General features: G+C 47.5%; 1 protein-coding gene and 1 long non-coding RNA gene across 2 annotated transcripts; both read left to right on the forward strand.

Moving 5' to 3' along the window:
* The first annotated feature begins 92,990 nt into the window (after positions 1-92,990).
* Positions 92,991-241,026, forward strand: LOC141194414 (uncharacterized). Its single transcript, XM_073662328.1, has 5 exons — positions 92,991-93,012; positions 104,147-104,494; positions 228,036-228,115; positions 228,217-228,623; positions 241,023-241,026. Exons 1-5 carry the CDS (start codon positions 92,991-92,993, stop codon positions 241,024-241,026), a joined length of 861 nt encoding a protein of 286 aa, XP_073518429.1.
* A 27,775-nt stretch (positions 241,027-268,801) lies between these two features.
* On the forward strand, positions 268,802-269,368 carry LOC141194435 (uncharacterized). Its single transcript, XR_012267100.1, has 3 exons — positions 268,802-268,932; positions 269,091-269,216; positions 269,316-269,368. It is a non-coding gene; the product is annotated as an uncharacterized lncRNA (long non-coding RNA).
* The last annotated feature ends 18,990 nt before the right edge of the window (positions 269,369-288,358 follow it).

Consider the following 288,358-nt stretch of genomic DNA (forward strand, 5'->3'; position numbering starts at 1 on the left):
GCTATGGACTTTATTACTGACCTTCCCCCCCTCTGAGGGATTCACGGTCATCTGGGTGGTCATGGACCGTTTTAGCAAGATGTGTCACTTGGTTCCCTTCATCAAACTGCCCTGCGCTAAGACACTCGCTAAGGCCTTTGTCAAGGAGATTGTGAGACTCCATGGCCTTCCCACTGACATTGTTTCTGATAGGGGACCTCAGATCGTGGCTCGTTTTTGGCGTGCCTTTTGTGACAGGTTGGGAGTTCATTTGTCATCTTCATCTGGATATCATCCTGCGTCTAATGGCCAGACAGAAAGGAAGAACCAGGATGTTGAGCAGTTCTTGCATTGTTTTGTGGCAGACAATCAAGAGGGGTGGTCTGAGTTTCTGCCACTTGCTGAATTTGCTCTTCACAACCATACATCCTCTTCTGCTGGGTGTTCGCCTTTTTTTTGTTGTTCTAGGAGACATCCGTCTTTTGGGTCATTCTCCAAATTGGTATTGGCTGTGCCTGAGGAGGAGAGTTTTTCCGGTGATTTGGAAAGAGTTTGGACAGATGTGCGTGGTAATCTGCAGGAAGCTAACAAAAAATCTAAGAGGTACTTTGACAGGAAACGTCAAAAGGTTTTGTTTACGGCTGGTGACATGGTTTGGTTGTCCTCTAAGAATCTGCGGTTGAGGATTCCTTCTAAAAAATTGGGTCCCAAGTTTGTAGTGCCCTTTAAGGTGCTTCAGGTAGTTAACCAATCTGCTGTTAGGTTGGAGATTCCCACCTCCTGGAAGATTAATCCGGTGTTCCATGTTTCTCTATTGAAAAAAGCTGATGTATCTGATAGAGACGCCACTGCCACTGTTCCTCTGGTGGTGGAGGACGGGGAATATGAAATTTCCCGCATCCTTAATTCTAGACGGTATAGAGGGAGTTTGCAGTATCTCAACCCTTGGAAGGGTTTCGGTCCCGAGGATAACTCATGGGTGAGGGCGGATGATGTTTCTGCTTCCAGACTTGTCAGAGCATTTCACAGGAGGTTTCCTGATAAGCCTGGGCCTAGGGGATCCGGAGGATCCTCATAGAAGAGGGGGTACTGTTAGAACTCTCCTGTTGGGTTTTTTCTAGTTTGCTGGTCACATGACCTTTTTTGCCTATTTAAACCTGCTCTGCCCTTCTGGCCTTGCTGGACTTCATTGTAATTTCAACTCTTTATCTAGCCAGGTGCTTTGTTACCTTACTCCGTCAGTTTAGCTAGGTCTCTTGACCTCTATTTTCTATGTTGTTTTGTTTGTCCTTTTCTGCTACAATTTCTGTTAGGAGGTGTCCATCTTACTCCCAGTCCCTAGTTCTTGTAGGGATCCCTCCCTCACATCTATAGGTCTTCATACAGACTAGCTGAGGACTTTAGCAGGTCTGATCACAGGATCAGGTTCCCCGTTACATCGTAGGGATTAAGCTTAGTTCTATTGTAGGGACAGATCTCCTGTCTTTCCTTAGTGCTTGTAGCAGATCATAACAATAAACGCACTCAGCCATGTGAGGATTTTTTTTTTTTTCAGAACGAGTTGTAGTTTTGAATGATGCAATTAATTTTGCTATAAAACATACATTATAAAAGAGGCAGCCATACTTGCCAATACCTAGTCGCAATACTAATATACTACGGGATGTATCAGCCCTCAGGTGGAGACAGAGCTGGTGCAAAATACTAATGAAATAACCACTCTCACACCTACCATTTTTTTTTTGGACCATAAGACGCACCTAGGTTTTAGAGGAGAAAAAAAAAATTGAAGCAAAAAACGTGTTCATGATGCACTTTTAAGGGGGAGGAGGTCTTCTTCTGACACTGGTATAGGAGTAATGTCCCCCAATTCTGACAATATCCCCCATCCTGGTATGTATGCATGGCACCCCTAATCCCTATCCTGGTGTGCATGGCACCCCTAATCCCTTTCCTGGTGTGTATGGCACCCCTAATCCCTTTCCTGGTGTGCATGGCACCCCTAATCCCTGTCCTGGTATGCATGGCACCCCTCATTCCTGTCTTGGTATGCATGGCACCCCTCATCCCTGTCCTGGTATGCATGGCACCCATCATCCCTGTCCTGGTATGCATGGCACCCCTCATCCCTGTCCTGGTATGCATGGCACCCCTCATCCCTTTCCTGGTATGCATGGCAACCCTCATCCCTGTCCTGGTATGCATGGCACCCCTCATCCCTGTCCTGGTATGCATGGCACCCCTCATCCCTGTCCTGGTATGCATTGCACCCCTCATCCCTGTCCTGGTATGCATGGCACCCCTCATCCCTGTCCTGGTATGCATGGCACCCCTCATCCCTGTCCTGGTATGCATGGCACAACTCATCCCTGTCCTGGTATGCATGGCACCCCTCATCCCTGTCCTGGTATGCATGGCACAGCAATCCCCATCCTGGTATGCATGGCACAGCAGTCCCCATCCTGGTATGACCCCCTCATCTTTATCCTGTTACATATGCCCCCATCATCTTTATCCTGGTATGTATGGCCCGCTCATCTTTATTCTGGTTTGTATGGCCCCCTCATCTTTATCCTGGTTTGTATGGCCCCCTCATCCTTATCCTAGTATGCATGGTCCCTGTAATCCCCATCATGCTGCACATATAAAAAAATAAATATATAAACACTCCTACTCACCTTTCTTCTCTCCTCCAGCGCTGACGCCTGTCTGCCCGCACTGATCTCCCCATGTGAGCCGCGCATGGCGTCACTGCCATGCGCGGCTCACAAGGAGAGATCAGCTGTCGGAAGTCACTGCTCCCCGCGCCGGGACTGTGTGCGCGGGGATCAGTGACTTCATGCTCCTTCATAGCCGGCACACAGCTTAGCCGCGCTGCGGCTCCTGCTGCTGCCGGGTTATCTCGTGTGCCCGCTTATTAAAGGGAATGAATATTCACCCCCTCCCCACGCCCATGGGCATGGAGAGAGGTTAAATATTCATGCCCTTAACAGCGGGCACAGGCGATTCCGGCAGCAGCTGCGGCTACACTGTGTGCTGCTATTAAGGAGCATGAATATTCAGTGTTCCCCATGGGCGTGGGGAGCAGTGAATATTCATTTTCTTTAGCAGCGGGGACAGCGTAGGCTGCTGCCTCCTGTGCCCCGCTCCTCCACCGCTACAGCTCCCCACAGCACAGTATATATACTCACCCCTCCCCAACATTCGGACTATAAGATGCACCCCCCATTTTCCTCCAAAATTTTGGAGGAAAAAAATGCGTCTTATGTAGCACCCTGAGGATTCGGCTGCTACAGGAGTATTACACCTCAAGCCAGAGGTGTGGTATTCCACTCCCGGGTAAGGATGGAGTGTGGAACTGAGCTCAGTAGGCTGCATGCACTACATACATCCCATTTCCGGGGGACAGATCAATGGTACTCCCACTAGAGAAATGTGCAGGTACGACAGTGTCTGTCCCTGGCTGGAGTGGGAGGGGGGTGGAACATCCCAGTAGTGTAGGGGCAGATAGGGGGAGCAGTCTGGGTAATGCTAGGAGCTCATTGGGTGCTGGTCACCTGAGCTCACACATAGAGGGAGTATATAAGGTGGGAACCATCTTAGATCAGGGTCAGACAGGCAGACAGTTACCAGTCAGTCTTTGTAGAGAAAGAGAGCAGAGGAGAAGAGCAGCTCCAAGGCCAAGAGAGAGAGAGAGGAGAAAGAAGGACCCAGAGGGGGAGAAGAGGGAACCCCAAGAGCCCAAATACAACCAGAAGGGTGAAGGGTTGGCACAAGGGTACCGGATCCCAAGCTGGTGGAGGGCACTACTCCTCAGCCAGAGACCGGAGGTCGTGGGCAGGATCTGCCACGACCCCCCCACTAAATCCATCCGGAAGGCAAACCAAGCATAGGGTCAGGGAACCCAGAGACAAGGGTTTTACCAACAAGAGGCCCGAGGGAGCCAGACATAGGTGGATCCCTGGTGGGGAAGGCCAGAGAGAAGGAACGTCAGAAAGGGAGCTCAGGATCACGCTCCAGAATTACTTGGGGGTTGGCCGAGTCCAGGACCTGGTGGACGCAGCATGGCTCGGGCGGTCACTCAAGGCCGGAGTGACCAACACAAAAGCAGTAAGTAAAAACCCTGAACTGCACAGCCCGACTCTGAGTCTCATTACCATCCTCACTGCACCTCCACAACCACCATCCTCTGCAACTGACCCCCTGAGGCTATACCCCTCCCGTTGGGGGTTATACTACCAGAGCTGCACAAACACCACCAGCCTCAGCGGACCCTGCTGCAGCGGCGGCCGTATTGACCGCAAATCAACGGGTGGCGTAGTCGACACTAAAGAACATCCAGCAACATCTGTAGGACTGCCACACACTGAGCTTGACACCCTGGGCACGGACCGGGTCACCGCCACTCGGAGACTACAACCCCCATCTGATCCGGCTCCGGGTATCCCCCAAACAACACTGGCCCAGGGGGCGCGTCAACTTTGGCGTAGTCGGCAGGATAACGTGCCCGCAACAACCGGGTACTGCGTGCCTGAAGAAAAGTTCACCGTTACCTCAAAAAGAAGTCTCCCGCCGGTTCCGGAGGGTCCCCGCCAACGGACCCCATCACAGGTCGATTCCCGCCGGTTGTCCGCCATTTGCAGCTTTTTCCCGCCATCCATGGAGTTTCCCACCACGGGGAGACGATTCCCGCCATTTCCAAAGATTTCCCGCCTTGGAAGAGCGGACGCCATTATGGGCGTGCCAGAGGGTGGCAAAAGGCCACCTCCCATCGTGGGCCAGGTCGAAGAATGGCGCCAAAAGCGGAAACCGCGCCCACCAACAGAGACTGTGATGCTGGAAGTGTCCATCAGCGTGAGAGAACTGCCCCTGGAACTGAAGTTGCCCCGGAACCACCCTCAATGTGGGCGGAGACAGAACAAAAGAAAGAAGATGGGTGCAGCCTGGAGAAGTCTGGAGAGAGCGCACCCGGAGACAAGAAGTCTGGAGAGGAGTCCAGAGAGAACACACCCGGAGATGGAAGGAGAGACAGGCAGCACCGACCCAGTGGTCAGGAGCCTGCTGCAAGCAACAAGCCCACTAGGCTTAGTGGAGGTCCTGGCACAGCTCCCCCGAGACCGGGAGTGTGCACAGACCGCGCTGGAGGGCCTCGCACGGAGGATGGCCCGGGTGCAGCGGGAGACGTTGGCGGAGTGGAGCCGAGAGATGGCCCAGCAGACCGAAACCCGTCAGCGGAGCACGCCACCCGAGACGAGGAGACAGACCGCCTCTGAGGATGGTGCAGGAGGACTCAAGGCCGGAGACGGCGCCGAGAAGGGAGCTGAACGGACGGAGGCAGGTAAAGGGGACGTCTCTACCCCGAGCCGGGAAACCGCGTGCCTGCCCCAGCTCCCCGTCGCAGAGCCCGAAGTTCCCCCTGCCGTGCCCGACACTGCATCGTCACCGCCGCAGACTAGGCCTCAATCGGAAACCGCGGCCGCGACCCCTGTGACGTCACGCGCTTCGACCCTGAGCGCGGCAAAGCAGGAAATACCATCGGCCTGGTCGCAAGGCCTAGTACACCCGGGCGCCGCAATTCCAACAGCGCCCCCTACCTCCGCGGAGCCACCGGCCTGGTCGCAGGGCCGAGTAACCACGGGCGCCGCCGTTCTTACGGTGCCCTTTTCCTTTAGGGTGCCCCAAGCCTGGTCGCAAGGCCTGGTCAATCCGGGCGCCGCTACCACCACAGCGCCCATAACATCTAAAGTACCGCACCTGGGTGAAGACCTGTTCGCCCAGCATACGTGCCCGGATGGGCAGCCCTTCATATGGCCCCAGGAGTACTATGAATTGGAACTCCAAAGGGCGAGGCCCCTGTGTGAGCCCCTGATTCCGGCTCCGAAGCCCGCTAGGAGGACCCAGCCCCCGCTAGAGGAGGCACAGTTTGAGTGGGACCCCACCGGAGAAGACCTCATGGGGTTCACTCAGGAGACTCGGGCGGCCGCAGTGGAGCGTGCAGAGTGCTGCCGACAGCAGCTCGAGGTCTTCGAGAGGGAGCGGAGAGAGAGGCGGGTCCGGGAACAGCAAACGCAGATAAGGAGCGCGGAGCAGAAGAGCCGGACCAGGAGAGATCCCCGTGCAGCGCATGGTCCCCGTACCACCGGGACTGTGATAAAATTCAATATGCAGCACGGATGGGGCTTTATAAGAGACCACCACACCCCCGGCGACGTCTTTGTCACCCGCAGAGACGTAGAAAGCCATCTGCCGGAGGGACACAGAGGTCGTGACCTGTACGTAGGGGACGAGGTCACGTTCACCCGGCACAAGTGTGCCAAAGGACCCTACGCCCTCAATGTGCATCGCCTGACGGAGGAGGAGCTGCGGTGTGAGGAGGAGCAAGAGGACCCGGACGGGTCTGAAGAATCTAAAGAAGGAGCAGGAGGACGCCGTCGTTGAAGTACGGTAGAGAGAGACTGTAAATAGTTACCCGTCGGGGTACCAGAACTGTTGCTGAGTTACATATGTTCCCCGCTGGGACAAAGAGTGAACTTAAACCCGTGTGTCCCCTATCCCTTAACAGCCATCCCTTTTTCCCACTGGCCGAGGACTGAGAGCGGCCATATCCCCTTGTATATAGTTGCGCCTCCTAAGGCGCCCCCTACTGGTTTTATAGGAAACCGTGTTTCTAAAAGAGACTGTCGCACTTTACCCGGTCACAAGTTGCACCGTGGCCGGAGGAACAAGAATGTTTCTAATGAGAAGTTTTATATGAAAAGTTTTATGATATATATATATGATGTTTTATATGTTATGTTGTTATGAAAAAAAAAAAAAAATTGTATGTTTTGAAGTTTTATTCTCTTACAGCCCGAGGACGTGCTGTGATTTACCAGGGGGGAATGTAGCACCCTGAGGATTCGGCTGCTACAGGAGTATTACACCTCAAGCCAGAGGTGTGGTATTCCACTCCCGGGTAAGGATGGAGTGTGGAACTGAGCTCAGTAGGCTGCATGCACTACATACATCCCATTTCCGGGGGACAGATCAATGGTACTCCCACTAGAGAAATGTGCAGGTACGACAGTGTCTGTCCCTGGCTGGAGTGGGAGGGGGGTGGAACATCCCAGTAGTGTAGGGGCAGATAGGGGGAGCAGTCTGGGTAATGCTAGGAGCTCATTGGGTGCTGGTCACCTGAGCTCACACATAGAGGGAGTATATAAGGTGGGAACCATCTTAGATCAGGGTCAGACAGGCAGACAGTTACCAGTCAGTCTTTGTAGAGGAAGAGAGCAGAGGAGAAGAGCAGCTCCAAGGCCAAGAGAGAGAGAGAGGAGAAAGAAGGACCCAGAGGGGGAGAAGAGGGAACCCCAAGAGCCCAAATACAACCAGAAGGGTGAAGGGTTGGCACAAGGGTACCGGATCCCAAGCTGGTGGAGGGCACTAATCCTCAGCCAGAGACCGGAGGTCGTGGGCAGGATCTGCCACGACCCCCCCACTAAATCCACCCGGAAGGCAAACCAAGCATAGGGTCAGGGAACCCAGAGACAAGGGTTTTACCAACAAGAGGCCCGAGGGAGCCGGACATAGGTGGATCCCTGGTGGGGAAGGCCAGAGAGAAGGAACGTCAGAAAGGGAGCTCAGGATCACGCTCCAGAATTACTTGGGGGTTGGCCGAGTCCAGGACCTGGTGGACGCAGCACGGCTCGGGCGGTCACTCAAGGCCGGAGTGACCAACACAAAAGCAGTAAGTAAAAACCCTGAACTGCACAGCCCGACTCTGAGTCTCATTACCATCCTCACTGCACCTCCACAACCACCATCCTCTGCAACTGACCCCCTGAGGCTATACCCCTCCCGTTGGGGGTTATACTACCAGAGCTGCACAAACACCACCAGCCTCAGCGGACCCTGCTGCAGCGGCGGCCGTATTGACCGCAAATCAACGGGTGGCGTAGTCGACACTAAAGAACATCCAGCAACATCTGTAGGACTGCCACACACTGAGCTTGACACCCTGGGCACGGACCGGGTCACCGCCACTCGGAGACTACAACCCCCATCTGATCCGGCTCCGGGTATCCCCCAAACAACACTGGCCCAGGGGGCGCGTCAACTTTGGCGTAGTCGGCAGGATAACGTGCCCGCAACAACCGGGTACTGCGTGCCTGAAGAAAAGTTCACCGTTACCTCAAAAAGAAGTCTCCCGCCAGTTCCGGAGGGTCCCCGCCAACGGACCCCATCACAGGTCGATTCCCGCCGGTTGTCCGCCATTTGCAGCTTTTTCCCGCCATCCATGGAGTTTCCCGCCACGGGGAGACGATTCCCGCCATTTCCAAAGATTTCCCGCCTTGGAAGAGCGGACGCCATTATGGGCGTGCCAGAGGGTGGCAAAAGGCCACCTCCCATCGTGGGCCAGGTCGAAGAATGGCGCCAAAAGCGGAAACCGCGCCCACCAACAGAGACTGTGATGCTGGAAGTGTCCATCAGCGTGAGAGAACTGCCCCTGGAACTGAAGTTGCCCCGGAACCACCCTCAATGTGGGCGGAGACAGAACAAAAGAAAGAAGATGGGTGCAGCCTGGAGAAGTCTGGAGAGAGCGCACCCGGAGACAAGAAGTCTGGAGAGGAGTCCAGAGAGAACACACCCGGAGATGGAAGGAGAGACAGGCAGCACCGACCCAGTGGTCAGGAGCCTGCTGCAAGCAACAAGCCCACTAGGCTTAGTGGAGGTCCTGGCACAGCTCCCCCGAGACCGGGAGTGTGCACAGACCGCGCTGGAGGGCCTCGCACGGAGGATGGCCCGGGTGCAGCGGGAGACGTTGGCGGAGTGGAGCCGAGAGATGGCCCAGCAGACCGAAACCCGTCAGCGGAGCACGCCACCCAAGACGAGGAGACAGACCGCCTCTGAGGATGGTGCAGGAGGACTCAAGGCCGGAGACGGCGCCGAGAAGGGAGCTGAACGGACGGAGGCAGGTAAAGGGGACGTCTCTACCCCGAGCCGGGAAACCGCGTGCCTGCCCCAGCTCCCCGTCGCAGAGCCCGAAGTTCCCCCTGCCGTGCCCGACGCTGCATCGTCACCGCCGCAGACTAGGCCTCAATCGGAAACCGCGGCCGCGACCCCTGTGACGTCACGCGCTTCGACCCTGAGCGCGGCAAAGCAGGAAATACCATCGGCCTGGTCGCAAGGCCTAGTACACCCGGGCGCCGCAATTCCAACAGCGCCCCCTACCTCCGCGGAGCCACCGGCCTGGTCGCAGGGCCGAGTAACCACGGGCGCCGCCGTTCTTACGGTGCCCTTTTCCTTTAGGGTGCCCCAAGCCTGGTCGCAAGGCCTGGTCAATCCGGGCGCCGCTACCACCACAGCGCCCATAACATCTAAAGTACCGCACCTGGGTGAAGACCTGTTCGCCCAGCATACGTGCCCGGATGGGCAGCCCTTCATATGGCCCCAGGAGTACTATGAATTGGAACTCCAAAGGGCGAGGCCCCTGTGTGAGCCCCTGATTCCGGCTCCGAAGCCCGCTAGGAGGACCCAGCCCCCGCTAGAGGAGGCACAGTTTGAGTGGGACCCCACCGGAGAAGACCTCATGGGGTTCACTCAGGAGACTCGGGCGGCCGCAGCGGAGCGTGCAGAGTGCTGCCGGCAGCAGCTCGAGGTCTTCGAGAGGGAGCGGAGAGAGAGGCGGGTCCGGGAACAGCAAACGCAGATAAGGAGCGCGGAGCAGAAGAGCCGGACCAGGAGAGATCCCCGTGCAGCGCATGGTCCCCGTACCACCGGGACTGTGATAAAATTAAATATGCAGCACGGATGGGGCTTTATAAGAGACCACCACACCCCCGGCGACGTCTTTGTCACCCGCAGAGACGTAGAAAGCCATCTGCCGGAGGGACACAGAGGTCGTGACCTGTACGTAGGGGACGAGGTCACGTTCACCCGGCACAAGTGTGCCAAAGGACCCTACGCCCTCAATGTGCATCGCCTGACGGAGGAGGAGCTGCGGTGTGAGGAGGAGCAAGAGGACCCGGACGGGTCTGAAGAATCTAAAGAAGGAGCAGGAGGACGCCGTCGTTGAAGTACGGTAGAGAGAGACTGTAAATAGTTACCCGTCGGGGTACCAGAACTGTTGCTGAGTTACATACGTTCCCCGTTGGGACAAAGAGTGAACTTAAACCCGTGTGTCCCCTATCCCTTAACAGCCATCCCTTTTTCCCACTGGCCGAGGACTGAGAGCGGCCATATCCCCTTGTATATAGTTGCGCCTCCTAAGGCGCCCCCTACTGGTTTTATAGGAAACAGTGTTTCTAAAAGAGACTGTCGCACTTTACCCGGTCACAAGTTGCACCGTGGCCGGAGGAACAAGAATGTTTCTAATGAGAAGTTTTATATGAAAAGTTTTATGATATATATATATGATGTTTTATATGTTATGTTGTTATGAAAAAAAAAAAAAATTGTATGTTTTGAAGTTTTATTCTCTTACAGCCCGAGGACGTGCTGTGATTTACCAGGGGGGAATGTAGCACCCTGAGGATTCGGCTGCTACAGGAGTATTACACCTCAAGCCAGAGGTGTGGTATTCCACTCCCGGGTAAGGATGGAGTGTGGAACTGAGCTCAGTAGGCTGCATGCACTACATACATCCCATTTCCGGGGGACAGATCAATGGTACTCCCACTAGAGAAATGTGCAGGTACGACAGTGTCTGTCCCTGGCTGGAGTGGGAGGGGGGTGGAACATCCCAGTAGTGTAGGGGCAGATAGGGGGAGCAGTCTGGGTAATGCTAGGAGCTCATTGGGTGCTGGTCACCTGAGCTCACACATAGAGGGAGTATATAAGGTGGGAACCATCTTAGATCAGGGTCAGACAGGCAGACAGTTACCAGTCAGTCTTTGTAGAGGAAGAGAGCAGAGGAGAAGAGCAGCTCCAAGGCCAAGAGAGAGAGAGAGGAGAAAGAAGGACCCAGGGGGGGAGAAGAGGGAACCCCAAGAGCCCAAATACAACCAGAAGGGTGAAGGGTTGGCACAAGGGTACCGGATCCCAAGCTGGTGGAGGGCACTAATCCTCAGCCAAAGACCGGAGGTCATGGGCAGGATCTGCCACGACCCCCCCACTAAATCCACCCGGAAGGCAAACCAAGCATAGGGTCAGGGAACCCAGAGACAAGGGTTTTACCAACAAGAGGCCCGAGGGAGCCGGACATAGGTGGATCCCTGGTGGGGAAGGCCAGAGAGAAGGAACGTCAGAAAGGGAGCTCAGGATCACGCTCCAGAATTACTTGGGGGTTGGCCGAGTCCAGGACCTGGTGGACGCAGCACGGCTCGGGCGGTCACTCAAGGCCGGAGTGACCAACACAAAAGCAGTAAGTAAAAACCCTGAACTGCACAGCCCGACTCTGAGTCTCATTACCATCCTCACTGCACCTCCACAACCACCATCCTCTGCAACTGACCCCCTGAGGCTATACCCCTCCCGTTGGGGGTTATACTACCAGAGCTGCACAAACACCACCAGCCTCAGCGGACCCTGCTGCAGCGGCGGCCGTATTGACCGCAAATCAACGGGTGGCGTAGTCGACACTAAAGAACATCCAGCAACATCTGTAGGACTGCCACACACTGAGCTTGACACCCTGGGCACGGACCGGGTCACCGCCACTCGGAGACTACAACCCCCATCTGATCCGGCTCCGGGTAATCCCCAAACAACACTGGCCCAGGGGGCGCGTCATCTTATAGTCTGAAAAATATGGTACTATTCATGTAGGGGATTAGAAATGCACAGGATAAGGCTTGTATAGGGCGCCAGTCACACAGATACATGTAGTGCAACATGCCAACTTGCAGCCTATTAGTGATGCCAAAGCTATTACAGAATTTCCCCAAAAATGAGCCCTAGCATGATTTTACAGGATTTTTGGAGGATGCTTGACATATAGGCCCTACTCCAAAAATAAGCCTTAGTTAGTCAGGGCTGGCGTTAGGAGAGGGGAGCAACTGGGCAATTTATCAGGGCCCCTACTCTCTTTGGGGCTCTAAGCATTTCTATTCCAAGGCTGCTTAAGGACCTTTGGTGACATCATAGTCATGTGACCATAATGTCAGCAAAGGTTCTTGAACTGTGGGAGCCTAGAGTAACTGAAGAGTAGATAGACTGGTATGTAGGGGGGGAGACTGGACAATTTCTCTAGGTTCCCACTCTGAGGCCCTCAGCGTTTCTATTCCAAGGTTCAGACTACTTAAGGACCTTTGGAGAAATCACTGTCCTATGACCCTGATGTCACCAAAGGTCTTTTAACAGAGGAAGTCTAGAGGAGCTGAGACAGGCTGGTATGTATGTGCAGTGTGTGTGTCTGTGTATATTCTTGTGTATGTGCAATGTGTGTGATATGACATGATTATTATATATGGATAAATGAAGACATTCCCTGAAAATAAGCCCTAACCCATCTTTTTGAGCAAAAAATGATATAAGACCTTGTCTTATTTTCTGTAAAAGATGCTAGATCAGGCGGTCTGCCGAGCACTATATATGTGCACCCTACAAGAACAGACACATGGTTTCCACCAACACTACAAAAGCCTGGCTGCATCCTGCAAGGATGGAAAATTATGTAAGGTATTAGTTAATATTTTGACCAAAATATGTAAGCCTGCACCTACGTCAGGGGTCCTCATTGTCTTTCCAGCGAAAAGACAATATAACGTATTGGAAAACCAGATTTAACGCTGGCAGTAAAATGTTTTACCTCACAGAAAGAATAAGGCTGTGTGCCCACAATGTGTTTTTCAAGCATTTATGCTGCGGAATTTCCGCAGTATAAACGCTTCAAAAACGCTTGGTAATCCGCCCCCCATGGTCCCCAATGACAAGACGCACTTTCAATGCCCATGCTGCGGTTTTTTCCGCAGCGTTTATGCTGCGCTCAAAAATCTGCAGCATGTCCATTAATTTTGCGGAAGCGCGGCGTAATCGCCGCTATTGACTTGCATTGAGACGCATATAATCCGTGTCAGTACATTTGTACTCACGGATTATATGCGTTTCTATGTGCGGATGGTACCCAGGTCTGGAGTAGAGTAGACTCTCATCCAGACCTGGGTACCATAGAAACTGTAAAAAATAGAATTTAAAATAAAAAATAAAGTTTATACTCACCTTCCGATGTCTTCCCGGTGTTTTGTCTGCTACGTCCAGTGACTTGCAATGTTCGCGTGGTTGTGAAGGACCTGCCATGACGTCACTGAGTCATGTGACCCATCACATGGCTCAATGACGTCACCGCAGGTCCTTCACACCACCGCGAGCAGTGCAAGACACTGGACGGAGCAGACAAAACACCGGGAAGACATCGGAAGGAGAGTATAAACTTTATTTTTTTTTATTTTTCACCATTCTTATTCTCTTTTTTAACTAACTTGGTCACACTACTATAAATCCATGCCCGTTGCACCAAGGTGGACAAGTTGTCAAGCACTTTTCCAAGTGATGCTAAAATCGCTTGGAAAAGTACTTGATAACCCGCATGCAGAAATGCGCATGCAAAGATGCTTCACAAACGCTTCTACCTGGCGGGAAAAACGCATGTAAAATCCGCATGCGTTTTTCCTGCCAGGGAGAAGCGTAAAAAATATGCAGCATTTCTGCATCGTGGGCACATAGCCTCAGCCTCGATCCCATGCTGTCCTGTCTGTATACTTGCTTTTGCTTCATTCTCTGCCCAGGAGCTGTGGTTCCTGCACAGTCAGACAGCCATTACACAGTATACGATTATCTCCACACATTATATTTTTACACATCCAATTGTGGAACTTATTAATCCAATGTATGTTGATTAAAATGTACTTTAATATGACAACCCCTTTTGAACTTGGAGGGACCCTTTACTGCCGTGCAGCAATCATAAATGCCCAAAGGCAAAACCCTCTTGGGGAGGGGAGAATAAGTGAACATGTTTGTTGGTAATGCCTCAGTGTTGTTGGACACGTGCACTTATTGGCACTTGCAGTAATCGTTGTTTATGGCTACTTGTAGCATCTGCACAGTGGAAACCTACCTTACTTAAAGGGGTTGTCCGTACTTGGCCAGTGCCAGTCTCTTGAATGAAATTGGAAAACCCTATACTTACCTCCCACACCAGTGCCGTTCCAGCAGTGTTGGCGCCAGGTCTCTCGGTGCTCACGTGACAATATGAAATCTGCAGCCAATTGGGGGGTGTGATCGTCCACTCTGATGAAATAATAAAGGCAACAGCCGGCGACATAGTGTCATGTGAGTGCCAGGAGACCCGATGCCTAATATTGCTGAAAAGGCGCCAGTGCAGGAGGTGAGTATAAGCCTCTCTTATTTAACATGGAGAACTCAGGCATTTAGGATGGGGTTGTCCAAGTAGAACTCTTGTGTATATTATTTAGCCAAAATTAAAATGTACCAAATATCCACATGTGCAAATACCGTATATAAAGCCTTTTACTCCAAATTCCGTTATTTCTCCTCTGATCTCATCAGTGGCCGTTCATTCAAAGCCACAAATTGTTTATCTATCCTGATATCTTGTGGAACAGCCTGGCCTCACATGGGTTCTCCTCCCTCTTATCTCGGACCCTCAGTATTGACACCCTCACTTTTTTCATGCCCCTACATCTTTATATTTAATGCGGAAAGACTACCAGGAAATGTAGTTTCTGATCACTTGAGTCTTTTCTAATGTGATCGGTTTCATTATACCCTTATACCATCCACAGCAGTATACGAAAAGGAGTGTAGGTGTGAGTTGTGCAGAGGTAGTGGCTGCACCCAGGCACTGATGCGGAAATCCCAGCTCCCCTCTGCCCATTACCGTTCACCAGTTTTATATGTGATGCATGGTGACATTCAGCAGACAGATTCTAGGGCAAAATAACTACTAAATAATGTCATGTTATAATGACAGATCTGTCACAAGCAGTTTTTCAAGTTGCAGAGCAATAACCTGAATCTCCCCAGTTGTTCTTTCATAACCATATTCACCAGCATTCATAACCATAGTCACCAGCATTCATAACCATATTCACCAGCATTCATAACAATAGTCACCAGCATTCATAACCATAGTCACCAGCATTCATAACCATAGTAACCAGCATTCATAACCATATTCACCAGCATTCATAACAATAGTCACCAGCATTCATAACCATATTCACCAGCATTCATAACCATATTCACCAGCATTCATAACCATAGTCACCAGCATTCATAACCATAGTCACCAGCATTCATAACCATATTCACCAGCATTCATAACCATAGTCACCAGCATTGGCTGCAATTTCATGAAACCTCATTGTGCGCTAAGGGGATAATATATCATCTAGACATATTCAGAGATAAAGCTAAAATACAACACCAATAGCACAGTAATAATGGCGATCATTTATTGAAAGCAATGTAATATATAGAATTTTTTTATTTTTCCATGTATAATGTAGCCAGCAAGGGTGAGTCTATTTTAGCTTTTAATAATTATTTGCTAAAATAAAGTGGCTGACATTACAAATTATTGCCTAAATGGGCACAAAGCTGCCAGTCAGCGAGCAACACTGACCATAGCACTGGATAGGGGAAAGCTGAGGACCCCGTATAGCCAGGTTGACAATCGCACCAAGGACGGCTGTAGATGCCGCAGTTGTGTCCTGTAATTCATGCGTCACATCTCCCAACAAGGATTCCAGAGTTTGGATTTTATGACTTCACTTCTGAATCCACCTGGGGAACGTGGCACAGGGGCCTCATTGCTGCTTATGCTCCATCCCAGTTGGCACAGAGCAGACTGCCAGTGGTCACGTTGGCAGTGGAGCAGCAGCTTTCAGCCCTCTGTAAGTAGGTCAGATACATTGTGTGACTGCTTTGCCGCAGATCAGCACATATAGAGATGGAGGTAATAGGAAGATGTGGAAGAATGTTCTTCAGATTGGCAGGCCAGCCATGCTTGTTACTGATGACATGAAACATGATGATGTTGGCATTTTGAGTGCAGGTAGTAGGAGCTGATGGTACAGAAATAAATGAACTCCAGTAGATAGTCTTGCGTCAAGATACAGTAGGATTAGATAATATGACGGTATTATGCTGTTTCTCCGCTTAGTGGTAAGTTGTGCTCCATGCTGGACCCACAAACGGGAAACTCGTGAAAATCCTCTGTTCTCTAGCAGGAATTGTCTCGTTCACGCCATCACTGCGCGGTGCTGGGATCTGCTGTCTCATGGTGACATACGGGTTCCTTCCTATAATAACTGGAGATGGCGCTTTTCCTGTCCTTATGTCTTTCCAGTTTATATTTGAAAAGAAGGGGTGCGTTCTGATTTTTCCATTAACCCCTAGCCGGACATAATGGTCTTTGCAGAGTAGTTTGGACATAATGTCCATAGCATCGTGGTCAGTGAGGTTTTCATATGATGGTTCTTCGTACAAGACATTATTCACAATCTCTTCAGTGGTGTCTCCTGGAAATGGTGAGTCTTGGAAAATCATGTCGTACAATATGACTCCAAAGGCGAACCAGTCCACACCTTCATCATAAGCGTCTCCCATGATCATTTCTGGGGCGCCATACCCAGGTGTTCCACTGAAATCTCTGGCATTAAATCTCTTATCAAACTCGTATAGAGATAGTCCAAAATCAGTAATCTTTATGTGCCCGTCACCAGTCAGCAGGATGTTATCCGGTTTTAAGTCCCGGTGAATGATGTCATTGCTGTGCAGGAATTGTAGGCCACAAACGATTTCTGCTCCTATAAATGTTACAGGTTCCTTCAGGGGAATGGTACTATATATATAGTGAAGCAGATCCCCTCCACTGGCCAGCTCGGTGACAAAATACGCATGGTTTTCCGTATGAAACGCGGCATGGCAATGGGTTAGGAATCTGCTGTTGTGGCTAAGCTTCAGGACATGGTGTTCTACAAGGCATTCAGGGAAGGAGATTAGGCTTTCTTTCTTAATGATTTTAAGGGCCACACTTTCTTTCCTTATTTTATCAGTGGCCAGCATAACCTTCCCATAACTCCCTTGTCCAAGTATGCCATGGCAGATAAACTTATCCCTGGTGAGAGGGACAGTGGTCTTTATTTTTTTGCTACTGGGGCCACTACATTCACCTGAGATGTCATCTTGACTGGTGGCTGGATCTTCCTGATGTTTCCTTTTTCTCCCAGTTCTCTTCTCTTCTGCTGCACTTTCATTACCTTTCAGGTTAATGATCCTGGTTGGACCCAAAGTACTCAGTTTTTTTAGATTATCAGCTCGATTTGTGATGTATCCCACAAGCTTTTCACATCTGTTTTGTACAGTGTCTAGGAAGGAAATATTCTGGGTTCCCTCATTGACAGGTAATACCTGACCAACCTGCCCAGATTTCTTGGAATCCATCTTCCTTATCTTTGCTGGAGGTTCCTGGTTATTTCCAGTGTCTTCTCCATCTGGTGTTTCTTTCCTTTTTCTCTTTCTATTCCCTGTAAAGTCCATGTTGCATCAGGCAACAACAGGGCAATTATCCAAAAACGTATGTAAAATTATCAGGGAATGCAATCCACACGTATATTGTAGTCAAAGCCAACTACAACTAAAGCTCAATGGCTGCAGTCAGTTGTTTATGGAACTTTGTGGAATGTGATGTCACTGTGCCGGTGATGTCACACTCACTGTGATGTCAGCAGATGCATGCGAGTGTTCTATCTCTGCTGAACGTGAAAGTCTCAGAAGGGGCGGGGCTTAGTCACCATTGACTATAATGGAGTCTGTTGAGTGGGTAGTATTTAGTGACCTGAAGCTGGAAATCAGTGGGATAAATGACATCAGGATTCAGGAATAAGTTACAGTAGTTTTATATTTGTTTTAATTTATTTTATACAAAAAAAGAGCATGGACCGCACCTCCAAAAAAATCATACATTGATCTAATGCCTCTCAGCAAAAATATACATAACTGAACATGAGGTTCTTAGTTTAACATTCTGATCAGACTGTATGAAGCCCACTGCCACGTCACGGCAAACCTCGTAGTGGGTCCTAACATTTCCTGCCTAAAAGGAGCGGCGCCATGTGCCAACCACCGCTACAGTGAGAATGCACCAGCAGGGCGGGCGGCCTGGTGCCTCACAGCATCCATGCTTCAAGACCGAGTCCCCATGACTCCAGGCCGCGGCGCCCCACAAGCACAAAACCACAGCAACAATGGCTGACACACTGCACCAACACCACATGAAAGGAGCATTGTGACTCACCTTCCTCAAGCTCTCAAGTGAGAGCAAAATAGGCTAGACCCTCTTTGCAGACTCCTGCTAATTAAAATTGCCTGTGCCAAATGGGATGAGTGCTGGTCCAAGAAAGGGAAAAGAATAAGCTGGTTCATTGACGTGGCAGTGGGCTTCACACAGTCTGATCAGAATGTTAAGCTAAGAACCTCATGTTCAGTAATATGTAGTTTTGCTGAGAGGCATTAGATCAAATGTATGATTTTTGGAGGTGCGGTCCATGCTCTTTTTTTATTTTTTTTTATTTTATGTTACATTATTTTGTGTAGGGCTGTGATGATATACATTTTTCAGTTCTTTTGTGTCAAATTTAAAGGAAAATGTGTTAACCACTTCCTGACTGCCCACTGCACATAAACGTCCGCGCTTGCTGGGCTCTGTACATCGCCGATGTTTATCAACGGTCGGCGGTCTTTTAGCGCTCAGGGCCCCCAGGGTCCTGCACCCTGCGATTCCTGTGCAGAGCGATAGCTCTAACAGGTGACATCCTCGAGACCGGATTGGATCAGGTTCCAATAAAGTTAACCCTTTGCTATCTTCTACTACCCCTGGCAAAAATTATGGAATCACCGGGCTCGGAGTATGCTCATGCAGTTGTTTAATGTTGTTGAAAAAAAGCAGATCACAGACATGGCACTAAACTAAAGTCATTTCAAATGGCAACTTTAGGGCTTTAAGAAACACTAAAAGAAATCAAGATTAAAAATGTGGTACTCAGTAAGGGTAATTTTTTTCAGACCAAGCAGAGAGGAAAAAATTATGGAATCACTCAATTCTGAGGAAAAAATTATGGAATCACCCTGTAAATTTTAATTTACAAATCTAACACCTGCATCAAATTAGATCTGCTCGTTAGTCTGCATCTAAAAAGGAGTGATCACACCTTGAAAAGCTGTTGCACCAAGTGGACTGACATGAATCATGGCTCCAACACGAGAGATGTCAATTGAAACAAAGGAGATGATTATCATACTCTTAAAAGAAGGTAAGTCATCACGCAATGTTGCAAAATATGTTGGTTGTTCACATTCAGCTGTGTCTAAAATCTGGACCAAATACAAACATGGGAAGGTTGTTAAAGGCAAACATACTGGTAGACCAAGGAAGACATCAAAGCGTCAAGACCGGAAACTTAAAGCAATATGTCTCCAAAACAGGAAATGCACAACAAAACAAATGAGGAACGAATAGGAGGAAACTGGAGTCAATGTCTGTGACCGAACTGTAAGAAACCGCCTAAAGGAAATGAGATTTACATACAGAAAAGCTAAACATAAGCCATCATTAACACCTAAACAGAAAAAAACAAGGTTACAATGGGCTAAGGAAAAGCAATCGTGGACTGTGGATGACTGGATGAAAGTCATATTCAGTGATGAATCGCGAATCTGCATTGGGCAAGGTGATGATGCTGGAACTTTTGTTTGGTGCCGTTCTAATGAGATTTATAAAGATGACTGCATGAAGAGAACATACAAATTTTCACAGTCATTGATGATATGGGGCTGCATGTCAGGTAAAGGCACTGGGGAAATGGCTGTCATTACATCTTCAATAAATGCCCAAGTTTACATTGATATTTTGGACAGTTTTCTAATCCCATCAATTGAAAGGATGTTTGCGGATGATAACATCATTTTTCAAGATGATTATGCATCCTGCCATAGAGCAAAAACTGTGAAAACATTCCTTGAAAAGAAGACACATAAGGTCAATATCATGGCCTGCAAATAGTCCAGATCTCAATCCAATTGAAAATCTTTGGAAGTTGAAGAAAATGGTCCATGACAGGGCTCCAACCTGCAAAGCTGATCTGGCAACAGCAATCAGAGAAAGTTGGAGCCAGATTGATAAAGGGTACTGTTTGTCACTCATTAAGTCCATGCCTCAGAGACTGCTTTAAAGCCAGAGGTGGTGCAACAAAATACTAGTGATGTATTGGAGTGTTCTTTTGTATGTTTGTTTTTCATGATTCCATATTTTTTTGCTCAGAATTGAGTGATTCCATAATTTTTTCCCTCTGCTTGGTCTGAAAAAAATTACCCTGACTGAGTGCCACATTTTTTATCTTAATTTCTTTTAGTGTTTCTTAAAGCCCTGAAGTTGCCATTTGGAATGACTTTAGTTTTGTGCCATGTCTGTGATCTGATTTTTTTCAACAGCATTAAACAACTGAATGAACATCCTCAGAGCCCGGTGATTCCATAATTTTTGCCAGGGGTTATAGATGCTGTGATCCATAGCGATCACGGCACATAGAAGAGAGGGAGAGGCAGTTGTGCACTCACCTTTGACGGCCTCCGAGATAAGGTCTGACGTGGTCATGGCAGCCGGAGATCACATGATGACCTCCGAGGCTGCCAGGTACGGTGGCCTGTTAGGCTCAGCCATCAACGGAGTCTAACACGAGATCTACCAGTGTAAAACTGACATCCGGTCTCATGCAATGCAATACATGTGTATTGCATTGCATGAGACCTGTGATGATAAAAATATTCCCATAGAGGGACTAAGTGAGAAAGTTAAAAACAGAAAGTTTAAAAATTGGGTCACTTGAGGGGGATTCAGCTCTTCTAGTGCTTAAGGGCTCTGTATACGTAGTCCGCAAACTATTCTACAATAATTTGTTCTCCAAAAGCGAAATAGTGCTCCTTCCCTCCCGGGTGTCGCCGTGTGCCTAAGCAGTACTGTACAGCCACATATGGGATATTGCCACGTTCAGCAGAAATTGTGTGATACATTTCGGCACCATTTTTACCCATTGCCTTGTGTGAAAATGTAAAATCTGAGGCTAAAACTAATTTTTTTTGTGGTAAAAATAGAATTATTTTTTTCTTCGCTGCCCAATGGTATAAATTTCTGAGAGTCACATGTGGTGTCAGTTTGATCACTGCATCCGTAGAGGAATTCATTGAGAGGTGTAGTTTATAAAATGGGGTCACTTATGGGGGTTTCCTGCTGCTTTAGGACCTCAGTCTCTCCCAGTGGGTCATGGCACCTGCAAACCACAACAGTAAAATCTGCACTGTAATATGACAATTTTTCCCTTCTGAGCTTTGCACTGTGCCTGAAAAGTAGGCTTCCAGTATCCATTGTTTCAGATGCTGCACATCTCGTATCTTGATGGTCTGGTGTGGTATATGGGGTACAAAGATAGTGGGGCCATTCTTCATCAGTGGAAACCTCAATGCCACTGGATATCTGAAATTGCTACACGATGATGTGTTGCCCTCTTTATGCACTGAAGATGGCACGTTCCCTGAGTTTTTCCAACAAGATGGTGCACCACCACATTATGGGTGTCAGGTCCGAGCATTCCTACATGAACAGTTTCCTGGAAAGTGGATTGGTTGTTGTGGACCTGTTGAATGGCCACCAAGGTCTCCCGATCTGACCCCCTTAGACTTTTATCTTTGCGGTCATCTGAAGACAATTGTCTATGCTGTGAAGAAAGGAGATGTGCAGCATCTGAAACAACGAATACTGGAAGCCTGTGCTAGCATTTCTTCTGCAGTGTTGCTATCAGTGTGTCAAGAGTGGGAGAAGAGGGTTGCATTGACAATCCAACACAATGGGCAGCACTTTGAACACATTTGATAAGTGGTCATAAACTTGTAAAAAACTCATGAAAGAATAAAGTTACGTTAAAACCAAGCACATCATTGTTTTTCTTATGAAATTCTCAATAAGTTTGATGTGTCACATGACCCTCTACCCATTGAAAAAATTAAGTTGAATCCAAAATGGCCAACTTCAAAATGGCCGCCATGGTCACCACCCATCTGGAAAAGTTTTCCCCTTCCCTTATACTAATGTGCCACAAACAGGAAGTTGATATCACCAACCATTCCCATTTTATTTAGGTGTATCCATATAAATGGCCCACCCTGTAGTTTTAATCCTTCTAACTTCCTAACCAAAAAAAATTGTTTAAAAAATTGTGCAGATGTAAAAGAACTATTTTGTGTGACCTAACTCTCTGGTTTAAGGGCATAAAAATTAAAAGTTTAAAAATTGCAAAATTTTCCCAATTTTGCCAAATTTCTGATATTTTAAAAAATAATCTAGTTACCATATTTTTCGGACTATAAGATGCACCAGACCATGACCATAAGACACACCTGGGTTTTAGAGAAGGAAAATAGAAAAGAAAATTTAAGCAAAAAATGTGGTCATGATGCTCTGTTAAGGGGGATGGGGTCTGCCGCTCACACTGTTAAGGGGTAATGTCCCCCAATTCTGTACTAATATCCCCCATCCTAGTAAATATGCCCCTATCCTTCCTGTTATACATGGCCCTCATCCCCATCCTGGTATGCATGTCACCCCTCATCCCCATCCTGGTATGCATGGCACCCCTCATCCCCATCCCGGTATGCATGGCACCCCTCATCCCCATCCTGGTATGCATGGCACCCCTCATCCCCATCCCGGTATGCATGGCACCCCTCCATCCCGGTATGCATGGCACCCCTCCATCCCGGTTTGCATGGCACCCCTCCATCCCGGTTTGCATGGCACCCTTCATCCCCATCCTGGTATGCATGGCACCCCTCATCCCCATCCTGGTATGCATGGCACCCCTCATCCCCATCCTGGTATGCATGGCACCCCTCATCCCCATCCTGGTATGCATGGCACTCCTCATCCCCATCCTGGTATGCATGGCACCCCTCATCCCCATCACGGTATGCATGGCACCCCTCATCCCCATCCCGGTATGCATGGCACCGCTCCATCCCGGTTTGCATGGCACCCCTCCATCCCGGTTTGCATGGCACCCCTCATCCCCATCCTGGTATGCATGGCACCCCTCATCCCCATCCTGGTATGCATGGCACCCCTCATCCCCAATCCTGGCATGCATGGCACCCCTCATCCCCATCCTGGTATGCATGGCACCCCTCATCCCCATCCTGGTATGCATGGCACTCCTCATCCCCATCCTGGTATGCATGGCACCCCTCATCCCCATCCTGGTATGCATGGCACCCCTCATCCCCATCCCGGTATGCATGGCACCGCTCCATCCCGGTATGCATGGCACCTCTCCATCCCGGTATGCATGGCACCTCTCCACCCCAAAATTTTGGAGGAAAAAAGTTCGTCTTATAATCCGAAAAATACGGTATATCTAGAAAAAAAATTACTACTATCCTGACTACTATCATGAAGTACAATATGTCACAATAAAACAATCTCAGAACCACTGGGATATGTTGAAGCGTTTCAGAGTTATTACCTCAAAAAGTGACGCTGGTCAGAATTGAAAAAAATTGGCCTGATCACAAAGGCAAAAACTGGCTCTGGCGCGAAAGGGTTAAATCTATAAGTTTAAAAAATATCTATTTCTGCTATTTTTATTAAAAACACAAAATTCTACTGTGGAAGGGCTAAGAAAATGTACTTGTGAACAAATCTTTTGCAAATTACCCAGATATCAAGAGTTTCCAAAAGGTAATTCTGCCCAACTATGGTACATTGGGTAGTAAGAAAAGGGGAGTCAGTGTTTAGCAGGTCTATATTACAGCTCCACAGGGTTTATTACCCCTCTCCCAGGACCTTGTAAGGTGAGGCTCCATAGCTAAGCTACAGTATGGAGATTGATGACCGCATATCTGGGCAGATGAGTTCATTACAGCTTCACACAGATCTTTACCCGGCGTTTCTGTACCTCAACTTGGGTTAGATTAGTCATACTTAGTGGAGGATTAAGCTTGTCACTTCTCATTTCGCCTGTTAGTTCTATTTCCTTTGTGAAAGTTGTCGAAAAAAAATTATTTAATAGGTTAGCTTTATCCTCATCTTTCTCTATGATTTTGCCTTCATCACTTTTTATCGGTCCAATATTATCCGATTTAATCCTTTTACTATTTATATACGTAAAGAACAGTTTGGGATTTGATCTACTTTCCCTAGCAATACGTCTCTCTGTTTCCTCCTTCGCTATTTTTATTTGTTTTTTACAGGTTCTCGTTTTTTCCTTGTAACACATTAGTGCCTCCTTACTATTTTCCTGTTTTAATCTCTTGAATGCCTCTTTTTTGCTATTTAACGCCCCTTTTACGTTCTTGTTCAACCATATTGGTTTCCTCTTATTTCTGGCCCTTTTATTCCCATACGGTATATACCTCTCGCACTGAGTATTCAGAATTCTTTTGAAGGTTTCCCATTTACTATTCGTATTCCTTTGATTAAGAACTTTGTCCCAGTCAATAAGTTAAAGGTTTTCTATCAGCTGATCAAACTTCGCCCTCCTAAAGTTTAATGTTTTTGTTGTTCCCTTATTGATAACCCTACTGAAGGGCATTTTGAAATTGATAATATTATGATCGCTATTACCTAGGTGCCCCCCTATCTGTACCTCAGTTATTCTATCAGGCCTATTAGTCAATATTAAGTCCAACACGGCCTTCCCTCTCGTTGGTTCCTGCACTAGTTGGGAGAGATAATTATCCTTAATATTTGTCAAGAACCTTTTTCCTTTCTGAGATCTACAGGTTTCTGTTTCCCAGTCAATATCCGGGTAGTTGAAATCCCCCATTACAATCACTTCATTATGTTTTGCTACTTTGTCTATTTGTCCTAATAGCAGACTCTCATTCTCCTCTGTTATATTTGGTGGCTTATAGCAGACCCCCAATAATATTTTATTATTATTTTTTGCCCCCTCTATCTCTACCCACATGGACTCGACCCCCTCTTCTCCCTCTCCTATATCTTCCCTTATTCTGGGCTTTAGACATGACTTTACATATAAGCAGACTCCTCCGCCTTTCCCCTGTTTCCGGTCCCTTCTAAATAAACTATAATCCTAATAAATTTACCACCCAGTCGTAGCTATCATCTAGCCAAGTCTCTGTTATACCTACGATGTCATACCTCTCATCCGATATAAGCGCCCGCAGCTCATTCGCCTTATTGGTCAGGCTTCTTGCGTTGGTCAGCATGCAAGATAAAATTTTGGGGTTATTTAGCTTCCTATTCTTCTCTAGCGATCTAACTGTACTATCCTCACCCCCCTCTCCACCCTCATTATATTCACTTCTCCCCTTCCCCCTTGCTTGCCTCACATCCCACCTATTTCCTTGGTCCCCCCCCCCCGTCTCTAGTTTAAATACTCCTCCAACCTATTAGCCATCTTCTTCCCCAGCACCGCTGCACCCTCCCCATTGAGGTGCAGCCCGTCCCTACGGTAGAGCCTGTAGCCGACTGCGAAGTCAGCCCAGTTCTCCATGAACCCAAACCCTTCTGCCTTGCACCAACTCTTTAGCCACTTATTCACCTCCCTAACTTCCCGTTGGCGCTCCTGTGTGGCTCGCGGGATTGGTAGTATTTCTGAGAAAACTACTTTGGAGGTCCTTGCCCTAAGCTTCCTACCTAGGTCCCTGAAATCATTTTTAAGGACCCTCTATCTACCACTCACTTTGTCATTGGTGCCGATGTGGACCATGACCGCTGGGTCTTCGCCAGCCCCACCCAGTAACCTGTCAACCCGATCCGCGATGTGCCGGACTCGAGCGCCAGGGAGGCAGCACACCGTTCGGCGATCCCGGTCTTTGTGACAGATTGCCCTGTCTGTCCCCCTAATAATAGAATCACTCACTACCAGGACCTGTCTTGCCTGCCCTACACTTCCCCCCTCCCCCTCATTACTGGAGCATACACTCCCCCGGCGGTCAGAGGATCTGTCGTGCTCCAATAATGCCGGTTCTGAACCAGCCTTCCTATACTTCTTCCCTCTATCCCTCCTAACTGTTATCCAGCTCCCTGCCTGTTCAGCCTGCACTTCCCCTCTATGCTCCACCCCCAGTATTGACCCATTGAGTGTCTGCTCGGTGAGCAGCTAACTCCGTTCCATGTTGTCGATGCTCCTCAGTATCGCTATCTGAGCACTTAGATCCAGAATTTGGGCTTCCAAGTGCACAATATGCTCACATCTCTCGCAGCAGTATGGATCCTCGAGCGGTAGCTCACGGAATGCATACATTGCGCAAGATGTACACTGCACGGCTCCGGCCAAGATGGACGCCATTCTAAATATGGGGATACAGTCAGTATATATATACAAGTACAAAACACAATTATTTATATATAGGTCTATGGACGGGGATCAATTAGGGATGTGCAAGTGTATCAATTAGATATCGGCGGGGGATCAGTTAAGTATGGACGGGGGATCAATTAAGTATGGACCGGGGACTCAGCTGAGTAGGTCAGGTGGATTAATTAAGTATGGACGGTGTGTCAATTGACTATGGACTGGGGATCAATAAATATGGGCTGGGGAAATAATTAATTGTGGACTGGGGAATCAATCAATTAATTATGGACAGGGGGTTAATTAAATATGGATGGGGATAAGGCAAATAAATAGGGACTGGGGGATCAGTAAAAGTGGACAGGGGGAATCTATTAAATATGGACAAGGGGGATCAATTGATTATGGGCTGGGGGGGTCAATCAGTTAAATGTGGTCGGGGGATCAATTTAATATGGACGGGGGGGTCAATTTAAATGTTGTCAGGGGGATCAGTTAAATATGGACGGGGGGTTATCAGGGGATCAATTTAAATATGGACGGGGGGTGATCAATTAAATATGGTCTGGGGGATCACTAAAGATGGCCTGGGGAGTTGTATTAAATATGGATAGGGGGGAGATCGATCAAATATGGACAGGGGATTAATTTAAATAAGGCCGGGGGGGGGAGCACTTAAATAAAATACAATTACAATACAAATACAGTACAATACACGCTCGGGTTCAGTAGGGCCTCTTATCGCGGCCTCCTGCCCCTCACTCACCTCCTCTAGGGACGCTGCACGCTATCACAGCGCGCTCGCCCCTCCGGTCGCCTCTTACCGGTCCTCCTGGTCACCACCACCTGGCGCCCTCCGCCGGCCGGCGCTGCACGATATCACAGCGCTCTCTTGCGCTCGTTCCTCCGGTCGCCTCCTACCTACCGGTCCTCCCGGTCCACTTGGTCACCTCCGCCTGGCTCCCTCGCCAGAGGGCCGCGAGCCGAGTCGGACCACGCCGCACGCCGCTCACCACAGCCACACCACAGCCCACGTGTTCACACCCCGCGCGCGCTCTCACTTCCGGTCACCTCCACGGTAGCGTTTAGATTGACTGGCCGGGCAGATCTGGCATTCTGCAGACTGGAAAAGCTGGGGAACAACCATTATATAAAATATGAAAAAATAGGAAAATATTAGCAATGTTCTGTAATGGTTAATTTTTACATAACACTGGTTCAATTTACTTGATATTAACCCGTTCATGATCTTGTGATTTTCTATCTTTGCACTTTAGTTTTTTTTCTCCTCTTTTTTCCAGAGCCATAACTTTTATATTTTTTCAATATAACCAAGGGCTTGTTTTTTGCAGGACAAGTTGTACTTTTGAATGACACCATTTTTTTGAAGTGCTACTTTAGTGAAGTAAAAATAATAAATTTAGGATTTTTTATTTTCGTTATTTTTTTATAGACTTTACATTTATCATATTGCGGGCTACAATTAAGATAGAGATGGGAGAGGCAGCATTTTGTTCAGAATTGTACAGGCTTTAATTCGACATGTCTTAACCAAGTTTGTTATTTTGTTTTCGAGGAGTCAAATTCTAAATTTTGATGGGCGATTTCGGGAAAACTGTGTTTTGTAAAAAAAAAAATAAAAAAAATGCGTATGTGTTACTTGTGTTATTGGTTACATTCCTTCAGGGATTCAAGTTGGTATTTCTGTAGGATCATATTTTGTTGTGTGATTTTCTAAATACAGTCTCATCCTAGTCATAGGTTTAATGCTAAACTAAAAGAATCAATATTTTAACACCTTTTTAATATACAGTTATACATGTAACAACTTTTTTTTTATTATTACTTCACTAGACATTTCCTTTTTCCAGTTTAAAAAAAAAATGAAAAAAATACAGTAAAATCGTCCAGCGATAAAATAAAACATTATGAATTGGTCTGAACAATTAATAGTACGTCTTTACACTGATCTTTTCTCAATAATTTGTTCTCTCTTCTGGGTGAAATGTAATCTTGTCCACAATCTCTTACTAACAATGGCCGTTTCCTTTTGTGTCAGTATGTACGCCTGTTATGGGGTTTGGGTCCACTTGTGTTAATATCTGATTTTTGGTTACTTTCAAAATGTCTGCTTTCTTGGATACACAAAGGATGGTGATGGACCAGAAGGTGCAGAAAAATGGCTTTACTTCTTCATTGTCCTAGTGTTTGGAGAGTCCATTAGCCAGCAGCCACCAGTGCTGATCATACTCACAGGTCACATATCCAGTTATATCATCCATCGCCAATCTTGTGCCACCTTCAATCACTTCATGGACTTCACTGTCATTTCTGGATGAAAAAATCCTTGTTTATATTTTTGTTTCACTACATGGAATTAAAGTGTGGTATTGCTTAGTTCCTTTGATGGGTTCTGCTTTTTGTAACCAATGTTTTAACAAACTTTCCTCTTCTTCTTAGTCCTGGTTTGTACAGTACGTGAACTGGATGTTAGGAATATTTTTCTCACTCAGTTGGAAAAGTTGCATGGGTGTTAAAATTTGGTCTGAATGTGGTCTATGGAGGCTAGCTTGAGCTGCTAGACATTTCACCGTGCCTCCTAAACCATCACATACACCTTTTGCCAGGAGCTGAATGGCAAAAAAGTGCCATTCAGCTTTCACTCCAAAATGTTTCTTGTGATGGCATACAATTATAAGGTTTCTCCTATTTTTATACTGTGCAGAAGAGTCATCCGAGGAGTAGTAGACCTTGCTCAAACTTGTTAGGATGTCAGTTTTATCACTGAAATCAAATTTTTTTGGAACAAATGAACAGCTGTTGAATCATGAAGTAAGCACTCAGACATAAAATACATAAGTGTAGTTCTGATATCTGACTGTAAGCAGAGTCGGCTTATTAGTAATAAGTTATTACTATTCAGCTAAGCAGACAACAGACCGGATGCTGCACTTATCGCACAGGGCGCTGAGGGAGACATTGCACGGACCAGCCCCTGAAACCAGCATCACTGATGGGCGGCAAACAAAGCAGGGGAGAGTAGGGAAGTCCCAGTCCCCTCCTTTTCGATGATCTTCGTTTCAGTGTGGAAAGGGAAGTGACAGCAGTTTCCACATTTTTGGGTTCACTGTTAAGCCCACGGCTGTGTGCAAATCCACTACTGATTGTACCTGGGACAAGTTGGTATGCCACTTGGTACTAAAGGTAATATCCTCCAAATACACCGATACATACTTCTGATAAGGCTCTAACACTATGTCCATCAGCCTCTGGAACATGGCCGAGGCTGTATGTAACCCAAAAGGCAAGACGACCTAGTGATAGAGACCCTCCGGCGTTATGAAGGCTGACTCTGTCCGAGGCACCTGCCAGTAACCCGTGGTGAAGTACTGGGCCTGCCCCAGTCTCTCAATCAGCTCGTCCACCCAGGACATTGAATAAAGGTCAAATTTCAACACTTTATTACATTTTCAGAAGTCGTTACAAAATCATAACGATCCGTCCAGCTTCAGAACCAGTTACAATGGGGCTAGCCCGCTCCCTCCTGGACTCCTCGATAACTCCTAGCTGGAGCATTTGTTTTTCCTCAGCTGCGATGGCTTGTGTCTGGGCCTCTGTGACAATGTTATGTTGGATCACAGATGTTCGGCCAAGCAGTTCTGAAAATTACGACCGTATTCCGCAGCACCAATTTCTGAGTCTCCCGTCGCTTCTGTTTAGAGAGTGTGTCACTTATATTTACCTCTCCCCTGGCCATTGTCGGAGGGTCCCCAGACGATACGACCGGAGTCGCATCTGACGCGCCCCCTGGGCCAGTGTTGTTGGGGATACCCGGAGCCGGATCAGATGGGGGTTGTAGTCTCCGAGTGGCTGTGACCCGGTCCGTGCCCAGGGTGTCAAGCTCAGTGTGTGGCAGTCCTTATGATGTTACTAGATGTTCTTTTGTGTCGACTACGCCACCCGTTGATTTGCGGTCAATACGGCCGCCGCTACAGCAGGGTCCACTGAGGCTGATGATGTGAGTGCAGCTTAGGTAGTATAACCCCCAACGGGAGGGGTATAGCCTCAGGGGGTCAGCCGTGGAGGATGGTGGTTGTGAAGGTGCAGCAAGGAGACTCAGATGCATAAAATGCAGTTCCAGGGTTTTACTTACTGGTGTTGCTCGGGTCACTGTGTACAGCAGTGACCACCCAAGCCGTGCTGCGTCCACCAGGTCCTGGACTCGGTCAACTCCCAGGCAACTCCGGAGTGTGGTCCTGAGCTCCTTTCTGTCTCTCCCTTCTTCTGGCCGTTCCCACCAGGGATCCACCTAAGTCCGGCTCCCTCGGGCCTCTTGTTGGTAAACCCTTGTCTCTGGGTTCCCTGACCCTATTCCTGGTCTGCCTTCCGGGTGGATTTAGTGGGTGGTCGTGGGCAGATCCTGCCCACGACCTCCGGTTCCTGGCTAAGGTGTGCTGTAGCCTCTGCCAGCTTGGGATCCGGTACCCTGTTGCCGACCCTTCACCCTATTAGCTCTCTTATGGGCTCTTGGGGTCCCCTCTGCGCCTCTGGGTCTCTCTCTCTTCTCCTCTGCTCTGCTTCTCAGGTTACACTCTGACAGACTGACTGACTGACGTCTCACAGACTGACCCTGATCTAAGATGGTTCCCACCTTATATACTCCCTCTATGTGTGAGCTCAGGTGACCAGCACCCAATGAGCTCCTAACTTTACCCAGGCTGCTCCCCCTATCTGCCCCTACACTACTGGGATGTTCCACCCCCCTCCCACTCCAGCCAGGAACAGACACTGTCGTACCTGCACATTTCTCTAGTGGGAGTACCATCGGTCTGTTCCCCGGAAATGGGATGTGTGTAGTGCATGCAGCCTACTAGCTCAGTTCCACACTCCATCCTTACCCGGGAGTGGAATATCACACCTCTGGGTTGAGGTGCAATACCCCTGTAGCAGCCGAATCCTCAGGGTGCTACACATCCGTAATCATACATTCCCAGTCTTTCCTTGCTTATAGCAAATTTACGTGATATAGCTGTTTGGGTTTTCTCTTCCCAGGTTGATATACTGTCTAATTCATCTCCCCAATAGTGTTGAGCATTCCGATACTGAAATATCGGGTATCGGCCGATATTCACTGTATCGGAATTCCGATACTTAATTCCGATACTTTTATAATATCGAATACCGGAATCGGAAGTTCCCATAATGCCTGCGCTCTGCAGTGTCTCTGAAGGATGACAAGCTGGATGGCAGCGCTCAGCTGCGATCCAGCTTGTCATCAGAATGCCATCCCAGCGTGGGAGAATTCTCCTGATTGTTTAAAAGCCGGCGCGCGGTAAAAAGCCGCCGGCTTTTAAACAATCACGCAGCCCCATACTGCTTCCCCGCAGCCTCCCACCCCGATCCTCCGCTCCCCTCGCCACCTCCCATCCCGATCGTAAATTAGGACCGGGCGGGGAGCGCAGCACCAAGGAGCGAAGGACCCGGGCGGGGAAGCCGGCAGTGAAAAGACTTCACCGCCGGCTTTCCCGTTCTGTGCTGCGCTTTCCCGCCGGTTATTTCAAATGAACAGCTGAGGTATCAGGTGATGCCGATCAGCTGTTCATTTGAAGTAGCCGCGGTGCCCTCAGAGGGTTCATGTGAGTTCATGCTTGACTGCATGAACTCACATCAACTTTCCCACGGCCGCACAGGTCAGCCTCACCTCCCAGACCCGTCATGATTAGTGTGTGCGGGGTGTGTGTGTGTGTGCGGGGTGTGTGTGTGTGTGCGGGGTGTGTGTGTGTGCGGGGTGTGTGTGTGCGGGTGTGTGTGCGGGGTGTCTGTGCGTGCAGGCAGACATAGGCCGATGTGACACTACTACTCCCATCGGCCTATGTCTGTCCCCCGTCCACTCCTGCCAGCAGGATCAGCTCGATGGGAGCAGTAGTTCCCATCAGCCTGATCCTGCTATTTAAATTGCCCTACTGTGTCCCCAATAAATGTTAAATACATGTCATTGGTGGCCAGTGGTTACCTAAAAGAAATTAGTTCATACATTACCTGTCCCCGCCGATCGCCACCTAAAATAAAGTAAAAAATAAAAAACTACACCTATACTCACCAAGACACCTAATTCCCCGAAGCCATCGATCTCCTGTAATAAAATATAAAATAATAAACCACAACCTTATCCTTACCCCTCCGTAGCAGTCCACGAGTGTCCCACGAAGATCTCCAGTTCAGAGCAGCCACATAGAATGTGACCGCTCTGAACCGCTGCCGCCGCTAGAATGACGGGGCCGTAAGGGTTCACCGGAGTTCAGGCAGCGCTGCTCCGGTTAGCTCCTTTACGGCACTGCTGTATCGTGAGAAATTCCCACGGTACAGCACTGCCGTAAAGGAGGTCTCCGGAGCTGCGCTGCCTGAATGCACTCCGGTGACCTCAGTCAGTGGCTCCCGCTGCCGGGAGCGGACGTGTTCCCGGCAGCGTGAGCTTACAGCAGCCATGCACAGCTGTCACCATCTCCAGATGTGACAGCTGTGCATGGGAGATCAGCGCAGGAACGTGGACAGGTAACTATTTTTTTTTTAGTAAACTAAGAATTAAATAAAATGGTGTTTTATTTCAAATAAATTATTTTTTTCTGGGTGTAGTGTGTTTTTTCTTTTTAACACTTTGTAGGTTAGTAATGGGGGTGTCATATAGACGGCCATCATTACTAACCTGGGCTTCATGGCAGCTGGCGCTGACATGAACCCCACCACTATTACCCCCTGCCACCGCACCAGGGCAGCGTGGAAGAGCGAGGCTAAGTGCCAGAATTGGCGCATCCTATGGATGCGCCATTTCTGGGGCGGCTGACGGCTGGTGTTTCTAGCCTGGGAGGGGGCCAATATTCATGGCACCCTTCCTGAGCTATTAATATCAGCCCCCAGCTGTCTGCCTAGCCTTTGCTAGCTATTAAAATAGAGGGGACCCCACGTCATTTTTTTTTGGGGGGTCCCCCATTTTAATAGCTAGTAAAGGCTAGGTATTCAGCTGGGGGCTGATATTAGTAGCCTGGGAAGCTCCGTGGGTTTTACCCCCTTCCCAGGCTTCAAACATCTGCCCCAGCCGTCTGCTTAACCTCCGCTAGAGACTAAAATTATGGGGGATCCCACGCCATTTTTTTTTTAAATAAATCCTTTATTTTAACACTAAATGACATTTGAGGACTTAATAAAGATGCAGTCCCTAAATTATTATTTATTTTTTAATAAATTTTTCCCAAAACTTTTGACGTGGGCTTCGCCATATTTTTGTATGCCAGCCAGGTACAGCATCCAGCTTCTATGAACGCGCCATTTTCTGGGGCGGCCGCGGACTGCAATTTTCAGCGGGGGGGGGGAGGGCAAAAAGCTTGGGCCTCCCTGCGCTGCAGATTCCATCCCCCAGCTGCCTAGTTGTACCTGGCTGGACACAAAAATAGGGAGAAGCTCCACGTTTTTTTTTTTTTAATTATTTCATGAAATTCATGGAATAATTAAGAAAAAAAGGGCTTCCCTATATTGTTGTGTCCGGCTAGGTACAAATAGGCAGCTGGTGGTTGGGGGCAGCCCGTTCCTGCCTGCTGTACCTGGCTGGACACAAATATAGTGTGAAGCCCCACGTCAATTTTTTTTTAATTATTTCAGGAAATTCATGAAATAATTAAAAAAAAATTATGTGGGGCTTCGCCCTATAATTGTGTCCAGCCAGGTACAGCAGGCAGGAACGGGCTGCCCCCAACCACCAGCTGCCTATTTGTACCTAGCCGGACACAACAATATAGGGAAGCCCTTTTTTTCTTAATTATTCCATGAATTTCATGAAATAATTAAAAAAAAAAATGTGTGGCGCTTCGCCCTATTTTTGTGTCCAGCCAGGTACAACTAGGCAGCTGGGGGCTGGAATCTGCAGCGCAGGGAGACCCAAGCTTTCTGGGTCCCACCCGCTGCAAATTGCAGTCCGCAGCCGCCCCGGAAAATGGCGCGTTCATAGAAGCGCCATCTTCTGGCGCTGTACCCAACTCATCCAGGGCCCTGGTGCGGTGGCTCACTGGGTAATAAAGGGGTTAAGGCCAGCTTGGCATTATCAGCTGGCCCTAAGCCCGAAATTCATGGGGTCACGCCAATATTAGACATGACCGCCATGAATTTCTAGTAAAGTATTTAAAAAAAACACAAACACCCAGAAAAAAGTCCTTTAATTGAAATAAAGACACAATTCTTTATTGTTCTAAATTAAACCATACTTACCGCCACACCCATTCCAGCTGAAGCCAACGATCTCCTGCAATAAAAGTAAAATAATAAAGCAACCTCATCCTTACCTTTCCATGGTTCCCAGGACAGCTTCAGCTCTGCTACATCGAGATGACAGGCTGGACCGCAGCAGAACGCTGCCATCCAGCCTGTCATCCCGCGGACACTGAGAAGCGCAGGCATGCTTGCGCTCCTCAGTGTCTTTCTGTGACGTCATCCAGATGAGCCGAGGTCATGTCCAATGAACTCAGCTCACCTCATGCACGTCACTGACAGCGTGGGAAAATTCTCCTGCACTCAGCGCTTCAGCGTGAGAATTCTCCCACGCTGTCAGTGACGTGCATGAGGTGCGCCGAGTTCATGGGACATGACCTCACCTCATGCACGTCACTGACAGCGTGGGAAAATTCTCACGCTGAAGCGCTGAGTGCAGGAGAATTCTCCCACGCTGTCAGTGACGTACATGAGGTGAGCCGAGTTCATTGTCGGCTCATCTGGATGCCGTCACAGCCAGACACTGAGGAGTGGAAGTATGCCTGCGCTTCTCAGTGTCTGCGGGATGACAGGCTGGATGGCAGCGTTCTGCTGCGGTCCAGCCTGTCATCTCGATGTAGCAGAGCTGGAGCCGTCGTGGGAGCCATGGAAAGGTAAGGATGAGGTTGCTTTATTATTTTTCTTTTATTGCAGGAGATCGTTGGCTTCAGCTGGAATGGGCGTGATGGTAAGTATGGTTTAATTTAGAACAATAAAGAATTGTGTGTTTATTTCAATTAAAGGACTTTTTTCTGGGTGTTGTGTTTTTTTTAAATACTTTACTAGAAATTCATGGTGGTCATGTCTAATATTGGCGTGACCCCATGAATTTCGGGCTTAGGGCCAGCTGATAATGCCAAGCTGGCCTTAACCCCTTTATTACCCAGTGAGCCACCGCATCAGGGCCCTGGATGAGTTGGGTACAGCGCCAGAAGATGGCGCTTCTATGAACGCGCCATTTTCCGGGGCGGCTGCGGACTGCAATTTGCAGCGGGTGGGGCCCAGAAAGCTTGGGCCTCCCTGCGCTGCAGATTCCAGCCCCCAGCTGCCTAGTTGTACCTGGCTGGACACAAAAATAGGGCGAAGCTCCACGTTTTTTTTTTTTTAAATTCATGAAATTCATGGAATAATTCAGAAAAAAAGGGCTTCCCTATATTGTTGTGTCCGGCTAGGTACAAATAGGCTGCTGGTGGTTGGGGGCAGCCCGTTCCTGCCTGCTGTACCTGACTGGACACAAATATAGGGCGAAGCCCCACATCAATTTTTTTAAATTATTTCATGAATTTCCTGAAATGATTTAAAAAAAATTGACGTGGGGCTTCGCACTATATTTGTGTCCAGCCAGGTACAGCAGGCAGGAACGGGCTGCCCCCAACCACCAGCTGCCTATTTGTACCTGGTTGGACACAACAATATAGGGAAGCCCTTTTTTTCTTAATTATTTCATGAATTTCATGAAATAATTAAAAAAAAAAAATACGTGAAGCTTCTCCCTATTTTTGTGTCCAGCCAGGTACAACTAGGCAGCTGGGGGATGGAATCTGCAGCGCAGGGAGGCCCAAGCTTTCTGCCCCCCCCCCTCCCCCCGCTGAAAATTGCAGTGCGCAGCCACCCCGGAAAATGGCGCGTTCATAGAAGCTGGATGCTGTACCTGGCTGGCATACAAAAATATGGCGAAGCCCACGTCAAAAGTTTTGGGAAAAATTAATTAAAAAATAAATAATAATTTAGGGACTGCATCTTTATTAACTCCTCAAATGTCATTTAGTGTTAAAATAAAGGACTTATTTTAAAAAAAATTGACGTGGGGCTTCGCCCTATATTTGTGTCCAGCCAGGTACAGCAGGCAGGAACAGGCTGCCCCCAACCACCAGCTGCCTATTTGTACCTGGTTGGACACAACAATATAGGGAAGCCCTTTTTTAAAAAAATTATTTCATGAAATAATTAAAAAAAAATTGACGTGGGGCTTCGCACTATATTTGTGTCCAGCCAGGTACAGCAGGCAGGAATGGGCTGCCCCCAACCACCAGCTGCCTATTTGTACCTGGCCGGACACAACAATATAGGGAAGCCCTTTTTTAAAAAAATTATTTCATGAAATAATTAAAAAAAAATTGACGTGGGGCTTCGCACTATATTTGTGTCCAGCCAGGTACAGCAGGCAGGAATGGGCTGCCCCCAACCACCAGCTGCCTATTTGTACCTGGTTGGACACAACAATATAGGGAAGCCCTTTTTTTCTTAATTATTCCATGAATTTCATGAAATAATTAAAAAAAAAAATGCGTGGGGCTTCGCCCTATTTTTGTGCCCAGCCAGATACAACTAGGCAGCTGGGGGCTGGAATCCGCAGCGCAGGGAGACCCAAGCTTTCTGGGCCACCCCCGCTGCAAATTGCAGTCCGCAGCCGCCCCAGAAAATGGCGCGTTCATAGAAGCGCCATCTTCTGGCGCTGTACCCAACTCATCCAGGGCCCTGGTGCGGTGGCTCACTGGGTAATAAAGGGGTTAAGGCCAGCTTGGCATTATCAGCTGGCCCTAAGCCCAAAATTCATGGGGTCACGCCAATATTAGACATGACCACCATGAATTTCTAGTAAAGTATTTAAAAAAACACAAACACCCAGAATAAAGTCCTTTAATTGAAATAAACACACAATTCTTTATTGTTCTAAATTAAACCATACTTACCACCACGCCCATTCCAGCTGAAGCCAACGATCTCCTGCAATAAAAGTAAAATAATAAAGCAACCTCATCCTTACCTTTCCATGGTTCCCAGGACCGGTCCAGCTCTGCTACATCGAGATGACTGGCTGGACCGCAGCAGAACGCTGCCATCCATCCTGTCATCCCGCAGACACTGAGAAGCGCAGGCATACTTCCACTCCTCAGTGTCTGGCTGTGACGGCATCCAGATGAGCCGAGGTCATGTCCAATGAACTCCGCTCACTTCATGTACGTCACTGACAGCGTGGGAAAATTCTCCTGCACTCAGCACTTCAGCGTGAGAATTTTCCCACGCTGTCAGTGACGTGCATGAGGTGAGCTGAGTTCATTGGACATGACCTCACCTCATGTATGTCACTGACAGCGTGGGAGAATTCTCACGCTGAAGCGCTGAGTGCAGGAGAATTTTCCCACGCTGTCAGTGACGTGCATGAGGTGAGCTGAGTTCATTGGACATGAACTCGGCTCATCTGGATGACGTCACAGAGAGACACTGAGGAGCGCACGCATGCCTGCGCTTCTCAGTGTCTGCGGGATGACAGGCTGGATGGCAGCTTTCTGCTGCGGTCCAGCCTGTCATCTCGATGTAGCAGAGCTGGAGCTGTCCTGGGAACCATCGAAAGGTAAGGATGAGGTTGCTTTATTATTTTTCTTTTATTGCAGGAGATCGTTGGCTTCAGCTGGAATGGGCGTGATGGTAAGTATGGTTTAATTTAGAACAATAAAGAATTGTGTCTTTATTTCAATTAAAGGACTTTACTCTGGGTGTTTGTGTTTTCTTTTAACTTTGACTATGGGGTTAGTAATGGGGGTGTCTTATAGACGCCTCTCCATTACTAACCTGGGCTTGATGTCAGCTGGCATTATAAGCTGACATCAACCCCAACCCTATTACCCCCTGCCACCGCACCAGGGCAGCGTGGAAGAGCGAGGCTAAGTGCCAGAATTGGCGCATCCTATGGATGCGCCATTTCTGGGGCGGCTGACGGCTGGTGTTTCTAGCCTGGGAGGGGGCCAATATTCATGGCACCCTTCCTGGGCTATTAATATCAGCCCCCAGCTGTCTGCCTAGCCTGTGCTAGCTATTAAATTAGGGGGGACCCCACGTCATTTTTTTGGGGGGGTCCCCCATTTTAATAGCTAGTAAAGGCTAGGTATTCAGCTGGGGGCTGATATTAGTAGCCTGGGAAGCTCCGTGGGTATTACCCCCTTCCCAGGCTTCAAACATTTGCCCCAGCTGTCTGCTTAACCTCCGCTAGAGCCTAAAATTAAGGGGAACCCCACGCCAATTTTTTTTTAAATAAATCCTTTATTTTAACACTAAATGACAAGTACAGTAATCAACACTGTCACTGTACTTCATATATATGTGACTGACATGTTTCTATCTATCTAATCTATGTGTGATTCTCTATTCCTTCTATTCTAAATTGTCGGGTACAGATGCTGAATTGCCGGCCGGCTTTCTTAAAGAGACGGTGCATGAAAACACTATTATTTTTTTAAATAAATCCTTTACACTAAATGACAAGTTCTGTAAGCAACACTGTCACTGTACTTCTTATATATGTGACTGACATGTTTCTATCTATCTAATCTATGTGTGAAGCTCTATTCTGTCTGTTATAAATTGTCGGGTACAGATGCTGAATTGCCGGCCGGCTTTTTTAAAGAGACGGTGCACGAAAACACTAATATTTTTTTTAATAAATCCTTTACACTAAATGACAAGTACAGTAAGCAACACTGTCACTGTACTTCATATATATGTGACTGACATGTTTCTATCTATCTAATCTATGTGTGAAGCTCTATTCTTTCTGTTGTAAATTGTCGGGTACCGGTGAATGCCGCTGATGAATTGCCGGCTTTTCATGTCATTCTACATTATTCTTAGTTGTTTTACTTCATGTAGAATTAACCTACAAGGAAAGAAAGGGTTTATTTTCATTCCGATATTTGTGTCCCATTGACTTGCATTGGTTTCCGGTATCGGAATCGGCGATATCCGATACTTTTTGGGTATCGGCCCGATCCAATCCGATACGATATTTCCTGATATCGGAAGGTATCGCTCAACACTACTCCCCAACCTTTTCCCGGACTTCATATGGCCCTTGCCACTTGGCCATGAGCTTACTTTCTGCTGGGGGCACTAAGACTAATACCTGATCCCCTTGGACATTGACCATACCAGGGGTGCAACAAAGTGCCATTAGTTGCATAAGGATTAAAAGTGAATTTAGGCTGTGTACCCACGATGTGTTTTTCAAGCGTTTTTTCTGCGGAATTTTCCGCAGCGTAAACGCTTGGGAAACGCATGGTAAGCCTTCTGCCATGGTCCCCTATGCAATTCCGCACTTTCAATGCCCATGCTGCGGATTTTTCTGCAGCGTTTATGCTGCTCTCAAAAATCCGCAGCATGTCCATTAATTTTGCGGAAGCGCTGCGTTTTCGCCGCCATTGACTTGCATTAGAACGCGCCAATTCTGCAAGACTGCTTCTGTACATGCTTAATTGGCGCGTTGTAATGTCTGGATGGTACCCGAGTGTGGAGAAGAGAAGACTCTCATCCACACCCATGTACCATAGAAACTGTAAAAAAAAGAATAAAATAAAAAATAAAGATTATATTCACCTACCGACAGCCCCCGGTCTCCTTCCCTGTGCTTGCCAGCAGACTGAAGGACCTGCGCTGACGTCACAGTCATGTGACAGCAGGTCTTTCAGTGCAGTGTCCCGCGATCAGCTGGCAGCCAGGAAGGAGCGCAGCAACACACGCCGGGCCATCGGAAGGTAAGTATCAAGGTTTATTTTTTTATTTTTAACCACTCTAAAGGTCACACTATATAAATCCATGCTGTTTGCATGGATTTATATAGTGTGACCTAGTTGTCAAGCACTTTCCAAGTGATGCTAAAATCGCTTTGAAAGCGCTTGTCAATCCGCATGCGGAAACGCATGTGAATCCGCATGTATTACGCTGGAAAAACGCATGTACAATCCGCATGCGTTTTTTCTGCCAGGGAGATGCAGAAATGCTGCAGAAATTTTCTGCTTCATTTCTGCATTGTGGGCACATAGCCTTAATGTAAATGATTAAGTAGCTGAATTTCCATTTTGGGGTAACAAACTCCTTTTGAGAGATTCCTTGCAGTTACTTTGCATGTTGATTTACTTTGTAAGGACACAAGTGCACACATTTCAGATTTTGTCACCTTTTTTCTGTGCAGATTTGTCACAAAACCTAAAGGGTTTCCCGATGCCAGGAAAGTGACTGAGAATCCTGACGTCTCCTGCACATGTTACTTGTTTGTGACTTGCAGGTTTGGTGAAGATATAATTCTGCAGGATGTCAATTCTGTCAGCGTTTTTGCTGCAGATTTCACCCACACTGATGAGTGGGGAAAAATCTGCACCTATTTACAGCATTTTCCAGACAAGAGATGGAGAAACCAAAAGCTTAATGTGTGCACACAGCCTAATAGACGTCATTACTAGTGTTGAGCGAGCATGCTCGACACTGCTCGTTACTCGCCCGAGCATCTCACTACTCGGGATGTTCGGCGAGCACCGAGCATTTCCGGGTTACTCGGGCGGGAGCTCGGGTCTCCGCCCTGCATGTTTGGCGCTCTTTACAGAGCCAATGAACATGCAGGGATTGCCAGCCAGTCACTGTAATGCCGCAGCCATGCTGTTTGTGGGCATTACAGTGATTGGCTGGCCGCCCAGCGTCACCTCGAGTATTTAAAACCGGGCGCCGCCATCTTGGACTCAGTCGCCACAGTCTAGGGAAAGTGCTGCTGATTTAGGGAGAGATATATACTGCGAAATAGTTAGTGTAGGGTCTGTAAAAGCTGCCAGATCAAACAAATCGTCCTTCTCAGGACTAATATCCATCCCAGATATCAGGCAGGCAGGCTGTATAGGAAACGCAGTGGTTATACCAGCAAACGCTGCATTACAGTCCTGTGTGCTCCTGCTGCTCAAATTGCTAGACTTAGCTCCAGGTCTCGGGGGCCAGGAAAAATCCTTTTTTTTTTTTCATCTAAATCCTCTTTTTTTCTCCGCTAGAAGTGGTGGAAGAGGAGATCCCATGTAGCGATGCCCAAATATTTGAACAGCCACGGCCACAGGAAGGCGACGCTGGCGCAATTTGTCACAAGAGGTGGACGATGACGAGACACAATTGCCACGAAGTGAGGAGGAGGATCGTGGTGCGGAAGTGGAAGAGGAGGACGTGGTGGATGATCTAGTAACTGACCCAAGGTGGCAGGAGGACACGCAGAGCGAGGCTAGCAGCACACAGGGGGAGGGAGGCAGATCACCCCAACAGACAGGAAGAAGCAGTGTGGTGGCTGCACACAGAAGGCGGGCAACCGTTCCCCGTAACACCAACACGAGGGACGTTGCCAGTACAACCGGTAGGTCTTCCAGAGTCTGGAATTTTTTTAAAGACTCTGTTGATAACCCCAAAAAGGCCATTTGTACCACCTGCCATGCCAGTGCCAGCAGGGGTGACAAAAGTACCAGCCTGACCTCCACCAACATGATCAGGCACATGTCAGCAAAGCACCCGACTTTGTGGGGCGAACCCCAGGGTCCACGACCAGTGTCAGCGGGTGTCACCACTGCTTTTTCCGCCGTTGTGCGTGTAAGAGAACCCCCTGTTGTGCGTGCAAGGCAATCCCCTGTCCATACTGCATGCAAAGATTCCCCCTCCTCTCAGTCTTCACTTGTTATGGCAGTTTCTCAAGAAACAGCATCAACGTCCACGTCAGCGTTCAATTGTCCTTATCCCAGACCTTTGAACGAAAGAGCAAATTCGCAGCCAACGCCCCACAGGCCACAGTCCTAAATTCGCACATTTCACGACTGCTTGCGTTGGAAATGCTGCCTTTTAGGCTGGTGGAGACGGAATCCTTCCACAACCTTGTGGCGGTGGCCGTCCCTCGGTGCTCGGTCCCCAGCCGACACTATTTTGCTCGGTGTGCCATCCCCGCACTACACAAGCATGTGTCCCAAAACATCTGCCGTGCCCTCAACAACGCAATTACTGGGAGAGTCCACCTGACAACGGACACGTGGACAAGAGCTTGTGGCCAGGGACGGTACATCTCTCTGACGGCACACTGGGTAAACATAGTGGAAGCCGGGAACCAGTCGGACCTTGGGAGGGAACACATCCTCTCCACACCGAGGATTGCGTGCCCTATGTCAGTCAGAGTTGCCCCCACAGTGTACAGCTCCTGATGATCATCCTCCTCATGTTCACCCTCCATCTCAGATATCACCGCATCAGTTACAAGCTGGAAGCACTGCCGTACTGCCTCCGCCAAGCAGCAACAGACTGTGCTGAAACTCATAAACTTAGGTGATAAACCTCACAGTTGTGGACAGCTGTGAAAGAGCAGGCAGATCTGTGGCTGAGACCGCTGAACCTACATCCAGGCATGGTCGTGTGTGACAATGGCCGTAACCTGGTGGCGGCTCTGAGGCGAGATCACACACGTACCATGCCTGGGTCATGTGCTTAAGCTCATGGTTCAGCGGTTTCTTAAATCGTACCCCGAGTTGCCAGATCTGCTCGTCGAAGTACGCCGCCTGTCAGCTCATTTTCAGAAGTCGGCTACAGCTTCCGCCGCCCTTGCTGTGTTGCAACAGCGTTTGCAGCTTCCGTCACACCGACTTGTGTGTGATGTCCCTGACGCGCCCCTGGGCCTGAGTCGCGCAGCGTTGCGCACGCGGGAGCCTACCCGGAGCCGGATCTGATAGGGGTAGTAGTCTCGTGGCGGTGACCCGGTCCGTGCCCAGGGAGTCAGACTAAGTGGCGGTGTATTAGCAGTAGATGTAGGACGACTACGCCACCCGTTGAATGCAGCTATGGAGCTGCCGCTGCAGGGCAGACCGCTGAGGCCGGTGGAAGGATGGTGCAGCGTGGATGGTATAACCCCCAACGGGAGGGGTATGGCCTCAGGGCAGCCGACGTGGATGATGGGGGTAGCAGGAACCACTCAGAGACGATGCGGTGTAGTTCAGGGTCTTTACTGGTGACAAAGATAGACCCTCCCGGAGTACTGGCTAGCGGTCGGGGCCTGGTCAGTCCTTGAGCAGATGGGATCCCCCTTGGCCAGGTGGAGTTGTAGGCCTCCCCAACTAATTGTACTCTTCTGGCTACCTTGCTAGAGGCGGGTAAAGGTAGCCCACGTCCCTGAGTGTACCGTGTGGTGCTCACCCGTATGGCCGGTGACTCGGGGCCTTCTAGTGGCTTCCGCTCCACGACGGCGGTGCTGGTCCCACGCGTGTGACCGTGCCTTCGGGTTTCTTGGCCAGAGGACCTGAAATCCCCTGCCGGTCGGTTTCTGCTGCTGGGTCAGGGTTAGTCCCCACAGCCTCGGACTCCGGGTCCGGTGGTAACTCTTCAATCAGGGCAAGCTCTTCAGCTGCCAGCCCCTGATTCCTTTTAGCACGACTTCCTCAGAGCTCCTGATCTTTCTTTCCTATAGCTGCTTCTCCTCTTCTTTCTCTACTCTTCTCTTCTCTTCTCTCTAACCCTGCCTCAGCCCCAGTTTTATATAGGGGAAGTTCTTCCCCTCCCAGGACTGGGCAGGAGGTGTGGCATGCATAGGATTCCTGACCAAGAGACCTCCCACCTGCTCTCAGACATAACATTGCTATTACTGTGGAGACCAGACCCCTGGGGTGCCACATCCCTACACGTTGGAACTCTACCCTCCACATGTTGCAAAGGATTTGTGAGCAGAAGAGAGCAGTTGTAGAGTACCAGCTGCAACAAGGCCGTCAATATTCAGGTCAGACTCCACACATAAGACCTCAGGAGTGGACCTGGATGTCTGACATATGTACCATCCTGACAATCTTTGAGGAGTCCACCAAGATGGTGAGTGGCGATGACGCCATCATTAGCGTCAGCATCCCACTTGTCTGTCTTTTGCAACGCACTCTGCAGAGAATTAAAGAGGAGGCATTGCAGCCAGAGTATGATGAGATGGATCAAGAAGCCGTAGCGGGCGATTACACACAGCCCAGCCTCATCTCATCCCAATGTGCATTGGGGGACCATGAGGGAGAGGAGGAGGAGGAAGAAAAACAGGAGCTGGTATCATGTTCTTTAGACTGTAGTACCTGTACAACTGTCATATCATCGGTTTAGCGTGGGTGGCCTGAGGACGGGGAGGAGGAGGAGATCATGGTCAGTCGTGATCTTGGTGAGCACACGGAAGTCTTGCCCGTTACCAGTCTGGCACGCATGGCTGACTTTGTTACGCTGCCTTAACCGTGACCCTCGCGTTGTCAAAATGTTGGGTGACAGTCATTACTGGTTGGTGACACTTTTAGACCCCCGCTACAAGGAGAACTTTCACTCTCTTATTCCTGAGGTGGAGAGGTCTACAAAAATGGGGCAGTACCAGAAGGCTCTTGCTGCAGAACTGTTAAAAAAAAAATTCCCATCTGAACACGCTAGCGGCAGAGGTCACAGTTGGTTGCCCAACCAAGGCGTACAGGCGAGCGAGACGCAACTCCAATCCAGCAGAGGCAGGGGAACACTGTCAACGTTCTGGGACAGTTTTCTGAGACCCACCCAATTTACAGGCCCTGAGGCTCAGGGTACTCTCACAAGGAGTGGAAAGTTTCAAAAGATGGTGAGGGGGAGTACCTTGCCGACCGTACCAGCGTCCTCCGTGATTCCTCTGTGCCTTTTAATTATTGGGTATCCAAGCTGGACACTTGGAATGAACTTTCTCTGTATGCCTTGGAGGTCCTGGCCTTCCCCGCCGCTAGCGTGTTATCGGAGCGTGTTTTTAGTGCCGCTGGGGAAATTATAACTGATAAGTGTTAGAACTCTCCTGTTAGGTTTTTTCTAGTTTGCTTGTCACATGACCTTTTTTGCCTATTTAAACCTGCTCCGCCCTTCTGGCCTTGCTGGACTTCATTGTAATTTCAACTCTTTATCTAGCCAGGTGCTTTGTTACCTTACTCCGTCAGTTTAGCTAGGTCTCTTGACCTCTATTTTCTATGTTGTTTTGTTTGTCCTTTTCTGCTACAATTTCTGTTAGGAGGTGTCCATCTTACTCCCAGTCCCTAGTTCTTGTAGGGATCCCTCCCTCACATCTATAGGTCTTCGTACAGACTAGCTGAGGACTTTAGCGGGTCTGATCACAGGATCAGGTTCCTCGTTACATCGTAGGGATTAAGCTTAGTTCTATTGTAGGGACAGATCTCCTTTCTTTCCTTAGTGCTTGTAGCAGATCATAACAATAAACGCACTCAGCCATGTGAGGATTTTTTTTTTTTTTCAGAACGAGTTGTAGTTTTGAATGATGCAATTAATTTTGCTATAAAACATACATTATAAAAGAGGCAGCCATACTTGCCAATACCTAGTCGCAATACTAATATACTACGGGATGTATCAGCCCTCAGGTGGAGACAGAGCTGGTGCAAAATACTAATGAAATAACCACTCTCACACCTACCATTTTTTTTTTGGACCATAAGACGCACCTAGGTTTTAGAGGAGAAAAAAAAAATTGAAGCAAAAAACGTGTTCATGATGCACTTTTAAGGGGGAGGAGGTCTTCTTCTGACACTGGTATAGGAGTAATGTCCCCCAATTCTGACAATATCCCCCATCCTGGTATGTATGCATGGCACCCCTAATCCCTATCCTGGTGTGCATGGCACCCCTAATCCCTTTCCTGGTGTGTATGGCACCACTAATCCCTTTCCTGGTGTGCATGGCACCCCTAATCCCTGTCCTGGTATGCATGGCACCCCTCATTCCTGTCTTGGTATGCATGGCACCCCTCATCCCTGTCCTGGTATGCATGGCACCCATCATCCCTGTCCTGGTATGCATGGCACCCCTCATCCCTGTCCTGGTATGCATGGCACCCCTCATCCCTTTCCTGGTATGCATGGCAACCCTCATCCCTGTCCTGGTATGCATGGCACCCCTCATCCCTGTCCTGGTATGCATGGCACCCCTCATCCCTGTCCTGGTATGCATTGCACCCCTCATCCCTGTCCTGGTATGCATGGCACCCCTCATCCCTGTCCTGGTATGCATGGCACCCCTCATCCCTGTCCTGGTATGCATGGCACAACTCATCCCTGTCCTGGTATGCATGGCACCCCTCATCCCTGTCCTGGTATGCATGGCACAGCAATCCCCATCCTGGTATGCATGGCACAGCAGTCCCCATCCTGGTATGACCCCCTCATCTTTATCCTGTTACATATGCCCCCATCATCTTTATCCTGGTATGTATGGCCCGCTCATCTTTATTCTGGTTTGTATGGCCCCCTCATCTTTATCCTGGTTTGTATGGCCCCCTCATCCTTATCCTAGTATGCATGGTCCCCGTAATCCCCATCATGCTGCACATATAAAAAAATAAATATATAAACACTCCTACTCACCTTTCTTCTCTCCTCCAGCGCTGACGCCTGTCTGCCCGCACTGATCTCCCCATGTGAGCCGCGCATGGCGTCACTGCCATGCGCGGCTCACAAGGAGAGATCAGTTGTCGGAAGTCACTGCTCCCCGCGCCGGGACTGTGTGCGCGGGGATCAGTGACTTCATGCTCCTTCATAGCCGGCACACAGCTTAGCCGCGCTGCGGCTCCTGCTGCTGCCGGGTTATCTCGTGTGCCCGCTTATTAAAGGGAATGAATATTCACCCCCTCCCCACGCCCATGGGCATGGAGAGAGGTTAAATATTCATGCCCTTAACAGCGGGCACAGGCGATTCCGGCAGCAGCTGCGGCTACACTGTGTGCTGCTATTAAGGAGCATGAATATTCAGTGTTCCCCATGGGCGTGGGGAGCAGTGAATATTCATTTTCTTTAGCAGCGGGGACAGCGTAGGCTGCTGCCTCCTGTGCCCCGCTCCTCCACCGCTACAGCTCCCCACAGCACAGTATATATACTCACCCCTCCCCAACATTCGGACTATAAGATGCACCCCCCATTTTCCTCCAAAATTTTGGAGGAAAAAAATACGTCTTATGTAGCACCCTGAGGATTCGGCTGCTACAGGAGTATTACACCTCAAGCCAGAGGTGTGGTATTCCACTCCCGGGTAAGGATGGAGTGTGGAACTGAGCTCAGTAGGCTGCATGCACTACATACATCCCATTTCCGGGGGACAGATCAATGGTACTCCCACTAGAGAAATGTGCAGGTACGACAGTGTCTGTCCCTGGCTGGAGTGGGAGGGGGGTGGAATATCCCAGTAGTGTAGGGGCAGATAGGGGGAGCAGTCTGGGTAATGCTAGGAGCTCATTGGGTGCTGGTCACCTGAGCTCACACATAGAGGGAGTATATAAGGTGGGAACCATCTTAGATCAGGGTCAGACAGGCAGACAGTTACCAGTCAGTCTTTGTAGAGAAAGAGAGCAGAGGAGAAGAGCAGCTCCAAGGCCAAGAGAGAGAGAGAGGAGAAAGAAGGACCCAGAGGGGGAGAAGAGGGAACCCCAAGAGCCCAAATACAACCAGAAGGGTGAAGGGTTGGCACAAGGGTACCGGATCCCAAGCTGGTGGAGGGCACTAATCCTCAGCCAGAGACCGGAGGTCGTGGGCAGGATCTGCCACGACCCCCCCACTAAATCCACCCGGAAGGCAAACCAAGTATAGGGTCAGGGAACCCAGAGACAAGGGTTTTACCAACAAGAGGCCCGAGGGAGCCAGACATAGGTGGATCCCTGGTGGGGAAGGCCAGAGAGAAGGAACGTCAGAAAGGGAGCTCAGGATCACGCTCCAGAATTACTTGGGGGTTGGCCGAGTCCAGGACCTGGTGGACGCAGCACGGCTCGGGCGGTCACTCAAGGCCGGAGTGACCAACACAAAAGCAGTAAGTAAAAACCCTGAACTGCACAGCCCGACTCTGAGTCTCATTACCATCCTCACTGCACCTCCACAACCACCATCCTCTGCAACTGACCCCCTGAGGCTATACCCCTCCCGTTGGGGGTTATACTACCAGAGCTGCACAAACACCACCAGCCTCAGCGGACCCTGCTGCAGCGGCGGCCGTATTGACCGCAAATCAACGGGTGGCGTAGTCGACACTAAAGAACATCCAGCAACATCTGTAGGACTGCCACACACTGAGCTTGACACCCTGGGCACGGACCGGGTCACCGCCACTCGGAGACTACAACCCCCATCTGATCCGGCTCCGGGTATCCCCCAAACAACACTGGCCCAGGGGGCGCGTCAACTTTGGCGTAGTCGGCAGGATAACGTGCCCGCAACAACCGGGTACTGCGTGCCTGAAGAAAAGTTCACCGTTACCTCAAAAAGAAGTCTCCCGCCGGTTCCGGAGGGTCCCCGCCAACGGACCCCATCACAGGTCGATTCCCGCCGGTTGTCCGCCATTTGCAGCTTTTTCCCGCCATCCATGGAGTTTCCCGCCACGGGGAGACGATTCCCGCCATTTCCAAAGATTTCCCGCCTTGGAAGAGCGGACGCCATTATGGGCGTGCCAGAGGGTGGCAAAAGGCCACCTCCCATCGTGGGCCAGGTCGAAGAATGGCGCCAAAAGCGGAAACCGCGCCCACCAACAGAGACTGTGATGCTGGAAGTGTCCATCAGCGTGAGAGAACTGCCCCTGGAACTGAAGTTGCCCCGGAACCACCCTCAATGTGGGCGGAGACAGAACAAAAGAAAGAAGATGGGTGCAGCCTGGAGAAGTCTGGAGAGAGCGCACCCGGAGACAAGAAGTCTGGAGAGGAGTCCAGAGAGAACACACCCGGAGATGGAAGGAGAGACAGGCAGCACCGACCCAGTGGTCAGGAGCCTGCTGCAAGCAACAAGCCCACTAGGCTTAGTGGAGGTCCTGGCACAGCTCCCCCGAGACCGGGAGTGTGCACAGACCGCGCTGGAGGGCCTCGCACGGAGGATGGCCCGGGTGCAGCGGGAGACGTTGGCGGAGTGGAGCCGAGAGATGGCCCAGCAGACCGAAACCCGTCAGCGGAGCACGCCACCCGAGACGAGGAGACAGACCGCCTCTGAGGATGGTGCAGGAGGACTCAAGGCCGGAGACGGCGCCGAGAAGGGAGCTGAACGGACGGAGGCAGGTAAAGGGGACGTCTCTACCCCGAGCCGGGAAACCGCGTGCCTGCCCCAGCTCCCCGTCGCAGAGCCCGAAGTTCCCCCTGCCGTGCCCGACACTGCATCGTCACCGCCGCAGACTAGGCCTCAATCGGAAACCGCGGCCGCGACCCCTGTGACGTCACGCGCTTCGACCCTGAGCGCGGCAAAGCAGGAAATACCATCGGCCTGGTCGCAAGGCCTAGTACACCCGGGCGCCGCAATTCCAACAGCGCCCCCTACCTCCGCGGAGCCACCGGCCTGGTCGCAGGGCCGAGTAACCACGGGCGCCGCCGTTCTTACGGTGCCCTTTTCCTTTAGGGTGCCCCAAGCCTGGTCGCAAGGCCTGGTCAATCCGGGCGCCGCTACCACCACAGCGCCCATAACATCTAAAGTACCGCACCTGGGTGAAGACCTGTTCGCCCAGCATACGTGCCCGGATGGGCAGCCCTTCATATGGCCCCAGGAGTACTATGAATTGGAACTCCAAAGGGCGAGGCCCCTGTGTGAGCCCCTGATTCCGGCTCCGAAGCCCGCTAGGAGGACCCAGCCCCCGCTAGAGGAGGCACAGTTTGAGTGGGACCCCACCGGAGAAGACCTCATGGGGTTCACTCAGGAGACTCGGGCGGCCGCAGCGGAGCGTGCAGAGTGCTGCCGGCAGCAGCTCGAGGTCTTCAAGAGGGAGCGGAGAGAGAGGCGGGTCCGGGAACAGCAAACGCAGATAAGGAGCGCGGAGCAGAAGAGCCGGACCAGGAGAGATCCCCGTGCAGCGCATGGTCCCCGTACCACCGGGACTGTGATAAAATTCAATATGCAGCACGGATGGGGCTTTATAAGAGACCACCACACCCCCGGCGACGTCTTTGTCACCCGCAGAGACGTAGAAAGCCATCTGCCGGAGGGACACAGAGGTCGTGACCTGTACGTAGGGGACGAGGTCACGTTCACCCGGCACAAGTGTGCCAAAGGACCCTACGCCCTCAATGTGCATCGCCTGACGGAGGAGGAGCTGCGGTGTGAGGAGGAGCAAGAGGACCCGGACGGGTCTGAAGAATCTAAAGAAGGAGCAGGAGGACGCCGTCGTTGAAGTACGGTAGAGAGAGACTGTAAATAGTTACCCGTCGGGGTACCAGAACTGTTGCTGAGTTACATATGTTCCCCGTTGGGACAAAGAGTGAACTTAAACCCGTGTGTCCCCTATCCCTTAACAGCCATCCCTTTTTCCCACTGGCCGAGGACTGAGAGCGGCCATATCCCCTTGTATATAGTTGCGCCTCCTAAGGCGCCCCCTACTGGTTTTATAGGAAACCGTGTTTCTAAAAGAGACTGTCGCACTTTACCCGGTCACAAGTTGCACCGTGGCCGGAGGAACAAGAATGTTTCTAATGAGAAGTTTTATATGAAAAGTTTTATGATATATATATATGATGTTTTATATGTTATGTTGTTATGAAAAAAAAAAAAAATTGTATGTTTTGAAGTTTTATTCTCTTACAGCCCGAGGACGTGCTGTGATTTACCAGGGGGGAATGTAGCACCCTGAGGATTCGGCTGCTACAGGAGTATTACACCTCAAGCCAGAGGTGTGGTATTCCACTCCCGGGTAAGGATGGAGTGTGGAACTGAGCTCAGTAGGCTGCATGCACTACATACATCCCATTTCCGGGGGACAGATCAATGGTACTCCCACTAGAGAAATGTGCAGGTACGACAGTGTCTGTCCCTGGCTGGAGTGGGAGGGGGGTGGAACATCCCAGTAGTGTAGGGGCAGATAGGGGGAGCAGTCTGGGTAATGCTAGGAGCTCATTGGGTGCTGGTCACCTGAGCTCACACATAGAGGGAGTATATAAGGTGGGAACCATCTTAGATCAGGGTCAGACAGGCAGACAGTTACCAGTCAGTCTTTGTAGAGGAAGAGAGCAGAGGAGAAGAGCAGCTCCAAGGCCAAGAGAGAGAGAGAGGAGAAAGAAGGACCCAGAGGGGGAGAAGAGGGAACCCCAAGAGCCCAAATACAACCAGAAGGGTGAAGGGTTGGCACAAGGGTACCGGATCCCAAGCTGGTGGAGGGCACTAATCCTCAGCCAGAGACCGGAGGTCGTGGGCAGGATCTGCCACGACCCCCCCACTAAATCCACCCGGAAGGCAAACCAAGCATAGGGTCAGGGAACCCAGAGACAAGGGTTTTACCAACAAGAGGCCCGAGGGAGCCGGACATAGGTGGATCCCTGGTGGGGAAGGCCAGAGAGAAGGAACGTCAGAAAGGGAGCTCAGGATCACGCTCCAGAATTACTTGGGGGTTGGCCGAGTCCAGGACCTGGTGGACGCAGCACGGCTCGGGCGGTCACTCAAGGCCGGAGTGACCAACACAAAAGCAGTAAGTAAAAACCCTGAACTGCACAGCCCGACTCTGAGTCTCATTACCATCCTCACTGCACCTCCACAACCACCATCCTCTGCAACTGACCCCCTGAGGCTATACCCCTCCCGTTGGGGGTTATACTACCAGAGCTGCACAAACACCACCAGCCTCAGCGGACCCTGCTGCAGCGGCGGCCGTATTGACCGCAAATCAACGGGTGGCGTAGTCGACACTAAAGAACATCCAGCAACATCTGTAGGACTGCCACACACTGAGCTTGACACCCTGGGCACGGACCGGGTCACCGCCACTCGGAGACTACAACCCCCATCTGATCCGGCTCCGGGTATCCCCCAAACAACACTGGCCCAGGGGGCGCGTCAACTTTGGCGTAGTCGGCAGGATAACGTGCCCGCAACAACCGGGTACTGCGTGCCTGAAGAAAAGTTCACCGTTACCTCAAAAAGAAGTCTCCCACCGGTTCCGGAGGGTCCCCGCCAACGGACCCCATCACAGGTCGATTCCCGCCGGTTGTCCGCCATTTGCAGCTTTTTCCCGCCATCCATGGAGTTTCCCGCCACTGGGAGACGATTCCCGCCATTTCCAAAGATTTCCCGCCTTGGAAGAGCGGACGCCATTATGGGCGTGCCAGAGGGTGGCAAAAGGCCACCTCCCATCGTGGGCCAGGTCGAAGAATGGCGCCAAAAGCGGAAACCGCGCCCACCAACAGAGACTGTGATGCTGGAAGTGTCCATCAGCGTGAGAGAACTGCCCCTGGAACTGAAGTTGCCCCGGAACCACCCTCAATGTGGGCGGAGACAGAACAAAAGAAAGAAGATGGGTGCTGCCTGGAGAAGTCTGGAGAGAGCGCACCCGGAGACAAGAAGTCTGGAGAGGAGTCCAGAGAGAACACACCCGGAGATGGAAGGAGAGACAGGCAGCACCGACCCAGTGGTCAGGAGCCTGCTGCAAGCAACAAGCCCACTAGGCTTAGTGGAGGTCCTGGCACAGCTCCCCCGAGACCGGGAGTGTGCACAGACCGCGCTGGAGGGCCTCGCACGGAGGATGGCCCGGGTGCAGCGGGAGACGTTGGCGGAGTGGAGCCGAGAGATGGCCCAGCAGACCGAAACCCGTCAGCGGAGCACGCCACCCGAGACGAGGAGACAGACCGCCTCTGAGGATGGTGCAGGAGGACTCAAGGCCGGAGACGGCGCCGAGAAGGGAGCTGAACGGACGGAGGCAGGTAAAGGGGACGTCTCTACCCCGAGCCGGGAAACCGCGTGCCTGCCCCAGCTCCCCGTCGCAGAGCCCGAAGTTCCCCCTGCCGTGCCCGACGCTGCATCGTCACCGCCGCAGACTAGGCCTCAATCGGAAACCGCGGCCGCGACCCCTGTGACGTCACGCGCTTCGACCCTGAGCGCGGCAAAGCAGGAAATACCATCGGCCTGGTCGCAAGGCCTAGTACACCCGGGCGCCGCAATTCCAACAGCGCCCCCTACCTCCGCGGAGCCACCGGCCTGGTCGCAGGGCCGAGTAACCACGGGCGCCGCCGTTCTTACGGTGCCCTTTTCCTTTAGGGTGCCCCAAGCCTGGTCGCAAGGCCTGGTCAATCCGGGCACCGCTACCACCACAGCGCCCATAACATCTAAAGTACCGCACCTGGGTGAAGACCTGTTCGCCCAGCATACGTGCCCGGATGGGCAGCCCTTCATATGGCCCCAGGAGTACTATGAATTGGAACTCCAAAGGGCGAGGCCCCTGTGTGAGCCCCTGATTCCGGCTCCGAAGCCCGCTAGGAGGACCCAGCCCCCGCTAGAGGAGGCACAGTTTGAGTGGGACCCCACCGGAGAAGACCTCATGGGGTTCACTCAGGAGACTCGGGCGGCCGCAGCGGAGCGTGCAGAGTGCTGCCGGCAGCAGCTCGAGGTCTTCGAGAGGGAGCGGAGAGAGAGGCGGGTCCGGGAACAGCAAACGCAGATAAGGAGCGCGGAGCAGAAGAGCCGGACCAGGAGAGATCCCCGTGCAGCGCATGGTCCCCGTACCACCGGGACTGTGATAAAATTAAATATGCAGCACGGATGGGGCTTTATAAGAGACCACCACACCCCCGGCGACGTCTTTGTCACCCGCAGAGACGTAGAAAGCCATCTGCCGGAGGGACACAGAGGTCGTGACCTGTACGTAGGGGACGAGGTCACGTTCACCCGGCACAAGTGTGCCAAAGGACCCTACGCCCTCAATGTGCATCGCCTGACGGAGGAGGAGCTGCGGTGTGAGGAGGAGCAAGAGGACCCGGACGGGTCTGAAGAATCTAAAGAAGGAGCAGGAGGACGCCGTCGTTGAAGTACGGTAGAGAGAGACTGTAAATAGTTACCCGTCGGGGTACCAGAACTGTTGCTGAGTTACATACGTTCCCCGTTGGGACAAAGAGTGAACTTAAACCCGTGTGTCCCCTATCCCTTAACAGCCATCCCTTTTTCCCACTGGCCGAGGACTGAGAGCGGCCATATCCCCTTGTATATAGTTGCGCCTCCTAAGGCGCCCCCTACTGGTTTTATAGGAAACAGTGTTTCTAAAAGAGACTGTCCCACTTTACCCGGTCACAAGTTGCACCGTGGCCGGAGGAACAAGAATGTTTCTAATGAGAAGTTTTATATGAAAAGTTTTATGATATATATATATGATGTTTTATATGTTATGTTGTTATGAAAAAAAAAAAAAAATTGTATGTTTTGAAGTTTTATTCTCTTACAGCCCGAGGACGTGCTGTGATTTACCAGGGGGGAATGTAGCACCCTGAGGATTCGGCTGCTACAGGAGTATTACACCTCAAGCCAGAGGTGTGGTATTCCACTCCCGGGTAAGGATGGAGTGTGGAACTGAGCTCAGTAGGCTGCATGCACTACATACATCCCATTTCCGGGGGACAGATCAATGGTACTCCCACTAGAGAAATGTGCAGGTACGACAGTGTCTGTTCCTGGCTGGAGTGGGAGGGGGGTGGAACATCCCAGTAGTGTAGGGGCAGATAGGGGGAGCAGTCTGGGTAATGCTAGGAGCTCATTGGGTGCTGGTCACCTGAGCTCACACATAGAGGGAGTATATAAGGTGGGAACCATCTTAGATCAGGGTCAGACAGGCAGACAGTTACCAGTCAGTCTTTGTAGAGGAAGAGAGCAGAGGAGAAGAGCAGCTCCAAGGCCAAGAGAGAGAGAGAGGAGAAAGAAGGACCCAGGGGGGGAGAAGAGGGAACCCCAAGAGCCCAAATACAACCAGAAGGGTGAAGGGTTGGCACAAGGGTACCGGATCCCAAGCTGGTGGAGGGCACTAATCCTCAGCCAGAGACCGGAGGTCATGGGCAGGATCTGCCACGACCCCCCCACTAAATCCACCCGGAAGGCAAACCAAGCATAGGGTCAGGGAACCCAGAGACAAGGGTTTTACCAACAAGAGGCCCGAGGGAGCCGGACTTAGGTGGATCCCTGGTGGGGAAGGCCAGAGAGAAGGAACGTCAGAAAGGGAGCTCAGGATCACGCTCCAGAATTACTTGGGGGTTGGCCGAGTCCAGGACCTGGTGGACGCAGCACGGCTCGGGCGGTCACTCAAGGCCGGAGTGACCAACACAAAAGCAGTAAGTAAAAACCCTGAACTGCACAGCCCGACTCTGAGTCTCATTACCATCCTCACTGCACCTCCACAACCACCATCCTCTGCAACTGACCCCCTGAGGCTATACCCCTCCCGTTGGGGGTTATACTACCAGAGCTGCACAAACACCACCAGCCTCAGCGGACCCTGCTGCAGCGGCGGCCGTATTGACCGCAAATCAACGGGTGGCGTAGTCGACACTAAAGAACATCCAGCAACATCTGTAGGACTGCCACACACTGAGCTTGACACCCTGGGCACGGACCGGGTCACCGCCACTCGGAGACTACAACCCCCATCTGATCCGGCTCCGGGTAATCCCCAAACAACACTGGCCCAGGGGGCGCGTCATCTTATAGTCTGAAAAATATGGTACTATTCATGTAGGGGATTAGAAATGCACAGGATAAGGCTTGTATAGGGCGCCAGTCACACAGATACATGTAGTGCAACATGCCAACTTGCAGCCTATTAGTGATGCCAAAGCTATTACAGAATTTCCCCAAAAATGAGCCCTAGCATGATTTTACAGGATTTTTGGAGGATGCTTGACATATAGGCCCTACTCCAAAAATAAACCTTAGTTAGTCAGGGCTGGCGTTAGGAGAGGGGAGCAACTGGGCAATTTATCAGGGCCCCTACTCTTTAGGGCTCCCTAAGCATTTCTATTCCAAGGCTGCTTAAGGACCTTTGGTGACATCATAGTCATGTGACCATAATGTCAGCAAAGGTTCTTGAACTGTGGGAGCCTAGAGTAACTGAAGAGTAGATAGACTGGTATGTAGGGGGGGAGACTGGACAATTTCTCTAGGTTCCCACTCTGAGGCCCTCAGCGTTTCTATTCCAAGGTTCAGACTACTTAAGGACCTTTGGAGAAATCACTGTCCTATGACCCTGATGTCACCAAAGGTCTTTTAACAGAGGAAGTCTAGAGGAGCTGAGACAGGCTGGTATGTATGTGCAGTGTGTGTGTCTGTGTATATTCTTGTGTATGTGCAATGTGTGTGATATGACATGATTATTATATATGGATAAATGAAGACATTCCCTGAAAATAAGCCCTAACCCATCTTTTTGAGCAAAAAATGATATAAGACCTTGTCTTATTTTCTGTAAAAGATGCTAGATCAGGCGGTCTGCCGAGCACTATATATGTGCACCCTACAAGAACAGACACATGGTTTCCACCAACACTACAAAAGCCTGGCTGCATCCTGCAAGGATGGAAAATTATGTAAGGTATTAGTTAATATTTTGACCAAAATATGTAAGCCTGCACCTACGTCAGGGGTCCTCATTGTCTTTCCAGCGAAAAGACAATATAACGTATTGGAAAACCAGATTTAACGCTGGCAGTAAAATGTTTTACCTCACAGAAAGAATAAGGCTGTGTGCCCACAATGTGTTTTTCAAGCATTTATGCTGCGGAATTTCCGCAGTATAAACGCTTCAAAAACGCTTGGTAATCCGCCCCCCATGGTCCCCAATGACAAGACGCACTTTCAGTGGCCATGGTGCGGTTTTTTCCGCAGCGTTTATGCTGCGCTCAAAAATCTGCAGCATGTCCATTAATTTTGCGGAAGCGCGGCGTAATCGCCGCTATTGACTTGCATTGAGACGCATATAATCTGTGTCAGTACATTTGTACTCACGGATTATATGCGTTTCTATGTGCGGATGGTACCCAGGTCTGGAGTAGAGTAGACTCTCATCCAGACCTGGGTACCATAGAAACTGTAAAAAATAGAATTTAAAATAAAAAATAAAGTTTATACTCACCTTCCGATGTCTTCCCGGTGTTTTGTCTGCTACGTCCAGTGACTTGCAATGTTCGCGTGGTTGTGAAGGACCTGCCATGACGTCACTGAGTCATGTGACCCATCACATGGCTCAATGACGTCACCGCAGGTCCTTCACACCACCGCGAGCAGTGCAAGACACTGGACGGAGCAGACAAAACACCGGGAAGACATCGGAAGGAGAGTATAAACTTTATTTTTTTTTATTTTTCACCATTCTTATTCTCTTTTTTAACTAACTTGGTCACACTACTATAAATCCATGCCCGTTGCACCAAGGTGGACAAGTTGTCAAGCACTTTTCCAAGTGATGCTAAAATCGCTTGGAAAAGTACTTGATAACCCGCATGCAGAAATGCGCATGCAAAGACGCTTCACAAACGCTTCTACCTGGCGGGAAAAACGCATGTAAAATCCGCATGCGTTTTTCCTGCCAGGGAGAAGCGTAAAAAATATGCAGCATTTCTGCATCGTGGGCACATAGCCTCAGCCTCGATCCCATGCTGTCCTGTCTGTATACTTGCTTTTGCTTCATTCTCTGCCCAGGAGCTGTGGTTCCTGCACAGTCAGACAGCCATTACACAGTATACGATTATCTCCACACATTATATTTTTACACATCCAATTGTGGAACTTATTAATCCAATGTATGTTGATTAAAATGTACTTTAATATGACAACCCCTTTTGAACTTGGAGGGACCCTTTACTGCCGTGCAGCAATCATAAATGCCCAAAGGCAAAACCCTCTTGGGGAGGGGAGAATAAGTGAACATGTTTGTTGGTAATGCCTCAGTGTTGTTGGACACGTGCACTTATTGGCACTTGCAGTAATCGTTGTTTATGGCTACTTGTAGCATCTGCACAGTGGAAACCTACCTTACTTAAAGGGGTTGTCCGTACTTGGCCAGTGCCAGTCTCTTGAATGAAATTGGAAAACCCTATACTTACCTCCCACACCAGTGCCGTTCCAGCAGTGTTGGCGCCAGGTCTCTCGGTGCTCACGTGACAATATGAAATCTGCAGCCAATTGGGGGGTGTGATCGTCCACTCTGATGAAATAATAAAGGCAACAGCCGGCGACATAGTGTCATGTGAGTGCCAGGAGACCCGATGCCTAATATTGCTGAAAAGGCGCCAGTGCAGGAGGTGAGTATAAGCCTCTCTTATTTAACATGGAGAACTCAGGCATTTAGGATGGGGTTGTCCAAGTAGAACTCTTGTGTATATTATTTAGCCAAAATTAAAATGTACCAAATATCCACATGTGCAAATACCGTATATAAAGCCTTTTACTCCAAATTCCGTTATTTCTCCTCTGATCTCATCAGTGGCCGTTCATTCAAAGCCACAAATTGTTTATCTATCCTGATATCTTGTGGAACAGCCTGGCCTCACATGGGTTCTCCTCCCTCTTATCTCGGACCCTCAGTATTGACACCCTCACTTTTTTCATGCCCCTACATCTTTATATTTAATGCGGAAAGACTACCAGGAAATGTAGTTTCTGATCACTTGAGTCTTTTCTAATGTGATCGGTTTCATTATACCCTTATACCATCCACAGCAGTATACGAAAAGGAGTGTAGGTGTGAGTTGTGCAGAGGTAGTGGCTGCACCCAGGCACTGATGCGGAAATCCCAGCTCCCCTCTGCCCATTACCGTTCACCAGTTTTATATGTGATGCATGGTGGTTCAGCAGACAGATTCTAGGGCAAAATAACTACTAAATAATGTCATATTATAATGACAGATCTGTCACAAGCAGTTTTTCAAGTTGCAGAGCAATAACCTGAATCTCCCCAGTTGTTCTTTCATAACCATATTCACCAGCATTCATAACCATAGTCACCAGCATTTATAACCATATTCACCAGCATTCATAATCATATTCACCAGCATTCATAACCATAGTCACCAGCATTCATAACCATAGTAACCAGCATTCATAACCATAGTCACCAGCATTCATAACCATAGTCACCAGCATTCATAACCATAGTCACCAGCATTCATAACCATATTCACCAGCATTCATAACCATAGTCACCAGCATTCATAACCATAGTCACCAGCTTTCATAACCATATTCACCAGCATTCATAATCATAGTCACCAGCATTCATAACCATAGTCACCAGCATTCATAACCATATTCACCAGCATTCATAACCATATTCACCAGCATTCATAACCATAGTCACCAGCATTCATAACCATATTCACCAGCATTCATAACCATAGTCACCAGCATTCATAACCATATTCACCAGCATTCATAACCATATTCACCAGCATTCATAACCATATTCACCAGCATTCATAACCATAGTCACCAGCATTCATAACCATATTCACCAGCATTCATAACCATAGTCACCAGCATTCATAACCATAGTCACCAGCATTGGCTGCAATTTCATGAAACCTCATTGTGCGCTAAGGGGATAATATATCATCTAGACATATTCAGAGATAAAGCTAAAATACAACACCAATAGCACAGTAATAATGGCGATCATTTATTGAAAGCAATGTAATATATAGAATTTTTTTATTTTTCCATGTATAATGTAGCCAGCAAGGGTGAGTCTATTTTAGCTTTTAATAATTATTTGCTAAAATAAAGTGGCTGACATTACAAATTCTTGCCTAAATGGGCACAAAGCTGCCAGTCAGCGAGCAACACTGACCATAGCACTGGATAGGGGAAAGCTGAGGACCCCGTATAGCCAGGTTGACAATCGCACCAAGGACGGCTGTAGATGCCGCAGTTGTGTCCTGTAATTCATGCGTCACATCTCCCAACAAGGATTCCAGAGTTTGGATTTTATGACTTCACTTCTGAATCCACCTGGGGAACGTGGCACAGGGGCCTCATTGCTGCTTATGCTCCATCCCAGTTGGCACAGAGCAGACTGCCAGTGGTCACGTTGGCAGTGGAGCAGCAGCTTTCAGCCCTCTGTAAGTAGGTCAGATACATTGTGTGACTGCTTTGCCGCAGATCATCACATATAGAGATGGAGGTAATAGGAAGATGTGGAAGAATGTTCTTCAGATTGGCAGGCCAGCCATGCTTGTTACTGATGACATGAAACATGATGATGTTGGCATTTTGAGTGCAGGTAGTAGGAGCTGATGGTACAGAAATAAATGAACTCCAGTAGATAGTCTTGCGTCAAGATACAGGAGGATTAGATGGTATGACGGTATTATGCTGTTTCTCCGCTTAGTGGTAAGTTGTGCTCCATGCTGAACCCACAAACGGGAAACTCGTGAAAATCCTCTGTTCTCTAGCAGGAATTGTCTCGTTCACGCCATCACTGCGCGGTGCTGGGATCTGCTGTCTCATGGTGACATACGGGTTCCTTCCTATAATAACTGGAGATGGCGCTTTTCCTGTCCTTATGTCTTTCCAGTTTATATTTGAAAAGAAGGGGTGCGTTCTGATTTTTCCATTAACCCCTAGCCGGACATAATGGTCTTTGCAGAGTAGTTTGGACATAATGTCCATAGCATCGTGGTCAGTGAGGTTTTCATATGATGGTTCTTCGTACAAGACATTATTCACAATCTCTTCAGTGGTGTCTCCTGGAAATGGTGAGTCTTGGAAAATCATGTCGTACAATATGACTCCAAAGGCGAACCAGTCCACACCTTCATCATAAGCGTCTCCCATGATCATTTCTGGGGCGCCATACCCAGGTGTTCCACTGAAATCTCTGGCATTAAATCTCTTATCAAACTCGTATAGAGATAGTCCAAAATCAGTAATCTTTATGTGGCCGTCACCAGTCAGCAGGATGTTATCCGGTTTTAAGTCCCGGTGAATGATGTCATTGCTGTGCAGGAATTGTAGGCCACAAACGATTTCTGCTCCTATAAATGTTACAGGTTCCTTCAGGGGAATGGTACTGTATATATAGTGAAGCAGATCCCCTCCACTGGCCAGCTCGGTGACAAAATACGCATGGTTTTCCGTATGAAACGCGGCATGGCAATGGGTTAGGAATCTGCTGTTGTGGCTAAGCTTCAGGACATGGTGTTCTACAAGGCATTCAGGGAAGGAGATTAGGCTTTCTTTCTTAATGATTTTAAGGGCCACACTTTCTTTCCTTATTTTATCAGTGGCCAGCATAACCTTCCCATAACTCCCTTCTCCAAGTATGCCATGGCAGATAAGCTTATCCCTGGTGAGAGGGACAGTGGTCTTTATTTTTTTGCTACTGGGGCCACTACATTCACCTGAGATGTCATCTTGACTGGTGGCTGGATCTTCATGATGTTTCCTTTTTCTCCCAGTTCTCTTCTCTTCTGCTGCACTTTCATTACCTTTCAGGTTAATGATCCTGGTTGGACCCAAAGTACTCAGTTTTTTTAGATTATCAGCTCGATTTGTGATGTATCCCACAAGCTTTTCACATCTGTTTTGTACAGTGTCTAGGAAGGAAATATTCTGGGTTCCCTCATTGACAGGTAATACCTGACCAACCTGCCCAGATTTCTTGGAATCCATCTTCCTTATCTTTGCTGGAGGTTCCTGGTTATTTCCAGTGTCTTCTCCATCTGGTGTTTCTTTCCTTTTTCTCTTTCTATTCCCTGTAAAGTCCATGTTGCATCAGGCAACAACAGGGCAATTATCCAAAAACGTATGTAAAATTATCAGAGAATGCAATCCACACGTATATTGTAGTCAAAGCCAACTACAACTAAAGCTCAATGGCTGCAGTCAGTTGTTTATGGAACTTTGTGGAATGTGATGTCACTGTGCCGGTGATGTCACACTCACTGTGATGTCAGCAGATGCATGCGAGTGTTCCATCTCTGCTGAACGTGAAAGTCTCAGAAGGGGCGGGGCTTAGTCACCATTGACTATAATGGAGTCTGTTGAGTGGGTAGTATTTAGTGACCTGAAGCTGGAAATCAGTGGGATAAATGACATCAGGATTCAGGAATAAGTTACAGTAGTTTTATATTTGTTTTAATTTATTTTATACAAAAAAAGAGCATGGACCGCACCTCCAAAAAAATCATACATTGATCTAATGCCTCTCAGCAAAAATATACATAACTGAACATGAGGTTCTTAGTTTAACATTCTGATCAGACTGTATGAAGCCCACTGCCACGTCACGGCAAACCTCGTAGTGGGTCCTAACATTTCCTGCCTAAAAGGAGCGGCGCCATGTGCCAACCACCGCTACAGTGAGAATGCACCAGCAGGGCGGGCGGCCTGGTGCCTCACAGCATCCATGCTTCAAGACCGAGTCCCCATGACTCCAGGCCGCGGCGCCCCACAAGCACAAAACCACAGCAACAATGGCTGACACATTGCACCAACACCACATGAAAGGAGCATTGTGACTCACCTTCCTCAAGCTCTCAAGTGAGAGCAAAATAGGCTAGACCCTCTTTGCAGACTCTTGCTAATTAAAATTGCCTGTGCCAAATGGGATGAGTGCTGGTCCAAGAAAGGGAAAAGAATAAGCTGGTTCATTGACGTGGCAGTGGGCTTCACACAGTCTGATCAGAATGTTAAGCTAAGAACCTCATGTTCAGTAATATGTATTTTTGCTGAGCGGCATTAGAACAAATGTATGATTTTTGGAGGTGCGGTCCATGCTCTTTTTTTTTTTGTATTTATTTTATGTTACATTATTTTGTGTAGGGCTGTGATGATATACATTTTTCAGTTCTTTTGTGTAAAATTTAAAGGAAAGTGTGTTAACCACTTCCTGACTGCCCACTGCACATAAACGTCCGCGCTTGCTGGGCTCTGTACATCGCAGATGTTTATGAACGGTCGGTGGTCTTGTAGCGCTCAGGGCCCCCAGGGTCCTGCACCCTGCGATTCCTGTGCAGAGCGATAGCTCTAACAGGTGACATCCTCGAGACTGGATTGGATCAGGTTCCAATAAAGTTAACCCTTTGCTTTCTTCTACAACCCCTTGCAAAAATGATGGAATCACCGGGCTCGGATGATGTTCATTCAGTTGTTTAATGTTGTTGAAAAAAAGCAGATTACAGACATGGCACAAAACTAAAGTCATTTCAAATGGCAACTTTAGGGCTTTAAGAAACAGTAAAAGAAATCAAGATTAAAAATGTGGTTCTCAGTAAGGGTAATTTTTTTCAGACCAAGCAGAGGGAAAAAATTATGGAATCACTTAATTCTGAGGAAAAAATTATGGAATCACCCTGTAAGTTTTGGAAATTAAAATTAACACCTGCATCAAATTAGATCTGCTTTTTTAGTCTGCATCTAAAAAGGAGTGATCACACCTTGGAGAGCTGTTGCACTCAGTGGACTGACATGAATCATGGCTCCAACACGAGAGATGTCAATTGAAACAAAGGAGATGATTATCATACTCTTAAAAGAAGGTAAAAATCATCACGCAATGTTGCAAAAGATGTTGGTTGTTCACAGTCAGCTGTGTCTAAAATCTGGACCAAATACAAACATGGGAAGGTTGTTAAAGGCAAACATACTGGTAGACCAAGGAAGACATCAAAGCGTCAAGACCGGAAACTTAAAGCAATATGTCTCCAAAACAGGAAATGCACAACAAAACAAATGAGGAACGAATAGGAGGAAACTGGAGTCAATGTCTGTGACTGAACTGTAAGAAACCGCCTAAAGGAAATGAGATTTACATACAGAAAAGCTAAACATAAGCCATCATTAACACCTAAACAGAAAAAAACAAGGTTACAATGGGCTAAGGAAAAGCAATCGTGGACTGTGGATGACTGGATGAAAGTCATATTCAGTGATGAATCGCGAATCTGCATTGGGCAAGGTGATGATGCTGGAACTTTTGTTTGGTGCCGTTCTAATGAGATTTATAAAGATGACTGCATGAAGAGAACATGCAAATTTTCACAGTCATTGATGATATGGGGCTGCATGTCAGGTAAAGGCACTGGGGAAATGGCTGTCATTACATCTTTAATAAATGCCCAAGTTTACATTGATATTTTGGTCAGTTTTCTTATCCCATCAATTGAAAGGATGTTTGCGGATGATAACAGAATTTTTCAAGATGATTATGCATCCTGCCATAGAGCAAAAACTGTGAAAACATTCCTTGAAAAGAAGACACATAAGGTCAATGTCATGGCCTGCAAATAGTCCGGATCTCAATCCAATTGAAAATCTTTGGAAGTTGAAGAAAATGGTCCATGACAGGGCTCCAACCTGCAAAGCTGATCTGGCAACAGCAATCAGAGAAAATTGGAGCCAGATTGATAAAGAGTACTGTTTGTCACTCATTAAGTCCATGCCTCAGAGACTGCTTTAAAGCCAGAGGTGGTGCAACAAAATACTAGTGATGTATTGGAGTGTTCTTTTGTGTGTTTGTTTTTCATGATTCCATATTTTTTTCCTCAGAATTGAGTGATACCATAATTTTTTCCCTCTGCTTGGTCTGAAAAAAATTACCCTGACTGAGTGCCACATTTTTTATCTTAATTTCTTTTTGTGTTTCTTAAAGCCCTAAAGTTGCCATTTGGAATGACTGACTTTAGTTTTGTGCCATGTCTGTGATCTGATTTTTTTCAACAGCATTAAACAACTGAATGAACATCCTCCGAGCCTGGTGATTCCATAATTTTTGCCAGGGGTTATAGATGCTGTGATCCATAGCGATCACGGCACATAGAAGAGAGGGACAGGCAGTTGTGCACTCACCTTTGACGGCCTCTGAGATAAGGTCTGACGTGGTCATGGCAGCCGGAGATCACATGATGACCTCCGAGGCTGCCAGGTACGGTGGCCTGTTAGCCATCAACTGAGTCTAACAGGAGATCTACCAGTGTAAAACTGACATCCGGTCTCATGCAATGCAATACATGTGTATTGCATTGCATGAGACCTGTGATGATAAAAATATTCCCATAGCGGGACTAAGTGAGAAAGTTAAAAACAGAAAGTTTAAAAATTGGGTCACTTGAGGGGGATTCAGCTCTTCTAGTGCTTAAGGGCTCTGTATACGTAGTCCGCAAACTATTCTACAATAATTTGTTCTCCAAAAGCGAAATAGTGCTCCGTCCCTCCCGGGTGTCGCCGTGTGCCTAAGCAGTACTGTAAAGCCACTTATGGGATATTGCCACGTTCAGCAGAAATTGTGTGATACATTTCGGCACCATTTTTACCCATTGCCTTGTGTGAAAATGTAAAATCTGAGGCTAAAACTAATTTTTTTTGTGATAAAAATATAATTATTTTTTTCTTCGCTGCCCAATGGTATAAATTTCTGAGAATCATATATGGTGTCAGTTTGATCACTGCATCTGTAGAGGAATTCATTGAGAGGTGTAGTTTGTAAAATGGGGTCACTTAAGGGGGTTTCCTGCTGCTTTAGAACCTCAGTCTCTCCCAGTGGGTCATGGCACCTGCAAACCACAACAGTAAAATCTGCACTATAATATGACAATTTTTCCCTTCTGAGCTTTGCACTGTGCCTGAAAAGTAGGCTTCCAGTATCCATTGTTTCAGATGCTGCACATCTCGTATCTTGATGGTCTGGTGTGGTATATGGGGTACAAAGATAGTGGGGCCATTCTTCATCAATGGAAACCTCAGTGCCACTGGATATCTGAAATTGCTGCATGATGATGAGTTGCCCTCTTTATGCACTGAAGATGGCACGTTCCCTGAGTTTTTCAAACAAGATGGTGCACCACCACATTATGGGTGTCAGGTCTGAGCATTCCTACATGAACAGTTTCCTGGAAAGTGGATTGGTTGTCGTGGGCCAGTTGAATGGCCACCAAGGTCTCCCGATCTGGCCCTTTTAGACTGTTATCTTTGTGGTCATCAATACAATTGTCTATGCTGTGAAGATACGAGATGTGCAGCATCTGAAACAACGGATACTGGAAGCCTGTGCTAGCATTTCTTCTGCATGTTGCTATCAGTGTGTCAAGAGTGGAAGAAGAGGGTTGAATTGACAATCCAACACAATGGGCAGCACTCTGAACACATTTTATAAGTGGTCATAAACTTGTAAAAACTCATGAAAGAATAAAGTTAAGTTAAAACCAAGCACACCATTGTTTTTCTTATGAAATTCTCAATACGTTTGATGTGTCACATGACCTTCTTCTCATTGAAAAAAATAAAGTTGGATCCAAAATGGCCGACTTCAAAATGGCCACCATGGTCACCACCCATCTGGAAAAGTTTTCCCCTTCCCTTATACTAATGTGCCACAAACAGGAAGTTGATATCACCAACCATTCCCATTTTATTTAGGTGTATCCATATAAATGGCCCACCCTGTAGTTTTAATCCTTCTAACTTCCTAACCAAAAAAAATTGTTTAAAAAATTGTGCGGATGTTAAATAACTATTTTGTGTGACCTAACTCTCTGGTTTAAGGGCATAAAAATTAAAAGTTTAAAAATTGCAAAATTTTCCCAATTTTGCCAGATTTCTGATATTTTAAAAAATAATCGAGTTACCGTATTTTTCGGACTATAAAGTGCACCAGACCATGAACATAAGACACACCTACCTGGGTTTTAGAGACTGAAAATAGAAAAGAAAGTTTAAGCAAAAAATGTGGTCATGATGCTCTGTTAAGGGGGATGGGGTCTGCCGCTCACACTGTTAAGGGGTAATGTCCCCCAATTCTGTACTAATATCCCCCATCCTAGTAAATATGCCTCCCTCCTTCCTGGTATACATGGCCCTCATCCCCATCCTGGTATGCATGGCACCCCTCATCCCCATCCTGGAATGCATGGCACCCCTTATCCCCATCCTGGTATGCATGGCACCCCTTATCCCCATCCTGGTATGCATGGCACCCCTCATCCCCATCCTGGTATGCATGGCACCCCTCCATCCCGGTATGCATGGTACCCCTCCATCCCGGTATGCATGGCACCCCTCCATCCCGATATGCATGGCACCTCTCCATCCCGATATGCATGGCACCTCTCCATCCCGGTATGCATGGCACCCCTCCATCCCGGTATGTATGGCACCTCTCCACCCTAAAATTTTGGAGGAAATAAGTTTCTTATAATCCGAAAAATACGGTATATCTAGAAAAAAAATTACTACTATCATGAAGTACAATATGTCACAAAAAACAATCTCCGAACCACTGGGATATGTTGAAGCGTTTCAGAGTTATTACCTCAAAAAGTGACGCTGGTCAGAATTGAAAAAAATCGGCCTGATCACAAAGGCAAAAACTGGCTCTGGCGCGAAAGGGTTAAATCTATAAGTTTAAAAAATATCTATTTCTGCTCTTTTTATTAAAAACACAAAATTCTACTGTGGAAGGGCTAAGAAAATGTACTTGTGAACAAATCTTTTGCAAATTATCCAGATATCAAGAGTTTCCAAAAGGTAATTCTGCCCAACTATGGTACATTGGGTAGTAAGAAAAGGGGAGTCAGTGTTTCGCAGGTCTATATTACAGCTCCACAGGGTTTATTACCCCTCTCCCAGGACCTTGTAAGGTGAGGCTCCATAGCTAAGCTACAGTATGGAGATTGGTGACCCCATATCTGGGCAGATGAGTTCATTACAGCTTCACACAGATCTTTACCCGGCGTTTCTAAGCTTCTGAGTAGCAACCTGACTAGTAATATTATTATACAAGATTTGATCATTTATGAATGACTGGCCGGGCAGATCTGGCATTCTGCAGACTGGAAAAGCTGGGGAACAACCATTATATAAAATATGAAAAAATAGAAAATATTAGCAATGTTCTATAATGGTTAATTTTTACATAACACTGGTTCAATTTACTTGATATTAACCCGTTCATGATCTTGTGATTTTCTATCTTTGCACTTTAGTTTTTTTTCTCCTCTTTTTTCCAGAGCCATAACTTTTATATTTTTTCAATATAACCAAGGGCTTGTTTTTTGCAGGACAAGTTGTACTTTTGAATGACACCATTTTTTTGAAGTGCTACTTTAGTGAAGTAAAAATAATAAATTTAGGATTTTTTATCTTCGTTATTTTTTTATAGACTTTACATTTATCATATTGCGGGCTACAATTAAGATAGAGATGGGAGAGGCAGCATTTTGTTCAGAATTGTACAGGCTTTAATTCGACATGTCTTAACCAAGTTTGTTATTTTGTTTTCGAGGAGTCAAATTCTAAATTTTGATGGGCGATTTCGGGAAAACTGTGTTTTGTAAAAAAAAAAATAAAAAAAATGCGTATGTGTTACTTGTGTTATTGGTTACATTCCTTCAGGGATTCAAGTTGGTATTTCTGTAGGATCATATTTTGTTGTGTGATTTTCTAAATACAGTCTCATCCTAGTCATAGGTTTAATGCTAAACTAAAAGAATCAATATTTTAACACCTTTTTAATATACAGTTATACATGTAACAACTTTTTTTTTATTATTACTTCACTAGACATTTCCTTTTTCCAGTTTAAAAAAAAAATGAAAAAAATACAGTAAAATCGTCCAGCGATAAAATAAAACATTATGAATTAGTCTGAACAATTAATAGTACGTCTTTACACTGATCTTTTCTCAATAATTTGTTCTCCCTTCTGGGTGAAATGTAATCTTGTCCACAATCTCTTACTAACAATGGCCGTTTCCTTTTGTGTCAGTATGTACGCCTGTTATGGGGTTTGGGTCCACTTGTGTTAATATCTGATTTTTGGTTACTTTCAAAATGTCTGCTTTCTTGGATACACAAAGGATGGTGATGGACCAGAAGGTGCAGAAAAATGGCTTTACTTCTTCATTGTCCTAGTCTTTGGAGAGTCCATTAGCCAGCAGCCACCAGTGCTGATCATACTCACAGGTCACATATCCAGTTATATCATCCATCGCCAATCTTGTGCCACCTTCAATCACTTCATGGACTTCACTGTCATTTCTGGATGAAAAAATCCTTGTTTATATTTTTGTTTCACTACATGGAATTAAAGTGTTAGTTCCTTTGATGGGTTCTGCTTTTTGTAACCAATGTTTTAACAAACTTTCCTCTTCTTCTTAGTCCTGGTTTGTACAGTACGTGAACTGGATGTTAGGAATATTTTTCTCACTCAGTTGGAAAAGTTGCATGGGTGTTAAAATTTGGTCTGAATGTGGTCTATGGAGGCTAGCTTGAGCTGCTAGACATTTCACCGTGCCTCCTAAACCATCACATACACCTTTTGCCAGGAGCTGAATGGCAAAAAAGTGCCATTCAGCTTTCACTCCAAAATGTTTCTTGTGATGGCATACAATTATAAGGTTTCTCCTATTTTTATACTGTGCAGAAGAGTCATCCGAGGAGTAGTAGACCTTGCTCAAACTTGTTAGGATGTCAGTTTTATCACTGAAATCAAATTTTTTTGGAACAAATGAACAGCTGTTGAATCGTGAAGTAAGCACTCAGACATAAAATACATAAGTGTAGTTCTGATATCTGACTGTAAGCAGAGTCGGCTTATTAGTAATAAGTTATTACTATTCAGCTAAGCAGACAACAGACCGGATGCTGCACTTATCGCACAGGGCGCTGAGGGAGACATTGCACGGACCAGCCCCTGAAACCAGCATCACTGATGGGCGGCAAACAAAGCAGGGGAGAGTAGGGATGTCCCAGTCCCCTCCTTTTCGATGATCTTCGTTTCAGTGTGGAAAGGGAAGTGACAGCAGTTTCCACATTTTTGGGTTCACTGTTAAGCCCACGGCTGTGTGCAAATCCACTACTGATTGTACCTGGGACAAGTTGGTATGCCACTTGGTACTAAAGGTAATATCATCCAAATACACCGATACATACTTCTGATAAGGCTCTAACACTATGTCCATCAGCCTCTGGAACATGGCCGAGGCTGCATGTAACCCAAAAGGCAAGACGACCTAGTGATAGAGACCCTCCGGCGTTATGAAGGCTGACTCTGTCCGAGGCACCTGCCAGTAACCCGTGGTGAAGTACTGGGCCTGCCCCAGTCTCTCAATCAGCTCGTCCACCCAGGACATTGAATAAAGGTCAAATTTCAACACTTTATTACATTTTCAGAAGTCGTTACAAAATCTTCCGACAAGCCTACAACCTGCAGTAAACACCACTGCACGACCAGCTCTACCCTCACCTACTGTATCCTCACCCATCCCTTGTAGACTGTGAGCCCTCGCGGGCAGGGTCCTCGCTCCTCCTGTACCAGTTGCTGACTCGTTTTGTTAAGATTATGTAAATGCTTTTGTTATGTATATCCCTATCACATGTAAAGCGCCATGGAATAAATGGCGCTATAATAATAAATAATAATAATAATCATAACGATCCGTCCAGCTTCAGAACCAGTACAATGGGGCTAGCCCGCTCCCTCCTGGACTCCTCGATAACTCCTAGCTGGAGCATTTGTTTTTCCTCAGCTGCGATGGCTTGTGTCTGGCCCTCTGTCATACGGTACGGTTTCATTCGTACCCTTACCTGAGGCTCTGTGACAATGTTATGTTGGATCACAGATGTTCGGCCAAGCAGTTCCGAAAATACATCCGTACTCTGCAGCACCAATTTCTGAGTCTCCCGTCGCTTCTGTTTAGAGAGTGTGTGACTTATATTTACCTCTCCCCTGGCCATTGTCGGAGGGTCCCCAGACGATACGACCGGAGTCGCATCCGTAATCATACATTCCCAGTCTTTCCTTGCTTATAGCAAATTTACGTGATATAGCTGTTTGGGTTTTCTCTTCCTAGATTGATATACTCTCTAATTCATCTCCCCAACCTTTTCCCGGACTTCATATGGCCCTTGCCACTTGGCCATGAGCTTACTTTCTGCTGTGGGCACTAAGACTAATACCTGATCCCCTTGGACATTGACCATACCAGGGGTGCAACAAAGTGCCATTAGTTGCATAAGGATTAAAAGTGAATTTAGGCTGTGTACCCACGATGTGTTTTTCAAGCGTTTTTGCTGCGGAATTTTCCGCAGCGTAAACTCTTGGGAAACGCATGGTAAGCCTTCTGCCATGGTCCCCTATGCAATTCCGCACTTTCAATGCCCATGCTGCGGATTTTTCCGCAGCATTTATGCTGCTCTCAAAAATCCGCAGCATGTCCATTAATTTTGCGGAAGCGCTGCGTTTTCGCCGCCATTGACTTGCATTAGAACGCGCCAATTCTGCAAGACTGCTTCTGTACATGCTTAATTGGCGCGTTGTAATGTGCGGATGGTACCTGAGTGTGGAGAAGAGAAGACTCTCATCCACACCCAGGTACCATAGAAACTGTAAAAAAAAAAGAATAAAATAAAAAATAAAGATTATATTCACCTACCGACAGCCCCCGGTCTCCTTCCCTGTGCTTGCCAGCAGACTGAAGGACCTGCGCTGACGTCACAGTCATGTGACTGCAGGTCTTTCAGTGCAGTGTCCCGCGATCAGCTGGCAGCCAGGAAGGAGCGCAGCAACACACGCCGGGCCATCGGAAGGTAAGTATCAAGGTTTATTTTTTTATTTTTAACCACTCTAAAGGTCACACTATATAAATCCATGCTGTTTGCATGGATTTATATAGTGTGACCTAGTTGTCAAGCACTTTGCAAGTAATGCTAAAATCGCTTTGAAAGCGCTTGTCAATCCGCATGCGGAAACGCATGTGGATCCGCATGTATTACGCAGGAAAAACGCATGTACAATCCGCATGCGTTTTTTCTGCCAGGGAGATGCAGAAATGCTGCAGAAATTTTCTGCTTCATTTCTGCATTGTGTGCACATAGCTTTTATGTAAAACATTAAGGCTGTGTGCCCACGTAGCGTTTTTCAAGCGTATATGCTGCGGAATTTCCGCAGCGTAAACGCTTGAAAAACGCATGTATATCCGCACCCCATGGTCCCCAATGGCATTCCGCAATGTCAATGCCCATGCTGCGGATTTTTCCGCAGCGTATATGCTGCAGTCAAAAATCCGCAGCATGTTCATTAATTTTGCGGAAGCGCAGCGGAATCAATGTGCGGATGGTACCCAAGTCTGGCGGAGAGGAGACTCTCATCCAGACCTGGGTACCAAAGAACCTGTAAAAAAAAGAATAAAATAAAGTTTATACTTATCTTCTGATGTTTTCCCTCCGTCGCGCTGTTGTCTGAAGGACCTGCCACGTCATTGAGTCATCTGACCCACCACATGACTCAATGACGTCACCGCAGGTCCTGCACACAACAGCGTGAGCCGCTCAAGACTCCGGACGGGGCAGAGGATGCATCAGAAGGTGAGTATAAAGTTTATTTTTTTATTTTTTACTATTCTGAACAAGTTGTCAAGCACTTTTCCAAGTGATGCTTGGAGAAGTGCTTGATAACCCGCATGCGGAAATGCATGCAAAGACGCCTCACAAACGCTTCTACCTGGCGGGAAAACCGCATGTAATATCCGCATGCGATTTTCCCGCCAGGGAGAAGCGTAAAAAATATGCTTCAGGTCCGCAACGTGGGCACATAGCCTAAGTAGCTGAATTTCCATTTTGGGTTAACAAACTCCTTTTGAGAGATTCATTGAAGTTACTTTGCATGTTGATTCACTTTGTAAGGACACACGTGCACACATTTCAGATTTTGTCACCTTTTTTCTGTGCAGATTTGTCACAAAACCTAAAGGGTTTCCCGATGCCAGGAAAGTGACTGAGAATCCTGACGTCTCCTGCACATGTTACTTATTTGTGACTTGCAGGTTTGGTGAAGATATAATTCTGCAGGATGTCAATTCTGTCAGCGTTTTTGCTGCAGATTTCACCCACACTGATGAGTGGGGAAAAATCTGCACCTATTTACAGCATTTTCCAGACAAGAGATGCAAAAATATTGCAGAAACCAAAAGCTTAATGTGTGCACACAGCCTAATAGACGTCATTACTAGTGTTGAGCGAGCATGCTCGTTACTCGCCCGAGCATCTCACTACTCGGGATGTTCGGCGAGCACCGAGCATTTCCGGGTTACTCGGGCGGGAGCTCGGGTCTCCGCCCTGCATGTTTGTCGCTCTTTACAGAGCCAATGAACATGCAGGGATTGCCAGCCAGTCACTGTAATGCCGCAGCCATGTTGTTTGTGGGCATTACAGTGATTGGCTGGCCGCCCAGCGTCACCTCGAGTATTTAAAACCGGGCGCCGCCATCTTGGACCCAGTCGCCCGGGATCACACAGTGTAGGGAAAGTACTGCTGATTTAGGGAGAGATATATACTGCGAAATAGTTAGTGTAGGGTCTGTAAAAGCTGCCAGATCAAACAAACCATCCTCAGGACTAATATCCATCCCAGATATCAGGCAGGGAGGCAGGCAGGCTGTATAGGAAACACAGTGGTTATACCAGCAAACGCTGCATTACAGTCCTGTGTGCTCCTGCTGCTCAAATTGCTAGACTTAGCTCCAGGTTTCGGGGGCCAGGAAAAATCCTTTTTTTTTCATCTAAATCCTCATTTTTTCTCCGCTAGAAGTGGTGGAAGAGAAGATCCCATGTAGCGATGCCCAAATATTTGAACAGCCATGGCCACAGGAAGGCGACGCTGGCAATTTGTCAAAAGAGGTGGACGATGACGAGACACAATTGCCACGAAGTGAGGAGGAGGATCGTGGTGCGGAAGTGGAAGAGGAGGACGTGGTGGATGATCTAGTAACTGACCCAAGATGGCAGGAGGACACGCAGAGCGAGGCCAGCAGCACACAGGGGGAGGGAGGCAGAGTACCCCAACAGACAGGAAGAAGCAGTGTGGTGGCTGCACACAGAAGGCGGGCAACCGTTCCCCGTAACACTAACACGAGGGACTTTGCCAGTACAACCGGTAGGTCTTCCAGAGTCTGGAATTTTTTTAAAGACTCTGCTGATAACCCCAAAAAGGCCATTTGTACCACCTGCCATGCCAGCGCCAGCAGGGGTGACAAAAGTACCAGCCTGACCACCACCAACATGATCAGGCACATGTCAGAAAAGCAGCCGACTTTGTGGGGCGAACCCCAGGGTCCACGACCAGTGTCAGCGGGTGTCACCACTGCTTTTTCCGCCGTTGTGCATGTAAGAGAACCCCCTGTTGTGCGTGCAAGGTAATCCCCTGTCCATACTGCATGCAAAGATGCCCCCTCCTCTCAGTCTTCACTTGTTATGGCAGTTTCTCAAGAAACCGCATCAACGTCCACGTGCCACCGCAGCGTTCAATTGTCTTTATCCCAGACCTTTGAACGAAAGTGCAAATTCGCAGCCAACGCCCCACAGGCCACAGTCCCAAATTCGCACATTTCACGACTACTTGCGTTGGAAATGCTGCCTTTTAGGTTGGTGGAGACAGAATCTTTCCGCAACCTTGTGGCGGTGGCCGTCCCTCGGTACTCGGTCCCCAGCCGACACTATTTTGCCCGGTGTGCCATCCCCGCACTACTCAAGCATGTGTCCCAAAACATCTGCCGTGCCCTCAACAACGCAGTTACTGGGAGAGTCCACCTGACAACGGACACGTGGACAAGGGCTTGTGGCCAGGGACGGTGCATCTCCCTGACTGCACACTGGGTAAACATAGTGGAAGCCGGGACCCAGTCGGACCTTGGAACGGAACACATCCTCCCCACACCGAGGATTGCGGGCCCTATGTCAGTCAGAGTTGCCCCCACAGTGTACTGCTCCTGATGATCATCCTCCTCATGTTCAGCCTCCATCTCAGATATCACCGCATCAGTTACAAGCTGGAAGCACTGCAGTACTGCCTCCGCCAAGCAGCAACAGGCTGTGCTGAAACTCATAAGCTTAGGTGATAAACCTCACAGTTGTGGACAGCTGTGAAAGAGCAGGCAGATCTGTGGCTGAGACCGCTGAACCTACATCCTGGCATGGTCGTGTGTGACAATGGCCGTATCCTGGTGGCGGCTCTGAGGCGGGGCGAAATCACACCCGTACCATGCCTGGCTCATGTGCTTAAGCTCGTGGTTCAGCGGTTTCTTAAATCGTACCCCGAGTTGCCAGATCTGCTCGTCGAAGTACGCCGCCTGTCAGCTCATTTTTGGAAGTCAGCTACAGCTTCCGCCGCCCTTGCTGTGTTGCAGCAGCGTTTGCAGCTTCCGTCACACCGACTTGTGTGTGATGTCCCCACACGTTGGAACTCTATCCTCCACATGTTGCAAAGGATTTGTGAGCAGAAGAGCAGTTGTAGAGTACCAGCTGCAACAAGGCCGTCGATATTCAGGTCAGACTCCACACATAAGACCTCAGGAGTGGACCTGGATGTCTGACATATGTACCATCCTGACAAACTTTGAGGAGTCCACCAAGATGGTGAGTGGCGATGACGCCATCATTAGCGTCAGCATCCCACTTGTCTGTCTTTTGCAACGCTCTCTGCAGATAATTAAAGAGGAGGCATTGCAGCCAGAGTATTATGAGATGGATCAAGAAGCCGTAGCGGGCGATTACACCCAGCCCAGCCTCATCTCATCCCAATGTGCATTGGGGGACAATGAGGGAGAGGAGGAGGAGGAAGAAGAACAGGAGCTGGTATCATGTTCTTTAGACGGTAGTACCTGTACAACTGTCATATCATCGGTTTAGCGTGGGTGGCCTGAGGACGGGGAGGAGGAGGAGGAGAAGAGCATGGTCAGTCGTGATCTTGTTGAGCACACGGAAGTCTTGCCCGTTACCAGTCTGGCACGCATGGCTGACTTTATGTTACGCTGCCTTAACCGTGACCCTCGCGTTGTCAAAATGTTGGGTGACAGTCATTACTGGTTGGTGACACTTTTAGACCCCCGCTACAAGGAGAACTTTCACTCTCTTATTCCTGAGGTGAAGAGGTCTACAAAAATGGGGCAGTACCAGAAGGCTCTTGCTGCAGAACTGTTAAAAAATTCCCATCTGAACACGCTAGCGGCAGAGGTCACAGCTGGTTGCCCAACCAAGGCGTACAGGCGAGCGAGACGCAACTCCAATCCAGCAGAGACAGGGGAACGCTGTCAACGTTCTGGGATAGTTTTCTGAGACCCGCCCAATTTACAGGCCCTGAGGCTCGGGGCACTCTCACAAGGAGTGGAAAGTTTCAAAAGATGGTGAGGGGGAGTACCTTGCCGACCGTACCAGCGTCCTCCGTGATTCCTCTGTGCCTTTTAATTATTGGGTATCCAAGCTGGACACTTGGAATGAACTTTCTCTGTATGCCTTGGAGGTTCTGGCCTTCCCTGCCGCTAGCATGTTATCGGAGCGTGTTTTTAGTGCCGCTGGGGGAATTATAACTGATAAGCGCACTCGCCTGTCAACTGACAATGCTGACCCTTATCAAAATGAACAAGGGCTGGATTGGGCCAGACTTCTCATCATCACCAAATGACAGCAGGGTAACATAAAGTCAAATCCACTGTGTTATTTCGGGAGGTGTATTCCCATGCACCGCTTCACACCCACACATGGGGGTATACGCTTCCTTATTTCGGCTGTATTTTGCTCTTCTCCTTATCCTCAGCCTCCATCACCACTATACCACCAGGGTGACCTTGGTCCGTGTTGCCAGCATTACAAGTTCCTCCGTCCTAATTTTTGGCAGCTTTTGCTTGGAAGGCATAGGCGCAGACTATGGGAGACCCACTCCCTAATTATGGGTATAAGGTTTTTAATATGCTGTACTGCATGGCTCTTGTAAGGGGCATTAAAACCGTCTTGTTAAGCTACTGCGACCTCCACCACTCTTCCAAGGGGCATTAAAACCGTCTTGTTAAACCACCCTGTACTCCACAGCTCTTCCAAGAAGCATTGAAATGTTGTTTTTAATTACCTCTAATCTCCACGACTCTTCCAACGGGCATTGCATTTCCTCCTAATATTAGTCAGCTTTTGCTTTTCAATGCATAGGCAAAAACTAAGGGAGACTCGCTCTCCAATAATGGGTAGAAGGTTTTTAGTACGCTGTAATCCACGCCTGTTTCAAGGGGCATTGCAGTTCCTCATAATTTTTGGAAAGCCTTCCATTCACTGCTTAGGCCAACAGTGTACGGGAGACCCAGTTGCTATAAATGGAAAAAAACGGTTTAATTAAGGTCCTCTGACCTCCATGTCACTTCCAAGGGGCAATGGAGTGCCTCGAAATTTTTGGTAGGCATTGCACTCACTGTATGCCCTATAACTGTGTAGCTGAACCGCTCCTTTTGGTACAGAAACATATCCTACAAAACATGTGTGGTTGACTGGCCTGATATTGATGTGAATGGTCCCTGTTCATCCTGCTCTTTCTCCTTTGCCACCACCTCATCCATCATTCATCACCTGAAGCTTTGTTTTAACGGGAGTCATAGTAGCAGGAAAACATCGAGCAATCTACGGAGGAGGTAGGATATGCGCCAAAACGCTGACCACCTCAGGCCTAGCTGCTACTACATACATGTGCTTGCATTCCAAGGAACAGAAAGCTAAGGAGATGGATGGCCTCATGATCATGAATAATTTATTCGTTGTATAGGAGGCCGACCACTGCTGCTGTCTACCTTCTGAACCTTGTTTTGAAGCCTGATTGACCCAGGACGCGCAATCCTCTATGTCTGGAGGACGTGTTGCATCCCAGTGTCCAACGGTGTCCCGGCTTCCACAATATTAACCCAGGGTGAAGGCGTCAGTGAGATGGACCATCCCTGGCCACATTCACAAGGACTTGCATGGGGATAGTTGCAAGTCTGCATCTTCTGATGCGGCAAGGATCACTTCAGATGGGCACACTTTTAGGCAGTGACCTGGGTGTCAGAGATGCTTCCAGGGGTCTTCCCCATGCTGTTCCCATGTCTTTTTAGCACTGTATGCATGTGTCATACAGCACATGGCCAGATAAGGTTGTAAAATGTTAAAATGACATTTCCCGGTGAATGCATTTGTCACGGTTGAAAGCAATACAAAAGTGCAAAAACGCTTAAACAATGCTACTTGTGAACATAGCCCAAGGTGTGCAGGAATATTTTTGTTTTTGGTTATTTATTTTACCTTATACACAAGGCTTTACCCTGGAAAGGAAGTTCCTTAACATATTTCACAGGAAAACCGTTTCAGTTTCGTTTTTGAACGTTTTATTGTGAGCCCGTAAAAGTGGCTTATACGTTGTTGACAGTAGTGACCTGGGGGTCAGAAATGCTTCCTGGGGTGATCCCCATGCTGTCCCCATGTCATTTAAGCACTGTCACTATCGTTTTGGGCACTTTTTAGGCTTTCTACAGACTGTCGGGGTGCTGCCGCAAAAATGCTCGGGTCTCCCATAGACTAACATTGGGCTCGTTGCTCGGATCGAGCACCCGTGTATCACGGTGAGCTGGGCCCGAGCTTCGAGCACCCCAGCATTTTAGTGATCGCTCAACAATAGTAAGCATCATTTATCTGCATTGCAAGCTCCCAAAGCCTGTTTTCTGTATTAATGTATTTTTCCTACTACTTTATGAATTTAGTTATTAGGGTAAGATCAGACTTACTGGATTTTCAAGTGGAAATTGTGAATAGGTAGAAAAATGGCAATATATTAAAATCCACAGCACCAACTTTATCTGAATGAGGCATTTAAACAGCCCTCCAGTCTCATTACTCTTGTTGTGTGTTCGGCAGTTAACGATCAATGATCTTTATTATTTTACTCATTTTTATAGCCCCATTACTTACATGCCACATTACAGACATTGTGAGCCCCAATGGGGACAGTGATGATGATCTACTGTACATTCCCTATCAGAGTGTGGGAGGAAACCAATGAAAACACGGCGAGAAAGAACAAACTCCTTGCAGATGTTATCCTTAAGCTCTTCCTGTTCAGCTCTTGTTCTTCTTCCAGGCTCTGCTGTTGACGGGGCGTGATTGCCCAAGTCATGGTGATTGACAGCCGGCTTCACAGTGGCCTGTCAATCAGCAGGACATCAGCAGTCACGCCCCGTCAGCACAGCGGAAAATAAGCATCTGCTCTGTTATATGATGTTATCGGAAGCCACAGAATCGCCGTGAGAAACCATCCTTGATTGCTCACAGTATTGGTATCGGACACTACAGTCAGGTATTAGCAACTGCTTGCCTGTAAGTTGTGATGCCCATGAAAAGAAAAAAATAGACCCTGATAACCCCATTAATGGGAACCTAGCAACCTAGTGCTAACCACTGAGCCACCATGCTGCCCATCTTGCAGTATGTACTTTATCATCATTCTGCCCGCCTTTTAAAAAAAAATGTCCTACTGGTGAGCTTGTGATGGTATTCTGCTGGTATAAAGCAGTCAGTAAGCGGTGACTGAGCTTCCGGGAAAGGGACCAGTAATAATATGGAGTGTCTGACTACCTCCCTCTGTAAGTGTTAAATGGTTAATTATGGAAATTCATTTGGAATGTTAATTAATAATCGATAATCATTTTTCTTAAATTTGAGTTCTATACAAGGATTGCATCAGCCATCGTGTCTAGTTGACATGCGCTATTTGTGTGTGTATTTTTGGTTCACTACCATATGTAGAACAGGTGTGCCATACGACTGGCTATAAAAGCCCATGGTACAGAAAGGGGGGGGCTCTCTTGCTCTTCCCACCCCACAAGACACAGAAGAAGAATCTTCATGCTGAGAAACAGATGACATGTAGGCCTGGACACGTGCTGGACAAAGACATGATTTACCAGCCAGGATCCAAGGAAAGATGGGTGAATCTCAACAATTAAGCTAATTATGGACAAATGGACAATTACTTTATAACTAATTATTGTATGTACCTGCTGCAATCTGATTCTTTTTAATGGACAATCCAAGAATAAATAGATACATTTTTTTATAAGAATATCGTGATATTGATACTTTGAGAAGTCCTCAGTAGAAAAAAATAATACAGAGAAGAGTATTATTTTACAATGGTGAGCCAGCCAGTCCTGTTTTTTCGTTTTTTTAAAATTAAGTAAGTGAATTTCTTCCCGTGAACAAGGGGGGGAAGTCCTGACGAGCTGAACAGCTGTTGTTCACCTGTCAGTAAATTCACTAATTTGTCACGAGAAGCAGAAAGAAGCCTACAGACTGAGGACTAACGGGAAGCAGAGGTACTAACAAGGAACAGAATCAGACGAACTGAAGACAGGACGTGCTGATAAAGAGAAGCCAAGGAATCTTAAGGTAAGCAAAATATGGATATAATTTCTTCTTTTGCTAAACAAAGTAATATTAATTTTCAAATTAATGTAGGAAATGACATAGACGTTTTGTGGCTCAGTTTATACAAAGAATGTGAATTGCAGAATTTACAGTTAACTTCTAAATTGGTAAATAGAGACAAACAGAAATTGAGAAATATTCTACATTTGGTAGATTTTTTTCATAGTCTTGTGTCAGAGATTTTTAAGCAGAAAAATAGTGCAGAAGTGTCAGATGGTGATACTGATTCTGACTGTAATGTGGAAAATGAACAAGAAGTAAGACACGTGTCTGTAACTGAAGGAGACCTTGGGTCTGACCAAGAGACGGACATACAGAAACCTGACATGGGAGGAGACATGACTGACATACGAGAAACTGACATACTAGGTGATGTGGGAGGAGACGTGAGTGACGTAGGAGGAGCGGACGTACAAGAGCCACTAAAAATATCAGAGAATTCAGGAATTACCCAGGCTCAACTCCAAATGAAAATGAGGAAAAATTTGCTGAAACTATACAAAATCATGCCAAAATATGATGTCAAAATCCATGCCTGTAGAAATTCAGAGACGTTTGAGAGCTTCTCTGATAAGTTTGATTTATCCAATGAGGAGAGGAATCAATTATTTAAAATATGGATTCCTGTGACATTGTCCAGACGTTTACATTTAATGCCCTGTGAAAATGACTCTCCTAATGGATGGGAAAATGATTCGGACAGATTAAGATATTTGATTTATTGTGTCACAAAGGATTTTCCCAACATAGAAGATCTGCAGAAACTAAGGATTGGTAGGAAGGAATGTACATATACATTCATGTCCATGTTTGAACGGTTGTATAAAGCTCTTATCAAAAATGGAAAAGTGCAACAAATGATAACAACTTTTGTACAAAAATTCAAATTCCTAGATCCAGTATCTAGAGTTATAGCGTCACAAAAAGAATCCCTATTCAAATGTGCGCAGTTGCTGGATTCTGTTAGAAAACATGAGAATTGTGCAAAGAAAATAAATCAAGTTAATTTTATAAAACCAGGAAAGGTAAAATCTTACCAAAAGCCAATATCAAACTCTCCTAGACTGAGTCATCCCCATAGTGAACTCTATCAAATACGCAGGAGATTTCATATCTGTTATAAGCCATATAAAATGATTGAAAGATCCATCTCTTCACAGAATGAGTTATTTCTCAGTCAGAACTGTGACTCTCTAAAAAGGAAAATGGCCGAAACTGATGAACAGAGACAAGTGAGACGACCGGCTCACAGTGACGTCATGGAATGTGGACAGAAGAACAGACCGTTCTCTGAGGTTTTGAAGGATAGAAAAATGTCTTTCCTAAATAGGGCGTTCCTGGAGATATTTGAGAGAGACAGAAGATTTGGTTTAGGGAGTGGCTAAGGAAAAACTGTAATTATGATGTTGTATCAAAATGTTATACAATGTCTCAATATTTATTTATAATCTTATACAGTAAAATTGTAGTTACATAGTTTCTAGTAGTTCATGTATGTATATATATATATATATATATATATATATATATATACACTTGTCTAAGTAGAGATTGTGTATAATTGTATTTATATATATGTTTATAAAATATATATATATTAATTAATAAATTAGAACTTCATGTATAAATTTAAGTAACAATATTTTGAATTACATTAGAACCAACCAATATAGGTATAAGATATTTAAATAATTCTGTTTCTGTATGAATTTGATATTTAATTTTATTTTCTTATATTTCCTTAGAGGTTTCATTCCAAAGCAGGATTTGATCAAACAACTCTAAAATGGATTTATTTCTTTATTCACACAGGAAGTGGAAAAATTGCATGATTTATATGTGTTACATTTTAAAAAAATTAACAATATAACTAGTTGGACTATAATATATGTAATACTTATTAATTCTTTTGTGTTGCTAATATTTTCTGTGCATGAAGTGTTCGTGCTGATTGGGGTAGCTTTACAGCATGACGTGTGACAGCTGCGGCCTTTGAACTTTGAGCTAATAGTATAGGATCCCATTCATTCTATTTCCAGCTGATGTAACTTAAAACCTGGCAGCCAGTGAGGAAAAAAAAAGGAACCTAAGGACATTTCTATTTTTTGCAAGACAAAAGTTTTTTTCAAGTGTTTGAAATTTCAAATACTTACTCTCATATTATATAATATGTATTTGGGGAATATTCAAAGAATATTAAGATATTTGAAATGCGCATTAATAAATTGGGATACAACAATTTTGGGTTAAATATATATATATCTAAAACTTCGTATGTGGAACGTATGGATTGAACAGATCTGTGAATGTCAGAGTGAAGGTGACAGATGAGTAAATCAGCAGCTGCTAAGTGTGATTGATGTGACAGAGGCCTCGTATGTTTGTATGTTTGAAAAAAAAGTATCTTTATGTAAAGGTACAAAAATATATTTAATTCTGAGAAAAATTATAATACATAATTAGGTATTATCTACATATATTTCTATATTTCTTTAATAATTATTATTTCTTGATTTAACTAATAGTGGATAAGGGCAACCACACATCAAAATGGTTTACAAAGCAAATTTATATTTAGAATAATTTTTCCACATGATAATATTCTTGAATAACTATGATATTATTTTTAATGGTTACCTAAATAGGTACACACCTCTCTTTAGACAAATCTATGCTACTCATCGATATGAAATTTATGCAAAATATTTATAGAAGAATAACTATTTTTAATTTGGTTCTGATATATATATAAATTATTTTATAAAATAATATTTTTTGGTATTAAGGGGGAAAAATGTGTTTTTGATCCTGATTACATAATCACTTTTGATCAATACTTATTTTTTACACATTTTAATAAAGAAGAAACAATAATAAGGTACAATGATATAATTAAGAAGGGTGTTACATGCAAAGTTGCATAGTTTAATAATTTAATATTTTTTGGTGATACAAGGTTATGACAAATATGAAATCATCCAGATAATGGAGATATAAGGGTATTTTTATGGAGAATATAATTACTCTGCATTTGTCATTAAAATTTAAAGGCCTTATTTTTATTCTTATTTTTATTCTTATTTTTACTTTTAATTTTATTTTTCATTTTTAAAATTTTATTCTTACTTATTTTCTTATTTTTCCATTTTTCATTTTTAATTCTCAATTTTTGATTTTAATTCAGTTCACTATTTAAATTGAGAAAACACATTAATATTTAATGGGGTAATGTCAAGTACAAGAATATTGCTTCATTAAATATAATGATGATATGAATTAATATAAGAAAAATGTTTCAATTTTTTTGAGTAAACACAACAATTCATTCATTCATTCCTTCATACATTCATATATTTATTCATTTTGATTCAGGAGTATACATTCTTTGATATTATTGGTTTAATAAAGATATAAACACTTGTTTTTTCAAAACACACTGACACCTATGGGTTGGAAAAGGTAATTACACCTATGACATAAAAATGTTCTATCATATGGAGAACTTGATTAATAATGAATTATAATCTATTATTGTTTATTATTCCAAACATAATTTATTTTAATGTTTTGATAATAATTAGATGGATATTATTGATTGCTATGGTACGCTGTGATATTATAGGTTAGGAAAAATTGCCAGCTTTGGTATCAGATTAGAGAATGAAGACTTCAATCAAGACATCGCAATTATGAATTCTATCTTAATAAAGACTTTTAATTTTTATAAATCAAAGAGACTCTCAAAAGTTACAAGAAGAAGCAACCGATATCCGGAAGTCTCAGAAGGTAACAGGTGTGAATGCTGAGTGATCATAGACTGTGTCCATTACATACAATACAATTCACACCACTGACCCCCAGGACGGCAGAGGACGATGATCCTATATGTTCTGGGTTGTGTTCATGTTTCATCACGTTCCAGTGGTTTCTTATCACCTGCAACGCTTCAATGAAAGCTGGTGAACAGGTAATACCTGGCGTATGTGTCCTGTATATAAAGGACTGAGTACTGGTTATGGTGCTATATAAAGCAGGGAAGTGTCAAGTTAACCCTTGCTTTACTGACCAAAGATGTCACATCTGTTCCAAAAGTGACACGAGACCAGTGCGGATGACGCAGTGGATTCCAGAACTATCCAAAGACAACGTAAGTCCAGGTGACACCGCACAGATATTAAAGCTACATTTCATCCATGGACTTTGTTTCTTATCAATTGACACATGATCTTTCTAATAAAGAGTACAGTTTATGGACTGAACAATAATGAACACAATTATGGGCTGTACAATATCTACATGCTGTCATTTGTTTCAAAGGAGTTTTCATCTAAAGACTGTGTTATAAAAGAACCAAGAGGAAGACGAGACGACGACCCGATGACATCAGACGATGACGATTGGACCCGCGATTACTTCAATTTAGATATAGGGAAGTATAATTATACATATTAAATGAATATTAGTCACGGCTTACCATAACATGAATTCACATCATTATATAACAACAATCTGATACTATTATTGATATTATTATTATTATTATTATTATGGAAATTTAATGATATTGCCAAGGAAGAAGGATAGGAAAAAATGATTGATGAATGTATCTTCTTTTGAGAATTTTCAGTTTAAATCCTTTTATTCTCAAAAAAGGGGGAAATGTTAAATGGTTAATTATGGAAATTCATTTGGAATGTTAATTAATAATCGATAATCATTTTTCTTAAATTTGAGTTCTATACAAGGATTGCATCAGCCATCGTGTCTAGTTGACATGCGCTATTTGTGTGTGTATTTTTGGTTCACTACCATATGTAGAACAGGTGTGCCATACGACTGGCTATAAAAGCCCATGGTACAGAAAGGGGGGGGCTCTCTTGCTCTTCCCACCCCACAAGACACAGAAGAAGAATCTTCATGCTGAGAAACAGATGACATGTAGGCCTGGACACGTGCTGGACAAAGACATGATTTACCAGCCAGGATCCAAGGAAAGATGGGTGAATCTCAACAATTAAGCTAATTATGGACAATTACTTTATAACTAATTATTGTATGTACCTGCTGCAATCTGATTCTTTTTAATGGACAATCCAAGAATAAATAGATACATTTTTTTATAAGAATATCGTGATATTGATACTTTGAGAAGTCCTCAGTAGAAAAAAATAATACAGAGAAGAGTATTATTTTACAGTAAGCACCGTACTCGCAGGTCACAGTCCTGATGGAGCGGAGTTAGAGGAGGCTAGCCGCAATGCAGTAGTGAAATAAATGACAGTCATGTATTGACTTGGATATATTATTTTTGTTTTTTAAAACCCGAGTGTACAATTGCTTACAGGGGACTGCCTGAGCTGAACTGAAACCTCTACAGAATCGTGAATGTGTGCAATGTCCCCAGCTGATCAACGGTCACATAACCGCATGAAAGCAATTTGTATACTTGTGGGCACATGCCAACTATACGTAAGAATTGAGCGAAACTGAGACCATCCACTGACAGGGGAACTATGACAGTGTGTGCTTTACTCATGGGCACAATTCTGTAGTCTGCAAACTTTTAATTTCAGCCCTGACAATCCCGTTCTTTCGTTTTATTACTCTTTTCCAAGAGCAAAAAGGTTTTATTATTTTTCCATTGACTCAGCCATGTGAGGATTTTTTTTTTTTGCAGAACGAGTTGTAGTTTTGAATGATGCAATTAATTTTGCTATATAACATACATTATAAAAGAAGCAGCCATACTTGCCAATTCCTAGTCGCAATACTAATGTACAACGGGATGTAGCAGCCCTCAGGTGGAGAGAGAGCTGGTGCAAAATACTAATGAAATAACCACTCACACCTACCATATTGTTTGGACCATAAGACGCACCGGACCATAAGACGCACCTAGGTTTTAGAGGAGAAAAAAAAAATTTAAGCAAAAGATGTGTTCATGATCCACTTTTAAGGGGGGGGGTGTCTTCTGCTGACACTGGTATACGGGTAATATCCCCCAATTCTGACAATATCCCCCATCCTGGTATATATGCCCCCCCCCTTCCTTTTATACATGGTCCCCATCCTGGTATGCCTGGCATCCCTCCATCCTGGTATGCCTGGCATCCCTCCATCCTGGTATGCCTGGCATCCCTCCATCCTGGTATGCCTGGCATCCCTCCATCCTGGTTTGCATGGAACCCCTCCATCCTGGTATGCCTGGCACCCATCATCCCTATCCTGGTGTTCATGGCACCCCTAATCCCTATCCTGGTATGCATGGCACCCCTAATACCTATCCTGGTATGCATGGCACCCCTAATCCCTATCCTGGTATGCATGGCACCCCTAATCCCTGTCCTGGTATGCATGGCACCCCTCATCCCTGTCCTGGTATGCATGGCACCCCTCATCCCCGTCCTTGTATGCATGTATCAGCAATCCCCATCCTGGTATGCATGGCACAGCAATCCCCATCCTGGTATGCATGGTACCCCTAATCCCTATCCTGGTATGTATGCCCCTCTCATCTTTATCCTGGCATGTATGGCCCCCTCATCTTTATGCTGGTATGTATGGCCCCCTCATCTTTATCCTGGTATGTATGGCCCCCTCATATTTACCCTGGTATGTATGGCCCCCCTAATCTTTACCCTGGTATTTATGGCCCCCCTCATCCTTACCCTGGTATGTATGGCCCCCCTCATCCTTACCCTGGTATGTATGGCCCCTTCATCCTTTTTCCTAGTATGCATGGTCCCCGTAATCCCCATCATGCTGCACATAAAAAAAATAAATATATAAACATTGCTACTCACCTTTCTTCTCTCCTCCAGCGCTGACGCCTGTCTGCCCGCACTGATCTCCCCATGTGAGCCGCGCATGGCGTCACTGCTATGCGCGGCTCACAAGGAGAGATCAGCTGACGGAAGTCACCTCTCCCCGCGCCGGGACTGTGTGCGCGGGGAGCAGTGACTTCATGCTCCTTCATAGCCGGCACACAGCTTAGCCGCGCTGCGTCTCCTGCTGCTGCCGGGTTATCTCGTGTGCCCGCTTATTAAAGGGCATGAATATTCACCCCATCCCCACGCCCATGGGCGTGGAGAGAGGTTAAATATTCATGCCCTTTAACAGCAGGCACAGGCGATTCCGGCAGCAGCTGCGGCTACACTGTGTGCTGCTATTAAGGACCATGAATATTCAGTGCTCCCCATGGGCGTGGGGAGCAGTGAATATTCATTTTCTTTAGCAGCGGGGACAGTGTAGGCTGCAGCAGGCGGCTGTTGCCCCCTGTGCCCCGCTCCTCCACCGCTACAGCTCCCCCCAGCACAGTATATATACCCACCCCTCCCCAACATTTGGACTATAAGAATCACCCCCCATTTTCCTCCAAAATTTTGGAGGAAAAAAATGCGTCTTATAGTCTGAAAAATACGGTACTATTCATGGAGGGGATTAGAAATGCACAGGATAAGGCTTGTATAGGGCGCCAGTCACACAGATACATGTAGTGCAACATGCCAACTTGCAGCCTATTAGTGATGCCAAAGCTATTACAGAATTTCCCCAAAAATAAGCCCTAGCATGATTTTACAGGATTTTTGGAGGATGCTTGACATATAGGCCCTACTCCAAAAATAAACCTTAGTTAGTCAGGGCTGGCGTTAGGAGAGGGGAGCAACTGGGCAATTTATCAGGGCCCCTACTCTTTGGGGCTCTAAGCATTTCTATTCCAAGGCTGCTTAAGGACCTTTGGTGACATCATAGTCATGTGACCATAATGTCAGCAAAGGTTCTTGAACTGTGGGAGCCTAGAGTAACTGAAGAGTAGATAGACTGGTATGTAGGGGGGGAGACTGGACAATTTCTCTAGGTTCCCACTCTGAGGCCCTCAGCGTTTCTATTCCAAGGTTCAGACTACTTAAGGACCTTTGGAGAAATCACTGTCCTATGACCCTGATGTCACCAAAGGTCTTTTAACAGAGGAAGTCTAGAGGAGCTGAGACAGGCTGGTATGTATGTGCAGTGTGTGTGTCTGTGTATATTCTTGTGTATGTGCAATGTGTGTGATATGACATGATTATTATATATGGATAAATGAAGACATTCCCTGAAAATAAGCCCTAACCCATCTTTTTGAGCAAAAAATGATATAAGACCTTGTCTTATTTTCTGTAAAAGATGCTAGATCAGGCGGTCTGCCGAGCACTATATATGTGCACCCTACAAGAACAGACACATGGTTTCCACCAACACTACAAAAGCCTGGCTGCATCCTGCAAGGATGGAAAATTATGTAAGGTATTAGTTAATATTTTGACCAAAATATGTAAGCCTGCACCTACGTCAGGGGTCCTCATTGTCTTTCCATTGGAAAACCAGATTTAACGCTGGCAGTAAAATGTTTTACCTCACAGAAAGAATAAGGCTGTGTGCCCACAATGTGTTTTTCAAGCATTTATGCTGCGGAATTTCCGCAGTATAAACGCTTCAAAAACGCTTGGTAATCCGCCCCCCATGGTCCCCAATGACAAGACGCACTTTCAATGCCCATGCTGCGGTTTTTTCCGCAGCGTTTATGCTGCGCTCAAAAATCTGCAGCATGTCCATTAATTTTGCGGAAGCGCGGCGTAATCGCCGCCATTGACTTGCTTTGAGACGCATATAATCCGTGTCAGTACATTTGTACTCACGGATTATATGCGTTTCTATGTGCGGATGGTACCCAGGTCTGGAGTAGAGTAGACTCTCATCCAGACCTGGGTACCATAGAAACTGTAAAAAATAGAATTTAAAATAAAAAATAAAGTTTATACTCACCTTCCGATGTCTTCCCGGTGTTTTGTCTGCTACGTCCAGTGACTTGCAATGTTCGCGTGGTTGTGAAGGACCTGCCATGACGTCACTGAGTCATGTGACCCATCACATGGCTCAATGACGTCACCGCAGGTCCTTCACACCACCGCGAGCAGTGCAAGACACTGGACGGAGCAGACAAAACACCGGGAAGACATCGGAAGGTGAGTATAAACTTTATTTTTTTTTTGTTTTTCACCATTCTTATTCTCTTTTTTAACTAACTTGGTCACACTACTATAAATCCATGCCCGTTGCAACAAGGTGGACAAGTTGTCAAGCACTTTTCCAAGTGATGCTAAAATCGCTTGGAAAAGTACTTGATAACCCGCATGCAGAAATGCGCATGCAAAGACGCTTCACAAACGCTTCTACCTGGCGGGAAAAACGCATGTAAAATCCGCATGCGTTTTTCCTGCCAGGGAGAAGCGTAAAAAATATGCAGCATTTCTGCATCGTGGGCACATAGCCTCAGCCTCGATCCCATGCTGTCCTGTCTGTATACTTGCTTTTGCTTCATTCTCTGCCCAGGAGCTGTGGTTCCTGCACAGTCAGACAGCCATTACACAGTATACGATTATCTCCACACATTATATTTTTACACATCCAATTGTGGAACTTATTAATCCAATGTATGTTGATTAAAATGTACTTTAATATAACAACCCCTTTTGAACTTGGAGGGACCCTTTACTGCCGTGCAGCAATCATAAATGCCCAAAGGCAAAACCCTCTTGGGGAGGGGAGAATAAGTGAACATGTTTGTTGGTAATGCCTCAGTGTTGTTGGACACGTGCACTTATTGGCACTTGCAGTAATCGTTGTTTATGGCTACTTGTAGCATCTGCACAGTGGAAACCTACCTTACTTAAAGGGGTTGTCCGTACTTGGCCAGTGCCAGTCTCTTGAATGAAATTGGAAAACCCTATACTTACCTCCCACACCAGTGCCGTTCCAGCAGTGTTGGCGCCAGGTCTCTCGGTGCTCACGTGACAATATGAAATCTGCAGCCAATTGGGGGGTGTGATCGTCCACTCTGATGAAATAATAAAGGCAACAGCCAGCGACATAGTGTCATGTGAGTGCCAGGAGACCCGATGCCTAATATTGCTGAAAAGGCGCCAGTGCAGGAGGTGAGTATAAGCCTCTCTTATTTAACATGGAGAACTCAGGCATTTAGGATGGGGTTGTCCAAGTAGAACTCTTGTGTATATTATTTAGCCAAAATTAAAATGTACCAAATATCCACATGTGCAAATACCGTATATAAAGCCTTTTACTCCAAATTCCGTTATTTCTCCTCTGATCTCATCAGTGGCCGTTCATTCAAAGCCACAAATTGTTTGTCTATCCTGATATCTTGTGGAACAGCCTGGCCTCACATGGGTTCTCCTCCCTCTTATCTCGGACCCTCAGTATTGACACCCTCACTTTTTTCATGCCCCTACATCTTTATATTTAATGCGGAAAGACTACCAGGAAATGTAGTTTCTGATCACTTGAGTCTTTTCTAATGTGATCGGTTTCATTATACCCTTATACCATCCACAGCAGTATACGAAAAGGAGTGTAGGTGTGAGTTGTGCAGAGGTAGTGGCTGCACCCAGGCACTGATGCGGAAATCCCAGCTCCCCTCTGCCCATTACCGTTCACCAGTTTTATATGTGATGCATGGTGGTTCAGCAGACAGATTCTAGGGCAAAATAACTACTAAATAATGTCATGTTATAATGACAGATCTGTCACAAGCAGTTTTTCAAGTTGTAGAGCAATAACCTGAATCTCCCCAGTTGTTCTTTCATAACCATATTCACCAGCATTCATAACCATAGTCACCAGCATTCATAACCATATTCACCAGCATTCATAACCATATTCACCAGCATTCATAACCATATTCACCAGCATTCATAACCATAGTCACCAGCATTCATAACCATAGTCACCAGCATTCATAACCATAGTCACCAGCATTCATAACCATAGTCACCAGCATTCATAACCATATTCACCAGCATTCATAACCATAGTCACCAGCATTGGCTGCAATTTCATGAAACCTCATTGTGCGCTAAGGGGATAATATATCATCTAGACATATTCAGAGATAAAGCTAAAATACAACACCAATAGCACAGTAATAATGGCGATCATTTATTGAAAGCAATGTAATATATAGAATTTTTTTATTTTTCCATGTATAATGTAGCCAGCAAGGGTGAGTCTATTTTAGCTTTTAATAATTATTTGCTAAAATAAAGTGGCTGACATTACAAATTATTGCCTAAATGGGCACAAAGCTGCCAGTCAGCGAGCAACACTGACCATAGCACTGGATAGGGGAAAGCTGTGGACCACGTATAGCCAGGTTGACAATCGCACCAAGGACGGCTGTAGATGCCGCAGTTGTGTCCTGTAATTCATGCGTCACATCTCCCAACAAGGATTCCAGAGTTTGGATTTTATGACTTCACTTCTGAATCCACCTGGGGAACGTGGCACAGGGGCCTCATTGCTGCTTATGCTCCATCCCAGTTGGCACAGAGCAGACTGCCAGTGGTCACGTTGGCAGTGGAGCAGCAGCTTTCAGCCCTCTGTAAGTAGGTCAGATACATTGTGTGACTGCTTTGCCGCAGATCAGCACATATAGAGATGGAGGTAATAGGAAGATGTGGAAGAATGTTCTTCAGATTGGCAGGCCAGCCATGCTTGTTACTGATGACATGAAACATGATGATGTTGGCATTTTGAGTGCAGGTAGTAGGAGCTGATGGTACAGAAATAAATGAACTCCAGTAGATAGTCTTGCGTCAAGATACAGGAGGATTAGATGGTATGACGGTATTATGCTGTTTCTCCGCTTAGTGGTAAGTTGTGCTCCATGCTGGACCCACAAACGGGAAACTCGTGAAAATCCTCTGTTCTCTAGCAGGAATTGTCTCGTTCACGCCATCACTGCGCGGTGCTGGGATCTGCTGTCTCATGGTGACATACGGGTTCCTTCCTATAATAACTGGAGATGGCGCTTTTCCTGTCCTTATGTCTTTCCAGTTTATATTTGAAAAGAAGGGGTGCGTTCTGATTTTTCCATTAACCCCTAGCCGGACATAATGGTCTTTGCAGAGTAGTTTGGACATAATGTCCATAGCATCGTGGTCAGTGAGGTTTTCATATGATGGTTCTTCGTACAAGACATTATTCACAATCTCTTCAGTGGTGTCTCCTGGAAATGGTGAGTCTTGGAAAATCATGTCGTACAATATGACTCCAAAGGCGAACCAGTCCACACCTTCACCATAAGCGTCTCCCATGATCATTTCTGGGGCGCCATACCCAGGTGTTCCACTGAAATCTCTGGCATTAAATCTCTTATCAAACTCGTATAGAGATAGTCCAAAATCAGTAATCTTTATGTGGCCGTCACCAGTCAGCAGGATGTTATCCGGTTTTAAGTCCCGGTGAATGATGTCATTGCTGTGCAGGAATTGTAGGCCACAAACGATTTCTGCTCCTATAAATGTTACAGGTTCCTTCAGGGGAATGGTACTATATATATAGTGAAGCAGATCCCCTCCACTGGCCAGCTCGGTGACAAAATACGCATGGTTTTCCGTATGAAACGCGGCATGGCAATGGGTTAGGAATCTGCTGTTGTGGCTAAGCTTCAGGACATGGTGTTCTACAAGGCATTCAGGGAAGGAGATTAGGCTTTCTTTCTTAATGATTTTAAGGGCCACACTTTCTTTCCTTATTTTATCAGTGGCCAGCATAACCTTCCCATAACTCCCTTGTCCAAGTATGCCATGGCAGATAAACTTATCCCTGGTGACAGGGACAGTGATCTTTATTTTTTTGCTACTGGGGCCACTACATTCACCTGAGATGTCATCTTGACTGGTGGCTGGATCTTCATGATGTTTCCTTTTTCTCCCAGTTCTCTTCTCTTCTGCTGCACTTTCATTACCTTTCAGGTTAATGATCCTGGTTGGACCCAAAGTACTCAGTTTTTTTAGATTATCAGCTCGATTTGTGATGTATCCCACAAGCTTTTCACATCTGTTTTGTACAGTGTCTAGGAAGGAAATATTCTGGGTTCCCTCATTGACAGGTAATACCTGACCAACCTGCCCAGATTTCTTGGAATCCATCTTCCTTATCTTTGCTGGAGGTTCCTGGTTATTTCCAGTGTCTTCTCCATCTGGTGTTTCTTTCCTTTTTCTCTTTCTATTCCCTGTAAAGTCCATGTTGCATCAGGCAACAACAGGGCAATTATCCAAAAACGTATGTAAAATTATCAGAGAATGCAATCCACACGTATATTGTAGTCAAAGCCAACTACAACTAAAGCTCAATGGCTGCAGTCAGTTGTTTATGGAACTTTGTGGAATGTGATGTCACTGTGCCGGTGATGTCACACTCACTGTGATGTCAGCAGATGCATGCGAGTGTTCTATCTCTGCTGAACGTGAAAGTCTCAGAAGGGGCGGGGCTTAGTCACCATTGACTATAATGGAGTCTGTTGAGTGGGTAGTATTTAGTGACCTGAAGCTGGAAATCAGTGGGATAAATTACATCAGGATTCAGGAATAAGTTACAGTAGTTTTATATTTGTTTTAATTTATTTTATACAAAAAAAGAGCATGGACCGCACCTCCAAAAAAATCATACATTGATCTAATGCCTCTCAGCAAAAATATACATAACTGAACATGAGGTTCTTAGTTTAACATTCTGATCAGACTGTATGAAGCCCACTGCCACGTCACGGCAAACCTCGTAGTGGGTCCTAACATTTCCTGCCTAAAAGGAGCGGCGCCATGTGCCAACCACCGCTACAGTGAGAATGCACCAGCAGGGCGGGCGGCCTGGTGCCTCACAGCATCCATGCTTCAAGACCGAGTCCCCATGACTCCAGGCCGCGGCGCCCCACAAGCACAAAACCACAGCAACAATGGCTGACACATTGCACCAACACCACATGAAAGGAGCATTGTGACTCACCTTCCTCAAGCTCTCAAGTGAGAGCAAAATAGGCTAGACCCTCTTTGCAGACTCCTGCTAATTAAAATTGCCTGTGCCAAATGGCATGAGTGCTGGTCCAAGAAAGGGAAAAGAATAAGCTGGTTCATTGACGTGGCAGTGGGCTTCACACAGTCTGATCAGAATGTTAAGCTAAGAACCTCATGTTCAGTAATATGTATTTTTGCTGAGAGGCATTAGAACAAATGTATGATTTTTGGAGGTGCGGTCCATGCTCTTTTTTTTTTTGTATTTATTTTATGTTACATTATTTTGTGTAGGGCTGTGATGATATACAGTTTTCAGTTCTTTTGTGTAAAATTTAAAGGAAAGTGTGTTAACCACTTCCTGACTGCCCACTGCACATAAACGTCCGCGCTTGCTGGGCTCTGTGCATCGCAGATGTTTATGAACGGTCGGCGGTCTTTTAGCGCTCAGGGCCCCCAGGGTCCTGCACCCTGCGATTCCTGTGCAGAGCGATAGCTCTAACAGGTGACATCCTCGAGACTGGATTGGATCAGTTTCCAATAAAGTTAACCCTTTGCTTTCTTCTACAACCCCTGGCAAAAATGATGGAATCACCGGGCTCGGATGATGTTCATTCAGTTGTTTAATGTTGTTGAAAAAAAGCAGATTACAGACATGGCACAAAACTAAAGTCATTTCAAATGGCAACTTTAGGGCTTTAAGAAACAGTAAAAGAAATCAAGATTAAAAATGTGGTGCTCAGTAAGGGTAATTTTTTTCAGACCAAGCAGAGGGAAAAAATTATGGAATCACTCAATTCTGAGGAAAAAATTATGGAATCACCCTGTAAGTTTTGGAAATTAAAATTAACACCTGCATCAAATTAGATCTGCTTTTTTAGTCTGCATCTAAAAAGGAGTGATCACACCTTGGAGAGCTGTTGCACTCAGTGGACTGACATGAATCATGGCTCCAACACGAGAGATGTCAATTGAAACAAAGGAGATGATTATCATACTCTTAAAAGAAGGTAAAAATCATCACACAATGTTGCAAAAGATGTTGGTTGTTCACAGTCAGCTGTGTCTAAAATCTGGACCAAATACAAACATGGGAAGGTTGTTAAAGGCAAACATACTGGTAGACCAAGGAAGACATCAAAGCGTCAAGACCGGAAACTTAAAGCAATATGTCTCCAAAACAGGAAATGCACAACAAAACAAATGAGGAACGAATAGGAGGAAACTGGAGTCAATGTCTGTGACTGAACTGTAAGAAACCGCCTAAAGGAAATGAGATTTACATACAGAAAAGCTAAACATAAGCCATCATTAACACCTAAACAGAAAAAAACAAGGTTACAATGGGCTAAGGAAAAGCAATCGTGGACTGTGGATGACTGGATGAAAGTCATATTCAGTGATGAATCGCGAATCTGCATTGGGCAAGGTGATGATGCTGGAACTTTTGTTTGGTGCCGTTCTAATGAGATTTATAAAGATGACTGCATGAAGAGAACATGCAAATTTTCACAGTCATTGATGATATGGGGCTGCATGTCAGGTAAAGGCACTGGGGAAATGGCTGTCATTAAAACTGTGAAAACATTCCTTGAAAAGAAGACACATAAGGTCAATGTCATGGCCTGCAAATAGTCCGGATCTCAATCCAATTGAAAATCTTTGGAAGTTGAAGAAAATGGTCCATGACAGGGCTCCAACCTGCAAAGCTGATCTGGCAACAGCAATCAGAGAAAATTGGAGCCAGATTGATAAAGAGTACTGTTTGTCACTCATTAAGTCCATGCCTCAGAGACTGCTTTAAAGCCAGAGGTGGTGCAACAAAATACTAGTGATGTATTGGAGTGTTCTTTTGTGTGTTTGTTTTTCATGATTCCATATTTTTTTCCTCAGAATTGAGTGATACCATAATTTTTTCCCTCTGCTTGGTCTGAAAAAAATTACCCTGACTCAGTGCCACATTTTTTATCTTAATTTCTTTTTGTGTTTCTTAAAGCCCTAAAGTTGCCATTTGGAATGACTGACTTTAGTTTTGTGCCATGTCTGTGATCTGATTTTTTTCAACAGCATTAAACAACTGAATGAACATCCTCCGAGCCTGGTGATTCCATAATTTTTGCCAGGGGTTATAGATGCTGTGATCCATAGCGATCACGGCACATAGAAGAGAGGGAGAGGCGGTTGTGCACTCACCTTTGACGGCCTCCGAGATAAGGTCTGACGTGGTCATGGCAGCCGGAGATCACATGATGACCTCCGAGGCTGCCAGGTACGGTGGCCTGTTAGCCATCAACTGAGTATAACAGGAGATCTACCAGTGTAAAACTGACATCCGGTCTCATGCAATGCAATACATGTGTATTGCATTGCATGAGACCTGTGATGATAAAAATATTCCCATAGCGGGACTAAGTGAGAAAGTTAAAAACAGAATGTTTAAAAATTGGGTCACTTGAGGGGGATTCAGCTCTTCTAGTGCTTAAGGGCTCTGTATACGTAGTCCGCAAACTAGTCTACAATAATTTGTTCTCCAAAAGCGAAATAGTGCTCCGTCCCTCCCGGGTGTCGCCGTGTGCCTAAGCAGTACTGTAAAGCCACTTATGGGATATTGCCACGTTCAGCAGAAATTGTGTGATACATTTCGGCACCATTTTTACCCATTGCCTTGTGTGAAAATGTAAAATCTGAGGCTAAAACTAATTTTTTTTGTGATAAGAATATAATTATTTTTTTCTTCGCTGCCCAATGGTATAAATTTCTGAGAGTCATATATGGTGTCAGTTTGATCACTGCATCCGTAGAGGAATTCATTGAGAGGTGTAGTTTGTAAAATGGGGTCACTTATGGGGGTTTCCTGCTGCTTTAGGACCTCAGTCTCTCCCAGTGGGTCATGGCACCTGCAAACCACAACAGTAAAATCTGCACTATAATATGACAATTTTTCCCTTCTGAGCTTTGCACTGTGCCTGAAAAGTAGGCTTCCAGTATCCATTGTTTCAGATGCTGCACATCTCGTATCTTGATGGTCTGGTGTGGTATATGGGGTACAAAGATAGTGGGGCCATTCTTCATTAATGGAAACCTCAGTGCCACTGGATATCTGAAATTGCTGCATGATGATGAGTTGCCCTCTTTATGCACTGAAGATGGCACGTTCCCTGAGTTTTTCAAACAAGATGGTGCACGATCACATTATGGGTGTCAGATCAGAGCATTCCTACATGAACAGTTTCCTGGAAAGTGGATTGGTTGTCGTGGGCCAGTTGAATGGCCACCAAGGTCTCCCGATCTGGCCCTTTTAGACTGTTTTCTTTGTGGTCATCAATACAATTGTCTATGCTGTGAAGATACGAGATGTGCAGCATCTGAAACAACGGATACTGGAAGCCTGTGCTAGCATTTCTTCTGCAGTGTTGCTATCAGTGTGTCAAGAGTGGAAGAAGAGGGTTGCATTGACAATCCAACACAATGGGCAGCACTCTGAACACATTTTATAAGTGGTCATAAACTTGTAAAAACTCATGAAAGAATAAAGTTAAGTTAAAACCAAGCACACCATTGTTTTTCTTATGAAATTCTCAATACGTTTGATGTGTCACATGACCTTCTCATTGAAAAAAATAAAGTTGGATCCAAAATGGCCGACTTCAAAATGGCCACCATGGTCACCACCCATCTGGAAAAGTTTTCCCCTTCCCTTATTCTAATGTGCCACAAACAGGAAGTTGATATCACCAACCATTCCCATTTTATTTAGGTGTATCCATATAAATGGCCCACCCTGTAGTTTTAATCCTTCTAACTTCCTAACCAAAAAAAATTGTTTAAAAAATTGTGCGGATGTTAAATAACTATTTTGTGTGACCTAACTCTCTGGTTTAAGGGCATAAAAATTAAAAGTTTAAAAATTGCAAAATTTTCCCAATTTTGCCAAATTTCTGATATTTTAAAAAATAATCGAGTTACCGTATTTTTCGGACTATAAAGTGCACCAGACCATGAACATAAGACACACCTACCTGGGTTTTAGAGACTGAAAATAGAAAAGAAAGTTTAAGCAAAAAATGTGGTCATGATGCTCTGTTAAGGGGGATGGGGTCTGCCGCTCACACTGTTAAGGGGTAATGTCCCCCAATTCTGTACTAATATCCCCCATCCTAGTAAATATGCCTCCCTCCTTCCTGGTATACATGGCCCTCATCCCCATCCTGGTATGCATGGCACCCCTCATCCCCATCCTGGTATGCATGGCACCCCTTATCCCCATCCTGGTATGCATGGCACCCCTTATCCCCATCCTGGTATGCATGGCACCCCTCATTCCCATCCTGGTATGCATGGCACCCCTCCATCCCGGTATGCATGGCACCCCTCCATCCCGGTATGCATGGCACCCCTCCATCCCGGTATGCATGGCACCTCTCCATCCCGATATGCATGGCACCTCTCCATCCCGATATGCATGGCACCTCTCCATCCCGGTATGCATGGCACCCCTCCATCCCGGTATGTATGGCACCTCTCCACCCTAAAATTTTGGAGGAAAAAAGTTTCTTATAATCCGAAAAATACGGTATATCTAGAAAAAAAATTACTACTATCATGAAGTACAATATGTCACAAAAAACAATCTCCGAACCACTGGGATATGTTGAAGCGTTTCAGAGTTATTACCTCAAAAAGTGACGCTGGTCAGAATTGAAAAAAATTGGCCTGATCACAAAGGCAAAAACTGGCTCTGGCGCGAAAGGGTTAAATCTATAAGTTTAAAAAATATCTATTTCTGCTCTTTTTATTAAAAACACAAAATTCTACTGTGGAAGGGCTAAGAAAATGTACTTGTGAACAAATCTTTTGCAAATTATCCAGATATCAAGAGTTTCCAAAAGGTAATTCTGCCCAACTATGGTACATTGGGTAGTAAGAAAAGGGGAGTCAGTGTTTCGCAGGTCTATATTACAGCTCCACAGGGTTTATTACCCCTCTCCCAGGACCTTGTAAGGTGAGGCTCCATAGCTAAGCTACAGTATGGAGATTGGTGACCCCATATCTGGGCAGATGAGTTCATTACAGCTTCACACAGATCTTTACCCGGCGTTTCTAAGCTTCTGAGTAGCAACCTGACTAGTAATATTATTATACAAGATTTGATCATTTATGAATGACTGGCCGGGCAGATCTGGCATTCTGCAGACTGGAAAAGCTGGGGAACAACCATTATATAAAATATGAAAAAATAGAAAATATTAGCAATGTTCTATAATGGTTAATTTTTACATAACACTGGTTCAATTTACTTGATATTAACCCGTTCATGATCTTGTGATTTTCTATCTTTGCGCTTTAGTTTTTTTTCTCCTCTTTTTTCCAGAGCCATAACTTTTATATTTTTTCAATATAACCAAGGGCTTGTTTTTTGCAGGACAAGTTGTACTTTTGAATGACACCATTTTTTTGAAGTGCTACTTTAGTGAAGTAAAAATAATAAATTTAGGATTTTTTATCTTCGTTATTTTTTTATAGACTTTACATTTATCATATTGCGGGCTACAATTAAGATAGAGATGGGAGAGGCAGCATTTTGTTCAGAATTGTACAGGCTTTAATTCGACATGTCTTAACCAAGTTTGTTATTTTGTTTTCGAGGAGTCAAATTCTAAATTTTGATGGGCGATTTCGGGAAAACTGTGTTTTGTAAAAAAAAAAAATAAAAAAAATACGTATGTGTTACTTGTGTTATTGGTTACATTCCTTCAGGGATTCAAGTTGGTATTTCTGTAGGATCATATTTTGTTGTGTGATTTTCTAAATACAGTCTCATCCTAGTCATAGGTTTAATGCTAAACTAAAAGAATCAATATTTTAACACCTTTTTAATATACAGTTATACATGTAACAACTTTTTTTTTATTATTACTTCACTAGACATTTCCTTTTTCCAGTTTAAAAAAAAAATGAAAAAAATACAGTAAAATCGTCCAGCGATAAAATAAAACATTATGAATTAGTCTGAACAATTAATAGTACGTCTTTACACTGATCTTTTCTCAATAATTTGTTCTCCCTTCTGGGTGAAATGTAATCTTGTCCACAATCTCTTACTAACAATGGCCGTTTCCTTTTGTGTCAGTATGTACGCCTGTTATGGGGTTTGGGTCCACTTATGTTAATATCTGATTTTTGGTTACTTTCAAAATGTCTGCTTTCTTGGATACACAAAGGATGGTGATGGACCAGAAGGTGCAGAAAAATGGCTTTACTTCTTCATTGTCCTAGTCTTTGGAGAGTCCATTAGCCAGCAGCCACCAGTGCTGATCATACTCACAGGTCACATATCCAGTTATATCATCCATCGCCAATCTTGTGCCACCTTCAATCACTTCATGGACTTCACTGTCATTTCTGGATGAAAAAATCCTTGTTTATATTTTTGTTTCACTACATGGAATTAAAGTGTGGTATTGCTTAGTTCCTTTGATGGGTTCTGCTTTTTGTAACCAATGTTTTAACAAACTTTCCTCTTCTTCTTAGTCCTGGTTTGTACAGTACGTGAACTGGATGTTAGGAATATTTTTCTCACTCAGTTGGAAAAGTTGCATGGGTGTTAAAATTTGGTCTGAATGTGGTCTATGGAGGCTAGCTTGGGCTGCTAGACATTTCACCGTGCCTCCTAAACCATCACATACACCTTTTGCCAGGAGCTGAATGGCAAAAAAGTGCCATTCAGCTTTCACTCCAAAATGTTTCTTGTGATGGCATACAATTATAAGGTTTCTCCTATTTTTATACTGTGCAGAAGAGTCATCCGAGGAGTAGTAGACCTTGCTCAAACTTGTTAGGATGTCAGTTTTATCACTGAAATCAAATTTTTTTGGAACAAATGAACAGCTGTTGAATCATGAAGTAAGCACTCAGACATAAAATACATAAGTGTAGTTCTGATATCTGACTGTAAGCAGAGTCGGCTTATTAGTAATAAGTTATTACTATTCAGCTAAGCAGACAACAGACCGGATGCTGCACTTATCGCACAGGGCGCTGAGGGAGACATTGCACGGACCAGCCCCTGAAACCAGCATCACTGATGGGCGGCAAACAAAGCAGGGGAGAGTATGGATGTCCCAGTCCCCTCCTTTTCGATGATCTTCGTTTCAGTGTGGAAAGGGAAGTGACAGCAGTTTCCACATTTTTGGGTTCACTGTTAAGCCCACGGCTGTGTGCAAATCCACTACTGATTGTACCTGGGACAAGTTGGTATGCCACTTGGTACTAAAGGTAATATCATCCAAATACACCGATACATACTTCTGATAAGGCTCTAACACTATGTCCATCAGCCTCTGGAACATGGCCGAGGCTGCATGTAACCCAAAAGGCAAGACGACCTAGTGATAGAGACCCTCCGGCGTTATGAAGGCTGACTCTGTCCGAGGCACCTGCCAGTAACCCGTGGTGAAGTACTGGGCCTGCCCCAGTCTCTCAATCAGCTCGTCCACCCAGGACATTGAATAAAGGTCAAATTTCAACACTTTATTACATTTTCAGAAGTCGTTACAAAATCATAACGATCCGTCCAGCTTCAGAACCAGTACAATGGGGCTAGCCCGCTCCCTCCTGGACTCCTCGATAACTCCTAGCTGGAGCATTTGTTTTTCCTCAGCTGCGATGGCTTGTGTCTGGGCCTCTGTGACAATGTTATGTTGGATCACAGATGTTCGGCCAAGCATTTCTGAAAATTACGTCCGTATTCCGCAGCACCAATTTCTGAGTCTCCCGTCGCTTCTGTTTAGAGAGTGTGTCACTTATATTTACCTCTCCCCTGGCCATTGTCGGAGGGTCCCCAGACGATACGACCGGAGTCGCATCCGTAATCATACATTCCCAGTCTTTCCTTGCTTATAGCAAATTTACGTGATATAGCTGTTTGGGTTTTCTCTTCCCAGGTTGATATACTCTCTAATTTATCTCCCCAACCTTTTCCCGGACTTCATATGGCCCTTGCCACTTGGCCATGAGCTTACTTTCTGCTGGGGGCACTAAGACTAATAGCTGATCCCCTTGGCCATTGACCATACCAGGGGTGCAACAAAGTGCCATTAGTTGCATAAGGATTAAAAGTGAATTTAGGCTGTGTACCCACGATGTGTTTTTCAAGCGTTTTTGCTGCGGAATTTTCCGCAGCGTAAACGCTTGGGAAACGCATGGTAAGCCTTCTGCCATGGTCCCCTATGCAATTCCGCACTTTCAATGCCCATGCTGCGGATTTTTCTGCAGCGTTTATGCTGCTCTCAAAAATCCGCAGCATGGCCATTAATTTTGCGGAAGCGCTGCGTTTTCGCCGCCATTGACTTGCATTAGAACGCGCCAATTCTGCAAGACTGCTTCTGTACATGCTTAATTGGCGCGTTGTAATGTGTGGATGGTGCCCGAGTGTGGAGAAGAGAAGACTCTCATCCACACCCATGTACCATAGAAACTGTAAAAAAAAGAATAAAATAAAAAATAAAGATTATATTCACCTACCGACAGCCCCCGGTCTCCTTCCCTGTGCTTGCCAGCAGACTGAAGGACCTGCGCTGACGTCACAGTCATGTGACAGCAGGTCTTTCAGTGCAGTGTCCCGCGATCAGCTGGCAGCCAGGAAGGAGCGCAGCAACACACGCCGGGCCATCGGAAAGTAAGTATCAAGGTTTATTTTTTTATTTTTAACCACTCTAAAGGTCACACTATATAAATCCATGCTGTTTGCATGGATTTATATAGTGTGACCTAGTTGTCAAGCACTTTCCAAGTGATGCTAAAATCGCTTTGAAAGCGCTTGTCAATCCGCATGCGGAAACGCATGTGAATCCACATGTATTACGCTGGAAAAACGCATGTACAATCCGCATGCGTTTTTTCTGCCAGGGAGATGCAGAAATGCTGCAGAAATTTTCTGCTTCATTTCTGCATTGTGGGCACATAGCCTTAATGTAAATGATTAAGTAGCTGAATTTCCATTTTGGGGTAACAAACTCCTTTTGAGAGATTCCTTGCAGTTACTTTGCATGTTGATTTACTTTGTAAGGACACAAGTGCACACATTTCAGATTTTGTCACCTTTTTTCTGTGCAGATTTGTCACAAAACCTAAAGGGTTTCCCGATGCCAGGAAAGTGACTGAGAATCCTGACGTCTCCTGCACATGTTACTTGTTTGTGACTTGCAGGTTTGGTGAAGATATAATTCTGCAGGATGTCAATTCTGTCAGCGTTTTTGCTGCAGATTTCACCCACACTGATGAGTGGGGAAAAACTGCACCTATTTACAGCATTTTCCAGACAAGAGATGGAGAAACCAAAAGCTTAATGTGTGCACACAGCCTAATAGACGTCATTACTAGTGTTGAGCGAGCATGCTCGACACTGCTCGTTACTCGCCCGAGCATCTCACTACTCGGGATGTTCGGCGAGCACCGAGCATTTCCGGGTTACTCGGGCGGGAGCTCGGGTCTCCGCCCTGCATGTTTGGCGCTCTTTACAGAGCCAATGAACATGCAGGGATTGCCAGCCAGTCACTGTAATGCCGCAGCCATGTTGTTTGTGGGCATTACAGTGATTGGCTGGCCGCCCAGCGTCACCTCGAGTATTTAAAACCGGGCGCCGCCATCTTGGACTCAGTCGCCCGGGATCACACAGTGTAGGGAAAGTGCTGCTGATTTAGGGAGAGATATATACTGCGAAATAGTTAGTGTAGGGTCTGTAAAAGCTGCCAGATCAAACAAACCGTCCTTCTCAGGACTAATATCCATCCCAGATATCAGGCAGGCAGGCAGGCTGTATAGGAAACGCAGTGGTTATACCAGCAAACGCTGCATTACAGTCCTCAAATTGCTAGACTTAGCTCCAGGTCTCGGGGGCCAGGAAAAATCCTTTTTTTTTTTTTCATCTAAATCCTCTTTTCTTTCTCCGCTAGAAGTGGTGGAAGAGAAGATCCCATGTAGCGATGCCCAAATATTTGAACAGCCACGGCCACAGGAAGGCGACGCTGGCAATTTGTCAAAAGAGGTGGACGATGACGAGACACAATTGCCACGAAGTGAGGAGGAGGATCGTGGTGCGGAAGTGGAAGAGGAGGACGTGGTGGATGATCTAGTAACTGACCCAAGATGGCAGGAGGACACGCAGAGCGAGGCCAGCAGCACACAGGGGGAGGGAGGCAGAGTACCCCAACAGACAGGAAGAAGCAGTGTGGTGGCTGCACAGAGAAGGCGGGCAACCGTTCCCCGTAACACTAACACGAGGGACTTTGCCAGTACAACCGGTAGGTCTTCCAGAGTCTGGAATTTTTTTAAAGACTCTGCTGATAACCCCAAAAAGGCCATTTGTACCACCTGCCATGCCAGCGCCAGCAGGGGTGACAAAAGTACCAGCCTGACCACCACCAACATGATCAGGCACATGTCAGCAAAGCACCCGACTTTGTGGGGCGAACCCCAGGGTCCACGACCAGTGTCAGCGGGTGTCACCACTGCTTTTTCCGCCGTTGTGCGTGTAAGAGAACCCCCTGTTATGCGTGCAAGGTAATCCCCTGTCCATACTGCATGCAAAGATGCCCCCTCCTCTCAGTCTTCACTTGTTATGGCAGTTTCTCAAGAAACCGCATCAACGTCCACGTTCCACCGCAGCGTTCAATTGTCCTTATCCCAGACCTTTGAACGAAAGTGCAAATTCGCAGCCAACGCCCTACAGGCCACAGTCCCAAATTCGCACATTTCACGACTGCTTGCGTTGGAAATGCTGCCTTTTAGGTTGGTGGAGACAGAATCTTTCCGCAACCTTGTGGCGGTGGCCGTCCCTCGGTACTCGGTCCCCAGCCGACACTATTTTGCCCGGTGTGCCATCCCCGCACTACACAAGCATGTGTCCCAAAACATCTGCCGTGCCCTCAACAACGCAGTTACTGGGAGAGTCCACCTGACAACGGACACGTGGACAAGGGCTTGTGGCCAGGGACGGTGCATCTCCCTGACTGCACACTGGGTAAACATAGTGGAAGCCGGGACCCAGTCGAACCTTGGAACGGAACACATCCTCCCCACACCGAGGATTGCGGGCCCTATGTCAGTCAGAGTTGCCCCCACAGTGTACTGCTCCTGATGATCATCCTCCTCATGTTCAGCCTCCATCTCAGATATCACCGCATCAGTTACAAGCTGGAAGCACTGCAGTACTGCCTCCGCCAAGCAGCAACAGGCTGTGCTGAAACTCATAAGCTTAGGTGATAAACCTCACAGTTGTGGACAGCTGTGAAAGAGCAGGCAGATCTGTGGCTGAGACCGCTGAACCTACATCCTGGCATGGTCGTGTGTGACAATGGCCGTATCCTGGTGGCGGCTCTGAGGCGAGGCGAGATCACACACGTACCATGCCTGGCTCATGTGCTTAAGCTCGTGGTTCAGCGGTTTCTTAAATCGTACCCCGAGTTGCCAGATCTGCTCGTCGAAGTACGCCGCCTGTCAGCTCATTTTTGGAAGTCAGCTACAGCTTCCACCGCCCTTGCTGTGTTGCAGCAGCGTTTGCAACTTCCGTCACACCGACTTGTGTGTGATGTCTCCACACGTTGTAACTCTATCCTCCACATGTTGCAAAGGATTTGTGAGCAGAAGAGAGCAGTTGTAGAGTACCAGCTGCAACAAGGCCGTCGATATTCAGGTCAGACTCCACACATAAGACCTCAGGAGTGGACCTGGATGTCTGACATATGTACCATCCTGACAAAGTTTGAGGAGTCCACCAAGATGGTGAGTGGCGATGACGCCATCATTAGCGTCAGCATCCCACTTGTCTGTCTTTTGCAACGCTCTCTGCAGAGAATTAAAGAGGAGGCATTGCAGCCAGAGTATTATGAGATGGATCAAGAAGCCGTAGCGGGCGATTACACACAGCCCAGCCTCATCTCATCCCAATGTGCATTGGGGGACAATGAGGGAGAGGAGGAGGAGGAAGAAGAACAGGAGCTGGTATCATGTTCTTTAGACGGTAGTACCTGTACAACTGTCATATCATCGGTTTAGCGTGGGTGGCCTGAGGACGGGGAGGAGGAGGAGTAGAAGAGCATGGTCAGTCGTGATCTTGGTGAGCACACGGAAGTCTTGCCCGTTACCAGTCTGGCACGCATGGCTGACTTTGTTACGCTGCCTTAACCGTGACCCTCGCGTTGTCAAAATGTTGGGTGACAGTCATTACTGGTTGGTGACACTTTTAGACCCGCACTCCATGAGAACTTTCACTCTCTTATTCCTGAGGTGAAGAGGTCTACAAAAATGGGGCAGTACCAGAAGGCTCTTGCTGCAGAACTGTTAAAAAATTCCCATCTGAACACGCTAGCGGCAGAGGTCACAGCTGGTTGCCCAACCAAGGCGTACAGGCGAGCGAGACGCAACTCCAATCCAGCAGAGGCAGGGGAATACTGTCAACGTTCTGGGATAGTTTTCTGAGACCCGCCCAATTTACAGGCCCTGAGGCTCGGGGCACTCTCACAAGGAGTGGAAAGTTTCAAAAGATGGTGAGGGGGAGTACCTTGCCGACCGTACCAGCGTCCTCCGTGATTCCTCTGTGCCTTTTAATTATTGGGTATCCAAGCTGGACACTTGGAATGAACTTTCTCTGTATGCCTTGGAGGTTCTGGCCTTCCCTGCCGCTAGCATGTTATCGGAGCATGTTTTTAGTGCCGCTGGGGGAATTATAACTGATAAGCGCAGTCGCCTGTCAACTGACAATGCTGACCCTTATCAAAATGAACAAGGGCTGGATTGGGCCAGACTTCTCATCATCACCAAATGACAGCAGGGTAACATAAAGTCAAATCCACTGTGTTATTTCGGGAGGTGTATTCCCATGCACCGCTTAACACGCACACATGGGGGTATACGCTTCCTTATTTCGGCTGTATTTTGCTCTTCTTATCCTCAGCCTCCATCACCACTATACCACCAGGGTGACCTTGGTCCGTGTTGCCAGCATTACAAGTTCCTCCGTCCTAATTTTTGGCAGCTTTTGCTTGGAAGGCATAGGCGCAGACTATGGGAGACCCACTCCCTAATTATGGGTATAAGGTTTTTAATATGCTGTACTGCATGGCTCTTGTAAGGGGCATTAAAACCGTCTTGTTAAGCTACTGCGACCTCCACCACTCTTCCAAGGGGCATTAAAACCGTCTTGTTAAACCACCCTGTACTCCACAGCTCTTCCAAGGGGCATTGAAATGTTGTTTTTAATTACCTCTAATCTCCACGACTCTTCCAACGGGCATTGCATTTCCTCCTAATATTAGTCAGCTTTTGCTTTTCAATGCATAGGCGAAAACTAAGGGAGACTCGCTCTCCAATAATGGGTAGAAGGTTTTTAGTACGCTGTAATCCACGCCTGTTTCAAGGGGCATTGCAGTTCCTCATAATTTTTGGAAAGCCTTCCATTCACTGCTTAGGCCAACAGTGTACGGGAGACCCAGTTGCTATAAATGGAAAAAAACGGTTTAATTAAGGTCCTCTGACCTCCATGTCACTTCCAAGGGGCAATGGAGTGCCTCGAAATTTTTGGTAGGCATTGCACTCACTGTATGCCCTATAACTGTGTAGCTTAACCGCTCCTTTTGGTACAGAAACATATCCTACAAAACATGTGTGGTTGACTGGCCTGATATTGATGTGAATGGTCCCTGTTCATCCTGCTCTTTCTCCTTTGCCACCACCTCATCCATCATTCATCACCTGAAGCTTTGTTTTAACGGGAGTCATAGTAGCAGGAAAACATCCAGCAATCTACGGAGGAGGTAGGATATGCGCCAAAACGCTGACCACCTCAGGCCTAACTGCTACTACATACATGTGCTTGCATTCCAAGGAACAGAAAGCTAAGGAGATGGATGGCCTCATGATCATGAATAATTTATTCGTTGTATAGGAGGCCGACCACTGCTGCTGTCTACCTTCTGAACCTTGTTTTGAAGCCTGATTGACCCAGGACCCGCAATCCTCTATGTCTGGAGGACGTGTTGCATCCCAGTGTCCAACGGTGTCCCGGCTTCCACAATATTAACCCAGGGTGAAGGCGTCAGTGAGATGGAGCATCCCTGGCCACATTCACAAGGACTTGCACGGGGATAGTTGCAAGTCTGCATCTTCTGATGCGGCAAGGATCACTTCAGATGGGCACACTTTTAGGCAGTGACCTGGGTGTCAGAGATGCTTCCAGAGGTCTTCCCCATGCTGTTCCCATGTCTTTTTAGCACTGTATGCATGTGTCATACAGCACATGGCCAGATAAGGTTGTAAAATGTTAAAATGACATTTCCCTGTGAATGCATTTGTCACGGTTGAAAGCAATACAAAAGTGCAAAAACGCTTAAACAATGCTACTTGTGAACATAGCCCAAGGTGTGCAGGAATATTTTTGTTTTTGGTTATTTATTTTACCTTATACACAAGGCTTTACCCTGGAAAGGAAGTTCCTTAACATATTTCACAGGAAAACCGTTTCAGTTTCGTTTTTGAACGTTTTATTATGAGCCCGTAAAAGTGGCTTAAACGTTGTTGACAGCAGTGACCTGGGGGTCAGAAATGCTTCCTGGGGTGATCCCCATGCTGTCTCCATGTCATTTGAGCACTGTCACTATCGTTTTGGGCACTTTTTAGGCTTTCTACAGACTGTCGGGGGTGCTGCCGCAAAAATGCTCGGGTCTCCCATAGACTAACATTGGGCTCGTTGCTCGGATCGAGCACCCGAGTATCACGGTGAGCTGGGCCCGAGCTTCGAGCACCCGAGCATTTTAGTGATCGCTCAATAATAGTAAGCATCACTTATCTGCACTGCAAGCTCCCAAAACCTGTTTTCTGTATTAATGTATTTTTTCCTACTACTTTATGAATTTAGTTATTAGGGTAAGATCAGACTTACTGGATTTTCAAGTGGAAATTGTGAATAGGTAGAAAAATGGCAATATATTAAAATCCACAGCACCAACTTTATCTGAATGAGGCATTTAAACAGCCCTCCAGTCTCATTACTCTTGTTGTGTGTTCGGCAGTTAACGATCAATGATCTTTATTATTTTACTCATTTTTATAGCCCCATTACTTACATGCCACATTACAGACATTGTGAGCCCCAATGGGGACAGTGATGATGATCTACTGTACATTCCCTATCAGAGTGTGGGAGGAAACCAATGAAAACACGGCGAGAAAGAACAAACTCCTTGCAGATGTTATCCTTAAGCTCTTCCTGTTCAGCTCTTGTTCTTCTTCCAGGCTCTGCTGTTGACGGGGCGTGATTGCCCAAGTCATGGTGATTGACAGCCGGCTTCACAGTGGCCTGTCAATCAGCAGGACATCAGCAGTTACGCCCCGTCAGCACAGCGGAAAATAAGCATCTGCTCTGTTATATGATGTTATCGGAAGCCACAGAATCGCCGTCAGAACCCATCCGTGATTGCTCAGAGGATTGGTATCGGACACTACAGTCAGGTATTAGCAACTGCTTGCCTGTAAGTTGTGATGCCCATGAAAAGAAAAAAATAGACCCTGATAACCCCATTAATGGGAACCTAGGAACCTAGTGCTAACCACTGAGCCACCATGCTGCCCATCTTGCAGTATGTACTTTATCATCATTCTGCCCGCCTTTTAAAAAAAAATGTCCTACTGGTGAGCTTGTGATGGTATTCTGCTGGTATAAAGCAGTCAGTAAGCGGTGACTGAGCTTTCGGGAAAGGGACCAGTAATAATATGGAGTGTCTGACTACCTCCCTCTGTAAGCACCGTACTCGCAGGTCACAGTCCTGATGGAGCGGAGTTAGAGGAGGCTAGCCGCAATGCAGTAGTGAAATAAATGACAGTCATGTATTGACTTGGATATATTATTTTTGTTTTTTAAAACCCGAGTGTACAATTGCTTACAGGGGACTGCCTGAGCTGAACTGAAACCTCTACAGAATTGTGAATGTGTGCAATGTCCCCAGCTGATCAACGGTCACATAACCGCATGAAAGCAATTTGTATACTTGTGGGCACATGCCAACTATACGTAAGAATTGAGCGAAACTGAGACCATCCACTGACTGGGGAACTATGACAGTGTGTGCTTTACTCATGGGCACAATTCTGTAGTCTGCAAACTTTTAATTTCAGCCCTGACAATCCCGTTCTTTCGTTTTATTACTCTTTTCCAAGAGCAAAAAGGTTTTATTATTTTTCCATTGACACAGCCATGTGAGGATTTTTTTTTTTTGCAGAACGAGTTGTAGTTTTGAATGATGCAATTAATTTTGCTATATAACATACATTATAAAAGAGGCAGCCATACTTGCCAATACCTAGTCGCAATACTAATGTACAACGGGATGTAGCAGCCCTCAGGTGGAGACAGAGCTGGTGCAAAATACTAATGAAATAACCACTCACACCTACCATATTGTTTGGACCATAAGACGCACCGGACCATAAGACGCACCTAGGTTTTAGAGGAGAAAAAAAAATTTAAGCGAAAGATGTGTTCATGATCCACTTTTAAGGGGGGGGGTGTCTTCTGCTGACACTGGTATAGGGGTAATATCCCCCAATTCTGACAATATCCCCCATCCTGGTATATATGCCCCCCCCTTCCTTTTATACATGGTCCCCATCCTGGTATGCCTTGCATCCCTCCATCCTGGTATGCCTGGCATCCCTCCATCCTGGTATGCCTGGCATCCCTCCATCCTGGTATGCCTGGCATCCCTCCATCCTGGTTTGCATGGAACCCCTCCATCCTGGTATGCCTGGCACCCATCATCCCTATCCTGGTGTGCATGGCACCCCTAATCCCTATCCTGGTATGCATGGCACCCCTAATCCCTATCCTGGTATGCATGGCACCCCTAATCCCTATCCTGGTATGCATGGCACCCCTAATCCCTGTCCTGGTATGCATGGCACCCCTCCTCCCTGTCCTGGTATGCATGGCACCCCTCATCCCCGTCCTTGTATGCATGTATCAGCAATCCCCATCCTGGTATGCATGGCACAGCAATCCCCATCCTGGTATGCATGGTACCCCTAATCCCTATCCTGGTATGTATGCCCCTCTCATCTTTATCCTGGCATGTATGGCCCCCTCATCTTTATCCTGGTATGTATGGCCCCCTCATCTTTATCCTGGTATGTATGGCCCCCTCATATTTACCCTGGTATGTATGGCCCCCCTAATCCTTACCCTGATATGTATGGCCCCCCTCATCCTTACCCTGGTATGTATGGCCCCCCTCATCCTTACCCTGGTATGTATGGCCCCTTCATCCTTTTTCCTAGTATGCATGGTCCCCGTAATCCCCATCATGCTGCACATAAAAAAAAATAAATATATAAACATTGCTACTCACCTTTCTTCTCTCCTCCAGCGCTGACGCCTGTCTGCCCGCACTGATCTCCCCATGTGAGCCGCGCATGGCGTCACTGCTATGCGCGGCTCACAAGGAGAGATCAGCTGACGGAAGTCACCTCTCCCCGCGCCGGGACTGTGTGCGCGGGGAGCAGTGACTTCATGCTCCTACATAGCCGGCACACAGCTTAGCCGCGCTGCGTCTCCTGCTGCTGCCGGGTTATCTCGTATGCCCGCTTATTAAAGGGCATGAATATTCACCCCATCCCCACGGGCGTGGAGAGAGGTTAAATATTCATGCCCTTTAACAGCGGGCACAGGCGATTCCGGCAGCAGCTGCGGCTACACTGTGTGCTGCTATTAAGGACCATGAATATTCAGTGCTCCCCATGGGCGTGGGGAGCAGTGAATATTCATTTTCTTTAGCAGCGGGGACAGTGTAGGCTGCAGCAGGCGGCTGTTGCCCCCTGTGCCCCGCTCCTCCACCGCTACAGCTCCCCCCAGCACAGTATATATACCCACCCCTCCCCAACATTTGGACTATAAGAATCACCCCCCATTTTCCTCCAAAATTTTGGAGGAAAAAAATGCGTCTTATAGTCTGAAAAATACGGTACTATTCATGGAGGGGATTAGAAATACACAGGATAAGGCTTGTATAGGGCGCCAGTCACACAGATACATGTAGTGCAACATGCCAACTTGCTGCCTATTAGTGATGCCAAAGCTATTACAGAATTTCCCCAAAAATAAGCCCTAGCATGATTTTACAGGATTTTTGGAGGATGCTTGACATATAGGCCCTACTCCAAAAATAAGCCTTAGTTAGTCAGGGCTGGCGTTAGGAGAGGGGAGCAACTGGGCAATTTATCAGGGCCCCTACTCTCTTTGGGGCTCTAAGCATTTCTATTCCAAGGCTGCTTAAGGACCTTTGGTGACATCATAGTCATGTGACCATAATGTCAGCAAAGGTTCTTGAACTGTGGGAGCCTAGAGTAACTGAAGAGTAGATAGACTGGTATGTAGGGGGGGAGACTGGACAATTTCTCTAGGTTCCCACTCTGAGGCCCTCAGCGTTTCTATTCCAAGGTTCAGACTACTTAAGGACCTTTGGAGAAATCACTGTCCTATGACCCTGATGTCACCAAAGGTCTTTTAACAGAGGAAGTCTAGAGGAGCTGAGACAGGCTGGTATGTATGTGCAGTGTGTGTGTCTGTGTATATTCTTGTGTATGTGCAATGTGTGTGATATGACATGATTATTATATATGGATAAATGAAGACATTCCCTGAAAATAAGCCCTAACCCATCTTTTTGAGCAAAAAATGATATAAGACCTTGTCTTATTTTCTGTAAAAGATGCTAGATCAGGCGGTCTGCCGAGCACTATATATGTGCACCCTACAAGAACAGACACATGGTTTCCACCAACACTACAAAAGCCTGGCTGCATCCTGCAAGGATGGAAAATTATGTAAGGTATTAGTTAATATTTTGACCAAAATATGTAAGCCTGCACCTACGTCAGGGGTCCTCATTGTCTTTCCAGCGAAAAGACAATATAACGTATTGGAAAACCAGATTTAACGCTGGCAGTAAAATGTTTTACCTCATAGAAAGAATAAGGCTGTGTGCCCACAATGTGTTTTTCAAGCATTTATGCTGCGGAATTTCCGCAGTATAAACGCTTCAAAAACGCTTGGTAATCCGCCCCCCATGGTCCCCAATGACAAGACGCACTTTCAGTGCCCATGGTGCGGTTTTTTCCGCAGCGTTTATGCTGCGCTCAAAAATCTGCAGCATGTCCATTAATTTTGCGGAAGCGCGGCGTAATCGCCGCTATTGACTTGCATTGAGACGCATATAATCCGTGTCAGTACATTTGTACTCACGGATTATATGCGTTTCTATGTGCGGATGGTACCCAGGTCTGGAGTAGAGTAGACTCTCATCCAGACCTGGGTACCATAGAAACTGTAAAAAATAGAATTTAAAATAAAAAATAAGGTTTATACTCACCTTCCGATGTCTTCCCGGTGTTTTGTCTGCTACGTCCAGTGACTTGCAATGTTCGCGTGGTTGTGAAGGACCTGCCATGACGTCACTGAGTCATGTGACCCATCACATGGCTCAATGACGTCACCGCAGGTCCTTCACACCACCGCGAGCAGTGCAAGACACTGGACGGAGCAGACAAAACACCGGGAAGACTTCGGAAGGTGAGTATAAACTTTATTTTTTTTTGTTTTTCACCATTCTTATTCTCTTTTTTAACTAACTTGGTCACACTACTATAAATCCATGCCCGTTGCAACAAGGTGGACAAGTTGTCAAGCACTTTTCCAAGTGATGCTAAAATCGCTTGGAAAAGTACTTGATAACCCGCATGCAAAGACGCTTCACAAACGCTTCTACCTGGCGGGAAAAACGCATGTAAAATCCACATGCGTTTTTCCTGCCAGGGAGAAGCGTAAAAAATATGCAGCATTTCTGCATCGTGGGCACATAGCCTCAGCCTCGATCCCATGCTGTCCTGTCTGTATACTTGCTTTTGCTTCATTCTCTGCCCAGGAGCTGTGGTTCCTGCACAGTCAGACAGCCATTACACAGTATACGATTATCTCCACACATTATATTTTTACACATCCAATTGTGGAACTTATTAATCCAATGTATGTTGATTAAAATGTACTTTAATATGACAACCCCTTTTGAACTTGGAGGGACCCTTTACTGCCGTGCAGCAATCATAAATGCCCAAAGGCAAAACCCTCTTGGGGAGGGGAGAATAAGTGAACATGTTTGTTGGTAATGCCTCAGTGTTGTTGGACACGTGCACTTATTGGCACTTGCAGTAATCGTTGTTTATGGCTACTTGTAGCATCTGCACAGTGGAAACCTACCTTACTTAAAGGGGTTGTCCGTACTTGGCCAGTGCCAGTCTCTTGAATGAAATTGGAAAACCCTATACTTACCTCCCACACCAGTGCCGTTCCAGCAGTGTTGGCGCCAGGTCTCTCGGTGCTCACGTGACAATATGAAATCTGCAGCCAATTGGGGGGTGTGATCGTCCACTCTGATGAAATAATAAAGGCAACAGCCGGCGACATAGTGTCATGTGAGTGCCAGGAGACCCGATGCCTAATATTGCTGAAAAGGCGCCAGTGCAGGAGATGAGTATAAGCCTCTCTTATTTAACATGGAGAACTCAGGCATTTAGGATGGGGTTGTCCAAGTAGAACTCTTGTGTATATTATTTAGCCAAAATTAAAATATACCAAATATCCACATGTGCAAATACCGTATATAAAGCCTTTTACTCCAAATTCCGTTATTTCTCCTCTGATCTCATCAGTGGCCGTTCATTCAAAGCCACAAATTGTTTGTCTATCCTGATATCTTTTGGAACAGCCTGGCCTCACATGGGTTCTCCTCCCTCTTATCTCGGACCCTCAGTATTGACACCCTCACTTTTTTCATGCCCCTACATCTTTATATTTAATGCGGAAAGACTACCAGGAAATGTAGTTTCTGATCACTTGAGTCTTTTCTAATGTGATCGGTTTCATTATACCCTTATACCATCCACAGCAGTATACGAAAAGGAGTGTAGGTGTGAGTTGTGCAGAGGTAGTGGCTGCACCCAGGCACTGATGCGGAAATCCCAGCTCCCCTCTGCCCATTACCGTTCACCAGTTTTATATGTGATGCATGGTGGTTCAGCAGACAGATTCTAGGGCAAAATAACTACTAAATAATGTCATGTTATAATGACAGATCTGTCACAAGCAGTTTTTCAAGTTGTAGAGCAATAACCTGAATCTCCCCAGTTGTTCTTTCATAACCATAGTCACCAGCATTCATAACCATAGTCACCAGCATTCATAACCATATTCACCAGCATTCATAACCATAGTCACCAGCATTCATAACCATATTCACCAGCATTCATAACCATATTCACCAGCATTCATAACCATAGTCACCAGCATTTATAACCATAGTCACCAGCATTCATAACCATAGTCGCCAGCATTCATAACCATAGTCACCAGCATTCATAACAATAGTCACCAGCATTCATAACCATAGTCACCAGCATTCATAACCATAGTCACCAGCATTGGCTGCAATTTCATGAAACCTCATTGTGCGCTAAGGGGATAATATATCATCTAGACATATTCAGAGATAAAGCTAAAATACAACACCAATAGCACAGTAATAATGGCGATCATTTATTGAAAGCAATGTAATATATAGAATTTTTTTATTTTTCCATGTATAATGTAGCCAGCAAGGGTGAGTCTATTTTAGCTTTTAATAATTATTTGCTAAAATAAAGTGGCTGACATTACAAATTATTGCCTAAATGGGCACAAAGCTGCCAGTCAGCGAGCAACACTGACCATAGCACTGGATAGGGGAAAGCTGTGGACCCCGTATAGCCAGGTTGACAATCGCACCAAGGACGGCTGTAGATGCCGCAGTTGTGTCCTGTAATTCATGCGTCACATCTCCCAACAAGGATTCCAGAGTTTGGATTTTATGACTTCACTTCTGAATCCACCTGGGGAACGTGGCACAGGGGCCTCATTGCTGCTTATGCTCCATCCCAGTTGGCACAGAGCAGACTGCCAGTGGTCACGTTGGCAGTGGAGCAGCAGCTTTCAGCCCTCTGTAAGTAGGTCAGATACATTGTGTGACTGCTTTGCCGCAGATCAGCACATATAGAGATGGAGGTAATAGGAAGATGTGGAAGAATGTTCTTCAGATTGGCAGGCCAGCCATGCTTGTTACTGATGACATGAAACATGATGATGTTGGCATTTTGAGTGCAGGTAGTAGGAGCTGATGGTACAGAAATAAATGAACTCCAGTAGATAGTCTTGCGTCAAGATACAGGAGGATTAGATGGTATGACGGTATTATGCTGTTTCTCCGCTTAGTGGTAAGTTGTGCTCCATGCTGGACCCACAAACGGGAAACTCGTGAAAATCCTCTGTTCTCTAGCAGGAATTGTCTCGTTCACGCCATCACTGCGCGGTGCTGGGATCTGCTGTCTCATGGTGACATACGGGTTCCTTCCTATAATAACTGGAGATGGCGCTTTTCCTGTCCTTATGTCTTTCCAGTTTATATTTGAAAAGAAGGGGTGCGTTCTGATTTTTCCATTAACCCCTAGCCGGACATAATGGTCTTTGCAGAGTAGTTTGGACATAATGTCCATAGCATCGTGGTCAGTGAGGTTTTCATATGATGGTTCTTCGTACAAGACATTATTCACAATCTCTTCAGTGGTGTCTCCTGGAAATGGTGAGTCTTGGAAAATCATGTCGTACAATATGACTCCAAAGGCGAACCAGTCCACACCTTCACCATAAGCGTCTCCCATGATCATTTCTGGGGCGCCATACCCAGGTGTTCCACTGAAATCTCTGGCATTAAATCTCTTATCAAACTCGTATAGAGATAGTCCAAAATCAGTAATTTTTATGTGCCCGTCACCAGTCAGCAGGATGTTATCCGGTTTTAAGTCCCGGTGAATGATGTCATTGCTGTGCAGGAATTGTAGGCCACAAATGATTTCTGCTCCTATAAATGTTACAGGTTCCTTCAGGGGAATGGTACTATATATATAGTGAAGCAGATCCCCTCCACTGGCCAGCTCAGTGACAAAATACGCATGGTTTTCCGTATGAAACGCGGCATGGCAATGGGTTAGGAATCTGCTGTTGTGGCTAAGCTTCAGGACATGGTGTTCTACAAGGCATTCAGGGAAGGAGATTAGGCTTTCTTTCTTAATGATTTTAAGGGCCACACTTTCTTTCCTTATTTTATCAGTGGCCAGCATAACCTTCCCATAACTCCCTTGTCCAAGTATGCCATGGCAGATAAACTTATCCCTGGTGAGAGGGACAGTGGTCTTTATTTTTTTGCTACTGGGGCCACTACATTCACCTGAGATGTCATCTTGACTGGTGGCTGGATCTTCATGATGTTTCCTTTTTCTCCCAGTTCTCTTCTCTTCTGCTGCACTTTCATTACCTTTCAGGTTAATGATCCTGGTTGGACCCAAAGTACTCAGTTTTTTTAGATTATCAGCTCGATTTGTGATGTATCCCACAAGCTTTTCACATCTGTTTTGTACAGTGTCTAGGAAGGAAATATTCTGGGTTCCCTCATTGACAGGTAATACCTGACCAACCTGCCCAGATTTCTTGGAATCCATCTTCCTTATCTTTGCTGGAGGTTCCTGGTTATTTCCAGTGTCTTCTCCATCTGGTGTTTCTTTCCTTTTTCTCTTTCTATTCCCTGTAAAGTCCATGTTGCATCAGGCAACAACAGGGCAATTATCCAAAAACGTATGTAAAATTATCAGAGAATGCAATCCACACGTATATTGTAGTCAAAGCCAACTACAACTAAAGCTCAATGGCTGCAGTCAGTTGTTTATGGAACTTTGTGGAATGTGATGTCACTGTGCCGGTGATGTCACACTCACTGTGATGTCAGCAGATGCATGCGAGTGTTCCATCTCTGCTGAACGTGAAAGTCTCAGAAGGGGCGGGGCTTAGTCACCATTGACTATAATGGAGTCTGTTGAGTGGGTAGTATTTAGTGACCTGAAGCTGGAAATCAGTGGGATAAATGACATCAGGATTCAGGAATAAGTTACAGTAGTTTTATATTTGTTTTAATTTATTTTATACAAAAAAAGAGCATGGACCGCACCTCCAAAAAAATCATACATTGATCTAATGCCTCTCAGCAAAAATATACATAACTGAACATGAGGTTCTTAGTTTAACATTCTGATCAGACTGTATGAAGCCCACTGCCACGTCACGGCAAACCTCGTAGTGGGTCCTAACATTTCCTGCCTAAAAGGAGCGGCGCCATGTGCCAACCACCGCTACAGTGAGAATGCACCAGCAGGGCGGGCGGCCCGGTGCCTCACAGCATCCATGCTTCAAGACCGAGTCCCCATGACTCCAGGCCGCGGCGCCCCACAAGCACAAAACCACAGCAACAATGGCTGACACACTGCACCAACACCACATGAAAGGAGCAAAAACCACTCACCTTCCTCAAGCTCTCAAGTGAGAGCAAAATAGGCTAGACCCTCTTTGCAGACTCCTGCTAATTAAAATTGCCTGTGCCAAATGGGATGAGTGCTGGTCCAAGAAAGGGAAAAGAATAAGCTGGTTCATTGACGTGGCAGTGGGCTTCACACAGTCTGATCAGAATGTTAAGCTAAGAACCTCATGTTCAGTAATATGTATTTTTGCTGAGAGGCATTAGGTCAAATGTATGATTTTTGGAGGTGCGGTCCATGCTCTTTTTTTTTTTGTATTATTTATTTTATGTTACATTATTTTGTGTAGGGCTGTGATGATATACATTTTTCAGTTCTTTTGTGTCAAATTTAAAGGAAAGTGTGTTAACCACTTCCTGACTGCCCACTGCACATAAACGTCCGCGCTTGCTGGGCTCTGTACATCGCAGATGTTTATGAACGGTCGGTGGTCTTGTAGTGCTCAGGGCCCCCAGGGTCCTGCACCCTGCGATTCCTGTGCAGAGCGATAGCTCTAACAGGTGACATCCTCGAGACTGGATTGGATCAGGTTCCAATAAAGTTAACCCTTTGCTTTCTTCTACAACCCCTGGCAAAAATGATGGAATCACCGGGCTCGGAGGATGTTCATTCAGTTGTTTAATGTTGTTGAAAAAAAGCAGATCACAGACATGGCACAAAACTAAAGTCATTTCAAATGGCAACTTTAGGGCTTTAAGAAACAGTAAAAGAAATCAAGATTAAAAATGTGGTGCTCAGTAAGGGTAATTTTTTTCAGACCAAGCAGAGGGAAAAAATTATGGAATCACTCAATTCTGAGGAAAAAATTATGGAATCACCCTGTAAGTTTTGGAAATTAAAATTAACACCTGCATCAAATTAGATCTGCTTTTTTAGTCTGCATCTAAAAAGGAGTGATCACACCTTGGAGAGCTGTTGCACTCAGTGGACTGACATGAATCATGGCTCCAACACGAGAGATGTCAATTGAAACAAAGGAGATGATTATCATACTCTTAAAAGAAGGTAAAAATCATCACGCAATGTTGCAAAAGATGTTGGTTGTTCACAGTCAGCTGTGTCTAAAATTTGGACCAAATACAAACATGGGAAGGTTGTTAAAGGCAAACATACTGGTAGAATAGGAGGAAACTGGAGTCAATGTCTGTGACTGAACTGTAAGAAACCGCCTAAAGGAAATAAGATTTACATACAGAAAAGCTAAACATAAGCCATCATTAACACCTAAACAGAAAAAAACAAGGTTACAATGGGCTAAGGAAAAGCAATCGTGGACTGTGGATGACTGTATGTAAGTCATATTCAGTGATGAATCGCGAATCTGCATTGGGCAAGGTGATGATGCTGGAACTTTTGTTTGGTGCCGTTCTAATGAGATTTATAAAGATGACTGCATGAAGAGAACATGCAAATTTTCACAGTCATTGATGATATGGGGCTGCATGTCAGGTAAAGGCACTGGGGAAATGGCTGTCATTACATCTTTAATAAATGCCCAAGTTTACATTGATATTTTGGTCAGTTTTCTTATCCCATCAATTGAAAGGATGTTTGCGGATGATAACATAATTTTTCAAGATGATTATGCATCCTGCCATAGAGCAAAAACTGTGAAAACATTCCTTGAAAAGAAGACACATAAGGTCAATGTCATGGCCTGCAAATAGTCCGGATCTCAATCCAATTGAAAATCTTTGGAAGTTGAAGAAAATGGTCCATGACAGGGCTCCAACCTGCAAAGCTGATCTGGCAACAGCAATCAGAGAAAATTGGAGCCAGATTGATAAAGAGTACTGTTTGTCACTCATTAAGTCCATGCCTCAGAGACTGCTTTAAAGCCAGAGGTGGTGCAACAAAATACTAGTGATGTATTGGAGTGTTCTTTTGTGTGTTTGTTTTTCATGATTCCATATTTTTTTCCTCAGAATTGAGTGATACCATAATTTTTTCCCTCTGCTTGGTCTGAAAAAAATTACCCTGACTGAGTGCCACATTTTTTATCTTAATTTCTTTTTGTGTTTCTTAAAGCACTAAAGTTGCCATTTGGAATGACTGACTTTAGTTTTGTGCCATGTCTGTGATCTGTTTTTTTTCAACAGCATTAAACAACTGAATGAACATCCTCCGAGCCTGGTGATTCCATAATTTTTGCCAGGGGTTATAGATGCTGTGATCCATAGCGATCACGGCACATAGAAGAGAGGGAGAGGCAGTTGTGCACTCACCTTTGACGGCCTCCGAGATAAGGTCTGACGTGGTCATGGCAGCCGGAGATCACATGATGACCTCCGAGGCTGCCAGGTACGGTGGCCTGTTAGCCATCAACTGAGTCTAACAGGAGATCTACCAGTGTAAAACTGACATCCGGTCTCATGCAATGCAATACATGTGTATTGCATTGCATGAGACCTGTGATGATAAAAATATTCCCATAGCGGGACTAAGTGAGAAAGTTAAAAACAGAATGTTTAAAAATTGGGTCACTTGAGGGGGATTCAGCTCTTCTAGTGCTTAAGGGCTCTGTATACGTAGTCCGCAAACTATTCTACAATAATTTGTTCTCCAAAAGCGAAATAGTGCTCCGTCCCTCCCGGGTGTCGCCGTGTGCCTAAGCAGTACTGTACAGCCACATATGGGATATTGCCACGTTCAGCAGAAATTGTGTGATACATTTCGGCACCATTTTTACCCATTGCCTTGTGTGAAAATGTAAAATCTGAGGCTAAAACTAATTTTTTTTGTGATAAAAATATAATTATTTTTTTCTTCGCTGCCCAATGGTATAAATTTCTGAGAGTCATATATGGTGTCAGTTTGATCACTGCATCCGTAGAGGAATTCATTGAGAGGTGTAGTTTGTAAAATGGGGTCACTTATGGGGGTTTCCTGCTGCTTTAGGACCTCAGTCTCTCCCAGTGGGTCATGGCACCTGCAAACCACAACAGTAAAATCTGCACTATAATATGACAATTTTTCCCTTCTGAGCTTTGCACTGTGCCTGAAAAGTAGGCTTCCAGTATCCATTGTTTCAGATGCTGCACATCTCGTATCTTGATGGTCTGGTGTGGTATATGGGGTACAAGGATAGTGGGGCCATTCTTCATCAATGGAAACCTCAGTGCCACTGGATATCTGAAATTGCTGCATGATGATGAGTTGCCCTCTTTATGCACTGAAGATGGCACGTTCCCTGAGTTTTTCCAACAAGATGGTGCACCACCACATTATGGGTGTCAGGTCTGAGCATTCCTACATGAACAGTTTCCTGGAAAGTGGATTGGTTGTCGTGGGCCAGTTGAATGGCCACCAAGGTCTCCCGATCTGGCCCTTTTAGACTGTTATCTTTGTGGTCATCAATACAATTGTCTATGCTGTGAAGATACGACATGTGCAGCATCTGAAACAACGGATACTGGAAGCCTGTGCTAGCATTTCTTCTGCAGTGTTGCTATCAGTGTGTCAAGAGTGGAAGAAGAGGGTTGCATTGACAATCCAACACAATGGGCAGCACTCTGAACACATTTTATAAGTGGTCATAAACTTGTAAAAACTCATGAAAGAATAAAGTTAAGTTAAAACCAAGCACACCATTGTTTTTCTTATGAAATTCTCAATACGTTTGATGTGTCACATGACCTTCTTCTCATTGAAAAAAATAAAGTTGGATCCAAAATGGCCGACTTCAAAATGGCCACCATGGTCACCACCCATCTGGAAAAGTTTTCCCCTTCCCTTATACTAATGTTACACAAACAGGAAGTTGATATCACCAACCATTCCCATTTTATTTAGGTGTATCCATATAAATGGCCCACCCTGTAGTTTTAATCCTTCTAACTTCCTAACCAAAAAAAATTGTTTAAAAAATTGTGCGGATGTTTAATAACTATTTTGTGTGACCTAACTCTCTGGTTTAAGGGCATAAAAATTAAAAGTTTAAAAATTGCAAAATTTTCCCAATTTTGCCACATTTCTGATATTTTAAAAAATAATCGAGTTACCGTATTTTTCGGACTATAAAGTGCACCAGACCATGAACATAAGACACACCTACCTGGGTTTTAGAGACTGAAAATAGAAAAGAAAGTTTAAGCAAAAAATGTGGTCATGATGCTCTGTTAAGGGGGATGGGGTCTGCCGCTCACACTGTTAAGGGGTAATGTCCCCCAATTCTGTACTAATATCCCCCATCCTAGTAAATATGCCTCCCTCCTTCCTGGTATACATGGCCCTCATCCCCATCCTGGTATGCATGGCACCCCTTATCCCCATCCTGGTATGCATGGCACCCCTTATCCCCATCCTGGTATGCATGGCACCCCTCATCCCCATCCTGGTATGCATGGCACCCCTCATCCCCATCCTGGTATGCATGGCACCCCTTATCCCCATCCTGGTATGCATGGCACCCCTCCATCCCGGTATGCATGGCACCCCTCCATCCCGGTATGCATGGTACCCCTCCATCCCGGTATGCATGGCACCCCTCCATCCCGATATGCATGGCACCTCTCCATCCCGATATGCATGGCACCTCTCCATCCCGGTATGCATGGCACCCCTCCATCCCGGTATGTATGGCACCTCTCCACCCTAAAATTTTGGAGGAAAAAAGTTTCTTATAATCCGAAAAATACGGTATATCTAGAAAAAAAATTACTACTATCATGAAGTACAATATGTCACAAAAAACAATCTCCGAACCACTGGGATATGTTGAAGCGTTTCAGAGTTATTACCTCAAAAAGTGACGCTGGTCAGAATTGAAAAAAATTGGCCTGATCACAAAGGCAAAAACTGGCTCTGGCGCGAAAGGGTTAAATCTATAAGTTTAAAAAATATCTATTTCTGCTCTTTTTATTAAAAACACAAAATTCTACTGTGGAAGGGCTAAGAAAATGTACTTGTGAACAAATCTTTTGCAAATTATCCAGATATCAAGAGTTTCCAAAAGGTAATTCTGCCCAACTATGGTACATTGGGTAGTAAGAAAAGGGGAGTCAGTGTTTCGCAGGTCTATATTACAGCTCCACAGGGTTTATTACCCCTCTCCCAGGACCTTGTAAGGTGAGGCTCCATAGCTAAGCTACAGTATGGAGATTGGTGACCGCATATCTGGGCAGATGAGTTCATTACAGCTTCACACAGATCTTTACCCGGCGTTTCTAAGCTTCTGAGTAGCAACCTGACTAGTAATATTATTATACAAGATTTGATCATTTATGAATGACTGGCCGGGCAGATCTGGCATTCTGCAGACTGGAAAAGCTAAACAGGAAACACAAATACAGGGTATAAATGACAACATAACATATATACAAGTATATTTTGTCCTTGAGGTCACGGCGCTTCCGTGACCGGGTGTCCATGTCACCCAACAAGGTGAAGTTTTCCACAGTGTGGGGACCTGTTTCCATAAACCCCAAGTTCCTGGCCTTGGGCGTGGCGACAAGGCTGAGCTCTCTACTTTGGGCCACAAGGCGGCCACACCAGACAGATTTTTCTTCCGTGGCCATCTTCGTAAGAGGGCACCAAGTGCAACTATCTACTGTAATGGGTCTGGGAGGCGGAACCTCTGAGCTACTATACAAGGGGGCGGTCCTTGTAAGGGAGCGGGTGGCAATCAGGGATGACGGGCAGGCAGTCACAGCAGGTGACCGGGACAGTCTCTGAGTGGACGGGCTGGAGGTCACGGAAAGTGACCGGGGCAGTCTCTGGATAAACGGGCAGGGAGTTACGGCAAGTGACCGGGGCAGTCTCTGGATGAACGGGCAGGGAGTTACGGCAAGTGACCGGGGCAGTCTCTGGGTAAAGGGTAGGTACGACCTGTGATGGCAGAGCCTCCGGGTAGGCTAGCAGGCAGATGGTAGATGTGTGCTCCCAGGTGAGCAAGCGAGAGTCTCTGGAATGGTAGGTGGTCACAGCACGTGACGGCGAAGCCTCCAGGTAGGCTAGCAGGCAGGTAACAGGTAGGCGCTCCCAGGTGAGCGGGCAGGAGTCTCTGGAAAGGCAGATGGTCACAGCACGTGACGGCGGAGCCTCCAGGTAGGCTAGCAGGCAGGTAACAGGTGTGCGCTCCCAGGTGAGCGGGCAGGAGTCTCTGGAAAGGCAGATGGTCACAGCACGTGACGGCGGAGCCTCCAGGTAGGCTAGCAGGCAGGTAACAGGTGTGCGCTCCCAGGTGAGCGGGCAAGCTGGTCCATAGACAGACTGACAGGAGTTGGAAGGCAGACCGTCGGACCTCAGGCTAGCAGGCAGGTGACTGGATATCAGGCAGGACAAAGGCAGCAAGCTGGCAGGTAACTGGCAGGTAACTGGCAACGGGACCTGAGGGCTGAAGCACAGGTGAGACACAGGTGCAAACAACATTGCTCGGGCACCTCCATTTTGGAGGAGGTGCCCTTTATATGGGAGGTCCTCCGGCAATTGGCCGGGGACTCCTTAGGACGGCGCGCGCGGTCCCTTTAAGAGAGGGGGAGCGCGCGCGCCCTAAGCACACTACCGGGGAAGGAGCGCGCGCCGGAAGCAGCGGGGAGAGCAGCGCTGGAGGACGCCGCGCCAGGAGCGGGGAGGTGAGAGGGACGGCGTCTCTGCCTAGAACGGGGCAGAGACGTCGATGCTACATCTACAAGACAGTTCCGGTTATTCAGCGTCTATAACCTGTTAGTCCATGAACTAGAAAGACTGGAAAAACATAATTAGCAACCAGGCAAAAAACATAAAACATTTACAATATACAGCATTTAGATCTTCCAGCGAGCTGGTATTTGCCCCCTAGTGCTCCGGGTTGACCTGCGTAACCCACTGTCTGGTGGTGGTCTAACCTGACTTTCCCCACTATCATTCAGGGTACAGCTACTAGCTGGGTTTACAGGCTGTGCAGGCAGCTATCTGCGGGTCCTTTGGCTTACCGCAGGTATGGCAGGCTCACTGTCAGCAGAGGGTTGACTCTCCTGGGCTGCTGGCATGGGTTCTTCTGCCTCTAGGGCTGCTTGGTCTTCTAATTCCTCCTGCTCTCCTGTAGGTTCCTGCTGGGTTGGTTGAAGGAAGTGTAGGACAGGTACCACTATTGCATCATTTATCCGAGTCCAGAACCGGGGGAACTCTCCAAGAACTGTGCTGATCATTTCTTTCTTGTCTTCTGCGGGTTCAAGGTCATCTTGATCTTCTCCTGCACTCTGTAGTTGCTTGGGGCACCTTTTTAGGAGGGCTCTGGAGACGGTGCTAGTGGTTTCTCCTCCATCCTTGGTAATTACACATACCTTCGGGTTGTTGTGGTTGGACTGCAGTACTGTGTACGGGTCACTCTCCCACTGGTCATCTAGCTTGTGAAGCCTTCTCTTCCGCTTCAGGACCTGCTCACCAGGTTCCAGGGGACCAGCAGGGGCGTGTTGGTTGAAGAGCCTCTCTTGCTTTTCTCTCGCTTGAGCCAGACTCCTCTCCACACTCTCCTGTACCTTCTTGTACTGTAGCCGCCGTTCCGTATCCCAGTCCGCGTCTGGGGAGGTGTCCTCGGGGGTCAGGACTCCCATCTCCAGGTCTATCGGCAGCTTGCCTGGTCTTGCCCTCATCAGGTAAGCCGGGGTGCAATTTGCAGCATTCACCGGGATATGGTTGTATAAGTCTATCAGGTCTGGCAGCTTCTCCGGCCACAGGCTGCGTTCTTCCAGGGGCAACATTTTGAGGAGATCAATGACGATATTATTCATTTTCTCACATAGCCCGTTGGTTTGTGGGTGGTAAGACGTTGTCCGAATCTTCTTACAGCCGTAGAGGTTGCAGAACTCCTGGAAGATTTCAGCCTCAAACCCTGGACCTTGATCTGTCAAGACCTGTTCCGGATACCCGTGTGGACGGCAGAAGTGTTGTTGGAAGGCTCTGGCCGCTGTTTGGGCTGTCAAGTCTTTAACAGGAACCACCACCAGGAACCGGGAATAGTGGTCCACTATTGTCAGGGCATAGACGTAGCCCGACCGGCTTGGAGCCAGTTTCACATGGTCCAGAGCTACCAGCTCAAGAGGCTGCCTGGTGATGATGGGCATCAAGGGCGTCTTCTGGCTGGTACCGTCCTTCCTTCTGAGGTTACATGGGCCGCAGTCCCTGCACCACTTCTCTATGGCCCCTCTCATTCCGACCCAGTAGAACCGCTCTCTCAGTAGGAACTCCAGTTTCTTCCACCCGAAGTGTCCCGCTCTGTCATGGTAGGCCTCCAGGACCATTGCTGCATCTCGTCTTGGGACCACTACCTGCCAGGTCAGCTCGTGCGTCCGGTGGTTGACAAGCCTTCTGCACAGCTTACCTTCGTAGAGGAATAGCCTGCTTTTCTCCTTCCATAACTGCTTGGCTTCCTCTGGAGCGTCCGAGCCAGGGCTAGCGTCTGCCTGGGTCAACAGGTCTTTCACCAGGCGAATTGCAGGGTCACTATCTTGCGTTTCAGCCCAGCCGTGGTGAGGTAAGGGATTGAACATGACAGTGGTCAAGTCTTTGTCTCTTACACGGTGGGAGTACTGAGTGGCCCTGTACCGGTGGAATGCAGGGAGCTCTATTTCCTCCAACTCGTCTGGATCTTCTCCCTCATCAGGCAAGTGGGGCATTCTCGATAGGGCATCTGCATTGGCATTGGCTCAGCCTGCCCGGTACTTGATGGTGAAGTCATAGTTTGCTAGCCGGGCCATCCACCGCTGCTCTAGGGTACCAAGTCTCGCATTGTCCAGATGTGTCTACGGATTGTTGTCCGTGTACACAGTGAACTTCACAGAGGCCAGGTAATGCTTGAAACGTTCTGTTACGGCCCACACCACTGCCAAGGACTCCAGCTTAAAGGAGCTGTAATTCTCTCGGTGGGCCTCAGCTTCCGGCTGGCGTACGCGATCACCCTTTCTCTGCCCTGTTAGTTCTGTGACAGTACGGCTCCCAGCCCCACATTACTGACGTCTGTGTGGAGGATAAAAGGCTGGCCATAATCAGGGTAGGCCAGGATCTCATCCCCCGTGAGGGCCATCTTCAGCTGGCGGAAGGACTCCTCTTCCGGCTTGTCTCACTTGAAGGGTGGCTTTTGGCTTCTGGTCTTAGATTGTCCTATAAGGAGGTCCTGCATAGGGGCTGCCATCTGGGGATGAACCTTCGGTAGTAGCCTACCAACCCGAGGAACTGCCTCACTTCTTTTATGTTAGGGGGGGTTGGCCAGTTCTTTATTGCCGTGAATTTGTCAGGGTCGGGGGCTACTCCTTCTGCACTCACCACGTGTCCCAGGTACTGTACCTTCGGCTTTAACAGATGGCACTTGGAGGGTTTCACTTTCATGCCAAAGCCTGCCAGGGCCTCGAACACCTCGGCCAGGTGCTTTAGATGGTCCTCGTAAGTCTTCGAATAGACAATCACGTCGTCCAGGTAAAGTAGGACCGTCTCAAAGTTTCGGTGCCCTAGACAGCATTCCATCAGCCTCTGGAAGGTCCCGGGTGCGTTGCAGAGCCCGAACGACATATAGTTGAATTCACTTAATCCCATCGGGGTGGTGAAGGCGGTCTTCTCCTTATCAGCCTCTGCCACAGGAACCTGCCAGTACCCACTAGTAAGGTCCAAAGTAGAGAAGAAATTAGCTGATTTTAGTGCGACCAAAGACTCCTCTATTCTAGGCAACGGGTATGCGTCTTTATGGGTGATACGATTGACTTCTCTATAGTCCACGCACATTCTCATAGTACTTTCTTTCTTTTTTACCAGAACCAAGGGGGCTGCCCAGGGGCTACAACTGTCTCTAATGACCCCGGCTTCCTTCATTTCTCTCAGCATGCCCTTTGCGTTCTGATAGTGTGCGGGGTGGTACAGGTCTGTATCTTTCTTTTATTGGTGGGTGGCTCCCCGTGGGGATGTGGTGTTCTACCCCTTTCACTCTGCCGAAGTCTAGCGGGTGCTTACTAAAGATTCTCTCGTACTCTGGAACCACCCGGTAGACTCCTTGTTTTTGGTGCAAGGGAGTGGAGTCAGCACCCACGTGGAGTTTCTGGCACCAGTCCTCCTTGGGTTTCTGGGAACCATTACCCACTGCCTGGGGAGATGGAGGCAAGGGTTCCATGGCCCTGACAGCATTGTGTTCAACAGTATACAATTTGGCTAGTGTAGCGTACCGGGGCAAGTGTACTTCCCTTTCCCCAATGTTTAAGATCCGGACGGGCACCCTTCCATGGCGGACATCGACCACCCCCCGGGCTGTCAAAATGGTGGGCCTGCTGTCTGAGTACACGGGTTCTACCATGGCTTGGTAGTCTCTCCCTCTTAACCTGATTGCAGTCCGACACCAGATCATTTCACTTTTGGGGGGCATGGCAATGGGGAATGGGTCGCTCATCCTCACGCTACCGATCTCACCACCAGACAGTTCTACCTGTTGCCATCTCATCAGGGCTCTTATCTCCTTCTGGAGGACCCTCTGTTGGCTGGAGCTCGCATTCATCGCCACCTGCTGCAAAATTACAATTGCTTCTGAAAGACAATTTTCAATCACATTAGTACCCAAGGTTATTTTAGGGTGACTTTCTCGACGGTCAATGTCCACAATGATCACTCCCTGTGCCGGCAGTTCAACTTTAGCAATCTTAATGGTCATCTCTCTGAACCCCACCTGCGGCACGGGTTGACCATTGCTGGCGATGATGCTCAAGTCATCGTCTGGATAATGAGTTATATCAGTGTCACTCCAGTACTGCTTGAAAAGTACATAGGGGATGGTAGTCACTTGGGACCCGGTGTCCAGCAGTGCACTCATGGGGATACCGTCCAGCACTACGGGTAAAACCGGGCGTCCCCCTACGTACTTATCACGCCAATTAGATGGGCCTGATGACCTTATGCCTGGGGGTTGGCCCTTTGCCCCAGGTCGGACCCATTTAAAGTACAGTACCTGGCTACGTGTCCCGGCTGGCTGCAACGGCGGCAAATCGGCTGTCCATCCTCAGTGTAATGATCGGCGGGCCTCCCGCTGAACGACGGGATCCTCCTCCGTCGACGCCACGGGACATCCTCCGGACTGGAAGCCAGCTTGATTGGTCCTGACGGGTCCATCTGTAATGACTGTACGGTCCTGGTCAATGCAGCAACACTCTTTGTTAGTTCTTGGACCTGATGGTGCAGGTTTGCAGGCGGGGATGGATTTAGGGCCTGCGCATCAGCCCCCACAAGGTCTGCGGGATAGGGCGCCGCCCCCTGGTGGTAAGGGATGGCAGGGCGCCGGGAAGCTACAGCGCCACCCGGTGCAGGTTCTCGGAGCACCTGGATGGCCCTATCTTTGAACTGTGCAAAAGTCAAATCGGGGTTCTGTAGGGCCATGAGGCGCAGCTGGGTTCTGTGGGCGCTGGACAGCAGACCTTCTATGAACTGGTCAGTCAATAGTTTATCTGTATCCTGCACGCTGCCAGGGTCAGCTTGCTTAATTGCCCCCAAGGCTTCCTGTAAATTTAGGGCATAATCTCGGATGCTATCTTGAGCTCGCTGCTTACATCCATAGAACCGCATTTTGATTTCTGCTGAGGTACGGGTATCAAAGGTGTCCCGTAGACGGGTCAGAACCCCCCTTACAGTCCTTTTCTCCTCAGCTGTCCAAGACTTTACCTCCCGCTGGGCCGCACCAGTTAACTGCCCTATCAGTATGCTTACTTTCTGTTCTTCTGTCAGGGGATAAACTTTGAACAGTCTATACAGCCTTTCTTTAAAGTCGCCCAAGGTATGCGACTCGCCGGCATACTGGGGCAGCCAGGCCGCTCCGGGGATATAGGCAGGGGTGGATTAAGAGTAGCAAGGGCCCCGGGCAGTTTAGAAGGCGCGGGCCCCCTCCACACACCTGATTTATCACGTGACATGTCACATGATCCCCTGTGATAGATCATGTGATAGTTCACGGGAAATTAATTTGGCATAATATTAATTGTGCAGCTTCATCTGAGAGCAGCACAATATTGGGGCAGATACCCTGATTCCAGCGATGTGTCACTTTTTCAGCTGCTTGTTGTCATTTTGAGAAAATCACCGTTTTATCTGCTGCAGATCTAGCAGCTCTCTGAATGCTGCGCTCTGTATAGCCCCACCCACACCACTGATTGGCAGCTTTCTGCCCATGCTCAGTGTACACAGAAATCTACTGATCAGTGATGGGGGTGGGGTCCTACAGAACTTACTAGTCATCTAGTGATAATTACCTTCTGACAAATCAATGATTTTATCAAAGCAACACTAAGCAGCCCTGTAAGTGACACATTACTGGAATCAGTGCCTCTAACCCTACATTATGCTGCTCTCAGATTAGGTGGCAAAAACCTGATGACAGATTCCCTTTAAAGGAGCTGTAAAGACAAAAAAGTTTGTATTAAAAAAAATACAAGCCATTTGTTAAATTAACTTTTTTTCATTGTTAATTCACATTAGACTGTATCTTCAACACTTTTGTCAGCAGGTCTTATTACAGACTCTGAATAGGGCAGCTCTCTCCCTCTCCCTCAGCAGAAAGTCACAGCATGGTTAAAAAACGGGATCTTTTATGATTTTCTCATAATAAATAAAAAAGGACATGCAAGTCCTCCAAACTATTTTCCGTTTCTCTATAGGGGAGGTCCTAAATCTTTCTTGTTCTTTAGTTGATCACATGTCAAAAATGCAAAGCATTTACTATGAACTCGCCTAAAAAAATATACACTTGGAGAGTAATATCATCATCTGCATGTAAATATTCCTTGACTCTAAGGGCTCGCTCACACTGTCGTATAACACGGCCGAATGCTATGTGATGTTTTATCGGATAGGACTCGGCTCTATGTTATACTATGGGACAGTGCGATTATTGGCATGAGAAAATAATCTCATTCGATATTCAGACCATGTGCACCCATACAAGTCTATGGGTGCACGTAAAACATTGGACTGCACTCGGATGTCATCCAAGTGCAGTCCGATGAACACTCACAGAGACTATGGAGAAGATGGAGAAATTAAGTTCTCCACCTTCTCCATATCTGTGCTGCGAGAGAATCGGATCACACTCAGTTGAAGCTCTGACAGAGTTTGAGCCGAGTGTCATTAGCATAATTGGCCCTATTCTCTTGCATGAGAGAATATATGGCTTAGTGAGTGGACCCTAAAACTGAATAGTAGTGACGGACAGGCACCTCACAAGCGGGATCCATGTAGCTCTCAGATGTCATGTAGGTAGGGCTTCATTCCATGGGGTAGGGCTTAATTTCAAGGTATATAAAAAAATGGACTTCAAATAAAAATTAAATGAACACAAAAAGCACTAATTGAATTATTTTTTTCATATTTATGTTTGCAGCCCCTTTAAAAACCCTTTGAGGACCAAGGCACATATATGTCCCATAGTTTTAAACTGGAAAAAAATTTGATTGAATAAAATTTAAGGTCCTCAAAGGTTTAAGTAGGTCATAAATTCATATGAATACTTGCTCATACAATTGCACATGCCAAAAGATGAAGAAGAACAGAATCAAAAATATGACATTAAGTGGAGCACTTACAGGTATTCAAGGTGAAAGAGACCAGCAAAGGCATCGTCTCGAATGACAGTAAATGAGTTAGAATTCAGCAAGCTGAAAATGAAGACAGCAGGTTAGAAGCGAACCAGACTTTATGGTGCTCAGAATTAGTCAAGCAGAATTTATTGACTGCTCTTACAAAGCACTGAGACTCCCGCTGTGTATAGATGGCGCCGTGCGGCCTCCCGCTGTGTATAGATGGCACCGTGCGGCCTCCCGCTGTGTATAGATGGCGCCGTGCGGCCTCCCGCTGTGTATAGATGACACTGTATAGATGGCTACGTGCGGCCTCCTGCTGAGTATACGTGTATAGCTGGCTACGTGCGGCCTCCTGCTGAGTATAGATGCCGCACTGCGCTCCCCCCAGAGACAGCAGGAGGCCGCACAGCGCCATCTATACTCAGCGGGAGACCGCACGTAGCCATCTATACACAGCAGGAAGCCGCACGGCGACATCTATACTCAGCGGGGGGCCGCACGTAGCCATCTATACACAGCGGGGGGCCGCACGGCGCAGTCTATAAACAGCGGGGGGCCGCACGTAGCCATCTATACACAGCAGGAGGCTGCACGGAGCCCCCCAGAGACATCAGGAGGCCGCATGGCGCCAACTATATTCAGCAGGAGGCCGCATGCAGTCATACACACACACAAACATATACAGACACGCATAAACACATTTGAAACACAAAAATACATACAAACAGACATCACACAATGACATCAGCCCACACACACACACACACACAAACAGACAGACATCACACACACACACACCTGCCCACACACACACACACCTGCCCACATACACATCTGTGTGTGTGTATGTATAGTGTGTGTGTGTATAATGTGTGTGTATGTATACTGTGTGTGTATGTATAGTGTGTGTGTGTGTGTGTATAATTTGTGTGTGTGTATTTTTTTTTTAAGTTAAAAACAAGTAAAATGCTTGTGGCATCAATATCAAGACTCCAGATATAAGGGCCTATTCACACTGAATTTTGCAATGCATTCATCTCCTCTTTCCAGGCTTCTATCTAAATCCCTGAAAAATGGCATTCAGGTGTGCCTTGACATAGCCATTGATTTGAACAAAGGCAAGCCGAGGCTAAAATCTGAATCTTTAGGCTCCATTTTCTCTGCTTTCAGATGTCTCATTTCAGACAGCACAATCCTGAATTTCAGGGATTCAGTTGTAAGCCTTGTGTAAAGACCTGAATGCAGCGCTGAATGTAGTGTGAATAGGTCCTTACATCCTACACCACCTCAGGGGATTGTTGTTATGGAGTATTGCCCCTGGGTGGCCGCAGTTATGACCACCACCAGGGCTCGCGGTCACCCACCCTAACTTTGGTATTCTGGGGAGCTGGTATAATGAATATCTGAGAAGAGCCCTAGAGAAGCAAGAACATTGGACAACCAAGAGCTGGTGGCCTCAAGTCAGGTGTAGTGTTCAACAGGGCAAGACTTTCTAACCTGCCCACACACACACACACACACACACATATACACACACACACCTGCCCACACAGACACACACACACACCTGCCCACACAGACACACACACACCTGCCCACACACACACACACACACACCTGCCCACATACATACACATCTGCCCACACACACACACACACACACCTGCCCACACACACACACACCTGCCCACACACAAACACACCTGCCCAAACACAAACACACCTGCCCAAACACAAACACACCTGCCCACACACACACACCTGCCCACACACACACACACCTGCCCAAAGACATACACACCTGCCCACACAAACACCTACCCACACACACACACACCAGCCCCCACACACACACACCTGCCCACACACACACACACACCTGCCCACACACACACACACACCTGCCCACACACACATCTGCCCACACAGACACCTGCCCGCAAAAACACACACACACCCATATACACACACCTGCCCACACACACACCTGCCCACACACACACACACACCTGCCCACACAGACACCCACACCTGCCCACGCAGACACCTGCCCACACAGACACCTGCCCACACACACACACACATATATACACACACACATATACACACACACACACACCTGCCCACACAGACACACACACATATACACACATACACATATACACACACACACACACCTGCCCACACAGACACCTGCCCCCACAGACACCTGCCCACAAACACACATACACCTGCCCACACACACATCTGCCCACACACACACACACTCACCATCCCCCGGCTCAATTCCTCCTGCCTGCTCTCTCTCTTTTCCGGTGCAGCACTGCAGGCCGGGGCGCACTGTGTGACGTCACAGCTAGGAGACACAGCCGCGCACAGGGCCATGTCTCCTAGCAGTGACGCGGCCGGGCCACCACAGGGAAGTTAACTGCTGCAGTGCTGGCCCGGCCAATGAAGAAGTAGCGGCGGCCGCTGCTGGGGGAGCGGTCCAGGCCCCCCCCTCCCGCCACTGCTACCGCTATGTGCCTCGGCGGCCCGCACATATAATGCGGGCAATCCGGCATTAGACACCCCGACTGGAGCCGCGGGCCCCCTGCAGGTTCGGGGCCCTGGTCGGTCGCCCGGATTGCCCTCATTATAATCCGCCTATGGATATAGGGCATGGAAAACGGCATCACAGCTGCAGCGGCTACGCTGGTGGTAAAGGTTCCCTCCGCGTCCGACATCTTCCTCCCCCCTAGTTAACCGTGGCCTACCTTCTGGCGATCCTCTTCTGTAGGCCGCGGCTCCGCTCGCGATGCTCTGGGCGAGGACCTTGCGTTGCTCGGTGATGACGTCGGCATCCGCTGGATCTCCATCCAGGACCTTGAGCAGCGTCTCAGCGTAGGGCGGGGCTTCAGGTCTCACGCGTTTTTGGACGTCCACGTCCCTCTTCTTCCCGCGCGGCGTCCCGAAGATGGCGCCCGATGGCGGGAAACGGCTCCGATTGGCGGGAAATGGCCCCGAATGGCGGGAAACTTCACTCAGATATGTATAGAGTCTTTTCCAGGCACGCAATACCCGTTTGTGGTGGGTTGGTCACAATTCTGCCGACTACGCCAAAGCTGACTCGCCCCCTGGGACGTGGGGTACCCGGAACCGGGCCTTCTAGTGTACGGTGCTGATGGGGGTAGTAGTGGCAACCCGATCCTGTGGCTCAGGGTGGTCAGACCAAATGGTGTAAGTCTATTTATCAGTGTTTTGAATGTCCGAGTACGCCACCCGTGGATTGCGGTTGGAGATAACCGCCGCTGCAAGGCAGACCGCTGAGGCTGGTGTTGGTGTGCAGCACAGGGGTAGGATAACTCCCCACGGGAAGAGTGTAGCCTCAGGGCTGTGTAGGTGAATGTTGGGGGTGATAGTGCAGGCCGCAATAGTAAGAGTTCAGAGTCCGCTTCAAACAGTTCAGGGTCTTTATTGTAGATATTATTAATGACCCAACAGTACCGGTTAGGAATGGACCTGGGTGTCTGAGAGCATTCGGGCGAGCCCCACTGGTCAGGGTGAGTGTGTAGGCCTACCGTTCTCTTTATGCTCTTTCTGACTATCCCCCTTTTCGTGGTGTAATAGCCCACGTCCCTGAGCTGGCCGTGTACTTCTCTCCTGTATGGCATGCGACTCAGGCCTTGGGTACCTGTTGCTTGCTCCTCGATGTACTGGTCCCTCTGTGTGGCGGAGCCTCCAGGCTTCTTAGGCCAAGGGACCTGAAATCCCTCGCAGGTTGGTTCTCTGCTGCTGGGCTTGTAAACCTGACAGCCTCGGACCCCAATGTCCGGTAGATTGGTTCTCTGCCAGGACCGGCTCTCTTCGCCTCTGTCCCTGGCTTGCAGTTTCTCCTCTGCCTCACGGACTCCTCAGCTACAGCTGAACTGTCCCTCCTTCTCTGGGACTAGTCTCACTCCTGAGCTAGGTCTTCCAGTTTTCTCTAACCCTGCCCCCAGTTCCAGCTTTTATAGGGGCAGCCAGCTCCCCCTGCTGGCCTGGGACAGGAGGTGCTGTATGCTAATTGTCCCTAACCAGGGGACCTCCCTCCTGCTTTCAGAAACAGATTATTGTTTGTGGCATCCAGGCCTGGGGTGACACACACACACTGCTCTATATTTAGTATGATGCCCCCACTCCTCCATATATATAGCATGATGGTCCCACTGCTCCATATACAGGTGCATCTCACTAAATTAGAATATCATCAAAAAGTTAATTTATTTCAGTTCTTCAATACAAAAAGCTGTCTTTCAGATCATCTGCATTGTTGGGTCTGGTGTCTCTCATCTTCCTTTTGACAATACACGATAGATTCTCTATAATAGATTCTCTATGGGGTTAAGGTCAGGCGAGTTTGCTACCAATCAAGCACAGTGATACTGTTGTGTGTAAACTAGGTATTGGTACTTTTGGCCGTGTGGACAGGGGCCAAGTCCTGCTGGAGAATGACATTTCCATCTCCAAAAAGCTTGTCGGCAGAGGGAAGCATGAAGTGCTGTAAAATGTCCTGGTAGCCGGCTGTGCTGACTTTGGTCTTGATAAAACACAGTGGACCTACACCAGCAGATGACATGACCCCCCAAACCATCACTGATTGTGGAGCCTTCACACTAGACCTCAAGCAGCTTGGATTGTGGACTCTCCACTCTTCTTCCAGACTCTGGGACCTTGATTTCCAAATGAAAATTGGAACTCTAGGACCTTGTGGAGTGTGGCAATGACTGCCTTCTGGACATCTGTCAAGTCAGCAGTCTTCCTCATGATTGTGGAGCCTACTGAAACAGTATTGAAGAACTGGAATAAATTAACTTTTTGAAGATATTCTAATTTAGTGAGATGCACCTGTATATACTATGATGGTCCCACTGCCCCACATACATATAGTATAATGGCCCCACTACTCCATATGTAGTATGATGGACCCACTACTCCAGATATATAGTAGGATGGCTCCACTGCCCGATTATTTAAAAAAATAAAGTTTATTCTCACTTAATCCTGATTCCCTACATCACGGCCTCTGTCTCCTATTCCATGGCGGGACAGCAGAGCAGAGCGATGCAATGATGTCATCGAGCCACCTGCGTGAGTATGCTGACATCTCGTTAACCACAGGCCTATGGCGATCTGTGGCATATGAAAGAGATAGTGATAGGGCAGGGAGCTTGTGTCTCACTGCTTTATCATGCGATGCCTCTGCATAAGAGACATTAGGGCTACATTAGCTACGACACAGAAGACACTGGAGCTGGAGTATATAGAATAGGAGACACTGGGGCTGGCGTATATTCATCACAGGATACATTGGGGCTAGAGCATATACATCACAGAAGAAGCTGGAGTATATAGAATAGGAGACACTGGGGCTGGAGTATATAGAATAGGAGACACTGGGGCTGGCGTATATTCATCACAGGATACATTGGGGCTAGAGCATATACATCACAGAAGAAGCTGGAGTATATAGAATAGGAGACACTGGGGCTGGAGTATATAGAATAGGAGACACTGGGGCTGGCGCATATACAGTTCTGCTCAAAAGTTTACATACCCCGGCAGAATTTTTCCTTTCTTGGCCTTGTTTCAGAGAAAATGAATGATAACAAAAACACTTTTTCTCCACTCATGGTTATTGGTTGGGTGAAGCCATTTACTGTCACATTTCTGTGTTTTCTCTTTTTAAATCTTAATGACAACTAGTGATGAGCGAGCATGCTCGCTACTGCTCGGTGCTTGCCCGAGTATCTCACTGCTCGAGATGCTCTGCGCTCACCGAGTATTTCCGGGTTGGTCGGGCGGGAAGTCGGGTCCCCTCCCTGCATGTTTGGCACTCTTTACAGAGCCAATGAACATGCAGGGATTGCCTGCCATGCACTGTAATGCCATAGCCATGTTGGTTGTGGGCATTACAGTGATTGGCTGGCCGCACAGCGTCATCAGGTCTATATCTGACCTGGCGCCGCCATGCTCATCACAGTCACTCCGGATCAGACAGTGTAGGGAGAGCTGCTGCTGCGTTAGGGAGAGATTTGATTGTGTATTAGGTAGTGTAGTGAGAAAAACCGCACATTACACATATCCATCTCAACAAACAGTCCTTCTGAGGACTAATCCATCTGCAGAGATATCAGGCAGGCAGTGTATATAGGCAGGCAGTGTATATAGCAGACTGCAGTGCATATAGCACAAGAGGCTCCATTCCAATTCTGCCTTCTGCTGCTGTTAGATATTTCTATACAAAGGCCCAGGTCTCAGGGGCCAGGAATACTTTTCTTTGGATCTTAATCCTCATTATTTGCTTATAAAGCAATCCAGAGAACACCGTTTTTCTGCGCCATTTGCTTGTTGGCACTGCAGAATACAGCCAGGTCCTTTCCATATTAGAGCGCTAGAAATCCAGCTATTTAAAACTGTGTTTTCTCCGTCACACGGATCACATATACGTTGTCAGAAAATACTGCCATTTCTGGCCTCCATTTTTTCAGTGTGTCAGTGAAGCAATTCACAGCAGTTTGCTGTTCACACTACTTACCTACAGGCCAGGTATTTAAAACTCTGTTTTCTCCATCACACCGATCACATATAACTTCGCTTCAAACTCAGTCATTTGTAGTGAGCGTGGAAGATACTATCCTCCATTTAAAATGGGCAAGGCACGTGGCAAGGGACGGGGAACTGGACGTGATGGTAATGGTGCATGCAGAGGCCGAGGACAAGGCCGCGGGCAAGCCGAAATTGTGCCACAACAAACACCCACATCTTCTGGCCTGACCTTCCTGTCCCAATTTCTAGGGGACCGCAGCACACCACTATTGAACCCAGATCAGTGTCAAAAGGTTGTTGGTTGGATAGCGGATAATGCTTCCAGTCACTTAGCCACCACCACCACCACCACCCTGTCTTCCACACGGTCAAGTCTCAGTAGCCATGAGTCTGGACCTCATATTCCTCACCCTGATCCTCCTTCCTCCCACCATGCCGAGTACCCAGAGACAACTGATCCCACACTTGGACAATCTGAAGAGCTGTTCACTTTTCCATTTATAGATTCGGGCCTCTCGCCCGGTCCACTTGAAGCGGGGCAAGAGGAGATCACGTGTAGCGATGCCCAAATATTTGAGCAGCCACGGTCACACGAAGGCGACGGTGGGAAACTGTCACAAGAGGTGGACGATGATGAGACACAATTGTCAGAAAGTCAGGAATAGTACCAGGGTGCAGAAGTGGGAGACGAGGTGGTGGATGATATAGTAACTGACCCAACCTGGCAGGAGGACATGCAGAGCAAGGACAGCAGCACACAGGGGGAGGGAGGCAGAGCACCCCAACAGGCAGGAAGAAGCAGTGTGGTGGCCGCAGACAGAAGGCAGGCTACCGTTTCCCGTAACACCAACATGAAGGAAGTTGCCACTACAACTGTTAGGTCTTCCCGAGTCTGGTTGTTTTTTAAAGACTCTGCCGATAACTCCAAAAAGGCCATTTGCATCACGAGCCAGACCAGCATCAGCAGGGGTGGCAAAATGACCAGCCTGACCACCACCAGCATGATCAGGCACATGGCAGCAAAGCACTTGACTTTGTGGGCCGAACACCAGGGTCCAGGAACAGTGTCTACAGGTGGCACCATTGCTTCTTCTGCTGTTGTACTATGGACAATCCCCTGTCCATAGTGCATGCAAAGATGCCTCCTGCCCTGCACCTGTCATTGCACACTCTCTCTGCGAGCTCAAAGAACACTGGATTTTGGCTGTTGGAGCTGAAAAGAGGACATCGGTAAACCAGGGGAGGAGTCCTCAGGAGATAATTTGCATATTCCCACTGCATTTTGGGGTAAGTGAAGAGTCTCCGCGAGCTCAAAGAACACTGGATTTTGGCTGTTGGAGCTGAAAAGAGGACATCGGTAAACCAGGAGAGGAGTCCTGAGTAGTGTTGAGCCACCCCCGTAGTGTTCGAGTTCGGTTCGGTTCGTCGAACACCCGTGTGTTCGCCGAACTGTTCGTCGAACACCTTCGAACACCGTTAAAACCAATGGCAGGCAAACAAAAACACATAGAAACACATAGAAAACACCTTCAAAGGTGTCCAAAAGCTGACAAACTGCTCAGAAGACACAACTAACACATGGAAAAGTGACAAGTACATATAGTCATGTGAAAAGAAAAGAGGTGGAGGAGTAAAAGGAGGGGGAGACACAGATATAGGCATGTCATGCCCTTCTAAAATCCAAAAAGTGAGAAGCCGAGACGGCCAGTCCGCTCCTGCCCGTGCCACCTCCGTGTCGCCGGGTTTGTGCCAGAGCCGCGGTGAACCCTGACGGCCAGCCCCCCTCTCCCAATACTGGTGCCTGTCCGCTGGTGGGTCGAGAGAGCCCCCCTGTGGTGGAGGCAGCTCTAAGCTTTTTAATTTAAATTGTCCCTCTAATTTGAATGAATACACTTTAAATCCATTTACAAGGATCTATTGGAGGGCAAGTCTCATGCCAGCAGCCGCGTAATTCCAGCTCCAGTAGCGTCCACTAAAGCTGCTGCAGTTAAAAAGCTTTTATAAGGATCGAGCTCGGCTGTCCACCGCAAGGCATCCTAGTGCCAGTCCCAGCCCCTATGCCTTGGGGTGCCTCCTGATGCTCTTCACTAAGTATCCCGTGGTCCCGAAGCATTTCCTTTGAAAAAATTAAGTGTCCAAACTACAGGTGGTGTAGCTTGCTTAACAGCCGGGATAATCCGCTGACTAGCAGACACTGCTACTAGGCACAAAGTATTTCCTGGGCTAGATGCAGTTAAAAATTTGTAAGTAGATACTCTCGTTGGATGCTGAGAAAGCATTCCATAGAGTCTCCTGGCACGCCATATATGATTCTCTTAAAAAGCTTGGGGTAGGGGTCTAGGGGACCCTTTTATAGCCAAAATCACGGCCCTGTATCACAATACGTCACCTAGGCTGAAGATAAATGGAACTGTAGCACCGAGGGCTCGGTTGCTACAGACGTATTGCACCTCACCCAGAGGTGTGATATCTCACTCTCAGATAAGGATGGAGTGTGGATCAGGACCCGACACCTGCATGCATTACACCACATTGCCGTGGGGCAGGGCGACCAATATGCCCCTGAGATGGGCACGACAGTCCCTGTCCCTGGCTGGAGTGGGGGGAGGGAACACTGAGAAAGGGGAACCCTGCAGTGCAGGAGCAGGGAGGAAGCAGTTCCTGGGTGCATTGAGAAGGGAGTATAAAAGGTGGGCACCATCTTAGTTCAGTGCAGAGAAGTCTGAGCAGAAGTGGCAGGGAGCAGGGGCTCTGCATGAGCTCTGCTCCGGAGGCGGGCCTAGTAACAGAGGCCCAGGTCTGCAAGAGGGAGAAGGAAGGAAGAGGAGCGGAGAAGGCTCCAGGAACGAGGAATGAAGGGATCCCAGGGGTGCGGACGGGCGAGTCGCCACCGCACGCCCGAATCCACCTGCGTGGAGGGGTCAGGCCAAAGGGGGAGACCGGTCCCCGAACTAGTGGAGGCAGGAAACGACCCTCAGCTAGAAACCGGAGGCTCTGACATTTTATGTGGCGCAGCCCCTTGCTCCACCCGCTAGGAAGGCACCACATAAGGTCAGGGAAACTGGCGCCAAGTTTACCAAGAGGAGGCCCGAGGCAGCCGGACAGAAGTGTTGGTAAGAAAGGCCAGACAAAGGACACACAAAGGGGGTCCTGTGAAGCGCTCCAAAGTTATCTGGGAGTTGTCTGAGCCCCTCACCTGGTGAGCACAGTACGACGTGGGCAGCCGTTACCTGCAGACGTGGTCTGGATAATAAGAACTGTGAGTAAAGGCCCTGAACTGCATCACTGACTCCGTGTCGTTACTGCTGCTGCCCTGCACCATCACCCCCATCCTCCGCATACACTGCCCTGAGACTATACTCCTCCCGTGGGGAGTTATGCTACGCTCTGCTGCACCCACAACACCAGCCTTAGCGGTCTGCCCTGTAGCGGCGGTTCACTCTGACCGCAATCCACGGGTGGCGTAGTCGGACATTTAAACATCAAAACCACATAAATAGTTCCGCCACTGGTTTGACCGCCCTGAGCCACGGAACCGGATCGCCGCCACGAAGACTACAACCACCAGCATCCACCAAAAAGGGTCCGGCTCCGGGTGTCCCAAGGCCCAGGGGGTGCGTCAGAACATTTTCATCACCTTTCACAATCACCAATGGGACAAGGCAGGGATGTCCTCTGTCCCCTCTCTTATACATCCTAGTGACGGAGCACCTGCTCTCATCAATTCGCCATAACCCCAATATTAGGTGGATTGAGGTGGGAGGCACCGAGTACAAGTGCTCTCTATTTGCTGATGATGTCCTAGTATATATCACTCAATCACATATATCCATCCCTGCTGTTATGGCTGAAATAGATCACTTTGTTACATGGTAAAATTTTAAAATCAATGCAGCGAAGTCTGAGGCCCTCGATGTCTCCCTCCCTAAATCCATATAGGATTCCATCCAGTCCAACTTTCCCTTTGCCTGGCCCTCACAGGGTATCAAATACTTAGGAATTCCTATTCATAGAGACCTCTCCCATCTATGTTATCTTAATTTTGGGCCCTTTATTGAACAATTCCATACAGACCACGGTTGGCAAGTTGGAACTGTGAGATTCACTACGTGCACCACTGGTATTTTGTGGAAAAGCACATGTAAGATTCTGCAACAGTCTCTGCTGATACTCCTGCATGCGTTCATCCCTTTCTATGGCAGGAATAATTTCTGCAAATTTACTTTTGTACCGGGGATCTAACAGTGTGGCAACCCAGTAGTCAGGATTATTTCTAATTCTCACAATTCGAGGGTCATGTTGCAGGTAGTGCAGCAAGAAGGCACTCATGTGTGTTGCGCATCCAGGAGCACCAAGTCCCTGTTGTGTTGGTGGCGAGGTAACAATCATGCTTCCTTCCTCTGTCCTCTCCCCCCAACCTCGCACAACAGAAATGTGATCAAGGTCTCCCTCATCTGATGAGTCTTCCATCAGTTCGTCCTCCACTTCTTCCTGGGCTCCTGCACCTTCCTCACTAGTTTGGCTGCTACCATGCGCCCTGGTAAAATCATCTCCCCCACCCTCACATGCCTGCCGCCCTGGTGCTGCCGACCGTCTGGACCTTGCAGATGTTAGCCCTTCCGCATACAACTCCTCCTCCTCTACTTCCTCCACCTCCTCTTGTGCCACCACCTGACTCCGAATTCTGTTTAACATGTGCTCCAGCATGTAAATCACCGGAATAGTCATGCTGATAATGGCATCGTCAGCACTAAACATCTTCGTCGCCATTTCAAAACTGTGCAGAAGGGTGCATAGGTCCCTGATCTGAGACCACTCCTCCAGCGTGATTTGCCCCACCTCTGAATCTCGTTGGCCCAGGCTATACGTCAGAACGTATTGCACCAGGGCTTGTCGGTGCTGCCACAGTCGCTGCAACATGTGCAGAGTTGAATTCCACCGGGTAGGCACATCGCATTTTAGCCGGTGAAGTGGCAGGCCCAACGACTTCTGTAGAGATGTAAGTCGCTGAGCTGCGGGATGCGAACGGCGGAAGTGAGCACACAGCGACCGTGCCCTCTGCAGAAGGCCATCTAGTCTGGGATAGTGGGCTAAAAATTGCTGGACAACCAGGTTCAACACGTGAGCCATACAAGGCACGTGTGTGACATTGCCCCGGCGAAGGGTCGCACCCAGGTTTGCAGCATTGTCGCACACGGCCTTCCCTGGTTTCAGGTCCAGTGGAGACAACCATTCATGAAATTGGTTCTCCAGAGCTGACCACAACTCCTCAGCTGTGTGACTCACATTTCCCAGACATTTCAATGTAAAAACCGCCTGATGACGTTGAGCCCTACTGCCAGCATAGTAAGGAGGTGTGCAGGATCCCTTCTGCGCAGTTAGAAAGCTTGTGGCATGACCAGACAGGCTTTGGGTGCAGGTGGAAGACCGAGAGGAGGTTGAGGAGGCAGAAGCAGTGGAGGAAAAATGACATAAAGAGGATTGACGCACAACTCGTGGGGACGGCAAGACTTGGACAGCAGCCCCTTGTCCTGCTGTCACCATAGTTACCCAGTGCCCAGTCAGCGACATGTAACGCCCCTGTCCATGCCTACTCGTCCAAGTGTCTGTGGTGAAATGCACCCTGTCACACACAGAGTTTCTCAAAGAAGCGGTGATGTTGTGTGCGACATGCTGGTGGAGCGCAGGCACACCTTTCTTTGAGAAGTAGTGCCGACTGGGCATCTGGTACTGGGGCACTGCGACGGACATAAGGTCTCGAAAATCCTCTGTGTCCACCAGGCGGAAAGGCAGCATTTCTGTAGCCAAGAGCTTGCAGATGGTAAAATTCAACCTCTTAGCTTTCTCATGGCTAGGAGGAAATGGTCTTTTACTTGTCCACATCTGAGGGACCGAGGGCTGGCTATTGTGCTTAGACGGGGTTGATAAGGGTGTCCCCGGCAAACTGCCGGTCTGTGAGGAAGATGCAGGCGGACATGTTAGGTTGCCTTGATCCAAAGGTGGTGCTATCGATGTCGGACAGCGCTCAAGACCAGCTGGTGTTACCACCTCCAAAGAAAATGATGACCTGCCAATCACGCTGGCTGTTGCGGGTAAAGAGGTGGCAGGTCTGCGCCCCAAAACAGGTGTGACTGCTGTCCCCCCAGTCACAGAGGATGAAGAGGCCGCGGATGCACAAGATATGGCAGACGGTGGTTGGCCCGGCCGGCTAGACCGCATTGTAGCACACTGAGCTTCCCACTGCAACTTATGCTTCATGTCCATGTGCCGGTTCATGCATGAAGTACTCAAACTATGTATTTTTTGGCCTCTACTTAGCTTTTGCTGACAAATGTTACAGATAACACGAGTTGGGTCATCTTTATCGATCTGAAAAAATGCCCAGGCTATGCAAGGCTTAGCACCCATGCGACCTGAAGAGCCACCACGACTTGTGGTGAGAGGCAGAGTTGTGTTTGAGGATGCAGTTGTTGACATGCTTCCAGTACTACGTCTCTGTCCAGGAAGGTGCAACCTGACCTCGTCGTCACTAGCATCTTCCTCCACCTCCTCTGCTGACCTCATCTCTTGGCTGACTGTGGGTTGACAGTAAGTGGGATCTCCGACCTCATCATCATCACCCTGTGCGTTATCACACCCGTCGTCCTCAGAGCCAACCTGTTCCTGCCCTGACAAAAAACTAAAGTTGTCGCTCCAATCAGGTATTTGAGTCTTATCATCGTCTTCCTCATTGTCTCCACCAACAGGAGTTACAGTTTGGGAATGAGGGTCTACATTATGGTCAGAACCTTCTGCGTCTGGTCCTGGATCCGACTCATAAAGATTCTGGGCATCAGTGCAGATCATTTCCTCGTCTGGATTCACAGAAGCGCTGGAGTCGACCTCTGATTCCCAGGCTATAGTATGAGTAAACAGCTCTGCAGACTCAACCATCTGTTCTACCTCATACTCAGACGGGCAGCTGGAGATTTGGGAGCTGTGAGGAAGCAAGTGCGATTTGGGTGACACCTTTGAGGACTGGAGTATTTGTGATGTTGAAGTTGATGTGGAGGAGAGCCCACTTAAAGGAGCACTTGATATCCGTTGAAGCACCTGCTGTTTTTGTGCCTCATCTGGAATTTGTAGCGATTGGCGTGGCCGTAAGAAAGGGATCTTATCACATTGTCCGCTAAAAGAAGTAGACATTTTAGTTTGGCTGGAAGATGGTCTTTCTTCTGCACCTACCCCACGGACACAACCTTTTTTCCCCTTCCCAACACGCCTATTCCCCTTTCCACCAGCAGCAGGCCTTTTTCCACTCATTTTGGTGGTTAACTAATTCACAACTCTGGAGTTGTTTGCACAAAAAAACAATGGATGGTAACCGAGCAGAGCTGAGTGGCCAAACTGTGGTATTAGGCCAAAACTATTGGCTGGGTTAGATGCAGAAAAAAATTATTTTTAATTTGCAACCTGATGGAGGTCAGTATAGATGGACTAATAGACCAAGTCCCACACACCGCTAGAAGCCCAAATATTTTTTCAGAGCTAGATGCAGAAAATTTTTTTATTCAATTTGCAACCTGATGGAGGTCAGTATAGATGGACTAATAGACCAAGTCCCACACACTGCTAGAAGCCCAAATATTTTTTCAGAGCTAGATGCAGAAAAAAATTATTTTTAATTTGCAACCTGATGGAGGTCAGTATAGATGGACTAATAGACCAAGTCCCACACACTGCTAGAAGCCCAAATATTTTTTCAGAGCTAGATGCAGAAAAAAATTATTTTTAATTTGCAACCTGATGGAGGTCAGTATAGATGGACTAATAGACCAAGTCCCACACACCGCTAGAAGCCCAAATATTTTTTCAGAGCTAGATGCAGAAAAAAATTATATTCAATTTGCAACCTGCTGGAGGTCAGTATAGAAGGACTAATAGAACAAGTCCCACACACTGCTAGAAGCCCAAATATTTTTTCAGAGCTAAATGAAGAAAAAAATTATTTTTAATTTGCAACCTGATGGAGGTCAGTATAGATGGACTAATAGACCAAGTCCCACACACTGCTAGAAGCCCAAATATTTTTTCAGAGCTAGATGCAGAAAAAAATTATATTCAGTTTGCAACCTGATGGAGGTCAGTATAGATGGACTAATAGAATGATGCTATGCCCAAAAGATTTTACTTCACTAGGTGCAGTAAAAAAATTGGTATTCTATACACAGGTGGTATATCTTGCAACACAGATAGGCTACTCCACTGACTAACACACTCTGCAATAGGCCAAAAAGGATTAGCTTTGCTAGATTCAGCCAAATGCTGTGAAAAAAACTTGCACAGCACTGGCACAGACCTGCCTGGCAAAAACTGATAGGAACTGATGTAACCTAGTCCTGAAAAGGACTCCAATTACAATTAGTCTTTACTCCCACAATCTATCTATTTAAGAGCACAGACCTGCCTGATAAAAATCGTAGGAAATGCTGTAACCTAGTCCTTAAAAGGACTGCAATCACAACTATTCCCTACTCCCAAGCTATCTGTATATTTGTGCGAAAATTGGCTTGAAATTAACAAGGTATAGCGCACACAGCAACAGCGGTGCCGTCTAACACGCAGCTGCAGCAGTGAGAAAATGGTGGCGACGGGGAAAATGGCTTGGTCTTATAGGGCAAGGACATGTGACATACACTGCCAATCACACATGCCCTTGCTTGTGTGAAAAAAAGCACTTCGCTCCGTGTGTGCGCTGCTGATAGGCTGACAGATTGCACCTCCCCACTGCAAATGCGGGAAAGAGAAAAAAAAATGGAGATCTTCATTGTTCCTGCAGAGATCCATCCCCTGCCCCTTCCCCCGCCCCGCTGTACACTCAAACTGCGTATTAACATTAATTTTCATCATTACTGAGAAAAAATCCAGTTATGATTTTGGTGCACGAACAGTTATCGAACATAACCTCGAACAGCCGAATTTTTCTCAAATTGTTCGTGTTCGCTGATCGGCTCGAACACCGCCCAAAACAGCTCGAATTTGAGATTGGCGAACAGTTCGAGTAGAACAACGCTCATCTCTAGTCCTGAGTAGAGATGAGCGTTGTTCTACTCGAACTGTTCGCCAATCTCAAATTCGAGCTGTTTTGGGCAGTGTTCGAGCCGTTCGGCGAACACGAACAATTTGAGAAAAATTCGGCTGTTCGAGGTTATGTTCGATAACTGTTCGTGCACCAAAATCATAACTGGATTTTTTCTCAGTAATGATGAAAATTAATGTTAATACGCAGTTTGAGTGTACAGCGGGGCGGGGGGAGGGGCAGGGGATGGATCTCTGCAGGAACAATGAAGATCTCCATTTTTTTTTCTCTTTCCCGCATTTGCAGTGGGGAGGTGCAATCTGTCAGCCTATCAGCAGCGCACACACGGAGCGAAGTGCTTTTTTTCACACAAGCAAGGGCATGTGTGATTGGCAGTGTATGTCACATGTCCTTGCCCTATAAGACCAAGCCATTTTCCCCGTCGCCACCATTTTCTCACTGCTGCAGCTGCGTGTTAGACGGCACCGCTGTTGCTGTGTGCGCTATACCTTGTTAATTTCAAGCCAATTTTCGCACAAATATACAGATAGCTTGGGAGTAGGGAATAGTTGTGATTGCAGTCCTTTTAAGGACTAGGTTACAGCATTTCCTACGACTTTTATCAGGCAGGTCTGTGCTCTTAAATAGATAGATTGTGGGAGTAAAGACTAATTGTAATTGGAGTCCTTTTCAGGACTAGGTTACATCAGTTCCTATCAGTTTTTGCCAGGCAGGTCTGTGCCAGTGCTGTGCAAGTTTTTTTCACAGCATTTGGCTGAATCTAGCAAAGCTAATCCTTTTTGGCCTATTGCAGAGTGTGTTAGTCAGTGGAGTAGCCTATCTGTGTTGCAAGATATACCACCTGTGTATAGAATACCAATTTTTTTACTGCACCTAGTGAAGTAAAATCTTTTGGGCATAGCATCATTCTATTAGTCCATCTATACTGACCTCCATCAGGTTGCAAACTGAATATAATTTTTTTCTGCATCTAGCTCTGAAAAAATATTTGGGCTTCTAGCAGTGTGTGGGACTTGGTCTATTAGTCCATCTATACTGACCTCCATCAGGTTGCAAATTAAAAATAATTTTTTTCTTCATTTAGCTCTGAAAAAATATTTGGGCTTCTAGCAGTGTGTGGGACTTGTTCTATTAGTCCTTCTATACTGACCTCCAGCAGGTTGCAAATGGAATATAATTTTTTTCTGCATCTAGCTCTGAAAAAATATTTGGGCTTCTAGCGGTGTGTGGGACTTGGTCTATTAGTCCATCTATACTGACCTCCATCAGGTTGCAAATTAAAAATAATTTTTTTCTGCATCTAGCTCTGAAAAAATATTTGGGCTTCTAGCAGTGTGTGGGACTTGGTCTATTAGTCCATCTATACTGACCTCCATCAGGTTGCAAATTAAAAATAATTTTTTTCTGCATCTAGCTCTGAAAAAATATTTGGGCTTCTAGCAGTGTGTGGGACTTGGTCTATTAGTCCATCTATACTGACCTCCATCAGGTTGCAAATTGAATAAAAAAAATTTCTGCATCTAGCTCTGAAAAAATATTTGGGCTTCTAGCGGTGTGTGGGACTTGGTCTATTAGTCCATCTATACTGACCTCCATCAGGTTGCAAATTAAAAATAATTTTTTTCTGCATCTAGCTCTGAAAAAATATTTGGGCTTCTAGCAGTGTGTGGGACTTGGTCTATTAGTCCATCTATACTGACCTCCATCAGGTTGCAAATTAAAAATATTTTTTTTCTTCATTTAGCTCTGAAAAAATATTTGGGCTTCTAGCAGTGTGTGGGACTTGTTCTATTAGTCCTTCTATACTGACCTCCAGCAGGTTGCAAATTGAATATAATTTTTTTCTGCATCTAGCTCTGAAAAAATATTTGGGCTTCTAGCGGTGTGTGGGACTTGGTCTATTAGTCCATCTATACTGACCTCCATCAGGTTGCAAATTAAAAATAATTTTTTTCTGCATCTAGCTCTGAAAAAATATTTGGGCTTCTAGCGGTGTGTGGGACTTGGTCTATTAGTCCATCTATACTGACCTCCATCAGGTTGCAAATTAAAAATAATTTTTTTCTGCATCTAGCTCTGAAAAAATATTTGGGCTTCTAGCAGTGTGTGGGACTTGGTCTATTAGTCCATCTATACTGACCTCCATCAGGTTGCAAATTGAATAAAAAAATTTTCTGCATCTAGCTCTGAAAAAATATTTGGGCTTCTAGCGGTGTGTGGGACTTGGTCTATTAGTCCATCTATACTGACCTCCATCAGGTTGCAAATTAAAAATAATTTTTTTCTACATCTAACCCAGCCAATAGTTTTGGCCTAATACCACAGTTTGGCCACTCAGCTCTGCTCGGTTACCATCCATTGTTTTTTTGTGCAAACAACTCCAGAGTTGTGAATTAGTTAACCACCAAAATGAGTGGAAAAAGGCCTGCTGCTGGTGGAAAGGGGAATAGGCGTGTTGGGAAGGGGAAAAAAGGTTGTGTCCGTGGGGTAGGTGCAGAAGAAAGACCATCTTCCAGCCAAACTAAAATGTCTACTTCTTTTAGCGGACAATGTGATAAGATCCCTTTCTTACGGCCACGCCAATCGCTACAAATTCCAGATGAGGCACAAAAACAGCAGGTGCTTCAACGGATATCAAGTGCTCCTTTAAGTGGGCTCTCCTCCACATCAACTTCAACATCACAAATACTCCAGTCCTCAAAGGTGTCACCCAAATCGCACTTGCTTCCTCACAGCTCCCAAATCTCCAGCTGCCCGTCTGAGTATGAGGTAGAACAGATGGTTGAGTCTGCAGAGCTGTTTACTCATACTATAGCCTGGGAATCAGAAGTCGACTCCAGCGCTTCTGTGAATCCAGACGAGGAAATGATCTGCACTGATGCCCAGAATCTTTATGAGTCGGATCCAGGACCAGACGCAGAAGGTTCTGACCATAATGTAGACCCTCATTCCCAAACTGTAACTCCTGTTGGTGGAGACAATGAGGAAGACGATGATAAGACTCAAATACCTGATTGGAGCGACAACTTTAGTTTTTTGTCAGGGCAGGAACAGGTTGGCTCTGAGGACGACGGGTGTGATAACGCACAGGGTGATGATGATGAGGTCGGAGATCCCACTTACTATCAACCCACAGTCAGCCAAGAGATGAGGTCAGCAGAGGAGGTGGAGGAAGATGCTAGTGACGACGAGGTCAGGTTGCACCTTCCTGGACAGAGACGTAGTACTGGAAGCACGTCAACAACTGCATCCTCAAACACAACTCTGCCTCTCACCACAAGTCGTGGTGGCTCTTCAGGTCGCATGGGTGCTAAGCCTTGCATAGCCTGGGCATTTTTTCAGATCGATAAAGATGACCCAACTCGTGTTATCTGTAACATTTGTCAGCAAAAGCTAAGTAGAGGCCAAAAAATACATAGTTTGAGTACTTCATGCATGAACCGGCACATGGACATGAAGCATAAGTTGCAGTGGGAAGCTCAGTGTGCTACAATGCGGTCTAGCCGGCCGAGCCAACCACCGTCTGCCATATCTTGTGCATCCGCGGCCTCTTCATCCTCTGTGACTGGGGGGACAGCAGTCACACCTGTTTTGGGGCGCAGACCTGCCACCTCTTTACCCGCAACAGCCAGCGTGATTGGCAGGTCATCATTTTCTTTGGAGGTGGTAACACCAGCTGGTCTTGAGCGCTGTCCGACATCGATAGCACCACCTTTGGATCAAGGCAACCTAACATGTCCGCCTGCATCTTCCTCACAGACCGGCAGTTTGCCGGGGACACCCTTATCAACCCCGTCTAAGCACAATAGCCAGCCCTCGGTCCCTCAGATGTGGACAAGTAAAAGACCATTTCCTCCTAGCCATGAGAAAGCTAAGAGGTTGAATTTCACCATCTGCAAGCTCTTGGCTACAGAAATGCTGCCTTTCCGCCTGGTGGACACAGAGGATTTTCGAGACCTTATGTCCGTCGCAGTGCCCCAGTACCAGATGCCCAGTCGGCACTACTTCTCAAAGAAAGGTGTGCCTGCGCTCCACCAGCATGTCGCACACAACATCACCGCTTCTTTGAGAAACTCTGTGTGTGACAGGGTGCATTTCACCACAGACACTTGGACGAGTAGGCATGGACAGGGGCGTTACATGTCGCTGACTGGGCACTGGGTAACTATGGTGACAGCAGGACAAGGGGCTGCTGTCCAAGTCTTGCCGTCCCCACGAGTTGTGCGTCAATCCTCTTTATGTCATTTTTCCTCCACTGCTTCTGCCTCCTCAACCTCCTCTCGGTCTTCCACCTGCACCCAAAGCCTGTCTGGTCATGCCACAAGCTTTCTAACTGCGCAGAAGGGATCCTGCACACCTCCTTACTATGCTGGCAGTAGGGCTCAACGTCATCAGGCGGTTTTTACATTGAAATGTCTGGGAAATGTGAGTCACACAGCTGAGGAGTTGTGGTCAGCTCTGGAGAACCAATTTCATGAATGGTTGTCTCCACTGGACCTGAAACCAGGGAAGGCCGTGTGCGACAATGCTGCAAACCTGGGTGCGGCCCTTCGCCGGGGCAATGTCACACACGTGCCTTGTATGGCTCACGTGTTGAACCTGGTTGTCCAGCAATTTTTAGCCCACTATCCCAGACTAGATGGCCTTCTGCAGAGGGCACGGTCGCTGTGTGCTCACTTCCGCCGTTCGCATCCCGCAGCTCAGCGACTTACATCTCTACAGAAGTCGTTGGGCCTGCCACTTCACCGGCTAAAATGCGATGTGCCTACCCGGTGGAATTCAACTCTGCACATGTTGCAGCGACTGTGGCAGCACCGACAAGCCCTGGTGCAATACGTTCTGACGTATAGCCTGGGCCAACGAGATTCAGAGGTGGGGCAAATCACGCTGGAGGAGTGGTCTCAGATCAGGGACCTATGCACCCTTCTGCACAGTTTTGAAATGGCGACGAAGATGTTTAGTGCTGACGATGCCATTATCAGCATGACTATTCCGGTGATTTACATGCTGGAGCACATGTTAAACAGAATTCGGAGTCAGGTGGTGGCACAAGAGGAGGTGGAGAAAGTAGAGGAGGAGGAGTTGTATGCGGAAGGGCTAACATCTGCAAGGTCCAGACGGTCGGCAGCACCAGGGCGGCAGGCATGTGAGGGTGGGGGAGATGATTTTACCAGGGCGCATGGTAGCAGCCAAACTAGTGAGGAAGGTGCAGGAGCCCAGGAAGAAGTGGAGGACGAACTGATGGAAGACTCATCAGATGAGGGAGACCTTGATCACATTTCTGTTGTGCGAGGTTGGGGGGAGAGGACAGAGGAAGGAAGCATGATTGTTACCTCGCCACCAACACAACAGGGACTTGGTGCTCCTGGATGCGCAACACACATGAGTGCCTTCTTGCTGCACTACCTGCAACATGACCCTCGAATTGTGAGAATTAGAAATAATCCTGACTACTGGGTTGCCACACTGTTAGATCCCCGGTACAAAAGTAAATTTGCAGAAATTATTCCTGCCATAGAAAGGGATGCACGCATGCAGGAGTATCAGCAGAGACTGTTGCAGAATCTTACATGTGCTTTTCCACAAAATACCAGTGGTGCACGTAGTGAATCTCACAGTTCCAACTTGCCAACCGTGGTCTGTATGGAATTGTTCAATAAAGGGCCCAAAATTAAGATAACATAGATGGGAGAGGTCTCTATGAATAGGAATTCCTAAGTATTTGATACCCTGTGAGGGCCAGGCAAAGGGAAAGTTGGACTGGATGGAATCCTATATGGATTTAGGGAGGGAGACATCGAGGGCCTCAGACTTCGCTGCATTGATTTTAAAATTTTACCATGTAACAAAGTGATCTATTTCAGCCATAACAGCAGGGATGGATATATGTGATTGAGTGATATATACTAGGACATCATCAGCAAATAGAGAGCACTTGTACTCGGTGCCTCCCACCTCAATCCACCTAATATTGGGGTTATGGCGAATTGATGAGAGCAGGTGCTCCGTCACTAGGATGTATAAGAGAGGGGACAGAGGACATCCCTGCCTTGTCCCATTGGTGATTGTGAAAGGTGATGAAAATGTTCTGACGCACCCCCTGGGCCTTGGGACACCCGGAGCCGGACCCTTTTTGGTGGATGCTGGTGGTTGTAGTCTTCGTGGCGGCGATCCGGTTCCGTGGCTCAGGGCGGTCAAACCAGTGGCGGAACTATTTATGTGGTTTTGATGTTTAAATGTCCGACTACGCCACCCGTGGATTGCGGTCAGAGTGAACCGCCGCTACAGGGCAGACCGCTAAGGCTGGTGTTGTGGGTGCAGCAGAGCGTAGCATAACTCCCCACGGGAGGAGTATAGCCTCAGGGCAGTGTATGCGGAGGATGGGGGTGATGGTGCAGGGCAGCAGCAGTAACGACACGGAGTCAGTGATGCAGTTCAGGGCCTTTACTCACAGTTCTTATTATCCAGACCACGTCTGCAGGTAACGGCTGCCCACGTCGTACTGTGCTCACCAGGTGAGGGGCTCAGACAACTCCCAGATAACTTTGGAGCGCTTCACAGGACCCCCTTTGTGTGTCCTTTGTCTGGCCTTTCTTACCAACACTTCTGTCCGGCTGCCTCGGGCCTCCTCTTGGTAAACTTGGCGCCAGTTTCCCTGACCCTATGTGGTGCCTTCCTAGCGGGTGGAGCAAGGGGCTGCGCCACATAAAATGTCAGAGCCTCCGGTTTCTAGCTGAGGGTCATTTCCTGCCTCCACTAGTTCGGGGACCGGTCTCCCCCTTTGGCCTGACCCCTCCACGCAGGTGGATTCGGGCGTGCGGTGGCGACTCGCCCGTCCGCACCCCTGGGATCCCTTCATTCCTCGTTCCTGGAGCCTTCTCCGCTCCTCTTCCTTCCTTCTCCCTCTTGCAGGCCTGGGCCTCTGTTACTAGGCCCGCCTCCGGAGCAGAGCTCATGCAGAGCCCCTGCTCCCTGCCACTTCTGCTCAGACTTCTTTGCACTGAACTAAGATGGTGCCCACCTTTTATACTCCCTTCTCAATGCACCCAGGAACTGCTTCCTCCCTGCTCCTGCACTGCAGGGTTCCCCTTCCTCAGTGTTCCCTCCCCCCACTCCAGCCAGGGACAGGGACTGTCGTGCCCATCTCAGGGGCATATTGGTCGCCCTGCCCCACGGCAATGTGGTGTAATGCATGCAGGTGTCGGGTCCTGATCCACACTCCATCCTTATCTGAGAGTGAGATATCACACCTCTGGGTGAGGTGCAATACGTCTGTAGCAACCGAGCCCTCGGTGCTACAGTTCCATTTATCTTCAGCCTAGGTGACGTATTGTGATACAGGGCCGTGATTTTGGCTATAAAAGGGTCCCCTAGACCCCTACCCCAAGCTTTTTAAGAGAATCATATATGGCGTGCCAGGAGACTCTATGGAATGCTTTCTCAGCATCCAACGAGAGTATCTACTTACAAATTTTTAACTGCATCTAGCCCAGGAAATACTTTGTGCCTAGTAGCAGTGTCTGCTAGTCAGCGGATTATCCCGGCTGTTAAGCAAGCTACACCACCCGTAGTTTGGACACTTAATTTTTTCAAAGGAAATGCTTCGGGACCACGGGATACTTAGTGAAGAGCATCAGGAGGCACCCCAAGGCATAGGGGCTGGGACTGGCACTAGGATGCCTTGCGGTGGACAGCCGAGCTCGATCCTTATAAAAGCTTTTTAACTGCAGCAGCTTTAGTGGACGCTACTGGAGCTGGAATTACGCGGCTGCTGGCATGAGACTTGCCCTCCAATAGATCCTTGTAAATGGATTTAAAGTGTATTCATTCAAATTAGAGGGACAATTTAAATTAAAAAGCTTAGAGCTGCCTCCACCACAGGGGGGCTCTCTCGACCTACCAGCGGACAGGCACCAGTATTGGGAGAGGGGGGCTGGCCGTCAGGGTTCACCGCGGCTCTGGCACAAACCCGGCGACACGGAGGTGGCACGGGCAGGAGCGGACTGGCCGTCTCGGCTTCTCACTTTTTGGATTTTAGAAGGGCATGACATGCCTATATCTGTGTCTCCCCCTCCTTTTACTCCTCCACCTCTTTTCTTTTCGCATGACTATATGTACTTGTCACTTTTCCATGTGTTAGTTGTGTCTTCTGAGCAGTTTGTCAGCTTTTGGACACCTTTGAAGGTGTTTTCTATGTGTTTCTATGTGTTTTTGTTTGCCTGCCATTGGTTTTAACGGTGTTCGAAGGTGTTCGACGAACAGTTCGACGAACAGTTCGGCGAACACACGGGTGTTCGACGAACCGAACCGAACTCGAACACTACGGGGGTGGCTCAACACTAGTCCTGAGGAGATAATTTGCATATTCCCACTGCATTTTGGGGTAAGTGAAGAGTCTCCGCGAGCTCAAAGAACACTGGATTTTGGCTGTTGGAGCTGAAAAGAGGACATTGGTAAACCAGGGGAGGAGTCCTGAGGAGAAAATTTGCATATTCCCACTGCATTTTGGGGTAAGTGAAGAGTCTCCGCGTGCTCAAAGAACACTGGATTTTGGCTGTTGGAGCTGAAAAGAGGACATCGGTAAACCAGGGGAGGAGTCACGAGGAGATAATTTGCATATTCCCACTGCATTTTGGGGTAAGTGAAGAGTCTCCGCGAGCTCAAAGAACACTGGATTTTGGCTGTTGGAGCTGAAAAGAGGACATCGGTAAACCAGGGGAGGAGTCCCGAGGAGATAATTTGCATATTCCCACTGCATTTTGGGGTAAGTGAAGAGTCTCCGCGAGCTCAAAGAACACTGGATTTTGGCTGTTGGAGCTGAAAAGAGGACATCGGTAAACCAGGGGAGGAGTCCTGAGGAGATAATTTGCATATTCCCACTGCATTTTGGGGTAAGTGAAGAGTCTCCGCGAGCTCAAAGAACACTGGATTTTGGCTGTTGGAGCTGAAAAGAGGACATTGGTAAACCAGGGGAGGAGTCCTGAGGAGATAATTTGCATAATCCCACTGCATTTTGGGGTAAGTGAAGAGTCTCCACGAGCTCAAAGAACACTGGATTTTGGCTATTGGAGCTGAAAAGAGGACATCGGTAAACCAGGGGAGGAGTCCTGAGGAGATAATTTGCATATTCCCACTGCATTTTGGGGTAAGTGAAGAGTCTCCGCGAGCTCAAAGAACACTGGATTTTGGCTGTTGGAGCTGAAAAGAGGACATCGGTAAACCAGGGGAGGAGTCCTGAGGAGATAATTTGCATATTCCCACTGCATTTTGGGGTAAGTGAAGAGTCTCCGCGAGCTCAAAGAACACTGGATTTTGGCTGTTGGAGCTGAAAAGAGGACATCGGTAAACCAGGGGAGGAGTCCTGAGGAGATAATTTGCATATTCCCACTGCATTTTGGGGTAAGTGAAGAGTCTCCGCGAGCTCAAAGAACACTGGATTTTGGCTGTTGGAGCTGAAAAGAGGACATCGGTAAACCAGGGGAGGAGTCCTGAGGAGATAATTTGCATATTCCCACTGCATTTTGGGGTAAGTGAAGAGTCTCCGCGAGCTCAAAGAACACTGGATTTTGGCTGTTGGAGCTGAAAAGAGGACATCGGTAAACCGCGCACCGGTAGGCATTTTGAAGCTTTTTTTTAAAGCTTTTTTCACTGTTTTCAGAACATTAACAATAAGAACATGGAAGAGTCCAGGAGCCATTTGGTGAGCTGCATATCCTGCTACATGTTCACAGACTTGCCAGTGGAAAAGCCAAACTTCACATGCCAGAAATGCAAGCTTGTGTCCCTGTTGGAGGAAAAGTTGCGAAATCTAGAAGAGAGGTTAACTACCTTGAAAATCATTAAGGAAGGTGAAGAGTTCTTAGACAGAGCAGAATTATCTCTTCATGATTCAGAAAGAGAAGAAATTCGAACTGCACCTGACGAAACAGAGGAATGGAAGCATGTGACCCACAGAAGCAGGAGGATCGAGAGGCAGTCAGCACCCATACTGCTCAGGAACCAGTACCAGGCTCTCACGCAGGAGAACCATGAAGAAATACAGCAAAATAAGACTTTGCCAGCAATGAATAACCTTGTAAGCCCTCAGAATCCTCCTGGATGGAGAAAGAAGAATGTTGTGAAGAATAAACGGAGAGTGGTGGTCATGGGGGATTCCCTGTTAAGAGGAGCAGAGGCCGCTATCTGCAGACCAGACATAATCTCAAGAGAAATGTGCTGTCTTCCAGGAGCAAAAATTAAAGATGTGTCTGACAGGATATCAAGACTCTTCAGACCTACAGATCACTACCCATTCCTGCTAATACATGTGGGGACAAATGACACCGCAAGAAAGGACCTGGAAACCATCTGCAGTGACTTTGAAGACTTAGGCAAGAAAGTGAAAGAATTGGGAGCGCAGGTGGTCTTCTCATTCATCCTCCCAGTGGATGGCCATGGAACAATGAGGTGGAATAAGATTCTACAGGTGAACAACTGGCTACGTCGATGGTGCCGTCAACAAGGATTTGGATTTCTGGATCACGGAATGAATTACCTATACGATGGACTACTTGCTAGAGATGGGGTGCACCTTACGAAGACTGGAAAACATGTATTTGGAAGTCGCCTTGCTACACTCATCAGAAGAGCTTTAAACTAGAACAATGTGGGAAGGGAAGCAAAAGTCCAGAAAAAGTCATACAGCTGACAAATACTATTGAGATCTCTGCTACTGGAAGTGGAAAGGAAGAACAAAGACAAAACAATTTAAATAATAAAAATATGGGAGGAAGAGAAACCAATCACAAACTAAAATGTTTTTATACAAATGCACAAAGCATGGGCAACAAACAAGGAGAATTGGAACTACTAATGCAGGAAAAGGAATATGATGTCATTGGAATCACTGAAACTTGGTGGGACGATACACATGATTGGAATAAAAGGCTAAAAGGATACAACTTATTTGCAAGAAACAGACTTGATAAACGAGGAGGAGGTGTTGCATTGTATGTTAGAAAAGCGTATATCTGCACAGAGATTGAAGCTTCAGAGACTGGGAGTTCTGTGGAAACTGTTTGGGTAAGAATACAAGGAGAGAACAACGGAAAGGACACCATTGTAAGCATTTACTACAGGCCACCTGGGCAAGCTGAAGATATGGATGAACTCTTTATGTATCAAATGACCAAGTACTCCAAAAAATATGACGTAGTGGTCATGGGAGATTTCAACTATCCAGACATTTGTTGGGAATCTCTCTCAAGTAAAACTAACAGGTCAAGCAAATTCTTATCCTCTCTTGCTGACAACTTTATCTTCCAAAAGGTAGGGGAGAAAACAAGGGGATCTGCTACTTTGGATCTAATCCTTATAAACAGGGAGGAAATGGTTGAGGAGGTAAAGGTGGCTGGGACCCTAGGAGGCAGCGATCATGCTATTATAGAATTTTGGATAACTAGAGGAGGAAGACATGTGAAGACTCAAACTTCAAGGTTAGATTTTAGAAAGGCAGATTTTAAGAGACTCAGAAAGAGAATAGGAGGGATCCAATGGCTGGATGTCCTTAATGACAAAAATGTCCAGGAAGGATGGGAAATTTTTAAAAATGAGATTCTCAAAACACAATCGTTAACAATCCCGAAAAGTAGAAAGAATGGGAAGCATTTAAGGAAACCAGGATGGATGAACACAGAACTTAAACACATGCTAAAAAGAAAGAAAGAAATGTTTATTAAATGGAAAGAGGGAGGCATATCTAAAGAAGATTATAATGCAGTCTGCAGATCCTGCAGGGCACGTATCAGGTTAGCTAAAGCTGACAATGAATTAAGGCTTGCAAGAGATGTCAAAAGCAATAAAAAAGGATTTTGGGGGTATGTCAAAAGTAAAAGAAAAGTCAAAGATGCTATAGGATTTTTACAGGATGAAAATGGAGAAATGGTAAGAGAGGATGTTGAGAAGGCCAAACTTTTTAATTCCTATTTTGCATCTGTTTTCTCTCAGAAAGAAAATGTAACATCAACTGATCTTCACTGTCCTTTTAAAGGAATAGAGGAATCCAAGTTATCTGTAAACAGAAAGATTGTGAGGGAATATTTACCTAACATAAATGAGTTCAAGTCTCCAGGTCCAGATGAATTACACCCCAGAGTACTGAAGGAGATCGTAGAAGAAATTTTAGAACCACTCTCCATAATCTTTGAAAATTCTTGGAGAACAGGAGAAGTCCCAGAAGACTGGAGAAGAGCAAATGTTGTTCCTATCTTCAAAAAGGGGAAGAAGGTGGACCCAGGGAACTATAGGCCGGTGAGTCTGACTTCTATACCAGGAAAGATCTTTGAAAAAATTATTAAACAACATGTATGTAAGTACATGGATAAGAATGAAGTGATTAACCAGAGTCAGCATGGGTTTGTAACTAACAAGTCATGTCAGACTAACTTAATTTCCTTCTATGACAGAATCACTGACTGGGTGGATCAGGGAAATGCTGTAGATATAGTATATCTTGACTTCAGCAAAGCATTTGACAAAGTATCTCGCACCATCCTTATTGAAAAAATGCCCAAGTATGCAATGGACTAGGCAACTGTAAGGTGGATTCATAACTGGCTTAGTGATCGGACTCAAAGGGTGGTTGTAAATGGCTTCACATCCAGCTGGATGAATGTCTCAAGTGGGGTACCACAGGGCTCCGTCCTGGGACCTGTATTGTTCAACATCTTTATCAATGATTTAGATGAAGGAATTGAGGGTAAACTGATTAAATTTGCTGATGACACAAAGCTGGGAGGGATAGCTAATACTAGAGAAGAGAGAGAGAGGATTCAAAAAGACCTAAATAAACTGGAGCAGTGGGCAGCAACCAACAGAATGGTTTTTAACAGGGAAAAATGCAAAGTACTACATCTGGGCAGTAAAAATGAAAAAAGCATATACAGAATGGGAGGAATAGAGCTAAGCAACAGTACATGTGAAAAAGACTTAGGTATACTAATAGATCATAGACTGAACATGAGTCAACAGTGTGATGCAGCAGTAAAAAAGGCAAATAAAATTCTGGGATGTATTAACAGAAGCATACAGTCTAGATCACGTGAAGTCATTATCGGTCTGTACTCCTCTTTGGTCAGACCTCATCTGGAATACTGTGTACAGTTTTGGGCACCACATTTTAAAAAAGACATAGACAAACTGGAGCAAGGTCAGAGAAGAGCGACCAGAATGGTGACTGGTCTGCAAACCATGTCCTATGAGGAACGGTTGCAGGATTTGGGAATGTTTAGCTTGCAAAAAAGAAGACTGAGAGGAGACTTAATAGCTGTCTACAAATATGTCAAGGGCTGTCACATTGTAGAAGGATCATCTTTATTCTCATTTGCACAAGGAAAGACTAGAAGCAATGGGATGAAACTAAATGGGAGGAGACACAGATTAGATATTAGAAAAAACTTTTTGACAGTTAGGGTGATTAATGAGTGGAACAGGCTGCCACGAGAGGTGGTGAGTTCCCCTTCAATGGACGTCTTCAAACAGAGGCTGGACAGACATCTGTCTGAGATGATCTAGTGAATCCTGCTTTGAGCAGGGGGTTGGACCAGATGACCCAGGAGGTCCCTTCCAACTCTACCATTCTATGATTCTATGATAAGTAGCAGCATCAGGAAGCACGTCCATGTCCTTGTCCCAGCGCAGCGTTCAGTTGTTCATACTCCAGTCCTTGGAATGCAAGTGCAAATATGCAGCCAACGTCCCACAGGCCACACTACTAAATTCTCACAATTCACGACTGCTTGGCTCGAAATGTTGCCTTTTAGGCTTCTGGAGACAGAAGCATTCCGCAACCTGATGGCGGCGGCCGTCCCTCGGTACTCTGTCCCCAGCCGCCACTATTTCTCCCAGTGTGCCGTCCCCACATTACACAAGCACGTGTCCCAAAACATTAGCCGTGCCCTCAACAACGCAGTTACCAGTAAAGTCCACCTAACCACAGCCACGTGGACAAGTGCTTGTGGGCAGGGATGGTACATCTCGCTGATGGCACACTGGGTTAACATAGTGGAAGCCGGGACCCAGTCCGACCTTGGGACGGAACACGTCCTCCCGACGTCAAGGATTGCAGGCCCTAGGTCAATCAGGGTTGCCCCCACGGTCTACAGCTCCTGAACCTCATGCTCCTCAGCCTCCTCCTCCTCTTCAGCCTCCATTTCCGAAATGACCACATCAGTCACAAGCTGGAAGCACTGCAGCACTGCCTCGGCCAAGCGGCAACAGGCTGTGCTGAAGCTAATATGCTTAAGTGAAAAAACACACAATGCTGAAGAGTTATGGACAGCTCTGAAAGAGCAGGCAGATCTGTGGCTCAACCGCTGAACCTACAGCCAGGCATGGTCGTGTGTGACAATGGCCGGAACCTGGTGGCGGCTCTGAGGCGAGGCGAGCTCACACACGTACCATGCCTGGCCCATGTGCTTAACCTCGTGGTTCAGCGGTTACTCAAATCCTACCCGGAGCTGCCGGATCTGCTTGTTAAAGTATGCCGCCTGTGTGCCCATTTTAGAAAGTCAGCTACAGCTTCCGCCGCCCTTGCAGTGTTTCAGCAGCGTTTGCAGCTTCTGGCTCACAGACTGGTGTGTGATGTCCCCACACGTTGGAACTCTACATTGCAGATGTTGGGAAGGATTTTTGAGCAGAAGAGGGCAGTTGTTGAGTACCAGCATCAAAAAGGCTATCGGTATTCAGTTCAGACTCTACACATAAGACCTCAGTAGTGGACGTGGATGTCAGACATATGTACCATCCTCCAAAACTTTGAGGACTCCACCAAGATGGTGAGCGGCGATGATGCCATAATTAGCCTCACCATCCCGCTTCTCTGTCTTCTGAAACGCTCTCTGCTCACAATCAAAGATGATGCATTGCAGGCGGAGCACGATAAGATGAAGCAATTAACCATACAGGGTGATTACACACAGCCAAGCCTCATCTCATCCCAACGTGGATTGGGTGACAATGAGGAAGAGGAGGAGGAAGGACAGGAACTAGTTTCATGCACTATAGACGGTGCTATCTGCACAGCTGTCATACCGTCTGTTCAGCGTGGATGGCCAGAGGACAGAGAGGAGGAGGAGGAGAGCATGGTCAGTCATCCTCTTGGTGAGGACACGGAAGTCTTGCCTGTTAGTAGTCTGGCACGCATGGCTGAGTTTATGTTATGCTGCCTTTCCCATGACCCTCGCATTCTCAAAATTTTAGGTCATTACTGGTTGGTGACACTTCTAGACCCACTCTACAAGGAGAACTTTATATCTCTTATTCCTGAGGCGGGCAGGTGTACAAAAATGAGGCAGTACCAGAAGGCCCTTGTTGCGGACCTATTAAAAAAATTCCCATCTAAAAACGCTGGAGGCAGAGGGCACACTTCGTTCGACAACCAAGGCCCCCACTCTGTCACTTCTTCTCTCTGACTGAACACTGTTCTAAGATGGTGCCCACCTTTTATACCTCCCTCTAGAACATGAGCCCAGGTGACCAGCAAACAATGGGCTCCTATCTACGCTCAGGAACCAACCCCTATCTGCTCCTACATCACTGGGTATTCTTACCCCCTCCCCACTCCAGCCAGGGACATGGTCTGTCGTGCCTGCATTTCTGTCTAATGGGAGCACCGTTGAGCTGTCCCTCGGAAATGGGGTGAGTGTGCTGTATGCAGCTAACTGAACCCTGGTCCATACTCCATCCTTACCCGGGAGTGGAATATCACACCTCTGGCAGAGGTGCAATACCCCTGTAGCGTCCGAGCCCTCGGGGCGCTACAGTTTTATGATGCCTGTAAAAAAATTTTTTTATACAGTATGTTCATGTATACCCCCCAGGAGTAAATGTTTGTCAGCCCATACACTTAGTGCATGGCATTACAAGTATAGGAGGCCCGCTCCTTTCTAATGGTAAAAAATTTTTATGATGCGCTCCTCCACGTCTCTTCCAAGGGCCATTGAAGTGCCTCCAAATTTTTGGCAGCCCTTGCAGTCACTGCATAGTCCAACACTATGGGAGACTCTCTCCTTTCTAATGGGAATTTGTCATTACTGTGGCCTGGTCTATATGTCTTTAAATTCTTAGTGGGTTTTTTCCTAAACTTGGTCAGCCGTTGGACTCACTGCATACCCTATAACTGTATAGCAGAACCTCTCCTTTCTAATGGGAACATGTCATATCTTGCTACTGTGGCCCTGCTCTGTGTGTCTTTAAATTCTTAGTGGGGATTTTCCTAAAATCTGTCAGCCGTTGGACTCACTGCATACCCTATAACAGTATAGCCGACCCTATCATTTCTAATGGGAATTTGTCGTTACTGTGGCCCTGCTCTATGTGTCTTTAAATTCTTAGTGGGTTTTTTCCTAAAATTGGTCAGCCGTTGGACTCACTGCATACCCTATAACTGTATAGCAGACCCTGTCCTTTCTAATGGGAGCATGTCGTACCTTGTTACTGTGGCCCTGCTCTGTGTGTCTTTAAATTCTTATTGGGGTTTTTCATTAAAATTTGTCAGCCGTTGGATTCACTGCATACCCTATAACTGTATAGCAGACCCTCTACTTTCTAATGGGAACATGTCGTACCTTGTTACTGTGGCCCTGCTCTGTGTGTCCTTAAATTCTTAGTGGGGTTTTTCCTAAAATTTGTCAGCCGTTGGATTCACTGCATACCCTATAACTGTATAGCAGACCCTCTCCTTTCTAACGGGAACATGTCGTACCTTGTTACTGTGGCCATGCTCTTTGTGTCTTTAAATTGTTAGTGTTTTTTTTCAAAAATTTTGGCCACACCTCCTGCCCAGTCTTGGGAGGGGAAGAACTTCCCCTATATAAACCCGGGGCTGAAGCAGGGTTAGCAGTCAAGGAGAGTAGAGACAAGAAACAGCAGAAGCAATACTACTACGAGTCAGGGGCTGGCAGCTGCAGAGCTCGCCCTGACTGAGAAGCTTTCTTACCGGACCCGGCGTCCGAGGCTGTGGGGACTAACTCTTACCCAGCAGCAGAAGCCGACCGGCAGGGGATTTCAGGTCCTCAGGCCCAGAAACCCGAAGGCACGGTCACACGCGTGGGACCAGCACCGCCATCGTGGAGCGGAAGCCATTAGAAGGCCCCGAGTCACCGGCCATACGGTTGAGCACCACACGGTACACTCAGGGACGTGGGCTACTTATATCCGCTTCTAGCAAGGTAGCCAGAAGAGTACAGTCAGTTTGGGAGGCCTACAACTCCGCCTGGCCAGGGGAGATCCCATCTGCTCAAGGACTGACCAGGCCCCGTTCACTAGCAAGTACTCCGGGAGGGTCTATCGTTGTTACCAGTAAAGACCCTGAATTACACCGCACCGTCTCTGAGTGGTTCCTGCTACCCCCATCATCCACATCTGCTGCCCTGAGGCCATACCCCTCCCGTTGGGGGTTATACCATCTACGCTGCACCATCCATGCACCGGCCTCAGCGGACTGTCCTGCAGCGGCAGCTCCATAGCTGCATTCAACGGGTGGCGTAGTCGTCCTACATCTACCGCTGTTACATCGCCGCTCAGTTTGACTCCCTGGGCACGGACCGGGTCACCGCCACGAGACTACAACCCTCAAGAGATCCGGCTCCGGGTAAGCTCCCGCGTGCGCAACGCAGCGCGACACAGGCCCAGGGGCGCGTCAACTTTGGCGTAGTCGGCAGGATTTCGTGCCCGCAACCACCGGGTACTGCGTGCCTGAAAAAGAGACTTTTCAAACTTACCTGTGGTGAAGATTCCCGCCATCCGGCGCCATCTTCAGCCTTCTTCCCGCCATCGGTGAAGTTTCCCGCCATCCGGCGCCATCTTCTGCCTTCTTCCCGCCATCCGTGGAGTTTTCCCGCCATTGGACGCCATCTTGAGGACGCCGCGCGGGAAGAAGAGGGGCGTGGACTCCGAAAGCGCGCGAGAACTGAAGCCCCGCCTCACGTCCGGACGTTGCGTAAGGTCCTGGAAGGAGCCCAGCAGACGCCGACATCACAGGAGCGCGACGGAAGGTCCTCAACCCTGACGATCCACTGCGGAGCCGCGGCCTACGCAACAGGATCATCGCAAGGTAGGCCACGGTCCACTAGGGGGGAGGAAGATGTCGGATACGGAGGAGAGCTTCACTGCCTCAACCCCCGCCAGCGCTACCGCTGCTGCAGTTATGCCCTTCACCATGCCCTATATCCCGGGAGCAGCTTGGCTACCCCAGTACTCAGGGGAGTCACATACCCTGCATGACTTTAGAGAAAAGCTGGATAGCCTCTTCCAGGTGTACCCCCTCACAGAAGAGCAAAAAGTGAGCATCCTGGTGGCCCAACTAACCGGGGCAGCCAAAAGGGAAGTAAAATCCTGGCCACCTGGGAGGAAGACTGTCGCAGGGATACTAACCCGGCTGAAGGACACCTTTGATACCCGCACCTCAGCCGAGATTAAGCTTAGATTCTACGGGTGCAAGCAGCGAGCGCATGAGAGTATAAGGGACTATGCACTAAACCTACAAGAGGCCCTGAGGGCCATTAAGCAGACCGACCCTGATGGAGTGGGAAACGAGGACAGGCTGTTGACCGAACAGTTTATAGAGGGACTGTATTGTAATACCCACCGAACCCAGTTGCGGGCAATGGCCTTACAGGATCCCCATCTGGGCTTTGCACAGTTCAAGGACAGAGCCATCCGGGTGCTCCGACAACCGGCACCGGGTGGCGTTGTGACCCACAAGCGCCCTGCTATCACTTACCACCAGGAGGCGGCGCCCTTGTCGGCAGGGCCTGTGGGAGCTGATGCGCAGGCTTTGGACAATGACCCGGCTCCAGACCTACACCATCAGGTCCAAGAGCTAGCTAAGAGCGTTGCTGCGCTAACCCGAACTGTGCAGTCTTTACAGGCTTCCACCCCAGGGAAGATCCAGCTGGCATCCGGACCGGAGGACATCCCGTGGCGTCGACCAAGGAGGACCCCACCGGCCAGAGGAAGACCCAGTGACCGATACAGCGAGGACGGACGACCCATCTGCCGCCGCTGCAATCAACCTGGACATATGGCAAGGTACTGTTCTTTAAACGGGCACAACCTGGGGTAGAGGGCCAACCCCCAGGAAAAAGATCACCAGGCCCATCGAACTGGCGCGACAGATATGTGGGAGGACGTCCAGTCTTGCCTGTGGTACTGGATGGCATTCCCATGAGTGCCCTACTGGACACCGGGTCACAGGTCACCACCATCCCGTACGTGCTCTTTAAGCAGTACTGGAATGACTCGGATATTACCCGCTACCCTGACGACGACTTGAGTATCATCGCCAGCAATGGCCAGCCCGTGCCACAGATCGGATTTAAAGAGGTGACCATCAAAATCGGTAGAGTCGAACTGGCAGCACAGGGACTGATCATTGTAGATATTGACAAACATGAGAGTCACCCAAAAATAACTCTAGGAACTAATGTAATTGAAAATTGTCTTGCAGAGGTGATTTTCCTTTTACAGCAGGTTGCCAAGAACGCCAGCTCCGGCGAGCAGCGGGTGCTCCAGAAAGAGATCCGGGCACTGATGCGACGGCAACAGGTGGAACTTTCCGGCGGTGAGATTGGTAGCGTAAGAATGTGTGACCCTTTTCCTATTGCCATGCCCCCAAAAAGTGAAATGATGATTTGGTGCCGGGCAGCTATTGGTCTGAGAGGTAGAGATTACCAGGCAATGGTAGAACCAGTTTACTCAGACAGTAGGCCCACCATTTTGACAGCACGGGGGGTGGTCAATGTACGCCATGGGAGGGTGCCCGTTCGCATAATCAATATCGGGGAGAGGGAATTGTACCTGCCCCGGTATGCCACGCTAGCCAAATTATATACCATCAACCAAAACTCTATACAGTCTGTGGAACCCTTGCCTCCATCTCACCCGGAGGAAGGTAACGGCTCTAAGAAAGTAATGGAGGATTGGTGTCAGCAACTACACTTGGGAACTGACTCCACTCCCTCCCACCAGAAACAGGGAGTCTACCGGGTGGTTCAAGAGTATGAGAGAGTGTTTAGTAAACACCCGTTAGACTTCGGGCGAGTCAAGGGGGTAGAACACCGCATCCCCACGGGAGATCATCCTCCCATAAAAGAGAGGTATCGACCCGTACCCCCTGCACATTACCAACACGCCAAGGGGATGCTTAGAGACATGAAGGAGGCTGGGGTAATCCGGGATAGCTGTAGCCCCTGGGCAGCCCCACTAGTTTTAGTCAAAAAGAAAGACAACACTATGAGGATGTGTGTAGATTACCGGAAAATCAACCGTATCACACACAAGGATGCGTACCCTTTACCAAGGATAGAGGAGTCTTTGGCTGCTTTAAGATCTGCTAACTTCTTCTCCACCTTGGATCTCACTAGCGGGTACTGGCAGGTTCCTGTAGCAGAGGCGGACCGGGAGAAGACCGCATTCACCACCCCGATGGGACTTAGTGAGTTTACCTGCATGCCGTTTGGACTTTGTAACGCACCAGGAACCTTCCAACGATTAATGGAGTGCTGTCTGGGACACAAAAACTTCGAGACGGTCCTGTTGTACCTGGACGATGTCATCGTATATTCCAAGACTTATGAGGACCACCTGAAACATCTGGCGGAAGTGTTCGAAGCCCTGGCAAGTTACGGCCTGAAGGTGAAGCCCTCTAAGTGTCACCTCCTGAAGCCAAAGGTGCAGTACCTGGGACACGTGGTGAGCGCTGACGGAGTGGCTCCCGACCCTGATAAGATCACCGCAATTAAGGAATGGCCAAGTCCCTCCAGTGTAAAGGAAGTGCGGCAGTTCCTCGGGTTGGTAGGCTATTACCGCAGATTCATCCCCGGTTTCACCAAAAAGGCAGCACCTATGCAGGACCTCCTGATAGGCCAGTCCCGGAAGGCCAAGAACCAGAAGCCGCCCTTCAAATGGGAGGAGCTGGAAGAAGAGTCCTTCCGCCAGCTGAAGATGGCCCTCACGGGGGATGAAATCCTGGCGTACCCGGATTATAGCCAGCCCTTTATCCTCTACACCGACGCCAGTAACATCGGGCTAGGAGCCGTACTGTCCCAGATTCAGCAAGGGAAAGAACGAGTAATCACCTACGCCAGCCGAAAACTGCGACCCACCGAAAGGAACCCCGAGAATTACAGCTCATTTAAGCTAGAGTTCCTGGCCGTGGTATGGGCAGTCACCGAGCGCTTTAAGCATTACCTCGCTTCTTCCCGGTTCACCGTGTACACGGATAACAACCCGCTGACACACCTGGACACGGCAAGACTCGGTGCCCTGGAGCAGAGGTGGATGGCCCGTCTGTCCAACTACGAGTTCACAATCAAATACCGGGCAGGACGCTCCAATACCAACGCGGACGCCCTGTCCAGGATGCCCAACCTGCCGGACGGAGGAGAAGATCCGGAGGGACTGGAAGAAGTTGAACTCCCTGCGTTCCACCGTCATGGGACTATTCAGTATTCCCACCAGGTAAGGAGTAAGCAGACTGCTACGTTGAACCCCTTACCCCACTACAACTGGGCGGAAACGCAAGACAGCGACCCTGCCGTCCGACTGGTGAAGGAGATGCTGACTCGGCCGGAGGCTCGCCTTGAACCAGACGCTCCGGAGGAAGCCAAACAACTATGGGCAGAGAAGAGTCGACTGTTCCTTTACAAAGGGAAGTTGTGCCGCAGAATGGTTAACTCCCGGACGCATGAATTACTCTGGCAAGTAGTGGTGCCACGATGGGACGCAGCCATGGTGATGGAGGCATACCACGACGGAGCTGGGCACTTCGGGTGGAAGAAGCTGGAGTTCCTGCTGCGCGAGCGGTTCCACTGGGTAGGCATGAGGGGAACCATTGAGAAGTGGTGCAGAGACTGTGGCCCGTGCAACCTGAGAAGGAAGGACCGTGCCAGCCAGAAGACTCCCCTGCAGTCCATCGTCACCCGGCAACCGTTGGAACTGGTAGCCTTGGATCATGTAAAACTGACCCCAAGCAGAAGTGGCTACGTCTACGCGTTAACCATCGTGGATCATTACTCCCGGTTTCTGGTTGTCGTCCCCGTCAAGGACTTAACGGCTCAAACAGCAGCTAGAGCCTTCCAGCAGCACTTTTGCCGTCCACACGGGTACCCGGACCAAGTGCTGACGGACCAGGGACCTGCCTTTGAAGCGGAGGTCTTCCAGGAATTCTGCAATCTGTATGGCTGCCGGAAGATAAGGACGACACCCTACCATCCGCAAACTAATGGACTTTGTGAGAAAATGAACCAGGTGGTAATGGATCTTCTAAAAACGTTGCCCCTGGAAGAACGCAGTCTGTGGCCTGAGAAGTTGCCCGATCTGGTGGACCTATACAACCACATCCCGGTAGGTTCCACCAACTGTACCCCGGCTTACCTAATGAGGGCAAGACCTGGTAAGTTACCTGTTGACCTGGAAATGGGAGTCCTGACACCCGAGGACACTTCACCAGAAACAGACTGGGACACAGAGAGGCAGCAGCAGTACCGGAGAGTACAGGAGAGCGTGGAGCGAAGTCTCTGTCAGGCTAGGGAAAGACAAGAGAAAACTTACAACCAGTATGCTCCCGCTGTTCCCCTGGTACCCGGAGAGCAGGTCTTGAAGAGGAAGAGACTGCTCCACAAGTTGGATGACCAGTGGGAGAAGGACCCGTACACCGTACTGCCCTCAAGCCACGAGAACCCGAAGGTTTGTACCATCAGTAAAGACGGAGGGGAAACCACAGCCATTGTATCCCGGGACCACCTGAAGAAGTGTCCCAAACAACTGAGGAACCCTGAAGAGGAACAAGAAGACCATCGACCCGTAGAGGAAAGGGAAGATATGGTTAGTACTGTGCTCGGGGACTTCCCTCGGTCTTGGACTCAAGTCAATGGTGCAGTTGTGGTACCCGTACTCACCTTCCTCCAACCAGCATCCCAAGCACCTACGGAGCAACAGGTAGAGCTGGAAGAACAGCCGGTCCAGGAGGCAGAAGACTCCACACAAGCAGAACAGGAGGATCAACCCTCTGCTTATAGTGAGCCTGCCGTACCCCTAGTGAGACAAAGAGCCGGTAGACAGCTGCCCAGTTTAACCTTGACAGCTCCTACACCCTGTAGTTCAGGGCCAGACAGTCAGCTCCGTAGGTCCACTAGGGCCACTAGAGGCCAGTTACCCGCACGCTGGAGGATTTGAAGTGTATAAATTGTTTTATTTATGTTTATCTGTGTATTGTTGCTTGTGTATAATTTTGTGTTTCCAGTTATTTTTAGGAATCCTTGGTGGATTTACCGGGAATCCTTGTACATAGTTGGAACGTAACCCAGGATGGACTAGAGACTGTTAAGGACTCGGGGTAGGACAGACCCCTACCTGGTTACGTCTCCCTGTTTTGGTGAAATGGACACCTTGCTTTCTTCAAAGACTGCACCCGGTTACGGACATGCCGTGACCACCTTTTTGTGTTTCTTATTGTATTGTTATTGTTATATCTTGTTATGTTTTTCTAAAATGTGTTTAGTCCCGGAGTACTAAATTTTACTAGGGGGGAATGTGGCACCCCAGGGGTCTGGTTTCCACAGTAACAAGCAATGTTATGTCTGAGAGCAGGTGGGAGGTCCTTTGGTCAGGGATCCTGTGCATGCCACACCTCCTGCCCAGTCTTGGGAGGGGAAGAACTTCCCCTATATAAACCCGGGGCTGAAGCAGGGTTAGCAGTCAAGGAGAGTAGAGACAAGAAACAGCAGAAGCAATACTACTACGAGTCAGGGGCTGGCAGCTGCAGAGCTCGCCTTGACTGAGAAGCTTTCTTACCGGACCCGGCGTCCGAGGCTGTGGGGACTAACTCTTACCCAGCAGCAGAAGCCGACCGGCAGGGGATTTCAGGTCCTCAGGCCCAGAAACCCGAAGGCACGGTCACACGCGTGGGACCAGCACCGCCATCGTGGAGCGGAAGCCATTAGAAGGCCCCGAGTCACCGGCCATACGGGTGAGCACCACACGGTACACTCAGGGACGTGGGCTACTTATATCCGCTTCTAGCAAGGTAGCCAGAAGAGTACAGTCAGTTTGGGAGGCCTACAACTCCGCCTGGCCAGGGGAGATCCCATCTGCTCAAGGACTGACCAGGCCCCGTTCACTAGCAAGTACTCCGGGAGGGTCTATCGTTGTTACCAGTAAAGACCCTGAATTACACCGCACCGTCTCTGAGTGGTTCCTGCTACCCCCATCATCCACATCTGCTGCCCTGAGGCCATACCCCTCCCGTTGGGGGTTATACCATCTACGCTGCACCATCCATCCACCGGCCTCAGCGGACTGTCCTGCAGCGGCAGCTCCATAGCTGCATTCAACGGGTGGCGTAGTCGTCCTACATCTACCGCTGTTACATCGCCGCTCAGTTTGACTCCCTGGGCACGGACCGGGTCACCGCCACGAGACTACAACCCTCAAGAGATCCGGCTCCGGGTAAGCTCCCGCGTGCGCAACGCAGCGCGACACAGGCCCAGGGGCGCGTCAGATGGCTCTCTAACAATAGCTAGGGCCGACTGCTGGCCTTTTAAGAATAGTAAGGGCCGTCTGATGTCCCTATAAAAATAGGCTTTATGACTTTCAGAGTCCCTCCATCATAAATAAAACAGGATGTGTCTGATGACACCACATTGCCAGATGAGGTTGTAAAATGTTAAAATGACATTTCCCGGTGAATGCATTTGTCATAAAAAATAACATAAAAAAACATAACAATAGGATCTTTCTTTAGTATAAAAAACAGCATCACCAATTTAACCTCAATGTAATCACATTGTTCAGCTCATGCACCTCCTCCTCCATCTCCGAAATGACCACATCAGTCACAAGCTGACAGCACTGCAGCACTGCCTTGGCCAAACAGCAACAGGCTGTGCTGAAGATAACATGCTTAATGCTTAATTGACAAACCGCCCAGCGCTGCATAGTTGTTGAAAGCTGTAACACAGCAGCTTGATCTGTGGCTCTCACCGCTGAACATACAGCCAGGCATGGTCGTGTGTTACAATGGGCGGAACTTGGTGACGGAGAAATGACAACCGGGGTAGATACTGTTTCCCTCTATGCCAGTCCTTTCACAGAGCTAAAGAATATGGCTGTGGTTAAATACAACTCCCACTGAGAAGCTGTTTCAGATTGAAAAACATTGTGCCCACCAGAGGATTTGTTTCTGAGGGCTAACCTTTCTCACCCGCTCAAGAGCCCCATAGCAGCTGCAAAGTTAGCACTATCATGAACTCTCCTGAGGTAGAAGCCAAGGCACACCAGAGAATTCTCTGGTGGGACTGTCCAACCCTGCCGAGAAGCAGTCCTGGCTAAGAAAAGTGTGTGGGAAGATTCCAGGACACTCTATTTTTACTGAGGAGAAAACACATGCAAACATGGGGAGAACATACAAATTTCTTGCAGATGTTGTGCTTGCTGGGATTTGAACCCAGGATCCCAGTGCTGCAAGACTTCAGTGCTAACCACTGATCCAATGTGCTGCCATTCACCCTCTAATATCTAACAGGCTGGAGAAACTTGAACCTACTGCCACTCTATCATCAGCTCCTTTGTGAGAAAATGTATTTGGGCAGCCACTCACTCTACCAAATAAAATTCCAGAGAAGGAAATTGAGGATGGCTTCGCTACTGGTACTGGGGGCAGTGTTAATACCATAGTGTTGTACCATAGTTTGCTGGAAATATTCCAGGCTGGTAGGAGGCAAGAAAATTCCCACAGAAAAGTACCAGCAGTAATGTTCAGGCCACATTTCAAGTGCAAGCAGCTTTAGAGGACTTCCTGGGAGAAATGACACGCAGGGTAGATACGGTTTCCCTCTATGCCAGTCCTTTCACTGAGCTAAATACAACTCTTATCAAAAAAAGTTGTGGACTGGCTCCGTACCGTCCCTGGCCACATTCACCTGTCCACGTGTTTGTGGTTAGGCACTCCTTCTTAGTAAGTGCACTGGGTAGGGCATAGGTAATGTTGTGGGACCCGTGCTTGTGGAAGGCGAAGGCGATACCGGGAAAAATACTGGCGGCTGGGGACCGAGTATGGACACCCGGCCGCCGCCTGCATGAGGTTGTGAAAAGCTTCCATCTCCACAAGCTTAAAAGGCCATATTTCAAGTGCAAAGAGCTGCCCAGAAATCTGTCAGTTTAGTGTTGCGGCCTGTGGGTGGGTGGGTGGCTGGCTGCATACTTGCAATTGCAATCCAAGTAACAGAAAACTAAGCAGATGATGGCCTCTATCATCATCATGGCCTCACCTCGGCACTATGAACTCTCCTGAAGGAGAAGCCAGGGCCCGCCGGAGGAGTCTTCGGTTCTCTGGTGGGCCCGTTCAACCCTGCCGAAAAGCAGCCCTGGCTAAGAAAAGTGTGGGGGAAGGTTCCTGGACACTCTATGGTTGCTTTTTTAATGCGGATCGGCCATGCTTATGCATGTTATTTCTCAAAACGCACTACGGATCAGGCCATTTTCCAACTCTGTATTCAAGAAATTAAATGCGCAAAGAAAGATGTGTGTGTGTGTCAAAGCACCATTGACAAGTGCGAGTTGATGTTGGATGGGCTGCCATTGCTTCTGCAACAAGCTCAATTACAGGATTTTCTGGGAGAAATGACATGCAGGGTAGATACGGTTTCCCTCTATGCCAGTCCTTTCACCGAGCTAAATACAACTCTTAGCAAAAAAAGTTGTGGACTGGCTCCGTACCGTCCCTGGCCACATTCACCTGTCCACGTGTTTGTGGTTAGGCGGTCCTTCCCAGTAAGTGCACTGGGGAGGGCACGGGTAATGTTATGGGACCCGTGCTTGTGGAAAGCGGAGGCGATACCGGGAAATATAGTGGCGGCTGGGGACCGAGTATGGACACCCGGCCGCCGCCGGCATGAGGTTATGAAAAGCTTCCGCCTCCACGAGCCTAAAAGGACACATTTCAAGTGCAAGCAGCTGTCAAAAATTTGGCAGTATAGTATTGCAGCCTTTGGGTGGGTGGCTGCCGGCATTCTTGTGCTTGCATTTCAAGGAATGGGGTAGGGACAACTGAACACTGCAGTGGGACAAGGACGTGGACGGTGATTGTTGCAAGTCTGCAACGACAGGTGCATGGCGGGAATCATCTTCGCATGTGCCAAGGATCACTTATGATGGGCACACATTTAGGCAGTGACCTGGGAGTCAGAGATGTTTCCAGAGGTCTTCCCCTTGCTGTTCCCATGTGTTTTCAGCACTGTATGCATGTGTCTGATGATGTGTCACACACCACATGGCCAGATAAGGTTGTAAAATGTTAAAATGACATTTCCTGGTGAATGCATTTGTCTTAGTTGAAAGCAATGCAAAAGTGCAAAAATGTGTCAAAAATGCTACGTGTGTAGGAGTATTTTTGTTTTTGTTTATTTATTTTGCCTTATATACAAGTCATCACCCTGGAAAGGATGTTCCTTACGCCGTAAAAGTGGCATAATACTCTGACGACGTTGTTGACAGCAGTGTTCTGGGAGTCAGAGATGCTTCCAGGGGTCTTTCCCCATGCTGTTCCCATGTCATTTGAGCACAGTTCCCATCGATTTGGGCAATTTTTAGGCCCTCTGCAGACTGCCGTGGGGAGCCACCTGAAAAATGCTCAAGTTTCCCCTAGACTTATATTGGGCTCATTGCTCGGGTTGAGCACCCGAGTATTTCAATTTGCTCGACCCGAGCAACGAGTACTCGAGCATTTTAGTGCTCGCTCATCACTAATGACAACCAAAAACATCCTAATAATCCTGATCAAAAAGTTCACATACCCTGGTGATTTTGGCCTGATAACATGCACAGAATTTGACACAAATGGGTTTGAATGGCTACTAAAGGTAACATCCTCACCTATGACCTGTTTGCTTGTAATCAGTGTGTGTGCATAAAGCTGAGTGAGTTTCTGGGATCCAGCCACTGACTTTTCTGGATTTTGAGATGGGGAAAGCAAAAGAATTATCAACGGATCTACGGGAAAAGGTAGTTGAACTGTATTACACAGGAAAGGGAGGCAAAAAGAGTATAACAGAGGAAAGGGATACAAAAAGATATCCCAGGAATTGATAATGCCAGTCTGCAGTGTTCAAACTGTGATTAACAAATGGAAAATCAGATGCTCTGTAAAAAACAAACCACAGTCAGGTAGACCATCAAAAATTTCAGCCACAACTGCCAAGAAAATTGTTCGGGATGCAAAGAAAAACCAACAAATGACATCAGCTGAGAACACACTTAGGGGTGTACTCACTTTTGTTGCCAGCGGTTTAGACATTAATGGCTGTGTGTTGAGTTATTTTGCAGGCACACCAAATTTACAGTTAAACAAGCTGTACACTGACTACTGTACATTGTATCAAAGTGTCGCATCTTCAGTGTTGTCCCATCAAAAATATATATATGTATTCCGGCCCATTTTTGGAGTTTTGTGTGAAATTATGTCCAATTTGCCTTTTTTTTCTCAGTTTTTTTGTGTTGTTCCAATAAACACAAAGGAAATAAACATGCGTGTAATAAAACATGTGTAATTTTCTGAAACAATTTCAAGGGTGCCAGCACTTTCCGCCATGACTGTATATGCAGGTAGAGTCCTTAACCCCTTTACAACCCAAAGTGGTTTGCACGTTAATGAGAAGGCCAATTTTTACAATTCTGACCACTGTCACTTTATGAGGTAATTACTCTGGAACGCTTCAACGGATCCCCCTGGTTCTGAGAATATTTTTTCATGACATATTGTACTTTATGATTGTGGTAAAATTTCTTCGATATCACTTGTGTTTATTTGTGAAAAAACAGATATTTGGCGAAAATTTTTAAAATTTTGCAATTTTCAAAATTTGAATTTTTATGCCCTTAAATCGGAGAGATATGTCACACAAAAAAAGCTAATAAATAACATTTCCCATATGTCTACTTTACATCAGCACAATTTTGGAACCCAAATTTATTTTTACTAGGGAGCTATAAGGGTTAAAATTGACCAGCGATTTCTCATTTTTCCAACAAAATTTACAAAACCATTTTATTAGGGACCGCATCACATTTGAAGTCACTTTGAGGGGTCTTTATGACTGAAAATACCCAAAAGTGACACCATTCTTAAAACTGCACCCCTCAGTGAATCGGGTCATCATGGCAACATCCGGGAAGCCGCGGTACACATTGCTGGACGCCGGCAGGAGAGGTGACTATCCCGATCACCTCCCCTTGCCCCCGCAATGCTGCGAACGACTTCGATCGCAGCATTGCGGGGGTTAATGTGCGGGACCTCTCCCAGCACATAGCACCGGGTGTCAGCTGTGACAATCAGTTGACACCCGGCGGCGATCACGCCCGCACAGCCTGTGTGCGCGATCGCAAAGATGTACTAATACGTATCAGGCTCTTAAGTCCCAGGGCGCAGATACGTATCAGTACGTCTTGGGCTTTAAAGAAGTTAAAATTACATGAAAATGGGAAAAGTCACAAAACTTTGCAACTTTTCAAGAGCTTTATGCCAGTTTTCTGGCAAAACACTGGTGAATCGGGTTCATAATCTCTAATCCTTTCAGCTCCCTTTAATTAGACTACTTTCAACAAACTAATCATAAGTATTGGGTATGTTTTTTTTTTTAATGTTTTTAAAATAATTGTAAATATTTTCAATCCCCTTTTGTTATAAGGATTTCCCAAAAATTAGCTAATCATAGGTTGTCCTGCATTCGTGACAGTGATTGACTGCGCGGTCACTTGGAAGTTTACATTGGCATCACTACAGGGCCGGTAAAGAAGGACTGTCAGGGACCACCAGAGTGTGGTAAAATGCGCCAACTAATTCATAATTCATTTAATTCTCACACAATATACTAAGTTAGTGTAAGTCTACAAAAAAGCAACAAAACTTGGTGCTAAAAAAATTGAGCATAACTTTTTGAAAAATGAACCAGGTTATGCCAAATCTTACATATTTTGTGACTTTGTGATCAGTTATCAACACAAATATTTTACTCAAATTACCAGATCGATGGATAAGCATTGGGACTTTTCCCTAAATCTCTCCAAAACATCACCGCTTATAGAAGACCACCCTCATATCCAGATCAGATTTTCTGTGAGAGATGCCCAGATTCACAATATAGTATGCATACTGGCCATCTATGAGAAGTCCACCCCAATGGAAGTCCAGTTATTAAAGGAGATTTTACTGTTTATATAAGGGGCAGACAATGACAGTGAAGGGCCCTTAATCAGGACTTCTGATCTGGGCCCCCCACCCTCCATCAGGCACCACCTACATATACATTTCCATGTATATTTATATTAGGCACACATATAAAATTTGCACATGCTAATACTCTATACACATTTTAACGTATGCATATACATAGTGCACACAAACATAAAATACGGACATACACATAAGATGCACATACACAGTATAGAGTCCCGGTAGTCCTCATAGTTTTAAGCATGGACCCTGGCAAATTGTAGACGGACTTTTATTGTTCATGGGCTTTAAGGGAGAGAGGCTTCCTTTGTGGAGGACACTCATGAATGCCATTCATTTGCAGTGTACACCGTGTCGTGTCATGGAAAACACTCGCCCTGGTTTGGCTTTCTACTTCTTCAGCTAATAGCAATGAATTTGCCTGTCGATTTTCTTCTCATCAGAAGATGCTTTTGTTTAGATGTTAACTTCCATCTGACTGATAAGAAAAGCTTTGCTGATCTTCTTGTAGACTTCACATTTTTTGTAAAGAAATTATTTTCTTTCTCAGAAATGTCTTGTGACATTTCTCTTCTATGTGGTGCCACTTACCCTTCTCATCAGAGGACGCTTTTGTTTAGGTGTTAACTTCCATAGTCGGCCTGGACGTCTCTGTAAGATGGTTGCAGTTCCATCTTTGTTATAGTTTTGCATCACTTTTGCTACAGTATTCTGACTGATAAGTAAAGTTTTGCTGATCTTCTTGTAGACTTCACATTTATTGCAAAGAAATTATTTTCTTTCTCAGGTTTTGTGACATTTCCCTTCTATGTGGTGCCATTGCTGATAGCATGAAATGGGAAGGAGTTTTCTTTATTAAGTAACTTCCTTTTACAGACACCTGTCTGCTGGACATCTGTTTAATGAATAATTACACTTACCTGTGGTTCAGTTCTTGTTAATTAGAATTTTGTTGTCTAAACTTAGCTTTTCTCTTAAGACTGTTACTGGGATGTTCTCATTTTTGAAACATGATCTTGAATGAGTTTGTTAAGAAAATTACTTTTTTGGGGTCTGCAAAATACCAAATCTTGTTTGCATTCAATGGCTCAAATTTGCGAGAGTATTTTGTAGTATGGTATCCCATATAAAATGATGATTCTGAAAGGAAACTACAGGTTTGCTGACAAATCTATTTGGGTGTACTGATTTATGCTAAACACTGTATATATATATATATATATATATATATATATATATATATATATATATATATATATATATATATATATATATATATATATATATATATAAACCTTATAAGTTTGGTATCACAGTAATCGTACTACTGACTCTGAATCATTTTGTCAGTTTGTTTTTACAACACAATACACACTGTAAAATGAAGGAACCCAAACCTGGCATTTTTTCTCATTTTTCAACACATTATATGATAAAATGAATGGTGTTGTTCAAAACTACAACACTAAGCGTCAGCACACTGTGATTTGCTGATCTGTAAGATGCGTTCTTTGTGCTGTGAAAATACACAGCTGTGATATCTCACCAAATATTCATAGTGGGAACTTAAAATTATGTTTTTCTGCCATGATTAAGGATGGTTTGGATGTATGAAACATGTTGACCTTTTATTTCTATCTTTGTGGAATTAAGGCTGCATGAACCAGTCACCAACCATTATCTGTATATGTACAAATATTAAGTGCTACTGAGTGCTGTAGGAAAAACTTAGAATAGTGAGGTGATTTGATAGTCCTGCCACAAATAATCTGTTTCTACTGCACACTTAAAATCTCTGATAGTGGGAATGAACCTGATTGCCTGCAGTAGTCCACTCCTGAGAGCTGGTGCAGCAGAGAAAATGTCTTGGACATGAGAGTGGGAGGTCCTGATTATGGAGGATGTTAATATTAGCTCATTGGAGTGTAGATATGGTAGATATGCAGGACTGTGCAGCAGTGTGGAGAGGTTTGTGGATGAGTGTAATGACTGGTACAGGGTGGAGGCACCAGTGTAACTGCTGGACAGAAATATGAGACTGACTTCTGCATTAAGGATAATGAGAAATACATTTAGTGAGAAGAAGAGCAATTAGTGAGTTACAAGTATTTGTGAATTCAAGACAAAAAGGAATCAGAGCAACAGTAACAGATTTTACGTTTTTTTAATTAATAATGGGATGAATAAAATCGTGAACATTATCAATAGACTAAATCAAAGTCAGGAAGATAGCCGAGGTCAGATACCAGGTGATCAGTAAATGACAAGTCAGACGAGCAGTATGAATACCGCGGAGCCCGATGACAGAGGCGTTACTGAAACTTGTCCAGGTTGACCAGTCAGAAGGCCACAGGTAGATGGTGAAGGTCCTTCTATACAGCTCCAGCAGTGATGGTGGATCTGCTGGACTTCAGGGCGCTGGATGCTTAAGTGTCCCGTCTTTTAGATGGTTTTAGGGCAACAGTGACAGCATGCAAATGCGCGAGCAGCCCTGGATAATCCACGCCGGCAGGATGATAAGATCCGGCGGAAGATGGAACCTATGAGAAGAGAAATAAATATAATGTAAGTGATGGGACTCCATATTACATGATAATGCTGTGCAGTCACTGTGGCCGGACGGCAGAGGAATATTATCATACAGAGGTCAGGGGTCATTGTCAGCAATCATACATGTGACAATCCCATCACTGACAGATGACATCTACTCCACATGAATTATTATCACTGACATCACACAACATGGAGTTGATTCTCACACTTACCTCGTCTCTTTTTCCCATTTTTTCCATTTTCTGAGTTTTGTTGCTCCATACTCAGATTTATTGCCGATTTTCTTTCTTCATGAGATGGAAATTCTGATGAAAAAAAAAATCAGTAACAATATATTCTTATAGGATCTGCTTTGTCATAATATGGATAACATAAGAGACCTATAGTATTGTATAAAAACTATGGGGAATATTTGAGCCTTGAAGTCAACATTCACATTGCTGGTGCTGTAGACATGTACATACCTGGCAATGGGGACGAGGGTGGCAAGATGGTAACAGCATTGTCTGTATTACATACAGGAACAGATACTTTCTGCCTGTTTGAAGAAGAAAAACATGTAAATCTCAAGTAAACTCCGTATAAAAGGGGTTGTCTCACTAGAAGAACACCGACTATAAGGACTAGTAGGACATATGACTGTCATAGTGGGGAAGGTCTTCTGCTCAAGACTACCTTTTATAGAGAGCTGAGAGGAAAACAACTACCAAGAATGGCCGGCATTTCATACTACATCTCTCCTACAGTGAGGGCAGCACTAAAAGTGCATGACCGGCCACAATTATGGGCTGTTATCTCCAACAATTCCGAAAGCTGAAAGCACAATGACCCATAACCATGGGGCGGTGGATGCTGCATTTGATATTATGGTATTTATGTCCTATATTTGATGTTGTGCACATATATCAGCCTGGAGCTCCCAGTAATGACCCCATAATCTACTCACATTTCTGAGATGTTTGTGTTGGATTCTGGTGTACACTCTGGAGGGGCCTTGGGATCCTCGTTGTTCACCATCCCGTTAGTGGTGGTAGAGTGCTAAATGTGGATAACAATAAGTTATTAAATATACGTACTTTTTAATTTTATAGATCCTTTTTTTGTACATATTTTGGATTTATCGATCACATACTTACTTTAGAAAGCCTCTCAGAAGATGATGATGCAAATATTCGGAAGATAAAGTTCTCATCGTCCTCACTTGTGCCCTCTTTATCCTCTGAGACCAGATGGTTGTTTTCATCAGAGTGATCTACAAGACATAGGTAATGAAGGATTGTTAGAGGGTGTCAGTATAACACAGTCGCTATATCTCACTAGGTTACTAGATGATACAACGTAATATACAGAATGCATGAAAAAAAACTCCTGTACAAAATTAGGGAAATAGGGATACAGTACGAACCCATGGTCAACATAGCTGAGATCCATGAAACATGGATAATATAGTAGACCAGAAAAACCATGTGGAAATATTTGAGCATTGAAGTCAACATTCACATTGTTGGTGCTGTAGACATGTACATACCTGGCAATGGGGACGAGGGTGGCAAGATGGTAACAGCATAGTCTGTATTACATACAGGAACAGATTCTTTCTGCCTGTTTGAAGAAGAAAAACATGTAAATCGTAAGTAAACACAGTATAAAATGGGTTGTCTCATTATAAGAACACTGACTATAAGGCCTAATAGGACATATGACTGTCATAGTGGGGAAGGTTTTCTGCTCAAAACTACCTTCCATGGATCAGAACACAACTATCAAGAATGGCTGGCAAGTAATACTACAGCTCTCCTACAGAGCAGGCAGTGCTAAAAATGCATGACCTGCCACAATTATGGGCTGTTATCTTCTGCATTTTCTGAAGCCAAAAGTACAATGACCGTTAACCATGAAGCGGTGAATGCTGCATTTGATATTCTGATATTTATGTCCTATATTTGGTGTTGTGTACATAGATAAGCCTGGAACTCCCAGTAATGAAGTAATGACCCTTTATAATCTACTCACATTTCTGAGATGTTTGTGTTGGTTTCTGGTGTATACTCTGGAGGGGCATTGGGATCCTCATTGTTCACCATCCTGGTAGCGATGATACAGAGCTAAATACGGATAAAAATAAGATATAAAATATTTTTTTTATGTACTTTTAGAGTTTTTTTTATTTTTTTTTTTACATATTTTGGATTTATTAATCACATACTTACTTTACAAAGCTTTTCAGAAGATGACGTAAAATTTTGGAAGTCAAGGCTCTCATTGTTCTCACTTGTGCCTTCCTCATCCTTTGAGACCAGATGTTTGTTTATATCAGAATGATCTACAAGAAATAGGAAATGAAGTATTATTAGAGGTTGTCAGTATAACACAGTCACTATTTATCACTAATATTAATGGGAACAGATGATCACATATTAGGTAAGATGAGACAAACAGTCGCTTAGTCTAGATGACGTCTCCTCCTACTTACTGATAAATAAGCTGGTGTCTGCGTCTGAAACAAGCTGAGGAACATACTCCAGCTCCTGGCTCAGAATGTTGTCAAAGTCCAAGTCACTCAGGAATGGATGAACCTTGATCTCAAATGCTCCTCCTAGAAAAAGAAAACCAAAAGTGATGCGGACATAGTCAGGGATGGCTCCATATCTGAACAGTTTATCGTAATCTGAACTAATGACAAAACTGAGCCGACATGAAGGAAATAAACTGAAAGTCTTAGTGTGGAGAACTAGAAATACAGTAGATGAGCTGATAGAGAAATGCTGATCTTCATGGACATGAGCGATATGTCCTTGGTCTAATAAGGGAATATTAATACTAGTATATCTGTTACCTGTCCCAAGTCTACGCACAGGATTTCTTCTGAGCAGCTCAGTGATGAGATTCTGAGCATCCAGGGGTGGAGCGCGATCACAATTCCAAATTAGTTCTCCTGTTACATAGAAAATTACAGAAAATAAAACCTCTTTACTGGACTGTAACATAAAGCAAAGGAAATAACTAAACAAATGTAACCAATCAACGCAATGATCGGATTATTCTACTCACCAATGACAACCCTTTTATAAAGCTCAGTGAGGGAATCAGCATCAAATGGTACACATCCCAGCAGGAATTTATACAGGATGATCCCCAATGACCACCAGTCAACAGGTCTTCCATAGCCTTCTTTCAGGATGATCTCTGGGGCTATGTAACATGGGGTGCCACAGAACTGGAAACCAACAGAACATAGAGATGAGAATCGATGAAACAATTATTATGACAAGACATCATCGTTAAAACACAATGCAGAAGATAAAATATTAGTGGAAAAGTTCTCTAGAAAGGAAGAACGTAGAGAAGAGACAATAGTGTGATGAGATTTGCAAATAACAAGCTAAGTTCTTGTAGGTGATGCTGACCTCACAGTCCTGGAACTCTCTGGAGATGTCCACTGCTAATTCCTTGTAGGTGTTGGTTTTCGGTATCATTAGACCAAGTTTTGAAATCCCAAAATCGGTAACTTTAATATGTCCAGTAGATGTAATCAGGAGGCTGCAAAAGAGAAGATGGTTTTAGCCTCACAGACTGAATGATAATAAATGACAACTTTCCCCACTTTATTATACTACGGGGGCACTTACTTATCCGGCTTCAGGTCTCTGTGCACCACACCGTAACTATGCAGGTATTCCACGGCAAGTACCGCCTCTGCAAAGTACAAGCGGGCCATGGGGACAGAGAAAGGACCCCTGGTGCTTAGAAGGGTCCCACAGTCTCCACCTATAGAAGAAAGGAAATATGACCGGTGAGGGGCTTATACAGAAGATAACCATGATATACCACGAGCAGATAACCATGATGTATAATGAGCAGTGAGCGGAAACATCCTGGGGAGATCACACAGATAGTGGCGTACATAGAAATCACAAGACCCCATATCAAAAGTTGTAATTGCCCCCCACCCTAAAAAATAAAAAAGAAATATATTTATATCCCTGTTGAAGCAGCTTGGTGTTCTCACCAGCAATGCAACTTTTATGGCCATTTTAGAGTATGATGCTCCCAAAAATGCCCACACCCACACTCAATGAGTATGGTATCCCCACAGTGAATCCTCCTAAGGAGGCCACCACTTAGAAGGAGGCCAGCCACAACCCCCTACTCGGTGTGATGGCACCCACAGCAACCCTCCCACTCAGGATAATGGTTCCCACAGTCCCTCACACAATATAATGGTCCGCATAACTCCCCACTCAGTATGATGTCCCCACACAGAATGGGGGCCTCCATATAGAGTGAGGACCCCCACAGCACCCCACTTAATATGATGACCTCCACTCAGCATTCACAGTCCCCCCATATCTAGTCATACGGCCCCCTTTCAGTATTTTGGCCCCTACTAGCCACCTACTCAGTATTTTTGCCCCCACCAGCCCCACCCCCTTGAAGAAGCAAATACCGCTGAAATTGTGATGACAGGTGGAGGGATGCTGCCCACTGCCGAGCGTCGACAGACCCCCTCCGACTGATGAGCCCCATAGCGCCCCTGCACCAAGATCAATGAATTTACGAGCATCTTGGTAATAGATAACCTATAGTAAATGCTCTGTGGGGATGTAACCAACAATGTCCTAATGATATGAGCAGTGATAAGATGAAAGCAGACATGGGCTGAATATAATACAATAGATGTGTCTTACCTCCTACATACTCCATGACCATACACAGGTGAGATCTAGTTGGAAAGGAGCAGAGCATGGAGACCACAAAGGGACAATCAGCAAATGTTAAGATGTCCCTCTCCAGAAAGGCCCATTCCAATCTCTGTGCAGTATTTAGGTTCCGCTTAGCCATTTTCTTCATAGCAAAGGTCTGGTGTGAGTCTTTATGATGCACTAAGTAGACGGCCCTGGAGAGAAGGAGAATCCATCGGTTATAATAAATCCTTATTAATAATCCATCTATAGAAATCATTATATGTTTAATACTGGTATCCAAGGGGTAACATTTCTCCTTGCGGAGAGTGACATGTTAAGCTTGTCAAGGTGTGGAGACTTTTAAGCCTCAATGATCCTCTGGGAAATATGCAAATTGTCTCTTCAGAGAGGAAGAGAACTAGAACTCTAGTGCCACCTATAGGAAGTAGTAATCCTAAAAGTCAATATCGACCCTTTAACGAGCCTTATCACATGACATGGAATAATAGCCATAACCAAAATCTCAATTTTCGGACACTATGTTTTGGGGTGCAAGCACTCATCAGTGCAAAGTGTGAGATATGGTTTGGCTGGGTGAGAGGCATCTGACCGGGATCCAAGCGGTAACGTTTCTCCTTGCGGAAAAAGCCATGTTAAGCATGTCAAGGTGAGGAGACTTTTAAGCTGCAATGCTCTTCTGGGAAATATGCAAATTGTCTCTTTTCAGAGAGGAAGAGAACTAGCACCCTAGTGCCACCTATAGGAAGTAGCAATCCTATTTCCCAGAGGAGCATTGCGGCTTAAAAGTCTCCTCATGTCCGCAAGGAGAAACGTCAACCCCTTGGATACCGGTCAGACACCTCTCACCCAGTCAAACCATATCTCACACTTTGCACTGAAGAGGGGCAGTACCCCAGAACACAGTTCCTGCAAATTGAGGTTTTGGTTTTGGCTTTTATCCTAAGTCATATGACAAGGCTTGTTAAAGGGTCGATATTGACTTTTAGGATTGCTACTTCCTATAGGTGGAGTTCTAGTTTGCTTCCTCTCTGAAGAGACAATTTGCATATGTTTAATAATAGAAGTCTGGCAGCCACTATAAATTCACATCTAGAAATACATAAAATAGCACTACATAGATCACCTATGGGAGGTCTCCACAATGCCACTTCTGCCGGAGCCATCACCCAGGTCACATTATAGATACGAGAATCTATCGAAATTCTCTTTGGGCAGATTCGCTATAACTGACCAAATACAATTTAGTGCAAAATAAAATTGGTCCAAAATGAATGTGCTCCAGGGCTCTCTTCTGCTGCTGAGGCCAGTGATTGGGCCCACATGGTCATGGTGGAGGGTGTAGATGTCATTGACGTCAATATGGTGTCACCCTTCATGTGACCATGTGTAGCCAACTTCTCTGATCAGCTTCATAATGGAGCCCCCCCATCAAAACAAAGATCAGAGTGGAGAGCAGAAAAGCTCAGGTGGAGGAGGCAGCATAAGAACAGATGAGGGTCTAGCACAGGCGAATGTAATAATATTATATTATTATATATTATATTATATGTAATTATATTATTTAAATCGCTTTCCTTACAGTTTGATTTGCTACAGATCATATAATTTCCCTATGATAACACTGAATGGCAGAGTGCAGGGGCAGAAGCATTGTCATAGGGAACCCTGAGAAATGTGGATTATGGCAACAGAAATCTCACCCAAAATTTCCACTGCTGATGAGTTTGGAAGTTTCATAGTCGCTCATATGCGGCTTTCTCGCCGGAACCAATGAATCCATCACGCTCTATAAAAGAATAAGAAATAATACTGATTTATTGAAGATGCAGGAAAAAAGTTACAGATGCAAAAACTTCTCCCCCCATATTATGTCCCAGATGATTTACACTGATATGATGTTGGGAGGATACAAACCGGACGCTGGGCAGACCTGGCGCTAGCACCCAGCACACCCAGGCAAGTGCCGGGGCCCTGAGTAGGCGAGGGGCCCACTTGCTGTCGGGCACCCTGGCGCGCTATGGGACAGGTGAGCAGAGGAGAGTGGTGCCAGCGCCAGCTAGTGGGCCTTGCTCCCCCCCTCCAATGCTTGCCCAGGACCACGGCCGGCACAATACTTACCTCTCCACAGCTGGTGAGCAGTGAGGTGAGCATTTGATTTTTTTTTTTTATGTATGGAGGTATGGGGCATTTTATGGGGGGAGAAGTGATATGCTGCATGGGGCATTATATGGGAGGGAGGTAGGCACATCCTGCGTGGGGTATTATATGGGGGGGGGGGAGTGACATCCTGCATTGGGCATTATATGGGGGGGGAGTGACATCCTGCATGGGGCATTATATGGGGTGAGAGGTGACATCCTACATGAGGCATTATATGGGGGGGACATCCTGCATGGGGCATTATATAGGGGGGTGACATCCTGCATGGGGTATTATATGAGGGGGAGTAGTGACATCCTGCATGGGTCATTATATGGGGGGGAAGTGACATCCAGCATAGGGCTTTATATGGGGTGAGAGGTGACATTCTGCATGGGGCATTATATGGGGGGTGACATCCTGCATGGGGCATTATATGGGGGGAGTGACATCCTGCATGGGGTATTATATGGGGGGAGAAGTGACATCCTGCATGGGGCATTATATGGGGTGAGAGGTGACATCCTGCATGGGGCAATATATGGGGTGAGAGGTGATATCCTACATGGGGCAGTATGTGTTGGGGGGACATCCTGCATGGAGCATTATGTGGGGGGGACATCCTGCATGGGTAATTATATGGGGGGTGACATCCTGCATGGGGCATTATGTGGGGGGGATATCCTGCATGGGGCATTATGTGTGGGGGACATCCTGCATGGGGCATTATGTGGGGTGGGACATCCTGCATGGGGCATTATGTGGAGGGGACATCCTGCATGGGGAATTATATGGGGGGTGACATCCTGCATGGGCCATTATGTGGGGGGGCACAGCCTGCATGGGGCATTATGTGGGGGGCACAGCCTGCATGGGGCATTATGTGGGAGGGACATTCTGCATGGGGAATTATATGGGGGGGGGGCACAGCCTGCATGTGGCATTATGTGGGGGGTCAAAGCCTGCATGGGGCATTATGTGGGGGTCACAGTCTGCATGGAGCATTATGTGGGGGGTCAAAGCCTGCATGTGGCATTATGTGGGGGGCACAGCCTGCATGGGGCATTATGTGTGGGGTCACAGCCTGCATGGGGCATTATATGGGGGCACAGCCTGCGTGGAGCATTTTATGGGGTCCATTATTCTATATGGAGCAATATATGGAGCTCATAATACGGTATAGAGGACTATGTGGTGCCATTATACTGTGTGGAGGACATTACTGTCCGGTCTGCACTGTGAGCTGTGAGGATTCGCCGCTTTCTGAGTTATTGTGGAATTTACAATAGATATCGCTCATGTAATGTAAGAAGTGAAATCTTCTGGCTTGTACTATATATATATATATATATATATATATATATATTTATCTGCGGTATCTGTGCATCATGAATCGCCCACGAAATCCTGGAGCCGCCCTGCAACGGTCATCATACATTACTTTAACATTCTGGATAATGTGGGAGATCACACAGAGGAGGATTTACAGGTAATCTGTCACCAGGTGTTTGCTATGTATTCTGAAAGCACCATGATGTAGGGGCAGAGACCCTGATTCCAGTGATGTGTTACTTACTAGGCTGTGTGTGGCTGTTTCAATAAAATCAGTAGATTATCACTAGAAGACTATCTGTCTAGCCAGGTAGTCCTATTGCTCTGTACCCCTGCCTCCACCACTGATTAGCAGCTTTCTGCCTATGCACAGTGTACACAGAAAGCTGCCAATCAATGGTGTCGGCGGTGTTATACAAGACTCAGCATTCAGAGCTCTGCAGCAGAAAAAAATAGTGATTTTATCACAACTGCTCCACCGAGTAAAGTAAACCACACATGGAATCAGGGTCTCTGTCCCTGCATCATGCTTCTCTCAGACCAAATAGCATAAACTTGGTGACAGATTCCCTGTAATTCAAATGTAATTAACACCATAGGGTCATCTACACTTAGAATAGAGACGTCCCATGGTTGTATGGGGGATAATACTGGACGAGTCATTCACACCCCATGATCTGATGACACACACGCATCCCCCTCTATGATACTTACGGATTCTTGGATCTCCGGGATCTCACTAATTCCATTGTTAGGATTCGACAGCTCAGTTGTTTCTAAAATAATGATGAAGAAATGAAATGTATTAGAGGATATTATTCCTACATAGATAATACAGCAATATAACGGAGAAATGACAAGATGTCTGTAAATGGGATTAATACTCGTTATATGGGGATTCTAAATATGAGAATATACGGGGAATCCATAGATAAATGTAATGTAAATGATGGAGGAACCCCTTCATAAATAACAAAAGACTGACCATCACTTCCGAAAAGAAAATGGGTGTGAACAGGTGCATACTAAGAGTAGCCATCCAAATACATAACTAACAAAGTTGCACTCTGTAACGCTATAGCATGTAAACATGAAATAAATGAAATTTGAATTGCATTACTGCTGTAGAAAATAGGATAAAAGGAAGATACTTAGCGCATAATTTGGCCAATTCATGCATGGCCAGCAGCCACGGCAAGGCGACCTTCTTTTTCTGGGTGCATGCCAAGTAGCCACGGCAAGGTGACCTTTTTTTTTGCTGGGTGCATGCCCAGCAGTCACGGCAAGACGACCTTCTTTTGCTGAGTGCATGCCCAGCAGTCACGACAAGGCGACCTTCTTTTGCTGGGTGCATGCCCAGCAGTCACGACAAGGCGACCTTCTTTTGCTGGGTGCATGCCTTGCAGACACGGCAAGGCGACCTTTTTTGCTGGGAAGCTATCTCCACCCATCAGCCCGGGGTGGTTTTAATTACAACAGGATCCTACCTACCCATATAAATGTAGGCTTCAGCCTAGGAGAGGATTCACATTAGGAGAGGATTCCAACAAAAAGATCGCCTTGTCATTGGCTGCTGGGCATTCATGAATTGGCCAAATTATGTGCTCAGTATCTTAGTTTTTTCCCATTTTCTAGAGCAGTAATGCAATTTAAATTTAATTTATTTCATGTTACTTGCTATAGCACTGCAGAATGGACCCTCCATCACATGAATGAGGAAGCCCCCACCCACGCTGCACATATGAGTGATGGTAAGAGAGCTGAAACATAGGAGAGATTTACAAATTAGCCTGGAAGTGCACTGGGGGCGTGTCACTGCACTTGGATTTCTTCTTTCACGCCCCCAGCGCACTTCCATTCTGATTTGTATATGGTGTCTACTTTACATTTCTCCTGACTGACACATTGGATTTCTACAAACAATTATTATTAGGGGACAATGGCCTATACCGTCACACCACTACTTCTATATGTAACAATGTGCTGCCAGGTTCCCATTACACAGAGTAGAGAGTAAATCTAACATTATCCTCCGTCCTCTGTAATATCTGGACATTCCTTGTAGAAGGTCGGGTGATCGCTCACCTGTAATCAGATCGCTGTTCAGCTCCGGCTGACTCCTATTAGGGTCAGGGATTTTCGGGGTCACATTTTGCCCATATTTGGCGTCGCCTCCTGTTGTTTCCTGATAGATATAATATATATATTTAATATGTGGAAGATTTCACTAAATCACCAAATACATAAATCATGAAGGACTAAACCAACATTTACAGATGCACCAATTGTAACGATACAAATCCCGCGCCATCTTCAGAACTTTTCTCAGAAAGTCTCCTCAGATACGGTGGATTAAGATACGTCTATTAATATTGATCCTTACCGGGCGTTCCAATGAGCGTTCTAGTATAGACAGGACTTTTTCGGCCAGTTCTTTAAAGACAGCCAAATCTTCAGTCTGAGATCTTTCTTCAGCCTATAAAGAAGGAAAAATGGAAAGGAGAATTTTGAGATGAGAGCGGTCAGAATGGAGGCGGAAATTGTACGTGACATCGGTTCTCTGTCTGCAGATACAATGACTACATACTGTATTTGGGGACTCGTTGTGTTTTACCGTATTTTTTGGACTATAAGATGCCTTTTTTTCCAAAATTTTTGACCTCCCTTCTAACACTCTCGCACCCCTCCAATCTATCCTACACTCTGCTGTCTGACTAATCCACCTGTCCCCCCGCTATTCCCTGGCTTTTCCCCTCGCTCCGCCAATCCCTTCACTGGCTCCACATTACCCAGCGACTCCAGTTCAAGACCCTAACCTTGGCATGCAAAGCCACCCACAACCTGTCTCCTCCATATATCTGTGACCTAGTCTCCCGGTACTTACCTGCACGCAACCTCTGATCCTCACAAGATCTTCTTCTCTACTCCCCTCTTATCTCCTCTTCCCACAATCGCATACAAGATTTCTCCCGTGCATCCCCCCTACTCTGGAACTCTCCACCCCAGCATATCAGACAGATTATTAATAATAATAATTGTCTGAATGTAGCTTACCAGGGGGGTGGCTGTGTTGGAGTGAGGTCACAGGAGGTAGGGTCACTGCTGTAGGAAGCCGGCAGTAGAAGTGGGGCGCTGCTGCGGGCCCCGAGCTGGGAGGAGCGGGGTATCCAGGAGGTGCGAGGCTGCGGGCCCTGGGCTTCAAGGAAATGTTAGCGGTGATTTAGGAGGGGAGTCCCCGATCTGCCCATTGAATTTCTGGTGGTGGGCTTCAGGCAAATGGCCGCTGGAGGCAGTGCATGTGCAGATTTAGATCTCGGCTCAATGAGGAGCTGAGATCTCAATCTGCGTATTGGCCATCTCCAGCAGCCTACTTCTTGAAGCCCACTGCAGAGAAATCAATAAGCAGAGCAGGGCCTCCCCTCCTGAATTACCGCTAACATTTCCTTGAAGCCCAGGGCCCGCAGTCTCGCACCTTCTGGACACCCCGCTCCTCCCAGCTTGGGGCCTGCAGCAGCGCCCCACTCCTACTGCCAACTTCCTGCAGCAGCGACTCTGCCTCCTGTGACCTCGCTCCACTGTCACCACCCCCCTCAGTAAGCAACCGAAAATTCGGACTATAAGACAGGACTATAAGACAGACCCCCATTTTATTATAATAAATGTTTTTCCTATTTACCTCCCAAAAATTTTTGGTGCGTCTTATGGTCTGCAAAATACGATATATTAGAAGAAAAAGCTTCTATCCCTCCATTATTATCTGTTAATATTGAGATGTTCTGTGCAGAGTGTCCGCCACTTACCTGGTGTAGTAATGTCCTGATGTTCTGAAGTAAATCCGTCAGATAGTCTGACGTTAGACGACGTTGTCGGTGTTTGGTCAGGCAATCCTTTACTAGCTCCATCACCAGCCGGTGAGTGAAGCTGAGGACGCCATCGGGTGGTAGAAGCACACTGTTAGGACGATTGATCATAAGGATCAACAATAGTGCTTTTACCTGAGGAATGTCCAAAACAATTCCAGCCATAGTGAAAAACTGCAAGTGCTATCAGTCACTATAGAGCCAAGAAAGGCACGGGTGAGCCTATGTGCATTGTATATATAGCGCCTGTGAGCAGTGATGTCACCATCACCTGTGATGTCATCACGGAATCTTGTGATAGAATCTTCACGGAGCAGCTCTGCGCAAATAGAATGCGGCCTGGTATTATATAAAGTGAAAACACCATACAATTAAATACCCATGTTATCATGGCCGTTCTATTTTATATCCAATTAGAACACAACCAGGATAAAGGTGCCTTCACAAGTTGGATTTTGGCAGCATTTTATTTCTATCCCAAAAATCAAAGGAGGCAGGAAAAACGCTGCTTAAAATTCAGGTGTTTTTACTTGTGTTTTTTTTTCATTCATTTGAATGGGTGAAAAATGCTGCAAAACCTCTGAAAGACTTGACAAGCTGCAGATTTAAAAAAAATGCAAAAAAAACAGCATGTGAATGAGATTTCAGAAATGTCATTCACTAAGATGGTACTGTAAAACACAGCATTTTTGCTGCAGAAGAAAAACAGTGAATACACCCTAAAGATATCCTCAGTCATATTATGGGAAATATTGTATATTTCGCATTTATTATCTCACGTGTTTTTCTTCACCATAGAACTTTTAAGGCTGTGTGCCCACTATGCGTTTTTTAGGCGTTTCTGCAGCGTAACTTCAGCCGCGGAAACACTTAAAAAACGCTTGGTCATAGGTCTGCAATGGTCCCCAATGATAATCCGCATGTGCTGTGCACATGCTGCAGAGATTTCCGCTGCGGATTATCATTGCGGAAAAATCCGCAGCACGTCCTTTAATTTTGCAGAGTCGCTGCGATTTAGCCGCCATTGACTTGCATTGGAACGCATAACATCCGTATGACTACAAATACACATGTGGATATTATGCGACTCAATGCGTGGATGGTACCCGGGTCAGGAGATGAAGAGACTCTCCTCCAGACCCGGGTACCATAGTACCTGTAGTTAAAATAGAATTGAAATAAAAAATAAACATATACTTACCTTCTGATGGCCCCTGTCTGCTCCCGGCGGTGCTGCTGGCTCTTCGGCTGCTCGCGGTGGTAAAAGGACCTTCCATGACGCCATTTAGTCATGTGACAGGTCACGCGACCGCTGACATCGGCGGTCGCGTGACCTGTCACATGACTAAATGACGTCATGGAAGGTCCTTTTACAGCACCGTGATCCGCCGAAGACACCGGACGCACCGGAGAAGGAGATCGAGGACCATCGGAAGATGAGTATAATGGGTTTTTTTTATTTTTCACCATTATTATTCTTTTTTTTCATTATTGATGCTGCATTTGCAGCATTGTAACTTGGTCACACTATATAAATCCATGCCGGTTGCATGGAATTATATAGTGTGACCAAGTTGTCAAGCACTTTTCCAAGTGATGCTAAAATCACTTGGCAAAGCGCTTGACAACCCAGGGAGATGCAGAAACGCTTAGGAAAAATCCGCAGCATTTCTGCATCGTGGTCATATATCCTAACTCATTGGCGAACTGTTATACAAGGCTATATTCACACTAGACGTTTTTTTAGCGGGCTTTTTTATGCAAATTTTCAGCTGCGTTTTACAGTACCAACAAAGTCTATGAGATTTCCGAAATCTCATGCACAAAGCTTGCTTATTTGTCCTCAGTATTTTGTGCTTTCCATGGCTTTTTGCAATAGAGTATGTCACTTGTTTCAGCGTTTTTCACCCATTAAAAAAAAGGGTGGTGGAAAAAAATGCTGAAGAAAAGCCTAGTGTGAACATTTTGCTGCGTTTTTAGTGAAAAAAGCAAGTATGTGACACACATTTATTCTTGTGATTTTCCCAAGTTTAAACCATCTTGTCTTGGTCACCTGAGATAGCAGCTTGGATTATTACAGTTTAATTAAATTAGTGATGCCTACAAAGTAAACATTGGTTGAGCTAGGTGTGAGATTGAACAACACGTGTGGCCCAGGGAGGTGTGAAAATGAACAATGCCAGAGCAACTCAATGGCAAACCATAATGTGAAAGTAAATAGTGTCCTACAAATTCAATGCACTGCCAGGGTCTTAGATAAACCATTCCAGACCAATTCACCCCCCACCCCCACCTGTTACATTTGTAATGTGTACTTTTTCATGAACATATGTCTTGCAATGGTGACCTGTTTTCATGTGTCTATGGTGGAAGCAAAGCTGAACTTTGGGATCCTGAAAAACGCACCAAAAATGCACCAAGAACCACTGCAAAAAAACACACCAAAACCTGCATTTTTGACGCTACTTCTTTCCTGCCAAGAGATTATGTTTTGCTGCAGAAAAAAACACCTAGTGTGAATATAGCCTAAGACTTACTCTGCCAGCATTAATAGTCAGTATTCTGTATACAAATAGGACTCCAATCCAGGTATTCAGTTTATCATAAACATGCCTGAGTTAATCTGCCAAATACACATAGTATGCTTTCTCATAGGTGAAATATAAATCCTGTTAAAGGTCCAAGTTGCAGCAGTTAAGTAGAACAAAACAGACCTCTTCATTCTTTGTAGGTGGAAAAACTTTCGAAATTGTCAGTGTATCAAGTACTTATACTCCTGACTGTATATAGTATAATTGCCGCACTGCTACATACAGGTGCTTCTCAGAAAATTAGAATATCATCAAAAAGTGAATTTATTTCAGTTCTTAAATCCAAAAAGTGAAACTCATATATTATACAGAGTCATTACAAACAGAGTGATCTGTTTTAAGTGTTTATTTCTGCTAATGTTGATGATTATGGCTTACAGCCAATGAAAACACAAAAGTCATTATCTCAGTAAATTAGAATTAACAAGAAACACCTGCAAAGGCTTCGTAAGCATTTAAAAAGGTCCCTTAGTCAGTTTCAGTAGGCTCCACAATCATGGGCAAGACTGCTGACTTGACAGATGTCCAGAAGGCAGTCATTGACACACTCCTCAAGGAGGGTAAGCCACAAAAGGTCATTGCTAAAGAAGCAGCTGTTCACAGAGTGCTGTATCCGAGCATATTAATGGACGTGGAAGGAAAAAGTGTGGTAGAAAAAGGTGCACAAGCAACTGGGATAACCGCAGCCTTGAAAGGATTGCTAAGAAAAGGCCATTCAAAAATTTGGGGGAGATTCACAAGGAGTGGACTGCTGCTGGAGTCATTGCTTCAAGAGCCACCACACACAGACGTATCCAGGACATGGGCTACAAGTGGCGCATTGCTTGTGTCAAGCCCCTCATGACCAATAGACAATGCCAGAAGCGTCTTACCTGGGCCAAAGAGAAAAAGACCTGGACTGATGCTCAGTGGCCCAAGGTGTTGTTTTCAGATGAAAAGTAAATTTTGCATTTCATTTGGAAATCAAGGTCCCAGAGTCTGGAGGAAGAGTGGAGAGGCCACAATCCACGCTGCTGGAGGTCTAGTGTGAAGTCTCCACAATCAGTGATGGTTTGGGGGGGCCATGTCATCTGCTGGTGTAGGTCCACTGTGTTTTATCAAGACCAAAGTCAGCGCAGCCATCTACCAGGACATTTTACAGCACTTCATGCTTCCCTCTGCCCACAAGCTTTATGGAGATGGAAATGTCATTCTCCAGCAGGACTTGGCCCCTGTCCACACTGCCAAAAGTACCAATACCTGGTTTACACACAACAGTATCACTGTGCTTGATTGGCAGCAAACTCGCCTGACCTTTACCCCATAGAGAATCTATTATAGAGAATCTATGGGATATTGTCAAGAGGAAGATGAGACCCCAGACCCCACAATACAGATGAGCTGAAGGCTGCTATCAAAGCCACCTGGGCTTCCATAACACCTCAGCAGTGCCACAGGCTGATCGCCTCCATGCCACATTGCCGCATTGATGCAGTAATTGATGCACGAGGAGCCCGAACAAGTATTGAGGGCATTTACTAAACATACATTTCAGTAGGCCAACTTTTCGGATTTTAAAAACATTTTTCAAGCTGTTGTTATGAAGTATTCTAATTTACTGAGATAATGACGTTTGTGTTTTCATTGGCTGTAAGCCATAATCATCAACATTAACAGAAATAAACACTTAAAATAGATCCCTCTGTGTGTAATGACTCTATATAATAGATCACTCTGTGTGTAATGACTCTATATAATAGATCCCTCTGTGTGTAATGACTATATAATAGATCCCTCTGTGTGTAATGACTCTATATAATAGATCCCTCTGTGTGTAATGACTGTATATAATAGATCCCTCTGTGTGTAATGACTCTATATAATAGATCCCTCTGTGTGTAATGACTCTATATAATAGATCCCTCTGTGTGTAATGACTCTATATAATAGATCCCTCTGTGTGTAATGACTCTATATAATAGATCCCTCTGTGTGTAATGACTCTATATAATAGATCCCTCTGTGTAATGACTCTATATAATAGATCCCTCTGTGTGTAATGACTCTATATAATATAGGAGTTTCACTTTTTGCATTGAAGAACTGAAATAAACTAACTTTTGATGATATTCTAATTTTGTGAGAAGCACCTGTATATAGTATGAAGCCCCACTGCCCCATATGTGTATGTATAATTTGATGCACATGACTCGCCCCCTGGGCCGTGGGGTACACGGAACCGGGCCTTCTAGTGTACGGTGCTGATGGGGGTAGTAGTGGCAACCCGATCCCGTGGCTCAGGGTGGTCAGACCAAATGGTGGCAGTCTATTTATCAGTGTTTTGAATGTCCGACTACGCCACCCGTGGATTGCGGTCAGGGATAACCGCCGCTGCGAGGCAGACTGCTGAGGCTGGTGTTGGTGTGCAGCACAGGTGTAGGATAACTCCTAACGGGAAGAGTGTAGCCTCAGGGCAGTGTAGGTGGATGTTGGGGGTGATAGTGCAGGCCGCAATAGTAAGAGTTCAGAGTCCGCTTCAAACAGTTCAGGGTCTTTATTGTAGATATTATTAATGACCCAACAGTACCGGTTAGGAATGGACCTGGGTGTCTGAGAGCATTCGGGCGAGCCCCACTGGTCAGGGTGAGTGTGTAGGCCTACCGTTCTCTCTATGCTCTTTCTGACTATCCCCCTTTTCGTGGTGTAATAGCCCACGTCCCTGAGCTGGCCGTGTACTTCTCGCCTGTATGGCATGCGACTAGGGCCTTGGGTACCTATTGCTTGCTCTTCACTGTACTGGTCCCTCTGTGTGGCGGAGCCTCCAGGCTTCTTAGGCCAAGGGACCTGAAATCCCTCGCAGGTTGGTTCTCTGCTGCTGGGCTTGTAACCCTGACAGCCCCGGACCCCAATGCCCGGTAGATTGGTTCTCTTGCAGGACCGGCTCTCGTCACCTCTGTCCCTGGCTTGCAGTTTCTCCTCTGCCTCACGGACTCCTCAGGTACAGCTGAACTGTCCCTCTTTCTCTGGGCCTAGTCTCACTCCTGAGCTAGGTCTTCCAGTTCTCTCTAACCCTGCCCCCAGTTCCAGCTTTTATAGGGGCAGCCAGCTCCCCCTGCTGGCCTGGGACAGGAGGTGCTGTATGCTAATTGTCCCTAACCAGGGGACCTCCCTCCTGCTCTCAGACACAGATTATTGTTTGTGGCATCCAGGCCTGGGGTGACACATTCTCCCCTAGTAAAATTTAGTACTCCGGACTAAACAGGAAACACAAATACAGGGTATAAATGACAACATAACATATATACAAGTATATTTTGTCCTTGAGGTCACGGCGCTTCCGTGACCGGGTGTCCATGTCACCCAACAAGGTGTGAAGTTTTCCACGGTGTGGGGACCTGTTTCCATAAACCCCAAGTTCCTCGCCTTGGGCGTGGCGACAAGGCTGAGCTCTCTACTTTGGGCTGCAAGGAGGCCACACCGGACAGATTTTTCTTCCGTGGCCATCTTCGAAAGAGGGCACCAAGTGCAACTATCTACAAGACAGTTCCGGTTATTCAGCGTCCATAACCTGTTAGTCCATGAACTAGAAAGACTGGAAAAACATAATTAGCAACCAGGCAACAAACATAAAACATTTACAATATACAGCATTTAGATCTTCCAGCGAGCTGGTATTTGCCCCCTAGTGCTCCGGGTTGACCTGCGTAACCCACTGTCTGGTGGTGGTCTAACCTGACTTTCCCCACTAGCATTCAGGGTACAGCTACTAGCTGGGTTTACAGGCAGTGCAGGCAGCTATCTGCGGGTCCTTTGGCTTACCGCAGGTATGGCAGGCTCACTGTCAGCAGAGGGTTGACTCTCCTGGGTTGCTGGCATGGGTTCTTCTGCCTCTAGGGCTGATTGGTCTTCTGATTCCTCCTGCTCTCCTGTAGGTTCCTGCTGGGTTGATTGAAGGAAGTGTAGGACGGGTACCACTATTGCATCATTTATCCGAGTCCAGGACCGGGGGAACTCTCCAAGAACTGTGCTGATCATTTCTTTCTTGTCTTCTGCGGGTTCAAGGTCATCTTGATCTTCTCCTGCACTCTGTAGTTGCTTGGGGCACCTTTTTAGGTGGTCTCTGGAGACGGTGCTAGTGGTTTCTCCTCCATCCTTGGTAATTACACATACCTTCGGGTTGTTGTGGTTGGACTGCAGTACTGTGTACGGGTCGCTCTCCCACTGGTCATCTAGCTTGTGAAGCCTTCTCTTCCGCTTCAGGACCTGCTCACCAGGTTCCAGGGGACCAGCAGGGGCGTGTTGGTTGAAGAGCCTCTCTTGCTTTTCTCTCGCTTGAGCCAGACTCCTCTCCACACTCTCCTGTACCTTCTTGTACTGTAGCCGCCGTTCCGTATCCCAGTCCGCGTCTGGGGAGGTGGGGAGGACTCCCATCTCCAGGTCTATCGGCAGCTTACCTGGTCTTGCCCTCATCAGGTAAGCCGGGGTGCAATTTGTAGCATTCACCGGGATATGGTTGTATAAGTCTATCAGGTCTGGCAGCTTCTCCGGCCACAGGCTGCGTTCTTCCAGGGGCAACGTTTTGATGAGATCAATGACGATATTATTAATTTTCTCACATAGCCCGTTGGTTTGTGGGTGGTAAGACGTTGTCCGAATCTTCTTACAGCCGTAGAGGTTGCAGAACTCCTGGAAGATTTCAGCCTCAAACTCTGGACCTTGATCTGTCAAGACATGTTCCGGATACCCGTGTGGATGGCAGAAGTGTTGTTGGAAGGCTCTGGCCGCTGTTTGGGCTGTCAAGTCTTTAACAGGAACCACCACCAGGAACCGGGAATAGTGGTCCACTATTGTCAGGGCATAGACGTAGCCCGACCGGCTTGGAGCCAGTTTCACATGGTCCAGAGCTACCAGCTCAAGAGGCTGCCTGGTGACGATGGGCATCAAGGGCGTCTTCTGGCTGGTACAGTCCTTCCTTCTGAGGTTACATGGGCCGCAGTCCCTGCACCACTGCTCTATGGCCCCTCTCATTCCGACCCAGTACAACCGCTCTCTCAGTAGGAACTCCAGTTTCTTCCACCCGAAGTGTCCCGCTCTGTCATGGTAGGCCTCCAGGACCATTGCTGCATCTCGTCTCAGTACCACTACCTGCCAGGTCAGCTCGTGCGTCCGGTGGTTGACAAGCCTTCTGCACAGCTTACCTTCGTAGAGGAATAGCCTGCTTTTCTCCTTCCATAACTGCTTGGCTTCCTCTGGAGCGTCCGAGCCAGGGCTAGCATCTGCCTGGGTCAACAGGTCTTTCACCAGGCGAATTGCAGGGTCACTATCTTGCGTTTCAGCCCAGCCGTGGTGAGGTAAGGGATTAAACATGACAGTGGTCAAGTCTTTGTCTCTTACACGGTGGGAGTACTGAGTGGCCCCGTACCGGTGGAATGCAGGGAGCTCTATTTCCTCCAACTCGTCTGGATCTTTTCCCTCATCGGGCAAGTGGGGCATTCTCGATAGGGCATCTGCATTGGCATTGGCTCGGCCTGCCCGGTACTTGATGGTGAAGTCATAGTTTGCTAGCCGGGCCATCCACCGCTGCTCTAGGGCACCAAGTCTCGCATTGTCCAGATGTGTCTACGGATTGTGGTCCGTGTACACAGTGAACTTCACAGAGGCCAGGTAATGCTTGAAACGTTCTGTTATGGCCCACACCACTGCCAAGGACTCCAGCTTAAAGGAGCAGTAATTCTCCGGGCTTCTCTCGGTGGGCCTCAGCTTCCGGCTGGCGTACGCGATCACCCTTTCTCTGCCCTGTTGGTTCTGTGACAGTACGGCTCCCAGCCCCACATTACTGGCGTCTGTGTGGAGGATAAAAGGCTGGCCATAATCAGGGTAGGCCAGGATCTCATCCCCCGTGAGGGCCATCTTCAGCTGGCGGAAGGACTCCTCTTCCGGCTTGTCCCTCTTGAAGGGTGGCTTTTGGCTTCTGGTCTTAGATTGTCCTATAAGGAGGTCCTGCATAGGGGCTGCCATCTTGGTGAACCTGGGGATGAACCTTCGGTAGTAGCCTACCAACCCGACGAACTGCCTCACTTCTTTTATGTTAGAGGGGCTTGGCCAGTTCTTTATTGCCGTGATTTTGTCAGGGTCGGGGGCTACTCCTTCTGCACTCACCACATGTCCCAGGTACTGTACCTTCGGCTTTAACAGATGGCACTTGGAGGGTTTCACTTTCATGCCAAAGCCTGCCAGGGCCACGAACACCTCGGCCAGGTGCTTTAGATGGTCCTCGTAAGTCTTCGAATAGACAATCACGTCGTCCAGGTAAAGTAGGACCGTCTCAAAGTTTCGGTGCCCTAGACAGCATTCCATCAGCCTCTGGAAGGTCCCGGGTGCGTTGCAGAGCCCGAACGGCATATAGTTGAATTCACTTAATCCCATCGGGGTGGTGAAGGCGGTCTTCTCCTTATCAGCCTCTGCCACAGGAACCTGCCAGTACCCACTAGTAAGGTCCAAAGTAGAGAATAAATTAGCTGATTTTAGTGCGACCAAAGACTCCTCTATTCTAGGCAACGGGTATGCGTCTTTATGGGTGATACGATTGACTTCTCTATAGTCCACGCACATTCTCATAGTACAGTCATTCTTTTTTACCAGAACCAAGGGGGCTGCCCAGGGGCTACAACTGTCTCTAATGACCCCGGCTTCCTTCATTTCTCTCAGCATGCCCTTTGCGTTCTGATAGTGTGCGGGGTGGTACAGGTCTGTATCTTTCTTTTATTGGTGGGTGGCTCCCCGTGGGGATGTGGTGTTCTACCCCTTTCACTCTGCCGAAGTCTAGCGGGTGCTTACTAAAGATTCTCTCGTACTCTTGAACCACCCGGTAGACTCCTTGTTTTTGGTGCAAGGGAGTGGAGTCAGCACCCACGTGGAGTTTCTGGCACCAGTCCTCCTTGGGTTTCTGGGAACCATTACCCTCCGCCTGGGGAGATGGAGGCAAGGGTTCCATGGCCCTGACAGCATTGTGTTCAACAGTATACAATTTGGCTAGTGTAGCGTACCGGGGCAAGTCTACTTCCCTTTCCCCAATGTTTAAGATCCGGACGGGCACCCTTCCATGGCGGACATCGACCACCCCCCGGGCTGTCAAAATGGTGGGCCTGCTGTCTGAGTACACGGGTTCTACCATGGCTTGGTAGTCTCTCCCTCTTAACCCGATTGCAGTCCGACACCAGATCATTTCACTTTTGGGGGGCATGGCAATGGGGAACGGGTCGCTCATCCTCACGCTACCGATCTCACCACCAGACAGTTCTACCTTTTGCCATCTCATCAGGGCTCTTATCTCCTTCTGGAGGACCCTCTGTTGGCTGGAGCTCGCGTTCATCGCCACCTGCTGCAAAATTACAATTGCTTCTGAAAGACAATTTTCAATCACATTAGTACCCAAGGTTATTTTAGGGTGACTTTCTCGACGGTCAATGTCCACAATGATCACTCCCTGTGCCAGCAGTTCAACTTTACCAATCTTAATGGTCATCTCTCTGAACCCCACCTGCGGCACGGGTTGACCATTGCTGGCGATGATGCTCAAGTCATCGTCTGGATAACGAGTTATATCAGTGTCACTCCAGTACTGCTTGAAAAGTACATAGGGGATGGTAGTCACTTGGGACCCGGTGTCCAGCAGTGCACTCATGGGGATACCGTCCAGCACTACGGGTAAAACCGGGCGTCCCCCTACGTACTTATCACGCCAATTAGATGGGCCTGATGACCTTATGCCTGGGGGTTGGCCCTTTGCCCCAGGTCGGACCCATTTAAAGTACAGTACCTGGCTACGTGTCCCGGCTGGCTGCAACGGTGGCAAATCGGCTGTCCATCCTCAGTGTAATGATCGGCGGGCCTCCCTCTGAACGACGGGATCCTCCTCCGTCGACGCCACGGGACATCCTCCGGACTGGAAGCCAGCTTGATTGGTCCTGACGGGTCCATCTGTAATGACTGTACGGTCCTGGTCAATGCAGCAACACTCTTTGTTAGTTCTTGGACCTGATGGTGCAGGTTTGCAGGCGGGGATGGATTTAGGGCCTGCGCATCAGCCCCCACAAGGTCTGCGGGATAGGGCGCCGCTCCCTGGTGGTAAGGGATGGCAGGGCGCCGGGAAGCTACAGCGCCACCCGGTGCAGGTTCTCGGAGCACCTGGATGGCCCTATCTTTGAACTGTGCAAAAGTCAAATCGGGGTTCTGTAGGGCCATGAGGCGCAGCTGGGTTCTGTGGGCGCTGGACAGCAGACCTTCTATGAACTGGTCAGTCAATAGTTTATCTGTATCCTGCACGCTGCCAGGGTCAGCTTGCTTAATTGCCCCCAAGGCTTCCTGTAAATTTAGGGCATAATCTCGGATGCTATCTTGAGCTCGCTGCTTACATCCATAGAACCGCATTTTGATTTCTGCTGAGGTACGGGTATCAAAGGTGTCCCGTAGACGGGTCAGAACCTCCCTTACAGTCCTTTTCTCCTCAGCTGTCCAAGACTTTACCTCCCGCTGGGCCGCACCAGTTAACTGCCCTATCAGTTTCTGTTCTTCAGTCAGGGGATAAACTTTGAACAGGCTATACAGCCTTTCTTTAAAGTCGCCCAAGGTATGCGACTCGCCGGCATACTGGGGCAGCCAGGCTGCTCCGGGGATATAGGCAGGGGTGGATTAAGAGTAGCAAGGGCCCCGGGCAGTTTAGAAGGCGCGGGCCCCCTCCACACACCTGATTTATCACGTGACATGTCACATGATCCCCTGTGATAGATCATGTGATAGTTCACGGGAAATTAATTTGGCATAATATTAATTGTGCTGCCTCATCTGAGAGCAGCACAATATTGGGGAAGATACCCTGATTCCAGCGATGTGTCACTTTTTCAGCTGCTTGTTGTCATTTTGAGAAAATCACCGTTTTATCTGCTGCAGATCTAGCAGCTCTCTGAATGCTGCGCTCTGTATAGCCCCACCCACACCACTGATTGGCAGCTTTCTGCCCATGCTCAGTGTACACAGAAATCTACTGATCAGTGATGGGGGTGGGGTCCTACAGAACTTACTAGTCATCTAGTGATAATTACCTTCTGACAAATCAATGATTTTATCAAAACAACACTAAGCAGCCCAGTAAGTGACACATTACTGGAATCAGTGCCTCTAACCCTACATTATGCTGCTCTCAGATTAGGTGGCAAAAACCTGATGACAGATTCCCTTTAAAGGAGCTGTAAAGACAAAAAAGTTTGTATTAAAAAAAATACAAGCCATTTGTTAAATTAACTTTTTTTCATTGTTAATTCACATTAGACTGTATCTTCAACACTTTTGTCAGCAGGTCTTATTACAGACTCTGAATAGGGCAGCTCTCTCCCTCTCCCTCAGCAGAAAGTCACAGCATGGTTAAAAAACGGGATCTTTTATGATTTTCTCATAATAAATAAAAAAGGACATGCAAGTCCTCCAAACTATTTTCCGTTTCTCTATAGGGGAGGTCCTAAATCTTTCTTGTTCTTTAGTTGATCACATGTCAAAAATGCAAAGCATTTACTATGAACTCGCCTAAAAAAATATACACTAGGAGAGTAATATCATCATCTGCATGTAAATATTCCTTGACTCTAAGGGCTCGCTCACACTGTCGTATAACACGGCCAAATGCTATGTGATGTTTTATCGGATAGGACTCGGCCCTATGTTATACTATGGGACAGTGCGATTATTGGCATGAGAAAATAATCTCATTCGATATTAGGACCATGTGCACCCATACAAGTCAAGTCTATGGGTGCACGTAAAACATTGGACTGCACTCGGATGTCATCCAAGTGCAGTCCGATGAACACTCACAGAGACTATGGAGAAGATGGAGAAATTAAGTTCTCCATCTTCTCCATATCTGTGCTGCGAGAGAATCGGATCACACTCAGTTGAAGCTCTGACAGAGTTTGAGCCGAGTGTCATTAGCATAATTGGCCCTATTCTCTTGCATGAGAGAATATATGGCTTAGTGCGTGGACCCTAAAACTGAATAGTAGTGACGGACAAGCACCTCACAAGCGGGATCCATGTAGCTCTCAGATGTCATGTAGGTAGGGCTTCATTCCATGGGGTAGGGCTTAATTTCAAGGTATATAAAAAAAATGGACTTCAAATAAAAATTAAATGAACACAAAAGCACTAATTGAATTATTTTTTTCGTATTTATGTTTGCAGCCCCTTTAAAAACCCTTTGAGGACCAAGGCACATATATGTCCCATAGTTTTAAACTGGAAAAAAATTTGATTGAATAAAATTTAATGTCCTCAAAGGTTTAACCCCTTAAGCCCCGAGGGTGGTTTGCACGTTAATGACCAGGCCAATTTTTACAATTCTGACCACTGTCACTTTATGAAGTAATTACTCTGGAACGCTTCAACGGATCCCCCTGATTCTGAGAATGTTTTTTCATGACATATTGTACTTCATGATTTTGGAAAAATTTCTTCGATATCACTTGCGTTTATTTGTGAAAAAAACGGAAATTTGGCGAAAATTTTGAAAATTTAGCAATTTTCAAAATTTGAATTTTTAAGCCCTGAAATCAGAGAGATATGTCACACAAAAGAGTTAATAAATAACATTTCCCACATGTCTACTTTACATCAGCACAATTTTGGAATCAAAATTTTTTTTTGTTAGGGAGCTATAAGGGTTAAAAGTTGACCAGCGATTTCTCATTTTTCCAACAAAATTTACAAAACCATTTTTTTAGGGACCACATCACATTTGAAGTCACTTTGAGAGGTCTTTATGACAGAAAATACCCAAAAGTAACACCATTCTAAAAACTGCACCCCTCTAGGTGCTCAAAACCACATTCAAGAACTTTATTAACCCTTCAGGTGCTTCACAGGAATTTTTTGAATGTGGATGAAAAAAATGAACATTTACCTTTTTTTCACAAAAATGTTACTTTAGACCCAATTTTTTTTATTTTCACAGGGGTAACAAGAAAAAATGGACCCAAAATTTGTTGTGCAATTTCCCCTGGGCACGCAGATACCCAATATTTGGGGAAAAAACACTGTTTGGGCGCACGGCAGGGCTCGGAAGGGAAGGAGCGCCATTTGACTTTTTGATTGTAAAATTTGCTTGAATAATTAGCGGACGCCATGTTGTGTTTGGAGAGCCCATGTGTGCCCAAACTTTGGAGCTCCCCCACAAGTGACCCCATTTTGGAAACGAGACCCCCCAAGGCACCTTTCTAGTTGCATAGTGAGCACTTGGAACCCCCAGGTGCTTCACAAATTGATTCGTAAAAATGAAAAAGTGAAAAAAAAAACACTTTTTCATTTTTATGAATCAATTTGTGAAGCACCTGGGGTTCCAAGTGCTCACTATGCATCTAGATAGGTGCCTTGGGGGGTCTAGTTTCCAAAATGGGGTCACTTGTGGGGGAGCTCCAATGTTTGAGCACACAGGGACTCTCCAAATGCAACATGATATCCGCTAGCAAATTGAATGGAAAATCGGCTCAAATTGTTAGCGGACACCACATTGCGTTTGGAGAGCCCCTCTGTGCCCAAACTTTGGAGCTCCGCCACAAGTGACCCCATTTTGGAAACTAGACCCCCCAAGGCACCTTTCTAGATGCATAGTGAGCACTTGGAACCCCCAGGTGCTTCACAAATTGATTCGTAAAAATGAAAAAGTGAAAAAAAAAACACTTTTTCATTTTTATGAATCAATTTGTGAAGCACCTGGGGTTACAAGTGCTCACTATGAATCTAGATAGGTGCCTTGGGGGGTCTAGTTTCCAAAATGGGGTCACTTGTGGGGGAGCTCCAATGTTTGGGCACACAGGGACTCTCCAAATGCAACATGATATCCGCTAACAAATTGTCGGCTCAAATTGTTAGCGGACACCATGTTGCGTTTGGCGAGCCCCTGTGTGCCCAAACATTGGAGCTCCCCCACAAGTGACCCCATTTTGGAAACTAGACCCCCCAAGGCACCTATCTAGATTATATAGAAAAGGTAAAATCCGGTGCCACAAGCGATAAATCCTTTATTCCAAATATTAAAAATCACATGTCGCTAGGAGGGGAACAACTGGACGCGTTTCGAGGACACAGCCCCTTAATCGTCAGTATACAAATGAATTAAAAAACAACACATTTATAATAAAAACTGTGACCACCCCTAAGCATGTGTGATAGATTAGTATACACATTAGGATATTAACTTCTACTTAGACAGGATTTGCGTGCAACAAATTCTCATAGAATATACAGACATAGACTTAAGGAAAAAAAAAAGAAAAAAAAAACTTTTTTGTAAATAATTTGCCATATAGATGCACAGAACAGAATATGCATATAATATTGTAGATGCAGGTATATATGTATATATAATTCAATAAAAAAACATTAAATCTGATCTATAATTCATACCTTGCGGTATCCGTGCATTTAACTTCAATATCCACAATTTTTCTTTGTTATGGAGCATTTTCTCCCAATTATCGCCACGATGGGGACGTGGTACTCTCTCTATGCCTCTAATATTTAATGTACTTATATTGCTCGCATGTACCTCTCTGAAATGTTTGGAGAGACCTGATAACTTGATGGATTTTGAGGCAGGATTTGCTCCTGTAATATGTTCTGATATTCTTGCCTTAAGGGCTCTGATAGTACAGCCTACATAATATTTTGAACAGCTGGCACAAGTTGCCATATAGACAACATGGGAGGTGTTACAATTTATATAAGACTCTATGTCATATTTTCTACTTGTATGTAAATCAGAGAAACTTGAACCCATAGCGACATATTTGCACATACAGCATCTATTTTCACCACATTTATACATGCCGACATATTTCAGCCAGGTGGGACTTTGTACTTTATTATCCAAAAAAACGCTGGGTGACAACATATTGCGTAGATCCTGACCTTTCCTTGAAACCACCCTGCAGCCTGCTTCCAATATATTAGACAATTTGTCGTCCTGATATAATATGGGTAAGTTCCTGAGAAAGATTTGTTTAATGTTGTGAAAGTGATCACTATATGGCGTAGAGAAAGTTAATGAAGATTTAGTCTTATTAGAACCATGTTTTACTGATTGTGTCAACAAACCTTCTCTATCTTTAGATGTAGCTATAGATACAGCCAGGTCCGGCTCCAGGTTTTTCTGGGCCCCGGGCGAAAGAGTCTCAGTGGGCCCTTTTAACACATACACGATTCATGATGCACAGATACGGCGGAGAAATAAATATATATATATATATATTTATTTATTTATTACACATGGCCCAGCCTGCCCCCTCATCCTTCACATACGCAGACATATGCGCGCGCACACACGGTACGCAGACATATGCATGCGCACACACGGTACGCAGACATATGCGCGCGCACACACGGTACGCAGACATATGCACGCACACACACGGTACGCAGACATATGCGCGCGCACACACGGTACGCAGACATATGCGCGCGCACACACGGTACGCAGACATATGCGCGCGCACACACGGTACGCAGACATATGCACGCACACACACGGTACGCAGACATATGTGTGCGCACACACGGTACACAGACATATGCGTGCGCACACACGGTACGCAGACATATGCGTGCGCGCACACGGTACGCAGACATATGCGCGCGCGCACACGGTACGCAGACATATGCACGCACGCACACGGTACGCAGACATATGCACGCACACACGGTACGCAGACATATGCGTGCGCACACACGGTACGCAGACATATGCGTGCGCACACACGGTACGTAGACATATGCGTGCGCACACACGGTACGCAGACATATGCGCGCGCACACACGGTACGCAGACATATGCGCGCGCACACACGGTACGCAGACATATGCGTGCGCACACACGGTACGCAGACATATGCGTGCGCGCACACGGTACGCAGACATATGCGCGCGCGCACACGGTACGCAGACATATGCACGCACGCACACGGTACGCAGACATATGCACGCACACACACGGTACGCAGACATATGCACGCACACACGGTACGCAGACATATGCGTGCGCACACACGGTACGCAGACATATGCGTGCGCACACACGGTACGCAGACATATGCACGCACACACACGGTACGCAGACATATGTGTGCGCACACACGGTACACAGACATATGCGTGCGCACACACGGTACGCAGACATATGCGTGCGCGCACACGGTACGCAGACATATGCGCGCGCGCACACGGTACGCAGACATATGCACGCACGCACACGGTACGCAGACATATGCACGCACACACGGTACGCAGACATATGCGTGCGCACACACGGTACGCAGACATATGCGTGCGCACACACGGTACGTAGACATATGCGTGCGCACACACGGTACGCAGACATATGCGCGCGCACACACGGTACGCAGACATATGCGCGCGCACACACGGTACGCAGACATATGCGTGCGCACACACGGTACGCAGACATATGCGTGCGCGCACACGGTACGCAGACATATGCGCGCGCGCACACGGTACGCAGACATATGCACGCACGCACACGGTACGCAGACATATGCACGCACACACACGGTACGCAGACATATGCACGCACACACGGTACGCAGACATATGCGTGCGCACACACGGTACGCAGACATATGCGTGCGCACACACGGTACGCAGACATATGCACGCACACACACGGTACGCAGACATATGTGTGCGCACACACGGTACACAGACATATGCGTGCGCACACACGGTACGCAGACATATGCGTGCGCGCACACGGTACGCAGACATATGCGCGCGCGCACACGGTACGCAGACATATGCACGCACGCACACGGTACGCAGACATATGCACGCACACACGGTACGCAGACATATGCGTGCGCACACACGGTACGCAGACATATGCGTGCGCACACACGGTACGTAGACATATGCGTGCGCACACACGGTACGCAGACATATGCGCGCGCACACACGGTACGCAGACATATGCGCGCGCACACACGGTACGCAGACATATGCGTGCGCACACACGGTACGCAGACATATGCGTGCGCGCACACGGTACGCAGACATATGCGCGCGCGCACACGGTACGCAGACATATGCACGCACGCACACGGTACGCAGACATATGCACGCACACACACGGTACGCAGACATATGCACGCACACACGGTACGCAGACATATGCGTGCGCACACACGGTACGCAGACATATGCGTGCGCACACACGGTACGTAGACATATGCGTGCGCACACACGGTACGCAGACATATGCGCGCGCACACACGGTACGCAGACATATGTACACATACAGACATACACATAGATAAAACAGACAAATATATATACACAGTCATATACACTGACATTCACATACATGCACTCACACAGACCCATTACTAATATTTTTAATATGGGGATTGGGGAAGCCTCACTCACCTGTCCCCGGTCCAGTGTCCTGTCCAGCAGCTCCTCGGGTATGGGGCAGTGCAGGGCCCCCGGCGTGTCACAGACTTCATGGCCCTGGAACATCAGAGGGGCCCACTTGCGGTCGGGTCCGGGCCCCTCACGCCCATCTGTGCAGGACCTCTGCTCCGACGGTGTTTGATTGCCGGCACTCCCCCAGACATGGCCGCGCGCTGTGCGGCTGTGTCTGCTAGTAATGACGCGGCAGGAGCGACACACAAGCACAATTAAAGGTGCAGTGCCGTCGACCGTGCCGTGTCATTACTAGCAGACACAGCCGGACAGCGCGCGGCCATGTCTGGGGGAAGTGCCGGCAATCAAGCAGCGCCTGCGTCCCTGAACAGGTGCCGAGGAAGCGGCCAGGGCCCCGACAGTGAGTGGGCGGGTGGGTGTGTGGGCCCGGCCCCGACAGTGAGTGGGCGGGTGGGTGTGTGGGCCCGGCCCCGACAGTGAGTGGGCGGGTGGGTGTGTGGGCCCGGCCCCGACAGTGAGTGGGCGGGTGGGTGTGTGGGCCCGGGCCCCGACAGTGAGTGGGCGGCTGGGCCCCTCTGATTTTCCAGGGCCCCGGCACTTGCCCGGGTACGCCGGGTGCTGACGCCGGCCCTGGATACAGCCCTATTGATCATCCATTTTTTATATCCCCTAGACCTCAGTCTCGTTGACATGGTTTTAGTTTCCTCCACAAAACACTCTTGTTCACTGCAATTGTGTCTAGCTCTAATGAACTCACCCACTGGTAAATTTTTTATAACATGTTTTGGGTGGCTGCTTTCAGCTCTCAAGAGAGAATTGCCGCTAAGAGGCTTGCGGTAAAGTTTAGAGGCAATTTTCCCTGTATTCACACAACCAGTCAATACGACATCCAAAAACGGAGTGGACTCCTTGTGAATCTCCATAGTGAATTTCAAATTGTAGTTGTTATTCTCCAGATAATTTAGAAATTCTGTAACAGGTGGTGCGGGAGACCCCGATGACAGACCCCATATGAGGATCATGTCATCAATGAATCTCCCGCACCACCGAATGTTGTTCCTATATGGACAACATTCATTGAAAATATATTCTTCCTCCCATCTTTTCATATAAACATTGGCCAGTGAAGGGGAAAACTTAGAGCCCATCGGACAACCGCAAAGCTGTAAGTAAAATTTATCATTGAAGATGAAAAAATTACTCTTCAAAAGAAATTCCAAACTCAAAAGCAAAAATTCCTTGACACCATCAGCAAAAACATCAGTTAGATTCAAAAAATGTTGCACAACCCTCAATGCCTTATCGTGAGGTATTGAGGAATATAACTGGACAACGTCACATGTTATCCAATTACAGTCCTCATGCCAAGACATATGATTAATGGCCTGCATTAAATGCTTAGTATCTTTTATCATGCCTGGTGATTAGTGTTGAGCATTCCGATACTGAAATATCGGGTATCGGCCGATATTCGCAGTATCGGAATTCCGATACTTAATTCCGATACTTTTGCAATATCGTATACCGGAATCGGAAGTTCCCATAATGCAATGAGCCATTTTCATTTTATTCAGCCAATGAGGATCCTAAGAAGTGTGGGCACATCCTGTTAGGCATGTAGGCATCTTAACTAATGGCATGGCTGTGATTGGCTGCTGAAATGATGTCATGATGCACTATAAAAGCCGCCGCCGCCATTTTGAGCTCACTCTGCTGTGAATTCAGTTAGGGATAGGACGCTGTTGTTCTGAGGGACAGTTTTAGCTACCTATTTGGTCTATTCTGCTTTGCCCAAGCTACTTTATAAATCGCTGTGCCTTGCAGTGCTAGTGCACAGTTCTCTGTGCTGTTCACCGCTGTCTGCAAGGTCTGGTGTGTGAGTGCAGCTCACCCTGTAGTGTGTGCTTCAACCACGTCTGGTTGTAGTGCACTCAGTGTGTGTCACTGCCTCATACATTGTCCTTTTTTGCCAATTCATAATTTTTCCTGATTTCTCCTATTAGTGTGGTGGTTCCATCCGTATTCAGCTAAATTGGTTCCAAACACACTATATAGGAGTAGTTAGAGGAGCCTTTCTGCAGCATTGGGCCCTGCAGCCCCAGCCAGATTAGTATTAGCCTATTTTTTGCAGCCTCATCTATTGCATTGTAGGTTACCTTCCTACATTGTAATAGCTACAAAAAGTTTGTGATACTATCGTTATTACATCTTTAGGCACATCCAGTGTCTTTTTGTGACAAAAAAAACCTAAATAAAGTTCACCAAACACTCCACTTTACAGTTGTGTAGGCCACATTAGCTCATATTAAAGTCTAGTCCACACTTTATAAAATTAGTGTTTCTTATACCTGTTAGCAGCTGTTCAGGAATAAGCACACTAAGCCCTTAGTACTTTTCTGCCTATCTTTATCAGTCTACCAAGATGAATAAGGCAGGGATTAAGGCATGTGGTCGTGGGCGTGGGCGTGGAGTTTCTGCAGGGAGAGGACGTGAGGATTCTGTGCCTGCAGGGAGAGGACGTGGGGATTCTGTGCCTGCTGCGGGTACCAGTGACTCAGCATCCCCCAGTTTTACCAGGGAACAGTCCTTTATGCGCAGCTTTGTAGGAGCTAGCCGTACCCCACTGCTGCGCGAGGACCAAATTGAAGCCGTTGTCGGATGGATGGCAGCTAACGCATCAACTTCAATTAGTTCCAGATCCTCTCAGGTCCTGAGCACTGAAGAGCACCCATCTGTCTCTTCACCACCTGCCAAATTGCCCAGGCAGTCAGAGAGCCCTGGACAGGAGCCATCTCTACTTCTGTTCTCTGAATCTCTTTGCTTGGAAAGAGGGGGCCAGCCAAGCAGAATTCTAGAATTTGAAGAAGAGGTAGTATGCAGTGATGCGCAACCGTTTTGTCTCTCTGAATCTGAAGAGGCGGGTGGGCCAGTGCCTATGGTCAGCAGCACACCTCAGTACGCATCTGATGATGAGACTCAGGTGCCACTTTCTGGTGCGTACTGTGCTGTCGAGACTACCCAGGAGAAGCAGTTGTTTGAAGAGGGTGGTGTAGATGATGAGGTCCTTGACCCATCATGGCATGAGGGACAGGAAGGTGGTGGGAGCAGCTCTGAGGAAGAGATTCCCCGAACAGCCCAAAAAGGAGGGAGAGGGAGGGGGCAGACTTGGTTGCCTGTAGCCTCCACTTCGGCACCCATTAGGAGCATGGCTCTTCCAAAATCCAAAGCGGGCGCTCCCAAGACTTGCAGTGCCTGGTCCTTTTTTGACACAGTTGCAGATGACATTTGCTTTGTCAAATGCAAGCTGTGTAATCAGAAGGTGAAAAGAGGGAAAAGTGTCAGCAACCTCAATACCACAAATATGTGGAAACATGTGCGGACCAAGCACGTGGTGGAGTTACAAAAACACACTGAAGACCTAGGCCAACCTACAGAGCCACCTACCACCTCTTCAGCTCGTGTTGTAGCCTCTTCCTCCAGCTCACACACAGCTGGTTCGGCTTCCTCACAGGATCGCCATGGAAGAATCTCTGGCACTGTTGTACAGAGACACAGTGTAATTCCACCCACAGCACCACTTTCCCAGTCATCCTCACACTCCCAGGCCAGTCTACAGCCATCGTTAGCACAGGCATGGGAGAAAAGGCGCCCATACTCGGCAAACCACCCCCGAGCACAGGCTCTGAATGCTGGCATTGCTAAACTACTGGCCATTGAAATGCTATCATTCAGGCTGGTGGAGACTGACACATTCCGTAACTTTATGGCATTGGCAGTCCCACAATACAACGTGCCCAGCCGATTTTATTTCAGCAGGCAAGCCGTCCCTGCCCTGCAACATCATGTGGAGGGAAAAATTAAACATGCGCTACAAAACGCCGTCAGTAGCTAGGTCCACCTGACCACCGATGCGTGGACCAGTAAGCATGGACAGGGACGATACCTTTCCCTCACTGCCCATTGGGTAAATGTTGTGGAGTCGGGTACAGATCTTGAGAGTGGCGCTGTACGTGTTCTGCCAACTCCAAGGATTGCAGGAATCCAGTCTGTACACATTGACTCCTCATACTCCAGTTCCTCTGAATCAGCGCTGCAGGAGCCGTCATGGTCTACCTCCACATCGACCCGTGAACGGTTACCTGTTATGGTGACCGATATGAGCACAGCCGTGGCCAAACGTCAACAGGCCGTATTAAAATTAATTTCTTTTGGGAATCGAAGCCACACAGCGCAGGAGCTCTGGAATGCCATCAAGCAGCAGAGCGACGTGTGGTTTGTGCCAGCGAATCTCCAGCCAGGCATGGTAGTGTGTGACAATGGCCGAAATCTGGTGGCAGCTCTGGGCCTAGGCAACCTCACTCACATCCCATGTCTGGCACATGTGCTCAACTTGGTCGTGCAGAGTTTTTTGAGGGACTATCCGGATCTTGATGCACTGCTTCACAAGGTCCGCATAGAGTGCGCTCACTTGCGGCGTTCCAGCAATGCAAGATCACGCATTGCAGCTCTGCAGCGCCGATTACGTCTTCCGGAACATCGCATCATATGTGACCTACCCACCAGGTGGAATTCAACGTTACATATGTTGGAGAGGTTGTGTGAGCAGCAGGCAGCAGTAATGGAGTACCAGCTGCAGCAGGCGCAAACAAGTCGCAGTGCGCGCCGTTCACACTTCACCACCACTGAGTGGGCCTCTATGAAGGACATTTGCCACGTTTTGCGTGCCTTCGATTATTCCACGCGGATGGCGAGTGCAGATGATGCACTAGTCAGCATGACAATCCCCCTTATCTGCCTGCTTGAAAAAACACTGCAAGCACTAAGGGACGAGGTTTTGGAAGAGGTGGAGGATGAGGAGTCACAAATGCCATCTGCTTCTCTACAGTCTGCGCAACGTGGTTCCTCACAAAGGCCTAGGCAGGGGACACTTTGTGAGGAGGATGAGGAGGAGTCAATGGATGAGGAAGACATCTGTCCAGAGGAGGGAGGTACACAATGCTCTAGTAGTCAGTATCTAGAGCGAGGGTGGGGTGATGCAGAGCAGGCAGAGATCACGCCTCAAGCAGGGGACAGCGTTTCTTGGCCAGTTGGCAGTCTGCAGCACATGGTTGATTTCATGCTGCAGTGCCTGAGAAACGACCGCCGCATCGCCCACATTCTCAACACGGCTGATTATTGGGTGTCCACCCTCCTAGATCCTCACTACCGGGACAACTTACAAAGCCTCATAACACCGTTGAACCGGGAGCGTAAAATGCGGGAGTACCAAGACGCACTGGTGCATTCTATCATGTTCTCCATTCCAACCGAGAGCAGTGCTGCTAGTGCTTTACAAAGCAGCTCAGTGCGTCGAGGCAGTGGAGGAAGCTCTGCACAAAGAGGGAGCAGAAGCAGTGCCTCAGCACAAGGCAAGACCAGTATGGCCGAAATGTGGCAAAGTTTTGTGTCCCCGCCGCCACAAATGTCTACACCATCACAGACGGCTCCAGTCAGCAGGAGGCAACGTTTCCGTCAGATGGTGACAGACTACATGTCTTGCCCTCTTAGTGTACTCCCAGACGGTCCCTTCAAGTTTTGGGTCTGTAAGCTGGATACATGGCCAGAGCTTAGTCAGTATGCATTGGAGGTGCTAGCTTGCCCTGCTGCTGGTGTATTATCGGAACGCGTCTTTAGTGCCGCAGGTGGTGTACTAACAGACCGTCGCATGCGACTATCCTCCGATAACGTTGACCGGCTTACTTTTCTCTCATGAATTTGCCAGTCCTCTTCCAGAATAAATAATTGGTTGGCAACAGTATCCTGGTCTCCTGTTCTGTTCATGTTTCTACCACCTGAACTGTAATCCCTGAGCTCCAACACCGCCAGTTGGCGCTCGGAAGTGCCATCTGCACAGTCAACACTTGCTGCCGAGTTATTGGGGTTCAGTAACGTCAGCTGTTCCCCTGCTGTGCGGACGGCAATTTCTCCTGCTCTGTCCACATTCTCACTACTACAGATTTTAAAGTTTCTCCAATTACACCTCTGGCTCCTCTGTTTTCAGTATTATCCCTGAGCTCCAACACCGCCAGTTGGCGCTCGGAAGTGCCGTCTGCACAGTCAACACTTGCTGCCGTGTTATTGGGGTTCAGTAACGTCAGCTGTTCCCCTGCTGTGCGGACGGCAATTTCTCCTGCTCTGTCCACATTCTCACTACTACAGATTTTAAAGTTTCTCCAATTACACCTCTGGCTCCTCTGTTTTCAGTATTATCCCTGAGCTCCAACACCTCCAGTTGGCGCTCGGAAGTGCCGTCTGCACAGTCAACACTTGCTGCCGTGTTATTGGGGTTCAGTAACGTCAGCTGTTCCCCTGCTGTGCGGACGGCAATTTCTCCTGCTCTGTCCACATTCTCACTACTACAGATTTTAAAGTTGCTCCAATTACACCTCTGGCTCCTCTGTTTTCAGTATTATTCCTGAGCTCCAACACCGCCAGTTGGCGCTCGGAAGTGCCGTCTGCACAGTCAACACTTGCTGCCGTGTTATTGGGGTTCAGTAACGTCAGCTGTTCCCCTGCTGTGCGGACGGCAATATCTCCTGCTCTGTCCACATTCTCACTACTACAGATTTTAAAGTTGCTCCAATTACACCTCTGGCTCCTCTGTTTTCAGTATTATCCGTGAGCTCCAACACCGCCAGTTGGCACTCGGAAGTGCCGTCTGCACAGTCAACACTTGCTGCCGTGTCATTGGGGTTCAGTAACGTCAGCTGTTCCCCTGCTGTGCGGACGGCAATTTCTCCTGCTCTGTCCACATTCTCACTACTACAGATTTTAAAGTTGCTCCAATTACACCTCTGGCTCCTCTGTTTTCAGTATTATCCCTGAGCTCCAACACCGCCAGTTGGCGCTCGGAAGTGCCATCTGCACAGTCAACACTTGCTGCCGTGTTATTGGGGTTCAGTAACGTCCGCTGATCCCCAGCTGTGTGTCCGGCAAATTCTCCTGCTTTGTGCACATCCACTGTACTACTGATTTTAAACCTCCTCCAAATACACCTCTGGCTCCTCCGTTTTTAGTATTTACCCTGGGCTCCAATACCGCTAGATGCTGCTCAGAAGTGCCGTCTGCACAGTCAACGCTTGCTCCAGTGTTATTGGGGTTCAGTAACGTCAGCTGATCCCCAGCTGTGTGTCCGGCAAATTCTCCTGCTTTGTCCACATCCACTGTACTACGGATTTAAAACCTCCTCCAAATACACCTCTGGCTCCTCCGTTTTTAGTATTTACCCTGGGCTCCAATACCGCTAGTTGCTGCTCAGAAGTGCCGTCTGCACAGTCAACGCTTGCTCCAGTGTTATTGGGGTTCAGTAACGTCAGCTGATCCCCAGCTGTGTGTCCGGCAAATTCTCCTGCTTTGTCCACATCCACTGTACTACTGATTTTAAACCTCCTCCAAATACACCTCTGGCTCCTCCGTTTTTAGTATTTACCCTGGGCTCCAATACCGCTAGTTGCTGCTCAGAAGTGCTGTCTGCACAGTCAACGCTTGCTCCAGTGTTATTGGGGTTCAGTAACGTCAGCTGATCCCCAGCTGTGTGTCCGGCAAATTCTCCTGCTTTGTCCACATCCACTGTACTACGGATTTAAAACCTCCTCCAAATACACCTCTGGCTCCTCCGTTTTTAGTATTTACCCTGGGCGCCAATACCGCTAGTTGCTGCTCAGAAGTGCCGTCTGCACAGTCAACGCTTGCTCCAGTGTTATTGGGGTTCAGTAACGTCAGCTGATCCCCAGCTGTGTGTCCGGCAAATTCTCCTGCTTTGTCCACATCCACTGTACTACTGATTTTAAACCTCCTCCAAATACACCTCTGGCTCCTCCGTTTTTAGTATTTACCCTGGGCTCCAATACCGCTAGTTGCTGCTCAGAAGTGCCGTCTGCACAGTCAACGCTTGCTCCAGTGTTATTGGGGTTCAGTAACGTCAGCTGATCCCCAGCTGTGTGTCCGGCAAATTCTCCTGCTTTGTCCACATCCACTGTACTACGGATTTAAAACCTCCTCCAAATACACCTCTGGCTCCTCCGTTTTTAGTATTTACCCTGGGCTCCAATACCGCTAGTTGCTGCTCAGAAGTGCCGTCTGCACAGTCAACGCTTGCTCCAGTGTTATTGGGGTTCAGTAACGTCAGCTGATCCCCAGCTGTGTGTCCGGCAAATTCTCCTGCTTTGTCCACATCCACTGTACTACTGATTTTAAACCTCCTCCAAATACACCTCTGGCTCCTCCGTTTTTAGTATTTACCCTGGGCTCCAATACCGCTAGTTGCTGCTCAGAAGTGCTGTCTGCACAGTCAACGCTTGCTCCAGTGTTATTGGGGTTCAGTAACGTCAGCTGATCCCCAGCTGTGTGTCCGGCAAATTCTCCTGCTCTGTCCACATCCACTGTACTACGGATTTAAAACCTCCTCCAAATACACCTCTGGCTCCTCCGTTTTTAGTATTTACCCTGGGCTCCAATACCGCTAGTTGCTGCTCAGAAGTGCCATCTGCACAGTCAACGCTTGCTCCAGTGTTATTGGGGTTCAGTAACGTCAGCTGATCCCCAGCTGTGTGTCCGGCAAATTCTCCTGCTTTATCCACATCCACTGTACTACTGATTTTAAACCTCCTCCAAATACACCTCTGGCTCCTCCGTTTTTAGTATTTACCCTGGGCTCCAATACCGCTAGTTGCTGCTCAGAAGTGCTGTCTGCACAGTCAACGCTTGCTCCAGTGTTAATGGGGTTCAGTAACGTCAGCTGATCCCCAGCTGTGTGTCCGGCAAATTCTCCTGCTTTGTCCACATCCACTGTACTACGGATTTAAAACTTGCTCCAATTACACCTCTGGCTCCACTCTGTTTTTAGTATTTACCCTGGGTTCCAGCACCGCCAGCTGGTTCTCGGTAGTTCCATTTGCTCTTGTACCTTCTACTACCCATCCGGGTTCCAGTACCGTCAGCTGGTCCTCGGCAGTGACTTTGGCACGGGTACTCCCTCCTGCCCAGCCTGGTTCCAGCACGCCAGCTGTTTCCGGGTAGTGTCAACGTCACTTTGCCTCCAATGCGTTGTCCTGTCGTGTTGCGGTCGGGTTAGCCGACTCTATGGTGCCTGCAGTTTAGGTGACTCCTATGTGGGCTGCGGGATCTGGCAATGAAGGCTGGTTCCATAGTGCCAATAGGACAAGCACCCCCTGTAGGACTGTGGGTTTTGGTAACTGCGGCCGGCTCGCGGCCTTGAACTTTTTTTTACATGGGTACCTTCTGCTACCCATCCGGGTTCCAGTACCATCAGCTGGTTCTCGGCAGTGCCTTTGGATTAGGTGCCTCCTTCTCGGTATCCAAGTTCCACCAACGTCTGCTGGTCCTTGGTATTGCTTTCTGGCACAGGTACCTCCTGCTTAGTAACCGAGTTCCAGTACCGTCAGCTGGTCTTCGGCAGTTCCATTGGCTCTTGTACCTTCTGCTACCCATCCAGGTTCCAGTACCGTCAGCTGGTCCTCGGTAGTTCCATTTGCTCTTGTACCTTCTACTACCCATCCGGGTTCCAGTACCGTCAGCTGGTTCTCGGCAGTGACTTTGGCACGGGTACTCCCCCCTGCCCAGCCTGGTTCCAGCACGCCAGCTGTTTCCGGGTAGTGTCAACGTCACTTTGCCTCCAATGCGTTGTCCTGTCGTGTTGCGGTCGGGTTAGCCGACTCTATGGTGCCTGCAGTTTAGGTGACTCCTATGTGGGCTGCGGGATCTGGCAATGAAGGCTGGTTCCATAGTGCCAATAGGACAAGCACCCCCTGTAGGACTGTGGGTTTTGGTAACTGCGGCCGGCTCGCGGCCTTGAACTTTTTTTTACATGGGTACCTTCTGCTACCCATCCGGGTTCCAGTACCGTCAGCTGGTTCTCGGCAGTGCCTTTGGATTAGGTGCCTCCTTCTCGGTATCCAAGTTCCACCAACGTCTGCTGGTCCTTGGTAGTGCTTTCTGGCACAGGTACCTCCTGCTTACTAACCGAGTTCCAGTACCGTCTGCTGGTCTTCGGCAGTTCCATTGGCTCTTATACCTTCTGCTACCCATCCAGGTTCCAGTACCGTCAGCTGGTCCTCGGTAGTTCCATTTGCTCTTGTACCTTCTACTACCCATCCGGGTTCCAGTACCGTCAGCTGGTTCTCGGCAGTGACTTTGGCACGGGTACTCCCTCCTGCCCAGCCTGGTTCCAGCACGCCAGCTGTTTCCGGGTAGTGTCAACGTCACTTTGCCTCCAATGTGTTGTCCTGTCGTGTTGCGGTCGGGTTAGCCGACTCTATGGTGCCTGCAGTTTAGGTGACTCCTATGTGGGCTGCGGGATCTGGCAATGAAGGCTGGTTCCATAGTGCCAATAGGACAAGCACCCCCTGTAGGACTGTGGGTTTTGGTAACTGCGGCCGGCTCGCGGCCTTGAACTTTTTTTTACATGGGTACCTTCTGCTACCCATCCGGGTTCCAGTACCATCAGCTGGTTCTCGGCAGTGCCTTTGGATTAGGTGCCTCCTTCTCGGTATCCAAGTTCCACCAACGTCTGCTGGTCCTTGGTAGTGCTTTCTGGCACAGGTACCTCCTGCTTAGTAACCGAGTTCCAGTACCGTCAGCTGGTCTTCGGCAGTTCCATTGGCTCTTGTACCTTCTGCTACCCATCCAGGTTCCAGTACCGTCAGCTGGTCCTCGGTAGTTCCATTTGCTCTTGTACCTTCTACTACCCATCCGGGTTCCAGTACCATTAGCTGGTTCTCGGCAGTGACTTTGGCACGGGTACTCCCTCCTGCCCAGCCTGGTTCCAGCACGCCAGCTGTTTCCGGGTAGTGTCAACGTCACTTTGCCTCCAATGCGTTGTCCTGTCATGTTGCGGTCGGGTTAGCCGACTCTATGGTGCCTGCAGTTTAGGTGACTCCTATGTGGGCTGCGGGATCTGGCAATGAAGGCTGGTTCCATAGTGCCAATAGGACAAGCACCCCCTGTAGGACTGTGGGTTTTGGTAACTGCGGCCGGCTCGCGGCCTTGAACTTTTTATTACATGGGTACCTTCTGCTACCCATCCGGGTTCCAGTACCATCAGCTGGTTCTCGGCAGTGCCTTTGGATTAGGTGCCTCCTTCTCGGTATCCAAGTTCCACCAACGTCTGCTGGTCCTTGGTAGTGCTTTCTGGCACAGGTACCTCCTGCTTAGTAACCGAGTTCCAGTACCGTCAGCTGGTCTTCGGCAGTTCCATTGGCTCTTGTACCTTCTGCTACCCATCCGGGTTCCAGTACCGTCAGCTGGTCCTCGGTAGTTCCTCAGCTTTCTTGTACCTTCTGCTACATTTCCAAGTTCAAGCTTTTTGAAATGGTTCTTGGTAATCACTCTAGATCTCCCTGACGAGGACCCTGAAGACGAGGACCCCGAAGACCAACCCTAAGAAGACGAGGACCCCGAAGACGACGACCCTGAATACGAGGACCCTGAAGACCACCCCGAAGAAGACGAGGACCCTGAAGACCACCCCGAAGAAGACGAGGACCCTGAAGACCACCCCGAAGAAGACGAGGACCCCGAAGATGAGGACCCTGAAGACCAACCCGAAGAAGACGAGGACCCTGAAGACGAGGACCCCCGAAGACGACGACCCTGAAGACCACCCCGAAGAAGACCAAGAAGATGACCCTGAAGAAGTTGACCAAGAGGACAAAGAAGAGAAGACAAGCACCAAGATACAGAAGAACAAGAGACAGAAAGCCAAGAAGCAGAAATACAAGAAGCTGCAGAACAAAAAGCGGAAGAACATTAAGCATAAGACTAAAAATCAGAGCAAAAGATAATATCTAAATTATAAGCAGAAGATGACTAAGCAGTGTATGGGGGTGAGTCTGTTCCTCCTCGTGGTGCCCCTGGAAAAGACCTGCTGCTGCAGGCCAAACTGAACGCGGACAAATCCTGTTGTAAATCTTTTGTGACGGGCAGAACGAAAGGTGTAATGTCCAACCTTTTATAGATAACAACTACAGGAATGCCTGCCACAAATAAGAATATGATGAAGAAGAAGAAGATGAAGAAGATGAAGAAGTAGAATATGAAGAATGTAAAAAAAAAGAATAATACGAAGAAGGTGAAGAAGAAGAAGATGAAGAAGGTGAAGAAGAAGTGGATGAAAAAGATGCTGAAGATGATGAAGGAGAAAGTGTGGGAGAAGTAAAAAAGAAGGTGAAGAGCATGGAAGTAGTGAAACATAAATATCTGACAAAATATAAAAATACTTAACATAGTCAATATTTCCGTAACTCAGAACGTCTTAAAAAAAAATAGTAATTCCTGCTATTCCATTTGATTGGGCTAAACCTCTATGCCTTTATTGTCTCCCCCACCTCCCCCAATACATTCCAATACATTCTACATTATTCTTAGTTATTTTCCTTCATGTAGAATTAACCTACAAGGAAAGAAAGGGTTTATTTTCATTCCGATATTTCTGTCCCATTGACTTGCATTGGTTTCCGGTATCGGAATCGGCGATATCCGATACTTTTTCGGTATCGGTCCGATCCAATCCGATCCGATATTTCCCGATATCGGAAGGTATCGCTCAACACTAGTTATAAGAGATCTGATGAGTCCATCATGACAAATCTAGTGTGGAAAACATATGCAAATCCGTCTGGAAGTGCACTGGGGCGTATCACTGCACTTAGACAGCTCCTTTCAAGTGCACGGACACGCCCCTCTGCACTCCCACACCAATCTGCAGACACTCCATTTCCTTTTGACTGGCACATCGGAGCTCTGCAAAAAAAAAAAGGATAATTTTTCTGGGGAGGGACAATCGATGATACTGTTCTACCACTACTTCCTATGTAAAAGGAAGCTGAGAGGACCCTATAAGCCTCCATATTGATTTAAAGTGATTTCTTATTAGTAGCAATTAAATAACTTGAATTAATACACATCTATAGTGACGTCATGAGCCGCCAAGCAACATCATTTAATGGCTCCAGTGCTACAAGACATGACTATGGATGACAAGTCATTGTAGGGTACCGATTACACGCGGTGGGGTCTATCAACAGCATGGGACAAAGATATTCTAGAAGTACCTAATATGGTCTGCTTTCTTTAAGGGGTTGCCCACTACCTTGATATTGATCACTTACCCATTGGATAGGTCATTAATATGGAATCAGTGGGGGCCATCTTCACAAGTGAATAGGAGCATGCGGCTCCCTCTCTGGGGGGCTGTCAGAACCCCATCGATTTGATATTGATACCCAATGCTGATGTTATCAATATCAAAGTAGAGGACAATCCCTTTAATTCCCATTAGGTTCACATTTAATAACCCCAACAAATGCAACGTAATCTCTCAAATAAGACAATAGCACCCCGTGTCACTTACATATTGATGCTGATGGTGAAGTTCTTAAAGGTGATTGGCAGTCTGTACTCCACATCTTTCTGAATTTCAGTAATACTGGAAAGATAAAAAAAAGAAAACATTAATGATGACAATTCTACAAACTGCTGTGTCCCAAAAGAAAACACAACAGGTGGATATGTGTAAACCTAACCGATGCTCCAGTATTGTGGGTGCTGGAGCGTGCAGTCTCACAAGACACGATTTGTCTACCGTCTTGAATTGGAGGTGCCCCAGCCCCCAATAATGATCTAGGTCTGATTCGGCAGAACAGCATGAGGTCCGGCAAATCTGACCACTTTATGGATACAACATGCTCCATATTACGACCACAAGAAAAAAGCCAAATAAAGAAGTGTGAGAACAGGACGGTGATGGGTGTACGGAGGATGGCAGAGAGATGACTGCAGAACGCAGCATAAAGCACTCAGACATTAATCATCCCTGACAAAACATAATACAAGTCCTGCTTCATGCTGGGTACGCTTCTCAGGTAACCCTATACTGAAGGACTTGTACTGTTCATAGACCTAACATACAACACATTACATACAAGTTATCCCGCATCAAGAGACACATGACATAAAATAATAACCATCCTAGACATCAAGTTCCCCTTTGAGAGGTCACAAGGTAATATCCGATGGCTCTAAAATGGAATCTGCCACCAGGTTTTGCTATCCCATCTGCATGATGTAAGGGCAGAAGCCTGATTCCAGAAATGTGTCCCTTATTTCGCTGCAGTTTTGATAAATTTTAGTTTTATCTACTGCAGATCTAGCAGTGCTCTGAATGCTGAGCTCCGTATAACCGGCTGCACCACTGATTGGCAGCTTTCTGTGTACACTGTGCATAGGCAGAAGGCTGCTATACAGACCTTGTGAAAAATGAGAAAAGAGAAAGGGAGAAAAAGCGCGCCATGTACCACCTGAGGAAGATAGTTCACTATCGAAACGCTTTGTGGAAAGGGCTCATTAAATTTATTTTTTAGTCCTAAAATTTTTTTCACTTCTAGTGTTCATTCTTTTAGCGCCCTATAGACCGCTTTTTTATTTAATTTGGACCACTTCTGAAAAATGAGGGATACCTGGTTGCAGGTTTACTAGTCTTCTAGCCACAACCTCCTACTGATAAAACAAAGATTTTATAAAACACCAGCAAGCAGCCCAGAAAGTGACACATCGCTGGAATCAGGGTCTCTGTCTCTACATCATGCTGCTCTGGGAATATATGGCAAAAACCTAGTGACAGATTCCCTTTAAGCTCTCATCTCTAGTGATCAGGACCCTAGAATTTTCTTCTGAGGTGGGTTTCCCTTTAGCTCTGCACCTACCTAGCGTCACTGCATCGCTGCGGAAATAAAAAAAATAAATAAATAATAAAAAAAAATCTTTCTGAATTCTGAAGAGAAGGAGCAGTTGTGGAGTGTCTATATAATAGATGTAGAGAAGTGGGATGACGGCGGCCTGTGCTGAGCATTGCCCGGCTGATCGGGTGATGACTGATGGGTCACATGAATGAGTTATTACAGCAGAAACCGCACCGTCCTGATAACTACTCCTGCAAGGAACCGGCCGTCCCTAACCCTGCAGCTACATAATAGAGATGCAAAGAAACAAGGAGAAAGAAAGGATGCAATGGCCGGGATCACCAAGGAATATCAAAAATATAGAATTTTATTAAAGACTAAACATACAAGACATGTTAAAAAAAACAACTAAAAAGCAACAATTGCCCCAATGAATAACAAAACCAATGCAAGGTACTGATATGGTTAATCCTCACATATATATGCCCAACTAGTCACAGAAAATCTCAATATATGACTACAGACTGCCCACCACAATATAATAAAGAGCAAGGTAGCAGCAAAGTATCTATTCACAAAGGCATTAATATCCAAATAAGCCTATAAAAATAGTGCCCATTATATAACCCACAATGAAACCTGCTGCGGACACAATCGCCCCAAATGTGAAACAATACAATTGGATTGCTGAAAGAGCAAGCTAACGCTGTTAGGTCGGGCAGTAGAAAAAAATGATGTAAATACACCTGAACCATCAGGCAACCTACAGAAATGTGCATGGAGGATGTTGTTTTTACATAAGAGTTATGTATACAGAAAAGCTATATGTCCTATACAGGAAAAGTGTGGGATGAGGAGCTTACAAGACCACTAAAGTAAGACATTCACAAGCTCCTTCTGTATACTCCCTGGTGCCGGGGGTCCGACCCCACTGATCTTACACTGAGAATGTATGGGACTCCTGTAATGTCACCCTTCTTTTCTACAATGTAATCAAGGCAGATTTATATGTCTGAACAAGACTTGTATCGACCCATAAAAGAAAAGAGCCCCAGCTCCACCATACTGAATCCCTGCACAGCGACGCTATCAGCCGTGCAGGGACACAACGCAGCTGCCGTCACTTATATAATGGCCGAATGTGCAGGGAAAAGCCACAACGGACCTCATTGTTCTGAAGGCTGCAGCGTATCCGAGCTATATGTGATACTACTCTGACATAGGGAGAGGGACAAAAACCCTTCAAATAGCAGGGAGTGACGTCTGATTAATATTTAGATTTGTATTGAACATAAAAGCACAATCTTAGGACCATTACATACATTACCAGACTACTTTATAGATGATCAATTGCCAGCGCAAGTTATATTACGCCCAAAATATCTCTGCAGCACCACCAAATTGCTGTATGAAAAATATGAGGAGTTATAGAAGTGTGCGCCCACATATTATCTGTACAGGTCCATATATCAGCCACTATTATGTGAAATATGTAATAAAATACACTATTATACATTATTAATGTTCTGTCCCTTTAAAATTCTGTCACCATGGTAACGACAGTCATACTCAGCCAATAGGATTGCTCGGTTTGAATTTGAAAAAAAAAAAACCTCCTATGTGGTCAGTTTGTTCCATCTGATCTGAGTGTGAAGACAGACACCTGCGATCAGCGAGAGATTATAGGTATAAGACGTGATATAATATAATGGACGGAGCCACATCCCATCACACGCACTCAGCGACCACAACTGACAGGAATCAGCCCATTTACCAGAGGAGAAGTCATTATTCCCCAACACATGATACGCTGAGACACCAGTGGGGGGCGCCACACTCATCACATCTCCCATCTGGAAGGATCCAGCCATCACTTCTAATGGGGGTCACTGCCCTTTTTTGGTGATTGCTGGAGTTTCCCGCGGTCGGACCCCACTGATCTATCAGTCGTCACCGAGCCCAGGGATAAGGGGATGACTTGTTCCATCTGATAATTCCCCTTTAATGAAGCTCAGATACAGAACAGTAAATATCCTACACATTTCCCAATTTGCCCTTTCCCCAGCAGAGCCCCCGAATTATTTATAGCCAATGTTTCTAAGACCAAAGAAATATCAGCCAATCCCCAAACCCTCTGCTGACGCCTCCTGAGGTTTTATAGATTGTGGAGACATTTCTACAAGAGAAGATATCAGCGGACACCATGGGGATGGAGTATTCTGCCAGCGTTGGAGCAGGTAGTATCCATCACTCACTCACCGTTCTCTATACTCTTCTTACATGGCTTTCTGGGGCTTTCATTAAACAGACTCATCTGTGGGGACATTTTCTTTCCTTTAATGCATATACTTGGTGGTAAATATTTTTCTGAGTTTTATTGAAAATTGTGCACAGTTTGCCTCCTGTACCCTCTGTGCTGTACTGTCTATTGCTGGCTGCAGAACTAGTTAACTGAGAATCCATCAGTGAGCTCCTTCTGACAGTATACGTCCTCTTTGTACGGTGAGGATTGCTCCTAATATCTGGTTGTGTTTTCTGCAGATTACATCAGTCCTGAGGAACAGCTGAGGAGACTGGCATATTGTGTGAAGTTTCTCCCTTCTCCCCTCTACAAGAAGGAGGTCAGTGAGACGACTCAGGGCAACGCTACGGCCTCTTCTATAAGGTAGCTGTGTATTCGGATCTTCCTTGTAGCCTCCTAACTTCATCTCTTCTCTTCCAGCGCCTTATGCCGACCAACCCCATTGCCCAAAGAAGATGCATCGAAGAGTATAAAGCCAGGGAGAAAAGGAAGAGGGAAGAAAGGCGCAAGGAACTAAAAGAACGGCGCAAGTACCTGGATGAAGAGGAAGACGAGGAAGAAGAGAAGGAAGAAGAGGAGAAAGCAGCAAAGAAGATAAAGCTGGACATCATGGATTTAAGACAGAAGACACTAAAAGAACTGTGCGCCTACCTGGATGAAGAGGAAGAAGAGGAAGAAGAGAAAGAAGAGAAAGCAAAGAAGATGAAACTCCACATCAAGATCCCTAGGGGGGAAGTGACGGCCAAAGGCCAGAAAAGAAGACAACCGATCCCAACAACAAGAAGGAAGAAGGAGAACCAGACCAACTTCCGCCAGTACATCAACCGGTATTTGAGAGGAAAGAGGAACATCATGTGGACCATCCTGCTGGAACCTCTCTGCCGATAACATCACATACGGCAATACCGGCTGGTAAGTATCAGACCACCAAATAACAGCAGGATAGTGTAATATAGTGGTAATGTATCAGTATTAGTGTAATAAGAGTAATAATACTAGTGATAATAGTAAGAAATAAATAAAATAGTAATAAAATAACAGTAGTAATAGTAGTAGGTAAAATAGCAGTGTGATCCAGGGTCCTAGGACTGATCGCCTTTTCTCGGGGTCAAGAAGGAATTTTTCCCCTGTGACACAAATTGGCTGAAGGTGTCCAGGGGTTTTTGCCTTCTTCTGGATCAACACTAAGTATAGGGATTTTAGTAATACCATTATCATAAACACAAGAGTAATAAAAAATTATAAAACTAATTAAAAAAATGAATTATAACAGGTACAATTGATTGCATTAGTACAGTAATAATAAACATTAAAAATGGTGGTCTCAGTTAGTAAGTTAGTGTAGTGTTAGTGTAGGGACCCATCTGAAGAGGTCGCCTTGACGTTGGCAGATGGGCTCGCACAATTTGCTCAAAGTGTGCGCTAAGAACCTCATATTTCTATGTACAGGAGATCTAGCAGTAATACCATTCAGGAGATAGGTATTTGTGTACACACATTTTGTTATATACTTTTGTGCCGCACACAGGGCAGGTATACAGGTACAGGACGCTCATATGTAGTGAGAGTGTTGCAGTAATATTATAACTGGGCCTTAAGGGTAAAATGTTGATAACTACAGGTCCTGGAAACACATCAGAAACTAGAACCTGTAAGTAACTGGTTCCCAGCTAGTGATTAATATGTAAAGGGCAGTCTGGTACCAGGACCCGCGTTATAGGACACATTATCATCAGGCAGGTGCAGTCAGGGCTCTTACAAGATCTGCGGCAGTCGTGTGGCGGTATAACACAGTCCCGCTCCTGCCTCAGGCGCCAGCAGTGGAGCCAACCCTGGTCCTGGCAGCTTAACCCCTTATATGACACAGTCAGTGGCTTTCACAGCATTTAGGCACTTAAGACCGGAGAGGGAGGCGCGATCATGGTGCCGATGAGTTTCTATGGCAGCCGAGATCTAACAATGGACCCCATGACGGCCATCTTACTGCTCTTATTAGACCCCGGCTGAGGAGAGGTCTATGAGGACACCGGTCAGAGTTATGTCGCCTGCTCTGCAGCTATTAGAAATATCTAGGGCTAATTAGTTTGCTATCTGTAAATCGGATCTAGCCCTGCCCCCCCCAGCAGCACTGGGCTACCACTGGTGTGATCAGGGCTATTGGGCTCCTAGATTGGGCAGCGGAGCTCAGTCTTCAGCAGGAGCTGGCTGAGGAGAGCGGAGCGACTTGCATGGGGCTGCTGCACAAGAAGCAGCTCACAAGGTGGAGATTTATCCGGAGACGTGGTACCCGGGCTGTGATCTGCTTTGCAGGCTGCCTAGTCGCTGCCTCCTAGGACCCGAACTTCACCCCTAACAGGCACAGCAGAGCTCGGACAGCTGCAAGTGCCGGAGAGTGGCTGATTAGTGACTGCTGTGTCTCCTGCACTCAGATAAGAGCGGTACAGAGCGGGGGCTCAGTAATGGTGAATACGGGAAGTGTCCACCCCTCACATGCCCTATATGTGGCCCCCAGAGGTAAAGTCTTCCCTGTACCCAGCGCCTCCTCCCTCCTTCACTGCTGGCGTGCGCCATTGCTTAGAGGGGATGTCTGAAGTTAACAAGTTACATACATAGTAACATAGTTTTTAAGGTTGAAGGAAGACTAAGTCCATCTAGTTCAACCCATAGCCTAACATGTTGATCCAGAGGAAGGCAAAAAAAAACCCTGTGGCAAACACTAAGCTCCACATTGGGAAAAAAAATTCCTTCCCGACTCCATACGACAATCAGACTAGTTCCCTGGATCAACGCCCTATCATGGAATCTAGTTTTTGTAACCTGTAATATTATACTTTTCAAGAAAGGCATCCATGCCCTTATTAAATGTTATTAGTGAATCACTCATTACAACATCATGCGGCAGAGAGTTCCATAGTCTCACTGCTCTTACAGTAAAGAATCCCCGTCTGTGATTATGATTAAACCTTCTTTCCTCCAGACGTAGAAGATGCCCCCTTGTCCCCGTCTCAGGCCTCAGAGTAGAAAGATCAGTAGAAAGGTCTTTGTACTGTCCCCTCATATACAGTCATATGAAAAAGTTTGGGCACCCCTATTAATCTTAAGCTTAATGTTTTATAAAAATTGGTGTTTTTGCAACAGCTATTTCAGTTTGATATATGTAATAACTGTTGGATACAGTAATGTTTCTGCCTTGAAATGAGGTTTATTGTACTAACAGAAAATGTGCAATCTGCATTCAAACAAAATTTGACAGGTGCATAAGTATGGGCACCTCACCAGAAAAGTGACATTAATATTTAGTAGATCCTCCTTTTGCAAAAATAACAGCCTCTAGTCGCTTCCTGTAGCTTTTAATGAGTTCCTGGATTCTGGATGAAGGTATTTTTGACCATTCCTCTTTACAAAACAATTCCAGTTCAGTTAAGTTTGATGGTCGCCGAGCATGGACAGCCTCTTCAAATGATCCCACAGATGTTCAATGATATTCAGGTCTGGGGACTGGGATGGCCATTCCAGAACATTGTAATTGTTCCTCTGCATGAATGCCTGAGTAGATTTGGAGCGGTGTTTTGGATCATTGTCTTGCTGAAAGATCCATCCACTGCGTAACTTCAACTTTATCACTGATTCTTGAACACTATTGCCAAGAATCTGCTGATACTGAGTGGAATCCATGCGTCCCTCAACTTTAATAAGATTCCCAGTGCCGGCATTGACCACACAGCCCCAAAGCATGATGGAACCTCCACCAAATTTTACTGTGGGTAGCAAGTGTTTTTCTTGGAATGCTGTGTTTTTTTGCCACCATGCATAACGCCTTTTTGTATGACCAAACAACTCAATCTTGGTTTCATCAGTCCACAGGACCTTCTTCCAAAAAGAAATAGGCTTCTTCAAATGTGCTTTTGCATACCTCAGCCGACTCTGTTTGTGCATACTTGCAGAAACGGCTTCTTTCGCATCACTCTCCCATACAGCTTCTCCTTGTGCAAAGTGCGTTGTATAGTTGACCGATGCACAGTGACACCATCTGCAGCAAGTTGATGCTGCAGCTCTCTGGAGGTGGTCTGAGGATTGTCCTTGACTGATCTCACCATTCTTCTTCTCTGCCTTTCTGATGTTTTTCTTGTCCTGACACTTCTGGCCTTAACAAGAACTGTCCCTATGTTCTTCCATTTCCTTACTATGTTCCTCACAGTGGAAACTGACAGGTTAAATCTCTGAGACAGCTTTTTGTATCCTTCCCCTGAACAACTATGTTGAATAATCTTTGTTTTCAGATCATTTGACAGTTGTTTTGAGGAGCCCATGATGCCACTCTTCAGAGGAGATTCAAACAGGAGAACAACTTGCAAGTGGCCACTTTAAGTAGCTTTTCTCATGATTGCATACACCTGGCTATAAAGTTCAAAGCTCAATGAGGTTACAAAACCAAAAAAAGTGCTTTAGTAAGTCAGTAAAAAGTAGGCAGGAGTATTTAAAACAAGAAAATGATAAGGGTGCCCATACTTATGCACAGGTCAAATTTTGTTTGAATGCAGATTGCACATTTTCTGTTAGCACAATAAACCTCATTTCAAGGCAGAAACATTACTGTGTCCAACAGTTATTACATATATCAAACTGAAATAGCTGCTGCAAAAACACCAATTTTTATAAAACATAAAGCTTAAGATTAATAGGGGTGCCCAAACTTTTTCATATGACTGTACTTGTACATAGTAATAAGATCACCCCTAAGCTTTCTTTTTTCCACAGTAAATAACCCCAAGTGTAATAACCTGTCTTGGTATTGCAGACACCCCAGTCCTCTAATAACCTTGGTCGCTCTTCTCTGCACCCGCTCTAGTTCAGCTATGTCTTTCTTATACACCGGAGACCAGAACTGTACACAGTATTCTAAGTGTGGTCGCACTAATGACTTGTATAGAGGTAAAATTATCTTCTCCTCATGAGCATCTATGCCTCTTTTAACGCATCCCATTATTTTATTTGCCTTTGCAGCAGCTGCCTGACACTGGCCACTAAACATGAGCTTGTCGTCCACCAATACACCCAGGTCTTTTTCAGTGACAGATTTATCCAGTGTTTTACAATTAAGCATATAATTATACATTTTATTTCCTCTGCCCAAGTGCATTACCTTACATTTATCCCCATTAAAGCTCATTTGCCATTTATCAGCCCAAGCTTCTAGTTTACATAGATCCTCCTGTAATATAAAATTGTCCTCCTCTGTATTGATTACCCTGCAGAGTTTAGTGTCATCTGCAAATATTGAAATATTACTCTGTATGCCCCCTACAAGGTCATTAATAAATATGTTAAAAAGAAGGGGGCCCAATACTGACCCCTGTGGTACCCCACTGTTAAATGAGACCCAGTCTGAGTGTTTTCCATTAATAACCACCCTTTGTTTCCTATCACTGAGCCAATTCTTAACCCACATACATATATTTTCCCCTATCCCCATTGTTCTCATTTTATGTATCAACCTTTTGTGTGGAACCGTATCAAAAGCTTTTGAAAAGTCCATATACACAACATCCACTGCATTTCCTTGGTCCAGTCCAGAACTTGCCTCCTCATAAAAACTGATCAGATTAGTCTGACAGGAACGGTCCCTTGTAAACCCATGTTGATATTGGGTCATGAGGTTATTCTTCTTCAGATACTGCATTATAGCATCTCTTAGGAAACCCTCCAGGATTTTACCCACAGTAGAGGTTAAGCTTACCGGCCTATAATTTCCAAGTTCGGTTTTTGTCCCCTTTTTGAATATTGGCACCACATTTGCTATACGCCAGTCCTGTGGTACAGACTCTGTTATTATGGAATCTTTAAAGATTAAAAATAATCGTCTATCTATGACGTTACTTAATTCCTGCAGTACTCGCGGGTGTATCCCATCCGGGCCTGGGGATTTGTCAACTTTAGTTATCACTTATCCACAGGCTCAGTGATCACTTACTGATCGTGGGGTCTGACCACTGCGAACCATCGTCTGATCGGGAAGGAACGGAAAGTCAGGGAACAACTGCAGCTCCATTCCTTCTCTATGGGGCTCTGGAAAAAGCCGAGCTCAGCGCTTGGATGCCACATAGGGAATGAATGGAGCAGATCCTGGAGTAATAACATGTCCTCCTCAGCTTTCTGTCTGTGTAAGTGGCTCAGCCCTCGTCTCCCCTTCTGTTCCCGACTTCTGTTCTGTTCCCTGTGGACTTTCTCTCAGTCCTCTGCAGCCATTATGTGTGTAGACAACTTCAAAAAGAAAAAGTAGCAGAACATCAGTCATCTAATAATCCATTATATTCAGGGGGGAAAACAAAACGGTGATGTTCTTACACAGTCGCCTCCTCCTGAGCTGATGAAGATGTCGGTGGCAGCACATTGCGGTTTGTGTTCTCTGCCTGAATATCGCGGATTATGTGACGTCCCACAGCTTCTCATCATCCATGTTGGTCTGTTGGACGACGTGTGGACGCTCGGCTTGTTGGATTCTTATGTTACTACCAGCACTGACTTTATATTGTGACTCCTGTGCCGATTCCCATTTCTAATTGCAGCGTGTTATACCAGCACGTGACGGCTGTCACAATCATGTGACGGCTGCCACAATCACATGACGGCTGCCACAATCACGTGACGGCTGCCACAATCACGTGACGGCTGCTACAATCAAGTGACTGTAGCGTCGTCGTCCCTGCCTCCTGCTAGGCAGGGACGCCGTTCCCCTCACCTCTCCGCTCCGTGCCCGGCGTCTTCCTCCCGCTCTGCTGGCAGCGCACGCTGCTTCCTGGTCAATGTGTTTAGGGCGCGCGCTCCCTCTCTCTTAAAGGGGCCGCGCGCGCAGTCCTAAGGAGTCCCCGGACAATGGCCGGAGGACCTCACCATATATAAGGCACCTCCTCCAAAATGGAGGTGCCCGAGCTCTGTTGTTGCAAAGCCTTTCAACTCTGCTTCAGCCCTCAGGTCCCGTTGCCTGATACCTGCCTGATATCTGCCTGATTTCTGTCTACCTGCTTGCAATCCTGTGGTCCGACAGTCTGCCTACCAGCACCTGCCAGTCTGTCTATGGATCAGTCTGCCTGCGGACCAGGAACTACCTTCCAGATACCTGCCTGCCTGTCCAGAGACTCTTACCCGCTCACCTGGGAGCGCTCACCTGCTACCCGCCTGCTAGCCTACCTGGAGGCTTAGCCGTCACTTGCTGTGACCACCTGCCTGTCCAGAGACTCTCACCCGCTCACCTGGGAGCGCTCTCCTGCTACCTGCCTGCTAGCCTACCTGGAGGCTTAGCAGTGACTTGCTGTGACCACCTGCCTGTCCAGAGACTCTTACTCGCTCACCTGGGAGCGCTCACCTGCTAACTGCCTGCTATCCTACCTGGAGTCTTATCCGTCACTTGCTGTGACCACCTGCCTGTCCAGAGACTCTTACTCGCTCACCTGGGAGCGCTCACCTGCTACCTGCCTGCTAGCCTACCTGGAGGCTCTGCCGTCACTTGCCATGACCCCCTGCCTGCCCAGAGACTCTTACCCTGTTGTCACTTGCCGTGACCACCCGCCTGTCAAGAGACTGTCCCCGTCACTTGTCGTGACCACCCGCCTGTCAAGAGACTGTCCCCGTCACTTGCTGTGACCGCCCTGCCCTTCTACCCTGAGACTGTCCTTGTCACTTGCAGTGTCTACCTATCCGCCTTCCCTGGGAGCCACCCGCTTCCTTACATGGACTGCCCTTTGTATAGTAGCTCAGAGGTTCCACCTCCCAGACCCGTTACAGTTTGCTCGGGCCATGGAACCCGGTGGCACCCAAGCTCCCTCGCTCTCGGACCTATGTCATGAACTTTCCCGTCAGAGGTCCCAACACGAGTCCATCCTGAGTCACCTGCGTAGTGTTAACTCTCGCCTGGACACACTGACTGTCTCATCGGGAGCTGCTTCCATTCGCACACTTACTACCCCGGCACCGCCGCTGCCCATCAATACCATAGCATCCCTTCCCGGTCCCCGTCTCTCCGCCCCGCCTCGTTTTGGCGGAGATCCCGGTCAGGCACGGGGCTTCACTAACCAGTGCACTCTGCACTTCGAACTTTTGGCACACCAGTTTTCCACCGACCGAGCCAAAGTAGCCTTCATCATGTCCCATCTCACGGGGGAGGCGCTGGCTTGGCTAAATCCTCTATGGGAGAGAGGAGATTCCCTGGTGTCCAACCTGCCAGCCTTTCTCACGGCTTTCCGGAAAGTCTTCGACGAACCAGTACGGAAGACCTCATCCGCCTCATCTCTGCTACGCCTCCGTCAAGGAAGTCTCACCGTGGGCCAATATGCCATACGGTTCCGTACCCTTGCTTCGGAGCTTGCCTGGGATAACGACGCCCTGGTGTCCGTCTTCTGGGAGGGTCTGTCCGGCCGTATTAAAGATGAACTCGCCGGTCGGGACATTCCTACCACTCTCGACGACTTAATAACACTCGCCACCCAGATTGACATCCGGTTCCAGGAGCGCACCAAAGAGGTCACCCGTGAGAGGAGGTTTCCACGCCTTGCCCCTACCTTTCAGAAACCCGTCACTTCCTCCGTTCCTCCGTTACTCCTCAGGCGCACTCACCCGAGCCTATGAAGGTCGACCAGACCAAGATGGTCAAAACCCGTCAAGAATTACTCCGTGCCGAGGGGAGCTGCTTCTACTGTGGCAGTAAGGAGCACCGGATCCGTTCCTGCCCAGAGAGGTCGGGAAACGCCTGTGTCTAGGATCGCTCAGAGAGGTCGTCCTAGACAAGAGTAAACCCTCTCCATCTCTGATGCTGTCGGTCTCTATCATCTGCGGGGAGAACAGTTTCTGTAAACTAGCTCAACTTGACTCTGGAGCTGCCGGAAATCTCATTTCTCTATCCCTGGTAGAGAAATACCACATTCCCACCAAACCCCTGGCTGTACCCTTATCTGTCGCCTCCGTGGATGGGGGTCTCTTACTGCATCCCATTCAACTCATCACCGAATCCATAACTCTGCAGGTGGGAATGCTGCACTCTGAGAGCATCTTCTTCCATGTTCTGCCTGGACTCTCTCACGCCCTCTTGCAAGGCCTACCTTGGCTCCAGAAACATGCACCCGTGCTTGATTGGCAGACCGGAGAAGTCCTTCGCTGGGGAGAGGACTGCCATAACACTTGTTTAGTTCCCGTTCTTCCTGCCCGTCCTTCTCCTACCCCAGCCAATCTACCCGGCCTACAGGTTCCCTATTGGTCTTATGCGGATGTCTTTAATAAAAGAGAAGCAGAGACATTACCCCCTCATAGACCACACGATTGCCCAATCGACCTGATACCCGGCGCCACTCCTCCCCGTGGGCGTATTTACCCTTTGTCCGCTGCTGAGACCCGGTCCATGTCTGAATATATTGAGGAGAATCTGGCCCGGGGATTTATCCGGAAATCTACCTCCCCGGCGGGAGCAGGCTTCTTCTTCGTCAAAAAGAAAGACGGCTCACTCCGTCTAGACATTAGAAACGTATCGTCACATTTAATGTCAGAGGTGTAGATCACTTTAAGAGAACTTCCGTCCCGTCCTGTAATGAGCCATGTGAGCTCCTTGTCTGATCAGGATAACAGAGGGGTGGAATGTATTTGTACAGTCATGGCCAAAAGTTTTGAGAATGACACCAAAATTATATTTTCACATGATCTGCTGGCCTCTGGTTTTTATTAGTGTTTGTCTGATGTTTATATCACATACAGAAATATAATTGTAATCATATTATGAGTACCAATAGGTTATATTGACAGTTAGAATGAGTTATTGCAGCAAGTCAATATTTGCAGTGTTGCCCCTTCTTCTTCAAGACCTCTGTAATTCTTCCTGGCATGCTCTCAATCAACTTTTGGACCAAATCCTGACTGATAGCAGTCCATTCTTGCATAATCAATGCTTGCATTTTGCCAGAATTTGTTGGTTTTTGTTTGTCCACCCGTCTCTTGATTATTGACCACAAGTTCTCAATGGGATTAAGATCTGGGGAGTTTCCAGGCCATGGACCCAAAATCTCTATGTTTTGTTCCATGAGCCATTTAGTTATCACCTTTGCTTTATGGCAAGGTGCTCCATCATGCTGGAAAAGGCATTGTTGGGCGCCAAACTGCTCTTGGACGGTTGGGAGAAGTTGCTCTTGGAGGACATTCTGGTACCATTCTTTATTCATGGCTGTGTTTTTAGGCAAGACTGTGAGTGAGCCGATTCCCTTGGCTGAGAAGCAACCCCACACATGAATGGTTTCAGGATGCTTTACAGTTGGCATGAGACAAGACTGGTGGTAGTGCTCACCTCTTCTTCTCCGAATAAGCTGTTTTCCAGATGTCCCAAACAATCGAAAAGGGGATTCATCAGAGAAAATGACTTTGCCCCAGTCCTCAGCAGTCCACTCCCTGTACGTTTTGCAGAATATCAGTCGGTCCCTGATGTTTTTTCTGGAGAGAAGTGGCTTCTTTGCTGTCCTCCTTGAAACCAGCCCTTGCACAAAGAGTCTCCGCCTCACAGTGCGTGCAGAAGCACTCACACCAGCCTGCTTCCATTCCTGAGCAAGCTCGGCACTGCTGGTAGTCCGATCCCGCAGCTGAAACAGTTTTAAGATACGGTCCTGGCGCTTGCTGGTCTTTCTTGGGCACCCTGGAGCCTTTTTGACAACAATGGAAGCTCTCTCCTTGAAGTTATTGATGATGCGATAGATTGTTGACTGAAGTGCAATCTTTGTAGCTGCGATACTCTTCCCTGTTAGGCCATTTTTGTGCAGTGCAATGATGGCTGCACGTGTTTCTTTAGAGATAACCATGGTTAACTGAAGAGAAACAATGATACCAAGATCCAGCCTCCTTTTAAAGTGTCCAGTGATGTCATTCTTACTTAATCATGACTGATTGATCGCCAGCCCTGTCCTCATCAACACCCACACCTGTGTTAATGGATCAATCACTAAAACGATGTTAGCTGCTCCTTTTAAGGCAGGACTGCAATGATGTTGAAATGTGTTTTGGGGGTTAAAGTTCATTTTCTGGGCAAATATTGACTTTGTAAGTACAGTAATTGCTGTTAAGCTGATCACTCTTTGACATTCAGGAGTATATGCAAATTGCCATTACAAAAAATGAAGCAGTAAACTTTGGAAAAATTACTATTTGTCTCATTCTCAATACTTTTGGCCATGACTGTACACCGGACAGATTAGTTGTTGGCTTCTCGGGTTTGGGCTTTGGACGCTGTAGGCCTCGTCTTTACAATGTACTGCCTCCTCTCTGTTTACAGCCTGGGAAGACACATGATAAGTTCAGGTAATATGATCTGTAGGAAAAAAATGGGTGAAGCCGGACTGCGGGACTACGTTTAGATCAAGTGCGTCAGTAACCTTTATCTCACCAAACAGGTCACAGTCGTTCACGTTCATTTCAGATCTCACATGTACAAATACACATGAATGAGCACGGTCATGCACTGTGGACTTGTGGACTGAGGCCACGGCCCCACTATCAGTATTCGGTCAGTATTTTTTCTCAGGAGTGGGAGCCAAAACCAGGAGTGGGTGAAAAATGCAGAATTGGTGACTTGTTTCTATTAGACCGTTTCTCTGATTGTTCCTCACCTGGTTTTGGCTCCCACTCCTGAGAAAAAATACTGACCGAATACTGATAGATAGTGTGGGCAATCATCAGCGTCAGGCCACAGCCCCACTAACAAGTCCACCGGTGCTCATATAAAGCCTTTTCAAAAGGGCCGATACAAAGTGTACCAAGATGGTTGCTTATTGTCGGCAGCACGTCCTGTTTACATGGGCAGATGAGATGACTATAAACAATCCAATCAGGCGATGGATGAGTCTTTTTCTAAATAATACATTGTTCCTGGTTAATAATATTTTTTTAGGACTTGGACCTCCTAAAATTAGGACTTTAAAAATCCTAAATATTTTCACCGTGATAGTGATGCTCATAGTCAGTCTCCTCTCATATGCCACAGCAATTCCAACAGTAAAGCGTTGTCCCATACACAAGAGTACTTCAGCCGAGTGTCTCTGTGTTCTCTATAAGAGAACCGCAGTCCTACATCTTTGGTGATAAGTTATCTCTAGGGAAACAGAAGGATCAATAGTTCAAAATCGGACATGTCGGACACTTTAGAGGTATTCTCATCTCCAAAATCCTATCCCAATATGTAGTAGGTGTAATAATATTAGCAAATACCTACAATTATAAATGTAGGATAGTTCTTCTGATTATCTATGTCACTTACCCCATGTGCAGTGCATTGCAGTAGCTTAGGTATTCATTGTTACGACCACTAAGCGTAACTATGTGTGGTCGTAACCATGGATGCCTAAGCTACAGCAATGCCTTGCACATGGGGTAAGCAACATTGCTAATCAGAAGGACTATACTACATTTCTAATTGGAGGTATTTGCTAATATTATTATTACACCTACTACATATTGGGATCGGATCTTGGAGATAGGAATACCCTTTTAACTTCCCCAACAATCAGTTGTCTGGGCCCCCATACACATTGGAGTTTCAGCTGAATCTGTCAATATCGGTGGGATAGGTCAACATTAGTCTAATATGTATGGTGGGCCTTCAGTTAGATATTTTGGTTCTAATACAGCTAAATATACCAGTAGAGTTTATACAATGGGCTCTGTGCTGCTTTATAATGGTCACCCCAGAGTTTGAAGCCCCCGTAGATCCCAGTATACCACACAATAGAACATTTGCTGCATTTTACAACAGTTTGGCTTTTGTAGATCCTTATTTCCATAAAGAACGGATGCAGCCAAATATCCCAGAATACTAAGAATTATTCAGGAATGGTTCCTTGAATAGTCAGGTATTTTCTTTTTTCCCTCGATGTCCTGGAAAGAGGTGAAGGCTCAGCAGGAGAAGCTCTGAGATGATCATTCCATCATAATGTGTCATTGTCGAGTCTTCAGATGTGGTCCTCTCCCCGCGTGGGGTTTTCCTTTTAGGAGGAAGCTTTAGATTTACCACGTCAGTGTTCTGCATTGTTACTTATTTTTATGTTATGTGAATGTTTTATACACGAGAACATTGACCACTGAGCCTTTATTATAGAATTCTCGGTAAAGCTACTAAATATAGCCTAATGATAATATACAATCACGTTTGTTGTACTTGCGGAATTTTATTCTAGTGGTTTCCTGCTTCCTGACTAATTGTGATTTAGATGAAATACTATCTGACCGCGGTCACTTGTGAGGTCCGAGTACTATCTACGTCTTATACGAGTGTTGATCATGTTAAGGAATATATCAGCTAGAAATTTCTGTAATTATTAAAACCAGACATTTATATTCTTTTTTATCAATAGGTTTTTAATTTCTGATTGTCAAGATTTTTCTAATTGTATTCTCTCTAAATGATCAGGCGGCAATATTACCTGAGCTGATAAGCCTTACAGTGGATATATGGACCACTTTAGACTGTGGATGTTCACTGGGTTATAGGCATGCTCTCTGACCTGTGCAGAGGTCATTGTGCAGAGAGGGGGGAGAAGGTCAGCTGAGACCATCACCTTTTGTGAATGGTGGATCCTGTATTATCTATATGACAAGATGTTACCTTTTATTTTAATCCTGTCTGTGATGATAATAAGATAATAAGATGGCTGCTGAGAATCTCTACAGAACAGGCAGGGTAAGCCAATGCTGAGACTTAATATGCATTTACACTGAAAGATTATAAACGAGAGCTGCTGAGAAGTGGAGTGTAAATAGGCTATAGGGTAAAACGAGAAAAAGACGGATTTTGGTAAGACCTTACCTGTAAAATCCTTTTCAGCGAAGGAAGGAAGGGAGACACAGATCCATTACTAGTGGGGGTAGGCGGAGCCCCACAGGATAGTTCACCTCAGATTTAGAAAAAGTGACAACCGGCCCCTCCAGCTTAAGCTCCTCCTACTCCCATGTTCTCCAGTCCGTACACAAGCTAAGGAAGAGCAGACAACACAAGCGGAACAACACAACCCCTTCTGAAAATTCAGAAATGTGAGATAACAGGTTATGTATATAACAGCATGAAAACACACAGTCCCAGGCACTACTTACTGGACCTGACAACTGCGATGAGCTGGCAATGCTGGAACAGAGCCCTAGTGCGCCAACCCCAGACCAGATGACCGCCATCAGGAGGGAGTCGCGCCGCATCTAGAAAAACCATCATACACTTCTGCCATGGGAGGGTGCTGTGTCTCCCTTCCTTCCTTCGCTGAAAAGGATTTTACAGGTAAGGTCTTACCAAAATCCATCTTTCAGCAGCAGAAGGGAAGGAAGGGAGACACAGATCCATTACTAGTGGGACGTCCCAAAGCAGTCCAAAACTCAAGGGTGGGAAACAGTGGCAGAATCGCCAACACCCCAACAACTTAGGCAAGTGCGCAACAAGCGCCGAACAAAAAATAAAGAGATAACCTAAACCACCGCCGCCTGCAGGACCCTGCGTCCCAAGGCCGCATTGGCGGAAGCACTCACGTCCACTTTATAAAATTTAGTAAAAGTGTGAACGGAGCACCAGGTAGCCGCCAGGCACAGCTGCGCTGCCGAAGCCCCCTGACGAAAAGCCCACAACGAACGAACAGCTCTCGTGGAATGAGCTTGAACCTTAACCGGACAAGGCTCGCCCTTGAGCCGGTACGCCTCCAGGATAGCCGAACATATCCACCGAGCTATAGTGTCCTTGGAAGCCCACTGACCACGTCGACGACCAGCAGGAATCACAAACAGAGAATCCGAAACCCTTGCGTGATTGAAAGATAGAACTTCAATGCCCGCACCAAATCCAACGAGTGCAAGGCCCGCTCCTTCGGACTCTTTGGTTTCGGACAGAGGGAAGGCAACATGATGTCCTGATTGAGGTGGAAAACGCGACACCACTTTAGGTAAAAAATCTCCACGGGTACGAAGCGCCACATGATCCGGGTGGAATTCCAGAAAAGGGGGCGAGCAAGACAGTGCCGCCAACTCCGAAACCCTTCTTAAAGAGGTGACCGCCACCAGGAAGGCCACCTTCCAAGAAAGCAAGTAAAGCGTAGCTGAATCCATAGGCTCAAACGGCCCATGCTGAAGAGCCTCCAAAACTAAATTGAGCCGCCAAGGAGCCACAACCGCCCTCCGAGGCGGAAACTGACGTGCAACCCCGCGAAAAAATGAACGCACATCCCTGCGTGAGGCAATAGCCTTCCGAAAAAGCCCGGATAGTGCAGAGACCTGACCCCGCAAGGTACTAACTGCTAGACCCTTGACCAGACCACATTGCAGAAAGGCCAAGAAGTTGGGAATGGAAAAAACCCTAGGGTTCCTTGATGATCCAGAACACCATGAATAGAAGGCCTCCCAAGTTCTGTGATAAATCCTAGTTGTAGCTGGACCTCTGGCCGCCCGCAAGGTGGCAATGACCTCGGCCGAAAACCCACGACGGGTCAAGATTTTGGTCTCAAGAGCCACGCCATCAAACAAAGTGACTTCAGGTCCGGATGACGAATGGGCCCTTGGGTTAACAGGTCCGGGCGAAGAAGCAGTGGAAACGGAGGCGCCGCCAGAAGAGACACCAGTGTTGAATACCACACCCTCCACGGCCAATCCGGCGCCACCAAAATCGCCGATACTCGTTCGAGATTGATCCGCCTGATCACCAGAGGAAGTAAGGATACCGGCGGAAACACATAGATCAGCTCGAACTGGTCCCACGGGGCCACTAGAGCATCTACCGCCACAGCCTCCGGGTCCCTGTACCTGGACATGAATGTCGGAATCCTGGCGTTCAGCCTGGATGCCATCAAGTCCACTTGGGGAGTTCCCCAACGGGAGCACAGCAGAGCAAAAACCTCCGGATGAAGACTCCATTCTCCGGGATCTACCCTCTCGCGACTGAGGAAGTCCGCCGAGATATTCAGCACACCCGGGATGTGAAACGCGGAGATGACTGGAACCCTGGACTCGGCCCAAACCAGGATCTGAGAGACCTCCATCATGAGTCTGGAACTCCTCGTCCCGCCCTGATGGTTGATATACGCGACAGCTGTCGCATTGTCCGTCTGAATCCGGACCGGCAGACCGCTCAAAGGGACCGTCCAATGTCGGAGGCAGAGAAATATTGCTCTCAATTCCAGAATGTTGATTGGCAGAGACGACTCCTCTGACGACCAGACCCTCTGAACCCAGAGGTCGATCCAAACCCCCCCCCCACCGACCATCACCGACCACCGTGGGAGAAGAAGGGATTTCCCCAGGGATAGAGCCTCCAGACGTAACCACCATCCAAGAGACTCTCGCACCCTGCGGGAGATGACGACACAGCGATCCAGCGAAGTCGGCGATCGGTCTCAACGGGTCAGAATAAGATCTTGGAGATCCCGGGAATGAAATTGTGCAAGCGGCACTGCTTCCATTGCCGCCACCATCAGACCCATCACCCTCACCGACCTCATAGCCTGGACGTGGTGACGAAGGTTCACTTGTTTGTCCGGAGGGAGGGACACCACTGCCCGTAGGGTGTCGAAATGCATCCCCAAGAACAGGATTGACTGCGACGGCTCCAATGACGACTTCTTCCAATTGACCAGCAACCCGAAGTCCTCCAGGTGCTGAAGGGAGAGATCGCGAGCTGTCACTGCCTCCTCCGCTGTGGGCGCCACAATTAACATGTCGTCCAGATAGGGGAGAATCGTAACTCCTTGCTTTCGAAGGAGCGCCATGAGCGGCGCCAGAACCTTTGTAAAAACCCTGGGCGCCGAGACCAACCCGAATGGTAGGGCCACAAATTGGTAATGGGCCTGCCCTACGGCCTGCCCTGCCGACAGGGACATGCAAATAGGCGTCGCGGATGTCGATCGACACCAAAAAATCGTACTGCGACAAGGCCGCCACAACGGAGCGAAGAGACTCCATACGGAATTTCCGGATTCGGACATGAAGATTCAAATCCTTGAGGTCCAGAATGGGACGAAACTTGTCCTCCTTTTTTGGGGACCACAAAAAGGTTGGAGTAAAAACCCCCTTCCCCGGTCCTCCGGCGGAACTGGAACCACTACACCCCGCTGCAGAAGAGAGTCGACCTCCCGCAGCAGAGCGGCAGCCAGCTTGGGCACGGACGGGATGCGAGACTGACGAAACCTGTCCGGGGGTAGAGAGTGAAACTCTATGAAATAGCCCGCTGACACAACCCGCGTCACCCAGGCGTCCGATACGTGGGACGCCTAAACCGACCAGAATTGTAGCAGCCGACCTCCCACCCGAGAGCCCTCGAGAAGGATCCTGGTGTCAGTCCGCCTTAGCGGGCTTTTTGTCAACCTCCCTTTTGTCCCGACGGAAATGCTGTTTCCAGGGAGTACGGGATTTCTGGGTGGACTTCTTACCGGAAGACGAGGGACGACCCGATCTCCAAGAGGGCTGATCGAATCGTCCCCTGGGTCGAAAGGACCGACGACCACTACCGGCACTTGACCTGTCAGACGTAGAAGCCGCTGCTTTCAGCTGTGGCAAAGCCACATCCTTGGCCTTAGCAATCAGCTCCGTGAGGTCCGAACCAAAAAGCTGACCGCCCTTGTATGCCAGAGTAAGCAAACCTTGTTTGGATACTGCGTCTCCAGTCCACTGTTTGAGCCACAGTGCTCTCCTGACTGTGACGGCCGAGGCTTGAGCCCTGGACAGAACCGAAGTAGTATACAGCACTGTGTCTCTGCTATATCGGGCCGCCTCTTCCAACAGCTGGAAGAGCCTTTCCACGTCAGACAGCGGAGTCCCATCTTGCCATGCCGACCGCAGCTGATCCAACCATCTCAGGGAAGCCTCGCCAGTATAATGTTAGGTGTCAGGCATGTGCTGGGCATGAAATTGGGTCAGAATCATCTGTGGATTCTGTGGTCTCCCATTCTGGTCCAGCCAGGGCAGACACTGCTCAGCATCACCATCTGGCCCAACGCCTAACTAGTGCACTAGATGTACAGGCTGTCCCCACATGGCCCCCAAGGCCGCTCGGAATCCATGACCCGCGGCCTCGTAGATGGACTTCGCCGCTAACTCCGTCCTTCTGTCCAGCGGATCCTGTAGACTCGCCTTCCCTTTAACCGGAAGCAAAGAAGATTTGCTCAGCTGAGACAATGGCACGTCCACTTCAGGAGAGGGGACCCAATTAGCGATCGTCTCTGTGGAGCAGGGATACAGGGCATCCAAAAACCGCATCCCTTGGAAGCGTTTATCCGGACACAGGCATTCTTTCTCCACCGCCTCATTAAGTTCATCGTGTGCCGGCAGTGTCGAACGAGCCCGACGCGACTCCTGATACAGCCGGGCCGACTTGCCCGGCCTCGTCACCTCTTCAGACAGCTGTAACACTTCCCGCATGGCTCCAATAAGAGCATCCACGCGGCCTGAAAGCGAAGCCGAGCGACCCTGCCGATCCTCTTCATCAGAATCGGAGATCTCACCAGCAGAGCTTGTCGGTGAATCCGAAGCCTCTGATGCGCTGCGCGGAGGAGACAGCGCCACCACAGGCCTGTGACGCTTCTTGCCCCGCGCCGGTAGGGACTTAGCTGATACCAGTGACCCAGGAGGTCAGATAGACTGTCAATGGAGCGAGTGAGCGCTTTAACATCACTGAGGCCCCTGACCAGAGACGAACCTGACGCCGTCAACCCCGGCATATCAGATACGCGTGACCGATCCTGAAGCGGGCCGGGAGAGAGGTCCGCGCCGCCTGGACCCTGATCCGACATGCCCCCTACTCAGTAGCGAGCGTCGCGGAAAGAGCAGTAATAACCCCTTACAAGAGCACAGTAACCGGGGAAGTGAGATCCTGCTATCACAGCCTGTTCCCACAAAACAATTTACCAAGCACTGAAGGGTTAAAGCTTCTCCTTAGAGGGAGAAAAGCTACCCCAGCACTGCAGAAAAAAGGTTTTCTGATGATTGCCAGAAGGGGTTAATGCTGCTGAACACGCAATGAACCTTGCCTTAAAAGGACTAAGGTGTGCATGCAGCAGAGAAGACAGCAGCGCTCTGTGCTGTAGAGATGAGACAAACAGATGACTCACCAGCTTCCTGGAGCCTGTGTGTGAGAGCGGAGAGCAGGGGGGAGGGAGAGGACAGCGCTGAGCTCCGTGAGGCAATGGCCGTTTGCAGAGCCGAAGAGAAGGAAGGCAGGAGGGGGGCGGGGACTGCCCAGCGTGCGCTTTCCAGGCGCTTCCTGTCTGCACATGTGGCACCCCAGGGGTCTGGTTTCCACAGTAACGGCAATGTTATGTCTGAGAGCAGGTGGGAGGTCTCTTGGTCAGGGATCCTGTGCATGCCACACCTCCTGCCCAGCCCGGATAGTGCAGAGACCTGACCCCGCAAGGTACTAACTGCTAGACCCTTGACCAGACCACATTGCAGAAAGGCCAAGAAGTTGGGAATGGAAAAAACCCTAGGGTTCCTTGATGATCCAGAACACCATGAATAGAAGGCCTCCCAAGTTCTGTGATAAATCCTAGTTGTAGCTGGACCTCTGGCCGCCCGCAAGGTGGCAATGACCTCGGCCGAAAACCCACGACGGGTCAAGATTTTGGTCTCAAGAGCCACGCCATCAAACGAAGTGACTTCAGGTCCGGATGACGAATGGGCCCTTGGGTTAACAGGTCCGGGCGAAGAGGCAGTGGAAACGGAGGCGCCGCCAGAAGAGACACCAGTGTTGAATACCACACCCTCCACGGCCAATCCGGCGCCACCAAAATCGCCGATACTCGTTCGAGATTGATCCGCCTGATCACCAGAGGAAGTAAGGATACCGGCGGAAACACATAGATCAGCTCGAACTGGTCCCACGGGGCCACTAGAGCATCTACCGCCACAGCCTCCGGGTCCCTGTACCTGGACATGAATGTCGGAATCCTGGCGTTCAGCCTGGATGCCATCAAGTCCACTTGGGGAGTTCCCCAACGGGAGCACAGCAGAGCAAAAACCTCCGGATGAAGACTCCATTCTCCGGGATCTACCCTCTCGCGACTGAGGAAGTCCGCCGAGATATTCAGCACACCCGGGATGTGAAACGCGGAGATGACTGGAACCCTGGACTCGGCCCAAACCAGGATCTGAGAGACCTCCATCATGAGTCTGGAACTCCTCGTCCCGCCCTGATGGTTGATATACGCGACAGCTGTCGCATTGTCCGTCTGAATCCGGACCGGCAGACCGCTCAAAGGGACCGTCCAATGTCGGAGGCAGAGAAATATTGCTCTCAATTCCAGAATGTTGATTGGCAGAGACGACTCCTCTGACGACCAGACCCTCTGAACCCAGAGGTCGATCCAAACCCCCCCCCCACCGACCATCACCGACCACCGTGGGAGAAGAAGGGATTTCCCCAGGGATAGAGCCTCCAGACGTAACCACCATCCAAGAGACTCTCGCACCCTGCGGGAGATGACGACACAGCGATCCAGCGAAGTCGGCGATCGGTCTCAACGGGTCAGAATAAGATCTTGGAGATCCCGGGAATGAAATTGTGCAAGCGGCACTGCTTCCATTGCCGCCACCATCAGACCCATCACCCTCACCGACCTCATAGCCTGGACGTGGTGACGAAGGTTCACTTGTTTGTCCGGAGGGAGGGACACCACTGCCCGTAGGGTGTCGAAATGCATCCCCAAGAACAGGATTGACTGCGACGGCTCCAATGACGACTTCTTCCAATTGACCAGCAACCCGAAGTCCTCCAGGTGCTGAAGGGAGGGATCGCGAGCTGTCACTGCCTCCTCCGCTGTGGGCGCCACAATTAACATGTCGTCCAGATAGGGGAGAATCGTAACTCCTTGCTTTCGAAGGAGCGCCATGAGCGGCGCCAGAACCTTTGTAAAAACCCTGGGCGCCGAGACCAACCCGAATGGTAGGGCCACAAATTGGTAATGGGCCTGCCCTACGGCCTGCCCTGCCGACAGGGACATGCAAATAGGCGTCGCGGATGTCGATCGACACCAAAAAATCGTACTGCGACAAGGCCGCCACAACGGAGCGAAGAGACTCCATACGGAATTTCCGGATTCGGACATGAAGATTCAAATCCTTGAGGTCCAGAATGGGACGAAACTTGTCCTCCTTTTTTGGGGACCACAAAAAGGTTGGAGTAAAAACCCCCTTCCCCGGTCCTCCGGCGGAACTGGAACCACTACACCCCGCTGCAGAAGAGAGTCGACCTCCCGCAGCAGAGCGGCAGCCAGCTTGGGCACGGACGGGATGCGAGACTGACGAAACCTGTCCGGGGGTAGAGAGTGAAACTCTATGAAATAGCCCGCTGACACAACCCGCGTCACCCAGGCGTCCGATACGTGGGATGCCTAAACCGACCAGAATTGTAGCAGCCGACCTCCCACCCGAGAGCCCTCGAGAAGGATCCTGGTGTCAGTCCGCCTTAGCGGGCTTTTTGTCAACCTCCCTTTTGTCCCGACGGAAATGCTGTTTCCAGGGAGTACGGGATTTCTGGGTGGACTTCTTACCGGAAGACGAGGGACGACCTCGATCTCCAAGAGGGCTGATCGAATCGTCCCCTGGGTCGAAAGGACCGATGACCACTACCGGCACTTGACCTGTCAGACGTAGAAGCCGCTGCTTTCCGCTGTGGCAAAGCCACATCCTTGGCCTTAGCAATCAGCTCCGTGAGGTCCGAACCAAAAAGCTGACCGCCCTTGTATGCCAGAGTAAGCAAACCTTGTTTGGATACTGCGTCTCCAGTCCACTGTTTGAGCCACAGTGCTCTCCTGACTGTGACGGCCGAGGCTTGAGCCCTGGACAGAACCGAAGTAGTATACAGCACTGTGTCTCTGCTATATCGGGCCGCCTCTTCCAACAGCTGGAAGAGCCTTTCCACGTCAGACAGCGGAGTCCCATCTTGCCATGCCGACCGCAGCTGATCCAACCATCTCAGGGAAGCCTCACCAGTATAATGTTAGGTGTCAGGCATGTGCTGGGCATGAAATTGGGTCAGAATCATCTGTGGATTCTGTGGTCTCCCATTCTGGTCCAGCCAGGGCAGACACTGCTCAGCATCACCATCTGGCCCAACGCCTAACTAGTGCACTAGATGTACAGGCTGTCCCCACATGGCCCCCAAGGCCGCTCGGAATCCATGACCCGCGGCCTCGTAGATGGACTTCGCCGCTAACTCCGTCCTTCTGTCCAGCGGATCCTGTAGACTCGCCTTCCCTTTAACCGGAAGCAAAGAAGATTTGCTCAGCTGAGACAATGGCACGTCCACTTCAGGAGAGGGGACCCAATTAGCGATCGTCTCTGTGGAGCAGGGATACAGGGCATCCAAAAACCGCATCCCTTGGAAGCGTTTATCCGGACACAGGCATTCTTTCTCCACCGCCTCATTAAGTTCATCGTGTGCCGGCAGTGTCGAACGAGCCCGACGCGACTCCTGATACAGCCGGGCCGACTTGCCCGGCCTCGTCACCTCTTCAGACAGCTGTAACACTTCCCGCATGGCTCCAATAAGAGCATCCACGCGGCCTGAAAGCGAAGCCGAGCGACCCTGCCGATCCTCTTCATCAGAATCGGAGATCTCACCAGCAGAGCTTGTCGGTGAATCCGAAGCCTCTGATGCGCTGCGCGGAGGAGACAGCGCCACCACAGGCCTGTGACGCTTCTTGCCCCGCGCCGGTAGGGACTTAGCTGATACCAGTGACCCAGGAGGTCAGATAGACTGTCAATGGAGCGAGTGAGCGCTTTAACATCACTGAGGCCCCTGACCAGAGACGAACCTGACGCCGTCAACCCCGGCATATCAGATACGCGTGACCGATCCTGAAGCGGGCCGGGAGAGAGGTCCGCGCCGCCTGGACCCTGATCCGACATGCCCCCTACTCAGTAGCGAGCGTCGCGGAAAGAGCAGTAATAACCCCTTACAAGAGCACAGTAACCGGGGAAGTGAGATCCTGCTATCACAGCCTGTTCCCACAAAACAATTTACCAAGCACTGAAGGGTTAAAGCTTCTCCTTAGAGGGAGAAAAGCTACCCCAGCACTGCAGAAAAAAGGTTTTCTGATGATTGCCAGAAGGGGTTAATGCTGCTGAACACGCAATGAACCTTGCCTTAAAAGGACTAAGGTGTGCATGCAGCAGAGAAGACAGCAGCGCTCTGTGCTGTAGAGATGAGACAAACAGATGACTCACCAGCTTCCTGGAGCCTGTGTGTGAGAGCGGAGAGCAGGGGGGAGGGAGAGGACAGCGCTGAGCTCCGTGAGGCAATGGCCGTTTGCAGAGCCGAAGAGAAGGAAGGCAGGAGGGGGGCGGGGACTGCCCAGCGTGCGCTTTCCAGGCGCTTCCTGTCTGCACATGTGGCACCCCAGGGGTCTGGTTTCCACAGTAACGGCAATGTTATGTCTGAGAGCAGGTGGGAGGTCTCTTGGTCAGGGATCCTGTGCATGCCACACCTCCTGCCCAGTCCTGGGAGGGGAAGAACTTCCCCTATATAAACCTAGGGCTGAGGCAGGGTTAGTGAGTAGAGAAGAAGTAGAGACAGAGAAGAGAAGCAGATATAGGAAAGAACATCAGGAGCTCTGTGGGAGCAGTGCTACAAGGAGTCAGGGGCTGGCCGCTGCAGAGCTCGCCCTGACTGAGAAGTTATCACCGGACCCGGAGTCCGAGGCTGTGGGGACTAACTCCTATCCAGCAGCAGAAACCGACCGGCAGGGGATTGCAGGTCCTCTGGCCCAGAAACCCGAAGGCACGGTCACACGCGTGGGACCAGCACCGCCGTCGTGGAGCGGAAGCTACTAGAAGGCCCCGAGTCACCGGCCATACGGGTGAGCACCACACGGTACACTCAGGGACGTGGGCTACTTATACCCGCTTCTAGCAAGGTAGCCAGAAGAGTATCGTTAGTTTGGGAGGCCTACAACTCCACCTGGCCAGGGGAGATCCCATCTGCTCAAGGACTGACCAGGCCCCAATCGCTAGCCAGTACTCCGGGAGGGTCTATCGTTGTCACCAGTAAAGACCCTGAACTACACCGTACCGTCTCTGAGTGGTTCCTGCTACCCCCATCATCCACGTCGGCTGCCCTGAGGCCATACTCTTCCCGTTGGGGGTTATACTATCACGCTGCACAATCCTACCACCGGCCTCAGCGGTCTGCCCTGCAGCAGCAGCTCCTTAGCTGTACTCAACGGGTGGCGTAGTCGTCCAACATCTACCGCTAATACAGCGCCACTTAGTCTGACTCCCTGGGCACGGACCGGATCACCGCCACGAGACTACAACCCTCAAGAGATCCGGCTCCGGGTAAGCTCCCGCATGCGCAACGCAGCGCGACACAGGCCCAGAGGCGCGTCAATTTTTGGCGTAGTCGGCAGGATTTCGTGCCCGCAACCACCGGGTACTGCGTGCCTGAAAAAGACTGTTCAAACTTACCTGTGGTGAAGATTCCCGCCATCCGGCGCCATCTTCCGCTTCCTTCCCGCCATCGGTGGAGTTTTCCCGCCATCCGGCGCCATCTTCGGCCTTCTTCCCGCCATACGTGGAGTTTTCCCGCCATTGGACGCCATCTTGAGGATGCCGCGTGGGAAGAAGAGGGGCGTGGACTCCGAAAGCGCGCGAGAACTGAAGCCCCGCCTCACGTCCGGACGTTGCGTAAGGTCCTGGAAGGAGCCCAGCAGACGCCGACGTCACAGGAGCGCGACGGAAGGTCCTCAACCCTGACGATCCACTGCGGAGCCGCGGCCTACGGAAGAGGATCATCGCAAAGTAGGCCACGGTCCACTAGGGGGGAGAAGGATGTCGGATACGGAGGAGAGCTTCACCGCTTCAACCCCCGCCAGCGCCACCGCTGTTGCGGTCATGCCTTTCACCATGCCCTATATCCCGGGGGCAGCCTGGCTACCCCAGTACTCAGGGGAGTCACATACCCTGCATGACTTTAGAGAAAAGCTGGATAGCCTCTTCCAGGTGTACCCCCTCACAGAGGAGCAAAAAGTGAGCATCCTGGTGGCCCAATTAACCGGAGCAGCCCAAAGGGAGGTAAAGTCCTGGCCACCTGGGGGGAGGACTGTCGCAGGGATACTAACCCGGCTGAGGGACACCTTTTATACCCGCACCTCAGCCGAGATCAAGCTTAGATTCTACGGGTGCAAACAGCGGGCACATGAGAGTATAAGGGACTATGCCCTGAACCTACAAGAGGCCCTGAGAGCCATTAAGCAGACCGACCCTGACGGCGTGGGAGACGAGGACAGGCTGTTGACTGAACAATTTATAGAGGGTTTATATTGCAATGCCCACCGAACCCAGTTGCGGGCAATGGCCTTACAGGACCCTCATCTGGGATTTGCACAGTTCAAGGACAGAGCCATCCGGGTGCTTCGAGAACCGGCACCAGGTGGCGTTGTGACCCCCAGACGCCCCACTACCACTTACCACCAGGAGGCGGCGCCCTTGTCGGCAGGGCCTGTGGGAGCTGATGCGCAGGCTTTGAACAATGACCCGGCTCCAGACCTGCACCATCAGGTCCAAGAGCTAGCTAAAAGCGTTGCTGCGCTAACCCGAACTGTGCAGTCTTTACAGGTTTCCACTCCAGGGAAGATCCAGCTGGCATCCGGACCGGAGGACATCCCGTGGCGTCGACCAAGGAGGACCCCACCGGCCAGAGGAAGACCCAGCGACCGATACAACGAGGACGGACGACCCATCTGCCACCGCTGCAATCAACCCGGACATATGGCAAGGTACTGTCCTTTAAACTGGCACAACCTGGGGTAGAGGGCCAACCCCCAGGAAAAAGATCACCAGGCCCATCGAACTGGCGCGACAAATATGTGGGAGGACGTCCAGTCTTACCCGTGGTACTGGATGGCATTCCTATGAGTGCCCTACTGGACACCGGGTCACAGGTCACCACCATCCCGTACGTGCTCTTCAAGCAGTACTGGAATGACTCGGATATCACCCGCTACCCTGACGACGACTTGAGTATCATCGCCAGCAATGGTCAGCCCGTGCCACAGATTGGATTTAAAGAGGTGACCATTAAAATCGGTAGAGTCGAACTGGCAGCACAGGGACTGATCATTGTAGACTTTGACAAACACGAGAGTCACCCAAAGATAACTCTAGGAACTAATGTAATTGAAAATTGTCTTGCAGAGGTGATTTTCCTTTTACAGCAGGTTGCCAAGAACGCCAGCTCCGGCCAGCAGCGAGTGCTCCAGAAAGAGATCCGGGCACTGATGCGACGGCAACAGCTAGAACTCTCCGGTGGTGAGATTGGTAGCGTGCGAATGTGTGACCCTTTCCCTATTGCCATGCCCCCGAAAAGTGAAATGATGATTTGGTGCCGGGCAGCTATTGGTCTGAGAGGTAGAGATTACCAGGCAATGGTAGAACCAGTTTACTCAGACAGTAGGCCCACCATTTTGACAGCACGGGGGGTGGTCAATGTACACTATGGGAGGGTGCCCGTTCGCATAATAAATATCGGGAAGAGGGAAGTGTACCTGCCCCGGTATGCCACGCTAGCCAAATTGTATACCATCAATCAAGATTCCATACAGTCCGTAGAACCCTTGCCTCCATCTTCCCCGGAGGAAGGTAACGGCTCCCAGAAAACAATGGAGGACTGGTGTCAGCAACTACATTTGGGTACTGACTCCACTCCCTCACACCAGAAACAGGGAGTCTATCGGGTGGTGCAATAATAATAATATAATAATAGTTTATTTTTATAGCGCCAACATATTCCGCAGCACTTTACAAATTTTAGGGGGGACTTATACAGACAATACAGAATAAGCATATCTCATATCGAACGGAGTGAGGGCCCTGCTCGCGAGCTTACAGTCTATGAGGAAGTGGGGGAGACACAAAAGGTAAAAAGTACATATATTGTATAATGCAGCCTTGATATACTGAATAGGATAAATAATAATACATGGACTGGTCGCCAGCCAGTATGTGTGCAGTCCTGACAGAGGCTTTTATGTGCATGGTTGGTTTGAACCCGAAGTTGAAGAAGATTTTAATATGGGGGAAAGCTGGGATGGACAGAGTGTGTTTAGGTGATACGCCAGTCTAAAGAAATGTGTTTTTAGGGTTCGCTTGAAACTGTGGGTATTGGGAATTAATCGAACTGTCCTGGGTAGTGCATTCCAGAGAATTGGCGCAGCACGCGAGAAATCTTGGAGACGGGAGTGGGAAGTTCGGATTATGGAGGATTTTAGTTTCAAGTCATTTGCAGAACGGAGGGCACGTGTAGGGTGGTAGACTGAGACAAGGGAGGAGATGTAGGGGGGTACTGAAGCATGGAGCGCTTTGTGGGTAAGCGTGATAAGTTTAAAACGAACTCTATATTGGATGGGCAACCAATGCAATGACTGGCACAGGGAAGAGGCATCTGAGTAGCGGTTGGCGAGGAATATGATCCTGGCTGCTGCGTTCAGGACGGATTGGAGAGGGGAGAGTTTAGTAAGAGGGAGACCGATTAGTAGAGCGTTGCAATAGTCAAGACGAGAATGAATAAGAGCGACAGTAAGAGTTTTTGCCGAGTCAAAGGTGAGAAAAGTCCTGATTCTTGAGATGTTTTTGAGGTGTAGATGACATGAACGAGCGAGTGATTTGATGTGAGAAGTGAAAGAAAGATCTGAATCAAAAATGACCCCAAGACAGCGGGCTTGTAGCTGGGGAGTAATGGTTGAGCCACAAACGGAGATGGCAATATCGGGCACAGGTAGATTAATGGAGGGAGGAAAGACGAGTAGTTCAGTTTTTGACAGATTCAGTTTTAGGTAGAGGGAGGACATAATGTTAGACACAGCAGAAAGACAATCACTGGTCTTTTGTAGTAATGCAGGGGTGATGTCCGGAGCAGAGGTGTATAATTGGGTGTCATCAGCATAGAGATGGTACTGAAAACCGAATCTACTGATTGTTTGTCCAATAGGAGCGGTGTATAAGGAGAAAAGAAGGGGGCCTAGGACTGATCCTTGAGGAACCCCGACAGTAAGAGGAAGTAGGGAGGAGGAGGAGCCGGCAAAAGACACAGAGAAGGAGCGGTCAGAGAGATAAGAGTAGAACCAGGAGAGAACCGTGTCCTTGAGGCCAATAGTGCCGAGCATAGTGAGGAGGAGCTGGTGATCCACAGTGTCAAATGCTGCAGAGAGATCCAGGAGAATCAGCAGGGAGTAGTGACCATTAGATTTAGCTGTTAGTAGATCATTAGAGACTTTAGTGAGGGCAGTTTCAGTAGAATGTAAAGAGCGGAAACCAGATTGTAAAGGGTCAAGAAGAGAGTTGTCTGAGAGATAGCGGATTAGACGGGAGTGGACCAGGCGTTCCAGGAGTTTAGAGATAAAGGGAAGATTGGAAACAGGTCTGTAGTTGGCCGTGCAGTTCTGGTCGAGGGATGGTTTTTTAAGTAATGGTTGTATGCTGGCGTGTTTAAAAGAAGAGGGAAAGATACCAGATGAGAGGGAAAGGTTGAAAATTTTAGTTAGGTGAGAGGTGACAGCTGGAGCAAGGGACTGAAGGAGATGTGAGGGAATAGGGTCGCTGGTGCAGGTGGTAGGGCGAGAAGATGCAAGGAGCCTGATCACTTCATCTTCCGTGACTGGTTCGAAGTCAGAAAATGAGCAAGATACAATGTGGCGGGGGGGAGCATGCATAACATTTGGGGATTGGGAGAAAATTTCCTGTCGGATATGGTCAATTTTTTCTTTGAAATAGTTAGCCAGATCGTCAGCGCTGAGGTCGGTGGTCGGGGCCTGTGCTGTTTGATTGAGGAGAGAATGAAACGTGTCAAAGAGTCGTTTAGGATTATTGGAAAGTGAGATGATGAGGTTGTTAAAGTAGGTTTGTTTGGAGAGGTGAAGGGCAGAGTTATATGTTTTCAGCATAAATTTATAGTGGAGGAAATCTTCGGGCAGATTTGATTTTCTCCACAGCCGTTCAGCGCACCTGGAGTACCTCTGGAGAAGACGTGTTTGAGGCGTGTGCCAGGGTTGTCGCCGTCTATACCGAATTGTTCTTTGTGTAGGAGGTGCGGCTTCATCCAGGGCGCATAGCATTATTTTGTTATAATGCTTCAATGCAGATTCGGCACATGAGAGGGAGGAGATTGGGGCCAATGATGATTGCAACCTTTTTATAAATTTCTGGGTGTTAATGGCACGTAAATTTCTATAAGTGTGGACGGTGGGAGTGTCTTGAGTAAAGTCACAGTTCTTGACAGAGAATGAAAGAAGATTATGGTCAGAGAGTGGAAGGGGAGAGTTAGTAAAGTCATGTACTGAGCAAAGCCGGGAGAAGATCAGGTCCAATGTGTTCCCGTCCTCATGTGTAGGAGAATTAGCAAGCTGTGAAAGGCCGAAGGAGGAGGTTAATGATAAAAGATGCGTGGCAGATGGGGAAAGAGGATCGCCAATTGGGATGTTAAAGTCTCCCATGATTATCGTGAGGATGTCGCAGGATAGAAAATTTGTAAGCCAGGCAGCAAAGTGATCCAGGAATTGACGGGGGGGACCTGGGGGGCGATAGACAACCGCCACTCGCAGGGAGAAGGGCCGGTAGAGTCTGACTGTGTGGGCCTCAAAGGACGGGAAGATAAGGGAGGGTACAGGGGGGATAACCTGAAAAGTACATTTTGTTGAAAGAAGCAGACCAAGAGTACGAGAGAGTGTTTAGTAAACACCCGTTAGACTTCGGGCGAGTCAAGGGGGTAGAACACCACATCCCCACGGGAGACCATCCTCCCATAAAAGAGAGGTATCGACCCGTACCCCCTGCACACTACCAACACGCCAAGGGGATGCTTAGAGACATGAAGGAGGCTGGGGTGATCAGGGATAGCTGTAGCCCCTGGGCAGCTCCACTAGTCTTAGTCAAAAAGAAAGACAACACCATGAGGATGTGTGTAGATTACCGGAAAATCAACCGTATCACACACAAGGATGCGTACCCCTTACCAAGGATAGAGGAGTCTTTGGCTGCTTTAAGATCTGCTAACTTCTTCTCTACCTTGGATCTCACTAGTGGGTACTGGCAGGTTCCTGTAGCAGAGGCGGACCGGGAGAAGACCGCATTCACCACCCCGATGGGACTTAGCGAGTTTACCTGCATGCTGTTCGGACTCTGCAATGCACCAGGAACCTTCCAACGATTAATGGAGTGTTGTCTGGGCCACAGAAACTTTGAGACGGTCCTGTTGTACCTGGACGATGTCATCGTATATTCCAAGACGTATGAGGACCACCTGAAACACCTGGCGGAAGTGTTCGAAGCTCTGGCAAGCTACGGCCTAAAGGTGAAACCCTCCAAGTGTCACCTCCTGAAACCAAAGGTGCAGTACCTGGGACACGTGGTGAGCGCTGATGGAGTGGCTCCCGACCCTGATAAGATCACCGCAATTAAGGAATGGCCAAGTCCCTCCAGTGTAAAGGAAGTGCAGCAGTTCCTCGGGTTGGTAGGCTATTACCGCAGATTCATCCCCGGTTTCACCAAAAAGGCAGCTCCTATGCAGGACCTCCTGATAGGCCAGTACCGGAAGGCCAAGAACCAGAAGCCACCCTTCAGATGGGAGAAGTTAGAAGAAGAGTCCTTCCGCCAGCTGAAGATGGCCCTCACGGGGGATGAAATCCTGGCGTACCCTGATTACAGCCAGCCCTTTATCCTCTACACCGACGCAAGTAACATCGGGCTAGGAGCCGTGCTGTCCCAGATCCAGCAGGGGAAAGAACGAGTAATCGCTTACGCCAGCCGAAAACTGTGACCCACCGAAAGAAACCCTGAGAATTATAGCTCATTTAAGCTAGAGTTCCTGGCAGTGGTGTGGGCAGTCACCGAACGCTTTAAGCACTACCTCGCTTCTTCCCGGTTCACCGTGTACACGGATAACAACCCGTTGACACACCTGGACACTGCAAGACTCGGTGCCCTAGAGCAGAGATGGATGGCCCGTCTGTCCAACTACGAGTTCACAATCAAATACCGGGCAGGATGCTCCAATACCAACGCGGACGCCCTGTCCAGGATGCCAAACCTACCGGACGTAGGAGAAGATCCAGAGGGACTGGAAGAAGTCGAACTCCCCGCGTTCCACCGTCATGGGACTATCCAGTATTCCCATCGGGTAAGGAGTAAGCAAGCCGCTACGTTTAACCCCTTGCCTCACTACAACTGGGAGGAAACGCAAGACAGTGACCCTGCCGTCCGGCTGGTGAAGGAGATGCTGACTCGGCCAGAGGCTCGCCTTGACCCAGACGCTCCGGAGGAAGCCAAGCAACTGTGGGCTGAGAAGAGTCGACTGTTCCTTTACAAGGGGAAGTTGTGCCGCAGAATGGTTAACTCCCGGACGCATGAACTAATCTGGCAAGTAGTGGTGCCACGGAGAGACGCAGCCATGGTGATGGAAGCATACCACGACGGGGCTGGACACTTCGGATGGAAGAAGCTGGAGTTCCTGCTGCGTGGGCGGTTCCACTGGGTAGGCATGAGGGGAACCATCGAGAGGTGGTGCAGAGACTGTGGCCCGTGCAACCTAAGAAGGAAGGACCGTGCCAGCCAGAAGACTCCCCTGCAGTCCATCGTCACCCGGCAGCCGTTGGAACTGGTAGCCTTGGATCATGTAAAACTGACCCCAAGCAGAAGTGGCTACGTCTACGCGTTAACCATTGTGGATCATTACTCCCGGTTCTTGGTTGTCGTCCCCGTTAAGGACTTAACGGCTCAAACAGCAGCTAGAGCCTTCCAGCAGCACTTCTGCCGTCCACACGGGTACCCGGACCAAGTGCTGACGGACCAGGGACCTGCCTTTGAAGCGGAGGTCTTCCGGGAATTCTGCAATCTGTATGGCTGCCGGAAGATAAGGACGACACCCTATCATCCGCAAACTAATGGACTTTGTGAGAAAATGAACCAGGTGGTAATGGATCTCCTGAAAACGTTGCCCCTGGAAGAACGCAGTCTGTGGCCTGAGAAGCTGCCCGATCTAGTGGACCTATACAACCACATCCCGGTAGGTTCCACCAACTGTACCCCGGCTTACCTAATGAGGGCGAGACCTGGTAAGTTACCTGTTGACCTGGAAATGGGAGTCCTGACACCCGAGGACACTTCACCAGAAGCAGACTGGGACACAGAGAGGCAGCAGCAGTACCGGAAAGTACAGGAGAGCGTGGAGCGAAGTCTCTGTCAGGCTAGGGAAAGACAAGAGAAAACTTACAACCAGTATGCTCCCGCTGTTCCCCTGGTACCCGGAGAGCAGGTCTTGAAGAGGAAAAGACGGCTCCACAAGTTGGACGACCAGTGGGAGAAGGACCCGTACACCGTACTGCCCTCAAGCCACGAGAACCTGAAAGTCTGTACCATCAGTAAAGACGGAGGGGAGACCATAGCCATTGTATCCCGGGATCACCTGAAGAAGTGTCCTGAACAGCTACGGAACCCTGAAGAGGAACAAGAAGACCATCGACCCGTAGAGGAAAGGGAAGATATGGTTAGTACTGTGCTCGGAGACTTCCCTCGGTCCTGGACTCAAGTCAATGGTGCAGTTGTGGTACCCGTCCTCACGTTCCTCCAACCAGCATCCCAAGTGCCTACGGAGCAACAGGAAGAGCTGGAAGAGCAGCCGGTCCAGGAGGCAGAAGACTCCACACAAGCAGAACAGGAGGATCAACCCTCTGCTTATAGTGAGCCTGCCGTACCCCTAGTGAGTCAAAGAGCCGGTAGACAGCTGCCCAGTTTACCCTTGACAGCTCCTACACCCTGTAGTTCAGGGCTAGACAGTCAGCTCCGTAGGTCCACTAGGGCCACTAGAGGCCAGTTACCCGCACGTTGGAGGATTTGAAGTGTATAAATTGTTTTATTTGTGGTTACCTGTTTTTCTTGTTGCTTGTGTATAATTATGTGTTTCTAGTTATTTATAGGAGTCCTTGGTGGATTTACCGGGAATCCTTTGTGTATAGTTGGAGCGTAACCCAGGACGGACTAAAGACTGTTAAGGACTCGGGGCAGGACAGACCCCTATCTGGTTACGTCTCCCTGTTTTGGTGAAATGGACACCTTGCTTTTCTTCAAAGACTGCACCCGGTTGCGGACACGCCGTAACAATCTTTATGTGTTTTTCTTATTGTATTATTATTGTTTATACCTTGTTATGTTTTTCTAAAAATATGTTTAGTCCCGGAGTACTAAATTTCACTAGGGGGGAATGTGGCACCTCAGGGGTCTGGTTTCCACAGTAACGGCAATGTTATATCTGAGAGCAGGTGGGAGGTCTCTTGGTCAGGGATCCTGTGCATGCCACACCTCCTGCCCAGTCCTGGGAGGGGAAGAACTTCCCCTATATAAACCTAGGGCTGAGGCAGGGTTAGTGAGTAGAGAAGAAGTAGAGACAGAGAAGAGAAGCAGATATAGGAAAGAACATCAGGAGCTCTGTGGGAGCAGTGCTACAAGGAGTCAGGGGCTGGCAGCTGCAGAGCTCGCCCTGACTGAGAAGTTATCACCGGACCCGGAGTCCGAGGCTGTGGGGACTAACTCCTATCCAGCAGCAGAAACCGACCGGTAGGGGATTGCAGGTCCTCTGGCCCAGAAACCCGAAGGCACGGTCACACGCGTGGGACCAGCACCGCCGTCGTGGAGCGGAAGCTACTAGAAGGCCCCGAGTCACCGGCCATATGGGTGAGCACCACACGGTACACTCAGGGACGTGGGCTACTTATACCCGCTTCTAGCAAGGTAGCCAGAAGAGTATCGTTAGTTTGGGAGGCCTACAACTCCGCCTGGCCAGGGGAGATCCCATCTGCTCAAGGACTGACCAGGCCCCAATCGCTAGCCAGTACTCCGGGAGGGTCTATCGTTGTCACCAGTAAAGACCCTGAACTACACCGTACCATCTCTGAGTGGTTCCTGCTACCCCCATCATCCACATCGGCTGCCCTGAGGCCATACCCCTCCCGTTGGGGGTTATACTATCACGCTGCACAATCCTACCACCGGCCTCAGCGGTCTGCCCTGCAGCAGCAGCTCCTTAGCTGTACTCAACGGGTGGCGTAGTCGTCCAACATCTACCGCTAATACAGCGCCACTTAGTCTGACTCCCTGGGCACGGACCGGATCACCGCCACGAGACTACAACCCTCAAGAGATCCGGCTCCGGGTAAGCTCCCGCATGCGCAACGCAGCGCGACACAGGCCCAGGGGCGCATCACACAGACGATGGCAGGCAGCCAAGAACATAAGCCACGCCCCCCCGTTACACTAACGGAGCCCGCGCTCCTGTGACCCGCTCCCCTGCTAACAGCAGCGGTGATGTGCATTCTCCAGTATTACACCTCTGCCTGAAAAGACAAAAGGTGCAGTCACCATAAGACAGTAACACACACACGGGGCACTTACCCAGCTGAGCGCCACAGGGACCCCCAGGGATGTGTGGCGCCATGGCCCTTCGCTCCCCCCCACGGCGGAGCTCGCAGGGACCCCTAGATGCAGTGTGCGTCTCCGCTAGGGAGCGCCCTGTATCCCCCGGGGTCGGCAGGCTTCTGCGGGGACCTCCTTAGGGGGTACGCAGATCCGCCAGGGGAGGGCCAGGGGTCCCAGCAGCGCTGAGACCTCGAGACCACGGGGGGTCCAGGTCTCCTGGTAAAAATAAAAAATTCTTCTGAGGAGCTGCAAAGGCAGCGACTATCCTCTGCGACCTCAAATTTTAGACTGGAGAACATGGGAGTAGGAGGAGCCTAAGCTGGAGGGGCCGGTTGTCACTTTTTCTAAATCTGAGGTGAACTATCCTGTGGTGCTCCGCCTACCCACTAGTAATGGATCTGTGTCTCCCTTCTTTCCCTTCTGCTGCTGAAATGCTTGTTCGTAGGGTGAAATTATTTTTAAATCATTAAAAATCATTCTTCTTGGTGGCGCATCATCCTGTATAAACAGGACTTGCACTGCCAAGAACAAGGGTAAGCTTACGCCTTCTGAACGTTCAACGCACATCATTTAGCATGGTTTTCCTGTGTAAACAGGCTTCTAAACCTCCGACAATCAGTAAATATTTACCAGTTAGTGGTAGTTTACTGCCACTAATCTGTCTGGGTAAATGGTGTATTAGTGTGCAAAGCAAAAATTCCAAGATTTTAGGATTTTATTTTTATATGTAACCTCTCACCGCATTAGGATGTGAATGAACATCCTGAGAAGGAGCCTGCGTGTGTGGAGGTGGCTCAGGAACTCCACAAGAAGCTGATGGTGTCTGTTAACTATTTTGAATGTGCGCTGTTAATCGATGGGTTACCACAGCAGCCGGGGGCCAGCTTAAGCAGAGGCGTTCATAGAAATCATGGGGCCCCATACCAAGAGTCTATATTGATGGACTAGGCAGGGTTAAAACATATTGATGCAGTCACACAAGGGCCTACTTTCCAACTTTTAAATACAGGGAGAGGACATGTTTTGTGGCTTGGACACAGAAATAATGCCCCTGCTACTGATTCCTCTTGTTTGCACACACTGATACCATTTTAATAAACCCCATAGAGTATGCTGCCCTCCACACACGGTGCGATACCTCGGAGTGAATCTCCTGTCATAATTTTCTCCCACAGTAGTCCTTACATGGACAACATGATGACCCCATGGCAAACCCCACCAGTATAATGCACCTACACTACTCCCCCCACACACACACACATTATGATGCTCTTACAGCCCCCCACACATATACACACACAGTATGATGTCTTCCACAGTTCGCTCACACAGTATGATGGCCCCCAACAGTTCGCTCACACAGTATGATGGCCCCCAACAGTTCGCTCACACAGTATGATGGCCCCCAACAGTTCGCTCACACAGTATGATGGCCCCCAACAGTTCGCTCACACAGTATGATGGCCCCCAACAGTTCGCTCACACAGTATGATGGCCGCCCCACATCATGTATGATGGATCCCACAGTATACGCTTTTCTTGTTGCCAAAATAAAAAAAAACTCCACACAGAGGGCCCGATCTAGTGACGTCATTGCACCTGCAGTGCTGAGACTTCGAGTACAGACGTACAGGCTGAATGATGGGGAACAAAGGCCATCTTTCAAAGAATGATATGCGGAAGAAGAAAGCCCTGTAGCATCAGGCTTTCCCAGCTAATGAGCGCCATAGTGGCCACGTGGTCTACCGCTATGGGCAAAATGCCTTTACCTTTAAGGCCCATCTTAGTACTTTTTACAGCAGACTGAGTGCCATAGGAAACCATGATTTCCAGTAAATACCGCAATACTGTGGTATTACAGTATATATAAGAAATCCAAGGATCACATGTTTAAGTCCACTAATGGGTACAAAAAAAATGTAAAAAAAATAAAAAGTCAAAATATAAAAAATAGATAATTTTTAACTATCCCACGTTTTCCCTATTAAAAACAAAGAAACGGAAAAAAAAACATTTGGTATCGCCACATCCGTAAAAGTCAGATGTATCAAAGTATGGAATTATGGTAATTAACCTTTACGGTAAACATTGCAGAAAAAAAAAATCAAAATGCCAAAATTGTGGGTTCTTTGTCACCTCACTTAACAAAAAAAATGCAATACAAAGCTAGCAAAACGTTCTATGTACTCCAAATTGGTATCAATAAAAACGTCAGCTCCATAAACACAAAAAGCGCTTAAATAAAAAACTCCCTGGTTCTTAGAGAGTTAAAATAGCGATCACAAGACGTTATGTCACCAAACTCATTAAGGCCTAGTACATTAATGGTGCCACAGGAACGGGCAACAGCGAAAAATGTCATTTGCAAATCTACTCTCCATAATCTTTGAAAATTCTTGGAGAACAGGAGAAGTCCCAGAAGACTGGAGAAGAGCAAATGTTGTTCCTATCTTCAAAAAGGGGAAGAAGGTGGACCCAGGGAACTATAGGCCGGTGAGTCTGACTTCTATACCAGGAAAGATCTTTGAACAAATTATTAAACAACATGTATGTAAGTACATGGATAAGAATGAAGTGATTAACCAGAGTCAGCATGGGTTTGTAACTAACAAGTCATGTCAGACTAACTTAATTTCCTTCTATGACAGAATCACTGACTGGGTGGATCAGGGAAATGCTGTAGATATAGTATATCTTGACTTCAGCAAAGCATTTGACAAAGTATCTCACACCATCCTTATTGAAAAAATGACCAAGTATGCAATGGACCAGGCAACTGTTAGGTGGATTCATAACTGGCTTAGTGATCGGACTCAAAGGGTGGTTGTAAATGGCTTCACATCCAGCTGGATGAATGTCTCAAGTGGGGTACCACAGGGCTCCGTCCTGGGACCTGTATTGTTCAACATCTTTATCAATGATTTAGATGAAGGAATTGAGGGTAAACTGATTAAATTTGCTGATGACACAAAGCTAGGAAGGATAGCTAATACTAGAGAAGAGAGAGAGAGGATTCAAAAAGACCTAAATAAACTGGAGCAGTGGGCAGCAACCAACAGAATGGTTTTTAACAGGGAAAAATGCAAAGTACTACATCTGGGCAATAAAAATGAAAAAAGCATATACAGAATGGGAGGAATAGAGCTAAGCAACAGTACATGTGAAAAAGACTTAGGTATACTAATAGATCATAGACTGAACATGAGTCAACAGTGTGATGCAGCAGCAAAAAAGGCAAATACAATTCTGGGATGTATTAACAGAAGCATACAGTCTAGATCACGTGAAGTCATTATCGGTCTTTACTCCTCTTTGGTCAGACCTCATCTGGAATACTGTGTACAGTTTTGGGCACCACATTTTAAAAAAGACATAGACAAACTGGAGCAAGTTCAGAGAAGAGCGACCAGAATGGTGACTGGTCTGCAAACCATGTCCTATGAGGAACGGTTGCAGGATTTGGGAATGTTTAGCTTGCAAAAAAGAAGACTGAGAGGAGACTTAATAGCTGTCTACAAATATGTCAAGGGCTGTCACATTGTAGAAGGATCATCTTTATTCTCATTTGCACAAGGAAAGACTAGAAGCAATGGAATGAAACTAAATGGGAGGAGACACAGATTAGATATTAGAAAAAACTTTTTGACAGTTAGGGTGATTAATGAGTGGAACAGGCTGCCACGAGAGGTGGTGAGTTCCCCTTCAATGGACGTCTTCAAACAGAGGCTGGACAGACATCTGTCTGAGATGATCTAGTGAATCCTGCTTTGAGCAGGGGGTTGGACCAGATGACCCAGGAGGTCCCTTCCAACTCTACCATTCTATGATTCTATGATTCTATGATTCTACTTTCAGCGTATGTATGTTGGCCCTTGAGGACATTGCACACGCTGCTGCCAATTTATAGTTTTCCATGAATGTTTATTTTGTGCATAGGGTAAAAGAATACATAAAAGATATTTCTTATAGATGGCAGCTAGCGTTCTATTACTCCTGGTTTAGGAGCTGTGACTCTCACAATCCCTCCAGGTGAGCACCTCAAATTATTTCTTTCCCCCTCCACTGTTTTTTTTCCCTATGTTCTGTGCGCTCTATTCCCTAAACAGCTCCATTTTCAATGGACAAATCATGATGTCTAGAGATCTCAATATTCTCCTTGTCAGAGGTGTCCCCATGAGGGTTGTCAGAAGATCTCAAAAACAGCAGGTGTTGTGGGGTGTGCCTGGCATACAATAGTTAGTGCCTACCAGGGTAGAACATCCGGTGAGCAGTTGGCGGAGTCATGGGCGCCCAAGGCTCATTGATACTTGTGTGGAACGAAAGGTACAGTAGCCCCAGCTGGTCCGGTGCTGCAGAAGAAATACTGTGGCACATATTGCTGAAAAATTAACTTTTGGCTATGAAGAAAAGATGTCAGGATAAAGTATTGCAGCTTATTACATATGGAGATGCACACTGGTCATTGTCAAGCTGACCCGGTTACAGCCAAAAGCACCTACAAGGGAATATGGGCATCAGAACTGAACCATAGAGTAATAGAAGAAAGGGTTCTGGTCTGATGAATCATGTTTTCTTGTACATCACGTAGATGGGTAGAGGTGTATAACTTACCTGGGGAGAAACATGGCCTCCAGGCGCACCTTAGGAAGAAGGCAAACTCCGGGGAAGTAATCTATAGCTGTATGTGCCAAACATTACATTTTATCACCCTTTTGGAATTTTTTTATATAAAGTGACCAACCCTAATATAATAAATAATACAGAATTTTACATTTTCATTGTACAATTTTTAAGTCATATCCTCACTTGGAGTATCCTACACAACCCTACATATATATATATATATATATATATATATATATATATATATATATATATATATATACACAGTCATGGCCAAAAGTATTGAGAATGAGACAAATAGTAATTTTTCCAAAGTTTACTGCTTCATTTTTTTGTAATGGCAATTTGCATATACTCCTGAATGTCAAAGAGTGATCAGCTTAACAGCAATTACTGTACTTGCAAAGTCAATATTTGCCCAGAAAATGAACTTTAACCCCCAAAACACATTTCAACATCATTGCAGTCCTGCCTTAAAAGGAGCAGCTAACATCGTTTTAGTGATTGATCCATTAACACAGGTGTGGGTGTTGATGAGGACAGGGCTGGCGATCAATCAGTCATGATTAAGTAAGAATGACATCACTGGACACTTTAAAAGGAGGCTGGTTCTTGGTATCATTGTTTCTCTTCAGTTAACCATGGTTATCTCTAAAGAAACACGTGCAGCCATCATTGCACTGCACAAAAATGGCCTAACAGGGAAGAGTATCGCAGCTACAAAGATTGCACCTCAGTTAGCAATCTATCGCATCATCAAGAACTTCAAGGAGAGAGCTTCCATTGTTGTCAAAAAGGCTCCAAGGCGCCCAAGAAAGACCAGCAAGCGCCAGGACCGTATCTTAAAACTGTTTCAGCTGCGGGATCGGACTACCAGCAGTGCCGAGCTTGCTCAGGAATGGCAGCAGGCTGGTGTGAGTGCTTCTGCACGCACTGTGAGGCGGAGACTCTTTGAGCAAGGGCTGGATTCAAGGAGGGCAGCAAAGAAGCCACTTCTCTCCAGAAAAAAACATCAGGGACCGACTGATATTCTGCAAAAGGTACAGGGAGTGGACTGCTGAGGACTGGGGCAAAGTAATTTTCTCTGATGAATCCCCTTTTCGATTGTTTGGGACATCTGGAAAACAGCTTATTCGGAGAAGAAGAGGTGAGCGCTACCACCAGTCTTGTCTCATGCCAACTGTAAAGCATCCTGAAACCATTCATGTGTGGGGTTGCTTCTCAGCCAAGGGAATCGGCTCACTCACAGTCTTGCCTAAAAACACAGCCATGAATAAAGAATGGTACCAGAATGTCCTCCAAGAGCAACTTCTCCCAACCGTCCAAGAGCAGTTTGGCGCCCAACAATGCCTTTTCCAGGATGATGGAGCACCTTGCCATAAAGCAAAGGTGATAACTAAATGGCTCATGGAACAAAACATAGAGATTTTGGGTCCATGGCCTGGAAACTCCCCAGATCTTAATCCCATTGAGAACTTGTGGTCAATCATCAAGAGACGGGTGGACAAACAAAAACCAACAAATTCTGGCAAAATGCAAGCATTAATTATGCAAGAATGGACTGCTATCAGTCAGGATTTGGTCCAAAAGTTGATTGAGAGCATGCCAGGGAGAATTACAGAGGTCTTGAAGAAGAAGGGGCAACACTGCAAATATTGACTTGCTGCAATAACTCATTCTAACTGTCAATATAACCTATTGGTACTCATAATATGATTGCAATTATATTTCTGTATGTGATATAAACATCAGACAAACACTAATAAAAACCAGAGGCCAGCAGATCATGTGAAAATATAATTTTGGTGTCATTCTCAAAACTTTTGGCCATGACTGTATATATATATATATATATATATATATATATATATATATATTCTCTATCTCAAGTCTTGGAGCAGAAATACTTCACATACAGAATCTGTTGCTATAGTGAGCTTATAGCTTATTGTTCTGTTCATGATTGCAGTTTGTGAGCTCCGATCTCCTTCTATGGGTGAATTTCTTTGGGGTCTTGAATCCTCTGGCTGGTTAAAACACGTGAAAACAATCCTAGATGCTGGTATCTTCATTGCAAAGGTAAGATGTGTTGTATCTGTTCATATTCTACTGCTGCTTGTCTGATTTGTACTATTCTAGGCACGGACTGTACAAAAATGATCCTTTTAGTGCTGAGAATAAACGAGATTTGTAATTATATAAATGTGTAATATTTTACATTTAATTTGCACATTTAGGCCGTGTCAGAAGAGGGCGCCAGCGTGCTCGTTCATTGTTCTGATGGATGGGACCGCACCGCTCAGGTCTGCTCTGTATCCAGTCTGTTACTTGACCCCTATTACCGAACCATCAGAGGATTTATGGTAAGAGGTTTTATTTCATATACTCTATGTACTGGTGGAGATTTACGGAGTTGATATTTTGTGCATAGTGTAACTTTTATTTTTCCCAATTACTATTAGGTGTTAATTGAAAAAGACTGGATTTCATTTGGACACAAATTTAATCACAGGTAACCCTGGTCACTGCACATATGTTGGAAAAGTCAAACAGAGTCACTTATTTACAGAGGGCCTTTCACCAAATTTTTCATGTTGAACTGAAAACACGTTGTAGCTTCAGAGTAGAAAAAAAAAAATTGTTAGTTCTTTTTTTATTTTGCATCTCTGTTGCAGGGATATTAACAATCAAAGTATTTGTCACCTAATGAGTTAATTTTTGTTACATCCAAGTGGGTGTTATCAGAGAGCTTTCACTGTGGGACATGTACTTCTCCTTGTACGATGCTGTCCAATTATAAACAGGCAGCAAGATGCTAGAAAAAGAACACGTCCACACCATATCTTACAGCAGGTTTCTCAGTGTGTGGGTTATAATGAAAGCCCGGATCTCCTGGTCTAACCTCCTGCATGATTAGAATATCAACTGTATTCAAATCCCATCAATCAACACATTTCAGATATGGGCCCTGCAGTCAGTGTGGGGCTAGGGTCAGCACAGCTGAGTTTAGCTGTGTCACTTTCCAAATCTTCCATCAGCTCTCCTCCTCTCAGCAAAAGAGACAAAAAAAACCACCATACATTCTAATATAATATACTTACTGTAGTTTTTCTGTGCCATTCCCAGTCTCAGGCGGTTTTGGGAGTGCAGTCCACCTGAAAAAGATGTTGCATGCATATACCCCAATTGCATTGCTTCAGCATATTTTTTTTTTTTTTTTTTAAGGTATGGAAATTTAGATGGGGATCCCAAGGAGGTGTCCCCAGTGATAGACCAGTTCCTGGAATGTGTCTGGCAGCTCATGGAGCAGTTTCCCTGTGCGTTTGAATTTAATGAGAGATTCTTGGTCCACATACAACACCATATATACTCCTGTCAGTATGGAAACTTTCTGTGCAACTGCGAGAAGGAGAGGAAGGAACTGATGTGAGAGAATATGTGCTCTGTGTATGGTCACTATAGGCTTGTAACAGAAATAGAATATGGATGGTTGGCGTGTCCCTGATGCTGATCTGATCACACGGTGCCCACAGTCTGGATAACAGCAATCACTTATAAACTGTGAAGGTTGAACCTTGGCAAAAAAATTTCAATAACTGTGCAGGAGAAAAATGTATAAAGTGATGGCATATTGGTAAGATATGCCATAACTTCAGGATTGGTGGGGGTGTCAGACCTTAGGGACTCCCACATATCCGGAGACTGAATGGGTATGTGAACCTAAACCATTTCAGTTTTTTCCTGCCCATCTGGGTCGCTGGCATCGCTGGCAGTGCCACTGTACAGAGAAACATAAGAATGGTGAAATCAAAATGCCAATAATAAAATAAGATGGGTACATGGATTTAAGAATTGCACAGTTCCTGATGTAACCAATGGTCCACTAGAAGATACTTCTTGAAGATATTCTCTGTCCTGAGTAATGTTGAAATCTTGTAGATCTTCTTTCCCAGTCAGAAAATGTCCTAACCTGCACGTCAGTAGCCAAGGACATGAGATACATCCTTGTAACTAGAGGATCATGGCTTTAAAGAGATATTCTTAAAATATCAAGCTCTCATTGAGGCCTCATTCAGACATCCGTATCCACATGTACGTGTTAATGCTAATGCTATTCACATGCCTGTGTATTTTCATGGACTATGTGTCTGTGCAAAACTCACGGAGACATGTCTGTTTTTTCTTCCAATATCACAGATGAAAAAGACCTATACAAGTCTATGGGTCCATGAAGAACATAGACAGCCCACGGATGGCATCATGGTGCTGTCCGAGATTAAAGGGGTTGTCCAGTACTTTATATTACCCCCCACCAATGTGTCTCCCCGGGGCCCCTAAGGATTTTTGTAATTACCTTCCGTTGCAGATAATGCCTGTGAGTGGCGCTATCACTGGCCGCTCACAGGCATCACGTGACCCCCGGCTGCAGCCGGCTTTGACATCCACCGATGTCGCTGGCAGCAGCCGGGGATCTCTGTCTTCCGCGTTCCAGGTGGATGCCAGACTGTGGGCGGGGTTACCCCCAACCCCCACATCACACCCGGCATCCACCGCACGCTCTGCCTCTCCCTATTCATTGGGAAAGCGCGGTGGATGCTGGGTGTGACGCGTGGGGAGGAGGTGTAACCCTGCCCACAACCCAGCAGCCACCGTAGGGACCCCAGCGCTGAGTCACGCCTCACTTGTCGTGACATCAGCGTGGGGTCACGTGATGCCTGTGAGCAGCCACCGATAGCGAAGCTCACAGGCATTATCAGCAACGCAAGCTAATTACAAAAAGTCTTAGGGGCCCCGGGGGGATACATTGGGGGGGGGGGGTAATATAAAGTACTGGACAACTTCTTTAACATTACAAAGCATTGGAGAAACTTTATAACATATTTATCCATATGAGAAGAACACTGATAACACAATGATGGTAAAAATGGACACACTGATACCATTTTTTCACATACCTGTTTAAACCTGTACATGTGAATGAGGCCTTCTGCTGATCACTGAAGAGCCCCATTCTCAGCATCGCTAAAAGTCCCATCGGTCAGACCTCCAGCATTCAGAAAGTTATCTCCTAACCCTTTACAGCAGTGGTTCTCAACTCCAGTCCTCAGGACCCACCAACAGGCCATGTTTTCAGGATTTCCTTAGTATTGCACAGCTGATAATTGCATCACCTGCACAGGCAATAATTCCATCACCTGTGCAATACTAAGGAAATCCTGAAAACATGATCTGTTGGTGGGTCCTGAGGACTGGAGTTGGGGAACACTGCTGTAAAGGGACTGTCAGTACAGAAGGACTGTTCAAATCAAGTACAGGCGCTCGGTGCACCGTGGTGGGGCCAAGCAGTTCAGTGCATCTTTCCATCTACTTTTTGGAACCGGATTTTCCAATTTTGACTATGAAGCTACACAGCTACTATGCAAAGAAACACTGAAAGCTATAGAACTTGTGGCTCATTCATATAAGAGAATCAGGCACAGTTTCACCAGTTTGGTCAGTGTCAGTTTTTATCATTAGAGTTTGGCCTGAGCTTCAGTTTCTTCATCTTTTTCCATCAAACAGACCTGGAAAACTGGACAGCGCTCAGATGGCAATTAATTGTTGGCCGATTTTTTTTTTTCACTGACCCATGGATGTGCATTGTTAATTTTGACCTGACACTCAGATAACTATCGTACATTTTGCCACGATTTTCCGTCTCTCAAACAATCACAGATATGTGAATGGCCCCATTCACTCTTCTAGGTACAAGTGCTATCTGGAAATAACACAAATAGGACTCGTACACAAAAAATGTACGTCTGAATGAGCCGTTAGTGTTAGTGCAGGTTGCAGTGGTGACGGGTATACTTGCAGCTCTCATAATCTCAATATATCAGTGATGCAATCATCATCTTCCAGAATTCAGGAGAGGACCTACTCCCTCTGGTCTTACCTGTGGAAGCAGCGGTTGGATTACATGAACCCTCTGTACAGAGCAGATCACAGTCAGACCCAAGGAACTCTGAGACCACACACCACTCCATGCCACTTCAGGTAAGAGGTTATTCTGATTCCTCCTCTGCACTGAATAAAGCAGCAGAACTCTAACACACCATATACTTATCATTCATATATAGAAACATCAACCCTAACTTTACAGGTGAAAGAAGCGGGGTGACGTATCATGAGCCCAATGTGTCCTTCAGTGGTGAAATCCAAGGCCCAACACTCTTCCCACTTGTAACCATGGTCTACATTTAGGGGTTGCGTCAGAGCTCACTCGTCAGTTCTATCTTCTGCCTGGCACAAATCAATTCACTTTAGACAGATTTACTGACATCTATGACAGCTTGTGACACGGTGATTCATTTTGCACATATTTAGACTGCGATAAAGTATTGATCTTTGGGGGTCAGACCGCTGGGACCCCCAACAATCCCCAGGAGGTTCTGTAGAGCAAGCTTTTGAACAGAGCAGAGGTGGAGCATGTACATCTCTACTCCATTCATTCTCTGTGGAACTGACCCCTAGCGATCAATTCCTAAATCCTGTTGATAGGGGATTACTTATATACTTGGTACAACCCCTTTAATAGGGCATGCGGATGTCCCTGATCGGGAACTTTCTATATAAAAGCATAATATAAAGTCGAGTTTGGGTCAGGAGACCTGAAGCCAGTCTTTGCATTGAAGCATACTCAGACCGCAAAACACACGTGTGAATCCAAGCAAAAGCTGTTTTTTTTGTTTGCCTGTACAAAACAGACCAATTTTGCAAGTGTGTTAGATCCAATTTTCGGGCATATTTAGTCCACATGTCCGTTTTTATCAATGGTTTTGCCATATGCAAAAACAACGTGACAGAGGTTTCCCAAGCTTCTTCAAGTACCCAGTCAGTGAAAATGAAGAATAGCAGTAGGATGCAACTTGGATGTCCGCAAATAAGGTCAATGTAGGGGATGTCTCTGTTTATATACAGACCATCAGTCAGCAAAATAACAGAACGGACATGTGAATAGTGTAAGGATAGGATGTGTCAGTGTGCTGTCCGAGTAATGAGGCCCAACTTGCCACCACATATTTTCACTGATCTGAAGTCACCAGCCATAGATCAGCCACTGAGGGACTCATTAGGACTCGCTCACATTGCCACGTAACACGGCCGAGTGCTAGTGCTATGTGATGTTTTATCGGATAGCACTCGGACCAATAATATACTATGTTATCCGAGTGCAGTCTGATGTACGTGCACAGAGACAATGGAGAAGATGGAAAAATTAAGTCCTCCATCTTCTCCACACCTGTGCTGCAATTCTTCCATGCGAGAAAATTGGATCACACTCAGAGTTAAAGCAGAGTGTCATTAGCATAATCGGCCCAATTCTCTGGCATGGGAGAATATACAGCATTGTGAGCTAGCCCTTCATGTGTGTACCATGAGCTAGCACGTCTTAAGAACATATATCATGAGAATTGCTCGATGATAATCTTCTGTACTTGTGCATATACTCGATGATAATCTTCTGTACTTGTGCATATACTAACTCTTCAAACTTATTTTTCACCATGGAAGGTTTTGGAGGGGCCTCTATAACCGATTTGAGAAAGGAATGCACCCTCGCCAGTCAGTCACTGATTTTCTACAGGCAGTAAAAGAAGAGACGCAGCAGCTGGAGGAGGAAATGGAGTTCATGGAGAAGGTGTGGTAGAAATACTGAAAATCCAGCTTCCTGGCCTATATGTTTTTGATGTTTATACCTCCGCTTAGGTTTCAGTGTAAACCAATTCAGCTTTTAATGGTGACTGAGAAACAATTTTAAATGATTATATATAGAAACTCTGCACAAGACAAAAAAGAGGCAATCATTTTTAGCCGATGCCCTACGTCTTTGGTGTTCTCCAACACAATAACTGGAAGAGAGCACCATTAAAGGGAATCTGTTACCAGGTTTTTGCTACCCATCTGAGTGCAGCGCAATATAGGGGCAGAGGCCCTGATTCCAACAATCTGTCACTTACTGGGCTACCTGCTGTCATTTTGATAAAATTACTGTGTTATCTGCAGCAGACCCCGCAAACATCACTGATTGGCAGTTCTCTGACTGCTGAGCTCTGTATAACCCCGCCCACACCACTGATTGGCCACTTTGCGTATACTACATTTGCAGAAAGCTGCCAATCAGTGATGGGGGCGGGGTTGTACAGAGCTTATGAATATGTAGGACTACCTGGCAGCAGGGTTACTAGTCCACAATGATAATCTGCTTGCTGATAAAATAGTGATTTTATAAAAACTACAGCAATCAGACCATTAAGTGACACATCACTGTAACCAGGGTCTCTACCTTCTGTCTTTTCAATGTCAGTAATGCCTGAGCACTGTGGCGTTATGGCTTTCTTATGGCACCAGAGAAGTTTGTTCATTGGTATAAAGTTTTCAAGTAAAGGTTCATTTAGGCAGGCCAATAATTGGGTTAGGGAGCGTTCCCTCATTCCCAACTGTTGGCTGCCTAAACAGGCCATCAAACATCCAATGGAGGGGCAAAACATTCATTGGTGTGATCATTTTTGAGCAAGTTTAAAAATTATCATTAGCAGCACATTGTCCTGTGTAAACGAGAAATGTGCTGACGATAACATAAGTGCGGCCGGCCTTACTAAACAGACCATTAAACCACTGCTGATCGACTTGCATGTAGAGGTTACATTAACATGCCCTAACCCAATGTAACTTTTGCTCTTGTCTAACAATTTTTCCTTTAGAGATTAACAAAACTGGAAACTCGAGAGTCAAATGAAACCTACAAGAATCTCAATGACCAGCCAAAAATCCACAACTTCCAGATATGCATCACCAAACACTCTCCGGCTAATACGCCCCAAGATTACAGCACCAACCTGAAGCTGTTTCCCTCTCGTAGTCCATCCCAAGGTGAGGAGGACTCGGCCCTGATCCTAACCCAGGACCATTTGAAGAGTTCGGACCCCGACCTGTCGGCTAACAGTGACCAAGAATCTGGGGTGGAGGACTTGAGCTGCCGGTCTCCGAGTGGTGGAGACTCGTTACCCAGCGAGGACAGTGGGAAGGATCCCGATTCAGATGAAGCAGTGTTCCTGACTGCTTAGAGGTCTTATTAACCACTTGCTATTATATTAGTGCTTCTATTTATTTATAGGGAGTGATGTAAGCTGGGAGGGATATACTGGGGGAAAAAAAAACATATCGACTTTGTTCACATGTATCAGTGGTAGTTTGTGCAGCGGAGACCAGATACTAATGTCCTATATAGTCGGTCTGATCCAGGCAATTGAATGACTGACAATTGGAAAAGTGCATACACAGGTTGACGAAACAATGACGGGGACACAATGATCGCTAATAATCTGGTATCATGTTATCAGCAGCACGTCTCCTGTTTACACTGAGTAATGTGCTGCCGTTAAGAATTTTAATGAATGCATAAAATGTATCGCACCCAATGAAACGGTGCTTTCCTAGTTTGTCTGCCGATTGTGGTCCTGGTTAGATGGGCCAATAATCGTATGTTGAAATGATTCCTATGAGCGCTCGTTCATCGTTTATTGGCTCTACGCCTTAAGTGCGTGTCTGCAGCCTCCGGGAATATTCAGAAACAGTTATCTTTTTTTAAGAGCCAACCTTATAATGCATTTTGTTTCCTTTCATGATTTCAAACCACATGTCCGTGGAGCATGAATCCTGTCCCAATATATTTGTATATTTAAGGTTTGTCATTGACAAAGGTGCCCTGTACTGGAAATATGGACACTTACATCGTTTTCGGGTTTAGGTCCACTGTGTGAAAGATCTGAATGTGCTTTGCTTCTGTGTAAGTTGCTGGTAGACTAATGGTGGTCATCCAGGATCTGACATTGGGTATTAATTCCCTACCTCCTAGTTATGTTAGGCATGACTATCACATGTAAGGTTCTTGCCACCTGGCCGAGAAAAGTTCGAAAAAAAGGACGCAAGCATAAACTGTTTGGCCTGTGACCACAGCAACTTACAGTAAAACAATGTGATTTTCGTCACATGATTAAAACCATGACCCAATGTCTATGGCTGAATAATCCCTTAAAGACTAATGTTTTGTGCTATGGTATACCATCGGTCCGATCTTCTGTAGCTTTATACTGTTTCCACATAGACTGCCAATGAAACAAAACTTCAGAATCTCATTTGGAGACTTTAAAGGGGCTGTGCAAGACTTTATTGAAGGCCTATACTTGATCATCAATGTCTGATTGATAGTGCGTGCTGTAGCTGTTCCTGTGTCAACGGTGGCCAGAAATGCTCAGGTGCCGAGCTCTGTTGACGGAGTACTACATATCGGCCACCCATTCAAATCATTAGGGGGCAGATGTGTAGTACGCAGCCGCAGCCACTATTCCCTCCACAGAGCTCTGCAGTGCAGCTCCGCTAATGAGCACCCCAATTGATCAAACATTGATGACTTATCTTAAAGAGGTGGTCACTACATTGTATAATGCCCCCATCAAATTACACCTTTTAAATACCTGCAGCCGGGGTCACGTGATGCAGACTGAGCAGTCAGCAATAGCGCCACCCACAGGTACATATGGAAGCAGGAGGTATTTACAAAAACATTTATTTAGTTAACATGTGTAAATCGATGGGGTCATTATACAATGTAGTGGACCACCTCTTTAAAGAAAGGCCATCAATGTTAAAGTCCGGGACAACCCCTTTAATTATTAATCGGTATCGGTACAGATCTATTAGACTTTTCAGAACTTCAAAATAGGTCCATCCTTCAAACAGATGCCAAAAAGTACAGTATGTTGCAAACTTTAATGGAAGCTTTCCTGTATGAATACAATATTGGAGGAAATAAAGAAAAAAAAACAAAAAGCTTTGGCACTTTTATGTAGGTCTCCATAATATAGTGGGGAGAGACTTTCTTATTGACTTATATAAGTGAGGTAGAGCAGTAACCCCAAAGAAATTGACAAATCAGCTGTGGTCCCTATAGGATGGCCCTACACATTGCATTTCCCATCACTTTTTTGAGAATACATTGGGGTGGAAAAATAAGATACCACTTTTGAAAAGCGAAAATAAAAGCCGATAATAAGAATTTATAGTCCAGAATTTACTGGTCCCTTTTGTATTTCTGTAGGAATTCCAGCTCTGTACGTTGCAGATATCCGGCCCATCAGCGGATTAGCGGGGTCCCGCGTACTTGAATCCTTGCATGTTATCTGGGGGCTAAGAGCCATAGGGGTCTCTCTAAGTGCTTCCGACACTGGTTTTCAGAAAACGTACTGATCCTTTTATATTCGTGCTGCAAGGTAGTTCCATGTGGGGTCTCAGCGTCACATTACTGGGCTAGTACTAATATGGTAAGAGTCAATGTTGTGTAGTATCCCCCCGCCATCCTTTACGTGTCTGCCTGCTGCATAGTGAACGGCTGCCATCTTGAATGCTCATTGAAGCTGCTATTAGTTTTTTTTGTAAATTGCATGGATAATCTTACCAGAATAATCGTTCTCACTTCTTGACTTGTCTGCTCATTGTGACCAATATCATATTGGTTTTCTAGAGGAGTTTACAAGCGCTTGTAGTGCTACAATACTGACGCGCCCCCTGGGACATATTCCTTTTTGAGGGGAATACCCGGCACCGGATCAGATGGGGGGTTGTAGTCTCCGAGCGGCTGTGACCCGGCCCGTGCCCAGGGCGTCAAGCTCAGTGTTATGTGGCAGTCCTACAGATGTTATTAAGAGTTCTTTTGTGTCGACTACGCCACCCGTTGTGATGCGGTCACTGTGGCCGCCGCTGCAGCAGGGTCCGCTGAGGCTGATGGTGGGTGCGCAGCTTGGTGAGATAACCCCCAACGGGAGGGGTATAGCCTCAGAGGGGACAGGCGCAGAGGATGGGGGTTGTGGTGGTGTAGTGCAGACGGCAGTGAAGACAGAGTCGGGTTGTGCAGTTAAGGGTGTTTACTTACTGCAGATGTTGTACTGGTCACTCCAGCTACTAGTGACCACCCGAGCCGTGCTGCGTCCACCAGGTCCTGGATCCAGCCAACCCCCAAACAAGTCCGGAGCGTGGCCCTGAGCTCTCTTTCTGTCCCGTTCTCTGGCCGTCCCCACCAGTAATCCACCTAGGTCCAGCTCCCTCGGGCCTTCTGTTGGGACACCCTTGGCCCTGGGTTCCCTGACCCTTCATGTGGTGTGCCTTCGGGGTGGATGTGGTGGGTGACCGTGGCAAACGTTGCCCACGGTCTCCGGTCTCTGGCTGGGGAATGTTTTTACCCCCACCAGCTTGGGTTCCGGTACCCTGATGCCGACTCTTCACCCGGTGCTTTTAGTTGGGATCTCAGAGTCCTTCTCTTCTGTGCTCTGGGTCTCTCTCTTTTCTCCTCTCTCACTCTGGGTCTTTGTCTTTCTTCTCTCCTCTGCTCCTGACTTGTTCTCTGCAGCTGACTCTCTGCATCTGATCCTCTGCATCTGACCCTGATCTTAGTTGGTGCCCACCTTTTATACACCCTCTATGTGTGAGCTCAGGTGACCAGCACCCAATGAGCTCCTATCTTTACCCAGGCTGCTCCCCCTATCTGCCCCTACACTACTTGGGATGTACCACCCCCCTCCCACTCCAGCCAGGAACAGACTCGGTCGTACCTGCACATTTCTAAGTGGGAGTACCGTCGGTCTGCTCCTCGGAAATGGGATGTGTGTAGTGTATGCAGCCTACCGAGCTCAGTTCCACACTCCATCCTTACCCGGGAGTGGAATATCACACCTCTGGGTTGAGGTGCAATACTCCTGTAGCAGCCGAATCCTCAGGGTGCTACATTCCCCCCTGGTAAATCACAGCACGTCCTCGGGCTGTAAGACATAAATAACACCAAAAACATACATTTTTTTTTTTTCATAAACATATAAAACATATAAAATATTATATATATAAAACTCTTTATATAAACATTCTCGTCGTCTCTTGTTTCAGGTTCCTCCTCCGGACACTGTGCAACGTGTGTCCGGGAAAAGTGCGACAGTCTCTTAGAAAAACTGGTTTTCCTATAAAACCGGTAGGGGGCGCTTTAGGAAGCGCAACTATATACAGGGGAAGTTGGCCGCTCTCAGTCCTCGGCCAGGTAGAGGGAAGGGAATGGCTGCTCACAGTCCTCAGCCTGTGGGATGAAGGGGTTAACGGGTAAACAGTTCACTCAGCTGGTCCCAACGGGGACTATATATATGTATCAACAGTTTCTTTGGTACCCGGTCGGGTAACTATTTACATCACTTCTCTGCCGCACTCAACGGCGTCTTCCTCCTGCTCTTTGCTTATAGCTGGTTGTAGCTTCAGACCCGTCCGGGTCCTCTTGCTCCTCCTCCCCGCACTGCAACTCCTCCTCCGTCAGGCGGTGTACGTGGAGGGCGTAAGGTCCTTTGGCACACTTGTGCCGGGTAAAGGTGACCTCGTCTCCGATGTAGAGGTCACGACCTCTGTGCCCCTCCGGCAGATGGGACTCCACGTCTCTGCGCGTGACAAAGACGTCGCCGTGGGTATTGTTGTCTCGAATGAAGCCCCACCCATGCTGCAGGTTAAACTTTATTACAGTCCCGGTGGTACGGGGACTGTGCGCTGCACGGGGGTCCCTCCTGGTCCGGCTCTTCTGCTCGGCGCTCCTTATTTGGGCCTGTTGTTCCCGGACCCGCCTCTCTCTCCGCTCCCTTGCAAACTCTTCGAGCTGCTGTCGGCAACACTCAGCGCGCTCTGCTGCAGCTGCCCTAGTTTCCTGAGTGAACCCCATTAGATCTTCTCCGGTGGGGTCCCACTCAAACTGTGCTTCCGCTAGCGGGGGCGAGATCCGCGCCACGGGCTTCGGAGCCGGAATCAGGGGTGCACACATGGCCCCAACCCTCCTCTGGTGCTCCAGTTCGTAATACTTCTGGGGCCAGATGAAAGGCTGCCCGTCCGGCCACGTGTGCTGGGCAAACAAGTCCTCTCCCAGACGCGGCACCCTTGGTTTTACGGGTGCGGGCGCGGTGGTGGTGGCGCCCGGGTTGCCCAGGCCTTGCGGCCAGGCCTGGGGCACCTGGAAGGTGAAGGGCACCGTTAATACGGCGGCGCCCTGGGCTACCTGGCCTTGCGACCAGGCCGGAGGCTCCGCGGAGGTAGGGGGCGCTGTTGGTGATGCGACGCCCGGGAATTCTAGGCCCTGCGACCAGGCTGGTGGTACTTCCTGCTTGGCCACGCTCGGGGTCGAGGCGTGTGACGTCACAGGGGTCGCGGCGGCGGCTTCCGGTTGGGGCCTAGTCTGCGTCGGTGACATGGCGTTTTCGGGCACAGCAGGGAGACTTTCGGGCTCTGCGACGGGGAGCTGGGGCAGGTAAGCGGTGTCACGGCTTGGGGTATAGGCGTCCCCTTTACCTGCCTCCATGCGTTCGGCTCCCTCCTCGGCGCCGTCTCCGGCCTTGGGTCCTCCCGCGCCATCCTCAGAGGCGGTCTGCTTCCTCATCTCGGCTGGCGTGCTCCGGGTCTTGGTTTGCTGGGCCATCTCCCGGCTCCACTCCGCCAATATCTCGCGCTGTACCCGGGCCATCCTCCGTGCGAGGCCCTCCAGGGCAGTCTGTGCACACTCCCGGTCTCGGGGGAGCTGTGCAAGGACCTCCACTAGACCTAGTGGGGTCGTGGTGTCCAGCAGGCTCCTGACCAACGGGTCGGTGCTGCTCTGCTCTTCTTCCAGCAGGCTCCTGGCCAGCGGGCCGGTGCTGCTCTGCTCTCTGGACATCTCCGGGTGAGCTTCTCTGCTACTCCTCTCCAGACTTCTTGCCTCCGGGTGCGCTCGCTCTAGACTGCTCCAGGCGGCACCCATCTTCGCTCTTTTCTTTCGTCTCCTCCCACTTCGAGGGCGGTCCCGGGGCATCTCGGTGACTGTCAGCTCCAGGGGTAGTTCTTTCACGCTGACAGACACCTCCAGCATCACAGTCTCTGTTGGTGGGGGCGGTTTCCACTTTTGGCGCCATTTTCTGTCCTGGCCCACGATGGGAGGCGGCCTCCTGCCCTCCTTTGGCACGCCCATAATGGCGTCCGCTGCTCTTCCAAGGCGGGAAATCTTCGGATTTGGCGGGAAGCGTCGCCCAGTGGCGGGAAACTCTGCAGACGGCGGGAACAAGCTGGAAATGGCGGACAATCGGCGGGAAACGACTGGTGATGGAGTCCGATGGCGTGGACCCTCCGGAACCGTCGGGAGACTTCTTTCTGAGGTAAACTTGCACTTTTCTTCAGGCACGCAGTACCCGGGTGTTGCGGGCACGTAATCCTGCCGGCTACGCCAAAGTTGACGCGCCCCCTGGGACATATTCCTTTTTGAGGGGAATACCCGGCACCGGATCAGATGGGGGGTTGTAGTCTCCGAGCGGCTGTGACCCGGCCCGTGCCCAGGGCGTCAAGCTCAGTGTTATGTGGCAGTCCTACAGATGTTATTAAGAGTTCTTTTGTGTCGACTACGCCACCCGTTGTGATGCGGTCACTGTGGCCGCCGCTGCAGCAGGGTCCGCTGAGGCTGATGGTGGGTGCGCAGCTTGGTGAGATAACCCCCAACGGGAGGGGTATAGCCTCAGAGGGGACAGGCGCAGAGGATGGGGGTTGTGGTGGTGTAGTGCAGACGGCAGTGAAGACAGAGTCGGGTTGTGCAGTTAAGGGTGTTTACTTACTGCAGATGTTGTACTGGTCACTCCAGCTACTAGTGACCACCCGAGCCGTGCTGCGTCCACCAGGTCCTGGATCCAGCCAACCCCCAAACAAGTCCGGAGCGTGGCCCTGAGCTCTCTTTCTGTCCCGTTCTCTGGCCGTCCCCACCAGTAATCCACCTAGGTCCAGCTCCCTCGGGCCTTCTGTTGGGACACCCTTGGCCCTGGGTTCCCTGACCCTTCATGTGGTGTGCCTTCGGGGTGGATGTGGTGGGTGACCGTGGCAAACGTTGCCCACGGTCTCCGGTCTCTGGCTGGGGAATGTTTTTACCCCCACCAGCTTGGGTTCCGGTACCCTGATGCCGACTCTTCACCCGGTGCTTTTAGTTGGGATCTCAGAGTCCTTCTCTTCTGTGCTCTGGGTCTCTCTCTTTTCTCCTCTCTCACTCTGGGTCTTTGTCTTTCTTCTCTCCTCTGCTCCTGACTTGTTCTCTGCAGCTGACTCTCTGCATCTGATCCTCTGCATCTGACCCTGATCTTAGTTGGTGCCCACCTTTTATACACCCTCTATGTGTGAGCTCAGGTGACCAGCACCCAATGAGCTCCTATCTTTACCCAGGCTGCTCCCCCTATCTGCCCCTACACTACTTGGGATGTACCACCCCCCTCCCACTCCAGCCAGGAACAGACTCGGTCGTACCTGCACATTTCTAAGTGGGAGTACCGTCGGTCTGCTCCTCGGAAATGGGATGTGTGTAGTGTATGCAGCCTACCGAGCTCAGTTCCACACTCCATCCTTACCCGGGAGTGGAATATCACACCTCTGGGTTGAGGTGCAATACTCCTGTAGCAGCCGAATCCTCAGGGTGCTACAATACAAGAACAAAGCTCCTAGATGTAATAGGAAGATCATCATAAAATGACCGTCCCTCCAACTGCAGATTCCAAAATCTTCTGAAGATGCAGCTTATAAGTGAGGTCCGTGATAGTCAGAAGCAGCGTCTTCTTCCCATGATCTGTGCCTGGGGTGGTAGCCCAGCGATGTAGGGGTTGAGCCGCAGTAACAGACATGGGGCCGTGTCTGCGGGGGAAGGTGGGGAATAGAGTTTTCATTTTCTAATCCAGGACAACCCTTTTAAAAGTAGAACTCCCAAAAACAATGAAAGGGAAAGCCTCTTAAAGGGACACTAATCCCCCAAATGAATGAGGGCAAAAAATAGAGCAGCTCTTACTTTTGTCCAGTCTCAACATGATCCTAAAAGAGATGGGGCCAGAGTCATCAAGAGCGGCGCTGTTCACATTGGTCTTGATGAGGAGGTGTGCTGGAGTCAGACAGACGCTCACGGGTCATGAAAAGGTGCATGCTTCTTCCTGAATTGAGAACGCACCGTGGGTCAATAAACAAATCTGCAACATGTGAATGAGATTTTGTGGCTATTTATGGTACAAAGATTTAAAAAGAATAATTCTGCACAAGCGCTGTGTGTGAACAAACCCCAACGGTGGTGCCGCAGTTCTTTTGGGAGTTCTCCTTGATTGCAAAGGGTTTTGTGTGTTTTTTTATATATATTATTTATGGTTTATTTATTGATGCCATCATTGCTTATTTTTGTGACGAGTATAATAAAATCATGATCTATTTTTTTATTTTGTGTTGCATATTTTGGCTGTAATTTATATGCAGAAATTGATTTTTGTTTTAAGATATTTTAAAATATGTTGTCAAGCAATATTACCCTAATTGTGACTATATCAGTACAAAGTACGTATGTAAAGTAGTTTATTCCGTAATGTGCAATTAGAATATTTTTGTAAACTCCCTTGTGTTGTATGTGCTGGTGTGTATAGATGAGATTGGGCCTCTGTCCTTTACGGACATAGCATTACAGTCATTTATGCTGCACTTATAGAAGATGCTAAAGAATTACACTACAGGTTTTTTAATACAATTTTCTTTTCTTTTTTAAAGCAATACTTTACTCACCCTCTCTGGGTCTAATGCAGAGTGTCAGCTATTTGTCACATTGACAGCGCTGCAGCCAGTCAGTGAGTTCAGTGACTCTGAGCAAGTAGTGCCGTTAACTCGGGCAAAGCTGCTGATCTCAGTTATTGGTTGCAGCGCTGTCGACGTGAGGCCAAAGGACAGTAACAGACACTGGGAGCAGTGGCAGAGACCCTGTGCTGGACCCAAGGAAGGTGACTAGTGCACAGTTACAAAAAAAAAAAACAGCTGCACCAACGGGTTAAAGGAAAATCCCTTTAACCCTCAACTGGTGAGGTGGGGGTTGCCACACCCAGGGCCGGCTCCAGGTTTTTCTGGGCCCTGGGCGAAAGAGTCTCAGTGGGCCCCTTTAACACATACCACGATTCATGATGCAGAGATACGGCAGAGAGATATATATATATATAGTACAATGCAATGATTTCACTTCTTACATTACATGAGCGATATCTATTGTAAATTCCACAATAACTCAGAAACCGGCGAATCGCTCCACACAGAATACTGCCCCCCATATAAGGCCCCATACGGAATACTGGCCCCCATATAAGGCTCCATGCGGAATACTGGCCCCCATATAACGCTTCATACGGAATACTGGCCCCCATATAAGGCTCCACACAGAATACTGGCCCCCATATAAGGCTCCATATGGAATACTGGCCCCCATATAACGCTTCATACGGAATACTGGCCCCCATATAAGGCACCATACGGAATACTGGCCCCCACATAAGGCCCCATAAGGAATACTGGCCCCCATATAAGGCTCCATACGGAATACTGGCCCCCATATAAGGCTCCATACGGAATACTGGCCCCCATATAAGGCTCCATACGGAATACTGGCCCCCATATAACGCTTCATACGGAATACTGGCCCCCATATAAGGCCCCATACGGAATACTGGCCCCCATATAAGGCCCCATAAGGAATACTGGCCCCCATATAAGGCTCCATACGGAATACTGGCCCCCATATAAGGCTCCATACGGAATACTGGCCCCCATATAAGGCTCCATACGGAATACTGGCCCCCATATAAGGCTCCATACGGAATACTGGCCCCCATATAAGGCTCCATACGGAATACTGGCCCCCATATAAGGCTCCATACGGAATACTGGCCCCCATATAAGGCTCCATACGGAATACTGGCCCCCATATAAGGCCCCATACAGAATTCTGGCCCCCATATAAGGCTCCATACGGAATACTGGCCCCCATATAAGGCTCCATACGGAATACTGGCCCCCATATAAGGCTCCATACGGAATACTGGCCCCCATATAACGCTTCATACGGAATACTGGCCCCCATATAAGGCCCCATACAGAATACTGGCCCCCATATAAGGCCCCATACAGAATACTGGCCCCCATATAAGGCCCCATACAGAATACTGGCCCCATATAAGGCCCCATAAGGAATACTGGCCCCCATATAAGGCCCCATGCGGAATACTGGCCCCCATATAAGGCTCCATGCGGGATACTGACCCCCATATAAGGCTCCATGCGGAATACTGGCCCCCATATAAGGCTGCATACAGAATACTGGCCCCCATATAAGGCTCCATACGGAATACTGGCCCCCATATAATGCTCCATATGGAATACTGGCCCCCATATAAGGCCCCATAAGGAATACTGGCCCCCATATAAGGCCCCATAAGGAATACTGGCCCCCATATAAGGCTCCATGCGGGATACTGACCCCCATATAAGGCTCCATGCGGAATACTGGCCCCCATATAAGGCTACATACAGAATACTGGCCCCATATAAGGCTCCATACGGAATACTGGCCCCCATATAAGGCTCCATACGGAATACTGGCCCCCATATAAGGCTCCATACGGAATACTGGCCCCCATATAAGGCTCCATACGGCATACTGGCCCCCATATAAGGGTCCACACAGAATACTGGCCCCCATATAAGGCTCCATACGGAATACTGGCCCCCATATAACGCTTCATACGGAATACTGGCCCCCATATAAGGCCCCATACAGAATACTGGCCCCCATATAAGGCCCCATACAGAATACTGGCCCCCATATAAGGCCCCATACAGAATACTGGCCCCCATATAAGGCCCCATAAGGAATACTGGCCCCCATATAAGGCCCCATGCGGAATACTGGCCCCCATATAAGGCTCCATGCGGGATACTGACCCCCATATAAGGCTCCATGCGGAATACTGGCCCCCATATAAGGCTACATACAGAATACTGGCCCCCATATAAGGCTCCATACGGAATACTGGCCCCCATATAAGGCTCCATACGGAATACTGGCCCCCATATAAGGCCCCATAAGGAATACTGGCCCCCATATAAGGCCCCATAAGGAATACTGGCCCCCATATAAGGCTCCATGCGGGATACTGACCCCCATATAAGGCTCCATGCGGAATACTGGCCCCCATATAAGGCTACATACAGAATACTGGCCCCCATATAAGGCTTCATACGGAATACTGGCCCCCATATAACGCTCATACAGGATACTGGTCCCCTTATAAAACTCCATACAGGATACCGGTCCCCTTATAATGCTCCATACAGGATACTGGCCCCCATATAATGCTGCATGCAGGCTGTTACCCCCCCACATAATGCCCCATACAGGCTGTCCCCCCCCCCTTATAATGCTCCATGCAGGCTGTTACCCCCCACATAATGCCCCATACAGGCCCCCCCTTTTAATGCTCCATGCAGGCTGTTACCCCCCACATAATGCCCCATACAGGCTGCCCCCCCCCCTTATAATGCTCCATGCAGGCTGTTACCCCCCAGATAATGCACTATGCAGGCTGCCCCCCCCTTTATAATGCCCCATGCAGGCTGTTCCCCACCTTATAATGCCCCATGCAGGATGTCACCCCCCCCTCTTTAAAATGCCCCATGCAGGATGTCCCCCCTTCTCTTTATACTGCCCCATGCCTCCATACATTAAAAAAAAAAAAATCAAATACTCACCTCCCTTCTCCTCACCTGCTACCTGCTGCCCGCTGCCCGTTGCTCGGGTCCGAACTCCAGCGTTGTCGGCGTCTTCCCGCTCAGCGCTCCCTGTGATGGCTCAGGGGAGGGCGCGGTGGAAAGACGTCACCGCGCCCTCTGACCTGAGACGTCACAGGGAGCGCAGAGCAGGAAGATAGCTGATCTGCGGAGGCACAGGGAGAGGTAAGTATCCGGCTGCCGGGGCCCTGAGCAAGCGGCGGAGAAGGGCGGGCGCTGGCACCGCTCTCCTCCGCCCATAGCCCAGCGGGGTGCGCGACCGCCAGTGGGCCCCTCTGCCTGCTCAGGGCCCCGGCATTTGCCCGGGTGCGCCGGGTGCTGACGCCGGCCCTGGCCACACCCCAGGGAATTTTTGTTCGGCTGCCATTCATTGAAAAATGCTGGTATGAGGATACGTGTCTCATTAGCTTCCATCCATTTGTGGGTGTCCAAAATTTGTTACACTCATATGCAATCAATCGCCAATAAGAAAACGATTAAAACAAACGTGATCTTCGCATTTTCTGTAAAAATAAGAGATTTCTAAACACTGGGGTATAGGAAACCCCACCTCACCAGTTGCGTGACAAAAACCCCACCTCACCAGTTGAGGGTTAATGAAGCAGATAATCTGGCACAGATCAGTAATGGAATGGGGAATTTTACAAGATCAGAAGCAAGAAACTGAGCAGAAAATTAGGAAATTACCCTGATAACATTTTGAATTAGCAGCTTGTTTTTGGGCTCTCTATACCAATCCAAGGGAGGTTTGTATACTTTATGACGGACATGTAATAATTCAGAATATTTGATGATTTGGAATTTATTAGAT

The sequence above is a fragment of the Phyllobates terribilis genome, unplaced genomic scaffold (assembly GCF_046119375.1).
Source record: "Phyllobates terribilis strain yellow unplaced genomic scaffold, ASM4611937v1 Scaffold_71__1_contigs__length_7168151, whole genome shotgun sequence".
Taxonomy (NCBI): domain Eukaryota; kingdom Metazoa; phylum Chordata; class Amphibia; order Anura; family Dendrobatidae; genus Phyllobates; species Phyllobates terribilis.

Bases quoted from the DNA above. Each gene is read 5' to 3' on its own strand.
- LOC141194414 (XM_073662328.1), top strand. From the start codon at position 92,991: ATGGCAGATAAACTTATCCCTG. The intron at 104,495-228,035 runs GTAGGTCTTCCA...TGTTTTCTGCAG, and splicing joins GGACTTTGCCAGTACAACCG to ATTACATCAGTCCTGAGGAA. The intron at 228,116-228,216 runs GTCAGTGAGACG...CTTCTCTTCCAG, and splicing joins CTCCCCTCTACAAGAAGGAG to CGCCTTATGCCGACCAACCC.